The following is a 210,802-nucleotide window of genomic DNA, read 5'->3' as shown; positions in this document are numbered from 1 at the left end:
TTCCTCACCAGGTGTCTGGGTAACCAAGGGAAGCAATGTTCCCATAGCCTTGGAGGGGCCTGATAACCAGTGTTCTCATAGCCTTGAGACTGGGTCTGATAAACTGTTCTCATAACATGAAGTGGGCTCGCATGCGCAGAACTATATTATATTATTATAGGTTTTGGCAGTTTTGTGGCTTTGTTCCCCTCTAGTACTTAAATAGGTAGGGGCTTTCCACTAGTTAGGCATGCAGCTTGTGGCATGCACGGCTCACCACCCGTGAATAAAGGCATGTCAAGCATCCCCACGGCTCCACGCATTTTCTTCCATCTATCAGAGGGTCTCCCCGGCCTTGATCGGTTGCAACACACACAGAGACAGAAAGTATTGTAGAATGCTGGTTGCCAGGGGCCAGAGGAAGGGGTAATAAAGAGTTATTATTTAATGCGTATGGAGTTTAAGTTTTGCAAGATGACAAGAATATCGGAGGCTTGTTGTACAACACTATGAATGACCTTAATGCTGCTGAAATGTACATTTCAAATTTGTGAAGTTGATAACTTTCATGTATATTTTACTACAACTCAAAACTAAAGCAAATGCTAATGCCTCAGCTCCAACCCGATGCTGGCATATCCTCACTGACACTTCGTGCTCGATCATTTTTCTGAAAATGTGAGTACAGCTGGAGAGAATGTGACTCAATGGTGGAAACACTGAAGCATGGTCTTCAGGCTCTGTTGGGTGACAGTTGAAGGACATTTGGATAAACCCTGCGTGCAGAGTCAGTGATGATCAGTGCGTCCCAATGAGTGCTTTGTAAATAATGACTTTCAGCTGGAACGAAACCTCATTGAGACGTGTTGGCCTCACCCAATATCCAGACTTAGCAAGTGTCCATTTTGTCTGGGCCTTTCGGTGTATAATGCCTGGCCCTGTCTGTGTGGCAAACAGTTGTAGCTAGAAAACTTTGGGTCTTAAGTTCTTTTTATGATATTCAAATAAAATAAATGAAATATTTTCTCCCTGTGTTCTCATTTCTGGGAAGTTTTCCTGACCTCCCAGTTTGGGTTCTATAGCCTTCCAATCTTTGGTACACGCTGATCTCTGTTATTCTAATTGCCCTGGACCTTCCCTAAACTTTAAGCTTCTAGAAAACAAGGATATGTCTTACGTGTTTCTGTGTGGTCATTTTCTTGCTTTCTTTTTTTAAAGATTTTATTTATTTATTCTTTAGGGAAGGGAAGGAGAAAGAGCAGGAGAGAAGCATCAATGTGTGGTTGCCCTGTACGTTCCCCCAACTGGGGACCTGTCCTGCAACCCAGGTATGTGCCCTGACTGGGAATCGAACCAGCAGCCACTTGGTTTACAAGCCCATGCTCAATCCACTGAGCTACACCAGCCAGGGCCTATGTGGTCATTTTCTAAAAAGCCAGCATAGTACATGCTCAGTAAAACTTCACTGACTAAATAAAGAAAAAAGTCTTTACTCTCAAATGGCTTACTGTGTTGTGCTGGGAACAAATGTGGAAGCAAAGGCAATTCTTCACACTAGTGGGAAAACGATACATTGTGAGCACAGAGAAGGGTTTGATTGCTTTTTTTGGATTGGGGTGGAAGGGAAAGGGAGAGGCTTTTGTGACAGGAATTGAAATTTTAAAAGATGGTTAGTTCACAACTTAGATTTTTTTTAAGTACTGAAATGCCAAAATATTATCAGTATAATATTTCATTACTTAAAAAAAAAATCTGAAGTCATAGTCATTTACATCCTGACTCATACCCAAAAAGTTACATGGTACTTACAAATTTCTAAATGAACAAAAATGCATTCCTTTAAAAACATTCTTGCCCTGGCTGGTATGGCTCAGTGGATTGAGTGCCGGCCTGTGAACCAAAGGGTCACCACTTTGATTCCCAGTCAGGGCACATGCCTGGGTTGCAGGCCAGGTCACCAGGTAGTGGGCATGCGAAAGGCAACCACACATTGATGTTATTTCTCTTCCTTTCTTTCTCCCACCTGCCCTTCTTTCTAAAAATGAGTAAATAAATATGCCCTCGCTGGTGTGGCTCAGTGGATTGAGTGCCATCCTGTGAACCAAATTGCTGATTCAATTCCCAGTCAGGGCACATGCCTGGGTTGTGGGCCAGGCCCTTGGTTGGGGACCTCTGAGTGGTAACTGGTCTATGTATCTATCACATACCGATGTTTCTTTATCTCTCTGTCTCCCTCCCTTCCCCTTTCTCTAAAAATAGATAAAATCTTGAAAAAAATAGAAAAAAAAATAAAATCTCTCTAAAAAATTCTCAGCACTGTTTTCTCTCTTTTTGTTCTAAAATTCTTCCAAGGTATCTCACTTTGATGATCAATTCACAAGTTATTGGTAGTTCTGAACATCTTTTCTTATATTTACCAGTCATTTGTATATTCCTTGGAATCAGTTTGGGACTCCATCTAATCCCAAAGGTCTCCTATAAGAATCTCCTTAGAACTGAGGTGGAGAAACCTTAGGGAAACAGAAAGAGAGGATAGTAGAAAAATTTGAAGAGAAAAGGAAAAAAGAGGAGTCAGGTTTTTAGGACCAATTCCAGGACCCCTGAAAACCCAACTACTACTCTTCCTCCGGGGTTCGAGTTTCTCCTCCTCCCTTCCGTTTTTCCCTTTGAATGTCAAGTTGGCTCTCACAATCCTGATTTGCTTCCTTAATCACTCTGTTTGGAAAGACTCAAGCCAGAATTACAAAGAATCCTTCGTCCTAGTTCCTGGCCCCTTTTCAGGTGTAAAAACAGCTGAAGACAAGGCAGGTAACTATAACAATTCTTTTCTCATACATGTATAAAATATTGATGATTTGGTAGTATACAAAATAAATACTAAAATACCATCATTCCCATTTTGCTGCAGTATTATACATATTAGATTGAAGTTCCAACAGCTTATCAGGAGAAAGGAAGATGGATTCTCCTGATAGTAACCAGCTAGCTAGTTCTGCCAAAAAAAAATTTTTAAGATTTTACTTATTTATTTATTTATTTTTAAACTGTATCTTTTTTAAAGATATTATTTATTTATTTTTAGAGAGGGAAGGGAGGGAGAAAGAGAGAGAGAGAGAATCATCGATGTGCGGTTGCTGGGGGCCGTGCATGGCCTGAAACCCAGGCATGTACCCTGACTGGGAATTGAACCTGTGACACTTTGGTTCGCAGCCCGTGCTCAATCCACTGAGCTACGCCAGCCAGGGCTTATTTATTTATTTTTAAAGAGAAGGGAAGGGAGGGAAAAAGAGGGACAGAAACATCAATGTGTGGTTGCCTCTCACATGCCCTTGCTGGGGACCTGGCCCACAGCCCAGGCATGTGCCCTGACTGGGAATCGAACTGGCGACCCTTTGGTTCATAGGCCAGTGCTCAATCCACTGAGGCACACCAGCCAGGGCTGTCAAATTTTCATTCAGATAAAGATAATATTAGGAATAAATATAACAAAAGATGCTCAAGATATATATTGAAACCTACAAAAGGTATATCCCAGATTACGGATACCCTGTTCATAGGCTTGAAAACTCAATATTGTAGCCCTGGCTGATGTGGCTCAGTGGACTGAATGCCAACCTGGGAACCAAAAGGTCTCTGGTTAGATTCCCAGGCAGGGCCCATGCCTGGGTTGTGGCCCAGGCCCCCCACTAGGGGGCGCACAAGAAGCAACAACACATGGATGTTTCCCTTTTTCTTTCCCTTTCCCTCTGTCTAAAAATAAATAAACAAAATCTTTAAAAACACTCAATATTGTAAAACTCTCAATTTCTATGTCAAATCCAATAAAAATTCCAGCAGAGTGGTGTGTGTGTGCAAAGATTGAAATGCTGGTTTAAAAAAATTTTTTTTAAGTTAAGAATTCCCTCTTCTAATGATTAAAATAAAATTTAAAAAAAAGGGGGAGGGGTGGGGGGGGGGCTGGATTGGGAGTAAAAAGGAGAAAACTGTAATTGAACAATGATTAAAATAAAATAAAAAAAAAGATGTCCCTCTTCTTTTTTTTTAAGATTTTATATATTTATTTTTAGAGAGGAAAGGGAGGGAGAAAGAGAGAGAGAGAGAGATATCAATGTGGGGTTGCTGGGGGCCGTGGCCTGCAACCCAGGCTTGTGCCCTGACTGGGAATCGAACCTGCGATGCTTTGGTTCATAGCCCGCGCTCAATCCACTGAGCTACGCCAGCCAGGGCTTGGTTTTAAAATTTATATAGAGCCCTGAAATTAGGCATCCTCCTGCAAAGCAAATGGTCGCCAGTCCAATTCCCAGTCAGGGCATATGCCTGGGCTGTGGTTTGATCCCCAGCTGGGGCACGTAAGGAAGGCAACCAGTTGATATTTCTCTCTCACATCCCTGTATTTCTCTCTCCTTTCCTCTCTCTCTAAAAATAAATAAATAAAATCTTTTAAAAAATAAAATTTATATAGAAATGTGAAGAGCCAAAATCAGGCAAGACAGAGAAGAGTAAAGACAGAAAAGAGTAAACAGCTTGGCAGATCCATTCCTGCACAGAAACACTGAAAAAAACGAGCAAGAAGTTTCAGAGTCAGCTTTGTTGTAACTCTGGAAAACAGTCAAAACTTTGAAGCAACCAAATGAATGCTGAATCAGGAAAAGGGAAACATAAGCATAGTAGGAGAGTTTTCTGCTGTTTTAGCTTTGCCCCGCCTCCCACTTTTGGTGTGGCAGAGTGTTTTTTTAATATGATTTGAGAGAGAGAGAGAGAGAGAGAGAGAGAGAGAGAGAGGGAGAACAGAAAGAAACAGCAATTTGTTGTTCCATCCTTCCATCTACTCACCAGTTGACTCCTGCATGCACCCTGACCAGGGACTGAACCTGCAGACCTGGCCAGATGATGATGGAACAAACTGAGCTACTCAGACAGGGCACGTGGCAGAATTTCAAAGCCGGCAGTCAGTGTTCCCAGTGTGGGTAAGCTGGTCCCAGGAAAAGCAGAGCAGACCTTGTTCCTAACAAATTGTACTTCCCCGTGTTTGACCCTGTCTGTGGGTTCCCTGAAGGAATGATAAAAGGGGCTTGCCTTAACCTGACTTAACTCAGAAATATTTCAGGTCAGGAAAGCAGCTGTGTGTGGGATGTTCTCAAAAATACTGAAGGGCCCTGGCTGGCGTAGCTCAGTGGATTGAGTGCGGGCTGCGAACCAAAGTGTCGCAGGTTCAATTCCCAGTCAGGCCACATACCTGGCTTGCAGGCCACGGCCCCCAGCAACCGCACATTGATGTTTCTCTCTCTCTTTCTCCCTCCCTTCCCTTTCTAAAAATAAATAAATAAAATCTTTTAAAAATAATGAAGGACAAGTAAGCTACCCACTGCTCCCTGGGGCAAAACATCGTAATTGTGGCAAATAGATGTGCCAAAAGTCTGTGAGGAAAAGCTGAGAAAAGACTTGCCTTTGGAAAACCAAGGCTTTATAGACATAGAACAGGGTGCATGCTCAGAAAACACTTCTGGTCTCTAACCATTCACCTCTGGCTGATATTTATGTTCAGTGGGAGCAGAAAGGGAAGGGTAACGTGGGGAATGTGAACAGACTGGCTGAGTGCTGAGGGGCTGTACCAACGCAGGAACAGTTTACAAATATTGAGAGAGTATTTTCTTGTTTTGCATTTAGGTGTCTAAGGAAATCACTCTCAAACCAGTAGATGACCACTAAGGTAGTGAAACAGACGTCAATGTCCACGCATGACAAAGAACAGAGTCTTTACGAATACAGTTTAGAAAGTTTACTAAGCAAAAACTACAACATGCAACAACAACAAAATTTGGGAAAAGAGACTGACTTCCAATATGGAATTTCCTCAGGAAAGTAAAAAATGGAACTGCCTTTTGACCCGGCAATTCCACTGCTGGGAATATACCCTAAGAATCCTGAAACACCAATTCAAAAGAACCTATGCACCCCAATGTTCATAGCAGCAGAATTTACAATAGCCAAGTGCTGGAAGCAACCTAAGTGCCCATCAGTAAATGAGTGGATCAAAAAGCATGGTACATTTACACAATTGAATACTATGAAGCAGAGAGGAAGAAGGCGCTCCTACCCTTCGAGCAAGTATGGATGGAACTGGAGAGCATTATGTTAAATGAAATAAGCTAGGCGGTGAAAGACAAATACCATATGATCTCACTTATAAGTGGAACCTAATCAACAAAACAAACAAGTGAGCAAATAGAACCAGAGACATTGCAACTGGGAACAAACTGACAGTAACCAGAGGGGAGGGGGAAGGGGATAGTGCGGGGGGAAAGGGGGAAGGGTTTTCAGGAATATCCATAAAGGACACATGGACAAAACCAAGGGGGAGTGAGATCAGAGATGGGAGGTGGGGGGAGTTGTGGGGGGGGAATGGAGACGGCTATACTTGAACAACAGTTAAAAAAGCTTAAGAAAAAGAGAGACTTAGTGTCGCAGGTTCGATTCCCAGTCAGGGTACATGCCTCGGTTGCAGGCCATGACCCCCAGCAACCACACATTGATGTTTCTCTCTCTCTCTCTTTCTCCCTCCCTTCCCTCTCTAAAAATAAATAAATAAAATCTTTAAAAAAAAAGAAAAAGAGAGACTCTGGTTTCCAGACTCACCATATTATAAATTTCAAAATGTCCAATTGTCAACAAAAAAATTATGAGGCACATCAAGTAATAAAAAGTACAGCCCATTCACAGAAGAAAAAGATAAATTAAAAGAAACTATATCTCCTGGCTGGTGTGGCTCAATGGATTGAGTACAGGTCTGCAAACCAAAGTGTCGCAGGTTCGTTCCCAGTCAGGGCACATGCCTGGGTTGCGGGCCAGGTCCCCATTGGGGGTACGCTAGAGGCAACCACACATTGATGTTTCTCCCCGTCTTTCTCCCTTCCTCCCCCTTTCTCTAAAAATAAATAAATAAAATATTTAAAAAAAGAAATTATATCTCAGGAAGCCCAGACATTGGACTTATGAAAAATAAATCAGCTATATAAAATATGTTTAAAAAGGTACAGGAAACCATATTAAGAACTAAAGGGAATAATGCCTCACCAAACAGAGAATATTAATAGCCTATAACATCCAACAACAGCAACATGGTAATATGTGAAGTAAAGGATGTGTTAAGTGCTGGTAACTTTATTAAGGTTAATACATCACAACATATATGTGCATCAAATCACATTGTACACCTTAAATTTACATAATTTTATATATCAATTACATCTCAGCTGGAAAAAAACACATTTTTGGAGGGAGAAAAATTAAGAGATATCAGAAAAAAGACTCAAATAGAAGTTCTTAAGCGGAAAGATACACTATTAAAAAATTACTAGAGAGCTTCAAAACTATATTTGAGCTGGCAGAATGAAATAGTGAACATGAAGAGAAGTCAATTACAATGATCCGGTTGGAGAAGCATCATGAAAAAAAGAATGAATAAAACTAGCAGAACAGAAGAGAGCCATGAGATAACATCAAGTACACCAACATACACATAATGAGAGTCCTCGCAGGAGAGAAAATACAGAAAAAGTATGGCTAGAAATGTTCCAAATTTGATGGAAGCCATATATCTACACATCTAAGAAGCTTACCAATCTGCAAGTAAAATAAATACAAAGTCCCCTAGCACAACAGACAGACAGAAAGGGAATTTTGAACATACAAGGAGAGAAGTGATTCGTCACTTGAAAAATTCTCTGTAAAAGTAACAGCCAGTTTCTCATTAGAAACCAAGGAAGTCAGAAAGCAGTGGGATGACACATATAAGGTGCTGGAAGAAAACAAGTTAATCAAGGATTCTAGGCAGGGTGGGGTAGGGGCGAAGGGATTGTGCAATAAAGAACAAAAAGACAAGTAACTCAGGAGTTCTTTCATGACAGTATGGTGATTGCGGGGTGGGGTGGAGGTAGAAGAGGGTATGGGGGGATAAATGGTGGTGGAAAGATAAAAGAAAATAAAAATAAATATAACGAATTCTATATGTGGCATAATGATCCTTCAAAAATGAACAGAAGCCCTGGCCAGTACAGGTAGCTCAGTTGCCTAAAGCATCATCCTGATACATCCCAGGATGTGGGGTTTGATCCCTGGTCAGGGCACATACAGGGATCAACCAATGAATGCATAAATAAGTGGAACAACAAATCATTTTTTTTTCTTTCTCCCACCAAGAAATAAACTTGAAAAAAAACATGAATAATTACAGCGCCCTCGGCGGTCCTGAGATCTGTCTTTTGCTGCAACGGGGTTTGAACGGCACAGACGTATGGACACACTTTCTCTCCCACTGTCCTCCAACTTCTTTTCCAGTCACCACCTTCTAAACCACCTTCTAAACCACCTTAGGCATCTCCAGCCTCCGAGACAAGCCGGCACCATTTTTTTTTTAACCTTAACATCTCATTGCGGAACAACCATGAGCTCCCAAATTCGTCCGAGTTATTCCATCGAGGTGCAGGCTGCTGTCCACTGCCTGGCCACCCTGGACCTGTAGGCCAGCCACAACTACCTCTCTCTGGGCTTCTATTTCGACCTGACATGTGCTTCTGCAGGGTGTGGGCTACTTCTTCTGACAATGCAATTGTCCGAGGAGACGCGTGAGGTCTCTGAGCGTCTTTTAAAGCTGCAAAACCAGGCCGGTGGCTGCATTCTTCTCTAGGACGCGGCGAAGCGGTGTCCCAAGAGGACGGGTAAAACTCCGGACGCCGGGGAAGCCGCCTAGACCTTGGGGAAGAATCTGACCTCAGGCTCTTTTGGATCTGCATGCCCCGGGTTCTACCCCCACAGACCCTCAGCTCTGTGACTGCCTGGACGAGGAAGTGAAACTCATCAAGAAGGTTGGCGACTACCTGACTCACCTCCACAGGCTGGCCAGCTCCCAAAGCTGGTCGGCTCCCAGGCTGGCCAGGTCCTAGGCGGGCGTGGATGAATATGTCTTCAAAAGGCTCACCCTCCAGCAAGCCTTGAGGCTCCTAGGAAGCCTTTGGAGCCCAGAGGCCTTTGAGGGGCCCCTCTGCATTTCCCTATGTCTGGCTTTTGCCCGAGCCTCTCCCTGAAGCCACTAGACACCCCTTTAACCACCCTGACACCATCGCCCTTGCATTGGACCAGATGGAAACAATAAAACATTTTGCAGCGAAAACAAAATGAAGGACAAATTAAAATAGTCCCAGATAAACAAAAACTGAGACAGTTTGCTCTAGTAGATCTGCCCAACAAGAAATGCTAAAGAAAGACAAAAGAGTGAAGATACACAAAATAGAGAATATAAAAACAGTAGAGAAAAATCAGCAAAGCCAAATGTGTGTGTTTTTTTGGTTTTTGTTTTTTTTTTTTTTAAGATCAACAAAATTGCCCTGGCTGGTGTGGTTCAGTTGGTTGGAACATTGTCCCGTGCACCAGATGGTTGTGGGTTCTGTTCCTGTCAGAGCACATGCCTGGGTTTCATGTTCTATCTCCAGTCCAGGCTTGTTCGGGAGGCAATCGGTTGACATTTCTCTCTCACTATCTTTCCTTCTCTCTCGCCTCCTTCCTCGCTCTCTAAAAGCAATGAAAAAATGGCCTCAGGTGAGGATAAAAAATATACAATTTTCTTGATGTGCCTGCAAATTAGACAATTTGGGTTCTTTGGACTTAGTTATCTTCATAAAATTCAGTATCTCTTGCTGTTTTTTTTTTCTTCAGTCAGCCTATTGAGGTTTTTACTTTATTTATAATTAGGACCTCTATTTCATTCATTTAAAAATATATTTATTTCTTTGATTTTAGAGAGAGAAAAGAGAAGAGAGAAGAGGAGGAGAGAGGGGGAATGAGGAGGGGAGAAGAGTGGAGGGGAGAGGAGAGGGAAGAGAGAAGAGGAGAGAAATGTTGATTTGCCATTCCACTTATTTATGCATTCAGTGGCTGATTTTTGTCAGGAATGGAGCCCACAAACTTGGGGTGTTGGGATGATGCTCTAACCAGCTGGGCCAGCCGGCCAGGGCTCTGCTTGGTTCATTTTCAAATACACCAGATTGTTTTCTTATTTTCCTTTCAGTAACTCTTTTGGAAATATCAAAAGAATTGGAAAATGCAGTTAAAAACCTTATTAAATTGACTTAGGGTTGGACTCATAAAAATATTGCATAATTCATTGAACTCCCAGTGGTTTATTAGAAAGTATTGGTTTGGAACTATAAGAATATGTTCCTTTGGCCCTGGCTGGTGTAGCTCAGTGGATTGAGCGCAGGCTGAGAACCAAAGGGTTGCTGGTTCGATTCCCAGTCTAGGGCACATGCCTGGGTTGTGGGCCAGGTCCCTAGTGGGGGCCACGTGAGAGGCAACCACGCATGTTTCTCTCCCTCTCCTTCTCCCTCCCTTCCTCTCTCTCTCTAAAAAAATAAATAAAATCTTAAAAAAAATATGTTCCTTTGGTGGTTTACTTCTTTTTTGAAGTATAATTAACAACCATCGTATTAGTTTCAGGTGGGCAACATAATGATACTATTAGTAAATCAAAAACCATTTTTATTGAGAGATAATTCATATACAATATTAGTTTCAGATGTACAACGTAAAAAACTCAGTATTTGTATATATTGCAAAATGATCACAGTACATCTAGTTAACATCTATCACCATTCATAGTGACATTTTTTCTTGTGATGAGAACTTGTACAATTTATTGTCTTAACGGCTTTCAAATATGCAAAACAGTATTATAAATTATAATCGCTATGCTGTACGTTACATCTTCATGATTTATTTATTTTATAACTGGAAGTTTGTACCTGATTAACCTTTTTAAAAAAGAATTTAACTAAGTTGCCCCCGGACTTTATTTTTTTTTATTGTATTTTGTCCATGACCATTTATTACCCTTATGTCCCACTTCTCCTTGCAATGTCCACACTCTTGTCCATGTCCATGAGCCTTTTTACCTTCTTTTCGATCCCTCTATCCCTAACCCCTCCATAGCTGTCAGCTTGCTCTCTATCTATGAGTGTTTCTGTATTTTGCTTGTCAGTTTATCTTGTTCATTACATTCAACATATGAGTGAAATCATATGGTATTTCTCTTTCACTGTCTGGCTTATTTCACTTAGCATAATGTTCTCCAGGTCAATCCATGCTGTTGGAAAGGGCAAGAGTTTCTTCTTTCTTTCTGCTGCATAGTATTTCATTGTGTACATGTACCATCGTTTTTGATCCACTCATTTACTGATGGGCACCTAGGTTATTTCCAGCCCTTGGCTATTGTAAATAATGTTACAGTGAACATAGGGGTGTTTATGTTCTTCAAATTAGTGTTTTGGGTTTCTTCAGATAATATTCCCAGAAGTGGGGCTGATTTACTTTGAAAGATTCTGTTCTCCCCTATAATTTTCATAATTTAAATGGGCAGGTGGTTTTAATTTCTTTTCTGTAAAAAAACTAGGCAGAGTTCAGAGAAAAAAAGGAATTGCTGCTTTATGATTCTAATTATATTCATTTTAATGGACTTTTTTGAGTCATTTTAGGTTCACAGAAAAATTGAGCTGAGAGTACTCAGCATTCCCGTATACCCCTTAACTTCCCCATTTCTGTATTTTACTTTTTTTGCCTGTGCTTTTGTTGTCACGTGAAAAAAATCGCCAAGTCTGATGTCCTGAAACATTTCTCTTATGCTATGTTTTCTTCTAGGAGTATTATAAGCTTAGGCCAGCCTGGATTCACATCATCTGGACGTTACATCATCCTGTTTCTGTGGTCCAAGGTCAGCAAATCTCCTGGAGCTCAGATGGCTGAAGGTAGGAGAATGTATCTTTGGAAGTTAGTTCCTAGGATTCTTATCCAAGCATGCTGTTCATCTACAAGCTGTGTATTAGTCAAAGTCAGCACTTACAGAAATAATGGCAAAAAAATTGTGGGGTGGGTTATGATTTCCCACTGTTACGATTTTCCATTGTTACATGGATTGACTCATTTATATAACCAGTGCCCAACTGAGGAACATCTATGTCACTTGGATGTGACAAATAATGCTGCAGTGAATAGTCTTGTAGACATCTCATTTTTCACATGAAGACTGTATCTGTTGGAGACATTCCTATTAGTTAAATTGCACTTACTAGGGAATAAAATAAAGATTCTGTAAATTGTGTATGTAAGTGGTATTGAATGTGTGGAAGACAAGAAGAGAAGCAGTATTTCAGATATGGAAGGCTGGTTTCTACAGATGGCAATGGTACCCAAATATTTGAAAGAAGACTTGAAATGTGCACAGGCTTCTCTTGATTAAAGAATTGTCTGACTCTATCGGGTTTCCAAAGTATTCCATTCAAAAAAGGCCCATCACTTTGTATTCCAGTAGAAGGCAGCAACCCTGTTGCCTAAATACAACAGGTGTTCTCGCAAATGTCCAGAAAAGCTAATGGGATGAACTAAAACATGTCTGCGGAATACACTTTGAAAAATTTTGAAACTATTCAATTTTAGGAAACTGATTTGTGACTTGTAGAGATTACCAATGGACAATTAAATTACAGAACATGAAAGCAGAAATCATCTAGCCATACCTCTGTAATGAGGAAACAGACCTAGGTTGGTTGGTTTGTGAGCTAAACATCACATCAGACTGGGGGAATGTTCTGTGTGTGCGCACCTGCCTATGTGTGTTCCAAGCAGCAGTGTAGACTTTACAGTGTATTCGATATTGCAAGAATCGCATGCAGATCTCAAGTTGGTAATGACGTATCTATCCGTATATATGCGTGTACACATACATATATGGCAGGCGGAATATTGTACATAAAATATCTACGAAAGCTGGTGTGCTGATTATTATGCATAAAGGATCCAAGAAAAGCAATGCACTTGACGATAACCTGGAATATTAGCCAGAAAATATTTAGGGTCAACGCGTAGATTAATGATTACGAGTGCACGTGTCTGGTCCGAGTCCATTCGTGTGGGATTTGCTGTCTTGGTTTCCTCATCTGGAAAACGTAGGTAACAAACGTGTGTCTGCCTCAAAGGGTCTAAGGATTACATGAAGTCATCTGGATAAAGATTTGGTGTAGTGCTAGGCGTGGAGAAACTCTCCATGGGTGTAAGTTGGTGCCATTGTTTTGCCACTCTGCGGAGGAAGGGGGATGCACCAAAACGCATTTTGCGAATGGAGTCACAATAGTCACTGGCACTTTCAGGTCAATGGGACTAAATTGGAACCCCTAAGAAAAGGTGGGGAGGATCAAATGACTTAGACCGCCTTAGCAACAGGCCCCCAAAGAATGTGAATTTCCGTAGCCAATAGGAATTCGTGGTGTGGAGGAGGTAGCCAATGGATGATGGCAAGGGGAAGAGGGAGGACGCGCCAATTCTCCTGCCCGAGCCTCGGCCCAACAAAATGGCGGCGGCAGCGGCGTCGCTTTGTTTCCGCGGCTCCTGCAGCGGTGGCAGCGCCAGCGGCCATTGAGCTGTAGGCGGGATTCAGCCCCGGCCACAGGGACGAGCCACAGCCCAGCGCCTTCGTGTTGTAACCGGACGCCAGGGAGCGCGGAGCGGCGCCCTGCGCTCTCTGAAGCCCACAAGGCTTGGAAGCGAAAACATGACTGCTGAGCCCATGAGGTAAAGCGCAACCCGGTCTCATGGGTCTTAGCGTTCTTGGCCTACGCGTCTGGCGAGTCGGGTGTGTGGCAAAGCTCCGGCTCGGGGGCCCGAGCCTGTCCGTTGCTTAGCTGAAAAGAGGCATCGTTTTCTCCGTAGGTGAGAAGCGTTTGAGGGGTTTGGCAGGCGCTTCCATCCCCGGGTGGGGGTGGGGGTGGGGGTGGGGGTGGCGTCGGTGGAGGCAGCGGTGGGGGGGCGCGGCCTGGCTGGGGGGGCGCCCCGGTGGAACCTCCTCCCCTCGCCGCTGCAGCTCACTTCGATGCCTCTGTCTATTCTTTAATGCACGTGGCATGGAGACCCCCCCAAAGTCGGAAACGGCTTTCGCTGCCCTCGTCATTCTTTCTAATCTTTGGGCCTAGGAACTGCGTGGGTAAGAAGCGGCTCGGAAGGCGCGGGGGGAGTGGGAAGAGGGGGAGGGGCGGGCGGGCGCGATGATGTGAGAGCCTGGGAAGACTTAGTGGCATCGAGACCGCCCGAGACGGGAAGTACCCCGGCGTTGCTGAATCGTCCTTTCCTGCAGCTCCTGGGGACGAGCCCTTTTTTGGGAGCGCATGCATGGGTCTTGTCAGGAATTTGCAGCCTTTCTCCCCTCCCGATCGCGAAGGGTATCCTTGGATTTCCCTCTAGGCAAGGGAATGCGAAGGTGGGGTTCTGCTTCCAGGTGGCCCCGGTGCACTACTTATTTGTGAAGTCTGGCTTGCACGGGTTGGCGAGGCAGATCGGGAATGTTTCGCTACTTTCTGAGCAAATGTCGATCAAAAGTCCTTAGACCCCGTTTTCGTTTATTTATTTATGCATGGGGGAAGGGCAGGTAACCGCAGATGGATGGGAAGTAAGATTTATTGCAAGGGAAACTGTCCCTCGTAGGATGCCTCTTACCCATGAAGCACCTTCCGTAGGTTGAAGCTGTTTTTTTTTTCCTTGTGTTTCTGATATGTCTCTTGATAGTGCATAAAATATGGGTTAATTTCAAATGCATACCACTTTTACACAGGTGACTGGCTTGCTTTTCACACAATTGGACAGTCGACTTTTCATCCCTTGCGAATTAAGTAATTTTTCTACTCTGAGATGTATTCTTGGCGCCTAGTAGCAAAATAAACAAAATAACAGGGAGCATGAATCAGAATTGCATTCGTAGTTGCCAAAAATGTGTGTCTTTGAGTCACTATTAGGATGGCATAGGTTTATAGAGCTCTTTAGCTGTGATGTAGAATTTCCGAATGAACCTGTGATATTTACTATGCCTATTTTTCTGCATTAACAAGCAGTAGATAGATGTTTTCCTTCCCTTGAGTAAAAAATTACACTTCAGTTCTTACATTATATTATAGATCCCTGGTTGTGTTAAAGGTTGTGGTTTTGGTTTCTGATTTGATGTTTATTGACTCAAGTATAGTAAACCTTTATATATGGGGTATTGAGCACATAGAGGTACCCAGTACAAGTTGTATGCTGGTTATTATCAGGTGCCCACGTTCAGCTACATAAAGGGTGTACTTACAGTTAAATATGACCTCTAGACTTCACTGCATCTCTCAGAATCTGCATTTAAGACTATAGGTTTTCTGAATTTGGACTTCTTCCTTTCTCCAGGGTGAACAAATGAACTGTGTATAGACTTTCTGAATAGAATTATTTATTTTATGCCAGGGTTCAGATTTCCTTGTGCGTCTTGAATTTGTGTAGATCCTGGTGGTAAGAGTAAGAATTCTATCTAAAATTGAGTGCTTATTATTGACCGTTATCTTGATTAATTCTCGACCACATAGGGGGTAGGTACTTAGTATCTCCCATTTCAGAGATGAGTTGGAAACTGAGGCATAAGCTCTTTGAGATCAAAGAACTTGACCAGAGTTATACAGCTTATAAATTGGTGCAGCTGGAATTGAACCAGTCTTGACTCCAGAGCTTATGTTCCTTTTTCAAAGATTTTACTTGCTTATTTTTAGAGAGAGGGAGAGAAACATCAATGTGTGGTTGCCTCCCTCCACTGGGGACCTGGCCCGCAACCCAGGCATGCGCCCTGACTGGGAATCAAACCAGCAACCCTTTGGTTCGCAGGTCAGCACTCAATCCACTGTGCCACACCAGCCACGGCCAGAGCTGATGTTCTTAACCACAAGGAATTAATGCCTCTTTGAGTTGCCAGATGTAATGTGATTTTGACCACTTTAATTTAGCCCAAGTATTATGATGGAAGAAGTTCACATTAACTACTGCTGTGGTCATTTGTTGTAGCCTTGAGTTTGTAGGTGTGTGAAGTATTTTGCCTCTGGCGTTCAGATAAGACAGTGAGATAACTGAAACATAAACTCCAGAAGTCTCTAAGCTGTGTGAAAGCCCTTTGTAATGAACCGCGTTCATAAATGTAGAGAACTAATTTGAAAATGCATGATGCTCCCTGTGTATTTACAATGAAAGAGCTGCAAGTGGGTGTTGAAAAGAACTGTCTCAGGCTGAAGTGTCATTCATTTCAAGCCATAATCATAGACGAGCAGTGGCGGGCAATGCTTGAGGGAGTTGAACCCACAATACCAAATCACTCTTGATTGTCTTCTAATGTGAGACAGAGAATATGAACAATTCTATGCATTATCATTAATTTTGTTACACAGTAGTTCCAGAATTTCTTCCTTGTCAGATCTTCTGCTGAGTACTTGATTAGTTCTGATTTTCACTTGTGTTCATAAAAAATTTTCTAGGATACTGTGGTGAAAAAAAATAGCCGAAAGACAAGAGGGAAGAAAATAAACTGATGACCTGGCTAAATTATACATTGAAAAATCAGTGGCTCAGACTTCAAAGGTTTTCTTACTATCCTTAAAGGCTTTTGTTATTTGTTTCGTTAGAAATATGAGTGGCTTGTTTTTTCAAATTTTTGCCGTTATGAAAGGTTAGCTTCTGACTAACAGATAAACTTTATTTTCATATAAAGATCTTGGAGATTTGATGGGACTTGTCATTGGAATCCTTATGGCAACGAGATTATTTGAAAAGCTGACAGAAGTATAACTTGTTATTGGATTTAAATTATAAAAGGCAGAAGTCTAAATCGAGAGATGTTTGGGAAAATGTCTTTAGAAAGTCACTGGCTGTTATGTTTAATAGTTCTTAACATTGGTATACTAATCTAACTTTTGAAAAATGTTATTTGTGTAATACTTGTATTCCCACTATGTGAAAAGCATTAAGGCAGGTCTGTGGAAGGGGAGTACATGCAAATTTTATAAAGGGGTTTGAAAGCATTTAAATACCAGCTGTTTGATTATGTTATTGTAAATGAGGTGAAAAGAAAGATTTCTGACTTTAATTTTTATCAGGCCAGTTATTATTGGCAACCCTTGGTGTAGTTGATCATGAGCTTTCAGTTATGTATTGTATTTCTTGAGATAAGAAAAATGTAGTACTTAAAGGAATTCCTATATAGATATGGATGTGTGAAATATTTTTCTGTAAGGGAGTGTATGTATTTAATATTTATGTGCCTCTTTCAACTTTTGGAGTCTGAATAAATTCATGGGTACAGGTAGTTCTTGGGTTTACATGAAGTCCTTTTCCCCAGACCTTGAATATTCTCTTGGACTTTGGCAGAAGCTGTTCAGATGGTTTAAGCTACTGGAAAATGATGTATATAGATCTTCCCTTAGGAGTGTTGAATATAGCAGGGCAATAAAAGGAGTGTCTAAGCAGGATCTCTGTGTACTTGTATGCTAGCGCTTATGTTATGATTGCCTTGATGGCTGAGATGCAAGATTTTTAACCTCTATCTGTAAAATGGGAGTAAGTTTAATAGATATTGATATAAAGTCTGCAGTTGTTCTGGAGGAGGTAACATGGTTTAGCAGCAGTTCTTAAAAGAGAGTAAACTAAAGCTTTTTTGAGGTCTTTGTTAATGTTTAAGTGTTTTAAGAGCCTAAAGAAGCCCCTAGGTACATTTACACAGTGGGATACTACAGGGCAGAAAGAAAGAAAGAAGGACCTTTACCCTTTGCGACAGCGTGGATGGAACTGGAGAGCTTTATATGCTAAGTGAAGTAATCCAGGCGGTGAAAGACAAATACCATATGATCTCACCTATAAGTGGAACCTAATCAACAGAACAAACAAGCGAGCAAATAGAACCAGAGACATTGAAATAAAGAACAGGCTGACAGTGACCAGGGGGGAGACGAAGGAGATAACGGGAGAAAGAAGGGGAAGGTCGTCAAGGAACATGTATAAAGGACCCGTGGCCACAGCCAAAGGAGAGGGTAGGATTGAGGGTGGGAGGTGGGGGGGAAATGGAGACAACTGTACTTGAACAACAGTTAAAAAAAAAACCAACAACGAAGTCCTAGCACTAAAAGTTCCAGAACTGCTGGTATGAAGGAATGAACACTGAAATGTGAGCCACATCAGGGTTTTCTAGTTATAACTCTGTTGCTTAACTGATTGTATGGCCTTGGACAGATCGCTTATCCTTTGTACTACTCTGCTTTGTCATTTGTGGAGTGAATTTGTACTGGATGTTATACAAAGTTATTTAAAAATAATCCTGCTTATGTGAGTATCAATCATTTAAAATTTTATTTGCCTTTTGGGGGATAGAGAGAAGGATAGTGATGAGAAGTGTCTTTATTCATTGTATGCACATCCTTTTTTTTTTTTGCCTAAAAACGTCTATGGTTCAGGTACAGGTGTTTTGTTGCTACTATAATCAGTCATAATATCATGTACACATAACTCGCACACTTACTGGAAAAGGAAAACTTTTTGCTGGGAAGTTTGTTAATTATTGTGGCTGAGGACATGTTCTCTTTGGAAGATTACTGTGTTCAGTTGTATTTATATCCTTTTTATGATTTCAGATGAGACTTTTGAAAAGAACAATTTAAAAAAAATTTATTTCTTCTTCAAGAGGAAGGGAGGGAAAAGAGAGGGAGAGAAACGTCAGTGTGAGAGAGAAACATTGATCAGTTGCCTCATACCTGCTGCTGAGGTTCCTGCCTACAACCCAGGCATGTGCTGTGACCTTTCAGCTGGAACTCAATCCACTGAGCCACATCGGCCAGGGCAAAAGACCTATTTAATCGAAGCCAATTGTGCTTTTTGCCCTGGAAAAGGGTTGTGTGAATTGTGCTCTGTAGCCACTATTTTCAGATCCTTGCTCTGAGACTTTGTCTGTCAGTTTTGGCTTGAAGTAGCCATTCTTATTATGTATAGTTCAGCTTTCATGTTAAATGTTCCATACAATATTTGTTTAAAAATTATTGGTATGGCAGTGGTGTTCATATCTATATGTCCCATGCTCCATATTTTGGGGGGTGGTTTTGTTTTTCCATCCTCATCGAAGGACATATTTTCATTGCTTTCAGAGAGAGAGGAAGGGAGACAGAGAGGACCATCAATGTGAGAAACAGGAATGGGTTGCCTCCGTTCCCTGCCTGGACAGGGGATTGTACCCGTCTGAAGGGGGATCCTACGGGCCTCACACTGGGGATCACCTGCAACCCGGGTATTTGCCCTGACTGGGAATTGAACCCACAACCCTTTAGTTACCAGTCGACTGGCCAACCAGTCAACCAGCTGAGCCACACCAACCAGGGCAGGGGGATGCTCTATTAGTTGATTAAATACCTGAGTATCAACTAGGGGCCAGGCAGGTGGGTATGCAAAAGGCTGAAGAGGCAGAGTCTTCTTTGAGCCCCCTGCCATCCTCTACTCAACGTCCCTCCCTCTAGCAACTGGCTCAGTGCAATGCCCCCATCCTGGATGGGGTTTCTTCCATGACACTTTCACCACAGCCCCTAGGTCCTAACCTTGTTTTTATGGCTTAACTGATTTTGAAACACAATGAAACTGCGAAACTTGTTTGTCTTAATTCTCACCAGGACTTCCACGTGCTCAGCCGCAGTCGGATAAATTACAATCCAAAGCGCAGCCTCCTGTGGGCGCCCACCGCTGTGTCCCTGCTAACACTCCCGGATAACACTCATATGCGCCACTGGCCCCCATTTCCGTCTCCCCTTCCTTTTTTATGTTGAAGGCTCTAATCAATAAATTGGCTAATTTTTTGAGGGGGGGGACTTATTTTAAGCTATAACGATAACTCTGGGATCCCTAAGGACATTTCCCCACCTCAGGGGGCTTGTAAGGGAAAGAAAGGGAAAAGCCCGTGTAAAGAGAATGAAGTATTTGCATTTAAAAAGGCACTTCACTGAAATGGAAGATTCACTTAGGGTTTTTTTTTTTTTAAGTCTAACTGCAGCTCAGCCCCAGCCTGGTGACACTAGTAGTTTACCTCCCTGGGATAGTAGTTGCATTTTAATATTGCCACCTTGCCTGCTTTCAGGTTGAGTGGCTTTTAAGTCTAGTGTTCCTTATGTTAAACATCACCAAAGGGAAAGATGACTGAAAGGTTTTTCTCGTCACAGAATTTATGCCACCTTAAGGCTTTGTTCATCTAGAGAGGGAGTTAGCAAGGAAATAAGTAGTCACAAAGCAGTGCTAAAATGGAGGTACATTGGTTGTGCTAGGGATCAGAAATGAAGGAAAGCCTAATTTGGGAACTATCTAGGAAAAGTTTTGCAGAAGTGATGGTATCTTGAAGATGAGTTAGCAGTTAAGGACTGGCTCTGAAAAAGGACAGACCAGGCAGAGGGATTAGTATGGCTAAAGATTAGTCTTATGTTCCACATAGCGCAGGAAACAAAGCTGTTTACACAAATAATTTTGCAGGAGCATATAAAGCGATAAATGCTGCATTAGGTAAAAAGTAAGTTGCTGTGAGAGTTCGGAGTAGGAACATATTTCTGAAGAGATCCAGGGAGGGCTTTATGGAGAGATAGCATTGGAATCTGTCCCTTGGAGAGTGAGTAGCTTTCACAAAGGAGACTGGACTGGGGGAGGATTCCATATATGAGGTATTACAGCTTCAGTAAAGGAATTTTGTATATATTTGTGTTTTCTGAAAAAGGTTGACTTAGAATTTTTAACTCAACTCCTGGACAAATATTGTGTAACCATTGAGCACTTAGTATGTTTTTTCCAGCTTTATTGAGCTACAATTGACATCTAACATTGCATAAGTTTCAAGTGTACAATGTGATGATTTGATATATGTTTAAAAATAACTACCACAATAAAGTTAGTTAACACGTAATTACCTTTTTTTTGGGCTGTCGTGGTTTTAAGTTCTGTATTAAGAGACTTAACTATAGTCACCATGGTGTACATTAGATATCCAGAACTTATTCATCTTATAGTTCAGTTTCTGGGTTAACCTTTGTGGCTTGATGATTTTGTAAAAGCCACATGTGCTCTTGTGAGTGAGCCCGATGATTTCAGTTAAGAAACACCAGAAGTATTGCCTCCTTTTTAAAAAGATTGTGTAGAATGTAATGCACCAATCTTTAATGACTACACTTGTTTAAAATGTGTCTTTAGTTTTCTTTATTTTGGTCATCTGAAGTGGTCCATTGACTTTTGGGTGACATTTGCTGTATAGAATCTAAAATAAAAAAATAATTTATTTTCAAGTAATACTGGATTTGTTATTTTGCTTATTTGAATTGTGTTAGCAACTTTTTGGTGTGTTTGATAGCATTTTAAACTTAATTTTGATATAATGCTTGTTTTGGCATGTGAATTTGTTCCAGCAAGGGAACAGTTTGTGCATAAGACAATTTTCATTTGTTTATGCAGTATTTTGTCTGCAAGGTTGGGGTCAGAAAACTATTTGTAAATAAAGTTCTGTTGGAACATCCCCAAGCCCATGTGTTTACATTGCCGGTGGCTGCTTTTGTACTACTATCTCACAGTCAAATAGTTGCAAAAGAGACCTAATGGCCCACAAAGCCTAAAATATTTACTATCTGGCCCTTCATAGAAAGATTTAGTAGGAAAGTGCCCGAAGTTGAACTGAGCTGCATTAAAATACTCATACATACATACACACACCTCAGACATCTGCCAGCTACCTCAGTTCGCCCCTAATGTTTTGAACTACTCCCATCCACACCTGTTACAATTTTCCATCAGATTTCAGATAACCCTCCTTCCATCACTTCATGATAAATTCATGAGCTGAAACTCTTCAGATGGCCTCTTCTATGAGCAAACTCAAAGTCTTTTTCAGGATAAAGTGCCATATTCATCGTTGGATTTGTGTATTTCCTAAGCACTTGATATGTGTAAACTGTAAAATTATGCGCCATTTCTATTTTGTTTTATTTTATTTGGAAAGAGATTTTATTTATTTATTTAGTTTTTAGAGGGGAGAAGGGAGGAGAAGGAGAGGAATACTGATAAGTTGCCTCTTGCACTCTGCTCCAGGGTACCTGGCTCCCAACCCAGGCATGTGCTCTGACCCGAAATCCAGCCAGTGAGTGACCTTTTGGTTTGTGGGACTTCGCCCAACCCACTGAGGCATACCAGTCAGGGCAATGCTACCATTTTTATTAGGTTTTTGTCTTTTTAAAAAATGTGTCACTGATGATGTTTTTTTGTGTTGTGCTTCTAACCCATTTTTCCTCATTCCTATGGTGTTCATTGTACAATTGTGCGTAACCTGGTGAGTTTTTTGGAACTCCTGTTATGTGATTGCAGAACCGACTGTAATTGTCATCCTGCAAAAAGTACTAATTCATTCACTACCTATTTCTTGGGCTGTATGAGAATTAAATGAGTTAATGGACACCAAGCACTTAGATTAGTGTTTGGGATATAATGATTACTCAGATATTGGTTATTACTGATTACTGTTACCATGTGCCAGGAACTGTTCTAAGTATTGCTTATGTGAACAAGACAAATAAGGCCCTGTTCCCATGAAGCTTACATTATGCCTTTTTAAAAAATATTTTATTTATTTACTTTTAGAGAGGGAAATGAGGGAGATAGAGAGAGAGAGAGAAACATCAATGTGTGGTTGCTGGGGGTCATGGCCTGCAACCTAGGCATGTACCCTGACTGGGAATCGAACCTGCGACACTTTGGTTCTCAGCTCACGCTCAATCCACTGAGCTACGCCAGCCAGGGCTGAAAACTTGCTTCTTGCATGCCAACAACTGGAGACCTGGCTTGCTTAATTTTTTTAGAGTTGGGAAGAACTTTCCCACATCTCATTTTTCTTGCCTTTCCCTATTCTACTTTCTCAGCTACCCCCAAACTTCAGAACCAAAACATTCTATTTACGAGTCTTGTGTATGCTGAGTTAGCTACTAAAAATAAAGGAACTAAGAGTGAATGTTTCATATTAAAGTGATTGGACCTGTTACTTGTTAAGTATATGAAATAATACTTTTCATTCAAAGGCTGAATATAGTAGATCCAACACAGTTTATTGAATATATCACTTTAGAGACAGAAGGAAAAATATTTAGAGGTACTGAATGACCTCAGATTTAAAAAAAAATATGTAACAAATCACCACTCTTTTAAGGACTTCCTGAGCAGGCATTATCTTCATTTTAATAAACATTTATTTTTCTCTGTACAAGGCAATTTGCTATTTCCCACATGGAAAAAACCCAGATGAACCCAAACCAGTTTCCTCTTTTGAGGAGCTTACACTCCAGGAGAGAGTACTTTGAGTTTTCAACAAGGAACTAGAAGCAGAATGCGTTGCTTATTATATAAGAGGAGTAAAAGAAAACTTAGTGGAGGAAGAGGGGAGGGGAAGAGAACATTCTTTGAGTTGAGTTGTCGCAAGGTGATATTGGAAGGTCATGTGTAAATTATCTTGCAGAGCTTTGAATGCTATGCTTACAAGTTTGTACCTCCTCATTTATAAACATGGGAAGCTTTTGAACATTTTAAGTGTGGCAATGGTGGATTGAAGAACAGATTTAGAACCTGTTTAAAAAGGCCAAGCAATACTCAATATAAAAAACAGAATTTCAACCAGGACATTTTCAGTATTAGATTCTAAAACCTTGTAAAATGTGATTGAGGGATAGATGAGTAGAGAGTAATAATTTCTAATAGCCAATAAAATTTACTGTGTACTGTCTATTAAAATGGATGTTTTGGGGATGCTTTTACGTATTTACAAATGTCTATGCATTATGGGGAATCCAGCTTCTCTTGGGGAATCCAACTTCTCATAAGAGGCAGTGTAGCTGAATGATGATAAAGACCTGGGTTAAATCGTAACTCAGTTCCGTACTTACTTTGGACATTTATTCAGTGTCTTTGATTACCTCCACTGAAAATGGGTATTAAAAGTATAGAAGTAATTGGATCAGTCCATATTAAATAAGATAATGTCATGTACATTTTAAGTATTCAATATTATTAGTGATTAGGGCAAATGTCCTAAGATGGGACGTTGCTATTTCATAAGGTTCTATCTTAATAGGAAGGCCATAGCGGTAACAGGGTCTTAGATTTTGTAGGATTTGCAAGAAAACCTCAATGATTTGGCTTTAACTTTATTTATTTAATTGTGATAAAATTTACACAAGTAAAATGTATCATTTTAGCTATTTCTAAGTGTTCCATTCAGTAGCATTAAGTAATTCTCATTGTTGTATAGTTATTACCTCTGTCTCTCTCCAAAACTTTTTATCATCCCAAACTGAGATGAGCTGTACCCATAATCTCCATTTCTGTCTCCCCCAAACCCTTATTAACCACCATGCTACTTTCTGTCTTTGTGAATTTGACTATTATAGATACCTCTATATAAGTGAAATTATACAATATATGTACTGTTGTGTTTGGCTTATTTCAGTTAGCATAATACCTTCAAGGTTCATGCATTTTGTAGCATGTATCAGAATTTCATCCCTTTTTAGGTTGAAGAATATTCTTTCATTGTATGTATACACCATGTTTACTTTATCCATTCATCTATTGATGGACATTGGGCTTTTTAATCTGTTGGTTATATTGAATCATGGTACTGTAAACATTGGTATATAAATGTCTGTTCAGGTCCCTGCTTTCAGTTCTTTTAGCTGTGTAGTAGTTCCCCCTTATATGTGGTTTTGCTTTTTGTGGTTTTAGTTACCCGTGATCAACCATGATCCAGAAATAGTAAATGAAAATTCTAGAAATAAACAGTTCATAAGCTTTAAATTGCATACTATTATGTTCTAAGTAGTGTGATGAAATCTCTCTCTGTCCTGACCCTACGTGAATTATCCCTTTGTCCAGCCTGTTATTCACTTAACTTAGTAGCCACCTGGGTTATCAGATTGACCACCAGTGCTTGTGTTCAAGTAAACTTATTTTAATTAATAATGTCACATTCATAAAACTTGTATTACAGTATATTGTTATACATCAGTCAGTTGCTGTTTGCATGCCCCCAATTGGGGACCCTACAGTATATTGTTATTATTATTCTGTATTATTATTGGTGTTAATCTTTTACTGTGCATAATTTATAAATTCATAATGCTATATTTAGGATAAAACATAGTATATACAAGTTTCAGTAGTAGCCTAGGTTTCAAGCATCCACTGGTGGTCTTGGACCATATCCCCCTTAGATAAGGGAAAATTACTGTATACCTAGAAGTCGAAATCGATCTTTATATCTTTATTCTCTTGAGGAACCACCAAACTGTTTTTTAAAAATCTTCACCCAAAGACATTTTTTCCCCTATTGCTTTTAAAGAGAGAGAAACATCAGTGGGATAGGGAAGCAGATTTGGTTGCCTCCTGTGCACACTTGGACTGGGGATTGTATGAACCCGGACCAGGAATCATATGTGCCCAAACTGGGGAATGAACCCGCAACCCAGGTATATGCCCTGTCCAAGAATTCAACCAGCAACCCTTCAGTTACAGGATGACGCTCCAAGCACTTAGCCACACTGGTGGGGGCACCACCAAACTGTTTTTCACAGCAGCTGCACTATTTTTTTTTATATTGTCACCTGAGGATATAGTTTATTGATTTTAGAGAGGGGAGAGAGAGAGAGAGGGATGGGGAGAGAGGGAGAGAGGGGGACAGAGAGAGACAGACAGAGAGAGAGAGAGAGAGAGAGAGAGAGAGAGAGAGAGAGTTGGGTTGCCTCCCGTGTGTGCCTCAACCAGGGATTGAACCTACAACCTAGCTGTGTGACAGGGAATCAAACCCTCAACCTTTTGGTGCACAGTGATGCTCCAAGCAACTGAGCCACCCAGAAAGAGCAATAGCTGCACGTTTTTTAAACATTCCCACTTGCATTGTATTGTATGAGAGTTCTAATTTCTCCAGTCTTGCCAATTTCACTTTTTATAGTCTGGTTTTTCATAGTGGTCATCCAGATGGGTATAAAGGTGTTATTTCATTGTGGTTTTAACTTGCACTTCCCTAGTGACTAGTGATGTGGAGCATGTTTTCATGTACTTGTTGGCCATTTGTCTGTTTTTGGGTTGCAAATGTCTATTGAAGTTCTTTGTGCAGTTTAACTTTTTTTTTTGTTTATTTGTGGGAGTCATTTATAAATTCTGGCTCTTAATCCCTTATCAGATATATGATTTGTGAACATTTTCCTTAGCCTGTTGATTTTATAGGAATTACATTGAATATGTAGGTTACTTGGGGGAGTATTGCTCTCTCTTTTTTTAAATTTTATTTATTTACTTTTTAGTTTTATAGAGAGTGGAAGGGAAGGAGAGAGGGAGAGAAACGGCAATGTGTGGCTGTGTCTCACATACCCCCTACTGGGGATCTGGCCCACAGCCCCCTGACTGGGAATCGGACTAGCAACCTTTTGGTTTGCAGGCCCGCGCTCAATTCACTGAGCTATCCCAGCCAGGGCGAGTATTGCTTTCTTAACTATTAAATCTTTCAGTCCATGAACATGGGATATCATTCCATTTATTTCACTTTTGTTTAATTTCTTTAAGCAATGTTCTATAGTTTTCATTGTACAAATTTTGAACCTCTTTAATTATTCCCACAATTTCACTCTTTTAGATGCTATTTTAAATGGAAGTGTTTTCTCAATTTTCTTTTTTGGATTGTTCATTGTTAATGTATAGGAATATGACGGATTTTTGTGTGATGATCTTATATCCTGCAATGGTGCTAAATTCACTTAGGATCTCTATTTTTTTGTGTGGATTCTTTAGCGTTTTCTATATGTAAAATCATGTCATCTATGATACACTTCCCTATTTGGATGACTTTATTCTTCTTTTCGAATAGCTGTTGAATAGAAGTGGCAAAAATGGGCATACTTGTTCACTGTTAAGTATGATAATAGCTGAGGGTTTTTCATAAATGCCCTTTATCAAACTGAGGAAGTTTTTTTCTCTTACTAGTTCTCTGAGTGCTTTTATTGTGAAAGGGTGTTGAATTTTGTCAAATACTTTTCTGTGCCAATTTAGATGATTATATAATTTTCCCCCTTTGTTCTATTTATGTGTTATATTAAGTTGATTTATTTTTATGTCACTGGTTGCATTCCTAGGGTAAATCCCCCTTGGTCATGACTTACCATTTTTTAAATGTGTCCTTGAATTCTGTTTGCTGGTATTTTGTTTAGGGTTTTTGCATCAATATTTCATAAGGAATATTGGTCTTTAGTTTTCTTTTTTGTGATGTGTCTTTGACTGTGGTATCAGTGTAATGCTAGCCTCCAAAAGTGAGTTAGTAAATGTTCCCTTTTCTTCAGTTCTTTTTGGAAGAATTTGAGAGAATAGAGACCAGGAATCTTACACTCCCAGACTGGAGAATGAACCTGCAACTCAGGCATGTGGCCTAACGGGGAAATTGAACCAGGGAGCTTTGGCTTTTTGCCACAAGGATCAGGGTGGAGATAAGCCTTTTACTAAAAAGTTTTATGACTAGGGCGTGACTACTCACCACCACAGGAAGAGCCTCAGGCAGGTCCATCAGCGATAATCCAGAAGGAGACATTGTTATCACAGGCGATACGGGACATAGCCTCGAGCTAGGTTATTCTCTTTGAAGACATTCCAGTGGGTCAAGTTGTGGTTATGCTGCTGATCCTGATCTCATGTAAGCCTAGGGTAATTTGTGATTGTAGCTCAGTTTTTTTTTTAAGTTTAAAAAGTAAAAAGAAAGAAGCTTATGGAAAAGGTTATAAACAAAAAAAATAGTTTTGTACAGCTGTACAGTGTGTTTGTGTTTTAAGCTAAGAGTCATTACAAGAGTCAAAGAGTTTAAAAAGTTTGTAAAGTAAAAAAGATACAGTAAGCTAAGGTTAACTTGTTGAAAAAAAGAAGTTGTAAAATAAATGTAGTGTGGCCTAAGTGTGCAGTGTTTGTAAAGTCTACAGTCGTGTCCAGTAGGCCCTAGGCCTTCACCCTCACTCACCACTCGCTCACTGACTCCTCCGGAGCTACTTCCAGTCCTGCAAGCCCATTCTTGGCAAGGGCCCTAAACAGGGATACATACCATTTTTTATCATTTATGCTATATTTTTACTGTACCATTTCTATGTTTAGATGTGTTCAGATACATAAATACTTACCATTACCATTACCTATATAGTATTCAGCACAGAAACATGCTATACAGGTTTGTAGTCTAGGAGTGATAGACTATCCAATATAGCCTAAGTGTACAGCAGATTCTACCATCTAGGTATGCCCCAATGAGAAAATTGCCTAAGAATGCGTTTCCCAGAACATATCCCCATTGTTAAGTAAGTAAGGCATGTCTGTATTTAATGTAGTAACCCTGGAAAAATGTCTTCCTCCTCCCCAGGGTTTGTTGTTGCTGCTTGATTTGGGTTATAGTTTTTGCTTAATGAATTAACTTCCTACCCTATTTTCATAAAAACTGTATTCTTTGTCAAGTACAGAAACTGACGTGTTTGTTCTGGTAGCCTATTGGTCATTTAGTAGTTTGACAGAACTTTCCTTAAATGCCTAGAAGCAAACATAAAACAACTCTTGATTTTTGCAGATTGAATCAGTTATGGGATACATATCAGTGCTTAGCCAGTTCATTTACAACTTTTCCCTAGCCCTTAATTCTTTGCATGGAGGCTACAGGTCAGCAAGGGGTGAAAGCTTATGGCTTTCCCATGTCTCTCTCTTTAAAAAAAAAAAAACGATTTTATTTACTTTTAGAGAGAGGGAAAGGGAGGGAGGGAGAGAAACATCAATGTGTGCTTGCTTTTGCATGCCCCCCACTGGGGACCCAGCCCACAACCTAGACATGTGCCCGGACTGGGAATTGAACCCTTGACCCTTTGGTTCACAAACCAGCACTCAATTCACTGAGCCACACCAGCCAGGGCTCTCATGTCCCTTTGACCATGTGTCCGGCTTTGGGCATATGGTGGGGTGGGGTGGGGGCAGGGGGTGGCTTCCAGATTCCCTGGCTTGTGCAGAGGCATTTTAGAGCCTTTATTTCCTCATGTTTCTTTCTCCAGCTTCTTCCAATGCTTTTAAGTCTGTCTAGTGCCTGATCCATTTCTTATTCTTCATCCCAGGTGGCTGTGGATAGTATATTTGCCTTAATCTACTTTGGATAAACCCCACTCACCTGAAAGTTCTGAGGTGGGTAAAAGAAAGGCAAACCCCTGACACAATTCAACACATAATGACTGAACAGGTCAAAACACACAACCACAGTTCTTTAAGACTAAGGTCCACATTCCTTCCTTTGGCATCTGCAAGTTGCATCAGGAATGTGGGCCACTGTGTTTGTGGCTGCCACCTACCCTGGGGAGTGGGGCATGGTAGGTATGTAAGTTAACACACAGTTGCTCTGGCCTGGTGGCTCAGAGGCTTGGCTCAGCGTCCTGTGCACAAAAGGTTGAGGGTTTGATCCCGGGTTGGGGCTTGTACAGGAGGCAACTTTTCCATGTTTGTCTATCACATCAATGTTTATACCTCTCCCCCACCTTCCTCTGTCTTTTCCTGCTTTCTTCTCTCTTCCTCCCTGCTTCTCTCCCCCTCTCTCTAAAGTCAAGAAGTAATTGTTGGGTGAGGAGTAGAAAACAATCACAGTGCTCTCATAATGAAGTTCAGCAGCTTGTCCTCTTAAGTATTCCTTGATCCTTTGATTAGATTCGATAGTTTCAAAAAGTTGATTCTGACCATTTTTATCAGCATAATCGTTGCCTTGATGGAGGGACACAATTTCAGAGTACCTGTTCTGCTGTTGTACATGGTGTCATTCCCGGTGTGTTTGTTTTAACCCCTCTGCCAGTGCCACGTTTTCATAATAAGTATAGTTTATTTTGTAGTCTTGATACCTGCTAGGGTGTGAATGCCCATATTGTTCTTTGTACGGTCTTGGCTATTCTTGAACCAGTACTGTTGCATATTATATATCCCTTTTTATGTTTCTCAATTCTTCAATCAGTGTTTTATTCTATTTTGATAAACCCTTTAAGGCCTAATGTGAGCTAAGCATTGTTTTAGATCAGAGTTTCTTAACTCTGCATTATATAGACATTTTGGTCCAAAGAACTCTTTGTTGTAGGAGGCTGTCTGTGTGTGCATTGTGCATTATATCCCTGGCTTCTACCCAGTAGATAGGAGCCAGTAACACCCTTCCCCTGTTTGTGACAACCAAAAATATTTAAATACATTGTCAATGGTCCCTGTAGGTGTTGGAGGAGCGGGGGTGGCACAGTTCTTGTATGTGAGAACCACTAATCTAGATGATAGGGATTCACATACATTTAATACTGAGCTAAATGGAGGAGTAAATGGCTGAAATACACTGTGATGGGGTTAAGTACAGTTACAGAGATATGAACCAAGAAATGTGGAAGAACAGCAAAAAATTGTCATATTCTCCAAAAGACAGATGTGGTGGATTTTTAAAAAGATTCTCTGTATTTATTTTTGGAGAGAGGGAAAGGGAGGGAGAAGTAGCAGGAGAGAAGCATCAGTGTGTGGTTGCCTCCTTTGCACCACCCACCAGGAACCTGGCCTGCAACCCAGGCATGTGCCCTGACTGGGAATCAAACCAGCAACCCTTTGGTTCACAGACCCATGTCCACTGAGCTACACCAGCCAGGGCAGATGTGGTTTTGAGTTGGGTCTTAAGGCAAATTGATGGAGTTGATTAGGAGGGGAAGGTTCTAGCTAGTGCAAAGAGCAAGTCTAGAGATTTGCTTAAAATAAAAGGACCTTTATGTGTCTTGAGAACACCAAGGCCTAAGTGTGATTGGAAAGGATATGGGAGGTCGAGTTGACAAAAGGGAAGGTAGTTAGAGTCAGATTTGAAAGGGCTTTTTAATGCTATGCCAAGATGTTTCAGTTTTTACCTTTTCATTATAGAAAACCAGCAAATACTTTAAAAGTCTTTAGAGTGATATGATTGGCTTTTTCTAAAGGACAATAATGAACTCTGGCTGGTGTGGCTCAGTGGACTGAGCACCGGCCTGGGATCCAAAGGGTCGCCAGTTGGATTCCCAGCCAGGGCACATGCCTGGGTTGCGGGCCAGGTCCTCAGTAGGGGCGTGTGAGAGGCAGCCACACATCGATGTTTCTGTCCTTCTCTTTCTTCCTCCCTTCTCTTCTGCCTATAAAACAAACAAACAAACAAACAAACAGTGAAATGATAAAAACATGTTTAGTATTGAGTTCAAGAAGATAACTATAGCCTATAAACCAGGAAAATAAGGAAGGAGGATGGAGATTTATATAAAACTAAAATCAGATGTCAGATTGCTCTTAAGTCACATTACTCTGTAGACTTTTTACATCTTATATTTGTCAAAATTCTTTTTAAAAAGATTTTATTTATTTAGAGAGGGGAAAGGAGGGAGAAAGAGAGGGAGAGAAATGTCAGTGTGTGAGAGATACATCTATCGGTTGCCTCTCACACACCTGCAACTTGGGATCCGCCCGCAACCCAGGCATGTGCCCCAACCTGGAATGAACTGGCGACCTTTCAGTTTGCAGGCCGGCACTTAATCCATTGAGCCACACCAGCCTGGGCAAAAACTCTTGTGTATTAGCAACACTGAGAATGATTCTTGGTATTTAAAGCGGGAGTGAAGTTGACCACTGTACAAAGTATTTATGTTTGTTTTTCCAAGCATATTATCAGATATATATGTATACACACACACACACACACACACACACACACACACACATAATTTTTTTAAAGAGAGGGAGAGAAATATCAGTGTGACAAAGAAACATCTTTCCGTTGCCTCTCACACGCCCCCAACCTGGGACCTGGCCCACAACCCAGGCATGTGCCCTGACTGGGAATTGAACCAGTGAACTTTCTGTTCGCAGGCTGGCACTCAGTCCACTGAGCCACACCAGCCAGGGCTCAGTGATATATTTTAAACTGTTACTTTCTTGATTGGACATGTAGTTAGATGAACTGAAACTGGACTCCGTGGTTCTGTGTCCTGAGGAAAGGAAGATACTTGAAGAAGAGTTAAAAATGCTACAGATTTTTTGGTAATTTAAATTTTGATATTATTTCAAACTTAAAAAATAGTTACATGTCTAGTAAAAGAACTACTCAGCCTTTAGAGTCATCACTGTTAATGTTTTGTCCTCAATACTTCATCATTTGCCTTTTCTCTTATTATATTCATTTTTGTTCCTGAACCATTTAAGTTGTAGACACCATGCCATGTGTCCTTTCCCCTAAAAGGTTCAGTATTTCTAAAGAACAAGGGTATTCTTTTCCACAATTATAGGACAATTATCAAAGAAAAATATTTTTATTTTTTAATGTTTTGTTGTTCAACTACAGTTGTCTCCATTTTCTCCCCACCACTCCCCCCACCCCAGCCATCCCCACCTCCTACCCTCGATCCTACCCCCCTTTGATTTTGTACATATGCCCTTTATAGATGTTCCTGAAAGCCTCAAAGAAAAAAATTTAATATATACAGTACTCTTATCTAATCCAAAATCCATATTCAGATTTTCCAATTATCTAATAATGTCCTTTGATTTGGAAGTTCTGCCTCTCATTGTCTTTCCTGATCTTGACATCTCTGAAGAGTGTAGGTCAATGATTTTTAATGTCCTTTAATTTTGGTTTGTATGGTGATTCCTATGATTAGATTAAGATTATGGATTTTTGGCAGCAATATTCTTTTCAGTGCATCTTAACAGGAAACACACATCAGTTCGTTCCATTACTGGCAATAGTAATTCTGATCACTTAGTTTAAGTGGTGTCCACCAGATTTTTCTATATGAAGTTAATTTTCCCCACTTTTAACCAGTGAATGTTTTGTGGGGCTGTCCTCTGAGACTGTGAAATAATCTTGTTTCTCAGACTTGAACTTACTGGTGTTAGCATTCATTTATTACTATAATTTAAAAAATTCTTGGTGATTGTCTAATTTTATTTCTTTAACATTTATTAGTTGGCATTTACAAAGATGTGTTGGAATAACATTTTTTAATGTTACATTATGGGGAAATGATATAAAACAGTAATTGGTTTCGTTTGAAAATTGTTATAATGAAACAAAAGAGAGTGAGAAGTAATAAAATATAATAGAAAATAATAAACACTATATGGCTAGGCCTATGGAAATTGTGTTAAAGCCTGCCAATCCTACATTTGTTATGTTTGTTATAATTCATTTAAGAACAGTTTTTAGAAAAACACTACTTGTGTGACAGTTCGCTGCTTTCCCCATTTTTTCCTGTTTTGGTTCCCCACCTATTCTTTCTTTGCAGTAAAAATTGTGGGTTGTATTTGAGGCTTTGTAAGGGAAAGAAAAATAGCCCAAAACTCTGACCCTTAATGCATTTTTATTTACCGTATAGTGGTTAAAAATTATACAGGTACATTAAATAAGGAATAACTCTCCAAATATTACTACTTTAGGGCAGGATTTCTCAACAGAATCACTGTTGACATTTTGGGGCAGATAATTCCTTGTTGTGAGTGGACTCTTGTGTGCATTGTAAAATGTTTAGCAGTATCCTTCACCCTTGACCCACTGGACACCAGTGATACCCCATCCACTGTTCTGACAACCAAAATTGTCTCCAGACATTGTCACAGGTACCCTGGTGGAAAATTGCTCCCTTTGAGAACTGCTGCTTTTACAGCAGTGGTTTGCTCCCCTTTCCCCATTGTTCTTTTATTTTTAAAAGATTGTATTTATTTATTTTTAGAGGAGGGGAAGGGAAGGAGAAAGAGGGAGAGAAACATCAATGTATGCTTGCCTCCTTGCGCCCCCTGCTGGGGACCAATCCTGTAACTGAGGCCTAGTATCTGACTGGGAATACAACCAGCCCCCTTTTGGTTCACAGGCCTGCATTCAGTCTTCTGAGCCACACCAGCCAGGGCCTCAGTGTCCCTTTAATTCCCTTGACATGCATGTATATCATGTTCACATAGGTGTAAGGGTTTTGAATACATTTGGGAAATTCTTTTTCATTTAATATGTACTTTTCGGTTATTTTTAATCATTTTGATTGTGGTAAAATATACATAGCATAAAATTTACATTTTAAACATTTTATCTCTTTTTCAATTAAAGTGTATATTCAGTTTTCTGTGTATTAGTTTCAGGTGTACAGCATAGTGGTTAGACAGTCATATACTTTATTTTCTTACTTAATAGTTTGTTTTTAATTGTATTGTTTCCATTACCATTTATCCCGTTATACTCTCTTCTACCTCTGCCCACCCCTCTCCTCCCCACAATCACCACACTGTTGTTCATGTCCATGAATTTTTTTCTTTTTTGCTCCGTCACTTCTCCCCCACCCCCTACAGCTGTCAGCTTGTTCTCTATCTTTGAGTTTGTCTTTGTTTTACTTGTTAGGTCAGTTTGTTCATTAGCCAAGATTTGGAAGCAGGCCAAGGGTCCATAAGTAGATAAGTGGATGAAAAAGCTGTGGTACATTTACACAGTGGAATCCTACACAACTTTAAAAAGAAATCTTACCTTTTGCAACAGCATGGATAGACCTGGAGAATGTTATGCTAAGTGAAATAAGTCAGTCAGAGAAAGACAAATACTATGTGATTACAGTCATGTGGAATCTAATGGACAATCATATACTGTACATAGTGGTCCCCTGATATATCAAGTACCCACTTGACCCCATACATAGTTATTACAGTATTATTGATTACATTCCTTAAGTAGTAATGTACATCCCTGTGACTATTCTGTAACTACAGATTTGTACCGCTCAGTCCCTTCAACTTTTTCATCCCATCTCCTTCCCCTCTGGCAACCATCAGTCTGTTCTCTGTATCTGTGAGTCTGTTTCTGTTTTGTTTGTTCATTTATTTTGTTCTTTATGTTCCACATGGAAGTCAATTCTTTCATTTAGCATAATACCCTCTAGATATATCCATGTTGTAGCAAAAGGTGAGACTTTATTTTTTTGATGGCCAAGTAGTGTTCCATTCTGTGTAATGCACCACAACTTTTTCTTACCCACTCATCTACTGATGGTCACTTTGTCGGTTGCCTCCATATTTTGGTGATTGTAAACAACGCTGAAGTGAACATAGGGGCGCATATGTTCTTCTCATGCAGTGTTTTTGGTTTCTTCAGATGTATACCCAGAAGCAAAATTGCTGGGTTATAAGACAATTCCATTCTTAATAGATTTTTAAGTTTTGAGGAATCTCCACACTGTTTTCCACAGTGGGTGCACCATTGTTCATTCCCAGCAACAGTGCATGAAGATTCCCTTTTCTCAACATCCTTACCAATACTTGCTTGTTGATTTATTGATGATAGCCCTTTTCACAGGTGTGAAGTGGTCCATTTTAACCATTTTAAGTGTATAATTCAGTGGCATTAAGTACATTTACAGTATTTTTTAATAGTATATATTTTTAAGATTTTATTTGTTTACTTTCAGAGAGGGAAGGGAGGGAGAAAGAGAGAGAGAAACATCAATGTGCGGTTGCTGGGGGCCGTGGCCTGTAACCCAGGCATGTGCTCTGACTGGCAATCGAACCTGCGATGCTCTGGTTCGCAGCCCGTGCTCAATCCACTGAGCTTACGCTAGCCAGGGCCATTTGCAGTATTTTATAAGTATATCACCATAATATGCAGAAGTTTTTCATCATCCTAAAGAGAAACTATATCCATTAAACAGTAATTCCCCATTCCTTCCTTCCCCCAGTTCCTGCTGACTTCTATTCTGCTTTGCTTCTTTTGTAGTTATTTTTACTTCACTTAGTTTTACTATTATTTAGCCAACTGTTATCTTAACCATTGAAGTTCTAATTTAGTTTTTATAGTGTGACAACTTCATGATTATAATGCTTTTTAAAAGATGTTTTTTAAAGTTCATGTCTCTAAGAGAAGGATTAGTGAATCAAAGGTTGTAAGTGCTTATGGTTCTTTGATCATTTATCAGTTACTTTCTAAAGTGTTTACACGTATTTACTCTGTTAACATAATATGTGAGCATACTTCACTGTACTTTCATTGGGGATTGTTGCTATTTCAGTTATTGCACATAAAACCGTAATTTGCTGTAAAGAGGTTAAAGGTAATTTTACACATTTTACTAATTGCATATTTTATGAGAATTGTTTTTATTTTTGTTAATATTCTAAAGACAAGATTTTCAGATGTATTTGATATTTTAATAGAATATAGATGTTAATTTTTCATCATATTTCCTGAAGAGTTTTTCCGTGGCTTATTTTCCTTTTTATTTAAATTGTTAGGGTCTTGAAAGTTCATTGTACTTGACTAGCTTAGGTAGGTGTTTCAACATAACAGAAAGATTATAATGGGTAGAGATGGAGAACAGATCAATACATTCAGTGAAAAACAGAAGCAGTTTTATCAGAAGTAAAAGGATCGTAAATTTTCTTTTAACATGTTCATAGATATGTCTAAGAATATACTGTTTATATTCTTTATCTTTAATAATGTGAATAGCCCTGGCTGGTGTGGCTCAGTGGATTGAGTGCCGGCCTGTGAACCAAAGGGTCACAGGTTCAATTTCCAGTCTAGGGCACATTCCTGGGTTGCAGGCCAGGGTCCCAGTAGGGGGTGTGTGAGAGGCAACCACACATTGATGTTTCTCTTCCTCTCTTTCTCCCCTCTCTAAAAATAAATAAATAAAATCTTTAAAATAAAATGTGAATAGATTTTTCCAAGTTTTGTTTTATTGCTGGTATTATATTTAAATTTGCTCTTTCTCTAAATCCTAGCTCTGAAAGTTTTTATGTAGTTAGGCTTTCAGAAGTATGATTTTCATGGCTTTGAGTGTTGTTAAATGGTATGAATAGTATACTGCCTTTTAAGAAATGGCAAGGACCATATCTATAGCTACATTTATTTTAATTACCGTCTCTTATTTATTGTATTTTTGTTTTTCAAGAAAGCTGCCTAAGAGCCGACTTTTTCCTGTAGGTGGATAGTATTTTCGTTCAATATCCTTCTAAGGACACATGGGTGTGGTTCATGTTTCCTTAGTTTTGAGGAGTGTGGCCTAGTTGTGATCCAATTTCAAGAGTGAGGAGTTCAGAACATTTTTTACCCATAAGTTTTTTTAAAGTTATTGCTACAACCGACAGTTATTTGTGTAATGATGGATAATAAAGTTTGGTTATGTGTTGCATGCAGTTTTCTAAAAATTAAGAAGCATGACAGGGGAAAAAGTTTGTCCTTACTCTCAGGCCAGATCTCTATAAGAATTGTTGAGTGTCCTGCTTTTGGCAGTATGATAAGTTAACAAAGATGTAATTAACAGTGATGTTAATAATGATAAATGAACAATGACTGGCAAAGTAGATTTATTATATAATGTATTTTTCATTCAGTGATGATTACTTGCTTAATTTCCACTTAAGTATTTTGAGAGGGAATGAAAAAACTTTGAAACTTTGGGTAATATAAAATAAGTCAAGACCTGGTTGGCGTGGCTCAGATGGTTGGAGTGTCGTCCTGTAAACCAGAAGGTCATGGGTTTGATTCCAGGTCAGAGTACATGCCTGGGTTTTGGGGTTGGTCCTGGTTGGGGCACTTATAAGAGGCAGCTGATCAGTGTTTCTCTCTCCCATTGGTGTTTCTCTGCCCCTCTCTTTCCCTTCCTCTACCCCCCTCTAAAATCAATAAGCATGTCCTCGGGTGAGGATTAAAAAAACAAGTCAAGGTATTTTTGGGTCATGGGACATAGTGTTATTAATAGAATGAAATACTGAAAAAACACTGGACTAAGACCATGCTTCTGTAACTTTTAGTTCTGGGTCTTCTAATAATGGTGTGACCATAGGCCTCATTTTTCCTTTTTATCTAGTCTACTCCCTCATTTTAAAGTGCTTTTAGCTCTAAAATTCTATCCCTATGACCTGGTAGGTTATATAACAATCCTGTGACTTACTTAGATAAAAAGAGGAAGGCGGTAGCATTTCAGAAATGCAGTTTGGGGTGGGTCTCCTTAAATGAGCTACACATTTCCTTTAGTCCAAAATGGGTGGATTAAAATGTAGGAATGTCGTTGCATTTGCAGAGAAAAAGGGAACTCTGCTAATTGGGGATTATTTCCAGGAGTGGACATGCACCTAAGGTACTCTTAAAATCAGGTTGGATTGATGATCACGTTAAGAAGCAAATTTAATGGCTGGAAGGTATCTATAATAGTCACCTAGTAAAGTTCTGTCGTTTTATAAGTGAGAAAACTGAAGTTGCAGTTTGCTTAAAGCTGGAGATGTGACTGTCACAAATTGAGCTAATGGAAGTCCTACAACTATGGAATTAAAGAAGAAATCACATCTAAGCTGGTAGGAGAGGTGGAGATATGGAATAGGCTGGTCCCACACCGACATGTGGTAGAGAAAATCGGGAGGAATATCTTAGGAGCAAAGGGTCACAGTCCCACACTAGGCCCCACAGTCTAGGGTTCCAGTGCCAGGAAGATAAGTAAGTCCCAGTAACTTCTGGCAGTAAAAACCAGCGGTGACTGAGGCTGTGGAAAACAGAAACTCCTGGAGTCCCAGGCAGTTCCTCTTAAAGGGCCTACACGCAAACTTACTGACACTCACTCCCTGTGAACTCCATGCAGCATGGGGCAGCAGATCGAAAGGCACCAGAGACATACAGAGAGGATCTGAAGTGTCTGGCACCAGGGTGAGAGCTGGCGGGGGCAGCCTTCTCCTAGAAAGAAGCACTGGCAGAGGGCCCTTCTCCCACAGAGCCGTAGACCCAGCAAGAGGGTGTCATATCTGAGATTCCATCAATCCGGTTCCCACGTTTATCCCACCCTGGTGATTCCTGAGGCCCTGCCCCTCCCAACTTTTGGCCCACCCAAGCTGTTTCCAGGGGTTTTTCCATATGAATGGCTTATCTTGGCACGTGCTTCAGATTTTCCTGAATTATCTCAAACAAGCAGCATCTGGTTTCAGCTAGCCCACTTACCCCTCTAAGTTGCCCCAGGCATGGCACTAGCAGCAGTTGACCTTGGTTCAAAACTTGACCTCCCCTGGTTCCTCCAAGCCCAGTGCAAGTGTTAGCCATTTGCAGATTGCTTGTAGGTAATGTTGTGTTATCCTGGACAGAACACAGGAAGTGGCTGACCTTGGATTTGTCAATAGCAATCAAGGCTCAACGACAACAGGAGGGTGTACAGAGCCCACGTGGAGGGCACAACTCGAGTACCCAGCTTGGGTGATAGGGGAGGCTGTTCTCCTGGGCCCTACAGGACACACCTTCTATGTTAGGCCATGCTACCAAGACAGGGAATCATAGCAGCTGTACTTAATACATAGAAAGAAACACAGGGAAGCCACCAAAATGAGGAGACAGAGAAACATGGCCCTAATGAAAGAACAGACCAAAAGTCCAGAAAAAGAGCTAAATGAAATGGATACAAGCAAGCTACTAGATGCAGAGATCAAAACACTGTTTATAAGAATGCTCAGTGAACCTAGTGGGGACCTCAGCAGCATAAAAAAGGGCATGGAATGCATAAAAATTAACCAGACATGAATGAAGGATACACAAACTAAAGAACAATTTACAGGGAATCAGCAGTAGAATGGAGGAAACTGAGAATCAAATCAGCAATTTGGAACATAAGGATGCAAAAAACAACCAATCAGAACAGCAAGAAGAAAAAAGAATCCAAAAAAAAAAATAAGGATAGTGTAAGGAGCCTCTGGGACAACTTTTGGAGTTTCAACATTTGCATCATAGGGGGGTGCCAGAAGGAGAAAAGAAAGAGCAAGAAATTGGAAACCTAGCTGAAAAAATAATGACAGAAAATTTCCCTAACTTGGCAAACGAAGTAGATATTCAAGTCCAGGAAGCACAAAGAGGCCTACACTAAGACACATAATGAAAATGCCAAAGTTTAAAGACAAAGAGAAAATCCTAAAAACAGTAAGAGAAAATCAGTTATTTACCTACAAGGGAGCTCCCATAAGACTGTTAGCTGATTTCTTAAAAGAAACTTTGCAGGCTAGAAGAGACTGGCAAGAAGTATTCAAAGTGATGAACAGCAAGGACCTACATCTAAGATTGCTCTATGCACCAAAACTTTCATTTAGAATGGAAGGACAGATACAGTGCTTCCCAGACAAGGTTAAGTTAAATGAGTTTCTCCTCACCAAGCCATTATTATATGAAGTGATAAAGGGACTTACTTAAGAAAAAGATCAATACCATGAACATTAAAATGGCAATAAATTCACAACTATCAATAATTCAGTCTGACAATCAAACTAAGCAAACCACCAGAACAGGAACAGAAGCAATAGATACAGAGAATGTTTTGATGGTTTCCAGATGGGAGGAGTTCCGTGGTAGGGGTGAAAAAGGTGAAGGGATTAAGTACAAATTGGTAGTTACAGAATAGTCATGGAGATGTAAAGTGCAGCATAAGAAATAGAATAGCACCTATGTGTGAACCATGGACAAAGACAACTGTGTGGGGGTTGCCTGAGGGAACAGGTTGGGGCCCGGGTGCAGGGGGACAAACAGGGAACATTGGGACAACTGTAATACATAGTAAAGAAAATATCATTCAAAAAGTGAGGAGATCTAAAGCGCAATTAGGACTAGAACCAAAATTATTTGACTCTGCCCAGTTTAGTGTTCTTGCTATAGTACTATGTTTTTAATAGCCTTTAGGGTTTTTTTAATGTATTTCATAATAGCTCAGTAATAAAGTACAAATTTTTTGTATGTAGTGTATCAGAACTGTTCGAAAAAACTAAGTACATTTGTTATGTCTTAGTGATTTAATTTTTTTTTAATCCTCACCTGAGGATATATTTATTGATTTTAGAAAGGTATGTCGGTGAGGGGGTGGAGAGAGAGAGAGAAAAAAAAAACAGAAACAGAAACATTGATAGGTTGCCTCTGGTATGTATTCCAACAAGGGATCAAACTCAAAACCTAGGTATGAGCCCTGATGGGGGATTGATCTCACAATGTTATGGTGTACAGGATGATGCTGCAGACCAAGCGAGTCCCCCAGCTAAGGCATCTTATAGTGATTTTTACATTTTTCTGTCATTGCCATACTCTCAAGGGACTAAATTAGCCACAGTTCTTAATTGTTGTGACGATGGATTATTTAGAATCTTCTTAATACTTACATTTTTGTTTGTATGCTTCAGAGTTGTTTCCTTTCTGTGTAAGATGAGACAATTATTTAGTGAAATCACTATGATATAGCTCCCTAAGGGAGCTTTCTAAGAGTGTGCAATTAGTGAGATAGTTGTTTTTGATCAAAAAAGTTCCTTTTTCTAATCTCAAAGTACTTTGTATGTATGTGTTCTTTGTTGCATGTGCAGTTTCTACTTTGGATTTGCATAGTCCATAATTTTGACCCTGTTTAAAATTTAATATCCAGTTTAATAGTATGACAATTAGAGGTCAGAGCAGATTATATTTACTAGGAATAGTCTTGACGCCTACTGTAGCAGGAGGGTATCTGGAGTGGGAGGGGAAACGTGAGAGGAGTAAACCAGTTCTGGTCTTAATTAAAGTTGAGTTATTTTTATTCACTTTTCTGCTGTGAAAACTATTCCTTGTTTGACTTTTCCATTATGTGTTTAAAGGACCCATGGAGAAGGACAGTGGTGTTGGGGAGGGGTTTGTCTTTGGGAGCGGGGATGGACAGGGCAGGGGAGAGTAATGGGGGGAAAACTGGGACAACTGTAACTGAAGAACAGTTAAAAAAAGAAACAAATCAGTCAGAGAAAGACAGTTTCATTATGATCTCACTCATGTGGAATCTAATGAACAAACTCAACTAATAAGCAAAAATGAGACAGACTCACAGATAGAGTAGGCAGACATTTGTCAGTTAAGGGAGAAATGGGTGGAGGGAGATGGCGGGGTTGATCAAAGAAGAAGAAGAAGAAAAGAGAAAACGTGTGGACACGGAGAACAGTGTGGTGATTGCCAGGGGTGTCGGGTGCGGGGTAGGGGGAGGTGGATGAGGGTAAAGGGGGTCAAATGGTGATGGACAAAGACTTGAATTGGGTGGTGAACACACAGTACATATGCAGATGATGTCTTGTAAAATTGTGCACCTGCAACCTGTATAATTTTGTTAACCAGTGTCACCCTGATAAATTCAGTAAAAAATTCCAGACATGGAATTATTTAGAACTTTTAAAAATAAACTTAGAACACTAAGGGGTGTTTCCTTAAAATTAGCTATCTGCAAAAATAGCTTTTTTTCATTTGGTGCCAGTACAAAAAACAGGTTGCCTTCTTGATTTAAGTGACAATGTTTTGAGTGTGTGGGGTCTATCATATTTTGTAGTTTAGAAGCTATTACACTCACATTATTGAAGTATACACTTTTAACATTTTATTCTGAACATTTTTCAAACTTAAAGCAATGTTGAAAGGATTTTACATTTACTCACCTAGATTCTGTTGAATATACATTTAACATTTTACCATGTTTGTTTTATCTTGTATGTATCCATCTAGCCAATTTTCCATCAGTGTAGCAACCCATCCTTTTCTTACTCATTTCAAAGTAAATTGCAGACATTAGTGTAATTGAAGTTTAATTTTTTAAGGATTTTATTTATTTATTTTTAGAGAGGGAAGGGAGGGAGGGAGGGAGAGAGAAACATCAATGTGCCGTTGCTGGGGGTTATGGCCTGCAACCCAGGAATGTACCCTGGCTGGGAATTGAACCTGCGACACTTTGGTTCCCAGCCCACGCTCAATCCACTGAGCTATGCCAGCCAGGGCTGAAGTTTAATTTTTAAAGTTGCCTTTTCATTGATCAGATTTTTGCTGTTGTGAACAACTGTTTATATCCGAAGTTCAGAGTTGTGACAACTCATATAGTTTCTGGTTCCATTGCTTCTTACTTTGAACTTTGCTTTTATATACTGCAAATCTGTCTTAAAAAGAAGTTCATTTTTAGCCAATACTAAGTAGAGTGAATAATAGGGTTTTGCAGGTGTGTTTTCATGGGTCTTTAAAAATACATAGTCTAGAAAGTCATTGTGTGTTCCAGGGTGGTACATTGAACTAGTGTGCTGTTTTTGGAATCTGTTTCAAAATTTTCCATTTAACAATGACTCTGAGAGCCAAAAGTCATTGTTTTAGGGTTTAGCTTTTTCTTTGATCTTGGTATTCTGTGGAGTGCCTAAATATACTTTGATCTCCACATGACTGCATAACTTGTGACAGAAAGATCTGTTTACTACACACATTACAAGTTTCTTGAATCCTCATAATAGCCATATCGTAAATGCTTGTTGAGTAGATAGGTGAGGCTAATTTATCAATTCTTACCTTACTTAAATTTTTTGAAGTTTTTCTTTACCTTTATTATCGAGCTTTTGATATGAAGGACTGAAGGAAGTATGAAGTTTTTATTCTAAATACTTTATTAGCACATTTCAGGTTTAATGTAAACAAGGTATGAGAGTTCTAGAACATGTATGCTCTGAATTTATTGTTATTTTTAATTAAATTCATTGGGGGTGACATTTGTTAATAAAATTACACAAGTTTCAAGTGTACAATTATATAACACACCATCTGTATATTATACCGTGTGTTCACCACCCCAAGTTGAGTTTTCTTCCATCACTATTTATCCCCCCTTCACCCTCTTCTACCTTCCCACTCCCCCAAATTTATTATTTAATTTGGAAATACTGTAGACAAAAGTATACATCTCTGCACCTACCACCTAGTTTTATGAAATCTTATGTCATATTTGCTTTGGGTATCTTTCAAAGAGATAAAACATCATAGATAGATGTGAGGTCTCATGGATTTTAAAATATTTTCTGCACACACACAAATTACACACACACACACACACACACACACACACACACGGGTGGATATGTAGAAATGTATTCTTAAACATAAACACTATTTACCTCCCCGGCTGGTTAGCTCATTTGGTTAGAGCATTGTCCTGATACACCAAGGTCATAGATTTGATCCCTGGTTAGGGCACATATAAGAAACAACCAGTGAATGCATACATAAGTAGAACAACAAATTTATTTTAATCATTTGCTCATTGTTACTGTATTATAGTTGTCCCACCTTTTCCTCCTTTGCCCTCTTCTGCCCATCCACCCCCCCTCTCCCACAGTCAATCCCCACACTGTTGTCCCTGTCCCTGGGTCATTCATACATGTTCTTTGTCTAGTCCCTAGCCCTTTGATTCTCATTCATATTCCCTCTCCCTCTCCCTCCCCTTCCCCCTCTCTTCTCCTTCATCCTTCTCTCTCATATCAATAAATAAAACAAAATAGAAAACACTATTTAGAATTTTTTCAGTTTTATAGCTATGTAAATGACACCATACAGAATTTATTATCTTTTTAATTCTCACCTAAGGATATGTTTATTGATTATCTTGAGAGAGAGAGGAAGGGAGAGGGAGGGGGGAGAGAGAGATGTGAGAAGCATTGATTGGTTGCCTCCCATATGTGCCCCAACCTGAGATTGTACCTACAACCTATGTATGTGCCCTGACTGAGGATCAAACCTGCAGCCTTTGGTGCACTGGTGATGCCCCATCCAGTTGAGCCACCTGGCCAGGCTAGAAATTTTTGTTCGATGTTTTTAGAATTTTGAGTAAGTTTTAAATCTATCCTGTCCAATACAATAGCCATTAACGATCTGTGGCTAATTATTACTTGAAACACAGCTAGTATGAATAGAGATGTGCTTGAAGTACATTTGAAGACTTGGTACAAAAAATTATGTGAAATATCTCTTATTACTAATTCCTTTGTATCAATTATATATTGAACATTTAGCTATAGGAATGAATAGTGATACATGACTTTGTCTTCTCTTAGGAAGCCTAGATTTTGTTTTTGTCCACTTTCCTCTTTTTCTTGAAGATTTTATTTTATTTATTTTTAGACAGAGGAGAAGGGAGGGAGAGAGAGGGAGAGAAACATCCGTGTGTGGTTGCCTCTCATGCGCCCCCTACTGGAGACCTGGCCCGCAATCCAGGCACGTGCCCTGACTGGGAATCAAACTGGCCACCCTTTGGTTCCCAGGCTGGTGCTCAGTCCACTGAGCCACACCGCCAAGGCTATCCACTTTCCTCTTTACCAAAAGAGAAATGAGGCTTTTATATAAACTAGGTAAGTACTCTTTGCATTACAATGTATAGTGGTCCAGATTGACTCTGAATTAAGTTCTAGAGGAAAACAGGTTTTCTAACAGTGAGTAAAGTATAATTGCATTTCTGCTTCATCTGAGGGTAGTTTGTCTTTTAACTTACTAAATCTAAATACATTCCCTTTGAGCTAAAATAAAATACTCTTCATTGTGATAAAAGCCTTTAAAGGTTTCTTTTTTTTTTTAAGATTTTATTTATTTATTTTTAGGGAGGGAAGGGAGGGAGATAGAGAGAGAAACATCAATGTGCGGTTGCTGGGGGTTATGACCTGCAACCCAGGCATGTACCCTGGCTGGGAATCGAACCTGGGACACTTTGGTTCCCAGCCCACGCTCAACCCACTGAGCTACGCCAGCCAGGGCTAAGGTTTCTTTTTTTGAAAGAATTTCACATGCTTATTTACAAAATAAAGGCAGCAATACATGTACTTCCTGTGTTAGAGTGAAAAGAATATATATTGAATTTAGTTAGACTTGCCTCAGATGGAACAGTAAATCTGAACTTTTCAAATATTTAGTGCATATTCCCCACCTGAGTTCTCAAATGCATTTTATGATATTACTTATTTTCAGTTTTGTGTTTTTTTTCTTGTTAGCATAGGAGTGAGGACTTCTAAGCTCCTCACATGTCATACCTGACTGGTTAGTTCTTGTTTGTTTTAGAAATGGACGCACATGAAATGCCATAGCTGTCTGTGGCTTTCCTTTGTTGGAAGTGCTTGTGTAAGGAATGCTTTTCAGATCCTGATCTTTGTGAAGGTCAGGTTCTAATTTCAGTTGGAAGTTTTAGGAATTGATTTTAAAATGATTTGTTTTTCTTATTGTTACCCTGCGACATTCAAATAAGGATAATGTGGTAAGCACAGTGGCTTAAGCAATGAGCAGTAAAACTAGAGATCTTAGGTAATTTCATGTGTTCATAAACTGTTTTATTTAGAAGATGAGTATATATAAAACAATAACAGAGAGCAATGGACAAAGATAAAAACTTTGGAAAAGTATGCGGTAGAAACTGAAATTAATTTTATGGACATCTTAGTTTATCCTTAGTTCTTTCGAACAGTCTGAATTTTGAGAATTATTTGTCAAGGTAACTACTACTTTTTTATTCCCTATATTATACTAGTCACTGTGCCTTGAGTCTCCCTAAGTGATACTATCGGGTAAGCTTCTGTTAGAGATAGAATTCCTGATTTTCCACTAAGTAATTGCAAGTGTAAATGCCTTTCTGAGAGTTAATTTACTATAGTATAGTTCTCATGAGGTTTATTTTTGTTTTTTTTTTAATTAAATTTTTTTTCAGCTACAGCTGGAATTCAATATTATATTAGTTTCAGGTATACTCATGAGGCTTAAAATCAGGCCAGTGTGCATGAAATGCACATGCTAAAATTTTGTAAGGAAACCCACAACCTGTGTACCCACTAAGAAAAATTCCATGCTTTATCCTGACAGCTGTTCTTCCACTGGTTGCTACTCAATTGCGTAGTAGAAACCTGTATAGGCCTGTATCACATTTGGAAATAAAATCAAGGCATAAAAATGTTATGGACAGTTAAGACTTTATTTTATATGCTTACGTAGTTACTACCTGGCATCTTTTGAAAAGATTTCTTATAATTTTATCTGAATAAGAACATAAATTAGGAGATTTTTAACACTTTAGTGAGTAGTAAACTTGTGATAAATAAAGGAAGTGTGGAAAGAATTTTAGATTAGTGAAAACTCAATTGTGAATTACTGTTTAATTTGTAAGTGAAGTAATATACTAACAAATAAATGAACTGTATATTTTATAATGTATTATAAACACATAAAATAATTTTAAAACTCTAGAAATACATGCACATATGAGTAATTTCTTCATTGGAAGTGAATTGCCTTAAAAACCTTAGGAAACTATTTTCAACTTTTAGCTTAGGTTAAGTCATTCATGTGTAATCTTCATTTATGAAATACAAAAGGAAATTACATGAATTAAAGCATTAAAGCAATGAATTTATCATATCATAAAACGGTAGAAGAAAAAATATAACCTGTAATCTTATCATCTAGATAATACCCACTATTAACATTTTTAGTATATTTTGTTGTAATATTTTAATGTATTTTTTAAAAAAAATTCTATGAACTTTTTTTCAAGATTTTATTTATTTTTAGACAGAGGGAATAATACTTGCCTTCTCATTCAGTTTCTGATTTTGAATAGTGCACCATTTGTAAAGTTGAAGATAGTATGAGTTTTTCTGACATCAAGTATAGTTTCTTAAACTTCTCTCCCAATTGACAAGAGAACTGTTTTCAAAATGCTCTCTTTTTATGGTGAGAGTTTTGCTGTCAGAAGTGATTACACAACTTGACTTGGCCATTGTGCCCATTTTTTACAGAGCCACTCTGACACTTACTTCATCGTATATTCATCAAAGCCATCCTTCTACCATCTGATGAATGGTAGTGACGGTGGGCATGGGAAGCAGGGAACTCGATCCTGGGTGGTGTGCTTTGCCTAACCCCTTCTTACCCCTGGGTGTGTTCCCCTGAGCCTAGAGGTGGAAGCCAGTTCTCCTCCGGATGCAAGGACTCCTCTGGCATCTTTGCAAGCCACGGTGCTCTATTATTTTATATTATACTAATTAAAAATATTTTCAGGTTGAAAATATAAGTTACTAGAATATTGTAGATAAAGCTAAAGTCCCATTTGAACTATTTTTAAATCTGTATTGGTTCATGTTCATTCACTTACTGCTATATAGTTTTCCATCATGGGAACATATTGCAGAATAGGTGGTGAGTAAATGTAAAATTCTTTCAACTTTGCTTTAAGTGAAGAAATCATTGCCAATTCCAATGTCATTAAGATTTCTCCCAGTTTTCTTCTACAGTTTTCCCTCAGTTAATAGTTTTAGCCTCTATACTTGGGCCTTTGATAACATTTTGAGTTAATTAATGTTTGTATGTGGTGTTAGACAAGGGCCCAACTTCATTTTTTTTGCATGTTTTATGTTTAATTTTTCTTGCTTCATTTGTTGGAAAAGACTCTTCTTTCCCCATTGAATAATGTTGACACCACCAACTTTACTAAATGTAAGAATTTTTTGTGATCTCTAAGGTTTTCCGCTTTTAAGATATCATCTGTGAACCGAGATATTTTACTCTTCTTTTCCAATTTGAGTTATAATACACATTTTAGACAATCATGGAGTGGACAAAAATTTTAAGTTAACTACCATTGAAGTTTCTATAAAAAACATTTTGGTCAATATACCAAGATCATATAGCCAGATTTCACAGACTTTATGTGGTTCATTGCTATGTCATAAAGACAACAGTCCATCTATAGCAGCAGGTAGATGGATGAGTGACAATGAAAAACAGTTTTTTAAGATGTTAACATGAAAAATGGAGGAACATACAGAGGATATTTCTGCAACTGCCTGTGAATCTACAATTATCTCAAAATGAAAAGTTCAGTTTTTAAAAAAGGCTAGTTCCTTAATGCAAATAATTCTCTAAAAAAATGGCAAGAAAGTTGTAATATGAAAATATTTTTGGAGCTCCACATTCCTCATGGAAAAAATACATAAAGCAGTAAAACATTTCAGGGAAAGAACATGGTCCATAGTTTAAGAACATTGACATTAGGACTTGAAACTTGTCTAAAATCCAGTCTTTTATGATATGGTTTGCTTGCTTACATTAGGGATTTAGATTTTTGGGAGCTCTACCTGCCAGATAGTTAGATCAGGTCTCACAGGTCATCTGCATCAAAATCATATTTAAAAAAAAAAATCCTCACCCAGGGACATATTTTCATTGCTTTTAGACAAAGAGGAAGAGGGAGAGAGGGAGAAGGTGAGGGTGTGAGAGACATCGATTGGCTGCCTTCCCATTTGTGTCCGGACCGGGGATCAAACCTGCAACCTGGGGTATATTCCTGGACTGGGAATTGAACTCATAACCTTTTGGACCATGGGAGGATGCTCCAACCAGCTGAGCCACACAGGCCAGGGAAATTGTGTGGCCACAAGCATGAATGCTGAACATGTTCTTTAATTTTTAAAAATTTATTTACTTTAGAAAAAGAGACGAAGAGAGAGAGACATTGATTTGTTGTTCTATTTATTTGATTGATTGATTCTTGTATGTACCCTGACCAGAGATTGAACTAGTAATCTTGGTGTATTGGGACTGTGCTTTAACCAACTGAACTACAGGCCTGGGCCTGTACACATTTTTCTTCAATGGAGATTTTTAACCACTTCTCAAGGATCATTTTAAGGACTTACCTAGAACCTAGATTTAAGTACTATATAGTAGTGGATGAGTCAGCTTCCTGTTTTGACAGAGGGAGGAAGAGTGACAACCACGTCTTCATTAAAAAAATAACTTCTGATAGTTCACATTTGTGAAACTGGTAAGTTAATGCATGCAGGGTTTTTTAAACATTTTATTTATATTTATTTTTAGAGAGAGGAGAAGAAAAGGGGGGGGGAGAGAGAGAGAGAGAGAGAGAGAGAGAGAGAGAGAGAGAGAGAGAGAGAGAGAAATGTCAATGTGTGGTTGCCTCTCACATACCCCCCACTGGGGACCCGGCCTGCAACTCAGGCATGTGCCCTGACTGGGAATCGAACTGGTGACGGTTTGATTCACAGGCCCTGTGGTCAATCCATTGAGCTACACCAGTCAGGGCAATGTGTGCAGTTTTGCCTTAGTAAAAGGTTCTTCAGTTTTCAAAAGGATTAATAAGTGCGGCATTTTATACAGTTGGTTTGGTGTGTTTGAAATACCATTTTTAATAAGACTTAATTCTAAGGACCACCTCTGATGTTTGAGTCTGGAAATGAGGCAGGTTTTAATTGAAATCAGGGCTTTTATATATAAATGAGCATTTCCTTTCTAAGGAGTAACCCTAGGAGGCCATACTGATAGCTATGATGTCATTCTTGAGGACATTTGGAGCACTTTCTTATAACCAATTTAGAAGTTGTGCAAGAAAATAAATTTTCAGGAATATTTTGGAGTTTGGCAAAAACTGATTTACCCAAGTTGATAGACTTAGTCTTTCATTATTCACCATATTTCACTTTATATGACATTTGGGTATTTCCAAAAATCACATCCATCCTCAGATTTTTCAAATGAATGAGCAAAATTTTGTATGATTTTTTTTTTTTTTACCATTGGACTTGTTCCTGGTCTCATAATTTATAATATATGCACTTCTACAATTTATAATATAATAGCACTTTTATGCATAAAGGTGGTATTCTTCACAGAAGAAAGAAGTTCTACTGACTGTATTGTTTTTATTTTTTGTGTGGTGGTGGTCCTAGTAGTGGGCTGCACTGATTTATCCATTGTCCTGACCTTGGCAAGCTACAACACGAATTCATGTGATAGCTAAGCAGGCTTTGTAGTTGGATTGCTGTGAGTTTGAGGAATGAGTGGGACAGTCATCGTTTTGTTGGTTTGTTGTGCTCCATTCCTTTCTAATGAACAACTTTTTGCTCTTGGATTATTTATTGATGGGACAAGATGGAGAATGACATCATTCTGATGTGGGTTGACATGTTGTGCATTTTCCTCTGGTTTCTATTTTCTAATTTAAGATTAAGGGCACCCAGTGACCTGATTTTTTTCCTTTGTACATCCTAACCCTTTTCCAAAGGAAGATTATAGCAAAAGGTCAAAATTCTGCCCCTTTGAACCTTTATTTTAGAGGCAAATGAGTTTCAAAATTTTGTAAAACAACTGAAATCTTACCCAGGATCTCTAGTTGCAGTGTGGCTGTTATCTCAGGGGCCACTGGTCTTGGGGCCCAGTGCTCTGCTGGAATGGGGGTGGCACCTGGCCCTGGAAGGCCTGACAGCTGCTACCTGATTCTCAGTGTGTGTTTGTTTTTGTAAGGTTTTATTTATTTATTTTTAAGAGAGAAGGGAAGGGAGAGGGACATAGAGAGGGGGAGAAATGTCAGCGTGTGGTTGCTTATCATGTGGCTTTCACTGGGGACCTGGCCTGCAACCCAGGCATGTGCCCTGACTGGGAATTGACCCAGCAACCCTTTGGTTCACAGCCTGTGCTCAGTCCACTGAGCTATGCCAGCCAGGACTTGATTCTCAGTGTTTTGATGTGCATTCTGTTATTAGTGAGGTTGCAGTGCTTTTTCTCTTAATTTTTTTGTTACCCAGTTGTATTCCCCATTAAAACCATCTTGTTTCTGTTTTTATTAATTTATCTACTAGGAATTAGCATTTTTTAGAGAGTATGTTTTTCTCTATTTTCAAGTTAGTTTGCCTTTTAAATTTTGGTTATTTTTTTGAATTTGCTGCACAAATTTTTATGTAAATAGACATGTATATTTTGGAATTTCTTTTTTTTTGCCTTTTTTATTGAGATAAAATTCACCATTTAAGCCATTTTAGTATACAGTTCAGTGGGCTTTTTGTAAATTCACAATATTATACGGCTGTCACCACTTTTTAGTTTCTAGAACACTTTCATTGCCCCCAAAAGATAGCCCATACCTCCTAATTCCCCTTTTTCCATGCCCTGTCAACCAGTAATATACTTTTTGTCTCTGCCAATTTGCCTATTCTGGACATTTCATTACGTCAATGGAATCATTCAATATGTAGTATTTGGGGTTTGCCCTCTTTAATATAATGTTTCAAGAGTCATCCAGTTTTATTGTGGATTAGTAGTATTTCATTCCTTTTTATTGGGGTATAATCTTCTATTGTTTTTTCAATAGTTTGGATACTTTCTACTTTTTTTGCTATTGTGAATAATTGCTGCTGTGTGTGGTTTTTTGTGTGTGTGTGTGGGGGGGCATATGTTTTCATTTGCTTGGGTCCATAGCTAGGAGTAAAATTGCTGGGTCGTTTGGTAACTTGATGTTTAACTTTTTGAGTTCCTACTAAATTGTTTTTCATAGTGACTTTACCATTTTACATTCCCACCAACAATGTATGTGGGCTTAGCTATTTCTATATCCTTGCCAACCTTTATTGTTCATTTTCATTTTTTAAAAAGGTTTTATATATTTATTTTTAGAGGGGGGCGAAGGGAGGGAGAAAGACAGAGAGAGAAAAGTGTGCTCCGTCCAGGGGTTGAAACCGCAACCCAGGCATGTGCTCTATTGGGCACCTAACCGGCAACCTTTCACTTTCGCAGGATATCACCCAACCAGCTGAGCCACACTGGTCAGGGCTATGTTTCATTTTTAAAGTTCTTATCATATCCATTCTAATGAATGTAAAATAGTACCTCTTGGTATTCATAGGTATTTTCCTAATGAATAATATTGTTGAGCATTTATCATGTGCTTACTGTCCATTTGTATGTCTTCGGGGAAATGTATACCGAAGTCCATTGTCAATTTTTAAATTGATTGTTTGTATTTTTGTTATTTAATTGTAAGAATTCTTTGTATTATTAAAACTTTAAAAGGATATGTATTATTTAAAAAGGCTATTAATTCCTTTTCAGATATAAGATTTCTCCAGTTGTATGGGTTGTCTTTTCATTTTCTTAACGATATGTGTTGATGGACAAAAGTTTTGAATTTGGATGAAGTTGATTTCAGCTATTTTCCCCTCTTGCTTTTAAGTTTAGAAAGTCTTACTAGAAATAGGGGTTCGGAGTCCTGGCTGGTGTGGCTCAGTGGATTGAGTACCAGCCTGCAAACCAAAGGGTTGCTGGTTCTATTCCCAATCAGGGCACAGCCTGGGTTTTGGGCCAGGTCCCTAGTAGCGGGTGTGTAAGAGGCAGCCACACATTGACGTTTCTCTCCCTCTCTTTCTCCCCTCCCTTCCCTCTCTAGAATTGGGTAAATAAAATCTTAAAAAAAAAATTATTCTGTGCCAGCAGCAGATAGAGTAGTAAACAAACAAACAAACAAACAAAAACTACTGAAGCCTTCCAGAGAGCAAGTGCTCAGTGAACATACTTGATAAACTACTGAATTATTCTTTTAAATGGTGTAAAGCAAAATCCCATAATATCAAAATTTTACATCAACAATATTTTGATCCTAGGTAACTAACCGTACAGGTAGGTTGTGCAACTCATATTTTTTCAAAAATATATTTTATTTTTTTATTTTTAGAGAAAGGGGAAAGGAAGGAGAAAGAGAGGGAGAGAAACATTGATGTGTGACAGAAAGACAGTTGCCTCTTGCACGCCCCCAGCCGGGGACCTGACCCACAAACAGGGCATGTGCTGACTGGGACTCGAACCAGGGACCCTTTGTTCTATAGGTTGGTGCTCAATCCATTGAGCTATGTCATCCAGGGCTCATATTTTCATATCCTCAGAGAAATAAGAAAATTCATTTCCTTTCAGTTTTAGTTTTAATATGCATATTTTCAAACCACTTATGTTATAGATGTAGTTTCAGTTTGTTAGAACTTGACATTTAATTAAATGCATGGCAGGCTAAGGAAATTCTTCACATTTTGTTTTGATAGTGAAAGCAAGTTGAATACATTGGTGCAGAAGCTTCATGACTTTCTGGCACATTCATCAGAGGAATCTGAAGAAACAAGCTCTCCTCCAAGACTTACGATGAGCCAAAGCACAGGTAAACTGGAAAAAAAAGTGCAATATCTTCTAGCCTATATTTATTATTTATTTATTGATTTTAGAGAGAGGGGAATGGAGAGAAAGAGAGACAGACAGATGCCGATTTGTTTTTCCACTTATTTATGCATTCATTGGTAGCTTTTTGTATGTGATCTGATGGGAGATTGATCAAACCTGCAACCTTGGCATTTCCAGGGCAATGCTCTAAGCATCTGAGCTACCCAACCAGGGCTTTCATTTAGTTTTGGGTGGACCAGCTATTAAAAGCTTTAATAGTTTCTGTGTATCTAGTATTTAGCTAATATTATACTGGAGACTTGATATCAGAGAACTCTAACCCTAAACCTATATCTAGCCCTAGCTCTAACCCTAACCCGAAACATAGCTGTAGCCACAGCCCTAGACCTAGAGCTTAGAGCTCGATCTAGTCCTAACTTAAAGCTTAACCCTAACCAAATCCTAACCAAAGCTCTAGCTCTAGACATAACCCTAACCCTAGCCCTAACCCTAAATCTAACCCTAACCTAGCCCTGAGTTTAACCCTAACCCTAATCCTATACCCAGATGGAATTGTAACCCTAATCCTATACCCAGATGGAATTGTAACCCTAATCCTAACTTTAGCCCTAGCTCTAACCCTGAAACTATCCCTAACCCCAGTGGTAACTTTAAACCTAAACCTTTACCTAATCCTGGCCCTGGCCCTAACCCTAATCCTAACACTAACCCTACCCCCAAGCTTAAACCTAGACCCATCCCTCGCCCTAACAAAAAATTAAAAGAAAAAAAGAAAAAAACAAAACTAAGGCAACCAACCAAATGGGAGATCACATTTGCAAACAGCAGCTCCTATAAGGGATGAAGATCTAAAATATATCAAGAAATCATATAACTCAACACCAAAAAAAAAATCAAATTAAAAAATGGACAGAAGACCTGAACACTTCTCCTAAGAAGGCAAACAGATATGTGAAAAGATGCTGAACTTCCTTGCTGTTTTTGAAAAGTATCCTGTATCTTGTGTAATTACCATCATTTGTTCTGAGGATTTCAAGGGGAGCTACATATGTGAGAGTTGAATGGAGACATATGCACACACATGTGTACATTTACAAACACAGTGTAAGAAGCAAAATATGGGTAGATCACAGTGGAAAGTATAGCCATATGTGTAATTAGAGTTCCAGAAAGAGAGGTGACAGAATGGGTTATAAGCTGAATGTGAAGGGGTATTGGCTGAGCAATTTCTAAAAATGATGAAAAACATCAAGCCATAGATTTGTGAAAGTCTGTGAATATCAAGCAGGATCAATATAAAGAAAGCTACAACTAGGCATATCATAATCAAACTCCTAAAGAACAAAACCAACAAAAACATCTTACAAGCAACAAGAGGGGAAAAAGCGATTGCTTTCAAAGGAACAACAGTAACACTGATAGCTCATTTGACAACAGGAACAATAGAAAGCTAAATGACAAGGAAATAATTTCTTTAATGTGCCAAATGAAAATAACTGCCAAGCCCTGGCTGAGTAGCTCAGTTGGTTAGAGCGTTGTCCCAATGGGCTAAGGTTGTGGGTTTGATCCCTGGTCAGGGCATGTGCAGGGATCAACCAATGAATGCATAAGTCGTACAAAAAATTGATGTTTCTCTCCACTCTGCCCCCTTTTGTAAAATTAATGAATAAAAAATATAAATTAATTGCCAACACAGAACTCTCTGTTCAGTGAAAATGTCTTTCAAAAATGGAGGTGGAATAAACACAAAAAGCAAGAACTAGATGTTAGCAGAATATCAAGAGGAATGACTAAAAGGTTTTTCTCAAATCAGAAGGAAACTTTTGAAATGTCAGTGTCACAATACAGGAAGTAATGAGTAACAGTGGTAAGGGTAAATAGGTGTAAAACTAAGTGTGTACTGTTATCTAGCCCTTATTTTTATTTTTAATTCACAAATTGTCCCTACAGTGTTTTATAGGTAAGCCCACTCGTCCCAAGTCCAGTATCCAGTTGAGGTTTACGCATTGCATATAGTTGTCTTGCCTTATTAGTCTTTAAAAATCGGAAAGAGCCCTGACTGGTGTGTCTCAGTGGATTGAGCACTGGCCTGCGAACCCAAAGGTCGCTGGTTCGATTCCCATTCAGGGCACATGGCTGGATTGCGGGCCACGTGCCCAGTTGGGGGCATGCAAGAGGCAACCAATCGATGTATTCCTCGCACATTGATATTTCTGTCCCCCTTTCTCCTCTCTCTAAGAGTAAATATATATTTTTTGTTTATATTGTTATTCAAGTACAGTTGCCTCCATTTCCCCCCTACCGCTCCTCCCACCCCAGCCATCCCTCCTCCCTCCCTCAATCCTACCCCCCTTTGGCTTCGTCCTTGTGTCTTTATACATGTTCCCGGACCACCCTTGGGAAGGGTTGTAAAAGTAAATACGTAAAACCTTTAAAAAAAAGTTCAGATGGAGAAACTACTTGAAAAAAATCCGAAACAATTTCTCTGTCAGAACCATGACATCTGGTGATTGTCTCCTCAGTGTGAATTTTTCTGACTAGTTGTAATTACAGTAGATTAGGGTTATTTATTTTTGGCAGGATTACTACATAAGTGGTGTTACGTTATTGTCAGTACATCATTTCACAAGACACATGATGTAATTTTTCTCCTCATTGCTGATGTTAACATAGGTTACTTGATTATGTAAACTGTAATTGAAATATAATATTTAACCCATATTCAGGAAAAAAGAAGTCAACAGAATAGAAACTCCTGAGTGTGCCCAGTGTTTTGTAGTTATTCACATATTGATCTTCAGCATATTTTGTTAGATATTTACCTAAGAGCTTCAGTTTTTGGGTACTATTTTAAATTGTCTTGTTTAAAAAATTCCAAAGGGAAAAAGTCAAGAATTGTATGATTTCACTCAAAGGTGGGATAAACTGAAAGCAACAAAGCAGCAAGACAAACAAAAACACCCTCATAGAAACAGACAACATACAGAGAACAGTATGGTGGTTACCAGAAGGAAAAGGGGGTTTAGGGAGCTATAAAGGGTAAAGGGACCAAATATATAGTGATGGAAGATGATTTGACTTGGGTGGTGGGCACACAAATGATATATCATAGAAATGTACACTTGAAACCTATATACTCTAATTAACCAATGTCACCTGAATAAAATTTAATTAAAAATGCAGACAATTCTTTCAGATTCCAATTGTTCATTGCAGGTATATAGGAATTCAGTTTTCTTTTTTTTAGATGACCTCATATCCTGTGAACTTGCTCTTAGGAAGCTTTTATTTCACTTTGCCGATTTATTTGGATTTTGTACTTAATTTTGTCATCTGTAAATAGGATCGGTTTTATTTCATCCTCTCCATCTGTGTGCCATTTAATTTCTTTTTTTGTCTCATTATGCCGGGCAGGACTTTCTGAATTTTCCATTATTGTGTTCTAGAAGAATGGTGATAACAGACACCCTCTTGGTGATTTTGGTCTTAGTGGGAATGCGTTCAGTCTTGCACCATTAAGTACCATGGTTTCTGTATATGTGTTGTGTAAGTCCTCTTCATCAAATTGAGGACGTTCTCTATTCCTAGTTTAAGAGTTTTTTAAATTGACATTTTTATTGAGGTACTTGTAAGTTAGCATGCAGTTGTAACAGCTAATACAGAGCTCTTGTACACTTTGCCCAGTTTCCCACAATGATAACATTTTATCATAACCAGTTTATTTTTTTAAAGATTTTATTTATTTATTTTTAAAGAGTGGGAGAGGGAAGGAGAAAGAGAGGTAGAAGGACATCAGTGTGTGATTGCCTCTCATGTGGCCCCCACTGGGGACCTGGCCTGCAACCCAGGCACGTGCCCTGACTGGGAATCAACCAGTGACCCTTTGGTTTGCAGGCTGGCACTCAATCCACTGAGCTCACACCAGCCAGGGCTTATAGCTAGTTTATTGATAGTTATCAATCTGATTCAGATTTCCTCAGTTTTACTTGTACTTGTGTGTGTTTATTAAGCTCTGTATAATTTTATTACTTGGTTGATTCATGTATCTATCACCACAGTCAACGTGCAGATGACTCATCTTGTCCTTTTATAACTATGTTTATCTTCCTATCTCTGAGTCTAACTCTGCCTAATACCTGGCAATCACTAATTTGTCCTCTATTTCTAAAATTTATAAAAAATTTTCATCTCCAGCTCAAACTCTGTTCCCATTAAACACTAACTTCCCAATCCCCTGCCCCCCCAGCCTCTGGCAACCACTGTTCTGTATCATCTTTATGAATTTGACTACTTTAAGAAACTCAAGAAAGTAGGATTATACAACATTTGCCCTTTTGTCTCTAGTTTAGTTCACTTAGTAAATGCCTTCAAGGTTCATCATTCTTACACTTATTAAAAGTTCCTTCCTGTTTAAGGCTCAGTAAGATTCCCTTGTTATGTGTACACTATATTTAGTTTGTCATTTATCTGTGAGTAGTCATTTTGGTGAGATACATGATTTGAGAATATTTTCCCCCATTTTTTGTTGTCTTTTCTTGATGGTGTCCTGTGAAGCACAAAATATTTTAATTTTGATGAAGTACAATTTATCTAATTTTTCTTTTGTTGGTCATGCTTTTTGGTGTCATACCTAAGAATCCATTACTAAACCCATGGTCGTGAAGATTTACCTCTATATTTTCTTTCAAGAGTTTTGTAGTTTTAGCTCTTTGGTCTTTGATGCTTTTGGAGTTAATTTTTGTATGTGGCATGATACAGGCCTTCAACTTCATTTTTTTGCATGTGGGTTCACAGTTGTGTCCACACCATTTGTTGAAAGGACTATTCTTTCCACATTCATTGGTTTTGGCATCCTTGTTGAAAATTAGTTGACCATAGATATATGGATTTAATTCTAGACTTTGACTTCTTTTTTTTTTATAGTTTAATGTATTTTAACAGGAAACTTAGAGGAACAGCACAGAAGGCAGACTACATTACAGTCATGTACTTGCATATAGGGCAACTCAGAAAAGTATAGTGGAATGGATGGAATCTACTGTATGATAAAAATGCTACAAGCACCATGTAGTTGCCATCGATAAGAAATTTACTTGTTTTTTTTAGAAATCCAGCTGCTGGCATTGTCCAGAAAATTTTAATAGGTGTATTTATATTGTTGTTATAAACTTGAACTGCTGAAATTTGTTCACTGAAATACCTTGACTTAACATTATTGCTTTATTTCCCCACATTTATATTTTAGAAAATTCACACAGAAATGAAAATGGAAAAACTGTCAATACCTGATTTTTGTCCTGTTTTCCGCTTGCAATCATATACTTAGGTACTTTTTGACCCCATGGGAAAAATACATCTAATGTGAAGAACTCACCAATAATAGGAAGAATAGAATTTTTCAGAAAATTTTACTTATTTATTTTTTTAGAGAGAGGACGGGAGAGAGAAAGTGGGAGAGAAACATCATTGTGTAGTTGCCTCTCGTGCACCCCCTTCTGGGGACCTGGCCCACAACCCAGGCATGTGTCCTTACTGGGATTCAAACTGGTGACTGTTTGGTTCACAGGCCAGCACTCAATCCACTGAGCAACACCAGCCAGGGCAAGAAGAGAATTTTTTAGAAGAATGAAATGTGTCCCATCATAGATTCATAAGCATGTTCTCTACATATGTGGTATGCTACTTGGATGTCTTTTGGCATAATTGTTACACATTGGCATGGATAGCACACAGGTTGGTATCTTCAAAAAGGCCAAGCAGATAGACTTTACTTGCCTGCTGCACCCATACCTGCACTCTGGAAGTGCAGATGTGTTTTGAAGTCCTGAGCAATTTCTCACACCAGACACTGGAAGGGAAGTTGACAAATCAGAAGGTCAGTGGACTTCGGATAATGTCTAATTTCACGAAGTGTCACAGTATCAGGCCTGTACCATTGAGGTTTCTTCACCCCTCCACAGAGGGCATACTCTTGCAAGCAGCTTTGGTAGCCAGTTGCTTGCTGGGTGCTTTACCACTGGTCAGTTTGTGGGCATTCTGCTTTGTAGGAGCCATGATGTAGAGATCTCTTGACTTGCTCGCCTTCTCCTTTGGCTGGAACAGGGCTGCAGCTAGAGCTCCATGAGCTGGAGGCTCTGCTGCTAGTACAGAGCAGCAGTGGCTGCGAACACACCTCAGTTCTTTTGATTGATCTATAATTCTTTTGCTAGCACTGCGTGGTTTTACAGTAAATTTTGAAATCAGGATTTATGAGTCTTCCTATTTTCTTTTTCTTTTTGGAGGTTGTTTCAGCTATTCTGGGTCCCTCTTCTATGTGGAATGTAGAATGAGTTTGTCAGTTTCTACAAAGAAGTAAGCTGAGATTCTGACAGGGATGTTATTGTGTCTGTAGATCAGTTTGGGGAGTGTTGCTATCTTAACGTTAAGTCTTCCAATTCATGAACAAAGTGGTGTTTTACCGTTGATTCAGGTCTTTACTTTCTTTCAGTGATGTTTTCTAATTTTCAGAGAATAAATTTTATACTTTTATTAAATTTGTTTTTAAATATTTTATTTTTTAAAATTATTTTTAGAGAGGGAAGGGAAATAGAGAGAGAGAGAGAAACATCAGTGTGCGGTTGCTGGGGGTCATGGCCTGCAACCCAGGCATGTGCCCTGGCTGGGAATCGAACCTGCGACACTTTGGTCCACAGCCTGTGCTCAATCCACTGAGCTACGCCAGCCAGGGCTCTAAATATTTTATTTTTGATGCTATGATAGATTGTTTTCTTAATTTTACTTTCAGACCATCTTTGCAACTGTATAGAAATACAATTGATTTTTGTATATTGTTATATCCTTCAACATTATTGAACTTGATGATTAGTTATAATATTTTTTAGTGGATTCCTTAGAATTTTCTACATACATGTTAATGTCATCTTCAAAAAGATGTAGGTGACTCTTGAACAACACCAGGGTTACGGGCTCTGAACCCGCCCCCCCCCCCCATTGTAAATAAATCCACATATAACTTTTGACTCTCCAAAAACTTAACTACAGTTGTCCCTCAGTATTTACAGTGGGATTGGTTACAGGACTCCTTATAGATACTAAAATATGCATATGTTCAAGTCTCTCCACATCTGGGATCAAAAATACTTTCTTCTCGCGTTGGTTGATTCCATGGATGTGGAAACCCATGAACATGGAGGACTGATTGTATATTGAAAAAAAAATCCACGTATAAGTGGATCTGTGTAGTTCAAATACTTACTGTTCAAGGGTCAATTGTTTACTTTCTCCCTTTCAATCTTGAGGCCTTTTATTTCTTTCTATTGCCCACATGCTCTGGCTAGAATATCCATTACAGTGTTGAATAGAAGTTACAAGAGTAGATTTTTTTGTCTTGTTCTTGATCTTAGAGAGGAAAAGAAAACATTCAGTATTTCACCATTAAGTATGATACCTGTGGATATTTTGTAAATAGTTGAGGAAGTTCCCTTTTGTTTAGAGTTTTTAAAAATAGATTTCATATTTCAGAACAGTTTTAGCTTCTCAGAAAAATTGAATGGAAAGTGCAGAGATTCCTGGGTATTCCTGCTACACGTGCACAGCCTCCCCAATTGTAGTCATTCTGCATCACAGCCATACAGTTGTTACAATAGATGAACCTACATTGACATGTCATTATCACCCAAAACCCATTGTTTGCAATAGATTTCCTTCTTGGTGTTGTCTATTTTAGGGATTTTCACAAATGTATAATGACACGTATCTACCATTGTAGTATCATACAGGTTAGTTTCACTGCATTAAAAATCCTCTGCTTGTCTCTCTATCCTTCCTTCTCCCCCAACCTCTGGCAAACGTTGATCTTTTTATTGTTTCCATAATTTTGCATTATCCAGAATGTCATATAGTTGGAATCATACAGTATATATAGCCTTTTAAAGTTAGTTTCTTTCAGTTACTAACAGTGAATTCAAAATTCCTCCTTTTCATGGCTTGATATCTTGTTTATTTGTTGTTGTAAATAATATTTTATTGTGTGTATACCACAGTTTGTTTATCCATTTTCCTTGTAAAGGATATCATGGTTTCATCCACATTTTGATAATTATGAATAAAGCTACTTATAAAGATGTTTATGTAAATAAAAATGTTTATAAGTATTTGTGTGCAGGTTTTGGAGTTGACATAGTTAATTTTTATTGTTGATGCTATTATAGATATTCCCTATTTTCCCCTCATTTACCCCCTTGCACCCAGGTTCTGCCCCCTGGCTTTAATCACATTGTTGTCTGTGTGGACATAGTTTTTAACTTAATTGGGTAAATATCAAGGAGTGTGATTGCTGGATCATATAGTAAGAGTATGGTTAAAATGTAAGAAACTGCCAAACTGTCTTCCAAAGTAGCAGAATCACTTTGCACTCCTACCAGCAGTGAATGGGAGTTCCTGTTGCCCCACACCCTCACCAGCATTTGGTGTTGTCACTGTTCCAGATTTTGTACATTCTAATAGGTGTGTAGTGGTATCTTGTTTTAATTTCCAATTCCCTAGTGACATATGCTGTAGAGGATCTTTTCATATGCTTATTTACCATTTGTATATCTTCTTTGGTAAGGTGTCTTCAGATCTTCTGTCTACTTTAAATCATGTTGTTTATTTTATTGTTGAGTATTAAGAGTTCTTTGTATATTTTAGGTAATAGCCTTTTATTAGATAACGTCTTTTGCAAATATTTTCTCCCAATCTGTGGGAGAAAGATTTGTTTTTTATTCTCTTGAAGTTTGCTACTATTTTGTTGGACTTTTGCATCTATATTCATAAGTGACATTGGTCTGCAAATTTATAAGTGTTGTTGGTCTACAGGTTTCTTTTTGTGGTTTTGGTATGATAGTGGTCTCATAAAGTGAGTTGGGAAATGTTCCCTCCTTTTTTATTGGAAGAATTTCATGAAGAATAGGTATTAATTCTGCTTTTTTATGTGATTTTGGTATAATTCAGTGGTTAAGCCATCTGGACTTTTGCTTTTCTTCGTGGGTTGGTTTTTAAAAAACTTCTAATTCAGTTTCTTCAGTTATAGATCTGTTCACATTGTCTATTCTTTTTAAATATATGTTTATTGATTTTTAAAAAGATTTTATTTATTTATTTTTAGAGAGGGAAGGGGGGGAGAGAGGGAGAGAGAGAGAGAGATATCAATGTGTGGTTGCTGGGGGTCATGGCCTGCAACCCAGGCATGTGCCCTGACTGGGAATCAAACCTGTGGCACTTTGGTTCACAGCCCGCGCTCAATCCACTGAGCTATGCCAGCCAGGGGTTTTGCTCACCTTTCAAAGAACTACAGTTAGCTCTTTGTACCTGTGGGTTGCACTTGTATGGATTCAACCAAACATGGATGGAAAAATTTTGGGAAAAGGATGTTATGTTGTTGGTGATGTGTGCTGTGTAGTTAGACCTGTGATGGTTCCATCTGTACTGAATATGTACAGGTTTTTTCCTTGCCATTATTCCCTAAATAATCCAGTATAACAACTATTTATGGAGCATTTACATTGTATGAGGTGTTACAAGTAATGTAGAGATGATTTAAACTATATGGGAGGATGTATGTACTGTTTTTTGCCGTGTATAATGTGCCCGTTTTTGCCCAAATTTTTGAGGGGAAAAATAAGGATGTGCATTACTTATGGGTATAATGATTACACACCATGGGTATAATGGCATGAACAACCCTGTGTTTAATGTGCACAAAAATATAGGGTGCACATTATACATGGGAGTGCATTATGCATGGCAAACATTTGTTATGTGTTACATGCAAAAATAACATGCCATTTTATATAAGGGACTTGAGCTTCTGAGAATTTTGGTTATCAACAGGGAGTTTTCAATCCAATCCCCCATAGATAACCAAGGGATGACACTAACTTTTGGTCTCACTGATATTTCTCTATTATTTTTCTATTTCCTGTTTTATTAGTTTCCTCTCTAATCTTCATTTTATTCTCTGTGATTTCTTTTTAAAAATACTTGACATTTTTATTTAAGCTGCAAACACAAGCAAGCAAATAAACAACCAAAAAAAACTTGAACTTGTCAGATGATAAAAATACATCCTTTCCAGGGAAGCAGAAAGTAGACCAGTGCAGGTTATCCTGCAAAGCCTGATAAATCATTGAAACTGTTTTGGTTACAGTATGAACTGTCCTATGTCTCTTGTGTTTCTGCTTCTTTTTAGTGGTTTTCAAAGTGACATTCTTACCTTTTTTCCAGTCTATCTGGCACCCTGTACAACCCATAAATTCTGGTCCATTAAAAGGAAAGGGATCAGAATCATGTGGTTCTGACCTCACCTTATATGTGTTTATCAACACTTCATTTGGGAAATATTCATTGAATTCAAAATGAGATTCTAAAACAAAACTCATAGGTTGGCCAGCATCTGAGAACTTCACTTTAATATCTTTCAAGTGCTTCAGAATAGGCTTACCATGTTCCTGAACCATATCACTGATCAAGTCAAAACTCTTAAAAACAATCAACCAAAAATTCGAGAATTCCCTTGGGGTCTTGTTTTTCTTAATTTTTTTCTCATCTTCAGTCTTGGCCTTTTCTTTCAGTCTCTCTGAAATTTCATCTTCCTCATCTGGTTTCCATTCACATTCTTCTTCTGTAGGTTCATAAATTATATTAATGATCTGAAATTGCTTATCAAATAAAGACTGATAGACAACAGCACACTTTCTTTTAAGATCATGGACTTCTTCCTCATAGAACTTGGCTTCTGTCTGTGGACATTTAACTTAAAGGTTTTTGAGAGCATTCACTTGCCCTTTAACTACCTTAGGCAAAGTTTCAGTGTGTTCGTGTGTCTACCAGACCATCTAGTGTTTCCTGGAAGGCTGCAAGAATCTGAGAAATTTGCATCATCAGAACAGTCAGCTGACGTGCTTTGAATTGTGTTTCTTCACCAGTTTCTTGTTCTTCTACTTTTTTGACATCATCCAAATCTTGGTCAAGTTCAGACTGTTCTTTGTTATCAGTGTGTGCCACGTTGTAAGAACTCCAAATACCAATGACCAGCATGCGGAGGCAGGTGACCAGAGCTGCGCAGTTAGTGCGTGACTCAGGGCAGTAAGGGGAAGAGCAAGAGGCAGTGTCCTGAAGAGATGATACTTAGAAAACTCGCTGCTTTCTTTAGGTTTAGATCATTGTTATTTTTCCAGTATCTTTTGGTAGAGGGAAATACAATTTATTAATAGTATGGTTTTATTTTTGTAGAAGATGAAGCTTAAAAAATTTTAAAGAGAATAAACCTTAGACAATTACAGTAGGAAATGTTTTGATAACCAGACTCCTCTTTTTCAAAATGTAATGCTTTTTAAGAGGGGCTTAGTGTGTCAAAAGACAGTGATTTTAGTCAGAAAACTCTTCTAAGAAAATTTAAATGTATTTTATTATGAATACTATCATGCTTCATAGATTGAAAAATGGGTTTATAGAGTTGTAGGTATTGGTGTTCTGTTTGATAATATATTGAAATAAATAATGCTTTTATTTTTCTTTTAAGATAAACTCAGTGGTTCTGGAAATAACTCTGACATGATGGAAAACAACAAGGAAGAGGTAAGAATAATTTGAAACATGTAAAAGAATTGCTAATAATAATTAGTGTACATGGCATCAGATTGCTTCTGTTTAATACATGCATGTGTTTAAATTTACTATTATACCCAAGTATCATTATGAGATTTCATTTTGGGTATTTGTCCATTTTAAAAGATGTTTACTGAGTTTGTTATTACTGTGATTCGTTTCAGCAGTATACCAACAGTCAGACAATTGGAGGCTTACCAACAGATAGGTATTTGAACATTACTATAATGGTACAGTGGTGCTCAAAGTAGTTATGGGCAAGTCTCCACGGCTCTGAGATCTGTCAAAACTGTATATTCCTTCATGTGATACTCATGCCTACACAATGGTTTTGAGGTTCTTTCCACATAATGTGAACTATTTAATCCAATAAAATATACATAGTATACTGACAAAATGAGGGTGAATTTAGTATCTCAAAGCAAATTGTAGAAGGTAGTCTATGCCATAATTAGGGCAGAGAAAATGTCACACTTTTAGGTCCTTAAAAGTCTCTACTTCTGTTGGGATCTGTTTACTCCTACATTTTTGTTTTGTCTTCATTGACCTGGGCCAAGATCATGATACAAAAATGTATCTTCTCCCAACCCCCCAAATTGAACATTAATAAATTAATGAGAACTCAGAAAATTATCTTAAATCCAGGAAACCTGAGATTAAATGAGAAATAATTTTTAAATGCCTTTTAGAAAAATATTTTAGGCATATATATAGTGTCTTATTATATCATTATATCGGAGATCTTGGCATCGGGAACTAGTTTATTATAGGGATGTTTCTTTGGAAGTTTTACTCACCTCTCTGTTTATATTTCACATATAGGGAACTAGCTCTTCGGAAAAATCCAAATCATCAGGATCATCACGATCAAAGAGGTGGGTTGATATCGAAGGGAAAAAGTTATTTTTGGGGGTTGTTTTATTTTTTTCTAAAAATAATAAACTTTTTTCTAAATTTAATTCAAGCACTTTTGTTCTAAGTAAACTATTTTTTAAAACCATAAATATTAGAATGGGCAGTGTAGCATAATGAATCTTCTGTTTATTACTTTGCTTCAACAACTATGAATTCATTTTGACTTGTAATTGAATTTTCTAGGGAGAATTTATTATATACTAGTGATCCTTGCAATATCTAGATCACTTCTTCTATATTATATGTGCTTTGAAAAAGGAGGAAAATGTGAAATGAAATTTTGAATGCCTCATGAAGCAGTATGGGTGTTTTAGGGTTCTGTGAAGTTGTCTAGGATGGGGAGGGGTAACCATTGAAGTTATGAGGAGGTTACTAGGAGATGAAGAGTGGTAGAAGTACTTTTCTGTGTAAAATTGTCAGTGAATTTTATACAATGAGTGAAACTACTTCCAAGCATACTAGTGCATAATATACTATGTAGTATTGTTTTTATTAGAAGTTTGCAAATTATTCTATTGGTCTTTTGTTGTTTCTAACCAGTGGGAATGTCTCTTAATAAACACAACTTGCTTATTATTAATGTATTCTCTTAAAAGTAGTGATTCTTAACCAGGAGTTTCCTTCATGATTCCTTGGTAGCTTTTTTGAATACACATGTCCTGGTCCTACCTTCTGAATTGTAATCTTCAGTAATTCGAATAGAGATGTATGCTTTTCCTAGGTGATTTTGATATGTATCCTTGCTTAAGAGCCACTGCTCAATCTAAGTATGTTATTTATATTCTTTGGGTGTTGTTCCAATTGTTAGAAGTGTCCATAATTCTATGGACGTAATTCTTTCATAGGAAACCTTCAGTTGTAACAAAATATGTAGAATCCGATGATGAAAAACCTTTGGATGAGACTGTAAATGAAGATGCTTCTAATGACAATTCAGAAAATGATATTACTATGCAAAGCTTGCCAAAAGGTAATGTGTATTAATTTTTTATATGAAGTTTAAGTTGAAATGTATTTTTAAATATCATTATTATAAAATTGGAACTTGATTACTGTTAACTATGTAAAGGACCAATCTGATACTTTAATAGTGATGGTCTGGAAAAGTGTTAGTATGGTAATGACAATGTATTTTATTGAGGTTAAAATTTAGAATATTCAGTCAGCTTTGAAAAGAACAAAATATATTTTCTATTTCTATTGGGTTCTAGAAAAAGGATTTTAGTTTTCACTATACTTGATTGTGGAAGTTGGTTTAAAAGTTTCATATATTAAGTTTTGGTTCAGTAAATTTTAATGTTCTTGCTTTATAGAGAAACATAATAAATATTCTGAAGACTTTTTAACAAAAACATTTAAAGTCGAGCTTAGTCTTATTGCATTCTTAAATTACCTAAGACTCAAAGCCAAAGTTAACTACTAAAGAGAGATTTATCTATATTTCTCGTAATTGTCCCTTTAAAAAGCTTTGTCATATACTTCTCAACGGTTGCAGTTCTAACCATAAAACCTCATTAATTAGTTTGGGACAAAAAAGCCAAATGAAAATCTTGGACTTTTCCAAGTCCAAGTCTGAGAGCAGAATGATTGATTACCTGATGAGAGAACGACAAGGGTCTTGGTAATTTCAAGGTGTTTCCAAGTTAAAAGTATGAACTTTTTTTTTTTGTTATTAAATAGTTTAAGGCTCTTAGCAGATTTTTTCAAATTTATTTTGACAGCTGTGTTTACTAAATTTTGTTCTCTATCTATACCTACGTTTTTATGACACGTCTTGATTACAGAAATTTTAAAAATTGGTGAGTAGGAGGACAAGACATTCATTGACTAGGACAAATTAGAAGTTATAGTAGATGAAGAATGAAATGAGGACAAAGAAGTAAATGAGAGAAAGAAGAGAGAGAGAAAGAAAATTGATGGGCCTGTCATTTACTTGGTTTTGCAAATCATTTATGACAATATTATGTGATGGTTTTGGTAGCCAAGGGGAGAAAAAACGAAGCTGGGAGTCTGAGTCCTTGCAGACAGCACCTCACTTTGGATCGCTACGTTGTCAGTGGTTGTCACTGGGAGTCCCTATGATGGCCACTGGGTGAGCTAAGAACTAGGAATTCAAATCTGTCTGTTACTGATGTGGAAGAAAGTTAGTATGGGATGTTACTAACCTGAACTAAGCATAATGCCTCCCATCAAACCAGAAATAAACTCACTCCATAAGGGAAATTTGAGGGAGTATAAATATTGTTAGTAATTCCATATTGAGTATGTATAGATACTAGACTGTTACAAAATTAACTCATTTAATCTTTAAAACAGTGTTTTTGGTAGTTACTGTTTTTGCTTGTAGAGATAAAGGGACAAATTCAGAGCTCAAGGAAGTTTTTCAGCTTTAACTTGAGAAGTTAAGGTTTGAACCCTTGTCTGCCTGAATCCAAAGCTCTTTCCACTCTGCTGCTTTGCTTCCATTTAGAGGAGAATCCTCAGAATTCCATGGTTTTTTGTTAGTTATAAATCTTTAGACTTTTTCAAATGCTGGGGCTTCTCTGAGAGTCTATACTTGAAATAGTTGTCGTGGATTAAGTTTTTTTTTTGTGTGGAGATTATGTAAATTCACCAGTTTGTAAAATCTCAATCCTCTGTTCCCTCTTTCCCCCCTTTCTCAGACACTCAGAAATTCACTTAACAAGATTGCTGCCAGAATAAAACAGGCACATGGTTCAGGGGAACAGCCCCCAATGACCAGGTTTTACATTTTTAACTGTTGTTGGTAATGTCCAATTACTAAGCCCAGCAATGTAGATAAATGTGAGACCTGGACCCTTTTTCTATACCCCTGCTGTATTTGTTCTTGAGAGATTATAATGAAAACCTCAATTAACAACCTCTGTCTTCAGTTTACATGTTTTAGAACTAAGAAAGTACATTCTTTCTAAAATATTTCCATAGGGACTGACAACTGATGCCATTCTACAGTTTATTGTTCGAGCACTTGAGCTTAAGTATCTTAAAGCAACCTTCTGTAATAAAACTCTTTAAGGACTGCAGGGTACTGAAACTTTGATGTACTAGTCGGGAAATGCCTCGGAATAGGTACAGCAATTATACCAGAATTAACTTCTCATAGCGTCCCCTATTATTCTCCTCCAAAGCAATATAAAACAATTCTTAAAAATCTTTTCTCACTTTGTTAATTATAAATGTTTAACCACTGTGTTGTACACCTGAAAGTAATGTAATGTTGAATATCGACTGTGATTGAAAAATATAAAAAAATAGAGAGGAAACCTCAAAAAAAATCTTTATCCAGGTTTATGATTTGGATTATGAGAACAATAGGATGTCTTTTTAAAATTTTCCCTTCTGGTCATTGTATTTTATAAAGTCTGTATGGAACTTAACATGGATGTTCATATTCAAAATAGCTTTTGCAATAGGCACTATAAAAATTCAGAACTAGGCTGAGGCTTTCTGCTTTATTCACACATTTATGTTATAATTATTTCATAATACCTCCCTCTCCCATTTTTATGAGCTATATTCCAAAAAGTAATCTGATTGTTGACACCTGGCCCTTTTACTATTTCCCTGTTTTATTTTCTCTTGAGAGGTCCTCACACAAGTATTGAAAGCTTGAAAGAAACAAAACTATGTACCAGCAATGTTGGCTTTATCTGAAGTCTTGTACTTCACTTGCACATTTAATATGTGTAATGGTTTTTTAAATGAAATCATTCTAGGTACAGTGATTGTACAACCTGAGCCAGTGCTGAATGAAGACAAAGATGATTTTAAAGGGCCTGAATTTAGAAGCAGAAGTAAAATGAAAACTGAAAATCTCAAAAAACGCGGAGGTAAATACAAGTGAAAATGAAAACATGAGTTTAAATTGCTGTTTATGACCATATTGGAAAATCTGATGTGCTTACTAAAAATACCTCCACTTTTCTGCCCATTGTTTATTAAAAGCACTGCTTAAAAATAATTTTCTCTCTGAGCTGCGAAGCAGAAAAGGTTAACACCATTTATCAAAACACCTTTGCCTTCAGTGGCTATTAAATTATTTCAAGAGGCTTAGCATTTCCTTCTTGCACATGTTAGTTCTGTATTGCCTATATGCCAGAATACTATGTGTTCCCTCACCCTGAAAGAATTTTAGATTTGGACGAAATCTTGCCTGTGGCCTTCAGGTAACTACACATATCTAAAACGTTGTTTCACAGAGTGATGGACATCTGCATTTGTGTTACCTGGGGTGCTGTTTAAAATTTCAAGTCCCTTGACTCCATTCCAAACAAATTAGAATTTCTGGGGATGATGTCAAAGACATGCCCCAGTTTCTTCTTATGTACATTAAAGCTGGAGATCTAGTGATCTAAGAATAGCGATGCAGAGATGAGTAGGAAAGAAAAGGGAGCTAGAGCTAGTAATCTTCCTTCCATCTGTCTGAGCTGTCTCTCCCTTTGTCTGTCTACTCTCACTTACATACACTATTATATTGACTTACCACTTGTAGGAAGTTAGTATAAGGAAGGTTCATTTAGAAATGTATGGCAGTGGAGCATGTATCCCACTTGTTAGTGAGCTTTAAGTAGTGCCTATATGTATTTTTGGGAATATTAACAGAGTCAGGACCCATGACTGTAAAAGGAATGAATCAGTAAAAGGTAGAACATGACACTAAATTTCTGAGTAGAAGTGTAATGGAAGTGTTTCTGTTTAATATTTATCATGTTCATTGTGAAATTGTAGCATAGTTATTATACTGGTCAGATTTTCTGTATATTTTTACTTGAGTGCTGTATGATTATCTTTTAAAAAATCCTCACCTGAGAATATATTGATTTTAGAGAGGGAAGGAGACACACACACACACACACACACACACACACACACACACACACACACTGATGTCAGAGAGAAGCATTGATTGGTTGCCTCCTATACATGCCTATGCCTGAACGGGGGATTGAACCTGCAACCTAGGTATGTGCCCTGGCCAGGAATCAAACTCTCAACCTTTTGCTGTATGTAATGATGCTCCAACCAACTGAAGCAACCGAGCCACCTGGCCAGGGCTGTATAATTACCTTGATGGAGCCAGTGAAATATACCTGTATTTACAAAATATGTATTAACAGCTTTCAGGTTAAACAATGTATTAGTTGTTCGAGAAAACCAAGGCAGTGTTGTTTAGTCTTTTGTCTACAATGGGGTTTTGTACCCCTTTCAAGCATAAAGAAGATTTATTGAGAATCTAGTTCATACGTACTAGGGCAGTTGCTATTGCAGCAACAAAGGTCACTAAAGCTAAGTACTGTTCTTAAATCAAGAGAATCAGCAAGTAAAAAGTGATAAGTAATGATGGTAGCAAGAGCTTCTTTTTTTTTGTGAGTGTGGGTCTTCTAGAGAAGACCCTACTCTAGGTAATTAAGTATACTGTATTGTGTTAAAATTAGTATCTAAATGGTGTCTTCTGGGGAGGGATTCTGGAGTACGCAGTTTGAAATGTCGATACGGGCTGAAAGGAGAATACAAAATGAACCAAAGCTGTTGGGGCGGGTGTTCTTAGTGCCGCTGTGCTATGCTGCTGGTATTTGCTCTGAGCTGATAAGTTTCTGGAACATTTTATTGAGTGTTCTGTGTAACAATGTTTATATTGTTCTTAAGGAAATACCTATACCTACCTATGTTTATACCCATATAGTCACTTAAATCTTTCATGTGATTTTTTGTCTTAATGATTTGCTATATCTTTAAACTATCAGAAAACACATAGGAAATTTAACTGTGTACTTATATACACTTGTATGAATAAACTAGTGATCTGAGATACTGAATTGCTAGTTAATATGCAGACTTCTAAGGAAAGTTACTTCTAAAATTGAAGCCAAGTTTAGGAACCTGAAGAAGGTAAACTTCATATATAAAGTATTCTTATTAATTTGAAACGAAATTAAACACAAATATATCACTATATTGACCATTTTAGGAGCCATTCTTGTGACATCCTTTTCCCAGTTTAGCTGTTAGAAAACATATTTTACACCTGATTTTTCCATATGGCAGAATAATTTTGTTTTCTCTTTAAAACTATTACAATATACTGAGCTCAGAAATATAAATGCCTGTTTTATTTACATACTGTATTATAATCACTAAGACATTTTATAATTAGAAATCAAAATTTAAAGCACTCAGTAGAAACAAGTGCATAAAGCAAAGGAACATTTTAGTGTTTTACAATATGCGCTTCAGATTTCAAATAAAATATTGGTTCAATCCTAGTCTCATCAGTTTCCCTCCCCTATTGTTCCTCCGGTAATGCTGATCATGAGGTTCATGTACGTCTGTGTGTCATTTCCATGCACGTTTTTATATTTTTCTATTCATATCTTTATTCATAAAACATTTACTTTTTTATTTAAACATATACAAAATAGTTTCCTGTATGTATCTTTTTGCAGTATTTTTCATACCACACTGTTTTTGAAACATATCCATACTGGAAAATGTACATAGAGTTATTTGAGTTTTCACTGCTTTGTAGAATTCTGTTGTATGAGTAAACCACTGTCCATTTTCCAAATGTGAAGTTATTATCAGTTTTTTTGTTTTCAAATTTTTCTAATTTCCTAATTAGTTCTGCAGTGACTGTCCTCTATATGATTCCTTGTGCACATGAGGGAGAAAGTCTTCAAGGTGTCATCTAGTTTTGTGTAATTCTTGAGTGATGTAAGTGCAAAGCACATAGAAGATGCTTAGTAAATATTATCTAGCTTGGAAAGAACTTGCAAAGTCTAGCTTTCATTTATCTTGTTCGTCTGAATGCGATCATTATTTTAAATGTAAAAGCACACTCACTGTATATTTGTGTGTTAAAACAAATACAGAACATATGAATACTTAAGATCAAGCACGAATGCAGGACAATATGATTTACAATAGTAGCAACTTATAGTAAGTCTTCAAATTCTCTGTAGTTTTGGAAAGTATGATGGTGCTCTTATACCTTGGATAAATATTTTTAACCTCTCAAATAAAAATATTTGTGATAGTGTTTGAGTCCATAGTGCTTTGGACTTTAAAAATGAGAAAACAAAATAGGAAATTAGAAGGTGAAAAATGTGTATGTTGCTTTGCCCTTTATTTAGGAATAGAGACAGTTTCTAGTTTTTTAGTTGTCTCCCTTTTATTTGTGAATGCAGGCATTTTGAATCATAATCTTCTTTTGCATCATAATCCGCCTTCTTATTTGGATCAAGGTTTTGGTTTCACATCCGAATCAGCCATAAAATTTGAGGAAATGTTTATGGAATTTTTATTTAGTGCTTTAGGGGTGGGGATAAGTATCTCTGTTTTTAAAAAGATTCATCAGATGATCCTAATTAATGCTCAGCTCAGATTGTGAAGTATCCCTAAGTAGAACTAGGGGTAAGAGTGAGATAGGCAGGAGAGATTTCCTCTTATTCTTTGTTGCTTAGTTTATCTTCAGTCTGCTTTTCTGCGGACAATGCCAAATGCTGCTGTGCCTTCCTCCCCTCCCTCAACCATTCTGGCGTTTTGTTGCCAAGATTAGAAGTACCTACAAGTTGTATTTGGAAATAGTGCCAGTATGGAGTAGACAGTGGAGTAGACATAGACAGATGGCAGCTTAATGGGGACTGTGCATAGTATTCCAGTAAATGTTAGGGACAGATTGGTAATATAATGTTAGTAGGTTTTCACATACATACTGTATTGAAAGGATCTGTACAGGCAATTCCATTTTGAGAATAAAAACTTTATAGCATACCTAACTTAAGTATAGGTTTGAGAAAGAATTTGTTTCATATATGTCTCTTGCTTCTCAATAATTTAGGATGTGATACTGAATTTATTTGCACACTAATAGCAAAGTGAAAAAGCTCTTGACACCTATTTTTAGAATTTTTATGGAGTCTCTTCATGTTATATCAAGTTGTTGTGAGAAATAGGGTTTGCATTTGTAAAGGGAAACAAGTTAGGGTTTTCATCTCTGGGATTTTCCAAGGTTGTCGTGTTTTTATTAAGTTCATAAAATTATTAACCTTTTTACTTGTGTCCAAATGTCATTTTTCCAAGGATTATGAGGTATTTAATTTCCATTGTGAAAGGTGCATAATTATGACTAATATAAATATCTTTCCTTGTGTGTGCATATGTGTTAATAACGGTCACTCCTTTCTCCTAGAAGATGGGCTTCACGGGATTGTGAGCTGCACAGCTTGTGGACAGCAGGTCAATCATTTTCAGAAAGATTCCATTTATAGACACCCTTCACTACAAGTACTTATTTGTAAGGTATGTAATGATCTGCTGATAATTCATTCCACAAGTAATTGAATGCTTATAATGTATCATACTTGGTGCACGGTGTTAGAACTTTGGTGCGTAGTGATGAAGATGGAAGTGGTCTCGGCCCTTGGAGGGCTATTACTGAAGTGGGGAAGACAGAGGTAAGCCTGATTAGTGCCATGATAGGGGAGATATTGTGTACTATGGGTACACACAGGAATCCTCTGTGATTTAGAGTTGGCTAGGGGGCTTTATAATGAAGGTGATATCAAATACTGTCTGGTCGTGGCTGGGTGGCTCAGATGGTTGGGGTGTCGTCCTGGAAACTGGAAGGTTGCAGGTTCCATTCCTGGTGAGGGCTTGTGCCTAGGTCCCAGGCTTGGTCCCAGGTTGGGGCATGTGCGAGAGGCAACTGATGGATGTTTCTCTCTCACATTGATGTTTCTCTCCCTCCCTTCCCCTCTTGAAAATCAGTAAGCATATCCTTGGATGAGGATAAAAAGGGAAAAAAGGTACCTGGCCTGGCCGGGCAGTTCAGTTGGTTAGAGCATCCTACTGATACACCAAGGTAGCATTTTTACCCTCGATCAGGGCACATGTAAGAAGCATCCAGCCCTGGCTGGTGTTGCTCAGTGGATTGAGTGCCGGCCTGTGAACCAAAGGGTCGAAAGTTTGATTCCCAGTGTAGGATTAATACCTGGGTTGCGGGCCAGTTACCTAGTGGGGGTCGTGCGAGAGGCAGCCGCGCATTCATATTTCTCTCTAGTTCTCCCTCCCTTCCTCTCTCTCTAAAGATAAATAAATGAAATCTTAAAAAAAGTTTTTTTGCAGTATCTGTTCTAGTTCTGTAAAACCCGCCATTGGTATTTTCATAGCAATTGTGTTGAATCTATAGATTGCTTTGGGTGCTATGGACATTTTTTTTAAAGATTTTTTATTTATTCACTTTTTTTTAGAGAGGGAAGGGAGGAAGGGAGGGAGAGAGAGCGAGAGAGCGAGAGAGCGAGAGAGAGCGAGAGAGAGCGAGAGAGAGAGAGAGAAACATCAATGTGCGGTTGCTGGGGGTTATGGCCTGCAACCCAAGCATGTACCCTGGCTGGGAATCGAACCTGTGACACTTTGGTTCACAGGATATGGACATTTTAATGGTGTTATTCCTGTCCATGATCATGGAATACGCTTCCACTTACTTGTATCTTTTTCAGTTACTTTCTTCAGCGTCTTATAATTTTCCAAGTACATATCTTTTACATCCTTGGTTAAATTTATTCCTGTGTAACCGTTTTTTGTTTTTGTTTTTGTTTGTTTTTGATGCAATTGTAAATAGGATTGTTTTTTTGGTTTCCCTTTCTGATAGTTCATTATTGGTGTATGAAAATATTACCAATTTCTGACTATTTTGTATCCTGCTACTTTGCTGAATTCATTTGTCAGTTCTAGTATTTTCTTTGGTGGAGACTTCAGGGTTTTGGGTCCAACAGAAGTAATGCCTGCTTGTGTGTGGTTGGTGGGATAATAATATGGGTGTAATAATTTATAGTTTTAGTTTGAACATTTCACCTAAAATGTCACATGATGTCCTTGACTATGATACTGTTATCTTAGAGAATTTCATGCTTATAATTTTGTAATAAAAAAGGAACATAATTTGTGCCAGACCCTGTATATAGTATCATATCTTCTACCAATAATGATGGTTTTACTTCCTCCTTTCCGATTTCGATGTCTTGTATTTCTTCTTCTTGTCTGATCACTGTGGCTAGGACTTCCAGTACCATGTTGAGTAAGAGTGGTGGAATCAGACATCCCTATTTTGGTCCTGATCTTAAGGGAAAAGCTTTTAGTTTCTACCCTTTGAGAATGATGTTGGCTACGGGTTTGTCATATACTTGCCCTGTATTACATTGAGGTATGTTCACTGCATTCCCACTTTGCTCAGAGTTTTTATCATGAAAGCATTTTATGAAATGCTTTTTCTCCATCTGTTGATGTGATCGGGTGATTTTTATCCTTCAGTTTGTTTATGTGGTGTTTTACGTTTATTGATTCATGGGCATTGTACCACTCTTACATCTCTGGAATAAATCCCACTTGGTCATGGTATATAATCTTTTTAATGTATTGCTCTATCCACTTTGCTAATACTTGGTTGAGGATTTTTGCATCTGTGTTTTCAAGGATACTGGTCTCTATATAACCTTCCCTCTCCTGTACCCTAATTACCCAAATCTAAACTGTCTGTGAAGCAGGGTTTTGACATAATTTGGAGATAGTATAATTAAAAATGTTTAGTGTGTTAACAGTTTATGTATAATTTTCATTAGTAATATTTTGGAGCTTATTTTAAACATTTATCATATCAGAGTTATAGTTTCTACAACTCATATTACTGGTAAGATTATTCCTGTGTTAGTTTGTTTTGCAATAAAATGTCTCCTTGAAATGCAGCGTCTGACTACAGTTTCCTCAGAATTCTAGTTCTAGATTGCTTTTTCAATGCATTTTTGATAGATATAGACCTACTTAAATGTACTAATTTTTTCTCCTTCAGCAATTGTGTCCCTTCTTCCTTTGCATTCAGTACAACATGTACCCAACATAGGGTACATGTTATACCCTATGTTGGGTACATGTTGTTGCCTCAAGTTTTAAATTTTGACAGGTAAATTTCATATTGCTGCAATTTGTAATGTACATGTCAAGTCTCTTTTATATATGTGATTGATTATTCTCCCAAGGCACAGTCTGTTGAGCCTAGTCCATTTCGGCAGTAGTTTTCATGAATGGATATGGAACCTTCCCTTTATCCAGTCCCAGTTGAAGAAATTTCGTGTCAGTCAGTCTTGGGTTTGAATACTGTCTTTGCCTCTTACTAGTGGTAGGACTTTAGCAGGTTTATCCACATATTAATGAATCTTAGCTTTTACTCTCAAATGGGGTGTAATACCTTTGACCTTCCATGGTAGGTATTTTGAGACTTAAAGATAATATATGTTAATGTAGGATCATTTTGCTAAGCTGTACACATAGTAGTCGTTAATATATGATGGCTATTAAATTTATTATGTAGCAACAATATGTGATATATTTTTCCTGATTGATTTTATTTTTATTCTTTTAATTAACTTCATTGGGGTTACATTGGTTAATAAATTATATAGGTTTCAAGTGTGGAATTCTGTGTACATCATCTGTATACTGCATTGTATGCCCACCACCCAAAATCAGATCTTCCTTGCCATGTATCTGACCACCTTTATTATTTACTGTCTCCACTTACCTTTTCTCTTGTAACCACCATACATACATTCTCTGTGTTTGTCAGTTTTTCTTTGTTTTCTTGTTTGTTCATTTGTTGCTTTCAATTTTATATCCCGCATGAGTGAAATCATATGGTTCTTGACTTTCCATCTGACTTAATTCACTTAGCATGCTAGTCTCAAGATGCATCTGTGTTGTCACAAATGTCAGTATTTCATCTTATGGCTGAGTAGTATTCCATTGTGTATATGTACCACATCTTTACCCAGTTTGTTAAAACTACAACTGAAAACTGCAAATCAAAGCTACAGTGAGATACCATCTCACATCTGTTAGAATGGCTATTCTCAGTAAGATAATTAATCACAAGTGTTGGAGAGGTTGTGGAGAAAAAGGAACCCTCATTCTCTGCTGGTGGGAATGTAAAGTGGTACAGCCACTGTGGAAACAGTATGGAGAGTCCTTAAAAAATTGAGAAGAGAGTTACCATATGACCCAGGAATCCCTCTTCTGGGCATGTACCTGGAAAATTTGAAAACATTAATTCGCAAAGGTACGTGTACCCCTGTGTTCACTGCAACATTATTCACAGCGACTAAGACATGGAAACAACCAAACTGTCTCTCAACATCTAATACATTTTTATGTAGAGCTTTAGTAGCTAGTCATGTGAGATCAGAAATTTGCTTTACCAAAAACTTTTATAATTTTTTTACATACAGAATAGTGGCCTCAATGAAATCGATTTCAAGGAATTAGTTTCTTGAGCTATTCCTATGTCTGGAGAGTAGTAATATTGAGTAGTTCATAGTAAGTGTTTCACTTCGCTTGTCTAAAATACACACACACAACAATACACACATATTCCCTTCACTTATTAATGACTTAAAAGATAAAGTTTTTATTCTTTATGGATGTTGCCAATCTCAAATAAAATTTTCTCTTCCCCTTTTCTTTTAATAGAATTGCTTTAAATATTACATGAGTGATGATATTAGCCGTGACTCAGATGGAATGGATGAACAATGTAGGTAGGTACTATGTCACGATCAACTAAAACTCAGTGTTTACTGTTTTGGAAGGGGGAATTCTTCTATAGTCTGTTATTAGATCTATTTTTTGTTGTATTATCATTGATGTTTTTCATGGTAGCTTGTTCTTTTCCATAAAGCCTTAGGTTTATGTCTGTTTTCAGTTTTTAATAAAGAATAAGCAGATGACCTAAGTTGCTTTACTATTAAAATTGTTTGCAGGGAAATTTAAATAGTTTTAATAATGAAAAGATTTAAAATGAGTTTCATTTGGGAAATAATATTTTAATTTTTAAATCATTTCAGATGGTGTGCAGAAGGTGGAAACTTGATTTGTTGTGATTTTTGCCATAATGCCTTCTGTAAGAAATGCATTCTGCGCAACCTTGGCCGAAAGGAGCTGTCTACCATAATGGATGAAAACAACCAATGGTATTGCTACATTTGTCACCCGGAGCCTTTGTTGGACTTGGTTACTGCGTGTAACAGCGTATTTGAAAATTTAGAACAGTTATTGCAACAAAATAAGAAGAAGATAAAAGTTGACAATGAAAAGAATAATAAAGTATATGACCATACACCCAGATTTTCTCCAAAGAAAAATAGTTCAAATTGTAATGGAGAAGAGAAGAAATTAGAAGATTCGTATTCTGGTTCCATAACCTACTCTTATTCAGCACTAATTGTGCCCAAAGAGATGATTAAGAAGACAAAAAAACTGATTGAGACCACAGCCAACATGAACTCTAGTTACGTTAAATTTTTGAAGCAGGCAACAGATAATTCAGATACTGATGCTGCTACAAAGTTACGTCAGCTTAAGGCTTTTAAATCTGTGTTGGCTGATATCAGGAAAGCTCATCTTGCATTGGAGGAAGATTTGAATTCAGAGATTCGAGGTTTTGATGCTGTAAATAAAGAGAAAAATACCAAAGAACATAAAGTCATCGATGCTAAGTCTGAAACTAAAGTACGAAGAGGAGAAAAATTCTGTGCTTTGGAAAGGAAGGATGTTTCAAAATCAGAAGTTAAACTGTCAAGAAAGCAGGCCGATGGCGAGCACGTGGATCCAAGTATCCCAGCAGAGGAACAACGAGCGAGGAAAAGCGCCAGCGGTGAACGTGACAAATCGGACAAAAAAGAAGAACCTCAGTATGAACCTGCTAACACTTCTGAAGACTTAGACATGGATATTGTGTCTGTCCCATCCTCAGTCCCAGAAGATATTTTTGAGAATCTTGAGACTGCTATGGAAGTTCAGAGCTCAGCTGATCATCAGGGAGGCGGCAACAGTTTCACTGAGCAAGAAGTGGAGAGTTCATCTGTAAAATTAAATGCCACTTCAAAAGACAACAAAGGAGGTATTAAATCAAAAACTACAGCTAAAGTAACAAAAGAATTATATGTTAAACTTACCCCTGTCTCCCTTTCTAATTCCCCAATTAAAGGTGCTGATTCCCAGGAAGTTCTGCAAGATAAAGATGGCTGTAAAAGTTCTGGTCTGAGCCCCAAGCCAGAGAACTGTGAACTTGGACAGGAAAAAAATGATAGTGCGCTTTTGCTTGAATGTGAAGTTTTATTACCTTCAGAAGAAGCTGATCTTCGAAGATCCCCGCGTGTAAAGACTACACCCTTGAGGCGCCAGACAGAAACCAATCCCGCAACATCCAATTCAGATGAAGAAAGTAATGAAACACTTAAGGACAAACAAAAACTGTCAAGTCCAATGAGAAAAAAGGATAAGCAGAATTCTTCCGACAGTATTATAGGAAGTCCTAAGACTAATAAATTGCCGAAATCTAAGCAGCCAGAGATTGTGGATCAAAATTCAGATTCTGACGATGTGATAGCAGTCCTCAAACAGGTATCCAGAATGAATCACATTTCTTCTTCAGATACTGACATTAATGAAACTCATATAAACCACGAGAAGACGTTGTATGATTTAAAGACTCAAACAGGGAAGGATGATAAAGGAAAAAGAAAACGAAAAAGTTCCACTTCTGGCTCAGATTTTGATATTAGAAAAGGTAAATCAGCTAAGAGGTGTATACTTGCCAAGAAGAAACGAGAAAACCAGTCTGAATCTTCCAATTACGATTCAGATTTAGAAAAAGAGATAAAGAGCATGAGTAAAATTGGGGCTGCTAGAACATCCAAAAAAAGAGTTCCAAATAAGAAAGATTATGATTCTTCCGAAGATGAAAAACACAGCAGAAAAAGAATGGATATTCTAGGGCAGGGAGGTTTGAAGGCTGCACAAAGAGGAGGAGTATCTGGTGAGGCTGAAAAGAAACCAGACAGAGACAGTTTTCCTTCACCAGATGGCACCGCTGATAATGACAAGACTGGCTTGGAGTTAAGGGAGAGACTCTCTAAGAAGCAGCAGCCAGGTGGTTTCTCTGATGCTACTGATAAGCCTTCTTCTGGGAAAGAGGAGAGCTGTAGTTCTCCAGAAGACAGTAAGGTTGCCGACATGAAAGCAAAAAGTAAGCATCTGAAAACCAAAGCCTGTAAGAAAGTGCAGGGTAGCTTACCTGATACTGCTGAAAAGTTCTCAAAGAAAGAACACAGCGATGAGTCCTCTGAAGATGACAAAAAGCAGAGCAAAAGGGGAACTGAAGACAAGGAGAAGAAAACCACACAAACGAAGAAAAAAGTACTTAAGAGGGAACAGCTCTATGAATCATCATCTGATGGCAATGAGAAATTACCCGACGGAGAAGGCTGTCATTTTCCTGACGGCATCAAACAAAATAAGAATGGCACAACCAATGGGGAGAAGAGAAGTAAGAAAATAAAAGACAAAACTTCTAAAAAGAAGGAGGAGTTACCTGATAGTGTTGAGAAGTTACAAGGGAAGCGAGACGGTTGTGCTTCTGCAGAAGAAAAAAAGAGTAAGAATGTTGCCCCAGGAAGAGAGAAGAAAAGATGCTGCATGCCTGAAAGGAGTTCAAGGAAGAGACAGGATTTTTCCTCATCTGACACCGAGAAATATCCCATAAAAGAAGATGGTTGTCCTTCTTCGGATAAGAAACTGAAAAGAATAGAATTGAGGGAAAGACGGAATTTAAATGCGAAGAGAAGTACCAAGGAAGTACAAAGTGGTTCATCGTCTTCAGATGCTGAGGAAAGTTCTGAAGATAATAAAAAGCTGAAGAAGCAGAGAACTCCAGCTAAGAAGAAGGCAGGCAATGTCAAGGAGAAAATGAGAAACTCCCTCAGAGCGAGCACTAAAAGGAAGCAAGCTGAAATTACTTCCTCATCTTCTGATATAGGAGATGATCAGAATTCTGTAGGCGAGGGCAGCAGTGATGAGCAGAAAATTAAACCTGTGACCGAAAATTTAGTGCTTTCTTCACATACTGGATTTTGTCAATCTTCAGGTATGCAAAAAAAGTAAATTAAAAAATGTGTAATTTCTACTTATCCTTTCTTGAATAACTACATTGTTTATTTTTTCCCTGAAGCCAGTCAAATGCAGGGTTACCGTTTGGGAAAAGACCATTTAAAAATTCTTTACAGACTTACTAGAAACCTTTCTCCATTTATTTTCATATCACCACTGGAAATGATTTGAAACATTGGTAATACTATGTATTAGGTATACCAGATTTGTTAAATAACATAATTTTTACATTAAAGTTTCAGGATTTTTTTTGAAGTAATGAATAGTAGTACTTTATGAAGGAAAATCAGACTGGTGCCAGTAGTTCAGCAGGTATCTATTAATATGAGGAAGATAAGTGCTTCATACCAGTGAAGTGTGGTGTGTGAAAGTTTTAACTGTTTTATTGTGTGTATGCCTTTTTTAGTTGGCCAGAGTAACTTTGTATCCTATTCAATCCCCTGAAAAAATTAATTTCATTGAAACTCCTTGCAGATCTTATCAAGTTTTTTGTAATGACATTAACAGATATTTCTGTCTTTGCTATTAAAGACAAAATAAAGGAAGAAAGAAATTCAGCCCTGGCTGGCATAGCTCAGTGGATTCGGTGCCAGCCTGAGAACCAAAGAGTCCCAGGTTCGATTCCCAGTCAGGGCACATGCCTGGTTGCAGGCCAGGTCCCCTGTTGGGGTGCACAAGAGGCAACCACACATTGATGTTTCTCTTCCTTTCTTTCTCCCTTCCTTCCCCTCTCTCTAAAAAGAAGTACAGAAAATATTTAAAAGAAAGAAATTCAAAGAATAGATAGATTACCCCCAACCCTGATGAGGTAAGAGCACTGGGACAGTTAGGGTTTAGGTCCACTGGTCAGCGGTAGTTCACCACCCACCTCAATACTTATAAAATAAAATCAGTTGTTACCACAGTTCTTTTTTTCAAATCAGTTGTATAGTAAATGTAATCTTGTCACACATTGTCCTATTTTTTTTAAGTCAGTAAAACCTGTCAGTTAACTAGGGAGACTTGGAATTTTTTAACATTTTTATAAAGTAGATTTTTACTTATAAAGGACAGTGTTCCCAGCACAACCTGAATGCTTAAAATTTTTCTTTAATTTTTCAATGCTAGGATTTTTCATTTTTTTGCCGTTGAATTTTAGTGGAATTAACTTGAATCTTGTCTTACAATAAAATTTTAAATTCTTTAATGGAGTGCTTATCTAATGAGTTAATTTGAAAACCAAGTATGATATGCATGGTGTATTCAGTTTAATACTCTGTTACATCACATGCCTAAATGGAGCTCGGCCTGTGTGGTTACTATAGGTCCATACCTTTTGAAATTCTTTACCCTAATGCATTTCAGAATTTTCAACTCTTTGGTTTTCAGAAAGATAATATAGAGTAGTTACCATATATTATATAATGCCTCCAATAGGGCCCAAGGCAACATATTATCAAACATACTAGTACTTCTGCAATAAAACATAAGCGACTATTCACAGTTAGAATAAACAGTTCAGATTTAGTTTTGTTGCCAGATGAGAACTTTGGCATCACCTTACATAACTTTTTAAGTTTTGAGAGCTTTTTGGATCCCAGAATTGTGTGTAAGATGATTGTGGACTTGCCATTCAAAATACGATCTTGTAATGCAGCATTATATACAGCAGCCCAAATGCCCATCAGTAGATGAGTGGATAAAAAAAATCTGTGGTTCATTTACACAATGGAATACTACTCAGCCATAATAAAGAAGGAACTCTTACCTTTTGCAACAGAATGGGTGGAACTGGAGATTATTTTTTTAAAAGATTTTATTTATTTATTTTTAGAGAGAGAAGGAAGGGAGCGGGGGGTGGGGGGAGAGAGAGAGAAACATCAATGTGCAGTTGCTGGGGGTTATGGCCTGCAACCCAGGAATGTACCCTGGCTGGGAATCGAACCTGGGACACTTTGGTTCCCAGCCCGCACTCAATCCACTGAGCTACGCCAGCCAGGGCTGGAGATTATTATACTAAGTGAAATATGCCAGTCAGAGAAAGACAAATACCATATGATTTCACTTGTGGAATCTAATGAATAAAATAAACGAACAAAATAGAAACAGATTCATAAGTACTAAAAACAGACTGATAACTGTTAGATTTGGGTATAAAAGGTAAAGGGATTAAGGAAAAAACAGAGACAATAGCATGGCGATGACCACTGGGAAAGGGGGTGGGCTGAGGCAGAAGAGGGTAAAGGGGGTACATGGTGATGGATGGAGATGGATGACTTGGGGTGGTGAGCACAGTACGGTATGCAGATGATGTGTTATAGAACTGTATACCTGAAACCTATGTGATTTTATTAACGTATGTCACCCCAATAAATCCAATAAGAATTTAAAAAACAATCTTAGTTACTTTGATATCAAATCAGTGTTTTTGTTATCAGGTTAGTTGAGCAAACTCTTATTAAGGATTATGAGAATAATAAATTGTAATTAGTTACATGGAGTATTCTCTTTAGGAAATTGTAGGCTATTGAGCTAATCTTAAACTTTGGAAAACTGATTACCATGATTAAACAGCTTCCCTAGTGAAATCAACATGTTTGATTTCAAATACTAATTTTAATTTCCCCTAGTCTAATTTGATATAACACATGTTTGGAACTGTTAATACCTAGTGTAGCATGTAACAGTGTGCTCATCAGATCTTAAGAAGAGATGGCAGCATATGGCAAATAATCAGAGGGTGCATTTCCCAGTACTTTCTTAACCCAGCACTAGTCTAGATCACGGTGCTTTACTTGGACTTATGTTACTTCATTTCAAAGGACCAGTGTGTTCATGGGGAGGTGAATCCTTTCTCGTGTATGTATTTAAAGGAACCTTGAGAATTCAGCAAGTCAGCAGATGCCAGTGTCTCACCTACTGTTTGGTAGAACAAGCCATGTTCGGATTTTTCTTACCCTGGATAACTCTTGGGACTCATTATGTTAGATGCAAAAAAGAGGATAAATTTGCTAGGGAGTTAACACATCTCAAAATTGGACTGTGTCAGTAGAAATACATAGGCAGAAAAGAATATGAAGGGCATTGAAAAGGTAAGAATTATGTAAAAAGTACTGTTTTTCGAGATAAGTTTTGGTGTTAGCCAATGATACAAATGATATTCCTTAAGAATTTGCAGCCCTGGCTGGTGTAGCTCCGTGGATTGAGTGCAGACTGCAAACCAAAGTGTCGCAGGTTCGATTCCCAGTCAGGCCACACACCTGGGTTGCAGGCCACGGCCCCCAGCAACTGCACATTGATGTTTCTCTCTCTCTCTTTCTCCCTCCCTTCCCTCTCTAAAAATAAATAAAGTAAAATAAAATAAAAATAAAATAAAGAAATAGAAAAAAAAGAATTTGCTTACATTGTTCTGGCTGGTGTGGCTCAGTGGATTGAATGCCAGCCTGCCAACCAAAATAGTCACCGGTTCCATTTCCATTCAGGGCACATGCCTGGGTTGCTGGCCAAGTCCCCAGTAGTACTGGGGGTACACGAGAGGCAACCAACCACACATTGACGTTTCTCTCCCCCTCTTTCTCCCTTCCCCTCTCTCTAAATATAAATAAATGTAATTTTTAAAAGAATTTGCTTGTATGTATATATAAGCAAGCTAAATTCATTCCCCTAATATGTCCAACTTAATTTAGGTGACAATCTTTATGAGCTTTTAAAAAGCCTTCCCTGCTCTCATAAATTTAGAGGATTCCAATTTATTCAGCAATAATTGGGTGTCCTATTACATGGTAGAATATTTTCTGAGACATTGGGGCTTGGAGAAGGAGTAGAATTATTCATTTGTAAACTGAACTGTAGTTTATACAATTTAATTTGCTGTAAATCGGTGTTATTCATTATTGTTTTCAGTTGTGAAGGCCAGAATCTGTATACAGATACTTTATATATTTCATACCGAATACATGAATATCATGTGTTTTCTCCAAACATATTTGTACTTCCTTTTTGAAACTCAGATTCTTTTTACAGAAATAAAGATTCATTATTAAAAGAAAAAGGAATTGTGTTTGTGAATGGCAATAAGCAACCAAGATTAAGAACACAATCGCAAGGCCCTGGCCTGGTAGCTCAGTCTGTTAGAGCATCATCCCCAGTATGCCAAGATTGTGGGTTCAATTTCTGGTCAGGGCACATGTAAGAATTTAACCAATAAATGTATAAACAAGTAGAACAACAAATCAATGTGTCTCTTCTCAAATCGATAAGTTAAAAAAAGAACACAGTTCTAGGAGATGGCAGTCTAATAAGTAAGATAGACATAGATAAATCTTTTTTTAAAATTGTTTGTTTGTTTGTTTTTTAGAGAAGGAAGGGAGGGAGGGAGATAGATAGATATAGAGAAACATCAATGTGCGGTTGCTGGGGGTCGTGGCCTGCAACCCAGGCATGTGCCCTGACTGGGCATTGAATCTGTGACACTTTGGTTCACAGCCTGCGCTCAATCCACTGAGCTACGCCAGCCAGGGCGATAAATCTTTTTTTAAAGAATGCCAGGAGACAGAGAGAAAAGTAAAATGAGGCTTTGTGATAAATATCAAGTGAGCCACTTAATGTAACTATTGGAGAAAGACTTAAAATAACAGCATTTGAACACAATTTTGAAGGATGGGTCAAATTTTAAAAGATACAGTAAAGAATCAGTAATATTAGTGGCAATATTATATTTGAAGATTGGTCTGTTTGAAGTACTGAAGTAGTAAGTAAGTTTGAATGTAGTTTGCTAGGTTATTGTGAGATTTATTTTTGCCTCTTATTTAGCGTATTTCTATTCTGAACATGTAGCTTCTGTATTTATGGGCTTTTCTGTCCAACATTTTCTTCAAATATGAAAAACTTCAATATGCAGAAAAGTTTCTTTCATTAACATTGTAGCATATTTGCATATGTAGAGTACTGTTTTTAAGATATCTATATATCCTTTAACCATCAATGCAACTAAAATTGTTTTGCCCTTTTAACTCTTTTGAAATAATTACAAGTTCACAGGATTTAGCTACAAAAAAAAAATACACAGAGTGATCTTGGATCCCCTACATTCAGTTTCCCCTAATGGTAACATCTCAGGTAACTATAGTGCACTGTCAAAACCAGGAAATGGAAGATTTATTCAGATTCACCAGTTTCACATGCACTTATTTGTGTGTGTGTGTGTGTGTGTGTGTGTGTGTGTGTGTATGTATGTATATGTAAGTATAGTTCTGTGAAATCGTACCATTTGTAGCTTAGTAAATCACCACAACCAAAGTATTGAACAATGCCATGACCACAAGTTTCCCTGGTGCTACATCTGACACACAGCTTCCTTGCTTGCCTCCATTCTTAACACGTAGCAAGTATTACTCTGATTTTTATCTGTGTTTTGTTATTTTGAAATGGAATCATGAAGTATGTTACCATTGGAGATTGGCTTTTTTTTTTCATTTAGTGTAATGCTCTTGAAATTTTGGATGCATTTCAAAGTTAATAATCAACATCAGCATAGTTCTCCCTACTTAAGCATATTTAGTATTAGTAAGAGTTCAATATTTAAGTTTGTTTTTGAGGCAAAGTTTACATATAATGAAATGCCAGATCTTATTGTCTTTAGAGTGTTAATCAAAGGATAGAAAAAGTAGCTTTTTATAAGAAAATAAGTTTTACTGTAGTTGAATGTGTCTGTGTGATTCTACTCATTAATACCATGCAAATCAAGTGTATTTTGAAATTACTTAGTACCACCAAAATATTGATAGCAATTTTGCTGTTCTTTAACCATACAGGAAAGATTATGTTAGCTTTAAACTTAAAGGTCACTACAAAGCTTATTTCATCAGGAAACTTACACCAAAGTGATGGCAAATGACAAAGACTTGTTACCTGAAGGATGAGCTTTAGAATTCTTGTGCTCTGGGAAGAAACTTTGAAATATAAGACCTAACTTCCTTTATCATTTTACTACTGGCACTTCTTAAATTCCCCATGTGCTTTTCTTATAAACTTATTTTTAATCATGTTTTGGATCCCAGAGTTCTAACTTTAGAACCTGCTATTTGTTGTTAAAGTTTTAGGCTTTCAGTTTTATTTTACATGGTTTAACTGGTATAGTTAATTTAGAACTAATTTTAAGTATACTTTTTCCCTTCAAGGAGATGAAGCCTTATCTAAATCAGTGCCTGTCACAGTGGATGATGATGACGATGACAATGATCCTGAGAATAGGTATGGTTCCATCTGTAAGGACTTTAAAAAGGTTATAACACACCCTAGGCGTGGGCGTAAACAGCAACAGAAGCGCAAGCTGGCTGTCAAAACCGGGAGTGACTGCTTTAGAAAGACTCGCTCACAGTCTTCCTGCAAGTTTGAAAGAAAGGCCAGAAAATGGGCTAAAACTCAGAAACCTTAAGAGAAAGTAAATATATTAACACACCTAGCATAGGGTGTGTTATAAATACAGTACTATCAATTTTATGTTTTCATGTAAACTGCTAATTTTTGAGATTATTTTAATTTTGACAGATTAATTTCTTGATGAAAGTAAATCATATGTTGGTAACAACAGACATCTTTTTCCTTGATATTTGGTTACTGTTTTTAATTGTTATTCAGTGTGGTGGTCCCATTTATTAAAACCTGTTCAAAGTGGAAAAAAAAAAAGGAGATTGCTCAGATATTTAAGATTAAGAAATCACTATTAGAGTCAATTTACAAAGTGTCCAGTCTGCTAAGATTTTGAACTATTTTTTTAAATAAAATAGACAGTATGATACTGTTCACTTTAGTAAGACTTAACCAATACTTGCAGGTGTAAACAGTGCAGCCTGTACAGATATGTTTAAGTAAGTGATGGCTGGGAGAAGAAAAGCATGCAAGGCAATAGAGAATAAACAATATTAAAGAATATAACCATAATTTTTAAGATGTCATTTCAAACCTTTCCCTGTGCTGTAGTGTTCCCCACACTCATAATCTTCAACCAAGTGTGGTGTGGTGGGTGGAATTTTGGAGCAATGGGTATAGGGACATCTGACTTCTCGTTGTAACTTTTCTAATAACTGTCTCCGTAATCTTGGGCAAGTGACTTAACTACTCTGCCAACAGTTTTTGATCCTTAAAATGAAAGTGGTAGGAAGTTTTCCCTGATTAATTCTAGCTCCAAAAATCTGTGATAGACTTGATGAGTTTTACTGAAGAGCACCAATTAACCATTCAGTTATTCCTAATAGTTAGCTTTAATATTAAGAAAATATGAAATATACATGTAGTTTTTGTGTCACAGTTTTGTAAGGAATTAACTTTGAGCTAGTAAATGCCATGAAGAAAGCTGTTATGATTGCTCTGTTTTTTATCTTGCTAATGCTGATAGGTTTTCCTGTTACATAGATTAGCATTCTCTTAAATAATAGGAGAACATTTTTATTAAGGTGAATGAACAATTTCATTTTGCACTTTGAGTAGAGCTTAGTCATGGATACAAAAACACATGCTGCTTGACTACTTATTTTTTGATTAAAAGTATATATTCAGTTATTTTATGGGATAGGGGTACAGTCCAGAATGGAGTGGTAAAGACATACATTTTATTCATAAGGATTTTATACTATATGATCACAGAGAGATTATGAAAGCATTTCAAAATTAATTCTCTTTTAAAATATTTTAATTCCTCATCATTTATTTATGTTATTTGTTTCCCTGTAACATGTGAGCCCTCAAATGTTATTGAAAGGCTAATATAATGGTTAAAACATGCTGTATTCTAATTTAACTGTGAATGATGAACTTTAATTTCATATTTAGCCAGCAAATGAGAGTGTCATTAAGCTATGATAATTTTATATTTTTGTTAGAGCTTATCAAAATTAAACATCATTCCCATCTTTTAACTTACTTTGTTATATCTCTCTGTAACTGGAAAGTATTTTATTGGAAGGTATCCATAATTCTATCTTGTGTTTATAATGAAACAATATAACCCTCTTGAGTACTTTTCAGAAGAATTTAATTTTATCTTGAGCATGTTTTTCTTTACACTCAGATTAATGTGCTTTTATAATATATACCTGCAATTTTCAATTGGTGCGCCACAATAATTTTTAAAACATGCAAGACCTGACTATTCAGTTGGGGCACTGACCTCTTTTCCCTTAGATGGTCAAATTAAAAGATGACAACAACCACTACAATAGCCATCTATTGTGAATGAGTCAAAATTACACCTATTTTTTGTCAGGTCAGCCAAAAATATATTTTTTAGTGTGCCACAGAATTGTAGTAATTATTTTATTACTAAAATAATTTTAGTAATAAATTATTACTAAATTTAGTGATAAATTATTAATTTTAGTTAAAAATCTCTCTCACACACATTATTACTAAATTTAGTAATAAATTATTAATTTTAGTTAAAAATCTCTCTCTCTCACACACACACACACACAAAGTTAGTAACTTGTCTCATATCCAGTATACCAAAGAGGTATCTATGACCCATGGGTTGTCTAATGATGGGGATACAAATACCTTCTTGAACTATTTTAGTATAGGCGACGTATTTGAGCATTTTGAATATGCACTAAGCAGCTTTTAGAAATTTGCAGATCATGATTAAATTTTAGAATTATTTTTACCAATCTTACATTTTTGCGTAAGAATGTATTATGGTAGCTAACATGTACTTGTGTGTAACTTTGTTCACAGTTGTATAATTGCATCTAAATTGTGTGTAAATTTCATATGATTTGCTTTAGCAGTATTGTAATACATTTTCAGTGTTGATGTTATGGAGTGGTAAATAGTGTATTAATGCAAATGCTTAATTGGGCGCAATAAATTTCTGTAAAACTTTTTTCTTGTTCAGTCATTTGATTTTAATTATAATGCATCTTTTCATGGGGCTTGAAAGAAAGAATTGAGATATTTAGGCTGTCTTGTAACCAAAGACATTTTGATATTTCTGAAATTGAGGAAGTAAATACTTCACAATTCCCAAAACGTTTATTATATTTAACATATACCTTTATATGATCTATATACTTATATATTTCTGTGAAAGTTTTAAAACAGAGTTCACTGTTATCATTTTTACTATTTTAAATCTATGATATCTTCTGAGACCATTAAAAAAGACTTAGCCATGTCCTGAATATTTTAGTAGGTGTGAATAAATAAGTTACTATTATTTTAGCATCCTGTTATGTAGCATCATTCATATTTAATAGTAAATGTATGCTATTATGAGATAGAGTGGTCTATCTTGTAAATTTCTGTACAATTGCATTTATTTAACAAACAATAACAAAATATTACAGATTGCTTGCCAGTTTAACTTTCATTACTTTTTTGGTTGAGTTTTAAAAAATGTAAATAGTAGACTGACTTTATGTTTTGAATTTTTCATAACTGAGTACTCACTTCATATTTTACAGCTTAGTCTTTGTGTACTTTTTGGAAGGGAGAATAATTAATACCAAACAGTTTGTCATGCTGTTTAAATTATACACATAATTTTACAGTTATTTGAATGTGCTATTTTACAGTTATTTTAATGTTGCCTTTTGATTACCTGTTAATTGTGTTTTAAATTGGTTCTTCAATTCAAAAGACATTAATTCACAGAGGTTTTTTTTTTTTTTTTTTTTTACTATGATTGCAGTTACAGTTAGGTGGGCATTAAAATGCATTATGATTTCTTATTGTTTTAAATATAAGTAGGAATATTTTGAGCTAAATTTCTAATAATGTTCTATATTTTAATTCTGCCACTGTCAATGAGCCTTAGTGACAAGATGATATTGTGTTCAAGTTTAACAGTGTTAGTGTTGAGGATCATTGAACCAAGCTTTGTCCTTAGAGGCTGCATACTTAAAACAATCACTTACCAGTCCATTCCTTCTGAAAAAGTAATTGTTTTTGTAATATTCTTTATTTGTATTTTTACAGGGGTACAAAAATATTTAAAATTGAGCTTTTAAGAGGAAAAACACATTGCTAGATTTTTTTCTAAATAAACATTCTCTCTTTAATGTCAATTTTGGTTAAAAGCTGAGATTTTTATATGGCTACTCCTCCCTGCCACACATGCACATGTATTTACTGTATAGTTGAAAGATGCTTAATTGGGTCTAGTGATACTCCATAGTTTCTCTTACAGTTTCTCTTTCAGTGGGGCTAGATGATTTTTTAAGTAGAAGTAACATTTAGTGTGGAGATTGCTTAAAGAAATTGCCCTTTGTTAATAGAAGTTTTACTTAATTATAGTGGGACTACTTTCCTTTTCAAATTGGAAAATATGCTAATGTTTGTTTTTTCCCTATTAGCTTGGTATATGTATTCCGATGATGAAGACTCTGTACTTTTAATCTAGCATATTTTGGGAACTGATTAATGATTCTTGGATGTTGTTCATATAATGAAAATATTTAATGACTGTACCTGATTTCAACAATGATTAATGGCACAAGTGTCTCTCAAGTCCCTTCAACATATGACTTACACTTGATTTCCATTTTAAACTTTCCTTGTCCACGTGTTCATCTTCTGTACCTGTCTTTATCTATTTTCTGTACTAATTTGTTAAATGTGGAATAATTTTTTTCTGTTAAAGTCATTTTTTTATGGTTGTCCTATTTGGTTAGTAAAATTGCTTTGTTTTTTTATGTGTTTAAAAGACAGAGGTAGCCCTGGCTGGTGTAGCTCAGTGGATTGAGTGTGGCCCTGCCAAGCAAAGGGTCATCTCATCAGTTCGATTCCCAGTCAGAGCACATGCCTGGGTTGTGGGCCAGGTCCCCAGTAGGGGGCGTGTGAGAGGCAACCACACATTGATGTTTCTCTTTGTTTTTTTCTCCTTCCCTTCCTATCTGTCTAAAAATAAATAAATAAAATCTTTTTTAAAAAGACAAAGGTAGCATTTTATTTTATTTTATTTTATTTTATTTTATTTTATTTTATTTTATTTTATTCTTTTAATTTATTTTTTTAACTTTATTGTTACTCAAATACAGTTGTCTCCATTTTCCTCCCACTACTCCCCCCACCCCACAAAGGTAGCATTTTAAATGAAGTAATTTGTTTTTATATTTAAGTAAGGGTTTTAAATGGCAATTTTAAGGTGATTCTTTCTCAATTTAGTCTGTCTTTATAGCACAGGTAAGTATTTTAAGTCATTTAAATACAGGGTCTGGCAGAAGTAAGGCCTGCTTGAGTGTGGTTGGTAGGGAGATGATATGGGTGTAATGATTTACAGTTTTCATTTGAACATTTCACTTAAAATGTCATAGGGCATGCTTGAGTGTGATATTGTTATGTTACAGAATTATATGCTTATTTTGTAATAAAAGATTTTGTAATAAAAAGGGGCATTATTTCTGCCAGACCCTGTATAACAGGTGTGTAGCCAGTAGATAAGATCTATTTGTAGATGTCTAAACTGTTTGCAGTTGCCACCAGCTTTCTTTATGCTACATTTCTCCACAAGGAAGGGAATATGGTTAGTAGTGGTGATTTCTCTGCTTAATATTTAAACATTATAACCAGCCTTCCTTTCATGTCTCTATTCTTTGGTGATATTCAGATTTTCAGAAAATGAAATACCCCCAACCAAGAGTTTGGAATTTCAACTGTTAGCAAAAATAATTCATTTTTCTCAATTCATATATGTCTCCCTGTCTTTAACTTTGAAATTTAAAAATAAAATTGACACAAGTAAATCTTTTTACTTTTTAAGTATAAAAAATTAAACTAGTTTGGGGAGGTTAAGAATAGTATAGGAAATGGAGAAACCAAAGGACCCCTATGTATAACCCATGGATATGAGCTAAGCGAGGGATGCTGCAGGGAGGGAGGGAGGGTGTGGGGCAGAGGGGGATAAAGGCGAAAAAATTGGGGAAACTAATAGCATACTCAATAAAATATACTTAAACATTGAACTAGTTCTTTAATATGATCAAATTTCCTAAATATGTGTCAATGTTAGTAAATTATTTCTTGTTAAAATTTCATCTAAAACTGGCTCAGGTTTTTTTCATAAAATCAAGGAATACACATTTTGTAATTTAATATAAATTGACAATAAAAAGGATGTTTTTAATATCATAGCTTTTATGTTTGCATTTGTATGCATTTTTTAAAAAGTCCTTTGATATTAATTGTCCTGGTATCCTCACTAAAAAGTCAACAGTGCTGTTTTTCCTCAACTGCAAACATTGCAGGACATGTGAATACTAAAGTTTCAAATTGTTCTTTAGCCTTTGAATTATTTAGTGACTTCATTATTATCTCACAGATTCCACCATGTTGAGTTACAGATTATTATGCCTTAGTCATATTTTTAAAAAGATTTTATTTATGTATTTATAGAGAGAGGCAGGGAGAGAAACATCAATATGTACTTGTCTTTCACGCATCCCCACACTGGGCACCTGGCCTGCAACCCAGGCAGGTGCTCTGACTGGGAATCGAACTGGTGACCCTTTGGTTGTCAGGCCATCATCACTCAATCCACTGAGCCGCACCAGCCAGGACCATCTTTTTAATAGGAATGCTCATGTATCAACATACTCCTTTTGAGATAAAAAGTTAAAAAAATATGCTCTGACCTATGTGGTTCAGTTGGTTGGCTGTTGTTCCACAAAGTGAAAGGGTTACAGGCTTGATTCCTCATCAGGGCACATGCCTGGGGTGTGGACCTGGTCCCTGGTCAGGGTACGTGCAAGAGGCAACCTATTGATGTTTTCTCTCCCTTTCTATTTCCCTTCCCATGTTCGTAAATATAAATAAATACAGTTTTTTTAAAGATTTTATTTATTTTTAGAGAGGGAGGGAAGGAGAAAGAGAGAGAGAGAAACATCAATGTGTGGTTGCTGGGGGCCGTGGCCTGCAACCCAGGCATGTGTCCAGACTGGGAATCAAACCTGCGACACTTTGGTTCGCAGCCCACACTCAATCCACTGAGCTACACCAGCCAGGGCAATAAATAAAGTTTTTAAAAAAAGTTAAAACACAGTAATACAGATTTTGACGATGAGGAATTCCATAGTAATAGTGAGAAATTTTTATTTTTATTTCTGATAACATTTGTTAAAGCCTAAAGCTCTACTAGGTGAATTTGTGTTCACCACCACCCTGTCCTCACAAAAAAAATGTCCAAGATTATTTGGCTGTAGTCATTTAACTTGTTTTTCATATCAACCTTTTAAATATGTTGTTATGTTCTAGCACTACATAGATAGCTGTTTTGTAACTTTAAAGGGCATGTATTTAAACTTATATTCAGAATTCTCTCTTAACTAATTGTGTTATATTGTGCACAAAATGTAAAAACACAACTTAAAAAATTTTTCTAAAGTATGTTTGGATTGATTCACAGTATATTGGCCTTCTAAAAATGTGTTTTTACTTAGCAGTTTCTTTAAACCTATTTTCAGAACCTCTTAAAAGGTAAAACAGTAGATTGTAGGATATGTGTTATAAATGTCCTATCCACTCATTTTAGAGATGGACCATACTGAAGTAATGATGTTTTAGAACACACCTTTTTTTAAAAAAAAATATTTATTTATTTTTAGAGAGGGAAGGGAGGGAGATAGAGAGAGAACCATCAATGTGCGTTTGCTGGGGCTTATGTCCTGCAACCCAGGCATGTGCCCTGGCTGGGAATCGAACCTGCAACACTTTGATTCACAGCCCGCGCTCAATCCACTGAGCTACGCCAGCCAGGGCTAGAACACACCTTTTAAAAAATCTTTCAAAATTAAAGTTTGAAGTAGTTCATTTATGAGTGCATATATTAGAAATCAGTGAAATATAGGTGTCCAAGAATGCGCCTACAGTATATTTCCCCAAGCACTCATTTGGACAGAAGTAGTAAGTACAGAACATAGCACTGGCATAGTAACATTAGTAACAGTTTAGGACTTGGGATCTTAGGTGCTACTCTGGTTTTTCACTAACTAGCTTTGTGGTTTTTTGGCCAAGTCATTTCCCCTCACTTAGCCTGATTCTTCATCTGTAAAATGACAGAATGGGACTCTAAGATTCCTTCTTCTAGGTCTAACGCACTTTTCTAATGGCTGTTTCTCTAAAGCTCCCTGGTGCAGGTGATCCTTGTCCTGATCATTCCTTTTTAAGAAACTCAACATTTTAAATTACTGATCTACCTACCAGCAAGAGACTGTTTACTTTCTTTTCCTGTTTGAGTGCTTCGACAACAGACATGACTCATTTTGTTTCTAGACAGGATCAGAATTACTAAAGGCTTTCTTGTCTTTCTCTCTCTCTCTCTTTTTCTGATTTCTTGTTTGTGTTTCCATTGTTGGGCCCATTCCTTATTTTACTTTTGCTTTCCTTTAGTAGGTGAAGGTGTAAGGTATAATAAGGCATTATCTTGATATTCAGTATGTGATTGAGAAGACTTAGCTTGTTTGGTTTTGGAATTCTATTTATTCTCTCATGCACCAGTTCCCATCATCGTTTGTTTGTGGGTTTTTGTCCTCCTTCCCGTATTGTTTTGCTTTCTCCCCCTCTCCCTTCCCTCCCTTTCAGGAAAATGGAGGAGTGGCTCCATTACTTCCAGCTCTGCCCAGGTTTTCCACCCCAAGAATGGCACAGCCTGTGCCTCTAGTGCTTCTGATAGAGTCATGACTGCTTTGGATACTACACCTGCCCCAAGACGTAATATTGATTGAGATTTCCGGGGCAGTACTTTGTTGCCTGGATGATTTTTCTCAGAAACGTCCTGGAAGCCTCAAGAAAGGAAACTTCAGAGCAAACAGAATCAACTAGGGATCATGACTATACATCCATCACATGCATACCAGCATGGGTCCAGCCGAGGCCTCCAAAAATGATGCTTTGCCAGCCTCAGCTGGTTCTCAAGTGATGATGTCCCTGAAGTCTGTGCCCCGTGACTCAAGAGTTAAGGTAGTGGAGTTTCCCTTAAAGCATCTCACAGAAGTCTTTGTAGATGGGACACGTCTCACCTCAACGTGTTTGCTGACTACTGAGGGTGAAGGTCAGCATCAGCCCTAGGTCCTTATACTTAAGCTCTAATTTGGAGGTGTAGATTATGTGATACTCTAGGGTTATGATACAGTGGGTTTTGGACATAGTGCACTTAAGTCACCAGTCATAATTGATGTGAGCTGATTTAGCTTTATTGTCCTTTTTACTGCTTAATATACTCATCGCTATACATGAGGTTTCCCCTTTGGTGAAAAGGTCTTAAGAGGGTGAATCTAAAACATCTTAAAGAGGTACCTGTATTTTGCTGTGTATAATACACACTCATGTTTTTGGCCCAAGCTTTCGGAAAAAAATCTTTCATTTTAATTTTGAAATTGAATTATTTATTAATTTATATTTAGAGACAAAACCGATTATCATATTCTAGGGTATTATTTTGCAAACATATATCATCGTTACTTTCTAGAGTTATACTTTTAAAGCATAAAGTAAAAGAATTAAAACATATATATATATATAGATAGATAGATAGATAGACACAGAATCAGTACTACCTATGTGTAATGCACATCCTTATTGTTCCCTCAAAAATCTGAGCAAAAAGTGCACATTATATACAGCAAAATACAGTAAATTTTAGGGAGTCTCCATTAATCTGTGTATAACTTTCAATTTGGAGAAAAATGATGATTCTCTGAATGTGTGATTTTGTTTCTGTTTCTAAAGTGGCTTTGATTGTTCTATGTATTATGATCTTCCTCAAGGTTTTTGATAAATTGTATAATTCTTCCATGTGTGGATCTCATTTCATTCTCCATAATTTATTAGTTGACATAGAATTGTATCTTATTATCTCATGTATATCCTATTTCTTAGTTGATGGCAGTTGAGCACAAGAGTATGATTTAGTTAAGTTTACATATTTTGACCTCCTATTTAGTAGACATATTTCTAGGAGTCTAGAGTTTGAAAGGGGAAAAATTATGTGGTTTCTTACAATTAACAACCAAGTTTTTATAGGTAATAGGGGATTTGAAACTTTTTTGAACCTTTAAATACAAACTGAAGTCAGGTGATTGAACTAACCTGTAGAGCAACTTAATTAATAATTGTATTTTTGTTGGCTATTGTTTTACCACTCAAATAGTGGTATAATATCTTGTAACTGCAAGTGAAATATGCTTTAGTAATTTGTAATTTAGTACCTGATGCTTTAAACTGTACATGTGCATGCTAGCACACTTCTATTTTTCCCAAAACAGTGGTTTTACCAAAATTGGCTGGAGAAAGATTTTTCTTATCTATGGCAATTGACAATGTGATGTGTATTAAAATGGTTTTAGAGAGTTTTTCAGAAACATATTTTCATTAAATTTAAAGAATCCCCTTTATTCTTTTAATTTTTAATTTTTAATTTTTATTTTTTTCATTTTAATGGTTTTATTTTACTTATTTTTAGAGAGAGGGGAAGGGAGGGAGAAAGAGAGGGAGAGTAACGTCAATGTGTGATTGTCTCTCATGTGGCCCTCCCTGGGGATCTGGCCCACTACCCAGGCACGTGCTCTGACTGGAAATACAACCAGCGACCCTTTGGTTTGCAGCCCCATTCAGTCCAATGAGCTACACCAGCCAGGGCAGACCCCCCTTTATTCTGAAACTATTTTCTAATTTGTGTACGGTGTGGTGAAATAATTCTTTATTTTATAAGATGATGAAAGTAAATGATATTTGGATTTAAATTTTCTTTAACCAAAATCAAAAGTTGGCAATCTTATATCAGTCCGCATTTTAAAAGTTTATTTTCTGCAATTCAAGTCAGAAAACCTTGGATTTTGAAGTTTAAGATCAACATTTTATACCTCAAGTCTAGTACTATTTAAACTAGAATGATCTACTCTCCTCTTTATTAAAGTGTAAATCATGGCTGAAAATTTCAGAAATGTAAACTCATCTATGGTTCCCTTTAGCACAAGGTAACTCTGTGTTCTCTTAGTATTTCTGATTCCTCTGTTAAGAAAGAGGGTACAACAGTAGTTCAGTGGATTGAGCGCCAGCCTGTGAACCAAAGCATTGCCAGTTCGATTCCCAGTCAGGGTACATGCCTGGGTTGCAGGCTATGTCCTCAGTAGGGGGTGTGCTGGAGGTAACCACACATTGATGTTTCTCTCCCACTCTTTCTCCCCCCTCTGTAAAAATAAATAAACAAAATGTTTAGAAAAAAAAAGAAAGGGGCAACCAAAAGACATACAATAAGGATTTGAAGAAGTGATTACCTATTTTGATTCTCTCTGTTTAGCTACCTTTGCTATATATCTTTGAAGGTAAATAGCAATGCACATTCTACTTTCTATACAAAACTAAGAAGACATTAACATGCATTAACATCTACTATTAAATTAATTCTTGACTGACATGTGAATGCATGTTAAAAAATACAGAGGAGTTTCAAATTCAAAAATAAGAAAAGTTCCATAGTTCCAGCCGTACATTTTTGACTGAGCTCGAGAGTTGGTCAGACTGCAGAGTAGAATTTATCCAGTAAAATTTAGTTTATGGAAAACTGTCATGCCATCTTCCTCTTGAACCTTTCTGGAAGTTGTTCCTTTGTTATTTTAATATACAAATTTGTATCTAAAGGACATCTAGATGCAGCACACCTCCTCTTGCACAGAAGTTGCATGACTGCTTTTATATTAAATACATCTTTTTTAGTGCAAACATGGACATTTATTAGGAAAATATATTTTTTAACATAAGATGACATTAAAGAAGTCCTTTCTTATGCTTTTGGCAGTTAAGTTTTAGTTAGCATATTGTTCTTTGAGGAGCATCTTGAGAAATTTGAAGAGGGGTACCACTGTTACCCGGTCTGCTTTTTTTGAAAGTGAAAACTCATTTATTATAATTTTTGTTCTTTTACTGTGTGTGTAATTAATAGCACTCATATCCCTTCTTTGCCCTAGCTTGAATATTATTAGGGCTTTCTTATTGCTTCAGTACTTAATGTTTAGTGTGTGCTTTCATTTGGTTACTAGAATTTATGAAGTACATTGAAATTTAAGGACCAAAAATATTATCCCTGAGTTTGAGGCACTGTGTCATATATATAATGAAGTAGTTTATTACACATTGATTTTCTAAGAATATGTTTTGCTGTTGCATAAATCTTCTCGCTGAGTTTTGTCTTGGAATGCCATTTGTGTGAAAAAATAAATTTACTATTGTGGGCTTCTATGATACTGTAGTTATTGGCTAATGGCAGCAGAGCGAGTATAGGCTGGAAGGTTAACAATTAGGAAGTTGAAATTGGTCAAAACAGTTAGCGGAGATGTTCTTCAGAATTTTCAGTATATTGCAGAATTACCTCGAATTGTGAAAATATCAGTGCTAAGAGCATTTTCAAAAGTTTTGGTTATTAGCTTAGGTTAAAACATGGTTTTGGTAATCTTTTATTTATAATATAAAATTTGTCTTTTTTTAAACAGAATGTTTTGTTTTTATTTTAATTTGTCACAGTTCATCTCCAAATATAATTTTTTATTCTCTTTTTACTCTGAAGAATCGCCAAGAAGATGCTTTTGGAAGAAATTAAAGCCAATCTTTCTTCTGAGGATGATGGATCTTCAGATGATGAACCAGAAGAAGGGAAAAAAAGAATTGGAAAGCATAATGAAGTAAATCCAGGAGATGAGGGTGAGCACCCCAAAGAAAAGTATAGGGTGCCCTAATTGGATTGTTTGACCAGTTCAGTCTTTAAAGACTGTGTGGCCATAGCATTTCTTAATCCATGCATTTGAAGTTTATTAAAATGTTTAAAACTTTACCACCTTTACTTTTTATGAGTATGTGATAATAATTGTGCATGTTTTGTCATGTGCTGCCTATAAGCCTATGAGTTTTAAAGCAACATATTTTTACCTCTTAAAAATCTAAAGTATGATGCCTGGCCGGGTAGCTCAGTTGTAGATTTGATCCCGGGTCAGGGCACTTACAAGATGCAACCAGTGAGTGCATCAATAAGTGAAACAACAAATTGATGTTTCTCTCTTTCTCTCTCCCTGTCTCTCATTCTTCTTCCTTCCCTCCTTCTCTCTTTCTCTTTCCCCACTTCCTCTCTCTAAAATCAATAAATAAAATTAAAAAGATTTCTTTTTAAAAATCTATAATATGTATTGATGATACTTAATCAATATTTAATAATAGTAATAGATCAGGTCTAATGGTTGAAATTGTCTGATCTCACCAGTTGTACCCAGGTACATATACAACTCTGATCTTTTCCATAAATCGTGGTAATGGTCGACAAACAATAGTTTCCTAAAATGTTTTAAAAGATAAAGTCTGAAGGTTTTACTGATTTATTTTCTTCATTTAGAAGTGAAAAATCAAGTCAATTCTGAATCAGATTCAGATTCTGAAGAATCTAAGAAGCCAAGATACAGACATAGGCTTTTGAGGCACAAACTGACTGTGAGTGATGGAGAATCTGGAGAAGAAAAAAAGACGAAGCCTAAAGACCATAAAGAAGCCAAAGGCAGGATTAGAAGGAAGGGTAAGGCATTTTAATTTTGACTGTAAGGAACTTCCTGGTTTTATCAAGTAATCAAAGTAACACAATTTAAGTATATCATCTCCAACAATTGACCACCTATATTAAATGAGTATCAGCATAGTGGCAACAACTATCCTCTTACATGAGAGTGAAATAAAGAATGCAGACTGGCAAGAGGACCTAGATACTTGATAGATGATGCATATAATATTTTTAACCTTTAGTAATCATACATTTACTTTAAAAAGATAAATAAATATGACAACAAATAAAATATATTAAAGGCTATGTAGAAAATATATGATTGCCTATAACTGCAGGAAGAAATAATGCTTTCCTAAGAAAAGATAGAAGATGCAGTTAGTTTGGGTCAATTTATGCAAGCTTATATGCAAAACTTATATGTAGTCACATTAAATTTTTATTACATTAAAAATCTGAATCCTTCTGCATTGAGGGCTTACATGTTTTAAAAGCATCTCTTACATGATTCTGATAAGTAGCCAGGTTTGGCAGTCATTGGTTTAGTATGAATTATTGACATTAATATTATAAGAAATTACAACACCATGAAAGACGTCTTGTACAGCAGAAGTATTGTATAGTGTAGCACAAAGGAGGATTTCTTTAGCTTCTTGGCGGGTGGAGGTTATCCCCAGAGAAGACTTCATAAAGATGAGGAAGTTCACCTAAGATACCAAGTTATAAATGGGGAGCAGGTAGATATGTGGTGAAGATTTCTAATACAAGCAGGGGAAAATGTTAAGAGCTTGTGCAAAGTGTTTGGTAAATGGTGGAGGGGATACAGTTAGTATGGTGGGGCTGGACAATAAGAGGGAGTAGGGAAAGGAAGAATAGAAAATGAGGCTGGGCCAGTACCACAGGCCAGATCTTGGAGACCATGTAAGCCTGTGTGTTTCTCATACCAGAGTATTTGGCAGTGGACCCATAGGTACATGAGGCTGTAGAATAAAACACGGGACACCTGTTTAGTTTGTTCTTTTTACCTGAGAGTTGGGGAGAACATTCTTATATCAGATAACCACATGTATATCGAACAATTAACTGTTAAATTTCCCTGAGAATTTTGGCTAACAAAAAGTTCGGGAGAAAGTTTTTTGCTTCTTAGGGGCACATTGTGAACACTACTACCCAACTCTTAGGCCAGGTGAACTCTTTGCCACTAGGAATAGGAAAGCATTTTTGGAAGTGACTGAGAAGTACAATAGGCTGTACAGGTTGGAGAGCCATTGAAAGGACTTTAAATTTTTTTGAAAATATTTTATTTAGTTAGTTTTTTAGAGAGGGAAGGGAGAGAGAGAGAGAGAGAGAGAGAGAAACATCAATGTGCAGTTGCTGGGGGTTGTGGCCTGCAACCTTAGGCATGTGCCCTGCCTGGGAATCGAACCTGCGACACTGGTTTGCAGCCCGTGCTCAATCCACTGAGCCACACCAGCCAGGGCTAAATTTTTTTTAAATTTAAACAAGTATGTCATTAGTTTTCATATCATAGCTGTGTTGAGATATAATCAACGAACGGTACAATTTACTTATTTATAGTTTTACAGTGTATAATTTAGTTACTTTAGTATAAAGAGGAGGCTACCACGTGAAAATTTTTATTTGAGGCATACTGTATACTGCATTTTGTCATGTATAATGTGCTCCCATGTATAATGCACACCCATGTTTTTGGCCCAAATTTTCAGGAAAAAAAAAATTTCATTTTAATTTATTAATTCAATTATTTGTTTATTTTATTTAGAAACAAAACCAGTTATCATATTCGAGGGTATTATTTTGCATATGGATATCGTTATTGCTTTCTAGAGTTACCCTTTTCATGCATAAGCATAAACAAAAGAATTAAAAGCATTTCTATAGATAGGTTTCTGTAGTAATTAGTGCTACTCACATACAATGCACATCCTTATTTTTCCATCAAAAATTTGGACACAAAGTACTCATTATACATAGCAAAATTATGGTATACAGAAACTGCACATTTCATAAATTGACAGCTTAAACACATTTGGCACCTAGATAAAGGCGTAGAGGAACATTCATTACTCAAGAATCACAACCTCAGCACAACCCACTGAAGAATGTAAGAAGATCAGACTAGTTGCCTGGTATTCCTTGAGACTGAAGGCTTTGAATCTGTTTGAGGCGGGCGGGCGGGATGTTGCTATGGTTGATGCCAAATGAAGAAGAAGAAAAAGACTTGAGTTATATAGGAGGTTGAATTGTTATTAGCTGATATTAAAAATAAAAGTCTAAGATGACTGTCAGGTCTTTGAGGTTATCATGGTATATTTTTAAAACCTTACAAATAGTTGAGATTACATAGTGGATCTCTGTAATGTTGTGCAAATGGAGGGCTAAACAAAAAAATCTTGGAATGCCAAACATTTAAAGATCTTTAAGCAATAGTTACCCATTACAGAAGCAAAGGATGAGGTCCCCCTCAACATACATAGATACTTAATATGTCGTGAACATTTCCATGTTAATAAATAAATAATAGTACATCCTTTTGTGAATCCTTATCTCATAAATTTCTTTGCAGCAAGTTAAATAAATTAAAAGGAGAATTACTGATTTTGCCTCAGAGGTTCAGTTAGGAAAGAGTCCTTTAGTGGGCACAATTACATTTGAAATGATGTATTAAAACCCAGCTTTTCTGTGACTTACGTTTTTACGGTCTTCTCTGGGTAATTTATTAGCCTAGTGGTTTTTGTTTGTTGTGTTTTTTTTCATGTGTGTGTAAGAGGGAGAGAATTAAAATCCCATCAGTTATGTTTTCAATATGTATTATGATTGTACTGGTTGATACTGTACTTGAAATTGAATGGTTTTCCAAGTTTTGCATACTCTTGTGTCCCTCTATTGTCTGGAAACTTCAGTTGGGTGATAGGGAGAATTTAAAAGACAATAGCTTACTTATTAAATCAAGTACAGCATACAAAATTTAATTTTCACCTAAATTTGCAAAAGTTCTATAAGCTATTTTGGTGATAATTTAAAAAATGTAATCATTGCCTTTATATTAGATGATATTAAATTAATGTTATTTTTCTCAAGTGGTATTTAGTCATGTACAGAGAGAGATAAAGCAAGTGTGAATTCTTAACAATAAGTAGATTTAGGAGAAGGGATACAGGTGTTCATTCAACAGTTCTCAAATTCTTGGTAGGTTTGAAAGTTTCAAAATAATGTTTGATGAGAACTTAATAGTAGGTTTAAAGTTATACTTAATCTCAAAATTGTGTTTGCATGCATGTGGACACATGTTCTCCCAAAATTCCCAGTTGCTTAGTAGGTCTTTTTTATTGTTTTTTTTTTTCTGGTTTGTTTTTTTACTGTGGCAAAACATTCGTAACAAAATTTTAACCATTTTAATCCTTTTAAATATAAAATTCAGTGGCATTAAGTATTTTCACATTGTTGTGCAGCTATTAACATCTGTCTCCAGAACTTTTCATCACATGAAAACTATTTCCCTCTGCTCCCACAGCAATTCTTTATAATATTTATGTTTGCCCATTTTTTTTTTTTTGATAGAACAGAACTTTCATTTTGATCTCAGGTCATGGTGAATCTTGTCAAAAATTTTTATTTTGAGATACTTCTCGATTTACAGAAATGTTGCGAAAATGGTACCAAGTTCCCACATACATTGGAGTGAGCTTCTCTAACACCTTATATGTATTCCATAGTATAGTAATCAAAGACAAGAAATGAACAGTGATCGACACATTACTATTAACTAAACCCAGTGTTGGCAAATTACACCAGTAGGCTAAATGTGACCATCTGCCTATTTTTATGAATAAAGTTGTATTACCACACAGTCATACTTACTTACTGCTATTATGTATTTATAAAGGCAAAGTTGGGTAAAGATGAGTAGTTGCAACAGAGACCATACAGCCTACAAAATGGAAAATATTTACCATCATACTTTTTACATAAAATGTTTTCTGACTTCTGAAATAAAACAGATCTTTGTCCATTAATGTCATTTTTTGTGTGTCAAAATCCAATATAGGACATTCAGTTGTAATGTTGTCTCCAAACTGTGACAGTTCCTCTGTCTTTTCTTTCATGACCTTTACACTTTTGAAGAATATTGATCAGTTATATTCTAGACTGTCCCTCTGCGTGTATTTGTTTAATATCTTTCCATGATTAGATTGAGCTTAGGCATTTTGGTATGAATACCACAAAATGATAAATAGAATCTTCATTGTATCATACCAGGTATATGATGACAATATGTCTTAGTACTGGTAATGTTAAACTTAATTACTTGGTTAAATTGGTGTCTGCTGGGGTTTTCCATTGTAAAAAATATTTTTCTATTGATATTTAATGAGTATCTTGTAGGGAAATACTTAAAAAATATGTAAATCTTCTGTTTCTCATGCTAAGCCCATTAATTTTAGCATCCTTCCTGCCTGGAGCAGTTGTTACTGTGATGTTTATCTAGTGGTGGTTTTCTGTTTCTTTCATTTCTTCTACATTTAATAATTTTAAGGAAAAGCTGTCTATTTTCACCTATTTTTATCCCATTATTTATAGTAATATGGACTTACAGATACTTATTTTACTCTATGGGTTATAATCCAGTGGTTCATTTTGTTGCTCAAATTGTTTCAGGTTTGGCTCATGGGGAGGTCCTTCCAGTTGGATCGTGTGTCCTTTGAATGCGCCTCCATCACTTTCTGAACACTCTTTCTGGCATCGCATGATATTCCAGACTCATCTTGTGTTTTCCCTGCTTGGCTTCCTATAGCCAGAAAAATGGGGTTTCTCTTGGCATTTTAGATGCCTGTGTCATAGTGGCAATTTTGATGAAGAAAAATAAAATCCTGGAGAGAAAAAATCAGGGATTTCCCTTATATTCTTGCGACGTGCAAGGCTGAGCTTCTATTTCCCAGTACTGTGGCTGGAAATGGGGTTCTCCCCGAGTTCCGCCATAAATGGCGTTCTCTGTGTAGTTTTGGATTTAGCCTGCCTCCTTTCTCAAAAGCAGGAAAGGAAAGAGGGGAAATATACTCAACAGCCATCTCCCAAACCTCCAGTTTTATAGGGACTATGGTTCAAGTTTTTACTTCAGTCCCCAGTCTGTCTGCTGTTGCTTTCTTTTCCGAGTTCTTAGGTCATTTCTTTATCTTATCCATAGTTTTTAGTTCACATAAATGACAGAAAGTCTGTAATTACTCTTACTCCATCATGATAGCCTATTTTGCTTGTTTTGAATAACCAGAATTATTTTATTTTACTTCATTTACCTTTGATAATTATGGATATGTCTATTTCATTGACAGGTAAATTCTTATAAAATTCATATGCAGTTAATACTTATTTCAGTGTAGAACCATAGATTTATAATCACAGTTGGGCTGCTTCTCAATTATTTTTATAAATACCATGTGAACCATTTATTGCTCTAATCTGGATGATGTAGTACCCATTAATATATATATTACAGACATTCCCATGGTGATCTAAGTTGTAATGGCAGTAAGTTCTCGACAAACTAAGTGAATTACATTTGTATTGGAAAGTATTTAACAACTTCATATGTTTCCTTCTTCAAGTGAGCAGCGAAGAATCTGAAGATTCAGATTTTCTGGAATCAGGAGTTAGTGAAGAAGTTAGTGAATCTGAAGATGAGCAAAGGCCCAGAACAAGGTAAGTATTATATTGGTTTTTTTCAAAAATTTTAAGAATTAATCTGAATAACCATGTTTAAATTATTTGTAGAAAGTTTGCTATTACTAATATTTAATATTTTGATTTGAACCTAATTGTTAAAATTATTAGTTTTTTTTAATTAATTAATTTTTTTTTTTTAGAGAGGGAAGGGAGGGAGATAGAGAGAGAGAGAGAGAAACATCAATGTGCGGTTGCTGGGGGTTCTGGCCTGCAACCCAGGCATGTACCCTGGCTGGGAATCGAACCTGGGACACTTTGGTTCCCAGCCCACGCTCAATCCACTGAGCTACGCCAGCCGGGAAAATTATTAGTTTTAAAAAGGGTGTATATAAACATGTGTAATTGAATTATGTGTTTTAAATGAGGTGAACTTTCAGTGTGCAAAAATACTTTTTTTTAATCCTCACCTGAGGATATGCTTATTGCTTTTAGAGGGGGGCTGTGAGGGAGAGAGGGAGGGAGAGAGAGGGAGGGAGGGAGGGAGGGAGAGAGAGGGAGGGAGGGAGGGAGGGAGGGAGGGAGGGAGGGAGGGAGGAAGAGGGAGAAACATTGTTGTGAGAAACATCCATTGGCTGCCTCCCATATGTGCCCTGGTTGTTGTGGGGAAAAGTTATAGTGTAATAGATAAGAGACTCTAGACAAACTACCTCAGTCCAACTCCTGGCATTACTATTTTCTGTTTGTAGGAAGGAATACCTTGTGCTTTAGTTTCCTCATCTGTAAAATGGGGGATTATAAAATAGCACTTACCTTACTGATTATTGTGGGCAGAAAATCAGATTTTTTTAAAAGGGCTTATAATAGTGCTTACTTGGCAAATAGTAAGTGCTCCATGAATGCTATTTACTGGTCTTACTGGTACTACTAGTATTACAAGAATTAAGATGTGTTTGTTCTCTTGATATATAAAGCCACTGATCTAGATTACAGTTGTTTAAAATTCTGCTTTGTAGCATAGTGTTATAGGATAATGCTAACCAATCTAAGAATTTTTAAATATCTTTCAGAATAATGATCCTTCTATGATTTATTAAATGGTCAGTCTGTGTATGTGTATGTCTACAGAGGGATCTACATTCATAAAATTTTAAAAAATATTTTATTTATTTATTTTTAGAGAGAGGGGAAGGGAAGGAGAAAGAGAGGGATAGAAACATCAGTGTGTGGTTGACTCTCACGCGCCCCCTACTGGGGACCTGGCCCGCAACCCAGGCGTGTGCTCTGACTGGGAATTGAACCAGTAGCCCTTTGGTTCGCAGGCCAGTGCTCAATCCACTGAGCCACACCAGTCAGGGCTGAAAGTTTTTTACTTTTTTAAAAATTTAAATAAGGTGATAGTAAGAAAACAGTATCCAATTTTTATAATCTGTATTTTTTAGAAATATTGAATATTTTATGTGTGTAATTCATCCATCTTATTACTCATATACCAGATCTCTCCTGTGAATAACTTAAGATGTTGATCACTGGATAAGAACTGAGGGCTATTATTCTTGAACCTAGTGAAGTTATTTTGCTTTTTGCTTTATTTTGTCATTTTCAGGAATGTACCCAAAGGTAAGCAGTTCTGAAATAATAGATAATTCTTTTAAAGAAAGTCTTCATGAAGTATTGTATTTTGCATTTTTAAATGTTCCTTAGGTCTGCAAAGAAAGCAGAATTGGAAGAAAATCAGCGGAGTTATAAACAGAAGAAGAAAAGGCGACGCATTAAGGTTCAAGAAGATTCATCCAGTGAAAACAAGGTAATAATGACATTTACCATTGCTTGAATTGTAACTGGTCCAGTAGACTGTGTAAGTGTTATTATCTCTTCTGCATTTCATTTGTTTGTCAAATTTTATTGGTTTATTTCCTTCTTTTTATACTTTTGTAAAAGGATTAACTTATTAAATGCATAGGTACGCAGAAGTATTTATTTTGACATCAATTTTTTGTTTCTTAACTAAATCTCATTGAAATTTTAAGCTATTATAATTTATTATTTCACATTCTGAGGGGTATAGAATTGATGTGAATGGTTTTACTTTTTAAAAAAATTTTAATTGTTGTTCCAGTATAGTTTTCTGTCTTTTACTCCCATTCCTGCCCACCCCCCAGTCCTCCCCACTTCCCTCCCATTTCCACCACCCCGAATTGTTTCACTTTTTAAAGACATAAAATATTTTATCCTGAATTATTAATCACAAGGAATAAATTTCTTTTAGCAGTGAAGTTAGCCAATTTGAGTTCCTTGTATGTAAATAGAATTACTTAAAGTCCATGTTCTCTATAATATGTTTATTATGTCAACAGTATTCTCTTTTGGGATGATTCATTCTTTTTAAAACAAGGCTTTTTAACCATTTTTTAAACTAAATTTGTTTGTTTTTATAGATGAAGTTTCCTTTTTTTTTAGGATTTTATTTATTTATTTTTAGAGAGGGAAAGGAGGGAGAGAGAGAGAGAGACATCAATGTGCGGTTGCTGGGGGCTGTGACCTGCAACCCAGGCATGTGCCCTGACTGGGAACCGAACCTGCGATGCTTTGGTTCGCAGCCCGCGCTCAATCTACTGAGCTATGCCAGCCAGGGCCCTTTTAACCATTTTTAAGTGTACAATTCAGTGGCCTTAATTACCTTCAGAATTGTACACTGTGTACCTATTGAATAATAACTCCTCATTCCTGACTACCTCTGGTCCATCATAACCTCTGTTCTATATTGTCTGTGAGTATAACTATTTTTAGGTAGCTCATATAAGTATAGTCATACAATATTTGTCCTTTGGTGTCTGGCTTATGGTCATTGACATGATTTCAGGGTTCATTCATGTTGTATAATGTATCATAATTTACTCTCTTTTTAAGGCTAGAAAGTATTCCTTTGTATGTATATGACACACATTGTGTTTGATGGGCATTTGGGTTGTGTCCATGTCGGGCTGTTTTGAATAATGCTGTTATTAATGTGGACGTGCAGATTTGTGTTTGAGTCCATGCTTTTGATTCTTTTTTAAAAAAGATTTTATTTACTTATTTTTATAGGGAGGGGAAGGGAGGGAGAAAGAGAGGGAGAGCAACATCATTGTGTGGTTGCCTCTTGCGTGCCCCCTACTGGGGATCTGGCTGCAACCCAGGCATGTGCCCTGACTGGGAATGGAACCAGTAGCCCTTTGGTTCGCAGGCTGGTGCTCAATCCACTGAGTCACCCCAGCCAGGGCTCATGCTTTTGACTCTTTTGACTATAGTCCGAGAAGTGGAATGGCCAGGTAATGCAGTAATTAATGTATTTAACTTTTTGAGGAACTGTCACACTGTTTTCCTAATGCACGAGGCTTCAAATTTCTCAACATCCTCATCAATGCTTGTTATTTTCTGTATTTTTTAAAATAGCCATCATAATAGTATTTCATTTGTGGTTTCAATTTAAATTTTCCTAATGATAAGTAATGTTGCGTATCTCTTCATGTGCTTACTGAACATTTCTAGATGTTCCTTAGAGAAGAGTCTGCCAGGCCCTTGCCTCCTCTTTTGGGATTATTTGTGTTTTAATACTTTGCTTTTTAAAAAAAATCCTCATCGGAGAAAATGCTCATTGATTTTAGAGAGAGGAGATTCAAGGGAAATTGAGAGGGACAGAAACATTGATGTGAGAGAAAAAGATTGATGCGAGAAACATTGATCAGTTGTCTCTTACATGTGTCATGAGTGGGGACCAAACCTGCAACTCGGTCCTATTCCTTGACTGGAAATCGAGCCCACTGTCTTTTTGGTTCAGAGGTTGATAGATACTCCAACTAACTAAGCCACACCAGCGAGGGCTTAATAATGTTCTTTATTGCAAAGTATAATTCTGAAGTTTTTCGGTCTGGTTTGCTCCACCTTTTCTTGATTTATTATTTATGTGAATATGAATTGGGTAAATTAGGTAATTTTGTTGTATTTACCTTTGATCATTTAATTTTCATAGAGTAATTCTGAAGAAGGAGATAAAGAAGACGATGAAGAGGAAGAGGAAGAAGAAGAAGATGAAAATGATGATTCCAAGTCTCCTGGAAAAGGCAGAAAGAAAATTCGAAAGATTCTTAAAGATGATAAATTAAGAACCGAAACACAAAATGCTCTTAAGGAAGAGGAGGAGAGGCGAAAACGCATTGCTGAGAGGGAGCGTGAGCGAGAGAAGCTGAGAGAGGTAAACCAGTTTTTATTTATGATTTCTTTTGAACATGTGACTGTCACAGGCTCATAGATATATTTCAGTATTACAGGAATAGACTGTTGTAAATCATCCACAGATTTTTAATGACAGTTGCTTTTTGTGTATTAGCAGTGTTTTGTTGAACTTAAAAATTTTCATTAGGCTGTACTAGTATAATTAGGTACATGGGAAGAGTTGATATTCTTGAGTGATGACCAACGTGCTTATGTTGTATCTGAGGTAGAAAAATGTTTAAATAAACTTTTCAGTGGAAAAATTTTCAATCACATGTACAGATGGAGAGAAGAATTTGAGAAATATCTTTGTACCCATTACCCAGCCTCAACAGTTACCGACAGATGGCCAGGCTTCTTTCATCTATTCTCTCGCCTCAGGTTATTTTGTTGGAAGTCTTAGGAATCAGATTCTCTCTGTATCTAATTTAGAATATATTGTGAAATGATAAAAATCGTTTAAACATTACTACAATATCATGGAATTACTGCAGTAATTCCACAGTACCCAATATCTAGTTATTTAAAATTCCTTTATTTTCCTCAAAAACTCTAATGGTTTCTAAAAAATACTTGGTATGAACCAAAATCCTAAGAAGGTCTTAGTGCATATCCTGTTCCATTTGAATGCTTTGTCTCTTAAGTCTATTTTAACCTCAAGTTTTCCTTATAGTATATTTGTTTGGGAAGCCAGATTACTTGTATGGAGTGTCCTGTATTCTGAGTTTTGCTGGTTGCATCCCTGTGCTGTATCTTCTTTGGCTCTTGGATGTCCTATCAAGTGTTAGTTGTGTATAGAGGCCTGATCAGATTTACATTCATTTTGTTTTTAGCCAAAATACTCTTGGGTGGTGATATATACTTCCTTTTGCATTCCAATTAGAGGTACTTTAAATCTAGTCTGTTTTTGTGATGTTAATTTTGTTTTAAAATTTTAAATAATTTGGTGAGTAGACTTTAAAATCCTACATTATTATAATTTTGTTATTCTGAGTCCTACCGGTATATGTACTGTACTTGTGTTTCACATAATCATAGTCACTGTGTGTGGCATATGCTATATTTTCCTCTCCCTTTTATTTCAGGCAATTTAAATATGCAGCATCATATTCCATGTACTTTTAACTGGTTTATCATGTTTATTTTCTAATTAAACATTTATGTTTATTAAATTGAATATGCAGGGATGGGCAAATTAGATTTACCATTGTAATACAAATAGATAATTAATAATTAGTTAATGCAATATAAGAATAAACAGTGTGTTTCATGTAATCACAACTATAAACCTACTTTTTCCCACCCTGCTTAGTTCAACCCATACATTACAGTAAAGCTATATTGAAAAAAATAACAATTTTCTGTTGTGCCTGGATTCTACTCAGAGGAAACAGCCCTCAGTTCTTTGCTTTTACCTTTATGCTTCTGTTTACTATGCTCATGCCATTTCTTTATTTCTCATTGCATTATTAGGGAGTTGTGGAATTAGCTCTCGTTTACTACACACTGAAGACAGAGTTTCCTTTTCCCATTCTCTCAGCATGCTTATATCACAGTTCTGGTTAAATCATTAGTCAGTGTTCACATGACTATAACGACGTAAATATTCACAGGGTGGCTACACAGTGCGTATTTCATGTGTATCTCATACACACACCTATGTATGTATACATCCGCATCATGTATAGTGATTACATTCTTTTGTATTTACTTTTTTGTTTGCATTTCTTAGACTTAATAATGTTTTGTTTTGTTTTTCTGTATATTTACTATGAATTCATTTTCCCTCTTTCCAGCAAAAGTCTGTATATGTTGCTGGTTTTGAATGGTCTAAATTCCAAAAGTCTCATCTCAGCTTTGTCTTTGGGCCTCAGGTGGGCAATTTTACGTCTCCAACTATAATGTCTACACCTGGTGCCTGTGGCTTTATAGTTGTCCCTTTGGGAAGTGACCCAAATCCAGCAGCCCTCCTTGTAGGTTTTGATTCTCTCAGGAATTGGTGTCCTTTCGGTGCCTGCTCTCCAGTGTCTGAAAATGTTTGTTTCATATATTCTATCTACTTCTGTAATTGATTACAGCAGGATGGTAAATTTGCCTCTTACGACAAAATCACTACCGCAATGCATCATTTTATAATGGTTCTTTATCTCCATCAGCAGAAATTGGGCTCGACTTCTTTAATGTGTTTGTTAAATGTTTTTTTTTTTCCATTTTTTTCTATTATCAATTCAGATGTAGGGTACATTTCATGTCATTATTAATTCTTTACTATAGCTTAGTTTATCATTTTCCTAAGTTCTCCTATTTCATTGCCATCTATTTTTATTAGTTACATAAACTGTCTTTATAGCTTGAGTACATAAACACATCTACTTAGTAATAATAAGTGGGCAATTTCTTTATAAATTATCTCCTACATTCGGGGGGGAGGATTCACTAATCTCTAATCTTGAAGACGGCACTTAAATCATCTAAATCACTAATAAACATATGCTTCCAAAGTCTTAGTTAAAGCTTTGTGTATTAGTTTTTATTGCTGCATTAAGAAATTATCACAAACTTTGCCTCTTATGACAAAATCACTACCTCACAGTTATATAAGTCATGAACTTGAGAATGGCTTAGCCGAGTGTAGTTCTACTGAGTCATTGCCCCGTTTCACCAAGCTGAAATTAAGGTGTTAGCCAGACCTGCAGTGTTCATCTAAGAGTTTCTGTATTTTTTTTTTTTTGTCCCAGCTTACTTGTTAGCAGAATATGGTTTGATCATCTTTGAGACCAGGGAGAGAGTTTCTCTTACACATCAGTCTTTTAAATGACTTGGTCCACCCAGGAGAATCCCTTTGGATTACATCAAACCCAATGGATTATTAACCCAATTACGGGGATGATATCCCATCATATTTACAGACCTCAGCCACACTCGGAAAGATAGGGTTATATAGGGTGTTTACCCCAGAGGGTGGCAACATAGGGGTTGGTTTAGGATTCTACCTACCACACCCTCAAAACAAGATAAGACATTCGGGGTATTTTCCATTTTTGACTAATGGCTTTGCCACTGTGATATGAAGCTGGGGCACATCTAAGCTAGGACACAATGAAAATTTAATGAGTGCTTAGTCTATGTCAGATACTTTGCATACATTGCCTTATTTAATTTCCACAACAGCCTGCGAGGGCTGTTTATAATCTTTCCCATTTTACAGATGGAGAAATACTGAAGCTAAGAGAGTATAAGTAACTTATTGATACAGAGTTTGGATCTAAATGGTCTGTGCTATATATACTCTCCCACACTCTCTCCTAGTATTAATCTGGATTTGTATATATTATTCATAGCTTTATATAAGTGCAGTATCTAGTCAGGTAATCTTTTACAAATCTGTGGGTTATTTTTATTTTTTTTAAATATTTTATTTATTTATTTTTAGAGAGGAAGAGAGGGAGAGAAACATCAGTGAGTGGTTTCTTCTCACACACCCCCTCATGGGGACCTGGTCTGCAACCCAGGCATGTGCCCTGATTGGGAGTTGAACCAGTGACCCTTTGGTTCTCAGGCTGGCACTCAGTCCACTGAGCCATATCAGCTAGGGCTGTATTTCCTTCATTAAAGTAATATTGCAAGTGGTTAAGAGCCCACTCTAGAGCCCAACCTTCTGGGTATAAATCTCAGTGTTGTTGTACTTAATAGGTGTTTTTTTTCTCCCCGCCCCTACCTCAGTTTTGTTTTTTTTTTTAAGATTTTATTTATTTTTTGGAGAGGGGAGAGAGAGAGAGAGAGAGAGAGAGAGAGAGAGAGAGAGAGAGAGAGAGAGAAACACAGAGAGAGAGAGAGAGAGAGAGAGAAACACAGAGAGAGAGAGACACAGAGAGAGAGAGAGAGAGAGAGAGAGAGAGAGAGAGAGAGAGAGAGAGAAACACAGAGAGAGAGAGAGAGAGAGAAACATCAGTGTGTGGTTGCTGGGGGGCCATGGCCTGCAACCCAGGCATGTGCCCTGACTGGGAATTGAACCTGTGACACTTCGGTTCGCAGCCCACGCTCAATCTACTGAGCTACGCCAGCCAGGGTAGCTTTTTTTTTTTTTTTAATTTGTAAAATGGGAATTTTTGAGTATACTATGTAATGGCTACACATTGGAAGAAGACAGCAAAAAAAATGTATGCACACGTTTGTGTGTATTTATGTTTTCTTTTAAATAGCTTGAGCTTATTGTTACCCATTTGAAATTAGAGGGTATTATAGGTTTTGAGTATATGGCTCTCAAATCAGCGTTTCTATTTATTTTTCATTTCCCAGCATATTTCCATTGAGAGTCTTTTGGCATCTTGGGTAGAACAGTTTTTGTTAGGGACTGCCATTCACACTGCAGAACATTTATATTTACCTTCCCCTCCGCCTGCATTAAATACCAATCCTGACCAGTCATTGTGACAACGAAAGTGTCTTTGTACATTTTCAAATGTCCTTTAGAATAGGATCATTCCTGTTTGGGAGCCACATGCATATTCAAATTCTAATAGTGGCACCATAAGTTAGTTGAGAGCAGTTCTTTTCTCACAGCTCCACCTGTAACATGCATTGAGATACCCCGGTGCCAACTGACGCCCCAAAGTACTGCCATTCCCGCAGCGATTCAAAGTCTTGTGGAGGTTTTTAACATCTTAAAACATGTAAACCAGTGGTCTCTCCTGGTCTTATTGAACCAAAATATTGGATGTGTGGTTTCAAAGTAGGTATGCTGCTAGGAAACATTTAGAAAAATGTCTTTTAGTGAGAGTAATACTCCACCCTTGTTTGCAGGGTATCTGTGAGTTTAACTGTAACTCCCTTTCTTGTAGGTGATAGAAATCGAAGACGCTTCGCCCACCAAGTGTCCAATAACAACCAAGTTGGTTTTAGATGAAGATGAAGAAACCAAAGAACCGTTGGTGCAGGTTCATCGAAATATGGTTATCAAATTGAAACCCCATCAAGTAGATGGTAAGAACCTGCTAGATGATTAAAGCATCTTAAATTCAGTTTTACCAATGTTTGGCATTTTCTGTGTGTCTCACATTCTGCTAAGCACTCGAGGTACATTGGTGAGCAAAACAAACACGATCCACGTCCTTATGGAGCATATAAGCAAAGGAGGAAGGAGAAAACTGAAGGATTGCAATGAGGATGCATATTGGAAAAGGGGAAATAAGTACCACTTATAAATGGGTGTATATGGCTAGTGGATTTCACCCAGTCTGCAGTGGTTGGCTAAGGTCAGCTGCGAGGTAGGGAGAGTTACGGTTAGCTAAAAAGCCTTCTTCAGGCAATCTGATTGCAGTGTTTTGTGGTACATTTCTTAACGATATTCCTATATTAGTATTAGAATACCAAATTATCCCTTTCCTCTGCTTTGTTAGTGTGATTTAACAACTGGCTAGCCCATGATATCTGTGTCTCATTTTAGTGTTATATTCTTTCTCAGTATTTTTAGCAAATTTATGCAGGTTTAATAGTCAAGCTATTACTTGAATGCTATTAAAGAATAATCATATATGTTCACACTAGGTTTCTATCAGTTACCAAGGTGACTGATTCTGACTTGGAGGAAGATTGCTGACCATTTATATGACCATTAAGAACTAATATTTGAGTTGTAAATCTGAGTTTCATCTTTTGCACACCGAGGAAAAAGATTAACAGTTTTACACATGTCAAGATGCTTGTTTTGAAGAATTGATTCCATCTCTTTGAATAGTTCTTTCTCCCATTTCCTTGTGTTGTCCATTGTTTGGGGTTTTTCCTCTGTATTATCTGTTGCTTCTAGACCCTATTGATGCTCTTGGTAGAGTGGGTTTCTTCTGCCAGGCTTAATCTTACAGTGTGGCTCCTTTTTAACTAGATCTTGAAGTTCAAATATTGGTTCATTGGTGTCTCATAGTTGTGAAATATTTGGCACATGTATAAAAGGCTTAAAAACAGATTTCTCAGGATCAGGAGTTCACGTAAAGAAATGACTACGAGGAGGGTTGGCGTCTTGAGGTAAAGTAGACACCATGCCTCCAGTGGTCAGGAATTCTCCCTCCATATGAATGCCTGCCGGTTTATGTCAGAGAATTTCCATCATTGGAAGTTATTTCAGAAGTTATGTTTCCTTTGTGTTTATTCAAATCTTTGTAGCCTTCAGAGTACCCGCCTGGTGAAATCGTCATCTTGGCTGTGTCAGTATAAGAGTATGTTAGTGCAAAATCAGACTCCTTTTTACCATCTCACCAACCTTTCTCCTTAGCATATTTTCTCATGTTTGGGTGTTTCCTATTGATCTTGGTGGTTCAAGAGTGCAGATTAGAAGTACTATGAACTCCCTCTAGGTTGTGGGTTCCGTCCCCCATCAGGGTGTGTACAAGAGACAGCTGATTGATGCCTCTCTTTTTCTCACATACGTCTATCTGTCTGTCTGTCTGTCTCTCTCCCCCCTTCCCCATTCATACTTTTTGTGCTGTCCAGTGCTTTCCTGCAGTCTTCAGACTCAAGATTCATTCCTATCAGCTATCAACAAGCTTCTGCCATAGCTAAATGACATACTGCCCTCTTCATAATTCCCACCCTGGATGTATTTTTCTTTTTCTTTTTTTGATTGTTGACACTATTACAGATGTCCCTCATTCCCACCCTCTCCCCCCTCCCCCCAGCCCCTGCTCCGTCCTTCCCCACGTTGTTGTCTGTGTCCACGGGCCATACATATATGCACATATGTTCTGTAGCTAATCTCTTCCAGTCTCCTTACCCCCTCTACCCTCTGCGATCTATCAGTCTGTTCCATGTGTCCGTGCCTCTGGTTTTATTTTGTTCCTCAGTTTATTGTGTTCATTAGAGTCCACATGTGAGTGAGATCATATGGTATTTCCCTTCCTCTGACTCAGCCCCCTTTCTTGTTCAGTCTGTACTAGTGAATACAGGAAGAAATGATAAATTGTCTCCTGTTTCCTGATCGACTCAATGAAGCTGAAAGTATATTTGATAGAAATCTGTTTCTTCTTTGGATAAAGTTTCTAGCTTAGATTACTCGTGTGTCTCTCTGGGCCGTCGCAGGGAATGGAGAAGGTCTACTGTGCTATCCTAGATCAGGTGAATGAGGGAAAGTCACCTTTTTGTGTGTTTTTTCCACTGGCTTTTTCTAGTTAAGGGGGTTATCCTCACTTACACTGAAGAGATTATTTGTTTTTTAGAGTTCTATTTCTTAGATGTTTTGGTAATGTTTTTGATCTGTTTATAAAGGAAGATTTATAACTTGGGTCTTTACATTGTACTTAACGAAGCTGTTCTTTTTAGGTGTTCAGTTTATGTGGGATTGCTGCTGTGAGTCTGTAAAAAAAACAAAGAAATCTCCAGGCTCAGGATGCATTCTCGCCCACTGCATGGGCCTTGGTAAGACTTTACAGGTAAGAACATGAAGGTATTCTATTCTTGTACATTTATTGATTCAAGAATATGGGATTCTGTTATGTTCCTGCGCAGTTATAGAGGCAGGAGATAAAGCAATGAACAAGAATAATAAGGACTCTCCCCTAAGAAGCTTATGTTCTGGTGGTGGTGAGAGATTTTAATGAAATAAAATAAGAATATGTATTTTCAGATAGTAAATGTTAAGGGAAAAGAGAGGGGGAAAGTGTCTTTTAGGAGGTGATATTTGAGCAGAGATCCTAATGAAGTGAAGGAATGGGTTACAGGCCAGTAAAAACTGCAAAGCTTCTGAGGGAGGAGTGAACTTCCTTTACAAGTTTTTAAGTCTGCCCTCCTGTATTAATGAGAACATAAAATACATTTCACCATTAACATACTACACTTATGAATGACAGAAATTATAGCAGAGATGTAAAATTAGGGAATAAATGTTGTAATTTTAAACCATAAGATAATTATTGTAGATTCAGAACTGTTTAAAATGGAAAAGGTACTCTGTAACCCAATTCTCTCTTAAACGGCAGTGGTATTTTCTGAAAGGTTATAGGAATGTTCTGTGCAGACCAGGAACTTGGTAGCTTTTTTCGTGTCCTTCTTATATTTGTATTATTATTAGTGATCAAAGAATCATGGATTTTAGAGTTGGGTCTTAAACATCATGTAGTCCAACCCCCTATTTTTACATACAATATCTCTTCCCTTGTACTTGGCCTGCTTTGGAAATTGTGAGCATTTATTGCCTAAAGCCAACAAAACCCCGCAACTATTAAATTGTAAGATCGCTTGCTTTATGAACTTTTGGTGGATATTGAAATGAAGGTGGCATCTTAATTTGCTTTCTTGTAGGTGGTGAGTTTTCTTCATACAGTTCTTTTGTGTGAGAAGTTGGATTTCAGTACAGCTTTAGTGGTTTGTCCTCTTAACACTGCTTTGAATTGGATGAATGAATTTGAGAAGTGGCAAGAAGGATTAAAGGATGATGAGAAGCTTGAGGTATTATATTTTAATGTTTTATTACTAAAATAACTGCATGAAATTAGTATGGTAAAAAGATTTTTCAGTATTAGCGATGCATGTTTCAGTGGGGGATTTAGTATTTGTACATTACTGATATCCACCTTTAAAACTCTATTTCCCCACAAAAGGTCTCTGAATTGGCAACTGTGAAACGTCCTCAGGAGAGAAGCTACATGCTTCAGAGGTGGCAGGAAGATGGTGGTGTTATGATCATAGGCTATGAGATGTACAGAAATCTTGCTCAAGGAAGGAATGTCAAGAGTAGGAAACTTAAAGAAATATTCAACAAAGCTTTGGTTGATCCAGGTAAGGTAATAACAGGCACCGAGAGGTCTCTGGCCCCTCCAGAGGTCGAGAAGATGTCACATTGCCTGAAGGTGCTGTCTTTGCCACCTGTCCCACAATCATATTGTTAGTGTAGACTGTCTGCCATGTTCCAAGCCACAGGTTCCCCCACCTCCCACAAGCAAAGCTCGCCTGAGCTGCATCTTCTGTCACTGTACCCCAACCCGTTCTTCCAAATCGGTCTGTGGTGCCAAAAGGGTTGGTGACCGCTGTCCCAAGCCATTCACATACTTTCAGGGTTAGTACATAGACATCTGCATCGTTAATTTTAGTTCTGCATCATTCGTTATACCAAAGGTTTATTAACCCCCCCTTCCACAAGCTTTTAGCTTGTTTTCAGTTTGCTACCTTAACAAACAGTGCTTCAGAGAATATATGTCTTTGAAATATGTACTTGTGAAAGTATATCTTTAGGGTAAATTCCTAGACATTGAAATACGGATTAAAGGGTGTAAACATTTCACATTTTAACAGATTTAGGTCAATTTAAGACTTCCCACAAAGAGTGTGTGGGAAGACCTGTTTCACTACACCCTGGTGAACACTGGAACGTTATTAGGTGGGGGAAATCATTTAAATTAGGACTCCTCAACGCCAGGCCACAGACCAGTACCGGTTCATGGCCTGTTGGGAGCTGGGCCACACAGCAAGAGGTGAACAGCAGTTGAGCGAAGCTTCCCCGGTGTGCCACCTGAGCTCCTTGCCTCCCTGTGTGCACTCCGACCCCCAGCTGTGGAAAAATTAACTTACATGCAACCAGCCTCTAGTGCCAAAAAGTTTCTGGACTGCTGATTTAAATCACTTGTATAAAACTATTTTTTGGAGGGAGGGGGTTTGGATTCAAAATACACGTATAGTCCTTTAATACAAAGCTAGCTACAGATTTTAGCTGCTGAAACTATATTGATGAAAAATACATTTTTACTATTTATGTAGCTGTATCTGAACACTAAATAATTATTAATCAATCATACTGAAGCAGTTACTTTTCAAATCATGTGGAAGATGAATTTTCTCTAATGCCTAATAGATGGAAACTGCTATAATTTCACCTCAGTCTTTAAGTGATATTAGTGTATGTTAACCAACAAGGGAATTTTGTATGTGGAATACTTTATCAAACAATACGTGTGTTATTTTATTTCTTTTTAAAAATATTTTATTTATTTTTAGAGAGCAGGGAAGGGAGGGAGAGAGGGAAAGAAACATCAATGTGTGGTTGCCTCTCGAGCCTGGCCCGGAACTCAGGCCTGTGCCCTGACTGGGAATCAGACTGGCAACCCTTCGGTTTGTAGGCCGGCACTCAGTCCACTGAGCCACACCAGCCAGGACACATGTGTTATTTTAATAAAATAAAATTACACATTTTTTCGAAAGAGTCACTCAGCTGAGATCTCTTATAACTTAGAAAGAAAGTCTTCTCCCCACCCCTCATACCAACATAACAATCAGTTTAGCTGTCTTTATCAGTTAAATTTCCCCCCAGCAGTGAGTGTTATTTGGCGTAAGTTAAATGGGAAATACTGCGTGACCTATAATGATTTATATATTATTTCTTAAAATGTAACTTGAAATTTGTCTTTATGCATATATATGCATTTCTCTTATCCTTAGGTGATAGTTTGTACTTGATATACTAGTGCTAAAGTGCTAGTACATCTATAGATACTGTTTTTTATTTATACAAGATATTTGTTTTTTCAAATACTTCAAATCTGTTGGTAGGCTCTTTTCACCCTTGTGATTATTCTTGTCTATTTTTGAGTAACATCTGTAGTAGTACTTTAATACTATACTACTGGGATATATTTAACACTAGTTTCTGCCTCATGAAGCTAATATAGCAGCAGGTAAAATATGACTATTTTCATTTAAATTTTTTAAAAAATTATTTATTTACTTATCTTTTAGAGAGCAGGGAGGGGACAGAGAAGGAGATAAATATCAATGCGAGAGAAAAACATTGATCTTTTGCCTCTTGTTTACTCCCTACCAGGGACTGAACTCAATCCAGGCATGTGCCGTGACAGGGAATTGAACCAGAGACCTTTAGCTTTGCGGGATGATGCCCAACTAACTGAGACACTCTGACCAGGGCTAAAATATGGCTGTTCTTACAAGAATGTTGTTTATCTTCCCATACAAGCAGCACTGTGAAAGGATTAACTTTATTTACTTAAATTGGTTACATTTTCACATTTGCTATATATTAATTAAATGTTGTTTTTCTCTACATTTTTATAGGCCCTGACTTTGTTGTTTGTGATGAAGGCCATATTCTAAAAAATGAAGCATCTGCTGTTTCAAAAGCTATGAATTCTATACGCTCAAGGAGGAGGATTATTTTAACAGGAACACCACTTCAAAATAATCTCATTGAGTGTGAGTTAATACATGCTCTTGTGCGTAGACTACCATGTTAGCTTTGCCGCATTGTCACGCGCCTTTCTTCTATTTAGTATAGTCTCTGACTGTGGTCTGTACAAACCCATCTCACCCTGCTGTGAAAGAATACCTTACATTTCGAGTGGGATTCTTTATAAATAAGAATGATAAACTATAGTTAAGAGGTGTGTCATTGTGTTCAAATGGATAGAATTTGAAGTATATAATAAAGCATCGGAAGTCTTCCTGATTGCTTTAAAGCAGAGATGCATTTATGAGTATTAAGGAGATTTTGTAACAGAATATATCTAATTTGGGGGCAGATACTGGTGGGAGATTGAAAAGAAATGCCAGTTGTGAATATTTCTGGAAGGTGGACGTGGGCAGGGAGAGCCGTGTAGAATCCATGTCAGGATAGAGTTTGTGGAGGCGGAGGACAGCTGACGGGAACCCAGGGAAACTGAGTTGTGAATGTTCCTCATTTGCATTTGTATGTAGTGCCACTGAACAGGGGACATGAGTTATTCAGCAATTAACAAATCAAAATTTCCTATTATAATCTGTCATAGTAGCTTTTTGTTATTTTTATGTTTCCATTCATTTAGTGTATTTATAGTAATTTAACTGTTTTTTATTATGTGTAATACGGCTTATTATTTCACTTTAGCCTATACTTTTATCTGTTCTGGTTTCCCTCTTTTCTGTTACCCCACTTATAGAAATGCTGTTTCTCATTGTGGTCCTGTTTGTATAGGGTAACTGATAATTCTGTTAAGGACTTCTGGAACCAAATCAGTAATGTGTAATTTGATATAGTAGATTATTCCATGATTTTATTGTTTTAATTCAGTATCTGTTTTTTTTTTCACAGAATACTTTTCCTGACCATAAAAATCATGGTTAGAATTATAAAATACTTGTTTTATACTTCATATCTATTATAAAGAATACTGAGTTAGAATAAAATGTTCTTAGGTATTTTTTGAAACATTTATCTCTACAATTTATTGGTTTTAATGTGAATTTCTCATCCTGTTTATGTAATCCAGTTCTAGATCAGACTTGTAACCAAGTTTAATCTACAGTTGTTTTGGTGTTCTTTTTTGTAGATTAATTCTAATGCTTTTCCATGGCATGCATTTCATTTTTTTTGACATTAGCATCTTATCAGAGATTTTTTATGAGTCCTTTTTGCTATTTTTGTTTTTAATGAACTAATATCTTCTCTCTTAGATCATTGCATGGTTAACTTTATCAAGGAAAATTTGCTTGGATCCATTAAGGAGTTCAGGAATCGATTTATAAATCCAATCCAAAATGGCCAGTGCGCAGATTCTACCATGGTAGATGTCAGAGTAATGAAAAAACGTGCTCACATTCTCTATGAGATGTTGGCTGGATGTGTTCAGGTACAAACACATTTCATAGTAATAAAATATTGTTACTTCATTATATTGCAATCCCAAAGTGTTTTCTGAATTTATACTTTGTGTTTTCTTCCCTCTTTTTCAGTATGTAGTTTCACAGTTGAATGTCTTTTCATTGTCTTAAAAACTTTAGAAAACATTGATATTTAAAAAAAAATTCCATTGAGAAGTTTAGAACATTCATTTGCCAAGTGTGTGGCTTGATATTTTAATATGTAAGTGTCTAGATTACTCAGCCTTAAGATAGGGAGTGTGTAAAAGGAACACAACTATTATGATTAAGAAATTCCTGTGCTCAAAATGGTTGTAGCAAAGGCAGTTATGACCTGTAACAGGTGGCATTGTTAATGGTAATCCTGTAGAAACAATCTTATTATTGTCAAGTACAAACAAAACCCTGACTGGTCTAGTAGTGTTATTTATATACCCATTTTAGGTGAACCTTTATTAATGAGTAGATAAGTATTTTGAGACTGAGCCAGTAATTAATGGGTCTTAAGATCTGCACTTTTACTTCCAACACTAAATACTAATAGTAGCCAAAAGCATAGAGCAAATGAGGCAGGCTGTCCTTCTCCCTGAATATACTGCCATCATATAAGGCATAGTCATCCTGTTTGTTCAGGTTGGCCACAGGTACTAGCAAGTACTTGGTTTCTGTTTTGCTGCTACTACCTAGGCAGTGATTTTTCGGTTTTAGGTAGTCATTTGTGTCTTGCACATTAGTGTTCTTTCCTATTCCTATAATTATGGTTTCGAGAGTGCTTATATATGGCTTGGTTTCTCAGTTGGGCAAAGATTCCCCCTGGAGTTCTGTGTTATCCTCTGGCACATTGGTGCATGTTACACATAGGGCAACTCAGTGCATCCGACCTCAGTTCATCAGTTTCACTGTATGATTAAAGCAAGTCTTTTTGCCAGCAGTACCTAGTACATCCACTACCCACCTTTTCTCTTTTCCTTTTAATTATTTATAGAGGAGACCATTGGAAAACCTGAATTAGTCACTTAGTAATTATGACCACTTCCATTTAAAACCTATGTTGCAGTATCTTTTTACTAGTACATCATATTGTATAGTCATGAAATACATTAACTGCAGTCACATGGGGATCATTGTGTGATTCAAGAGGGTAAATATGTTTAAGATGTTTTCTTGTATGTTTGGTAGCTTGTTTATGTCTATCTTTTAGTGGCAGGCAATGATAATTCTTTTTTTTTTTTTAAAGATTTTATTTATTTATTTTTAGAGAGGGAAGGGAGGGAGAGAGAGAGAGAGAGAGAGAGAAACATCAATGTGCGGTTGCTGGGGGTCATGGCCTGCAACCCAGACATGTGCCCTGGCTGGGAATCGAACCTGCGACACTTTGGTTCACAGCCCGTGCTCAATCCACTGATCTACACCAGCCAGGGCTTAGGCAATGATAATTCTTAGAGCAGTTGATTCCTGTCATGTTTAGGTGAACTAACTTGCCTTCTCTTTCTTGTTAATTACAGAGGAAAGATTATACAGCATTAACAAAGTTCTTGCCTCCAAAACATGAATACGTGTTAGCTGTGAGAATGACTCCTATTCAGTGCAAGCTCTATCAGTACTACCTAGATCACTTAACAGGTAACAGATACACTTAGTTTATTGTTTTTATCTTCTCTAAAAATACATTCTTTTTCTGTGGAATGCTACCTTCATAATTTTACCATGTCAGTTCTTTATCAGTTTTGCATTTGAATAAAATGGGTGTGCTTTGTAAAAGCACACAATATTTCTAATTAAGAAACACTAATATTGTCAAAATAAAATTAAGGAATAAACTGGTAAAAAACCATATATATGAATAAAACTTCATTTCCATCCTTTTATTTCAGGAAAATTATAAATATAAATATATTCATAAAAGATACATAGTTTCAGTGTATTAAAAACACCAACCACATTAATAATGAAAGGCATAGAAATCAAATCCATGAAATCATATCTTAGTTATCAAATTGAGGAACGTTAAAACGGGAAAAGCAAAATATAAGACAGGTTGTATATGATGCTCCCGATGTTATAATAAAAATATATATAAATGCCTAAAATATACCCAAATGTTAACAGAGACTGTTTTTTGAGAGTAGTTTCATTATGATGAACTTTCAGTGTATTCATTATTATTTTCTATGGGCCTCTGAAAATACAATGAATAGGTATTGTTTTATCAGACACACACACAAACGTGTGTGTGTCTGTGTCTGTGTCTGTGTGTGTCTTTGTCAGTGTTCACAGAACAAAACTTCGTCTCTGTTTTGGAGTGGGATTTCCTGTTGGTCACTTAATTCTGGTACATTTCCCCAAGTGATATGTCAGGTTAGAGGAGAAAGTCTAGAAGGTTCCCTTTAGCCATTGTGAATACAATAATTGATCAAAAAATAATGGACGGTACAAGTGTACACACATGTTAAAATGGTACTTTATATTGTAACAGTAGTTAAAGTGATGCTGTTTGTAACAGTAGTACATTTTATAGAGGACAATTGTTTTGCTTTGGGGAAAAACAGGATTTTAATATTAGTATTTTGTATAACTGCTTTTTTGCTGTATTACAAAAATAGAATTTTCTTGTTGACTTTTAGAAGAAAATAATGTCTAGTAAAGAATGTGTTTTCATTTGTATGTCAGTTAGAAACTAAGATTTATTATACCATCCTGTTTTGAATGACAATAATTATAGACATAATTAAGTAACCAATTACAGACATCCTAATGAGACAGTTACTTTGTAGTTTAAGAAAGAGGGATGTTCAGACCTCCCTTTCCTTAATCTCTGAATAATAAAGGGTGCTAAACTTGATCATTTAATTTTATATATTTTCCATTAAATTTTTTTTTTAGGAAAAGTGCTAGGTACTTTGTTTTCAAATATTAGAGAATCAGTGTTCTTTAATAACCAGTAGCAAACTGTTAATAGTTCTTACATAGATGTTAAAATGTACTCTTTTGAAAGCAATGCAATATTTAAGAATTAAGGTGTCCCGGTTCTTTGTGACTTTAATTGATGGAAATAAATATTTAAAGCACTAATTGCCAAAGCTTTAATCTCTAAAAGATATGATTGTTAAGTTGCGATATGGTGCCATAAATCTTTCAGTTATGAAAAGGTCTGGGGCTTCCCCCAGACTAAATGTGACATTTTATTTCCTTCAAGTATAATAACCTGAGTTAATAGCCCCTTTGGGAAAACTTCCATGAAGGGCCAAATAAGTTATATTCTCACTACAAACCATGACAGTATTTCTCCCAAAATGGCCCCCACCTGTCTCACTTGCATTTAAAATGTTTGGTGTTTTATCTGTTATATATTCTAAAAATTCTTTTGTTTCTATAGTTAACTCTTTTTGGACTTTACTTAGTTTTAAGAAGTTCACTTAAATTTTGCTTTTTAATACTGGCAAAAGTTTGATGTTAATTTTGGTAGTGATAATTTGTAATATTTGCAGAATTAATATCATAAGGGACTGACTTTTAATGAATTTCAAGGAAATGAAAATCTGTGCACTATTTTAAGGCATGCGAAAATGGAGCACATGAAATCACAATTCACAGAATGGGAGAAAATATTTGCAAATCATGTATCTGATAAGGGATTAATATCCAGGATATATAAATAATTCCTACAGCTCAACAACAAAAATCCCAAACAATCCAATTAAAAAATAGGCAAAGGACTTCAACACATATTTTTCTAAAGAAGATACATGAATGGCCAGTAAGCACATGTAAAGCTGCTCTACATCCTCACTAGTTATTAGGGAAACACAATTCAAGACCATGAGATAGAAACCACACCTGATAGGATAACTATAAGAGAATGAGAAAAAGAAAAAGAAGGAACATGTATAAAGGACCCATAGACAAGGACAGTTCTGGGGAGGGTTGAATGTGGGAAGGTAGGGTAAGAAGGGCAGGGGAGAGCAATGGGGGAAAAATAGGGACAACTGTAATTGAACAACAGTATAAATTTTTTTTAAGACCAGGAAAAAGAACAAGTATTGGCATGGCTGTGGAAAAATTAGAACCCTGGTGCATTGCTCGGTGGGAATGTAAAATGGTGAAGCTGCTGTGGATGAAGCAGTGTGGCAGTTCCTCTGAGTTGAGCATAAATTCAACATATAGGATTCAGCAAATTCCACGTCTGGGTATATACCCAAAATAATTGAAAGCAGAAATTCAAACAGATACCTGCACACTCATGTTTACATAGCAGCATTATTCATGATAGCCAAAAAGATCAAAGCAACCCAGCTGTCCATCAGTGGTTGAATAGATGAACAAAATGTGATGTGTGTGTATGTGTGTACGTGTGTACACAGAAACATATACACAGTGGCATATTGAGTATGATATTACCTGAGGAATTGTCATATATGTCCTTTACTATGTTGAGGTACTTTCCTTTTATATGCATTTTATTGAGTGTTTTAATCACAAATGGATGTTGTGTCATATCAAATGCTTTTTTTTGCATCTACTGAGTTAATCATGTGATATTTGTCCTTTATTTTGTGTACGTGATGTATCACTGCCAAAGGAGTTCATGGCACAGATCAAGTTAAAACCCCTAATTTTAGAAACACCTTGGCTGAAATAGAGAATTCTGATGTCTAAACCTGTTAACTGTTTTTTGTTTCATCAGGTGTAGGTAATAGCAACGAAGGTGGAAGAGGAAAGGCAGGTGCAAAACTTTTCCAAGACTTTCAGATGTTAAGTAGGATCTGGACTCATCCCTGGTGTTTGCAGTTGGACTACATTAGCAAAGAAAATAAGGTAAATCAAGTAAAACGTCTCTGTTGGGAGCAGAATAATTTTAGGAAAAAAGTTGATCTATGTAGACTTAATGTATATTTGAGTTTTCTTTTGCTTTGTGGTATAGTAATTCAGCCTGTTTTATTTCCAGTTAATTTCTATATGTTTGAATGTATTATGATTATAAAGTGAGTGCTAAATGTTAATCTTAACATTTTTCATAGCCATAGTAAAATGATGAAAACTAAGAAATGAACATTGTGTGAGTACTGGTAACTAAACAACAGACTTTAACTGGATTTCCTTAAGCTGTGTACTTTCTCTTTTTTATGATCACTCTAAGACCTCATATTACATTTACCATATTTTGCCATGTATAATGCACAGTTTTTTTGCCCAAATTTTTGAGGGCAAAACAAGGATGTGCATTATACATGGGTAGTACTAATTCAGTATCGATGTAAATGTTTTTAATTTTTTAATTTATGCTTATATGTTAAAAGTGTAACTCTAGAAAACAATAATGATATCTGTAGGCAAAATAATGCATTTTACAGTACAAAAGCCAAGTATCTAAATATAAGTAAATAAATAAATGAATTAAAAATTAAAACAGAAGATTTTTTCCCTTGAAAATTCGGGCCAAAAATGTGGTTTCTCGTTATACATGGCAGAATACAGTAGTAGTCATGTCTGTCATGTTGCATTTATTTTTTCTAATGAGAGTTCCTCACTTCTACTCTGTTTCATGGCAATGAACCTACTTTTAAGAAGCAAACAGGTATCATTATAATTTCCAATGTAACTTGACATAAACTGTTAAGACACTCATCATTTTTTTCTCTAGGGATATTTTGATGAAGACAGTATGGATGAATTTATAGCTTCAGATTCCGATGAAACATCCATGACTTTGAGCTCTGATGATTACACAAAGTAAGTTGAATGATTTTGTGCCCTGTGTTGACACATTAAAACTCCCTACTTGCCGATGGTCCTGAAGATTGGCACGTGTATCTTTACAAGACTTTTCTAATACTTTGAATTTGTTCTTTATTGCAGAAAGAAGAAAACAAAGGGGAAAAAAGGAAAAAAAGATAGTAGCTCAAGTGGAAGTGGTAGTGACAATGATGTTGAAGTTATTAAAGTCTGGAATTCAAGATCTCGAGGAGGCGGTGAAGGAAATGTGGATGAAACGGGAAACAATCCCTCAGTTTCTTTAAAGACGGAAGAAAGTAAGTCTAATGAATGTTGCCTTTCTAGTGGAACATTGTTTAGGAATATAATTATCATGTCACTACGTTTTCAATTATTAATTATTCTCTCTCGCTCTGGCTGGTGTGGCTAAGTGAGTTGAGTGCCGGCCTGTGAGGTCAGCCTGTGAACTGAAAGGTCGGTCGCTGGCTCGATTCCCAGTCAGGGCACATGCCTGGGTTGCAGGCCACGTCCCCAGGTGGAGGTGCGTGAGAGGCAACCACACATTGGTGTTTCTCCTGACATCATGTTTCTTTTTCCCCTCTTTCTCTGTCCCTTCCCCTCTTTCTAAAAATAAATAAAATCTTTAAAAAAGTTATTCTCTCTACTTGGCTCAAAGGAATATCTTTCCTAAATTGGAAAGCATGTGGGATGATCAGGTACACATGATAATAGTAAATACCTGATGGCTGTTTAATTTTAAGCAACCATTTGTGCTCTCTGGTGTTTTCAGAGGAAAGGAAAAAAAGGAAAAAGTAATGTTTATTTACATGTAAACTCTGTATTTTATTTCATGTGTTAGCTAACTTAATTCTTGACCAGCCTTGGTGGAATTCAGACCAACATACATTCAGTCTCAAAGCCACAGTGGTCATTTCTCTTAATAATACATGAATAACTGGAAGAATTTCAGGGAATCAAGTATCAGTGTAATTAATTTCATATAGTGGAACTATTTTTAATGGTTTAGTCTTTTTCCTTTGTAATTCTCATCTACTTTAGGTTTCCTCTGTATCATGAGTGAAGGAAAACGTGTTCAGAATAAAGTATATTGTTTGTACAAACAATCTAGGTACAGTGAGCCCCTCTTATCATGGAACACTTTATATCAGTACAGGGAACTGTTTACCATTCAGGTTCCCAGACAACAGCCAAGGGCCAATCTTAAAAGGAGGCTTTTCTAAGATGAAATTTTAGTTTACTATCTTGAAGGATAGTAAAGCATAAACAGAACTTCACTGGGCAGAGAGGAGAAGAAAATAAAATACATAAAAGGATAGGTATGGAATCTTGCAAACGTTCAATGGTTAGGCAGTTGTTCATTGTGGCTTCAGTATAAATGTTTAATCAGCTTTCTAAATGTGATGAAAATCACTAGGACCCAGATACAAAGGGGAGCTGATAAATAGTAAGCTCAAGAAGGTGTACAATAGGGATATGGTAGTCTTAAGACTAGCAGTTTTCACTGTCACCTACCAGGGATAGAATACTAGACCTTGAACCACTTAAAAGGTGGAGAGTTCTTAGAACCCAGATTAAAGCTGAATCTCTTGGAAGGGTAGTATTTCATGGAAGAAGAGGATAGAAAAAATCGCCCTTCAATTCAGGGGAAAGACAAGACAGCTTGTTTTTTAGCCCTGGGCTCTGGCTTGGGAAAAATAGTTTCCTTGGACTCATCATCATGGGCTGGCCCTCACATAGTTTATGGTTTGAAGTTGCATTGCTCACGTAGTCTGCAAATCTCAGGCTAAAGTACTGACCTCAAAAGTAATTCTGGATTGGCAATCCCCTGGCGTGCCTGGCAGAAACAGATGCAGAATCACTATGGAGATCAGTGACCTCAACCTGAGCTACACAGGATTCCCCAGTATTACAACTACACTGAAAGTAAAATAACAATAAAAAAATACAGTACAGGGTCTGGCAGAAGTAAGGCCTGCCTGAGTGTGGTTGGTAGGGTCATAATATGGGTGTCATAATTTATAGTTTAATTTGACCATTTCACCTAAAATGTCATATGGTGTGCTTGAGTGTGATATTGGTGTGTCACAGAATTACGTGCTTATGATTTTGTGATTAAAAAGGAGCGTTATTTGTGTCAGACCTTGTATTTTTGAGGAAACAATTAACCTCAGGCAAACATAGCAACAAAATAAGTTAGTAGTCAACATGAAGAAAGTTAACATGTAAAAGAAACGCAGGATTCAATTTTCAAGAACCATAGATAATAGTTATTTTATAAAGACTATGAAATAAGTATTTTTAAAGTGAAACTTTTAAAATTATAAAAATAACTTTATGCTGGGCAATTTAAAACTCAGGTGAAGCAGAGAACATTCTGGAAAAATGTAACAGCATTGAATGTTCATTGCAGTTATTTCCAGTAGCCAAAACTTAGAAATAACCTAAATGTCTAGGAACAAGAGAACTAACAAATGATGGTATGTTTATGTAGTAGAGTCCTGCATGGTAGAATGAATGAATAAGTCTTCCTTTGAAAAATGAAAAGCTACATTGAGTTAATAATTTGCAAAATGGTAAAATTGTATGATATAATATAGTAAGTCCTCACTTAACGCTGTCAATGGTTTTGCAACTTTAAGCATAACCATGTATAATGAAACCCGTTTTACCGTAGGCTGATTGGTGGAAACAAGCATTAAGTTCCTGTGGTATCTCATTATTGTTACACTAAAACAGCTTTGAACAAAAGAACATTATTTGAGGACCTGCTATAATTTAAAAACATATAATGTACAGCTTAGAGATACACATACAGTGGAAATATAAAAATATACACAGAAATAATAAATACATAATTTAAGATTTTAGTTACCTCTCCAAAAGAACAGAGAGGAAGACAAGTGAGTGGGTGAGGTCACATATTAGGGTTCAAGTGCATCAGAAGCAGATTTAACAAGTCTTCAAATTTGGTAAAAGTGGGATGTGGAAACACGGCTGTTCATTATATTCTGTATACATTTCTGGGTATGTAAAATTTTTTTCATAAAATAAAGTAATTCACATTACAAAGCAACTGAGAGAAGGTACAAAAACAGGCTGAACCTGTACATTCCTCCTTTTGAATGACTTGTTTACGTTTAGATCTATCACATCATTTTGTGTCATTTTCTGCTTACACCTTTTATAGTCAAAGTTTGTGGTAAAAATAATAAAAGCATTTAATATGATATGGTGATTCTGGGATCAGTATTGGTTTCAGTTTTCCAGAGCTCTAGAAGCACATTGCAGTGTTTCCTGCCCATGCCCCTGAGATCTTTTCTCTCTTGATGCCTCCGCCAGCCAGTCTCCCCTCTTTCTTCCTTTCCTTCGTTTTTCTCTGTCTTTCTTTGGCTTTTTTTCTGTCCGAGTACCTGTCTTTTGGGATGTGTTTTGGGGCTCATTATGTCTCAGGTCTGGGGGACTCTGCCTCGCAGAATCTCTGCTTTTGTCAGCCCCTACCTCAAGCCTTTCTTTGACAATATTGAGAGTGCATGCCCCCCCCTCCCCTGCTCCTTTCTGTCTATCCCTCCCTCCCTCCCTCCCCCACCCTCTCTCCCTCCCTCCCTCCCTCCCCCTGCCCTCTCTCCCCCCCCCTCTCCTGTGGGGGCCTTTTTTCTCTGTGGGCAGGAGCGTGCATGTGCGTGCCTGTGATTTGCTCCTGTCTCCCAAACCCCTATCTAGTCTCTTTCTCACTCCCTCCTTAGGTTGGTCTATACCTGTCTCTCTTGTTCTCTTTCTTAGTCCCTCTCTTGGGGTCTTTTCGTTTTCTTCCTTATTTACCTACTTATTTATGTTTCATTTATTTTATTTAGGTAAAGCTACTTCCTCTTCTAATCCAAGCAGCCCAGCTCCAGACTGGTACAAAGATTTTGTTACAGATGCTGATGCTGAGATTTTAGAGCATTCTGGCAAAATGGTACTTCTCTTTGAAATTCTTCGAATGGCAGAGGAAATTGGGGATAAAGTGTAAGTTCTTTCCTATTTTATTATACAAATGAACTTTTTGATAACCCTTCTATTATTTAAACAATTTATTTGAAGAAACATGTTTTCTTTCTTTCTGAAGATGTCATTACTTTGCTTAGCGTAGTGCTAGACAACTATCTTTCTTCTTAGCCACTAGTTCTAAGTGCATATTCTGGTTATTTCTTTAGTGCTGTTTTTTTCCTGCTGGCTATTGCACCCTGAATTTCTTTCCTTGAGTCAAGCCTGTAGCTGATACCTATGTTTTACCATCTTCAAACTCATTTTTCAATCCATGGAGCCCAAGTTTTACTCTTTCACTTTCCTGAGCTTTTTCCCACCTCAGGTCCCTTGTTTACCTTTTAATCTCCAAATCTAGTGGATATCTCTCAGACTTTATTTTATTTCACCTCTCTGGCTATTCTCTTTATCATCTCTCCCTTGTTTCCTGTTCCTGTTCGTTTCACTTACAGCATCTCTGCCCCCATTTTCTTCCCTGCATTCCCCGGCCTCATACTTCAAATTAGTGTTTAACAATATACTTTTCATAATGTTGAACCAAGCTTATTGTTTATGCTGTTATAATGTCCCAACATCTTATCACAAAATATTTTTAAAATATATCTGTATGCTTTTAATAACAGTTTAACATAAGGCTAAAAATCAGTCATCTTTGGCATTAGTCAAAGATGACTCTCAAGCTTCTAGCCTAATTGGCTGGTGGATGACAGTGTCATTTACTTAACATGGACAATATTAGGGAAAAGTTAAGTTCACTAAAGATAGTAAAGCATACTAAGCCTTAACATACTAAGCATACCGGATAGATAGCATATCCAGTCATGCTCTGGGTATGCTGAGTAGCCTGTTGGATACCTGGGAGAGATGTGAAGGAGAAAGTAGATATTTAAGTTCTGAGTTTCTGAAAGGTAAGGAGAGATTATTGCTGTAGACATGCTCATGCTTTTTTCTACTGTCAACTTGTATACTTGAACATTATTTTTTATTTGGGTACCAACAAGAATTTTAAGAGTGTAGAAGAGATTTGGGGGTCTTTTAATTTCCTAACCAATGCAAGACTCTCTCTACCATATTTATCATACATTCTCCTACCTCTGCTGTGATAGAACACTTGCCATCTCATAAGGCTACCTATAGTTGAATACTTCAGATTGTTACAAAATGTATCCTTTACTTTGTACACTGTTCCTATAGCTGTTTCCATTCTGGTCTAAAATAGAATATATCTCCTGCTTTTTTTACACTGTTATTAGTGATCATTTTTAGTTAAAAACCCAGCTGATGGTTGTTATTAATGGTAGGAATATAAAACTAGGCATTTCCAGAATTGTAATTACCACTATTCCTTATCTATCATTTCATTATGAAAATTTTCAAACATAATGAAAATGGAAAGAATTTTACGGTGAATACCTATATACCTGTCACCTAGAATCAATACTATATTCTATATTGACTGTGTTTTCTTTATTTCATATCTATTTATGCATCCATTGATCTTGTTTTCCTGATGTCTTTTAAAGTAGGTTGCAGACATCACTACTACAATTTCATTTATCTTTAAAGAGTAGGTTTATCACTCTTCTCATTTTTAGCTTCTCCTCTCAGTTCATTGATTTTTGTATGGCATGATTTCAGTCCTGACCACATGGTCTCGAATATACTTCAGATTTTAATACCCATCTCAAGATGTGGTTGTGGTAAACAAAACACTCCAGCTGAGTTTTTATTAACACAGAGCTTTTAGTAATGCTGGCTCTTGTTTATTCTGGACTCTATATACCCTTTCAAGGAATCCTATAAAGAGGTTTTCAAGTTTGGGGGAAGGAAGAAATTTGACTACCCTTTTAGGTTCTTTTACCTGGTCTAATAAGAAAAATCAACATGAGACAGATTAAAAGAAAATAACCAAATTTAATCACATATGTACATATGGGAACCCCACATATATGACAGTGTGAGAGATTGCACATACAAGAGAGGTTCAGAGACAGGAAGGTGATGTGAGGTATCGAATATGATATCCTGAGCTAAGCACTGTGGTCAAATGCCCTGAGGATTCAGAGGGGAGGAGGAAAATTTGCAGGATAAGAACAAGTGTTTAGTAAAAAAGTTATTTCTGGTAACAGTTTCTCTTGAACCTTCAAGGTCTCAATTACCTTCACCTCAAAATAATCTACACGCCAAAGTAGCACATCTGGGAGACACCTGTTTTGATCCCTGCTACAGCCTCCAAATAACACTGTTGATTGATGTTGAAATTTGTGGTCCACGAAGATATTTAAAAAAGAAGAAGCGCTGTTAAATCAGACTCCCCTATTCTATTTGTGCAGTTGATCTTCTGATCCAAATATGTGGGGAGTGGGCAAAATAGGTATATAATTTTTTGAATGGAAAATTATACAATAATCAGCCCTGGCTGGTGGAGCTCAGTAGATTGAGCGCTGGTCTGTGAACCAAAGGACAAAGGGTCGCCGGTTCAATTCCCGGTCAGGGTACATGCCTGGGTTGCCAGCCAGGTCCCCAGTAGGAGTTTGTGAGAGGTAACCACCCATTGATGTTTCTCTCCCTCTCTTTCTCGCTCTCTTCCCCTTTCTAAAAAGAAATACAATCTTAAAAAAGAAAATAATAATTAATAAATAATAATAAAAGAATAAAGTCTGTATTTAGCATACTCACAACTATAAACTTTTGCTCCACCCTGTAAAAACTCGATATTTCCACAGGGTGAGAAATAAATAAATTTTAGTGATTTTAGCCAGTGATAGGTTGATAAATGGTTAACAGCTGGCTCTCCAAATGAATGAGTGAATAGATTGATATATATTAGAGAAAGCAGAGAAACAAGAAAGGAAAGCCTGATTTGTAACATTTACTGATTTCCATGGTATAAGTGCTCCCACCGCAGCCAATTCAACCCTCCAACATGATGTCAGAGGTGAAGAGAGATGTTAACAATCCACTTTCTTGTTTCAAGCTATTTAGGGGCCAACTCAAACACACCACTGATTTCAGCTCAGCCCTTCTGATTAATTTTTCTTTCATTTAAATATTAAATTCTGATTTAATCTTTATCCCCAGATTTTAGATATGTGTGAATTTGATAAGTATTGTCTTTATATTTTCACATGGGTCATTTATTAAATAGATAAGGCCAAAATAGTTTACGTAAGTATAAAAAATGTTACTGATCAGGACAGTAGTTCATGTTGTCTGCAACTACAAAAGGTTAACATAAATAACCGTTAGTTTATTTATTATAGTCATTTGGTCCTAATAACACTACCTTTTTCATACATAGTGAGACTTACCTGAGCTTAGTAGTTCTCAGAACCAACCTTAATACTGACTCAAGTCAATTGCTTTCCCAAATAGTAGCCCAAAGTCCAGACTAATTCCCATGAAATAATTAGTATTTCTAAGAATTTAAGTCTCCTGGTTATATGAAGTGTTTAAAAACTTAATTTGTAATTCAGAGAGAATTGACTCAATAAAGTTTTTGATTCTGGGAAAGATTACCAGTCTACTGAAGGATCACGGGATAGCCCCTGATCATTAACACTGAGCACCAGGAGTACATTCATTTACCTCCCAGTACTTCAGGAGTACCAGCTGGTGGAACTACACTCCCACAGTGCAGAGTTCTGGAAGCCGTGCAGTAGGCGATGCCTATGTTGTTAACTCCCCACAGCTGTTTCACAGTTCAAGTTGTTTTAGGTCTACTGAAGCTGAAGGCGTCTAGCAGTGAGAGTGAAAGATCTTTTGGAGTCATAGCACTTCTCTGTCCTACATTAAACCAAAGCAAAAAAAAAAAACAAAAAACAAAAAAACATGCTTGCTACAGGTGCCTATTTCCTTGTATACAGACCTACTTTGTTTGCATATATAAGGGAGAGAACAAATTCTCTGACATTCTTTCTAGAATTTCTTTTCACTTCCAGGTATGTGATTATGTCCACTTCTCATCAACTGGGTTGGTCAGAGCATCGGTTTGCGAACTGTTTGTCAGAGCTTGTAAGTTGATAACCTAAAGCAGAGGGTGAGGAGCCGTTAACACCTTTTCTCCTCCCTCAAAGCCTGAAACATCTTGCTTTTATGTTATTTTTTTATTTTAGCCTTACATAAGACATTATGTGAACAAATAGTTTTCACGGCTAAAAAAGAGAGAACTACTGGGGATAGAGAATCGAGAATCTGCAGACACATTTGAAATAGAATGGCAAAGTATTTAGAATGTGTACAATCTAACATTACTCCGATACTTTTAGTGAGAAGTCTTTTTTCTCATATTCTCTGAGCTGTGTGTTTTGCAGAGTAAAAGTCCTTGATTTTGGTGAAGTCCAGTTTATCAACTTTTATTTCATACATGCTAGTTTCGGTGTCATGTCAAAGAATTGTCCAAGCTCAAGTTATGAAGATTCTTTTCTGTGTTTTTGTAAACATTCTGTAGTTTTATATTTTACATGTAGATGTATGTTCCATTTGAGTTCATTTTTATAAAAAGAATGAGGTTTAGGCCAAAGTTCATTTATTTGAATATGGATGTTCAATTTTGCTAAGATCGTGGAATTGCCTTTACCTCTTTGTCTAAAAACCAATGAACTGTACTATGTGGCTTTCTATGTGGACACTCTATTTTGTTCCATTGACTTGTGCTTGTCTGCATCAGTACCACACTGCTTTCATTACTCCAGCTTTGGACGTGTTGAAATCCTTTAGAGTTAGGTCTCCACATTTTTCTCTTTCAAATTTGTTTCGGGTACTCTATGCTTGGCATTCCCATACAAACTTTAAAATCAGCTTGTTAATTTCTACCAAAAAAAAACCCTTCTGGGGTTTTGATTAAAATATTGTGTCAAATTCTTGTATGAGTTTGGGAAGAAGTGATATCTTGACTATATAAATCTTCTAATCTGAGAATACTCATCTGTTTTTTTTAGACTTGTTTTCAGCCAGTCTCTCATATCTCTGGACTTGATTGAAGATTTTCTTGAATTGGCTAGTAGGGAGAAGACAGAAGATAAAGATAAACCTCTTATTTATAAAGGTGAGTTACAAACATTTCTGTATTATAAGTTTTAAGACATTCATTTATATATCTCGTATAAACATTTTAACAATACAAGAAAAAATAGTACCCAGATGCACAACCCTAATATGTTCATGTTTTTCTCCACTTTATTTTGATCCTTATTAATATAATTATGGTCTTTGTTGTTGCAATTTTAACATAAATTTAAATGCTTTATTAAAATGTAATTCACACAAAGTTACAATTGAACCATTTGAAATGTACAATACAATGGTTTTTAGTATATTTACAGAGTTGTGCAACTATCATCACAGTCAATTTTTAAAAATTTTAATCACCACCAAAGAAGCCCTTTAAGCTGTGACCATTCTACCTCTCCTTCCACTGCTTCCATACCTAAGCAGTCACTAATCTACTTTCTGTTTCTTTAGATTGACTTGTTCTGGACCTTTCATGTGAATGGATTCATATAATATATTGTCTTTTATGACTGGCTTCTTTCACATAGCATGTTTTCAAGGTTCATTCATGTTATAGCATATGTCAATACTTAATTCCTTTTTATGGTCTAATAAAATTTCATAGTATAGATAAAAACCCACAGCTGATTACCCATCCATTCATTCATAGAGATTTAGTTTGTTCTCACCATTTGGCTATTGTGAATAGTGCTGCTATGAACATTCACATACAAGTTTTTATGTATTTGAACATCTGTTTTCAATTCTTTTGGATATATATATACACTTAGGATTGGAATTACTGGATCATATGATAATTCTGCGTTAAACTTATTGAGGAACCCCCAACTGTTTTCCACACTTGCTATACTATTTTACATCCCCTCAAGCAGCGTACAAGGGTTCAGATATCTCCACATGTTTGCCAACACTTGCTTCCTCCTCACTTTGTTTTTATTATAGCCATCCTATTGGTGTTTCATTGTGATTTTGATTTGTATTTCCCTAATGACTAATAATGCTTATCATCATTTCACGTGATTGTTTGCCATTTGTATATCTTCTTTGGAAAAGATGTTTATTTCAGGTCCTTTGCCAGTTTTTGAATGGAGTTATTTGTCTTTTTTATCGGTTACAGGTTATTATTATTTTTGGTCATTTTCTGCACACCATCTCTTGTCAGATATATGATTTGTAAATATCTTGTTTTGTGTGTTGTCCTTGATAATGTCCTTTGAAGCACAGGAGTTTTTCATTTTGATGAAGTCCAATTTATCTCTTGTTACTTGTGATTTTAGTGTCATATCTAACAAACCATCATGAAATGCAAGTTCATGAAGATTAACCCCTATATTTTCTCCAAAGAATTACATAGTTTTCACTATTTACATTTAATTTCTTAATTCATTCTGAATTAATTCTTGTATATGGTTTAAAAGACTGGTCTAGTTTCATTTTTCTCCATGTATCTGTTCAGTTTTCCCAACAACATTTATTGAAGAGACTGTCTTTACCCCATTTTATATTCTTGTCTCCTTCATCATATTTTAATTGACCATATAGACATGGGTTTATTTCTGGGCTCTCTGTCCATCTATCTATGTGCCTGTTTTTATGCCAGTACTGTGGTATTGATTACTGTAGCCTCGTAGTACACTTTGATATCAGGTAGCTTTAATACCTCCAACATTGTTCTTTCTCAAGATTACTTTGGCTATTTGTGATTTTTTTGTGGTGCCATATAGATTTTAGGATTATTTGGTCTAATCCTATGAAAAATGTCACTGGTATTTTGAGAGGAATTGCACAGAAGGTGTAGATCGTTTAGAGTAGTATGAGCATTTTAACAATGTCAGTTCTTCCTATTCATGAGCATGGTATATATAATTCAGTGCCTTACAATTTTGCAAATAAGGGTCTTTTTACCTCTGTGATTAAATTTATTCCTAGTTATTTATATAATTTTCATTCAAATGTAAATGGAATTATTCTTTTTTTAAAATTTAATATTGTTTTTAGTGAGAGACAGAGAAAGGGGAATGTGAGAAAGAGAGAGGCACCAGTTTGTCATTCTGCTTATTTATGCACTCATTGGTTGCTTCTTGTATGTGCCCTGCACAGGGATCGGATCTGCAACTTTGACGTATTGGGATAATGTTCTGTCCACCTGAGCTCCTGGCCAGGGTGGGATTGTTATCTTAATATCTCCTTCTTATACTCATTATTGGTATATGAAATGCAATGGATTTCTGAATATTACTTTTGTATCCTGCTATTTTAGTCAATTAATTTGTCAGTTTTAATGGAATTATTATGGTTCTCTATATAAAGTATCCTGTTATCTACAAATAATGAGTTTTACTTCTCCTTACATAATTTGGATGTGTCATATTTTTTTCTTATCTGATTGCTATGGCTAGGACTTTCAGCACTATGTTAAAGAAGACTGGTGAAAGTGGACATCCATGTCTTGTTTTTGTTGATGTTAAAGGAAATGCTTTTAATTTATGCCTGTTGAGTATGATATTATGTGTTTGTTTTCATATTTGATCTTTATTATGTTGAGGTATGTTTTCTCTATTCCTACTGTGCTGAGAGCTTTTATCATAAATGGGGGCTGTATTTTGTCAAATGCTTTTTCTGAATCTGTTGATAGGACTTTTGTCCTTTATTTTGTTTATGTGGTATATCACATTAATTAATTTGTGGCTATTGAGCCAAACTTGCATTCCAGGAATAAATCACGCTTGATCATGGTGTATGATGTTTTTATTGTATTGTTGGATCTGGTTTGCTACTGTTTTATTGAGAAGTTTTGCATCTATGTTCATCAGAGATATTGGCCTATACTTTTCTATTATTGTGATATCTTTGTTGGTTTTGGAATTAGGATAATGCTGGCCTTGTGAAATGAGTTTGGGAGCCTTCCCTCCTCTTGCGTTTTTCGGAATAGTTGGAGAATAGCTGTTAAATAGTCTTTGACTAAATGATAAAATTCACCTCTGAAGCTATCTGGTCCAGGACTTAGGTTTGTCAGGGGTTTTATGATTGCTCATTTGATTTTGTTAGTAGTTATCTATCCGTTCATATTTTCTGTTTCTTCTTGATTCAGTCTTTGAAGATTATATGATTCTAGGAATCTATATATTTCTTTCAGATTGGCCAATTTATTTGCATATAATTGTTCATAGTATATTCTTACAATGTACTGTATTTCTTTGGTGTTGGTTGTTATTTCTTCTCTTTCATTTCTGATTTTATTTATTTGGATCCTCTATTTTTAAGTCTGGCTAAAGCTTTAGCAATCTTACTTATCTTTTCAAAGAATCAACTCTTGTTTTATTGATCTTTTGTATTATTTTTTAGTCTTTTTTTCCTCATTTATTTCAGCTCTGATGTTTATTCCTTCCATCTACTCACTTAGGTCTTTGCTGTTGTTCCTTTTCTAGTTCTTTTAAGTGTAAGGTTAGGTTGTTTATTTGAAATTTCTCTTTTTCTTGAGGCAGGCCTATATTTTTGTTTAGTTTTTTTGTTTGTTTCTGTCCTCTTGTCTGGTTCTTTCACTTGGGACACCTTTTTTGTCTCATCATTTTGGCTGACTCCCTGTGATTCTTTCTATGTGTTAGGTAGATCTGGTACATCTCTGAGGCTTGCCATGGTGGCCTTATATAGTAGGAGTTTTATAAGGCCCAGCGTTGCCGTCTCCCTGGCCACCTGAGATGGATGCTCCAAGGATATTCCTTGTGTGGATTGTGCGTGCCTTTCCATTGTTACTGAGCCTTGGTTGCTGTTCGCACGTCTTGCAGCTGGGCTTGTTCCTTGCTGTGAAAAGCATCTGTGACTACAGTGAACAAGCTGTTGTATTGGGGCTCACCCAAGGGAGGGTGAGTTACTTTATCTGTGCTCTGGTGCTTGCTGAGTTCACCATTTGGGTGTCATTTATGCAGCTAATCGTGTGGTACTCTGGTGTTGTTTAAAGTCAGCCATCAAGTATGTTGGTTCTGCTGCCTGTTGGGTTGGGCCCCAGATGCAAGCCAAGTTTATCTGCTGCCTGTGCCTGGCCTGGGGCCACCTGGTAGGAGCTACGAAATGATCTGTGGTTGTTGGCTGCCTGTGCTATGTTGGATATGCCTGGAAGAGGCTTTGCTGCAAACTTGCAGAGTTTTGAGAGATTTTATGAAAGTCAGTAGCACAGCTGGAGAGGCGAGCTACTTGTGTGAACAGCTGCTGAAAGAGGTTCTGGAAGGTGTGCAAGTTGGGTGTGACCTGGTTTCAGGTAATCTTGGGATGTGGTGACTAGAGTTAAGTTCATGGAGACTCAGATTCGGCACTTGCCTGCACCTGCAGGCTGTAAGGAGGGAAGGCTCAGCAAAGGAACAATGGTGACTGCCCACACTTCTCTCCAGGGCAAGCTGCCACTGCAGTCATCACTGAAGTCAGAAAATTGAGTTCCTTTTTGAACGTCCCTGGTGCTTTTCTACCATCCCTTCATTGGAGCTTAGCGCAAGTGTTTGTGGCTCTCTGTGTGGTGTTTCAAGAGGACACGTGGGTCTACAGCAGCTATCTGTCTCATTCAGGTGGAAGTCTCCCTGATTTTCACAACCAGATATTGTGGAGACTCTTCTTCCTGGCACTGGTGCTCTTGGCACTGGTGCTCGGGGGTGCGATGCCTAGTGTGGGGTGGGCACCTTTTGCTTCTCAGGGACTACCTCCACAGCCAGTTTATCCGGCCAGTTTTGCCTCTCTGCCCCTCCTATCAGCCTGGGCATGGCTCCTTCTTTATACCCTTAGCTATAGGAGTTCTGTCCAGCATGTCTGGAAGTGGTTTTCAACGTGGCTGTTCTATAATTTAGTTGTAATATTGATGTGGTTGTGGGAGGGGGCAAGCACACCATTTTTCCTACTCTACTATCTTGACCAGAACTGTAAATATGTTTTTCTATTATCACTGTGCATTAGTTTTGATAGTTAGATTTTATGTTCTGATAGTGTTTCATTATCTTAAAGGCTGTATTACAAAAAAAGTGACATCAATGAATTCTACCACTGTGAGAAAGTGGGAAATGCCCATGTTACTATTTATCTGTAGTACTATTATTATATTTTCTTCACCTTTTATGGGTAAGAAGGGTTCTTTTTGTTAATTTATATTTTTCTGACCACCGACAAGGTTGAATATTTTTCCATATGCTTGTTAGTTCATATCTAATTATATACATTGTTTTCAGCAAATATTTGCTTTAACCACTAATGAATTCAGTTTATTTTTTGAGTATCTAGTACTGCTTCTGCTGCTGCTACTACTGCTATTACTACTACCATGATGACTACTAGTGCTGTGCTGAAGTAAGGTTCGAGAGGTATTATAGGACATCGTGTTAGAGAGAGGGATCAAACACGTACACATGCTATAATAGCGCCAGATATCGTTTGCTCTGGACTCGTGAGTGATAATACTAAGTACTCCGTAAGTTTAGTTACTGTGTGAAAGGCACTTTCTAAGTAGTCTTTTTTCTTATATTCATTTAATAAGCAACAATCCTATGCAATAGGTGCTTTGATTATCCCCCATTTTTAAAGATATAAACACTGAGAAACAAGGACTTCAGTTATTTTTTCCTTAAGAGAAAATGCCAGTAAATGATGAAATTGGGATTAAACTTGGGGAATCTGACTCTAAAGTGGTTATTTTTTATTACTAATCTATACCACTGTATCATAGTTTTTGTGTGTTGGATTCACAGTGGTAGTGATTTTTCAGTTAGGATTAGCGTATTTACTTTAATAATTAATCCTGCTAAGTGAACAGTTAATGCAAATGTGACTTCAGTCCCTTATCTTGTCATCTAACCATCTGTGTCAAATTCTTTTTTTCTTAGCCGTGTATACCTTTTTATCCAGTTGAAAGAAATAAACTTAAATAAAGAAATTGCCTTTCTTAGCCATTACTGAATTTTTAGCAAGGAAATTCTAGGATGTCGATAAGTAGGTGAAGATGTAGGTATATAATAATCATGTCAAAAAGCACATTTCAAATTAATGACCTAATTCTTTAAGTAAAAAGAGTTTGCTGAAATATATAAATCTCGGTTTTGCCAACTTTTTTTTACGTTAAGACTCTAGGGTGTGATAACAGTTTTTCTAGAATGTTAAATAGTATTATGTTGAAAGTTAAAGAATTGGGATAAAATTATGTATGAGATTATGTCATAGGCATTTAAACCCTTGGTAATTTCGTATCAATGTAAGCATTGGGTAAAATCTCACCTCCCTGTACAAAAGGCAGTGTGTCTGAACAGTGTTTAACTTATAAAGTTGTGTTCCTTTCTTACACACACACACACACACACACACACACACACACACGACATGAAATAGGAACAGGTGCCGATATTTGTTGCTAGGCTATAGAATAGTTTTGGCATATAACAGGCATTGCATTCAGTAAATATTTTTTCAGTGAGTGAATAATTGTATTATATGTCTCTGTTTTATATCTGATCAGTATCAATTTGTTAGTAAGAAGAGTGAAAACCTGGATGTTTACAGATTTAATTAAAACCAAGCTTTATGGACATAATGCAACTGAACATATTTTGACAGTTTTAAAGAATTCTAATTAAGGAAATCTTAAATTTACATGTAGATGATGATAGTTTTTAAAGTGTCATTGTTTTTCAGTATTTATTAGAAGGAAATGTGTGGTGAATTTATTTGCAATACCATGAATTACCACTTGATTAAAAAATTGTTTTGCTATGCATATAGAATATATACAACGAGCTTTTAAATGCCAAGCAAGGAAGAAAAGGATGTATAGAATCTCTTTTTCTTATTAAATTTTCAGGTGAAGGGAAGTGGCTCAGAAACATTGACTATTACCGTTTAGATGGCTCTACTACTGCACAATCAAGGAAAAAATGGGCTGAAGAATTTAATGATGAAACTAATGTGAGGTAAGAAACCTTTTCTGTTTGGGTAGAGTTATTAAAATCATTTTAAATCTATATACAGTAATCACTCTTTTTAGTGTATGCTTATACACTTTTTGACAATTGCAAGATATACTCAAGATATAAAATGATTTCATCACCCCTCAAGAAAATTCACTCATGGAATCATGCAGTTTGTAGCCTTTTGAGTCTCACTGTGTTCACAAAACAAAATACATTTGAGATTCACCCATATTGTTATATATGTCAATAGTCCGTTCCTTTTTATTGTTGAGTAATATTCCATTCTATAGATGTATTATAATTTATTTGTACTTGATAGACATTTAAATTGTTTCTAGGTTTTGGAATTAAAGTTGCTCTAAGCATTCATGTATAAATTTTTGTGTGATCCATAGATATTTACCTAAGTGAAATAAAAATCCAGGAGTGCAATTCCTGGGTTGTATGGTAAGTTTATGTTTAGCTCTGTAAGAAACTGGCGGTTTTGAAGGTGCTTGTACAATTTTCATTTTCACCAGCAGTGTAAGTGTGTTCCAGTTGCTCTTCATCCTTGGTTAGCACTTGGTATTACTGTGTGTGTTGTTTTTAAAGGCTATGTCCTTTTTTTTAAGATTTTATTTATTTATTTTTAGAGAGGGAAGGGAGGGAGATAGAGAGAGAGAGAAACATCAATGTGCGGTTGCTGGGGGGCCATGGCCTGTAACCCAGGCATGTACCCTGACTGGGAATCGAACCTGCGACACTTTGGTTCACAGCCTGCGCTCAATCCACTGAGCTACAGCAGCCAGGGCTGTATTACTGTGTTTTTTAAAAATTATTTCGTCCATTCTAATGGGTATGTAATGGTATCTCATGTGATTTTAATTTGTATTTCCCTGATGATAATTGATGCAGAGTATCTTTTCATGTGCTTATTTGTCAGTTTTTATCATCTATGGTGACAAATTTGTTACAGGGTTTTGATGTTAACAAAGTATTCCTGATCTTTCATATTTCTTGTAGAAGTTTGAGTCATATATAGTTGATATATGACTCAACTATATAACTTGAGCAGTCTGGTAGTTAGGGGCACCAACAGTTGAAAATCCACCTATAAGTTTTGAATTCCCCCCAAATTAACTGCTAACAGGCTACTGTTGACTGGAAGCCTTAGTGATAACACAAAAAGTCAGTTAACACATATTTTTGTATATAATATATACTATATACTGTATTATAATAAAGTAAGCTAGAGAAAAGGAAATGTTGCTAAGAAAATCATAAGGTTCACATGGTATTTGTCTTTCACCACCTGGTTTATTTTGCTTAGCATAATGCTCTCCAGTTCCATCCATGCTGTCGTGAAAGGTAGGAGCTCCTTTTGCTCTGCTGTGTAGTATTCCATTGTGTAAATGTTTTGATCCATTCATTTACTGTAAAGTTATAAAAGTATATCTTTAAATGACTGTTTAAAGAATAGTACAGCCCTGGCTGGTGTGGCTCAGTTGGTTGGGTGTTATCCCACAAAGCAAAAGGTCACCAGTTGGATTCCTGGTCAGGGCACATGCCTGGGTTGCAGGTTTGGTCTCTGGTCAGGTGCATACTAGAGGCAACCGATAGATGTTATGCTTCTCTCTCACATCAATGTTTCTCTCCCTCCCTTCCCTTCTCTCGCTAAAAAAAAAAGAGTAGGTACACTATTACATTCTGTTTACTGTGTTTTTAAAAAAATATTTTATTTATTTATTTTTAGAGAGGGAAGGGAGGGAGATATATATATAGAGAGAGAGAGAAACATCAGTGTGTGGTTGCTGGGGGCCATGGCTTGCAACCCAGGCATGTACCCTGACTGGGAATCGAACCTGCGACACTTCGGTTCACAGCCCGTGCTCAATCCACTGGGCTACGCCAGCCAGGGCTACTGTGTTTTTAAAAATTATTATTCATGTGAAGGAGTACTTTTATTAACTGAGTAACCTTAATTTAATTTTTCAAACTGAAACTAAACCATTGACTTTCTCAGTTTCCCAAATTTGTAAATACTACAGTAGCATATGATTTCTGTCGTAACATTTCATATTTTATTAACAGTAAGGAACAACATTGAAATATAGATGCTGAGCTGTCAGCTTGGGTTACTCACTAGCAAATTAACCTCCACCACTCACAAATAATAAGCCAAAAAATGTCTCTGATTCAAATTCATTTTATATACATACATATCATGTCTTGGAGGGGTTACTCTTGAGTATCTAAACCTGACTGGATTATATTCACACATGTTACAGATTAGGACTGCTGTCTATGTTCTATTTTCTCACAACTCAGTAATTTTCAGAAAATATAACATAAATATAATATTTGTTTTTGGCAAAGCAGTTGAAAAAATACATTAAGATAAACTTAGATATAATGACCATTTCTAATGTTGTCTTGTGTGCCCAGAAGATAGTTTTTAACAGTCTAAGCATCCTTATTTAGCCTGATACTGAATATTAATACTGATACTGATATTGCATAGGGTTTTTAACTGTTTATTTAGAAATAAGTATAGAGTCACTGGAACTTACAAAGACAGTATAGAGAGGGCCTGTGAACCCATCACCTAATTTTTCTTGAGAGTTAATGTCTTACATACTTGAATATATCAGTATATATACATATTTTCACATATGTAGAGATGCCTATAACCACCACTGCAGTCAAGGTACAGAAATATTCCATCACCACAGTGATTGTTCTCTTATAGTCACACCCATTATTACCACCAACCTGGCCACTATCCCATACTCCTGGCAATAACTAATTTTTGTTCATCATCTTTATAATTTTGACAAATTGAGACTGTTGTATAAATTATATCATCCTATATGTGATTTTTGGAAATTGGTGTTTTTCACTCAGCATAATGCCCTTTAGTTCTTTACAGGTTGCATATATCAATAGTCTTTTACTTTTTATTACAGAGTTGTATTCCATGGTAGGGATGTACCAGTTTGTTTAATACAAATTGTACATCTATTGCAGGGCATTGTAGTTGTTTACAGGTTTGGCTAGTACAAATAAACCTGCTATGAACATTATGTACACATTTTGTGTGGACATAAGGTTTCGTTTCTCTAGGATAAATGCCCAGGAGTGCAATTGCTAGGTTGCGTGGTAAGTGACTATTTAGTTTTTTAAAGAAACTTCCAAACAGATTTCAGAGTGGCTGTACCATTTTTTATTCCCACCTGGAAAGTGTGAGAGATCAAGTTTCTCTGCATCCTCACCAGCATTTCATGTTATCACTGATTTTCATTTTAGATATTCCAATAGGTATGTAGTGAGTAGTATCTCATTTTGGTCATAATTTGCATTTCCCTGATGGCTGGTTATGTTGAACTATCTTCTCATGTGTGTATTTGCCACATGTGTATTATCCTCTTTGGTGAAATGTTTCTTCATGTCTTTGTCCATTTTCCAATTGGATTGCTTGCTTTTTTTTTAAAATCCTCACCCTAAGATGTTTATTGATTTTAAAGAGAGAGAGGAAGGGACAGAGAAAGAAACACCTGTTGGTGGTCTCTCATACACACCCTGACCGGGCATTGAAACCACATCCTGGTCAGTATGTTCCCTGACCAGGAATCGAACCCACAACCTTTTGGTGTACAGGACTGTGTTCCAACCAACTGAACCACCCAGCCAGGGCAGATTGCCTGCTTTTTTATTGTTGAGTTTTGAACATTCTTTATGTTATTTATTATTTTTATTTTTAAATATATTTTATTGATTATGCTATTATAGTTGTGAAAAACTGAAACCAATTTTCCCCCTTTGCCCTGCTTCACCCGGTGCCCCCATTCTCTCCAGCAGTACCCTCCCATAGTTCATGTCCACGGGTTGTGCATATAAGTTCTTTGGCTTCTCCATTGCCTGTACTGTTCCTAACATCCCCCTGTCTATTCTGTACCTACCAGTTATGCTTCTAAATCCCTGTATCTTGTCCCCATTTTCCCCTGCCCCCCCAGCTGATAACCCTCCAAATAAAACTAAAAGGTCGCTGTGGGTGAGACCCAGTGAACAGAGAGGGTGGGGCATGGGGGTCGCAGTGTTTTTGGTCAAAAACTGCTGAAAACTCAACACTCATAAATCACCCATCATTAAATGGGCAAACACATTGAAAAAGATTAAAAAAAAATTCCCTGAAACCGAACACAACCTCTCACAACAGCGCCCGCTGATACACTGATATAGACGGATTCCTAGAGTACTACCTAGTGGGGGAAGTCTGTACCACAAGGGGTCTACCCTCCAGAAGATAATTCTGGATTTTTTTTTTGTTCTCCCTTGTATTCTCTGTCTTCTCATTCCCTCCAAGGTCTTTCACATAGCAAACATTTTTAATTTTGATGAAGTCTAGTTTCTCCATGTTTTCATTTTTGTTTTTTTTAGCATGCTTTTGATGTAAAGTCTAAAATCTCTGACCAGAGCACTAGGTTTTAGAGATTTCCTTCTACACGTTTTATAGTTTTACATTTTTTTAAAGATTTCATTTATTTAGTTTTAGAGAGAGGAGAAGGGAGGGTGAAAGGATAATGTAACGTTGGTGTGTAAAGAAACATTGATCAGCTGCCTCTCACATGCCCCCACATGGGGACCTGGCCCACAACCCAGGCATGTGCCCTGACTGGGAATTGAACCCGTGACCTTTTCCTTCGCAGTCCTGTGCTCAACTCACTGAGCCACACCAGCCAAGGGCTATAGTTTTACATTTTATATTTAATTGTGAGGTGCATTTTAAATTAATTTTTGCATAAGATGTGAGATTTAGCTGGAGTTCATTTTTCTCTTCTTTTTTTCTTTTTCTTTTGACTGTTGATGGCCAGTTGGTTATCATTTGTTGAAAAAGCCATCTCCAATCAATTGACTATACTTGCTATTCTCTTCCATTGGTCCCCATGCCTGTTCCTTTGCTGGTACCACAGTCTTGATTGTTGTAGCTATATATATAGTAAGTCGTAAAATTAGGTCAAGTGATATCCCCTACTTTATTTTAACTTTACCAAATTGTTTCAGCTAGTCTAATTTTAATCTTTGCCTTTATATGTAAATTTTGAAATACTCTTACCTATATGTTTAAAAATCTTGCAAGGATTTCAACAGTAGTGCATTAAATCTGTTACCAATTAGGGAAGAATTGATATCTTCACTATAATGAGTCTTCATGAACACAGTATCTCTCTGTGTAGATCTTTGATGTCTTTCGTCAGTGTTTTGTAGTTTTCCAGCCCAGTATATATTTTGTTAGATTTATACCTAGATATTTTATTTAAGTATTTGTAAATGATATGGTATTTTTTAATCCTCACTTGAGGATATATTTATTGATTTGAGAGAAACTTTGTTCCTTTAATCCCTTTGTCTCCTTCAATTATAACTATCTAGTGTTTTATCTACATAAATATATTAACACATCAGACAGTGTAGTAATTTTTCTTAGCCATCAAATAATTTTGAAAACTTAAGGAAAAATATTTTATTCTTTTCATTGTTGTTTCTTCCTTCCTAATGTTTCAGCATTCCTTTTATCGTTTCCTTTCTTTTTTGAGAACGTCTTTAGTCATTTTGTCAGGGCAGATCTACGGGCAACAAAGTCTCTGAGTATCTTCATCTGAGAATTCCCTGACGACTGTTTTGTTTTGAAGAATGTTTTAGCTGGATATAGAATTTTGGTGTGACAGCTCTTTTTCTAGCACTTGAAAAATATTGTGCTACTTTCTTCTGGCCTCTGTGAGTTCTTATGAAAAACCTGCTGTTTTTATGAGTTTAACTTCTTTACATGCCACATACAAGTGAGTTATCTCAACATAATATACCCAGGGTTCATATGGCAGGATGTCCTTCTTTCTCAGCTTAATATATATACTGTGTGTGTACACACCATGCCTTCTGTGTCCATTCATATATTGATGGGCACTTGGGTCATTTCCCTATTACGGCCATTGTGAATGATGTTGCAGTAGACATGGGAGTGCGTACACCCCACTGACATCCATGTTTTGTTTCTTTTGCGTGTATATCCAGAAGTGGAATTGCTGGATTACATGGTAGATCTAGTTTTAATTTTTTGAGAAATCTCTATATTGTTGTCCATAGTGTGTTAACCAATTAGTGAATATAGGTAACAAACAGTATTTAATTATCATAATCAAACATGCTCAGAGACTAGAACTTAATCAATCTAACCACTAAAAAATGATAAATATGGAATGTGGTCAAAGTGCTAATTGTTGTTACGGTGGCAGTCCTATTATAACACATAAATGTGTCAAATTGACACGTGGTACACCTCAATTTCACACAATGTTATACATATTTCAAATATATTCTAACTTTTTCTCAAAAAAATACGAATAGAGTTACCGTGTGAACTAGCAACCCTTCTTCTTTGTTATCTACCCCCCAAATTTGAAGACATTTATTTGCGAAGATATATGGACCCCTATGGTCATTGCAGCATTATTCACGGTGGCCAAGACTTGGGAACAGCTGATGTATCCTTCGTTAATTGATTGGATAAAGAAGATGTACGTGTACACAATAGGAATCATGTGGTCATATCAGTAGATGAAAACAAGTATTTGAAAAATTCCATCACTTATTTGTGATAAAAACTCTCAACAAAGTGGGAACATACCTCAACATAATGAAGGCCATATATGACATACCCACAACTAACATCACTCTAAATGAGGAAAAGCTAAAGCTAAAAGCATTTTCCTTAAGGTCAGAAACAAGATTGGGTTGTCTACTTTTAGTACTTGTACTTAGCAAATCCTAGCCACCACAGTCAGACAAGAAGAAGAACTAAATGACACCCGAATTGGAAAGAGAAAAGTAAAACTCATTATTTGCAGATGACATGATACTGTATATAGAGAACCCTAAAGATCCCACCAAAAAACTACTAGAACCAATGAATGAATTTAGTTAAATAGCAGTATACAAAAATTAATATTCAGATATCCATTGCATTTTTATACCAATAATAAACTACAAGAATGAAAAATTAAGAAATCAGTACCATTTACAATTGCAGCAAAAACTAAACTAAAATACCGAGGAATATATTTAACCAATAAGGTAAAAGAGCAGTACTTGGAAAATTGTAAGACAATAAAGTAAGAAATTGAAGAAGATACAAATACATGGAAGCACATTAAAGTGTCCATACTATCGCCCTTACAGGTGTGGCTCAGTTGGTTGGGCATTGTCTTGCAAAGCAAGAGGTCACTGGTTTAATTCCTGGTCAGGGCACCTGCCTGGGTGGTGGGTTTGGTCCCTGGTCGGGGAGCATACAGCAGGCAGCTGATCTGTGTTTCTTTCTCACATCAGTGTTTTTCTCCCTCTCTTTCTTCCTCCCTTCCCCTCTCTGTGAAAATAAATAAATTCTTTTTTAGGATGTCTACATTACCCAAAACTGTCTGTAGTTTAAATGAAATCCCTGTAAAAATAAGTAGAGCAAATACTTGAAACATTTACTTGGGGCCCCAAAAGACCCTGAATAGCCACAGCAATCTTGAGAAAGAACAAAGTTGGAGAAATCACACTACCTGGTAGCAAGCTATACTACAAGGCTATAGTAATAAAAACAACATGGTACTGGCATAAAACCCCACATAGATTGATGGAACAGAATAGAGAGTCCCAAATTAAACTCATGCCTATGTGGTCAATTAATGTGTGACAAGGGAGGTAAGAGCATACAGTGGAGTAAAGACAGTGTTCAATAAATAGTGTTGGGAAAATTGAACAGATACATTAAAATATAAAACTAGACCACCTTCTTTTAATACTATATACAAGAATAAACTCAAAATGGATTAAAGACTTAAATGTAAGACTCAAAACCATAAAACTCCTAGATGAAAATGTAGGCAGTAAAATCTCTTAGCAGTATTTTTTTTCTGGTATGTTTTCTCGAGTAAGGGAAACAAAAGAAAAACAAATGGGTCTACGTCAAATTAAAATTTTTGTACAACAAAGAAAACCATCAACAAAACAAAAAGCCTACAGAATGGGAGAATATATTCAGCAATGGTATACCCAGTGAGGGGTTAATATCCAAAATTTAGAAAGAGTTCATTCAACTTGCCACCTAAAAAACCAAGCAGGTCAATTAAAAAATGGGCAGAGGACCTGCAAAGACATCTCTCCAAAGCAGACATACAGATGGCCCATAGACATATAAAAGGTGCTCAAGGTCACTAATCATCAGAGAAATGCCAGATGAAACCACAGTGAGATACCATCTCATACCTGTCAGAATGGCTGTCATCAGTAAATGAACAAGTGCTGGTGAGGAGGTGGAGAAGGTAGAACCCTCGTGCACTGTTGGTGGGAATGCAGACTGGCGAGGCTGGTGGAAAGCAATGTGGTTGTTCCTGAAAAAATTAAAAGCAATGGTACCTTATGATCTAGCTATTCTACTTTTGGGTATATATCTGAAGAAATGTAAAACACTAATCTGTAAACATATATGCATCACTAGGTTCATTGCAGTGTTATTTACAATATCCAAAATATGGAAGCAGCCCAAGTGTCCACCATTAGACAAGTGGATAAAAATGCTGTGGTACTAATATACAGTGGAATACTACTTGGCCATAAAAAAAGAATGGAATTTTACTCTTTGCTACAAGATGGATAGCCCTAGAGGTTATCTATGCTACGAGAGAGACAAATACCACATGATTTCACTTACATGTGAAGTCTGATGAACAAAATGAACTAATAAGCAAAGTAGAGACAGACTCCTAGATTAAGCAGGTGGACAGCTGTCGGGGTGGAGGGGTGAATGGATTGAACAAAAAAGAAAAAATAGAACTCATGGACATGGACGACACTGGGGTGATTGCGGGGTGGTGTGAAGGGAGATGGAGGAGGCTGAAGGGGGAAAGCTGGTGATGGACGGAGGCTTGACTTGGGCCGGTGGATACAGTACAGCGTACAGACGTGTTGTAGAACTGTGAACCTGAAACCGGTGTGATTTTGTTAACCAGTATAAACCCAATAAATTCAGTGAAAAATACATGTAATCTAAAGAACAAAAGAAGTAAACATATACAACAAACAGACTCATAGATACAGAGAACATTCCGATGGAGGAGCATTTGGAGAGCTGGGTGGAAAAGGTGAAGGGATTAAGAAATACAATTGGCCCTGGCATGGTGGCTCAGTTGCTTGGAGCGTTGGCTCGTATACCAGAAGAGTGTGGGTTTACACTCAATACCTAATGATTCCTGGTCTCTCACATTGATGTTTCTCTCTCCCTCTCTCTCTCTCTCTCTCTCTCTCTCTCTCTCTCTCTCTCCCCCCCTCTCTCCCTCTCTCTCCCCCTCTCTCTCCTCCCTTCCTCCATCTCCTTCTCCCTCCTTCCCTCTCTTCCTCTCTTTTAAAATCGGTAAACATACTCTTGAGTGAGGATTAAAAAATACAAATTAGTAGTTAAAAAATAGTTACAAGAATGTAAAGTACAACATAGGGAATATGGCCAATAATTTTACAATAACTGTGGATGGTGTCACGTAGGTACTAGAATTATTGGGAGGGTCATTTTGTAATGACATAGTTGTCTAACCACCATGCTGTACAGCTAAAACTAATATGAAATAATATTGAATGTCAAGTGTAATTGAAAGATAAAATAAAAAAGGGTAGTTGAAACAATTGGTTATTCATAGGCTGAAAATGAACCTTAACCTCAAGCCTCACCCTATTTTAAAATCAAGTGAAAATGGATCATAAATGTAAATCATTATACTTGTTAAGAAAACATAGAAGAAAATCCTCAGGAAGTGAGGTTAGGCAAAATGTTCTTAGCCACAATACCAAAGACATGTAATTCATGAAAGAGTAAATCAGTAATTGGACAATCAAAATTATAAACTTTTGTCTGTGAGAGACACTGTAAGAAGAGGGGGAAAAAGTCACAAACTTGGAGAAAATATTTGTGAACTGCATATCTAACAAAAGACTCATATAAAGAATTCTCTAAATGTAACAGTTAGAAAACAGCATTGTTCAGTTTGAAAAGGCCAAGGACTTAAGCTGACACTTCACTGAAGAGGATCTGTGTGTGGCAAGTCCATAACCACATGAAAAGATGTTCCACATCATTAGGCAATGGGAAAAGAAAAATTACCCACACGGAGATACCATTTTATATCTACCTGAATATTTGAAGTGAAAAATAGTGACAATACCCAGTGTTGGCAAGGATGCAGAGAAACTTGGTGTGTCCTTCAGTGCTGGTGAGAATATAAAACGGCACAACCGCTCATCCTGAAAAACAATGTGGCACTTTTTTTTAAAGAAAACTAAACAGGTAAATGTAATGCTTTCCGTGCAACCCTGCAGTCACACTCTTTAACATTTATGCCAGAGAATTGAAAATGTGCTTTCACATAGAAACCTATTCATAGATGTTCATAGCATCTTTATTTGTAATCACCGAAACTGGGAGCAAGCTAGATAACCTTTAACATGCGAATGGATATAAACAAATGGCGGTATAGCCATATAATAGAATACTGCGCAAAAATAAAAAGGAATGAACTGTTTATATTGATCCAATCGACACCTGGCATGGCTGTAATGAGCTTTATGCTAAGTGAAAGATGCCAGTGTTCAGAGGTGGCATACAGTATGATTCCATCTATATGGCCTTCCTGATGTGACGAAATTATGTTGATAGAGAACAGATTAGTGGTTGCCAGGTAATTAGGGTTAAGGGTAGGTCAGTCGTAAATACTAAGGGGGTAACAAAGGAGGTGTGTGTGTGGGCGGGGGGTGATGGAATAATTCTTTATCCCGCTTGTGGTCATGGTTACATGATTCTACATACATGGTAAAATTTCACAGAACTATACACCAAGCAAACAAGTACGTATAAAATGTGGTGAAATTTAAATCGGCTCTGTGCTTGAGTTCATAGTATTTTACCAATGTCAGTTTCCTGGTTTTGACAATGTGCTGCTGTTATGTAAGTTATTACCACTGGGAAAGCTGTATAAATGGTACACAGGAACTCTGTACTACTCTTGAAACATTCATGTGACCCTTAAACTGTTTTCAAAGGTCATAATACAGAAAGGCAATACCATGAGTTGTTGGGGATCCGGAACAACAGGAACTCTCATACACTGCTGGTGGGAATGTAAATTGGAATAGCCACTATGGAGAACTATTTGTTCAGCTTTAACGGTACCATACACATACTGTATGACCTGGCAATTCGACTTTTAGGTCTATACCTAAGAAAACATATGTCTTTACCAAAAGACCTGTAAAGCAGCACTATTCAAATAACAGTTCGTATTTTGTTTTGTTTTTAGTGTATGTATCTTTTAATAGTGATGTTTATTATTTAAAAAATCTAAAAATATCCTGGTTAATGTATCTCAGTATAGACTTATATATTCCAGCCTGAATAATATTAAAAGTTACCTGTATTTTTCAAACCATAAGGCACACCTAGGTTTTAGAGGAGGAAAATAGGGGGAAAATTTTTGAAGTAAAAAAATGTGGTAAAATATTTAATAACATAAATAACATAACATTTCACCAATGTAAATGTAAACAGAACTCAACAACAGCGTTAACAATCATTATTCCTCCCAAATTGGAGGGGAGGTGTGACTTATACTCCAAAAAATACTGTACATAGTTGGAAAACAATTCTTTTTTTTAAAGATTTTTTTTTAATTTAAAGAGAGGGAAGGAGTGGGGGAGAGAGAGAGAGAGAGAGAAGCATCAATGTGCGGTTGCTGGGGGTCATGGCCTGCAACCCAGGCATGTGCCCTGACTGGGAATCGAACCTGCAACGCTTTGGTTCGCAGCCCACGCTCAATCCACTGAGCTACACCAGCCAGGGGAAAACAATTCTTAATAACAGTTCAGTCACTTGTCTCTGCTTCTTTGTCTTTTTTTTCCTTTTGAGGACAAACTCAAACAATTTTGCTTCCCATGTGTATGCTTTTAAAACCTAAATATGTCCTTGACCACATGTATACCTTGTTAAAAAATAGCTATTGCAAATTAGACTACATTGCAATTGTTTATGTGTCTGTTGTCTCATAGTCAATGGTCTCCTTAGTGCAGTGACCAGGTATTTCTTCATCTTTTATATTCCTAATCTAGTTTAGTATTTGGGATGCATAACAGCTTGATAAACAGTCTTATTAAGCTCATTCAACTCTTCATTAGTAGATGGATACCAAAGAGTTGTGAAGTTCTCTACAAAGTTTCGTGTGTGTGTGTGTGTGTTTAACCTATGTAGTTTATACTTTTCTATATGTTTGATTTTTTTGCTGGTGCAGAATAGATGTAAATAAGTGGAATTTGGGGGCAGCATTTACCCATAAATCTTTACATATGCCCACCAATTAAAGAAAGCACAATGTGTTCTCTGTAATGAGTATGTTTTGTTAGAGAAGTATACAGAAGAAAATAATTATAGTGATCATAGTGACCAGGGATAACCACTATTAACATTTTATGTATGTATATATGTATGTTTTTCAGTGGAGATCCAGTTATACTTAGTAAGGTTCTATAGCCTGTTTTTTTTTCATATAATATCATAGGTTTTTAATTTTAATGTAAATAGTTGAAGAGCCAGAGTATAATTTTGTCCTCCATGTTATATATATTTTTGTTTTCAACCTTATGTTCTTACAAGGCTTTGTGTATAAAGGCATTTAGGAGGGTTGTAGAGAGCTTGTTATATTTCAGGGGTTTTCTCGCTCTAAGTTGCCAACAGTGAACAAATTATATAGTCATTCAGTGGACCATTAGGCAGCTACCAAGCATGATGTTTACCAAGAAATGCTCATAGTTCCTTGAGCAACCCTTTCCTACTCTTACAGGTAACCAGTATTGACTCTTGGCAGTTCTTCTGGTATTTAGTGACATATACCTTTTCTGCCAGCCAAGGTGGGAATGTATCCACGTGTACACATACACCTTTCCTCATTCCTTCTCTTAATATATTTTCTCATAATATTTGCCTAAATCAGAGTATTTACATTATTGTGACTATGTAAATATTTACACAGAAGCCATTTGAAGTACTGTGATTACTTTTACTTTCTTGTATATCTGTTTACTTTTGTTGAAATAATAGTTTTTACCATTTGCTTAGTTTTCTGTGAACCTATCACTCATTCCCAAATTCTTCCACAGAAATACAAAATCTTGTGTTCTGACACAGCAGGTAGTCAACCAGTTTCGTTTTGTTTTTTTCCCCTTGAACACATTCTTCCTGGAGCTCTCTTGTCTTGATCCTGTTTTCCCTTGAATCTATCTAACTTCTCTCCTTACATTCACTACACTGTATTGTAATTGCATACCAGTCACCCCATTACACTCAGCTCCTGGAGCATGGTCCTTCATTCTGACGTCCTCAGTACTTATCATGGTATTGGACACAATACTGACTGTTGAGGTACACACAAATTTCCTAGGTTTACTCAGAAATATGCAAATACCTTGAAAATATTATAAACATGTGAGTTCCATTTTTATCTTTATTCCTAATTCACACTATTTCATTTTCCAGCAGTAAGATTCCTGGGCATGTAAATCTTCAACCTGACTCTTTAGATATGTTTTGTTTTCTTCAGTAAGTGAGAAGTGAATTCTCTGAACTCCTGATTGCTCAAGAAACTGCCTTAGGATTAAAAAGCCATAACGTAAATAAAATATTTTTGAAACACTCATTACTAAAAGCTTTTATATTTTCATTTTCAGAGGACGATTGTTTATCATTTCCACCAAAGCAGGCTCTCTTGGCATTAACCTGGTAGCTGCTAATCGAGTGATTATATTTGATGCTTCTTGGAATCCATCATATGACATCCAGAGTATATTCAGAGTTTATCGCTTTGGACAAACTAAACCTGTGTATGTATATAGGTTCTTAGCTCAGGTACGTTTATAATTTATGTTCATACTTGTTTTTCATATTGAAATGTTGGGAGAAACTGGTAATATTTCTAGAGTGCAGAACATACATGCTTTAGAGAGGCAAACAGAGTTGAAAACATCCTTCCTATACATGAAGCAGAGTAGTCAGTTTGGGCCTGTCATGATTTTCTCTTTTGTGGTTCATCCATATCTGTAATGCCAGCGTTCTCTGACCAAGATGGATTTGATGCGTAAACAGATTTAGCATTTTCTTGCTGGTTCAGGAAGGTTAAACATTTACAGTTCTTTAACTTAGCATACATGGAAAAGGCAATAACTAAATCCAAGTAGCTTATAGATGTAAAGGTCCAATGGTCTTTGTTTTCAGTGGCCCCCAGAGTCTCTGAATTTTAAGAATGTGTGTAAATAAGAAAATAAGAAAAGTTTAACTTAGAATAACAAATAATATGTAATAGGTAAGAATATTAAAGTGATTACCTTTAAATATGAACTCAGGTATTTAAAAAACAGACAGATACTGAAATTGAAGGAAAAGAATAAATCAAAGAGATGGATGCAGTTCAGGGCAATACAGGTTTATAGAATCACATTGTACTTTTACCTCTTGCATCTGCTGTGGGAGCAGATGCTACCCTTTCCCCCTGCTTCCAAATCTGGGTTTGTCAACCAGGGGCTGCTTCTTCTTGGTAGATCTTTGCTCATTTGATCGTTAGCACATGATGTAATAGGTAAACTACACGGGAAAATCTGTCCTATTTAAATGAAGAACTCCTTTATATTCTAATTTAGAATGCTAAATATGAAATAGGACATTTTCGCGGTATTAATTTTCCTGAAATTATAGAAAGACTTGATGTAAAGGCAGTTTATGGTGATTGCTGGGAGCCTATTTTAGTCCATTGAAATGTAATTAAGCTGCTCCCTTGCATTCTTACTCAACCCCCTAAAATCTTATTTTATGCACTCCTTTATTTCTATTTTACCTTGGTATCTGACTGCTCTTCTACTTCTGCCAAGATCAGAAATATATAAAGTAGCACATGAATCATATTAGTAAAATAATAGAGTATGATTTTTGTCAAGGTGAACTACACTGAACAAATGAAATCTCATAAATTAAGTAGCCTGGCTAATAAAATTTGCTTTATGAGAGATATTACTCTGAAGTTTTGCCATTTCATATTAACCAGTAACTATACTTGCAGCTGATTAAGTTTCACGTTTACATATTCTGTGTTTACTTCTTTCTACAAAGGGAACCATGGAAGATAAGATTTATGATCGGCAAGTAACGAAGCAGTCACTGTCCTTTAGAGTTGTTGATCAGCAGCAGGTCGAGCGTCATTTTACCATGAACGAGCTTACTGAACTTTACACCTTTGAGCCAGACTTATTAGATGACCCTAATTCAGAAAAAAAGAAGAAAAGGGATACTCCCATGCTGCCAAAGGTAAACGTCTTTAGATTATTAGCTCAAAAAAATCCATATGGACTAAGGAAATTTTACTACTACTGTAACGGTCATCTGACTAAGGCTGTATTTCCAAATTTTTTAAAGAGCATAACGTTATGTTTAAATGAGGTGGTACTTGGTTAGTTCTGCACGGGACAGCACAAAAACACAGTGTAACCTGAAATACATATCTTCTGCCAAACAAAATGCCAGCCCTACAGAAAGGTTTCTGGGTAGAAACCTTAAAGGAAATATGGGGGTGGGCAAAAGTAGGTTTACAGTTCATATGGGAAGAAATATAATTTAATAAATAATAATAAAAGCATAAACTACGTGTACTTACAACTGTGAACCTACTTTTGCCCACTTTTGTAGTATGGTTCTCTCTTAATAACCTCCAGTAGAGGGCGTACATAATTTTAAAATTATATGTGAGATTTAGCTGTCTCTTCCTTAACATTCTTTGCTGTCGTATAGCAATTAAGAATCAACAAATAAAAGTGTCTCTTATTTGATGTTTTTCACTGTCATAAAGCAAGTACGACTTGGACAGGGACCTTAAAGGTAATTTAGTCAAGTCCTCTCATTCTGTAAGTAGGGAAACTTAGGGTCAGAGACATTCAGCAACTTGTCTACAGTTTTTAGCTAATAAGGGACAGAGTCAGGACTAGTATCTACATGTCTTCTGGTCTATTGTCCTTGGATAAGAAAACATTTTTTAGTATTAATATAGACTTAATTAATATAATTTAATTATATTTAATTAATTTTAATTATATTAATATTAATATAAACTTAATACGACAGTAGATACCACTTTGACTCTTTGAACGTAACAGAAAACCGTATGTTCTCTGAGCTAAATAAGGAATTTACATATTCAAACCTATTCTAGTTCTCTAAAAAGCCATTTTGGGAAGATGCTTTTCCTGTTGTCTTGTTTTCAAATTCAAGCACTTAATGTCCCACATATTTGCTAAGAGAATTGGGAAAGCAGCTCCCAGGTTACGGTATCACTTTGTTAAACTCACTTGAGTCGTTTGTGAAAAAATTCAAGTATGTTAAGCTCTTCATATGGTCGGACACGTTTAATTAAAATAAAAGTTTGTGGGAATAATTGCTAATGCTAATATAAATATTGATTTCTCTAATTTTAATGTACATGTCAATTAAAGTAACATGAACATTAAGTGTTTAGAAGTTTTAAAAATCATTTATCTATGTAAGTAAATACTTTGTTTTTTATCACTGAACTTCTTTCATTTAAAATTCAGTATTAGAGCATTTAGGAAAGAAGTTTTGTGACAACCTCTATGAAATCCCTTTTAAAAATTTTTTATTTTATATATTTAATATTTTTTGGATTTAGTCCTCTTACATCCCCCTCCCCCCAGCAGTCACCACACTGTTGTCCATGTGGCCTAGGCACCTGGGGGTTTAAATCTACCATTTTTATATTACATGTAAAACCCTTTTTTAAAAAATAATCATTTCCAGTTGCCATGATATGAAATATTAAATCGATAATGATTTGGCTTTCTTTCTTAATTATACTATTACAGAATGTGAGTAGGATTCTTGAATAGTCTTCAGAAAATTTTCTATAAGCAAACAAATTTGTTTATATACCTTTAAAAAACACATAAGTGCAAATGGAATCATACCATACGTATTATTATGCAACCTGCTCTTTTTACTTAGATTTTACTTGAACATCTTTCCATATTAATATGTATACCTTTACCTTATTTAAAGAAACTTCAGTGTTCATTTACCTTGTTTTGTTTATTAGCTCTTGTATCTCCAACACCTTTCCTGTCTGTTACTTAATTGTGTTTGGCAAAAACGATTCTTTATGGACTTGCAGATATATTTATGTTTATAATTTTAAGGATAGTGCAATCCCTTTTCAATTTGAAAATGATCATATATCTAAATAGCATCTTTCCTAAAATTTCACTTAGCTTTAAACTTTAACTTTTATGAGAAACAATCTATGATGAGTAATATTTCTGATAGGAAGCAAACATTATAATTTGAAGAGGAGTAATTGATTTGAAGTTATTCGTTTATAGTAAATTTCTGATTGTATGAAATATTTTTAGTTTGATAAACACTTATTGTTTATTTGTCAACTTGAGGTGTTGTGTGAGGGTACACTAACAAGAATAAGACATTGTCTGTGCTTTGAAGAAGATTCTAAATATCAGCAGGAAAGAAATGCTATTTAATCATTATAGAATATCTGGAAAAAAAACCCCATGTGCTTTATAATGGCACTTTGAGTCATCATAGATGTCATACTTTTTTATTTATAGATTTTACTGTGTTTTGATTTTGGTGCTATTAGTCTTTGCTCAAGAACAAAAAGGAAAATGATTATGAAATGCTGCATTGGCACAAAGTATTTCAACTCTCCCACAGCTCTTCCCAAAAGGAACGCAATAGTTAATTTATAGATTTCTTACTGGGTTTCTTAATCTTTTGTTCAGATTATGTCCCCTACTCCAGCAGCAACTGCAAAACTGATAGTGCTGTTTTCATTTCTGAGGTGAGGAAAGTAAGGCTTGGAGAGGTTATGTAATTTCCCTAAGTTTATACACTTAATTAGAGGCGAAGCTGGCCTTCAAACCAGGTCTGCCTAAATCGAAACCATATACTCTTAATCATTATATTTTATTGCCCCCTGAATGGGGATTAGAAAGTTAATTCCAAGTGTAAGAAACAAGGCAGAGGACCTGGGATTCCTAGCACTGAGTGGCATTTAGAATGCTTTATTTTATTTTAAATAAAGCTGGATTTTAAAATATAGAATGATTTCACAGACAATACCATTGTGTGATATAACCGTTAAGATTGTATAATACAACCAGTTTAGCTCATGGCTTGTAAAGCTGTAAATTCCTCAAATTTATAGACAGCTATAAAGTTTACAAAGGTCTTTCTCATACATATTTATTATCTGAAGAAACTGAAGCTTAGACAGTTTGTGATTACCCAAGGGTACATGCCAATAAGTGTTAGAGCTAGAACTTAACCCAATAGTTTGCAAATTGTATTCCAAGGGTTCCCCAGGAGGTCTGCGGAGGGGCTCAGGGCTGCCCTGTGGCTAAGCAAACAGGAGAGGCCAGACAGGCAGCACTGCAAGGCCTGCATCCATTTCAGTCTCACGCCTTTTATCTCTTTTATATATTGGGCTGCAAGATAAGACTTCCTTTTTTAAAGATTTTATTTATTTATTTTTAGAGACGGGGAGGGAGGGAGAGAGGGAGAGAAACATCAGTGTGCGGCTTCCTCTCATGCGCTCCTCACTGGGGACCTGGCCTATAACCCAGGCATTGTGCCCTGACTGGGGATCGAACTGGTGACCCCTTGGTTTGCAGGCCCACACAAGGGCCATAAGATTTCGTTTAAAGAGGGCTGCTACTGCTTTTTAACAGTGTTTTAAAAACGTGTAGTATATCACTGTCACAGTAACTATAACCTGTCAGGGATCTCAAAGGAATACAATAAGGTACATAGGAGATTTACCTAAAGAAGGTGATAGTCTACTTGAGGAGAGAAAAGTAAAAATATTAAAAATCAAACACTTAAGGCACTGAATGTTTTGCTGTAGTATAGTAGCACCCCTTATTTACAGTTTTGCTTTCTGCAATTTCCGTTACCCACGGCCAGCTGCAGTCTGAAAATATTAAATTTCCTCCAACATCAACATCATCATGGCTCAGTGATCCAGGGTCCCCCAATGTAGATGATACTCCTGACATATTGTCAGAAGGTCAGTCGTAGCGTAGTACTACGTCACAATGCCTGTGGCATTCACCTCACTGCACTTTATCATGTGGGCACTTCATCATGTCACATCCGCACAAGAAGGAGGGTAAGTACAGTACAATAAGATATTTTGACAGAGTCCTGGCTGGTGTGGCTCAGTGCATTGAGTGCCAGCCTATGAACCAAAGGGTCACTGGTTTGATTCCCAGTCAGGGCACATACTTGGGTTGTGGGCCTGGTCCCCAGTGGGGGGCATGTGAGAGGCAACCACACACGGATGTTTTTGTCCCCCCTCCCTCCCTTCTCCTCTGTCTAAAATAAATAAAATCTTAAAAATGATTATTTCGACAGAGATCAATCATATTCACCTAAGTTTTATTACAGTAAATTGTTGTAGTTTTTCTATTTTATGATTAGTTATTCTTATTAATCTCTTATTGTGCCTAGTTTATAAATTACACTTTAGCATAGGTGTGCATGTATAGGAAAAACACAGTATAGATTGGGTTTGATACTATCCACAGTTTCAGCCGTCCATGGGGTTCTTGAAACATCTTCCCTATAGACAAGGAGGGACTACTATGTATGGTTGAAGGGGGGAGGATGGGCATTCTGTTTTGATTGAAAAGGTCAGACAAAGTGGCCCACAAAAGATAGTTAGGATTTAATTGTATTAAGGAATAAATGAGGTGAGAAAGGAGGATGGATAAATTGGACAGATGAAGAGTTGAAATTAGATGGGTGTGGTGGGGGCAGCTTATGGAGAGCCATTTTGGCTCGCTCTTGAAAAAGTTTGGGATGGGGAATTGACATTAGGAGGGCTTGAACTGATGCTGAAAATAGAATCGGGTGGTGGTTTGCATTGCTATGAGGCAAACTATGAAGGCCTTTCCAGAGCAGAAGCAGACGAAAAAACACATGATAACATGGCATGGCAAGTTTTTGGAGTCTCAAGTAGTTAAAAATAAATAATGCAGTGTAAAGAAGTAGCGGTAAAATAGCAGTGGGTGTGGGAAGAGGTGAAAACAAACGCTGACCATGGACGTTAAGAGTTTGGACATTGTGTCATACAGGCTGTAGGATCTATTGAAGGAGTTGAAGCTCAAGAACAACATTACATTTTCATTTTAGAAAAGCCACTTTCAGTATTAGTGTGCAGGATGGATTAGAGAAAAGAAAATGGATGTTAACATCCTTGTTAGGGTGCTGTTACAATTATCCACCTGGGAGAGGTCACGCAGTCCTGAAGTAAGGTGGTAGCAGTGGGGATAGAGAAGTTCCAGGCCCAGTGTAGGGACTTGAACGTTAACTTTGTTCCCTGGGCTTCTATTTAGAATATTATGTAACTGTGCTCACTACTATTTGGGTTTTATTTCCTTTAACAGGAATTTGAAAATTGGTCCTCTCTGAAAATGGGTACAAAGTAGGTGCTTTTACATTCATAGTGAGGGATTTCTTGGTATTTGAGCTTGCTCTTATTAAAGGCATTTCAAAGTTGGTTCCTATTTATTATGGTACCATTGCAAACACCTTCCTTTTTATACATAATTTTTAAAGATGAAAGACTGCTAAAAATGATACATTTTCATCTCTCCCTCAAATTGCTATTATCTAAATAATGATTAAATTGCATGCCTTTTTTTCTTAATTTTTCTTTCTCCTTTGATAGTTCTGAAAGTGTTGATTTTCAGTGTACTTGCTATACAATTATTATATATTTCTGCCTTATCACTTCCTGTTTAAGTCATTATTATATAATTCCTCTTCCTGTATTTTTCCTCTTGTTCACTTTCTTCTAGTTCTGTACATCTAATTAAATGTAATGTCAGGCTCAATTTATTAACCACCTGTTTCTTTTCTTTTCATTTTTCCAGCTCTTTAAAAGCAAGAATGATATTCTTTGCTACTTTTCTTTCATGCATAGTGAATTATACAGTGCTAGCACTTCTATTTGACCTTTCTTGAAATTCTAGTCACCTTTACAGTGATATTTAACTGGACTTTTTATTGTTTCTTAATGATCCATGTATCATTGAAAAGTGGTGTTAGAATTAAACTTACATTTGCAAGCAGTAAAACGGAAATGAAGAGTGATTTGTCTGCCACAGCAGGTGTGTGAAAGCTAGAAAACTGGAGCTTTAATTTATGTCCTCAGTTCTGTATACTGAGCCAGCTGTCTTGACCCTATTTACCGTTCCAGCCATGAATTATATTATCTTAAATCCTGTCATTTTTTTTTTTTACTATTGTTGGTGCTGCAGCTTTCCCTTTTTGCAAATATAATGGTCCTCTCAGGGATGTGCACTTTCACCACTCTTATTCAACATAGTACTGTAAGTCCTAGCTACAGCAATCAGACAAGATGAAGTAAAAGGTATCCAAAATGGAAAGGAAGAAGTAAAGCTGTCATTACTTGCAGATTACATAATATGATATATAGGGAACCCTAAAGATTCCACATAAACAAATACTAAACCTAATAAATGAATTTGGCAAAGTAGCAGGGTGCAAAATAAATGTCCAGAAATCAGTTGCATTTTTATACACCACTAATTAGCTACGAGAAAGGGAAACTAAGAAAAGCACCCCATTCGCAATTGCTTCAAAAAATACATAGGAATATATTTAACCAAGAATGTAAAAGACCTGTACATGGAAAATTATAAGACACTGAAGAAGATACAAATAAGTAGAAGCATATACTTGTATTCATGGAGAGGAAGAATGAACATCATTTAAATGTCCATACTACACAAAGCAATCTATAAAGTTACCAATTCCTCTAAAGTTACCAATGACATATTTCACAGCACAAGGACAAATATTCTAAAATTTTATATGGAACCACAAAAGATCCCAAATAGCCACTGCAGTCTTGAGAAAGAGAAAAATTGATGAATCACGCTTCTTGATATCAAACTATACTACAAAACCATAGTAATAAAAACCGCATGATACTAGTATAAAAACAGACATATATATCAGTGGAATAGAATAGAAAGCCCACACCTCTCTGGTTATTTAATATTTGACAAAGGAGACAAAAACATACAATGGGGTATAGATAGTCTATTCAGTAAATAGTGTTGGGAATTTTGGGACAGGTGGATGCAAAAAAAATGAAAATAGACCATCTTACTACACCACACATGAAAATAAACTCAAAGTGGATTAAGGATTTAAATGTTAAACTTGAAACATAAACATCCCAGAAGAAAACATACGCAGCAAAACCTTGGACATTTCCTGTAGCAATACTTTTTCTGACATAAATGTGTGGACAAGGGAAACAAAGGAAAAAAATAAGCAAATGGGATTACATCAAACTAAAAAGTTTTTACGTAGCAAAGGAAATCATTATATCAAAATGAAAAGTCAGCCTACTGAATGGGAGAATATATTCACCAGTGATAGATCTGATAAGAGTTTAACACCCAAAATTTATTTATTTATTTTTTAAATATTTGTTTGTTTGTTTGTTTGTTTGTTTGAGAGGGAAGGGGGGGAGAAAGAGAGAGAGAAACATCAATGTGCGGTTGCTGGGGGCCATGGCCTGCAACCTGGGCATGTGCCCTGACTGGGAATCCAACCTGCGATGCCTGGTTCGCAGCCCGCGCTCAATCCACTGAGCTACGCCAGCCAGGGCCCAAAATTTATTTAAAAACTTGTATTACTAAGCACCAAAAAGTAGAAACAATCCAATTAAAAAGGAGGGAAAGGACCTGAACAGACACTTCTCCAAAGAGGACATACAGATGGCCAATAGACATGAAAAGATGCCCAGTGTCACTAATCATCAGAGGGATGCAAATGAAAACCACAATGAGATATCACCTTACACCAGTCAGAATGGCTACCATCAATAAATCAACAAACGACAAGTGTTGGCGAGGGTGTCGATAAAAGGGAACCCTAGTGCACTGTTGGTGGGAAGCTAGACCAGTGCAGCCACTGTGGAAAGCAGTATGGTGTTACCTCAAAACATTAAAAATGAAATCACCTTATGATCCAGCAATTCCACTTCTGGGAATATCTACAAAGAAACCCAAAACACTAATTCAAAAGAATATATGCACCTCTATGTTCACAGCAGTGCTATTTACAATAGCCAACATTTGGAAGCAGCCCAGGTGTCTATCAGTAGATGCATGGGTAAGAAAGCCATGGTATATTTACACAATGGAATACTACTTAGCCATAAAAATGAAGGATGTCTTAACCTTTTGCAAGAGCATGGATGGACCTGGGGAGCATTATGCTCAGTGAAATAAGCCAGTCAGAGAAAGACAAGTATCATATGATCTCACTTACATGTGGAATCTAATGAACAACATAGAAACATAGCTAGAGAGCAGACTGACACCTGTCAGAGGGATGGGTGTTGTGGTGCTGGGTGAAAAAGGTGAAGGAATTAAGCAAAAAAATCAAACTCACAGAGACAATAGTATGGTGATTACCAGAGGAAAAGGAGGTTGGGGGAGGTAAAGAGAGGGTAAATGGTGATGGAAGGAGACATGAGTTGGGGTGGTGAACATACAGTACAGTATACGGATGATGTTTTACAGAATTGTACAGCTGAAACCATATAATTTTATTAACCAGTGTCACCCCAATACATTCAATTAAAGATATCAGGAAGAAATATAATGGTCTTCTAGTCTTGTGATCCTATTTCTTAGTATTGATTTTAAGGTCTCTCAGATCATGTCTATGAAGAGTCTATGCATGTATTTAGTTGTTTAGGGTAATAGTGTTCCTCAGCTGTTTTGAAACTTCAACATGATCTAAACTTATGAATAGATTTGACACAAGTTTATAGTGATACAGATTTGTTGAGTGATTCTTAACTGTTTTTCAAATATTAAGGTAATACCTAACCAAACCTCTGTTAACGTTTATGTAAATTATGTTAGGGAAAGTACCTTTTCTAGTAATAAACTTATGAATTACATAGATATCAAAGATGAAAATCTTGGTCAAGGTTATGCTTCATAATATGATTAAGTGGGTGTATTGCTTAAGCTCTACCCTTTTATTAAGAAAACAGAAGTCAATAAAATGACATGGAAATATTTTTGCACTTCCTTTTTATAGCACTGTACTACGTGTGTCTTTTTAAGCGTGGACTCTGTGTTGGTAATTACAGGAAGAACAAATGGGGATTTAAACTAAAGTAACCAAAGTGAGGTTTTAGGTTTGCTTCCTGCCCCCTGATGTTGTGTCTGCACAATTTTCTCCCTTTGTCTTTAGTCATTTATTCAAGTTTTAATACCGCAAAGCGTAACGTACTCAACAGAGATGTTATTGTTCAGTTTTACTAGCCAGTAGATGGTAATGCAAGGTTGAACGTTAGAGAGAAATATACACCATGAAGATAATTTGCTGTGAAGTATAAAATAGCTAGTCACGTGATTTCAAGAACTTGCATACATTTACTCTGGAGAAAAAGAGGTTCAAAAGGACCCATTTAATTGTGGCACAAGTATTAATAACCTACAGCATAGTAACCACATGGTAGCACATGAACCCAATTTTTGTTGGTGCTGACATGTACCTCTGAGGAGCCATGCTCATAATTGAACTAGGTATGAGATTGGATGTCATTGTCTCCTACTTCTCTGTGTCATAAAACAAATTTCTGTGTATCTGCTGGCATAAAAATGATTATATGAATGGGAATAGATCACCAGAAATCATAGTAAATTCTAGAGAAATTGTTTTAATTCTACCATTTCTGTGTAGGTAACAAAAAGTCTCCCATTCAGTGTTTGCTGGAGTCGTTGATGCCAAGTAAAAAAAAGCAAATGGAACCTGGCTGGTGTGGCTCAGTGGATTGAGTGTGGGCTGTGAATCAAAGGGTCTCCAGTTCGATTCCCAGTCAGGGCACATGTCAGGGTTGTAGGCCAGGCCTCCAATGGGGGCCGCGTGAGAGGCAACCACGCATTGATGTTTCTCCCTCTCTTTCTCCCTACCTTCTCCTCTCTCTAAAAATAAAAAAATAAAATCTTTAAAAAAAGCAAATGGTTTAAGCCATGCTCCTTTCCCAAGTAACCTACCAACCACCCTATTTTAGGGCATAATCTTAGGCAAGCCACGTAAGCTTTCCAAGCCTCACTTCCGATAATAAGATGAGGGTGGGACCTACCTCACAGGAGATGAGCCATGTAAAGTACAGTGCCTAGCGGAGAGTAAGGGTTCGTATGTTAGCTGTTATTTTCCTTCCATAGTTATTATTAACATTGTCATTATACTCTGTTTAGTTCTCTGAGACCAGTATAGACTTAAACTTCACAAGAGCCATATGAGGTCCTGATCCTTAGGAGAGGATTAAGCTTGGTATCACAGATCAGTAGAAGACTAAAAATCATTTAGGGGGCAGAGGCAATAATCTCAGGTAGGTTACAGAAGAGGGAGGTATGTGAAGCTTAAATTCTTTTAGAGATCAATTGTAATCGAGGAATATGACCTGGCTGGCATAGCTCAGTGGATTGAGCGTGGGCTGTGAACCAAAGTGTCGCAGGTTTGATTCCCAGTCAGGGCACATGCCTGGGTTGCAGGCCACAGCCCCCAGCAACCGCACATTGATGTGTCTGTCTGTCTGTCTGTCTGTCTGTCTGTCTGTCTGTCTCTCCCTCCCTCTCTCTCTCTCCCTCTCCCCCCCTCTCCCTCTCCCCCCTCCCTCTCCCCCTCCCTCTCCCTTCCTCTCCCTCTACCTCCCTCCCTCCCTTCCCTCTCTAAAAATAAATAAATAAAATCTTTAATAAAAAAGAAGAGGGAATATGATACTATTTAATTACTAGATATAGATAAATCCCTTTGAGTGATGTTAGCGTGCATTTGTCAAATATTACCCTTTCTAGCCTTTAGGGATTCTTTTCCTTAAATAATATGTACAATTGTCTACCTTAGAAAGAATTGAAGAAAGAAGATTTGTACTTAGAAAGAAGAATTGTCTACCTTATAGCCAGTTGGTCCCTCTGCAATAATGTTTTTAAAAGTGAAGGAGTGCTTCTAGTGCACCTCCACAAACTACAAAATAAATACTTATTGATAGACTGACCATGCTTTATTTCAAGTGCTGCTCTGTACCTTATTTTGATTGTATCAAAACTAAGAAAAACTACTAAGGAGCGAAAGTCACCATGTATTATAGGGAAAACATTTGGGTTGAAGAGACTATGGTGCAAGTAATGCTCCTAGATGTCAGCCTCCCAGTCCCTGGCACGTTCTTACAAATCAGTGCTAATGGAAACGTCAGTGTATCTGAGGCTTCCTTGCTGGCAGAGTTGGGGGTGGAATGCAAGATTTCATTAGGGAGCATTTGGGGTAGACTTCAGGAAATACTTCCTTAGTTTTAACTTTTATTGAATTTATTGGGGTGACACTGGTTAATAAAATTATATAGGTTCCAGGTGTATAATTCTACAACACATCATCTGTATATCGTACTAGGAATTCACTGCCTCAACTCAAGCCCCCTTCCATCACCATTTCTCCCCACCGTACCGTCTTCTACCTCCCTCACCCTTCCCCTCTGGTCATCACCACACTGTTTGCCTGTGTCTGAGGGTTTTTTGTTTGTTTGTTTTTCTTTGCTTAATCCCTTCATCTTTCCACCCAGCCCTGCAGCACCCTCTCCCCTCTTGACAGCTCTCAGTCTGTTTTCTATGAGCCTGTTTTTATTTTGTTTGTTAGTTTGTTTTGTTCATTAGATTCCACATATGAATGAGATCATACGGTGTTTGTCTTTCTCTGACTGGCTTATTTCACTTACATTAAAGCTCTTCAGGTCCATCCATGCTGTCACAAAGGGTAAGATTTCCTCCTTCTTTGCAGCTGAGCAAAGTAGCTGCCAGTAACAGTAAGATACCTCTCCTTTGAACAACCAAGCAATATTCCATTGTGTAAATGTACCACAGCTTCTTTATCCATTCATTTATTGATGGGCACTTGAGCTGCTTGCAAATCTTGGCTGTTGTAATAATGCTGCAGTGAGCATAGGGGTGTGTATGTTTTATGTTTTTAAATTTTAAAGTTCATTTTAGAGAGACAGTAAGAGAGGGGGAGAGAGAGAGAGACGGGCATGGGGAGGGAGAAAGAAAGAGAAATTGATTTCTTGCACCTATTGATGCATTCATTGGTTGGTTCTTTCATGTGCCCTGACGGATATCAAATCTTGGTGTATCAGGATGGCTCTAACCAGCTGAGCTACCCAGCCAAGGCAGCAGTGAATACATTCTCTCAAAGTAGTATTTTGTGTTTCCTCAGATATATTCCCAGGAGTGGGATTGATGGGTCATAATGTAGTTCCATTTTTAATTTTTGGAGGAAACTCCATAATATTTTCCACCATGGCTACACCGGTCTGCATTCCCACCAGCAGTGCCTCAAGGGTTCCCCTTTTCTCCACATTCTCGCCAGCACTTGTTGTTTGTTGATTTATTGGTGATAGCCATTTTGACAGGTGTGAGATGGTATCTCACTGTGGTTTTCATTTGCATCTCTCTGATGATTAGTGATGTTGAGCATTTTTCATGTCTACTCATCCTTTTTTATGGTTGCTGTGTTTTTGTTTTTCTTTTTTTCATGCTTTTGAGCATCCTTATAACCATTACTTTGAACTCTGGTTCTGATCAATTGCTTGCCTCCATTTCCTTTAGCTCTTTTCCTGAAGCTATCTCCTGTTTTTTCATTTGAGGCATGTTTGTCGCCCAGTTTTGGCTGCCTTTCTGTGTGTGTTTCTATGTATTAGATAGATCTACTTTGACTACCAGTCTTGGTGGGGTGGCTTTATGTAGTAGGTGCCCTGTGGAGTCCAGTGGTGCAGTTTCCTTGGTCACCTGAGCTGAGTGCTCCAGAAATGTCCCTTGTGTGGGGGTTATGTGGGCCCTCCTGTTGTAATTCGGTCTTGATTGCTCTTGGCCCATTTGTGGGTGGAATCAGCCCTCAGGCTGGCTGGCTGTGAGGCTCAGCCCAGACCACAGCACGTGAGCTGCTGTGCAGGCGCTGACCACACAGAGTGGCATTCGCTCCTGCAGGTTCTGGTGTGTGCTGGCATCTCCCTTTGGATATGCCACCTGTGAAGCTCATTGGATCCAGCTCGGATAGTGATTGTAACTGGCCACTGGGTGTTTTGGTTTTGCGGCCTCTTCGGGAGGGACTATGGTGCAGAAAAATGTCACACACTGCCTGTGACTGGCCCTGGGCAACCTGTTTGGAGCTACAAGCGTTGCACAGTTTGTGGCTCCCTCTGCTGGGCCTGGGTGCCTGTGGGAAGGACCATCCTGTGCACCAGGGCTGGCTGTTACCAGCACTGGGCTCAGGTGCAGGTCAGTGAAAGTCTCAATCACTTTGCAAACTGCCTCTTCCTGACTCTGCCTGTTATGCTTAGTCACTGAAAGAGCTTCTGGTGGTACTGGACTTGTAGGAGGTGTGTTTTCAGTCACCAGGTCAGAGCAGGTGGTGTCCTGCAGCATGATACAGATTCAGTCTCAGTGCCAGTGCTTGGTCTGAGGCCACTCAGCAAATGTCCCCGGGTACACCAAGTCTACGTGCTACTTGCTGGTTGCTTGCATGTTTGTTTTGGAGTGGGGTTTCAATGAATCATCAGAGCTCAGCCCACAAAGTTTATCAGGCCCGAAGAGACCAAACTGAGTTGTGTAAAGCCAGGGCTTTCCTCTGGTGGGGCATGTGTGGGAAAAATGATCCCTCTCTTACAGCCACACAAGTCAGTTTGTCCCAGATTGCACCAGGAAGAGATGGAGCTTAGCAGGATTGGGCCTTCACGGGTCGGGAGGATAGGGCAGTACATCTCCTGTGATGGAGAGGTGTTACTCAGATGATGGGGAAATGTGGGGTGTGTGGCCCCCTTCCCAGAGCCACAGAACTCAGTCTGTCCCAGATTTTGCGTGGACCTTGGTAGGGCGGAGCTACTAGGAGTCAGGTGGGTGGGACTAGCAGAACTCCCATGAGGGCAAAGCTCCATTCAGGTTCACAGGAAAGTGGGGGTAATGGCCCCTGCCCAAAAGCCACACTACTCAATCACTGGGGATCCCTGAGTCAGCAGAGACCTCTACACCCTGCCCAAGGAAGCTGACTCCTCAGCAGAGCATAAGTTCTGCTGTGTGTGTGTGAGAAGGAATCTTTAGGGTGGCCTCTCACTTTTCCCCAGGATGATGTAACCCGGAGGGGAGTGCTTCACCCAAGGTAGGTGGCGTCTGTGGTGTGGGACAGTGACTCAGCACAGGGATCCTGATGGCTGTTCCTTCAGCTCTCTCCCCAGAGCCACAAACCCTAGACTTGCCTTACATAACTCTAGTCCACTCCACCCTCCCTCTGTTGGAGCCCAGAGTGTGTGGCTGGGAACAAAATTTTGTGCGTTGGCCCTTTAGGAATGCACCTGTGTCTCTAGCAGACTCCCGTCTCTCCCTGATGGGCAGAATCCCATCTTTCATAGCCGGAAGTTATCTGGGTTCCTTTTCCAGACTCGGGTGCTCTGGACTACGGAGCCCAGCTTTCTGTTGAGACCCCGGCATCTCAGGGGAAGCCCTACAGCTGAGATGTCCTTCCAGAATGTCAGTCGTGGCCCACGTGAGCTTGGCAGCCCTTTTCATGTCTCCGTTCTCCCTACCAGTCTCGATGTGGCTTCTCGAGTAAATCTTTGGTTATAACACTTCTGTTCGGCTAGACTTCAGTTGGTTATTCTCTCTAATTCAGTTGTGATTCCACTTTGGTCCTGGGAGAAGGTGAGTTATAGCTTCTAACTACTTCACCAACATTTCTGGAAGTGTCTCCTTTTGAAGTACCAGAAATATCTGCTACTCAAGATCATGGGAATTCTGAAATTTGAAATACCAGGTCTGTCTTTAGTAAATGCTCAACAAATTAATGAATTAAATGGTGGGAACTTCTTGGCTTCCTAGACAAGTGAAAAGATGCATCTGTTTCCTCCAGATCATGCGCTTCCTACCAGTGTGTGACAGCAGGGAATGTGTCAGTGCGTCTTCGTCGCTGTATCCCCGGCACCCGGAATAATACCTAGTCATAGCAAGTATTCACTAAAAATACGATCTGTGAGAAAGAAATGTCCTAAAATTGAAAGCTGGCCATTAAGCCAATGATTTACATGCCTTTAGGTAGCCTTTTTCCTTGTGTGTAGTCCTTGGACTAATCTGCAGCTTGGTAAAAATGCTGATTCCTGACCTCATCCACGATCTACTCAATCAGGATCTGGGCATGGGCCCTAGGAATGTATTTTTAACAAATCCTACCACTGTTGTGGGCACACGCTATGTATTGGCATGACTTGCCTTTATAATCATTTTCAGGTAAATGTTTGAATTTAACACAATAATGAACAGTAGCTAACACTGAGTGCTTTCTGTGCCAGGCACTGTATTGGATCTGAATCTTTATAGCCACCTTACAAAGCCAGTGCAGTTTATTTGTATTTTATAGATGATGACATTATGGCATTGGTAAGTGGTGGCACCTGCCTTGGATCTTTGTGCGGACATTAACATGTCATACGATTAAACCTTTGGAAGAAGTAAATTGAGACATTCTCTTTTGATATGACTTGACACTTTTTTATTTCCAACTGTTTTATGTTGAGATGAAATTGACATGAATACAACATAATCATTCTACATCTGTATATATTACAAAGTGGTCACCACTGTTAGTCTAGTTAACATCCAGAGTAGTATTGTGTCCATGTTACATCACTGCAACTTATCTTTTTTATTATTATTATTATTATTATTATTATTATTATTATTCTCACACGAGGACGTACTCGTGGATTTTAGAGAGAGAGGAAGGGAGGGACAGAGAAGTAGAGAAACATCGATTGCTCGCTTCTCATACATGTCCTGACCAGGGACAGAACCCACAACGTAGGCATGTGCCCTGACCGGGAATCAAACGTGCAACTTTTTAGTTGACGGGATGATGCTCCAATTAACTGAGCCTCATCGGCCAGGGCCAGAACTTACTCATCTAATAACTGGAAGAATGTACCCTTTGACAAACATTTCTCCATTTCACAGATATACTCCCAGCTCCTCATAACTACAGCTCTAATCTCTATTACTTCATCTTTTCAAGATTCCAAATATAAGTGAGGAGATACGGTATCTTTCTCAGTCAGACTGGCTTCACTTAGCACAATGTGTTCCAGGTCTGTCCATGTTGTTGGCTGGGTAATATTTCTGTGTGTATGTGTATAATTTTCTTTATCCATTCATCCATCTGTGGACACATAGCTTATTTCCATGTCTCAGCTGTTGTCAATAATGCTGTAGTAAATATGGGAGTGCAGATATCTTTTCAAGTTAATGTTTTCATTTATTTTGGGTAAATACCCAGAAGTGGGTCAATCTTTAATTTTGGAGGGGAACCTCCATACTGTTTTTCCGTAGTGGGTGCACTGGTTTCCATTCCCATTAACAGTGCACTAGGGTTCCATTTTCTTCACATCCTCACATTTTCTTCTTAATACTGGGGGTTCATGGGAAGGCATTTTAAGTGTTATTAAAGTATGTAATATTGGAGACTATAGATTTCATCCTCTAGTCCCTGCAAAATCTTATGATGGTGTAGCTGGTCCCAGTCCTCCTGAATGATCTTTGATGCTGAACTGACTGTACTTCAGCCCGGAGGCAGTATGGCGTAGTGGTTAAAAGCAGGGGCCTTTGGGCAAGGCCATCTGGGTTTGAATTGACCTAATTTCAAGCCATTTGATTTCTGTGTGCCTTGGTTTTTTGATGTATAATTCTGAAAAATGTATGACTCTTCTTCGAAAATCTTACCCTCTTTATTTTTATCTCCGGTTGAGACTGGTATTACTAAATGCTTGCCCTTCTGCTTTTAGCTTCCACATCTTTTAGCTTCTCTTTTGCATTTCCTAGCTCTTTATCCTCTCCTACCGTCTCCTGGAAGAGTGCCTTGGTCTGATCTCCTAGCGCATTAAGTGATTCTTCAGCTGTACCCCTGCCATTCATACTGTACATTCATTTATTTACTTCAGTGATTACTTTTATCCCTAATATTTTATTTTGACTCTTTTTAGATCATTTTTTGTTTTATATTGAAAATATCTTCCCGTGTTTCCTTAAGTATATATGTCATGCTTATTTTGAAATTTTGGTACTGCATCTTTTTCAGTAACGCTGCTTCAGATTGCATGTGGTGGCAGTTTGTTGTCACCCCAGGGGTGTTGTGTGTACGTGTCAGTAAGTTCCTAGAATTCATGTATTTCCTTTCTGTAGTTTGTGCAGGTTGGTTGTGGGGGAGGAAGCCAGCATCCCATGCTGATTCATGGTCTGCTGCTCAGTAGTCACTAGCCACCATACTGAACAGTGCAGACACAGCGCACTGCCGTCATTACCCAGAGTTCTATTGGATAGCGGTACTCCAGAGCGGTACTCTGAAAATTAGATATTCCATGTGAGTGCAAGATTTCATTGGGGAGGATTTACAATGAACTTTAATTAATGTAAATGTAAATAGCCATATGTAGCTACTGGCTCTTGGGTTCGTGCAGACCTAGAGCCTTACTGGGTTTAAATCCTAGTTCTAATACTTACTAGTCCTCTATCCTTGAGCAAGTTGTCTTTCTGAATCTTGGTCTCCTAGGCTATAAAATGGGCCTGGGAAGGATCTACTTCACAGGATTACTGTGGAAATTAAATAGTATGCATGAAGTGCTTAGCACAGTGCCTGGTTTACCAATGACCTTTGCATGGCTAAATCAAATACTCAATTCTTAGACCTGACCCTATTCATCGATCAGTAGGATCTGACAGAATTTAATCACTCTTCACCAAAATACTTCCTTCTCTTGTTCGGCTAACTGGGACAACTCTACTGGTGTTACATGCAACTTTCTCTTCCTGCCAATACCCTTTCCACAGGTCTAAAGCAGCCCTGGCTGGTGTGGCTCAGCAGATTGAGTACCAAACTGTGAACCAAAAGGTTGCTGGTTCAATTTCCTGTCAGGACACAGGCCTGGGTCGCGGGCCCGGTCCCCAGTTGGAGGCGTGCTAGAGGCAGGCTGTCGGTGTGTCTCTCACACATCGATGTTTCTCTCCCTGTCTTTCTTCCTCTCCTCTCCTCTGTCTAAAAATCAAAGTAAATAAAATCTTAAAAAAAATAAAAGAACCTTAAGAAACAGGCGCAAAAACCAGTGCAGTGTGTACCTCGAGTGGATCCTGATTTGAACAAAGCACAAATCAAAGACATTTGCAGACAACTGGTATAATCTGAATATGCCTGTGGTATCCGAGGATGTTAGAGAATTAAGAAGTTATTAATTTTATGGTATTGTAGTTATATGGGAAATGTCTTCATATTTCAGAGATTATACTGAAATACATACAAGTGAGATGTAATAAAGAAGGCAGATGTGGCAAAGTATTAACAGTTAATAAATCTAGGTGATGAGTGTGTGACCATGCATTCTGTTTTTCTGATTTGATGATTTTCACAGTACAAAAGTTTTCATTAACCATACTCTCTAAAGAAAATGTTTGGCAGTAAGGGAGGCAGACAACACTAGTGGCTATGTGGCAGGATTCCAAGATAGGCCAGAGTCTCACAGGCAGGTCAGTACCCTTTTTACCCCTAGTTAGCTCTATGCTTGAACCTATCACAGTTTCTTAAGGCTGGGGCCTGAACCCAAGTCACCTCTCTATCGATTTTTCTGAAGCTAGATCGCATAACTGCATGTTAACACATGGGATATCTAATTTAATTTTCACATTGCAAATGCCTTCTTATGCCCATTTTACAGGCTAGGGGATGAAGAGTCCAAGAGATGCCTTGCTCAAGGACATAGGCTACTAAGTGTTAGAACTAGGATTTAAACCCAGTAAGGCTCTAGGTCTGTACTTTCTAATGCAAGAGCCAGTTGTTACACGTGGCTAGTTACATTTACATTAATTAAAATGGTAGTTCTTCAGTCACGCTAATCCCATATTCAAATGCTCAGTAGTCACTAGCCACCATACTGAACAGTGCAGACACAGCGCACTGCCGTCGTTACCCAGAGTTCTGTTGGACAGCGGTACTCTAGAGCCTGTGATCTCAACCACTACACATGAAGCCTCTCAGTTTTCAAGGGTATAAATCTATCTATCTATCTATCTGTCTATCTATCTATCTATATTTTTTTCATTTAAATTAAATCCTGCCCTTAAACTTCCCTCTGAAATTCAGAAGGCCGACACAGGTCTTTTTTACAAAATCAGTTGATTTCAGCAAAATTATATCAGTATAATTGATTTATATGAGAATAATATCAGAATAATCGATTTCAGCAGTTATATCAGAAGAAATCCTGTATCTTTCTTATTTTATATTTTAAGCAGTGTTTTGATAAAAATTGTTGTAGAGAGAAACCTGGGAAGCAACGCTCTTATGTGCTTTCACTTTTCCATTTTTCTTTAGGGGAGTTCAGAGGGACATAACTAACATGTATGAGTGATCAGTGGTCCTGAAATAATTATACAGGTACTTGGAGGCCACAATATCTGCATATTAATATCCTCCTACAGTGTGTTGCTCAGTTGGTTAGGGTGGCTTATGCAAATATGTTCTATAACATTTCCAGGAGTAGGAGCAGTGGAAAATTGAAGCTGACATACTTTTAGGGGAATTAAGTAGGAGAATGTCTCACTTTTGTGTCTTCATTTACCGATGTTTCCATGTCCATGCTTTTTATATCAAATTTAATAGTTTGGCCCTAAGGGAATATAAATTGTGAGAGAAATTTGGTTAATGTACAAATTACTAGATGGCCTTATTTGTTATTTTTTTTACCACTTTATCTTTTAATGTTTTCTTTAAGATATAATTTGGACTGCCCAATAGTTGCATTCATGCCTATTTTGTGTATCTTCCGTTTCCTGTTTATAGCACACTTATAGTTGAGTTAGAGGATATAACAGTGTTTATAAAATATAGAGATAACATGAACTCCAGATTGTATAGCCTGAGAATTGAATTCCAGTTCAGGCTCTGCTTGAAAAGCTGTAACCTCTCAAAAGTTAGTCATTTAAAATCTAGACCAACACTCTGCTTCACAATGACTGGTATGTGGCATGTGTTGTAATAATGGATAATTAATTTATAAAGGTTAAATGCTAAATATAGTATCTACTTCTTTAGATGTTAAGTTGAATACAAAGCATTCTTATCAAAGGAGACTCTGACTTTTACCCTTCACCAAAGTCATTCCTGCCTTTTCTTTCCTTGGAAGTGACAAGTTCTATAGTTGTCACTATCTTATTCATATCTCCAGTTTGGGAATCTGGATATATTTATAAATGCTCTTTGGCAAAGGTTATGTGCTCTTGACCTGAAAATCTGATGTGAGCTGCTATGTGAACTTCATTCAGTAGCTTAGCTCTCCAGTTACTTATCAAATATGTTGCAGTTTTTTCCAGTGCAGTTTGGGAAGAAACAGTCTTCAAATTTGAAAGTAGAAACTTTTTTTCACCAGTAATATTAAGTTGTTGTTTTTTTTTTTTTCTTCACTAAGAATCTAGACTTATTTAGGTAATAAAAGGAATTCTTCATAGCTTTTTGAGTGGGTCTTATGGCACTTAAGTATTCTAGTGACATTTTATTTCCAGATATTATAAAACTGAAATTCAAAGCGATGGCAAGCAAAATATTTTGAAACATGGCAAACCCCCGCCCCCACCCCCAGGCAAAGCCTTGATTGTTTTTTAAAAATTTTATTTTCAAGGTTGAATTTCAGAATTAATTAGATGGGAATTTTTGTCAGCTTGCCAAATACTTTAAACTTCTAAATAAATTAACTTCAACTTTTAATTTATCATTAACTTTGTTTTATTAATTGAACTAGTCATTTTTAAAGCTTAAACTAATTTACGTTGTTAGCTAGAATATAGCCCATGCTTTTCCCAGCTTGTAAGCCTTCTCACTTATTTAAGGGAAAAATAAAGTTTAGACAAAGAAAAGTAAAGGTACACATTTGGATGTAATTTAAACCTCATTTTGATGACTGTTGGCCTAGTGATTATAGATTCTGTTCCAGTATTGTTTTCAATAATAGTGTTACTATAGCAACTAATATAAATGCATGCTTCAAGGGGAAAAAACAAAAAGAAAAAACCTCTCCACCGATTGTGTTGTATATTGGGATGAAATTTTTCTTTATTAACTTTTGTAACTTGCTCTAGACTTTGAAAAGCTGTTTTTCCCAAAGAAATATTCGGAGGATCCTGTTACAAATACGTTTTTGCCCTCTTAATCACATCATCTGTTTCTTGTATTGACAGTATGCTGCAATTAATTTAAAAGGGAAAAGATGTAGAAAGAGTTTGTTTCAGAAATCCTCTATTTTCTCTTTCTTACTTGTGCTTCATGCAGCACGCCCGAGGAACGAACACTTTCTGTTCTCCTGTTTCTTAACTGTGTAAATGAATTGTGTTTCTGTAAAAGTCCGTTACCTTACATGGAATGTCTTGCCTTTGTTAAAATGAGGATTGTGGTAAAACATACTTGTTCAAGTCCTTGAGTTTTATCGGTATAATTATTGTATGAACAAGTGGTTGAAATATATTAAAATTTATCCATTACCTGTTTCATTGCAGATTCGGTAATTTCTAAAAGTGACTTAAATGTCTTAATAAAAACCCTTAGGAGAAAAATAAATAGATGATAAAGTATATCTATGTAATACCTTGCGGCTCTTAAAAATGATGGTTATATTTGAGGTAAAATGATGTCAATAGAAAGATATTAAGGCAGAAAAGATTTCAGAATTGTAAAGTACAATCCCATTTTTATGTATAAATGTGTAAAGTATAAATGTGTAGAGGAATATACAGATGTTGCCAGTAGTTATCTCTAGATTTTGTAATAGAATAGTAGCATTGTTTCCATTAATTTTTTAAAAATTTCTTTGAAAAGAAGTGTGTCATAGCCAGTAGAAGCAGTATGAATTGTGTTTTTATTTCATGTTAAGAGGGCGGTAACGTTTAGGGAAAGGGTCCAACATTTTTTAGTGATCAAAATGAAGTCACGTGTCCTTTTCTTCTGACTTTTTGGCATTTTAGTTGATGTTGGTCAAAATGAAAGATATTACATGGGCAGAAGCTGAATCTCTACTGTAATCTGACCTTAAGACAAGATACATCTTAAAACTGGAATTGGTGGGGAGAAGTCATTAAAAGCTTTTAGAAATGTGATTTCCTAAGATGAAAAATGTCCTGAAGATGAAAACGATAAAATAGTTCATGTCAGATTTAGGCTGTGCCTGAACTGGCTGTTTAGAAGTATGCGTCGGAGAATTGTATTAATTTCAGTTTTTATATTTTCTTTAATTAGAAATTAGCATATGCTTCTTTTTTAAAAAATTCAAAAAGTACAAAAGTGTTAAAAGTGGAGGGCAAAAGACCTTTGGTTTCTCCCTCACTTAGAATCATCCAGGGCATTAACTTTTCTTTCTAAGAGAATAGATCTCGGAAATTGGAGAACCTCAAGAAAACCGTCATTCTTTATAGTGTGATAGAATGATCACGGAATAGGACTCAGGCAAATTAGCTTCTAGTCTCAGCTACTCCTTAGCTGTGTGACTAGAAAAAAAGTTACTTTGCCTTTCTGGACATCAGTTTCTACCATTTCCAATATGATAAGTTTGGTCTTTAAAATGACAGGATGCTAATGACTGACTTGATAAAACTCCCTAGTATCTCAGACTTTTTTTTATAATTTTTCTTTTTTTTTAATCCTCACCCAAGGATATATTTACTGATTTTTAGAAAGAGAGGAAGGGGGAGAGAAAAAGAAACATTGATCGGTTGTCTCCTGTATGCACCCTGACCAGGGATCAATCCGCGACCTAGGTATGTGCCCTGATCGGGAATCAAACCCCTGGCCTTTTGGCGTACAGGAAGATGCTCCAACCAACTGAGCCACCTGGCCAGGGCTCTCAGATATTTTTTAAAAGAGTGTATATGAGTTATTTCTGCTATTCTTGGTCATTCTGTTACACAGGTGATCAGAGAGTATTTCATATTTCACTTACAGCCATAGGTAGACTAAGTTATTATCCAGTGTTACAGAGAGAATCAGTAGCATAGCTGAAAATAAACTCAGTTCCTAGCCTACAGTTCTCTTGGTCTTGCCCTCAGGTTGCTTTCCTAGAGAAATGAAGTGATCTTTAACTATATTTAAGAACATCACAGCCCTGGCTGGAGTAGCTCAGTGGATTGAGCGCGGGCTGTGAACCAAAGTGTCACAGGTTCGATTCCCAGTCAGGGCACATGCCTGGGTTGCAGGCCATGGCCCCCAGCAACCGCACATTGACGTTTCTCTCTCTCTCTCTCTCTCTCTCTCTCTCTCTCTCTCTCTCTCTCTCTCTCTCTCTCTCTCTCTCTCTCTCTCTCTCTCTCCCTCCCTCCCTTCCCTCTCTGGAAATAAATAAATAAAACCTTAAAAAGAAAAAAAACACATCACATTACCAGACAGAAGTAAAATTAGGGACTATATCCATAGAACATTTGTACCTTGAATTTATTTGGTATTTTGTAGAACAGCTGAATTTTCTAATTATATTTGGCATGATCACTTGCTAAAAATATTAGTCAGTGTTATCTGGTTTTATCACATACCTCTTTCTGGGGTTATGCTTGGAGAGTGCACATGGGAGACACATGTCTGAAAAAGCATTATTTTTAATAGGATTTAATTCAGGCTGGCCTGTCTTCATGCCTGCTTGGTCGGTAACTCTGAAATTTGGAGATCTATCTAGCGATCATAAACCTGCTCTGTATGGTGTGGGCCAGAGAAGTCAGTTTGGATGGCAGATCTCTACACTGGTACAGGAGAGAAATGTTTAATTAACGTTTCAAAAGAACTGAGCCTCCTAGCGTCTGTGTATTCCACCAGTAGACTTTCTTGAACCCTCTCATTTGTATGGTCTTGGACTGTTTTCTGTTTTCAACAAAAGAAATAACACATGCATGTCAAAATGAACTATACAATCTCAATTAACAGCAGTATCCATTAAGAAGATCAGTCATTTTCTTTCATGACATTATGAAGTGATTATTTCAGGTGTTTTTTATTGGGGTAGCAAGATAAAAAGTTCTTTACATGATTTCAGATATCAGAATATTTGGAGTTAGTGTCAGCGTTTGCTACTGTACATGATTTAAATTTTTCATCTTGAGTTATTTACCAGACATTTGAGTTCCTACTACGTGTTGGACCCTGCACTCTAAGTATGGTTAAAGACACCAGCAAAAGTTCTTTATAAGTGTGGGCTTTTTCTATGCTAAAACTTATGGGGACATTAAGAATTACTGAGAAAACACTTTCTGGGAATTATTGGCCTTTAAATGTAAGATGATGGTTAATAATGAATGCTGAACGTGTATACATACATATATATATATAAGTAATTTATATATATATATATATATATATATATATATATATATATATATATACTTGCAAAATAAAAAGTTGGCAACCAAAAAAAAAAAGAATTACTAGATAGAAATTGAATTTAAATTTAATGTGCTGTATACCTCCCTGTGCTTTCTTTTGACCAGTAATTATTTATGTTCCTTCACTAAGTTCACACTTAATTTAGAAAGCATGTTCTAAGGGAACTTGCTATTCAAGGCTATGGAAAAATCATTTTGTGAAGTGAATTAATTTGCCTTTTATATATTCAGGTTTTCATCTGTGATTTCTTAATAAAAAAACTTGGGAACATTTTAATTTTTATGAGCAAGTAAGGTATCTGTCATTCACTTTAATCCCCTTTCCCCAATCTCTCTTTGTGTGTGTGTCTCTCTCTTAATTACAGAGAACAGGAGTTTGGTGTTCTTAACTGAATATATAAATGATCCCAATTTTGGGGATTTTATTTTTTTAACTTTAAAAGACTCACTTAAGACATTGTGACTTTGAAAAAAGATAATATGATAATAAATTGATAAACAATATCGGTTTAAATTGGGCCATGGGTCCTTACAAATGTAATTAATATTTGACTTCCCTACAGTTGAAATATAAGCACTAAATGTTTCAGTTAAACTGTCTTGTAACTGTTTAATTTAAATTTGGTTTTTGTTAGTATAGTGGTTGGTAGCTAAAGTGATTGTGAAAATAAACTTGTTGAGCATTTATAAGCAGGAGTAGCCATAATTTCTAGCATAAGCATCCAATGTAGTTTCTGATTTAAGAAGACTTATGTTAGCATTTGTTATCAATGTAGAACAAAGCAAAAAATATGTATAAAAATAGAAGTTGGAGAAAATACTTTGAAAGCTGAAAAGTAGTAATCAAAAAAGTTAATCCATAAAATATGTTGTGTAAACGTGCAGTTCTTACATAAGAGGCTGGTGTTGCATGTTTAGCAACTGTTTTCTGGGTAATTTATCATATATGTCAGAAATAGGTGTAACAGCCAGTTTCTAGTCTTAACAGTAGGCCAAATATGATCCGGAGGGAGGAAATAATTCTGTGTTATTTCAACCCCTCTAAACAGGACACCATACTTGCAGAACTTCTTCAAATACATAAAGAACACATTGTAGGATATCACGAACACGATTCTCTTTTGGACCACAAAGAAGAAGAAGAGTTGACTGAAGAAGAAAGAAAAGCAGCCTGGGCGGAGTATGAAGCAGAGAAGAAGGTAGTTTATATGCATTGCTTTTTGCTTTGGTTTGGATGTTAGTCATTTGAAAGATGAGCGAGGAAGAAAAGGGTCACCTTTAGAACAGGTGAATCTTCCCGAACAGAGTCCCCGGATGTGAGAGTCTGTTTATAGCCTTTGGCAGTAGTGTGGGAAGAGAGGAGGGAAGAAAATATTCTCCACATAAAGAGTAGCAACCCCACTTCTGCTTAGCACTTGCTAAATTGAGAGATTAGTGGAAAGGTATATATTTAGCATCACTTAACTCCCATCAACACCCTCACTGTAGTAACATACACACAGGAGCTTAGAGTTGGGAGGTAGGAGAGAGTAAATGTTGTTTTAGCATGTGTGCCGTGAAATCTAAATTTTGACTCTGTATCAGAACACAGAAGTACTTCACTATTGGACATTAATGTCCATCTCCAGCAGAAACTTCATTTAAAATAGTTCCATGTCTATTTCAGACACCAGCTCACTTGAGCAAAACTGCCTGAGCATGGGAAACCTTATCCTAATACATGAATCCTTTTTAAACTCCTACCTCATTGTACCGAACTTCTTTAACGTTAATGTGATGTTAGGAGTCTCATCAGAATTATGAGTTGCCCCATTCTGTGGGAATTATAAAAAAAAAGAGTATACCTTTAGGGGTTAAAGCTTTCTGTGTAATAAGATCTTGGTTTCAGGTGAAAAGGGTGTTTTGTTTGTGTGTGGAAGAGTGTTAATAATTTCCTAGATCTGAGAATATGGATTCTTTTCTAAACCAGTAGGTGATGTAGAATTTCAAGTTTTAAATCACAGTGTGGAAAGTGCATAATTTTTTGTTTTTAGGGACTGACCATGCGTTTCAACATACCAACTGGGACCAATTTACCCCCTGTCACTTTCAACTCTCAGACTCCTTATATTCCTTTCAATTTGGGAGCCCTGTCAGCAATGAGTAATCAACAGCTGGAGGTAAGTTGTGAAGTACAAAAGTAGTTTCACTTGAATTAAAGGCAATTTCAAGTGCCCTGTTGTTGAGGGTTCCCTATTGCAGGAATATCACATTCTCCGAAAGATTACCTATGAATAGACCACGAAATTTTTCTTTTATTTGTTGACCTTTTTGAACCAGCACAGTGCAGTAAAATGTGGTTTGTTCAGAGCACAAGGGAATCAGACCTTCAATTAATGTAGTTTGAATTATTTTAGTCAAGGAACAGTAGGGCAGCTGACTGGGTAGGGAAACAGCACTTTGTCCAGTTATAAGATACTCTGAATAAACAGATTACTTGCTTACTGTTTGAAAGCAGAATAAATGCACACCTCAATTTACATTCTAATTCCATGTAGATGCAGCACTAAGTATATGTTAATGCCCAGTATTATGAAACAATTGATTTCAAACTAGAATCAATTATGAAGTAAATGAGAAAGATTAGTTTTATTGTTCCAATAATTTAATAACTTAATTGAATCTGTGGTCTCCTTTTAAAAATGTGCTTATGGAGTCATTGAAGTTATTAAATTATTGGTTCAATGAAGCCCAAACTTTCATCTTCCTAACAAGACCTTCACTGATGAGTTTCACTCCACTTTATTGATGCTGAAGTTTGTGCTTCTTTTCAGTTACTTCTGGAAAGTAGCAAGGGGAAGAACCCCTATATTTTCAAACTATACTGTCTTTTATATGTCCTACATAGCTTATGTCTTACATTTCTTCCAGGACCTCATAAACCAAGGAAGAGAAAAAGTTGTAGAAGCCACCAACAGCGTGGCAGCAGTGAGGATTCAGCCTCTTGAGGACATCATCTCAGCCGTAGTAAGTTCATTGGCAGTTGTCTTCACTCCCGCTTGAAGTTTTTGTTCTTCTCCCCACCATTTGTTTTCACTCTTTTTTTTTATCTTCAGCCAAGGACGTCTTTTTCATTGCTTTTTTTTTTTTTTTCCAAGCGAGAGGGAATGGGAAAGAAAGTGGGATAGAGAGAAATATCAATGTGAGAGAGAAGTATCCATTGGTTGCCTGCCATACACTGTCAGACCAGACCAGGGATTGAACCTGCAACATTTTGGTTATAGAACGACACTCCAACCAACTGAGCCACACCAGCCAGGGCTGTTTTATTTATTTATTTTTTTAGATTTTGTATATTTATTTTCAGAGAGGAGAAGGGGGGTAGAAAAAGAGGGAGAGAAACATCAATATGTGGCTGCCTCTCAATGGGCCCTATTCTGGGGACCTGGCCTGCAACCCAGGCATGTGCCTTGACTGGGAATCAAACTGGGGACCCTTTGGTTTGCAGGTCCATGCTCAATCTACCAAGCCACATCAGCCAAGGCTGTTTTTAATTTTTAATTATTATTTGCTTCACTTTCTGGGGGCAGGGGGAAGAAGCATAATTCTTATAACTTGATTTGTAATAGTAAAATACTAGTAAACTGTATAATGGTGGCAGGCTCTAATTCAACAGTTTCACCCAGATTGTTGGCACACAAGAGAAATGGGTGAAATCTAAGAATTGGGAAATCAATCATAGACATGTATGGATTGTTTACATAAACATATTTTAATGACTTGTTGCACAATGTACAAATAGTTTTATTCAAAAGGTAGGCAACCCTTGTCCACACAGTGGAAAACAGTACCCTGCTTTTACAACGTCATTTTCTTTTAAAAAGAGTAAAGGGCCCTGGCTGGTGTGGCTCAGCGGATTGAGCTCGGGCCTGCAAACCAAAGGGTTGCTGGTTCGATTCCCAGTCAGGGCACACGCCCGGGTTGTGGGTCCGGTCCCCAGGAGGGGGTGTGCAAGACACAGCCACACATTGATGATTCTCTCCCTCTCTCCTTTCCTTCCCCTCTCTCTAAAAATAAAAATAAATAAAATTTAAGAAAAGAATAAAGGGAAAGGGAGATAGAGATTTTCAAAATCCCAAATATCTTCAAGTAGTTTAATTCTTTTTCCTCAATTCTACTGCAATAGGAGTAACTAGAAACTTTCTCTTTTAGTGGAAGGAAAACATGAATCTCTCAGAGGCCCAAGTTCAGGCATTAGCATTGAGTAGACAAGCCAGCCAGGAGCTTGATGTTAAACGAAGAGAAGCCATCTACAATGACGTATTGACAAAACAGCAGATGGTAAGGATTCTATCTCCTGGTTATGTTCACTTTTCTTGAATTTATAATAATGGGGTTGTATGATGTCTGTGTTGATAACCACCCCTCATACGGATGGATGATCATTGGTTATTTTTCGAAGAAATTTTGTCCAAAAACCTAGTGATGTCAAGAAAAGGTAATATCTTTTGTTACAAAGGAACAATATCTTTCCAAATGGGTTCTCTTGAAGTTTATATAGGCTGTCTCCCATATAATTTTATGTTTTATACATCCTGGACATCTAGAAAGGAAGTTTTTTCAAGTTGTTTCCAGTAGAATTTTAAAATTAAACTTGATAGCTAGACATACATGCATGTGTATGTATACATCTGACTTAAACAAATGCCGATAAAACGTACATTCCTAAAAAGGAATTTCTCCTTTTTAACCATATTTACCATTTTGAAACAATTCGTGAAAAAAAGTATACTTCTTAATGGATTTAATTTGAGGGTGGAACTCTAGCTGGCATGAAACAGGTGCCCGACTACACAGTCGGGCAAGTAAAATGTTGCTTTATCCAAAGAAAGAAAGAAGGCCAGCGCACCCCGGGATCCTCGATCACCTTTCCCAGCAGTCATTTGCCGGCCATCTGCCTTGCGCCGCGACACGTCAACTCCTGACATCAGGGAACACATTTCTGTGGCGTGAATCTTACCTAGAAAGCGCTATAGAATTGTGTGGTAATATGATAATTTAGATTATCGTAGTCGTAGGAAATTTCAGGCATTCCAGGTAGGAGTTATTGCCACTTGTGAGGGCCTTTTCCCTGTGGTGTTTGTCACTAAAAATGTTTATTTGTCTGTCATAATGTGAAATATTCAAAAGAATGACAGAGAAAGGAGAGCTGACAGAAAGTGCTGTAACTAATACTTGAGACTAATCACAGTGCAGGCTAGGTTACTATGGCAACTAACCTAAATGCTCCTTGCAATACAATAGTCAAGTCATTAGGAGAATTTAGCCCTAAATGGTGTTACTAACTGGTTTCTACAGTAATGGTCCTGTGAATGCCATCAAATTAGTAATGGTGACAACAATAATGTGTTTTCCTTTTGGTATGGTCCCCCCCCTAACAAATTGATTTTAACTCAAAACTTGATACTTGCCTCTTTGAGACAGGTCATGCACTTGTAACAGCTCCCTTTTCTCTCTCCAGTTAATCAGCTGTGTTCAGCGAATACTTATGAACCGAAGGCTCCAGCAGCAGTACAATCAACAGCAGCAGCAACAAATGACTTATCAGCAAGCCGCACTCAGTCACCTCATGATGCCAAAGCCTCCCAATTTAATCATGAATCCTTCCAACTACCAGCAGATTGATATGAGAGGAATGTATCAGTCCGTGGCTGGCGGTATGCAGCCACCGCCGTTACAGCGAGCACCGCCCCCGATGAGAAGCAAAAATCCAGGACCTTCCCAAGGGAAATCAATGTGATTTTGCACTAAAAGCTTAAAGGATTGTTAAAATCATAGAAAGATCTTTTATTTTTTTAGGAATCAATGACTTAACAGAACTCAACTGTATAAATAGTTTGGTCCCCTTAAATGCCAATCTTCCATATTAGTTTTAAATTTTTTTAAATAGGGCATACCATTTCCTCCTGACATTTGTCAGTGATGTTGCCTAGAATCTTCTTACACACATTGAGTACAGAAGATATTTCAAATTGTTTTCAGTGAAAACAAGTTGTTCCATAATAGTAACAACTCCACAGATTTCCTCTCTAAATTTTTATGCCTGCTTTTAGCGACCATAAAATTGTCATAAAATTAACGAATTTAGGAAAGAATACAGATTTATATATTCATTCTTTACATCGAAAAACACAGCTGAGTTCTTAGAGTTGATTCCTCAAGTTATAAAATACTTTTGTACTTAATCCATTTCTTGATTAAAGTGATTGAAATGGTTTTAATGTTCTTTTGACTGAAGTCTGAAACCGGGCTCCTGCTATGTCATGCCTGTGACTGAAAGCTCAAAACTAAGGGTTATCTCTGACACAGAATTGTGTGCAATATTCTGAAATACTACTGCTCTAAAACTTGGAGGAGTCTCGCAGTGATCTTGGCATGGTATAAACAGCCTTAAGTACAGCCTAAGAAGAGAATTCCCTTTTCTTCTTTAGTCTTTCTGCCATTTTTTTATTTTCAGTTTCTATGTGCTGAAGTAATCACTAGTAAAATTTCGGGGTCGTGGATTGTCTTCCACACGTGGTTTCCTCTCTGCTGGCACTGATACAAAGCACATCTCTTTAACGGCTGGGTGCCGGTGCCGGTGCCAGTGCCAGTGCCAGTGCCGCATCCTGTTGCTGGCAGTGGGATGCGGGCCAACACAGTCGAGTTCTAGCATTTTAGGAGGTTCAGGACGGCGCTGTGGTTGTTAAGTTCACGCCCTGTTTTATGAACAGCATCAAGATGGCAGAACCATTGCTGACTTTAAGTTCACACAACGAATGTGCTTTAACAATTCCCAGGATTGTCAGTATTGTGAGTTAATTCCTTTTGAAGATAAGAATCACTGGCTTTGATGCTCCTTCTTTTCTCTCACCTTGTTCTCTCCCCCCAACTCCACTGTGTTTTCTTCAATGATGTCTCAAAGTTTGATACTTTTTAAAAAAAAGTAGTTCTGGGAGGCAATTTTCTGATCCAAATGACCTCATGTAATACCCTTTCAAGAAGTTTTACTAGAAAATCCTTGTGTTGTTTTTTTTCTTAATCCAGACCTGTAAAAATCACCTATAAAGTTTATTCATGTACAATTGGGTTTGCTTGAGTTTCTTAAAGGAAAACATGGTCAGACTATGGGAGTCAACTCAACACGGCAAAAACATTTCTGAGATGATGATGTAACAGGTAGTGGCAACAGCTAAGGAATTCCAGAAAAAAAAAGAAAGCTGGGTGGAGGATCGATTGGCTCCAGATATCCCTGGATTAGAGTAAGTTTAACATTAGCCAAAACTGTTTTGAGATGTTTGGATGATTAAGAGCTTTCCATTTTTCACTCGAAAGAACTAGTGGTTAAAACATCTAAGAGCACTGAGTTGGGGATAACCAAATCCGTGAGCTTTGGTGGATTCACCCCCCACTTCCCCACGCTGAGTTATCACTAACAAATGCCATATATTTGGATATTATGCCAGCCACAGAACCCGTTTCATTGGTGGGGGTGGGGGAGATGCGCGTTTAGGAGAAACGAAAAAGACGAGATTTATGCGATAAATATTTGAAGACAGTACACTCTGGCCAACTGTTATCAGTTGGTATTTCTACAAGTCCAGAATACTTTAAACCTGATTTATTAGACCTGGGAACTTTCGACAGGGTCTAATTACTTGCTCAAAGACATAGAAATGAAAATTTTAGCAACCTTTTAAACTGTTTTACCATAGACGAAACTATGACTTAAAGAATAATACATAGGAGGATTATTTGGAAACAAGAGAGTTTGAAATAAAACTTGGACCACTTTGCATACACTCTTCTCACTTGACATTTTAGCTACATAATATGTACTTTGAGTATAACATCAAGCTTTAACAAATATTTAAAGACAAAAATCACGTCAATAAGATACTAAAAGGCTCATTTTTATATTTGTTTTAGATGTTTTAAATAGTTGCAATGGCTTAAAAAATGACGATTTAAAATGTTGCTTGTAATACAGTTTTGCCTGCTAAATTCTCCACATTTTGTAACCTGTTTTATTTCTTTGGGTGTAAAGCGTTTTTGCTTAGTATTGTGATACTGTATATGTTCTGTCTCGGTTGTATAGTAATGTTTCAGTCCGTCATCCAGCTTTGGCTGCTGAAATCATACAGCTGTGAAGACTTGCCTTGGTTTCTGTTAGACTGCTTTTCAGTTCTGTATTGAGTATCTTAAGTACTGTAGAAAAGATGTCACTTCTTCCTTTAAGGCTGTTTTGTAATATATATAAGGACTGGAATTGTGTTTTTAAAGAAAAGCATTCAAGTATGACAATAATACTATCTGTGTTTTCACCATTCAAAGTGCTGTTTAGTAGTTGAAACTTAAACTATTTAATGTCATTTAATAAAGTGACCAAAATGTGTTGTGCTCTTTATTGCATTTTCACAGCTTTGAAAATCTGTGCATATATTGTTTCATAGAAAATGTATAGCTTTTGATGCCCTATTTAATGGTGGTTCTTTTGCACATTTAGTTATTTAATGTTGGGAGGTGAAGAAGTTTGGTTTTTTAATTTGTTATATACTAAATTCTGTAAAAGGAGATCTTTAACCTCAAAAATAATTTACATACCAGGAAACCTACGTGTGTTTGTGTTAGTTTTGGTTGTCTTTGTGTAACCCAGCACCACCCTCTGCTTCCCAAGAGCCGCAGCACTCCTACTGCAGTCGAGCCCGGCCACCGATGCACCCCGGGTACGAAAGCCGCCTACCATCCCGAAGCCGGGGGAGGTTGATGGGAAACCTTGTCACCTCGGCCTCCCCGAGAAGCTGACTCTTTTGTAGTTGTCCCTTAGCTATTGTCTGTTCTCCCTCTAGTATCACAAAATCGGGAACACATTCTGGGCCCCAAACAAAACTTTAAAAACAGTTGTCTTAGTTAACCATTGTTTTATTTGAGGGTGGCATGCTATGAGGCTTCTAGATACTTACTCGAACAGTAAAATAGGTCATCCTTTTACATCCTTATTGCACTAAAATTTCTGTTCAGATTATTACCTGCTTTATTTGACCAGAATGATCCTCAAGGGACTTTTGCCTATGTCCAAATCAGATCTGCCCTTAGAAACTGGAAATTCTTCCACCGTTGACTCCCCCCACCCCCCCCCCCGCAAAACTCTGTATTCTGTGCCAATCCCGAAGGAGTGACCAAGTTTCAGAAATACTTTTTGTCTGTGCAACATTTTATATATGCTGTTATACTGAGGTGAATAAAATTGAAAAATCCAAAATACATACTGTTCGTAAGCTCGGTATCTGCCAGGTGACCAGACTCTGCCCGCATCGCTCATGTTGGACTAATAATAACACAGTGGCCCCTCCGGCCTCCACGTAAGACTTGTACTCCCTGGAGTGTAGACTGCCATAGAAATACTGTCCAATGTGACACTGCCACCCTCGTTTTGCAATAACCTTCCTGACACCATTGGTGCCTATTTAACCAAGGCAATTGCCCTTCCTCCCCCCTAGGGATCTGTCTTTCTGATAGTGACCACTGCACACCTTTACGGAGGGAGACAGTGTAGGAATTGAGTCTTGTTCAAGTGTTAGTGGAATGAAAACGTGGGACAAATCCTAACCTACTGCAGACCCTCTTGAATACTTTGAACTAGCACATACTCCCAGCAGTCCCTAGTCAACAGCACTATTCCACACTCTGCTCCGACCTGTTCTGTCCTGGTTTTTCCCTGAGAAACGTAAGGGAGGGGAAGCTTAGCTCCATTCTCCTTTAGCTAACCATGTCCGACGACTAGCAAGAGTCTTCTTATTCAAAAGACATCCCCCTGCCCCTCCCCTCCCTGTATAAGCTTTACATCAAATACGAGTTGATTTTCAGGAAGAGTGAAGAGAGATGACTTACCAGATGCCAGAGTGGCGTTTATTTCACATACATGAGGAGAAAGTGTATTGGAAGAAAAGGAACGCAGAGAAGGATCAGGAATGAGGCAAGACTGGAGTGGATTGGTGGAGGGCCTTGAAATCATGAATGAGTAATTCAATAGGGAGGATAACCAGGGCTTGTGAGGTGAGGTGGCTGATGTGTTCAAAGTAGCCGGTAAAGGCGGGGATTTGGGCAGGGGTCATTTGAATGGTCCAGAATGCGGGGTGAAGAAAGATCGGAGACAGGAAGATAGATAACGAGTCCAGGCATTCAGTGACCAAACTACAGATCATTTTAAGGACAAAAGGCCCCAAACCATTAGAGGTTGTGTAGGATTCTTAAATTGTAAGGAAAAAACCTGTTATTTCCGTTTCCCCTTCCCCCCAAGGAGCCCACTTTGTCCAGGATTTTTTTTTATTTTTTTATTTTACAAGGAAAATGTCACCTCTTTTGATTACTCTCTCAAACCTAATGATAAATCCATCAATGGCATTCCTGTTCTTCCTCAAGTTTTCATTACTGCTAATTACACTCTTGCACGTTTGCACAAAGTGAGTTTGGTGCTTTTAACTAAGCTGAGTGTAATTCTATTTCTTTCCTCAAGGTAGTTCTTCAAAGGGCCAAATCCATTCCCGCCCGTTCCTTCCCCTCGAGACCCATCTATTCCAAGTGCTAGTGTCTCTGTTTGGTAATGTTATATTTATAAGCTTCCCTTGGTGTTTTCAAAGTGCTCTGCGGTTCTGTATTAACCTGTATACAGCATCTGTGAGGAGGATGACGTGAGTAATTCCATTCTCCTCATGACAGTTAAGCTGAAAGACCACAATCGAATCCATTGCGCTTAGGAGGCGCAAGACATACTCGTTCCTTGAGCTACCTAGGTCTTTCATGTCTCATTTGGAAAATGGGACTGGACGAACGCCGTCACTTCTTGAAGGCAAGACATTGAACCAGGTGATTCACTGGTTCCAAGCACAGCTGGAAGCCAAAAGGCATTGTGTTTGTCTAATGTTACACGGTACGTTTGTGAACAGAATTAGGAATCCTTTCCCTTTGGCTAACCCTCTCCCTCGTCTAAGCTATACCTTTCTTTTCCTGTGTCCCGAAAATGAGAGGTCTGACAGGCATTTTAATGACAATGCAGATAAGTCAACTTGTAATTGGCTCTAATTACCACTTCCACCAACTAACCCCCTTTATCTTTCCCCAGAGGCGCTCCCAGAGCTGGTTCCTTACTGCCTCTGGAGCTCTGCAGAAAGTTAAAAACATATTTAAGCATCTGACTCATCTCTTGGTTGCCCGACTGGGTTATATACATGACAAAAACATCAAGGTAAATATAAATCACCTTTTGTGAAGTCAACTTTTAAGTATATGAGTAACTTCCCATTCCATTGTTGAGGCCACTATTTAAATTGTCTGGTCTGGACGAGGTTTATAGTGAGTAGGAGTTTACATTTGTTTATATTGACGCATGTAACAACATATGGCGTGTTTTTGGTTTTTTTTTTTTTGGAACTGCGGGTTTTATAAAGAGTCAAATCTTGTGACAAAAACTATGAAAACTAATAGAGGAAAAGATCGAAATACTACATTTTTTTTGTCTGTAGCTGCCTGTCCCCACATGCCAGTAGCAAAGCAGGTAGGAGCCTGTGTCTGGCCTGCTGAATACGTTTCAATGAAAACAAAACCAAACTTAGGAGAAAGGAATCGTGGTTCATCTAATCATCTGAGGGCTTGTTAGTTCATTCCCGGCTCTTGGTAGATTTTCAAGAATATAGCATGGAGGTTGGCCTTCAAAGGTATTAATGATGCAGGCTTGTTTGTTTTATTCTTTTAGCAAGTTTGCCTGGCCCCTCTTCCCGCATCTCACATACTCTACCGGATGTGCTAAGCTCAAATGAGGAGCCTGCTTGCAACTTTTAATTTTTTCCCTTTACTATCCAAACTATCCCCCGGTTTTATATTCTAATAGCTCAGTGCGGAGCTGGGCGTGGCGGGGGGGGGGGGCGGCGCACAGATCACAGAACGTTAGAGATGCAAGAAGTCTTAGAGACGCTGTAGCTGAGCCCTCTTTACAATCAAGAGAAAAAAAAAAAAGCCCAGAGACACTCAAGAGCACCCATGTCTTCTAGTTACTCATTCCACTCCATTAAGGTTCCTCCTATTACTCTTAATTCCAATTCATTATTTCAATCCGCCAGACCACATTAAGCACATTTGCAGAATTGGAACTGAACTAAGCTTTAAAATGAGAACTGTCTGTGGGAATTAGAGGAGTGTGTGAAGTAAAATCAAGGGGGGAGGACATTTCTGTGGGACAACTGTAAAATGGGAAGACCTCGGACATTCCTTAAGACTTTAATTTGCTACCCAGGGAATCAGCTTCGGGGTTTTGTTTCAGATGGGGTATTTCGTTTGTTTAGAAGGTTCTTCTTTCGCCACACACGGCCCAGTTTAGACCAACAATATCTAGAAGCAAAGTTTAATGCCAAGATTAGAACCATTCGGCTTTCCTCGGAGAAGGCAGACTGCTGTAGCCAGCACTTCAAAATCCTCTATCTCCAATTAGAAATGCTGCTCTATGCGGGCTGCGAACCAAAGGGTCCCAGGTTCGGTTCCCAGCCAGGGCACATGCCTGGGTTGCAGGCCGTGACCCCCAGCAACCACACATTGATGTTTCTCTCTCTCTCTATCTCCCTCCTTTCCCTGTCTAAAAATAAATAAATAAAATAAAGAAATGAAACATCACATTTTTTTAAAAAAAGAAATGCTGTTCTATTCACAAGCAAACCAAGTTGTATTAGTGTAGTGACCTCCGTCGGGATAGGGGTGAGTATTCTTGAGTTATAGAGATGTGCCACAAGGACCATGAATAGTGAATATGTTTCCAAAGAACTAGAAAACAGCAACATGATTTTAATTTGCTAGCATCTGGGGGCCTGGTCCTATGTATCTAATCTCAGACAAAGTTCCTTCACCTCTCCGAATCTGCTCTCATCCCTCAATGTGTATTGAACACCTGTTATGTGTCAGGCGGTATGAATAGTCACTTTTGTTAACTCCTGTTTCACAGATGAGGAAATGGGTTTAAAATCATTCCATTATTCGCCCAGTGTCGCATGATTCCTTGAAAGAAGCAGGATTCAAGCGTGCATCTGATTCTATGTTTTGCCACAACCTCGCCACTGTGCCTAGAACCATGACTTAATCCAAGCCCTTTGCAGCTCATTTAGAGTATCTTGTTATTTTGTTCTTTTGCTTATCAGCTCTCACCTGTCTGCTTTTACTTTGAAGCAAGGCCTGAAAGAAACAGAACCCTCCCCTTCGGTGTCTTCAAGGCACTTTCTTCTGGCTGAGAGGACTTGGCTATCTCCTTTCATTTCCTTGTGTGATCCAAGTGGAAGCGTCTGAGAAATCCAGTGTGAATACTTTCAAGTATGTTTTAAGATATCAAATCCCACTCATCTTTAAGCTATTTTTAAAACTTATTTTATTTGTTTTTAGACAGAGGGGAAGGGAGGGAGAAAGAGAGGGAGAGAAACATCCATGTGTAGTTGCCTCTCTTGTGCCCCCTACTGGGGACCACGCCCACAACCCAGGCATGTGCCCTGACTGGGAATCGAACCTGCAACCCTTTGGTTCGCAGGCTGGCACTCAATCCACTGAGCCACACCAGCCAGGGCAGAACTCACTTGTTTTCTAATGTAGTAGTTTCCTCACTAGTTCAACTAGGCACCAATTGAGAATCCTAAAGGTAAAAGAAGTATTCTGAAATAAGCTTATTTTTCATTTTTCCACCTGATAAAGTCTATGAATCATGTAGGCGATGCCTAAAACAGCTAGAATGTGGCCATGTAGACACTAAGGAAGAGGGCACGTCAGAGGAAACTGCAAGCACAACACATGGAGGTGGCAAAGAACAGAACTCAGAACTTACCCAAGAAATGCCATGCGTCTGTACTTGTGCATGGAAGGTGACAGCCCTCTTTAAGCCAATAGCGTCTGCAATGCATAATTTGTAACTGTGGTAGGCAGAACAATGGTCCCCAACATCATAACCCCTGGTACCTATGAATATGTTCAGTTTCAGGGCAGTGAAGAATTAAGGCTGCAGGAATGAAAGGAGTTAAGGTGGCTGGATGGATCATCTGGAGATGGGGAGAGGCGCCTGCCCTACAGGACTGGCCGAGTGCAATCCCCGGGTGCTTGAACGTGGCAGAGGGAGGGCGAGGGGGAGGCACAGGTGGACGTGACTGGGAATGAAGGGCTCAGAGAGATGCCACGCTGCTGGGTTTGGAGGTGGAGGCAGAGGGTCCTGAGGCAGGGAATGTGAGTGGCCTGTGGGAGGTGGAAAGGGTGAGGAGACGAATTCTCCCCTGGAGCCCCCAAACAGGAACACGGCTGTGCCGACACCTTGATTTTAGCCCCACAAGACCCATGTCGGACTTCTGTCCTACACATAGAACGGTAAGATAATAAATGGGTGTTGTTGTAAGCCACCTAATTAGCGGTGATTTGTTCAAACGGCAATCGGAAACTAATACAAATGGCTGTGTGATTACTTGATGAATGTCTTGCTCCCTTGCTAGATACACGAGCTCCTGAGGGGCAGCAACCCTGTCTGGTCTGCTCACTGTAGTGTCCTCAGCATGTGACAGAAACAGTGTGACACACGTTTGGTGAACTTCGGTGTAAATGTCTTGGCAGTCGTGTTACCAGAGAACATTATGGTGACGTCAGTACCATCAAAATTTGTTCCCTGAATGTCTGTGGATGCCTCTTTCTCTTTTTCTTTGGATCTCTGTCTTCCTCCCTCCCCTTCTTTATTCTGTCTTGTCCCTTCCTGATTTCTGCACCTATGTGGTTTCTTAAATTAAATTTATTGGGGTGACTGGTTAATAAGGTTATATAGGTTTCAAGCGTATAATTTTATAATTCATCATCCGCGTATTGCATCGTGTATCCACCACCCAGAGTCAAATCTCCTTCCGTGTCACCTTGTATTTGACCCCTTTCCCCTTTACTACCCCCGCCCCCTTTCCTCTGGCAACCACCCTACTGTTGTCTGTGTCTGTGTGTTTTTGTTTGTCTTGTTTGTTCATTTGTTGCTTTCAGTTTCAGATTCCACATGTCAGTGAAATCTTATGTAGATAGCATGTTTTTTAGGTCTCAAAGTCTCTCCTACCCTAAAAGCAAATGCAAAGTGCCCTTTCTCTGCTTCTTCCTCAAGCCATGGTCCTATCTTCCCCTTGTTCTCTTCTGCTAAACCACAAAGTTATGGTCTATACTTGCTGCCTTCAGTTTCCTTCACCTGGCTCTTCACCCCTTAGGCCCAGCGATATGCCTTCTGCTCCTACTCCACAGAAGATACTTTTTTTTTTTTTAAGATTTCACTTATTATTGAGCACGGGCTGGGAACCAAAGTGTCCCAGGTTTGATTCCCAGCCAGGGTACATTCCTGGGTTGCAGGCCATAACCCCCAGTAACCGCACATTGATCTCTCTCTCTCTCTCTCTCTCTCTCTCTCTCCCTCTTTCTCTCTCCCACTCCCTCCCTTCCCTCCCTAAAAAAATAAATAAAAAAAAGATTTCACTTATTTTTAGAGAGAGGGGAAGGGAGGGAGAAAGAGAGGGAGAGAAACATCAATGTGTGGTTGCCTCTGATATGGCCCCCACTGGGAACCTGGCCCGCAACCCAGGCATGTGCCCTGACTGGGAACTGAACCCATGATCCTTTGGTTTTTCAGGTCAGTGCTCAATTCATTGAGCCACACCAGCCAAGGCAGTGCAAACATTTTTAAATTAGTTAATTTATAGTATCGAGGTACATCATCAGTATTCTCCCAGTAGCAGTATGATTCAGCCTAGTTCTCTGCATCATCATTGGTCTTGAGTATTATTACATTTTTTAAACTTTGTTAATTTAATAAGAAAAATAGATTTCATTGTTTTGCACTTCATTAATTACTTTTGAGGGTGAAGTGGGTTGCTTATGTTTTTTATCTTTTGTATATCTTTTATGAATTGAATTGTCTATGTTCTTTGCCTATATTGTATTGGAGACTTGGTGGTGTTATATATTTGCGCGGGTCCTATATTCAGTATATTAAGGGTAACATTTTAAATTTTGTAGCAAGTGTTTCCCCAAGTTTTTTACCTCTTAATTTAAATATATACACATATATATATATTTATATTTAATCCTCACCTGAGGATGTTTATTGATTTGACAGAGAGAGAAAAAAACATTGATATCAATGTGAGAGAGAAACATTGATTGGTTGCCTCCAGGACATGCCCCAATCAAGGATTAAACCTGCATCCTAGGTATGTGCCCTGACCGGAAATCAAACCCACAACAATTTCATGTACTGAATGATGCTCTGACTAATTGAGCAACCTGGCCAAGGCTAATCTTTTTCTTTAAGAGTTTACAAGATTTTTGATATTTTTCTTAATGGCTTCATCCTGCACTTGTATGTTTAGGAAGTTCTTCAAGAATGAGAGAAATTTGAACATGGTGAAAAGATAAGGCTGTGTAGAAGTCTTTTGGATCAACTGTTTAGAGAAAGGACATTGCTTTCAGAGAGGGAGGCACACTCTCAGAAAGAGGAGGAAAGGAAAAATGAGTCTAGCCCTGGCTGGCATAGCTCAGTGGATTGAGCGTGGGCTGTGAACCAAAGTGTCCCAGGTTTGATTCCCAGTCAGGGCACATGCCTGGGTTGCAGGCCACGACCCCCAGCAATTGCGCATTGATGTTTCTCTCCCTCTCTCTTTCTCCTTCCTTTCCCTCTTTAAAAATAAATAAGTAAAATCTTTAAAAAATTTAAAAAAAGAAAAAAGAAAAATGAGTCTAAAGCCTGCTTGAAAGTAATTAAAGGAGATCTAAATAAATGGAAAGACATCCCATGTTCAGGGACTGGAGGGCTTAATATTGTTCAGATGGCAAATGCTCCACAAATTGATCTACAGATTCAGTACAATTTCCATCAAAATCCAAGATTGGTTGTTTGTAATAAACTGACAAACTAGCCCTAAAATTCATATGGAATTTCAAGGAACCCAGAATAGCTAAAACAGTCTTGAAAAAGAAGAACAAAGTTGGAGGATTCTCACATCCTGATTTCCAAACTTACTACACATCAGTCTACAGTAATCATGACTGTGTGGCAGTAGCATAAAGATAGACATATAGACCAATTTGCAGAATTCAGAATGCAGAAGTAAACTCATACAGCAGTGGTCATTTAATTAGCAACAAGAATGCCAAGACTATTTGGTGGGGAAAGAATAGTTTTCCACAAATGGTGCCAAGATAGTTGGGCGTACACATACAAAAAAAATGAAGCTGAATCTCTAACCCACGCTATATTCTTGTATCCATAATAAAGAAATCTCTTAACTCAATAATAAAAAGACATATAACCCAATTTGAAAATGAACAAAGAGCCCTGGCTGGTGTGGCTCAGTGGATTGAACACCAGCTTGTGAACCAAAGGGTCACAGGTTCAATTCCCAGTCAGGGCACATGCAGACCAGGTCCCCAATGGGGGGCCCATGAGAGGCAACCACACGTTAATGTTTCTCTCCTTCCCTCCCCCTCTGTCTGAAAATAAAGTAATTTTTTTTAAAAAAGAAAATGAACAAAGAATCTGGATAGACATTTCTCCAAAGAAGTTATACAATGGCCAAGAAGTACTGGAAAAGATGGTTGACACCATTAGTCACCTGGAAAATTCAAATCAAAACTACAGTGAGATACCACTTCACACCCACCAGGTGGACTTAGAATTTTAAAAAGGAAAGTAACAAATGATAGTGAGGATGTGCAGAAATCAGAACCTTCACATATCGTTGATGGCAATGTAAAATGGAGTGGCCTCTTTGAAACAGTGTTTGGTCTGTTTCCAAATCTTGGCTCTTGTACATAACGGTGCAATGAACACAGGGGTGCATATATTCTTTCCAATTAGTTTTTCAGGATTCGTACGCTATATTCCCAGAAGTGGGATTGGCGGGTCAAAAGGCAGTGATGGGCTCATGATGGCAGTGTGCAGATGATGTTTTACTGAGTCAAACACTTGAAACCTGTACAGTTTTGCAAACCAATGTCATCCTAGTAAACTCAATTAAAAACCAAATACATTAAAATTAAAATCAATATAATGCTTCAATAATATGAATACAATATAACAGAAACACTAATTTATAATAAAATACTACCTATTTATGAGAAAAAAGTTTTTTTAAAAATATTTATTTATTTATTTTTAGAGAGGGAAGGAAGGGAGAAACAGAGAGAGAGAGAAACATTAATGTGCGGTTGCTGGGGGCTGTGGCCTGCAACCCAAGCATGTGCCCTGACTGGGAATCGAACCTGTGATGCTTTGGTTCGCAGCCCACACTCAATCCACTGAGCTACGCCAGCCAGGAGAAAAATAGTTTTTGGCAGTGTCTCAAATGGTTGACCATAGAAATGCTATACACCCCACCCATTCTACTCCTAGGTGTATATCCAGAGAAATGAAAACATGTTATACAAAGACTCATAAATAAATGTTCAAAGCAGCATTATTCGTAATACCTCCAAACCAGAAACAACTCAAATGCTCATCAACTGATGAATGACTAAACAAATATGATATATCCATCCAATGGAATACTATTTGGCCATAAAAAGAAATGCAGTCCTTTCACATGCTATGGTATAGGTGAACCTTCAAAACGTGATGCTACAGGAAAGAAGCCAGTCATAAAAGACCACGTGTTGTATGATTCCATCACAGAAAACGTCCAGGATGGGACATCCACAGAGACAAAGTAGATCGTGGGTCACTTACAGACTGGGAAGAGGAGGGAATAGGGAGTTATAGTTTAATGGCTTTAGAACTTTTATTTGAGGTGATGCCAAAGTTTTAGAAGTAGTTTGTACAACATGGTTGTACAACATGGCGACTATAATGCCCCTGAGTTGTAGACTTAAAAATGGTTAAAATGGCAAATCTTGTTATATATATTATACCACAATAAAAAATAATTTTAAAATATTTTCCTGCCCTGGCTGGCGTAGCTCAGGGGATTGAGCGCGGGCTGCGAACCAAAGTGTCGCAGGTTTGATTCCCAGTCAGGGCACATGACTGGGTTGCAGGCCACGGCCCCCAGCAACCGCACATTGATGTTTCTCTCTTTCTCTCTTTCTCCCTCCCTTCCCTCTCTAGAAATAAATAAATAAAATCTTAAAAAATTTAAAAAAATTGTTAAAATGGCAAATCTTGTTATATATATTGTACCACAATAAAAACTTTTAAAAAATATTTTCCTTAAAAAAAAAAGCAAAACTAAACAGTACCAAAAAAGGATTGATAGGAAGCCACTACCAGATGGCTTGCGTCTTAGTAAAATGCTAGTGAGGTTTCATCTACAGAGAGAGACCAGAGAGTGCCTGATCCAGAAGGGGCTGAAAGTGCGAGCTGGAAACATGGAGACTTGTAATATCTCACATGAATCAGCGCAGCGTTTACCACCTATTCCCATGATAAGAATGACTTGGAGACTTGTGAAATAGGCCAGTGGTTCTCAAAGTGTGGTTTCAAAACTTGTGGGGTCCATGAGGTCCTTTCTTTTCTCTTTTTTAAAAAAAGATTTTATTTATTTATTTTCCGAGAGGGAAGGGAGGGAGAAAGAGAGAGAGAAACATCCATGTGCGGTTGCTGGGGGTCATGGCCTGCAACCCAGTCATGTACCCTGACTGGAAATCGAACCTGCAACACTTTGGTTCGCAGCCCACGCTCAATCCACTGAGCTACGCCAGCCAGGGCTGGTCCTTTCTTTTCTAATCACAGATCTAGGAGTGACTAGTTTTTCTTCCTACACCTCATCCAAGAGAATATACAGCAACAGATCGAATGCAGAAGCCAAAATAAGCATCCAGCTGTCTTCTATTAAAGCAGATATCAAAGAGGTTTGGAAACTATAAAAGGATACCACTCACTAAGTATTTGGCAATACAGTTATTTTTCATAAAAAATGTGATTTCAAGTCATGTTAATGGGTTTATTGTGATTTTAGGCAAATGATTAGATAATAAAGATTCTGATTTTTTATTTCTATAACTATAACTCACTAACTATAACTCACATAAACCAAAGCTCTTTGAGGTCCTCAGTAATTTTTACGTAAGGGTTCCTCAGGTCAAAAATTTTGAGAACCATTGATACAGATAACCACACCTCTCCGTTGTAAAATCTGATTTAGGAAGTCCCAACAGAGCTGATGAGTCTGTATTTGTAGACAATTACACAAGGTGCCTACCAGAGAAGTTATTTAGATGTTAGGCGTTTGTTATGATGAGCTATGGTGAGTGCCAGACAGAATCAAAAGTAAATGAATGTTAAGCAGAAAAGGGCTGGTCCATTTGAGGTTGTTGAGACTATGTTGGCAGTGCAGCCGTTTGATGACCCAGTTTTCATAGCTTTACCTGGTCATGTGGACAATCCAGGAACGGAAGCAGAGAACGTGGGCACTTTAGAGTTGGATGGGACTTTGGGTGGGGGCTCTCTAAATTACTCTGTGCTAGATATATATACATGACATTCACATTGTCTGTTGAGGACGCAATGCCTTGGATTCCTACTGGAGGAAAGTTTGAAGACCTATTGTGTGTTAGTAGCCTAATAGTGAAGCCTGGGGAGACCTATAGGATACAGTGATAGGTGGGGTGAGATGGGTTTGGGCACTTGAAGTATTTACAACTGATGGGACACAGGGAAATCGGAAACTGATAGCACAAGTGTGTAGCCATCAGCAGGGGTTTACTAGGGGTCTAGTGCATGGCATGTGAAAGGGGACTGGGATGGGGCCCACAGGGCACAACTATAAGGAAGAAATATGAAAATGGAGGGTTTTGGATATGTGGCACCCACGTGACAGTCTATTCTCTATTTTATTGTGCATTTATTTTTTTAAATTTAATTATATTATATTGATTATGCTATCACAGTTGTCCTGATTTTTCCCTCTTTGCCCCACTCCACCCAGGGCCCCCCACTCCCTCAGGCAATCCCCCCACCATTGTTCATGTCCATGGGTCCTGTGTGTAAGTTCTTTGGCTGCTCCCTTTACTACGCTGCACTTTACATCCCCAGGGCTATTCTGTAACTACCTATCTGTACTTCTTAATCTCCTCATCTCTTCATCCATTCTCCCCCTCCCCTCTCCCATCTAGCAACATTCCAGGAACTAACTTGCTTTTAAGATTCTCTCTTTATCTTTAACTTTTGGCATTTTAATTATGATGTGTCTTGGAATGGGCCTCTTTGCATTCATCATAATTGCAACTCTGTGCTTCTTGGACTTGCATGTCTATTTCCTTCACCAAATCAGGGAAGTTTTCTTTCATTATTTTTTTCAGATAGATATCTAATTTCTTGCTTTTTCTCTTCTCCTTCTGGCATCCCTATGAGGTGAATATTGGACCGCTTAAAGTTGTCCCAGGCAGTTTATACTGACCTCATTTTTTTGGATTCTCTTTTCTTCTTGTTGTTCTGAGTGGTTGCTTTTTGCTTTCATATGTTCCAAATTATTGATTTGATTCTCATCTTCACCTATTCTACTGTTTTTTCTCCTATAGATTGTTCTTTTTTTTTTTAAAGAAGATCCTTTTTTTTAACTCTTTTTTTTTAAGATTTTATTTATTTATTTTTAGAGAGGGAAGGGAAGGAGATAGAGAGAGAGAGAAACAGAAAAAAAGAAAAAAAGAAACATCAATGTGCGGTTGCTGGGGGTTCTGGCCTGCAACCCAGGAATGTACCCTGGCTGGGAATCGAACCTGGAACACTTTGGTTCCCAGCCCGCGCTCAATCCACTGAGCTATGCCAGCCAGGGCTGTTCTTTATTTCAGTTAGTGTATCCTTTGTTTCCGACTGGATGGTTTTTATGCTGTTGAGGTCCTCACTAAGTTCCTTGAGCATCCTTATAACCAGTGTTTTGAACTCTGCATTTGACAGATTGCTTATCTCCATTTTGTTTAGCTCTTTTTCTGGAGTTTTGCTCTGTGCTTTCATTTGGGCCCTGTTTCTTTTTCTCCTCATTTTGGCAGCCTCCCTGTGTTTGTTTCTGTGTATTAGGTAGAGCTCCTTTGACTCTCTGTCTTGCTAGTGTGGCCTAATGTAGTAGGTGTCCTATAGGGTCCAGTGGTACAACCTCCCCTATCACCCAAGCTGTGTACTTAAGTGTGCCCTTTGTGTGGGCTGAGTACACCCTCCTCTTGTAGTTGAGCCTTGGTTGCTGTTGGCAGATCAATGGGAAAGATTCACCTAGACCCATCAGCTGCAAGGACTGGCTGTGACCACTGACCACCAACCTCCACCCTCTGTGGAGGATCAGCTGTGCAGGGGCAGGGTGGTAGTGCTCCAATGTGGTCTGTAGCTGTCCACTGGGTGCTCTGGTCCTGGGGTTTCCTAGGTTCTGCAGGCCAAGGTGAACCCCCATCTGTGTTTTGCCTGGGGCACTCTGCCTGAGCTGTAAAGCAATCTGAGGTGGCTGCTACTTGTGCTGGGCTTGGAGATCCCCAGGTGAAGCCAAGCTGTGACTCTAATATGGCTGTTGCTAGGGCTCACTGAAGCCAGCTGTTGCTTGTTTGAGAGGATTTAGGAGTTGGAGGTCAGCCATTCTTGTGGGAAAGCAGCTTGGGTGGACCCGTAAGTTGGGTGGGGTGGAGCCTCAGTGTTAGCCAGGTGGATGGACTCTCAGATATGGCAGCAGCCTACTAGCTTTGTATGTGGACAGCTCAGCAAAGGGACATTGGCCTCCGCTTGCCCTGATGCCAGACACTTCAGTCTCTCTCTGTGCACCACTGGTGACCTTCAAGCTGCCACCTCTGTGGTGGAGCTCAGAGGGAGCGAGTGTGAGTAGGTGAGTCTATGTGTGGGTTCTTTAAGAGGAAATGGTTGGTGCTCCAGCAGTTTCTTTTACTGACTCAATCCCCGCTGGGTTTTGCAGCCAGAAGTTGTGGGGACTTATCTGCCTGGCACCGGAACCCTGGGCTGGGGGGCCTGGTGTGGGCCTGGGACTGCTAAATATTCCTCCTGAATTTGTATCCACCACACATGGGTGTGGGGCCAGCCCATTCTGTGTCCATGCCCCTCTTACCAGTCTGGATGTGGTCTCTTCAATTCTGTAGTTGTCAGACTTCCATTCAACTTGATTTCATAGTTGTCAGACTTCTATTCCACTTGATTTCTGGTGTTCCTGAGTGATGGTTGTTCTATACTTTAGTTGTAATTTTGATGAGTTGTGCAAAGAGATGAGCCATGTCTTCCTATGTGGCCATCTTGGCCAGAAGCCAGCACTGTCAGTTTTTGATAGAGTGATGGGAGCCTGGACAAGGGAGGATTCTGGGACTGGCATGCACTGCTAAAGTGTAACTAAAATAAAAGTTGGGTGAGGGCTGGGAGATTCTGTTGCTTTGCTTCACAGCAGGTGCATTAGTAGATGAGTTTCCAAGTTGGTGCTCTCATATGTTCTTAGTAAGAGACATGTATTTGTATGGCATGGCTGTCCCATGTGCCATCTTGCTTTCCGGTACCTGTCCTTTGTAAAACCCCAGAAGAATCATACATGCAGAAGGGGTGGGGTGTGGAACAATGCATATGTTCATTCAGAGATATGTCTTCAAATTCATACTACTAATAATAAATAATGAAGTCAAGGTAATAGCAATAGCTAACATTTATTGAGTGCTTACAAGGTACCAGGTACTGTGTTAAGCATTTTACACTTTCTGTATATTATCTTTTTTTAAAAAAAATTATTTATTTTTAGACAGAGGGGAAGGGAAAGAGAAAGAGAGGGAGAGAAACATCAATGTGTGGTTGCCTCTCACACACCCCTAACCAGGGAGGACCTGGCCCAAAACCCAGGCATGTGCCCTGACTGGAAATCGAACCAGTGACCCTTTGGTTCATAGGCTGGCACTCAATCCACTGAGCCACACCAGCCAAGGCTGTATATTATCTTATTTAATCTTTATAGCAACAGCTATTGAGGTAGGTAGTATGATCATCCCCATCTAATAGGTAAAGACACTGTGGCTTACTACAATTCAGCCATACTACTTTTCTATCATTTTTAAAAAATCATGCCCAATTCCGCTCTGGCTGGCGTAGCTCAGTGGATTGAGTGCAGGCTGCAAACCAAACTGTCACAGGTTCGATTCCCAGTCAGGGTACATGCCTGGGTTGCAGGCCATGACCCCCAGCAACCGCACATTGATGTTTCTCTCTCTCTCTCTCTCTTTCTCCCCCCATTCCCTCTCTAAAAATAAATAAATAAAATCTTAAAAAAAATCATGCCCAATTCCTTCCTGCCTCCGGACTTTTATGTATTCCTGTTCTCTGCCTGGAAGCTATTTCTACCCCTAACGAAGCTAATGCCTAACTCATCCTCCAGGGCTAACCCTAAGCATCACTTTTTTAGGAAGCCTTACCCCCTTAATAGGTTATATCTCCCTGATATACATTCCCATAGCACTAGCACCTTGTACTCTTCCTTTACAGCACTTACTACAATAGGCAGGTTTGCTTGTTTGTGTCTGTCTGCCTACACCGTGTCATGAGGAGAGGAACTACATCTGTCTTATTCACCACTATGAGGGAAGGAGGGAAGAAAGAGAGGCAGGGAATCATCAATGTGAGAGAGAAACATTGATTGGTTGCCTCTCTCCTACACCAGGGACCAAACCTGCAACCCAGGCATATGCTATGACTGGGAATCGAACCCACAACCTTTCACTTTGCAGAATGATGCCCAATGCACTGAATCTGAATGTAAATGAGGTTGGTTTGACTCCAGGACCCAAAGAACATGTCATGGGCATGTCTTTTGCTCCATTGCCAACAATAAAGAAGAAGGCTGATTCCACACCTTGTCTAGGAACTGGAAAGAGATGCAGAGGGCAAACTGCCTATGCTGGGGTGCAGGAGAGGAGACTATCAAAGGTCAAGGACACAGCTAGCTATCTGTGCAATCGCCCCCATAGCGCTGTAGGACAGACCTATTAGAAAGGCCTTCCATTTTCTGTTGAGAATAGATGGAGCTCTAGGAATGACAAACTAAATTCTGTTCTGACCCTTTTACTGAGCAAGGGAGTTAGATGCCTGGCAGTGAATGT

General features: G+C 37.6%; 2 protein-coding genes and 1 pseudogene across 7 annotated transcripts; 1 reads left to right on the top strand and 2 right to left on the bottom strand.

Moving 5' to 3' along the window:
* Window positions 1-13,332: 13,332 nt before the first annotated feature.
* On the top strand, window positions 13,333-194,126 carry ATRX (ATRX chromatin remodeler). Of its 6 annotated transcripts, XM_045847495.1 has the most exons (36): window positions 13,333-13,593; window positions 53,578-53,690; window positions 65,271-65,326; window positions 66,179-66,231; window positions 67,117-67,241; window positions 70,009-70,122; window positions 74,481-74,590; window positions 78,809-78,876; window positions 79,183-80,237; window positions 80,325-82,262; window positions 88,444-88,516; window positions 100,815-100,948; window positions 101,631-101,807; window positions 107,414-107,507; window positions 109,173-109,275; window positions 111,481-111,702; window positions 116,564-116,705; window positions 119,034-119,143; window positions 120,012-120,158; window positions 120,311-120,488; window positions 122,772-122,909; window positions 124,146-124,321; window positions 125,837-125,954; window positions 129,016-129,146; window positions 129,973-130,061; window positions 130,188-130,360; window positions 133,916-134,069; window positions 139,028-139,134; window positions 145,927-146,035; window positions 159,812-159,989; window positions 161,244-161,438; window positions 186,751-186,900; window positions 187,735-187,860; window positions 188,612-188,707; window positions 189,893-190,021; window positions 191,202-194,126. In XM_045847495.1, exons 1-36 carry the CDS (start codon window positions 13,574-13,576, stop codon window positions 191,478-191,480), a joined length of 7,380 nt encoding a protein of 2,459 aa, XP_045703451.1. In that variant the 5' UTR covers window positions 13,333-13,573; the 3' UTR covers window positions 191,481-194,126. The 6 variants fall into 6 exon arrangements, with proteins under 6 accessions (XP_045703451.1, XP_045703450.1, XP_045703449.1 ...); XM_045847494.1 differs by having other exon boundaries at window positions 74,484-74,590; window positions 79,183-82,262; XM_045847493.1 differs by having other exon boundaries at window positions 79,183-82,262.
* LOC123824243 (nucleosome assembly protein 1-like 1) lies at window positions 59,657-64,786 on the bottom strand. The gene is given in 3 exon segments (XM_045847375.1): window positions 59,657-59,921; window positions 63,788-64,561; window positions 64,563-64,786. Coding segments are annotated over 3 exon segments (1,263 nt in total).
* On the bottom strand, window positions 117,337-118,440 carry LOC123824242 (annotated as a pseudogene).
* Window positions 194,127-210,802: the final 16,676 nt, after the last annotated feature.

Source organism: Phyllostomus hastatus, unplaced genomic scaffold, assembly GCF_019186645.2.
Source record: "Phyllostomus hastatus isolate PE091 unplaced genomic scaffold, TTU_PhHast_1.1 phas_contig_551, whole genome shotgun sequence".
Lineage (NCBI taxonomy): Eukaryota > Metazoa > Chordata > Mammalia > Chiroptera > Phyllostomidae > Phyllostomus > Phyllostomus hastatus.
This window is presented reverse-complemented; position numbering and strand designations above follow the sequence as displayed.

Coding starts and splice junctions, on each gene's coding strand:
- ATRX (XM_045847493.1), top strand. CDS start 13,574: ATGACTGCTGAGCCCATGAG. Junction 88,517..100,814: donor GACAATGATCCTGAGAATAG/GTATGGTTCCAT, acceptor TTTACTCTGAAG/AATCGCCAAGAAGATGCTTT. Junction 125,955..129,015: donor CTACCTAGATCACTTAACAG/GTAACAGATACA, acceptor TTGTTTCATCAG/GTGTAGGTAATAGCAACGAA.